This window comes from Musa acuminata, chromosome BXJ2-11 (genome assembly GCF_036884655.1).
Source record: "Musa acuminata AAA Group cultivar baxijiao chromosome BXJ2-11, Cavendish_Baxijiao_AAA, whole genome shotgun sequence".
Taxonomy (NCBI): domain Eukaryota; kingdom Viridiplantae; phylum Streptophyta; class Magnoliopsida; order Zingiberales; family Musaceae; genus Musa; species Musa acuminata.
Window position 1 is genome coordinate 30,620,305 of NC_088348.1, and position 272,847 is coordinate 30,893,151.

Consider the following 272,847-nt stretch of genomic DNA (forward strand, 5'->3'; position numbering starts at 1 on the left):
ATCCAATTTATCTCTAGCACTAGCACTTCTCTTGATATAACTTTTGACTGACATTTTAAAAAGTTAATAAACATAGGTTCGATCGATTATTTCACCGAACTCTGAACTTAGAGAGGGGTCTTTTTTTTTCCTGATGGATATACTGGAGGTTGAAAGAGTACTGATGACTAAGCATTAATATATTTGCCTAAGAGGTGATTTTTCTGAAGGTATATTGATAAAGTGTGGCTTGTCATACATATATTTGCATAAGCTCACCCTTTTGAGTTGTCCATCATAAGTATGACATTCATCTTGGTGAACTTTTTCTTGCCATCATGCTGTAGTGTTGTCAAACAGATCCTTATTCAACTTTTGCTTGCCACACTGCAGATAATTTAGGATACTCCACATTCAGATAACTTTGAGTGCTTATAGATAAATTAAATTCCTGCTGATTTCTTTACCTTTTATATTGAGGATGAAATTTTATTCCTTGTGGTATTCATCTACAAACGTAAAGGTTGACCTTCCTCATTAATTCACTTACAGATGATGCATCGCATCTAATATTAACAGTGCATGCAGTGGGACGTCAACATTAATTTTCGGGTTCTATCTGAATCATGTCTAAGTTACAAGTAGTCATGGAATCAATGCTTTTTTTTTTTTTTTGTACTGACGAGGCCGTAGGCATTGTGGCACTGGTTGTGGTCACGTTTGCTTGCATTCTTTTCGCCGTACAAAGTGTAAATTTATTACTCTTAGAAAAGATGGTTGTTCGAGTGTGAAAGAGAACGGACATGACGACTAAACAACTCCCACCCACTCCTTTATTATAAGAATACTGGTGAATCATATCTTGTAGCATTCGATATTGATGAACGAACGGTTCAAAAAGACCGAAGCTAGCCCTCTTCTATGTAATTCTGAACACATTATGGATGGTTCTGAATACGATCACATCTCAATGATGATGTGATTGTCACATGTATATTCATCTAAATTCTAAGTCAAATATCTGCTTATGCTTAGAGCATAAGTGGTGGGTAGCTGATTTTTTTGATAAATAGATATTTAATTATTTGAGAGTGTGATGATATATCGAGCACCAGTGGTCTAGTGGTAGAATAGTACCCTGCCACGGTACAGACCCGGGTTCGATTCCCGGCTGGTGCAATATGTGTTTTAAGATTTTGTTTTCAGATACTTTGTATATATATTACTATCGCAACATGTTTCAAGGATATCTTTCCAAGCTGTAGCAGATTCTGATGAGGGAAAGTGACACAAAGGTGTGGGGAATCATGTGTGTTACGGACGAAGAAGAGGTGTTTTTTTTGTTATCAGTGGATGCAATGATTCCACCAAGAGGGTGCATGGATTTGAAAATTCACCATTGGAATGTAATATCCAAGTTGCCTTTGATTAATGACATATTGGATCGAATATAGTACTTCAATTGAATCCATGTGGGACAGCAATGATCATTCTATTGCATGTCTACAGTTCAATCGATGCATAAAGAAATATGAGGCAGCATCTTTCATGACATATTCTAGTGAATAAAGAACCAGTTTCATGAGGACCTGCTCATTTGTTTTTGTTGACTTGATGTAGGTGGGGCTTTCTGTGTGCATTGCAAATTCATGTGAGGGAAAAGAAAAGATGAAAAGATTAGCCTATCACTTGAGATGCATCACAACTTCGCCTACATTGAGAGACCATCATTTGCAGCATCATGAATTAAGAGGTTAGCCAATCTCTCTCTTACTTGTTCCTGATGTATGCTTCTGATTTTAATATGTCAGCTAATCTACCGGAACCATTCCAAATATAATAACGTACGTTAACAAGTACCATCAAAAGAAAGTGCTCGAGGCCTTTACAAGTCATGGAAAACACGTAGTTTCACCTAATGATGCACTGAAACTTTTGAGGCTGGTATACATTACCGGCTGATGTAATAAATTAGTCGAGCAGATAAATTTAGTCCACATCATTAGAATTAAAATCATTGTCATTAGCCTTCATTTGATTATCTTCATTTATATGGCATATAAATTTTTAGTGATCAAGAGAATTAGTTAATGAATCATCAATATGGATATATGTTTAGAGTATAGAAAAGGGAATAAGGTAGCTACTTAGCAATCAATCTTGATGGTCATTATGCAGAAATTTTTTTGCCCTCAATCTCTGGCTTTTCCTAATCTTCTTTTTCTGTGGCACTCTTCGTTTTGTTAAAGGATTTGATTTGCCTAAGGAATATAATTGTATCAATATCTTAGTTGGAGAAAGATCAGGTTTAAGACTTTTTTTTATCAAAGAAAGCCTTTCCTTTGTTAGCATAACTATCTTATTATTACCAGTGAACAAACAAAATTTACTTCCACTGCAATGAATATCCACAGTTAATAATCAAAATTGTTTTCATGAAACTAAGAAGGAAAATTAGGTCTCCTTTTATATATCGTTGCATCCTTTTCAAGTGTATTCAACTTCATATACAATTGGGAGGAAGAGAAAAAAAAATATATAACTTGCAGTTTTCATGAGTCAGCCAAGTGGATATAAAAAAATATATGCAATGGGGGGGGTTAGGGTGACGCCACACTTTAATTGTCAGCCTAGCCATCATCTTCCTGGTAGCAACAACATAAGAAGAGAATTATAAGAATCAACAGAGTTTCATGTAGAACACTTCATGCAACACTCGCAGAAGCTTTGGAAGGTTCAGCTTTGCATATCTTGCTTGAGACAGCCTTGAAGCAGCTGCTTTCCCAAACTCAAAGTTTCTGATCTTTGATTATTGTGCAACATAATTGTATGCTATGTTAAGCTAAAAAAGGACACCGATAAGTGTTCACCAAAACCATGCATGGTAACACGGAGAAGGTTTTGCCTTCGTCCTCGTTTCGCATCGGTTTCTCTTTAACTAGTATGGCGGCCGGCGCGCATGCGCACGTGCGATCGCGTCGTGAGCAAGCTGCCCGCCGTCGGGTATTAGATTCGGCGGCAGGTTGTACATGCTCAGCAACGAGGGATCCAGTAATCCCCCGCCGCCTCCTGTTTCCTCCTCCTCGACCTCCTCTTCCCCCTCGAGTGGCAGCCTCTCGTAGGTGGCATTACCAAACGTCGTGGCGACTACCATGACGGGTCCCGTGGCGAGGAGCGACCCCACGACGCTGCCCCCCAACACCTGGCACTGTTCGCCGGCGAGGTAGACGGTCAGGCCGGTGGAACCCGGCAGGGCCGGACCGGGCAGGAACGTGCCAGTCAGCGACAGGATCTCGAAGCGGCCGTGCATGGTGACGACGGCGCCGGGTGCAGCTGGCTGTCGAAGGGTGACGTTGGCGACTGTACCGACGCCGCTGAGCACGCTGACGCCGCACTGCCGGCGGCGTGCGAACTGCGCGATGCACTCGGCTACGTCGGCGCCGCCCGCGACCTCCATCACGTGGCTCCGGAGCACGTTGGGGCTGTCGCGGGTGATGAAAATGGGGGGCTTTGGCTTGTTCTTCGATCCAGGGGGCCGCCCGCGAGGGCGACGGCTGCCGACCTCCACCGCTCCTTCTCTGGGGTCGTCGTCGTTGTGCCGGTCGTCTTCGTCGTCGGCTTGGGCGAAGACCTCGGGCGCCTTAGAGGGCATCCCATCACCAAGCTTCTTGGGGCCGGTGGATGCCGGTTCGGCTCCGGGAAGACCGAGGTTACCTGCCCACCAAGGGTTCGCCAGCTTCTCGGTCTAAAGCACTAGAGCTTCTGGCTTCAGGTCTCTCTCTTCCTTCTCCTACTGATGCCAGAAAAGAAACGAATAGGAAGAAGGTTCTCCTCTGGAGAAAATTGAGAGGAAAAGTCTAAGCTCGAGCAAGTCCTTTTACTTACCAAGCATATAGCATCGGAGACATATATGATTGAGGAAGCAGGAAACAAGTTTGACCTACATCGCGAAGAAGGAAGGATGCAAGAAGGACCTTAATGAACATCTACACGAAACAGAAGGAGCTCTCAGCTCCATCGCTCTTAAGCTGATCTATGCGCAGGAGAAGTCAGTAACGTGTGTCTGTACTTTTCCTCCTCTTTTGATTTACACGGAATGGGAGCAAGCAAATGTTGCCACTCACCAGGAGGAGAAAGAGAAGCCTGACCTGCTCTTGGAGGGACAGAGAGATGTGTGGCCGAGGAAAACATGGAGTAGTTTAATGTTGGTGGGGAGTTTCTTTAGATGTTTGTGTTGGTGCGAGCTGGGGTGGGTGGTATGTGCCTTGGCATGGGTTGCATCGAGAAGAGAAGAGAACATGGAAGAGGAGAGAGAGAGGGAGAGAGAGAGAGAGAGAGAGAGAGAGAGAGAAGAAGAAACGGCAGGAAAGGATGTGTTTTTTTTGTGCATATATGCTAGTGACTATATATCCACTTGATTGAAATAGCGACTTCGTCGGTCTCCAAAGCTGACTAATCTCTTATGAAACCATCTACGAATCCCTCACCGTAGATAGATCTTGCTGCAAGAACACTATTCTCTAGATTTGATAGCATCACTGGCCATATAGTCTGTAGTTGAATTAATGCTGGGAAAGATATGAGCAGCTCAAGCCCAAAGTGGAAGCAGGTTGATCCGAGTTAAGGTGTACGAAAGTTGAATTGCCGAAGTGGTATTGAAGTGTCGAAGTAGAACTCTCGATCTACCGAGGTGGAACTCTTGATGTAGTGCCTACGTAAGATTGATGTTGGATTCTTTCGTCTAGATCCCTTTGATACATAAGTGATATGATTTTATAGTACTAAAAAGAGTCCTGAAGAAAAAGAAATATATATTTATGGTCAAAACCTATCGGTCATAATTAATTAGTAAAATAATTAACAGAATAATACGTGGACAATTCGACATGTGCCACATCAGTATCTATATGAGTTACGGGAGTGAGTCGTTGACAGCCTAGTCAGTTTGATTTGGTTTGGCTTGGGGTTATCCAAAGTGCCTCTAAGCTCCCGAGATATCACCTATACAAAAATCTAGGTCAGAAAAGGTTTCCTAACTCGATCTCTCCGATGCATAAATTAATAGTTCGAGATATATGAGTGTGGATATGAGTGGTCAAAAAGGTGATCTCATTTTTATTGTGTTGAAAATAAGTTTTTATGTTTAGTGATAGTGAAATAAAATATTTCATAGAATAATATACGAGAAGGTAGTCTTTAATCGTCTCCAACAGCTTCCCTTTGGTCTCTTATCCATGTGAGCAACAAGGGGAGAGCAGACCATAATCGCCTATCTTATACTCATGCCCATGTGACTAGACGCATGGAGGGTGGCCTCCATCTTCTCCTTTTATCTTGAACACCACGTGGAGGTCACATGCTGGATGATAATTGGCTGATAGTTTTCTTTCTATCATTTGTCCCCCTCGCCCTTCAAGCATGCTTCAAGGGCTCTCATAAGAGGGATTATAAGTTTAAAGTCTAGTTCATTTGGCACGTTAAGCTTATGCTTATTTGATTGATCATCTAACTCCGCACATTAGGTAGATGCTGATAGGGTTAGCGGGCACTTGACTCATGTCTTGAATCGATGACCTTCGTCCATTAACAAGGTTGCTTCTTGCCAACAAGCCCTCTTCGATAACAGATCAATCCTTATCAACTTGAATCCGACCCTCCTTTGGGCATGGAGGTCAACAATGATGAGGTCGGTTTCTCAACCTCCATGGCTCGATAAAGACAACAAACGAGAGGTGCAAGCACTACTAGTGACAATCTATCACCGACTTACCCCTTCCATCACCAAAGGACCCACCTTAGGCAGAGGGGGCCCATTTCTTCCTGACCTCCATGTCTTGGGTGACGGTCTATTATTGACCTACCACTCTTTTTCTACTCACTGTCAAGATGAGCTATAAGTGGTGCGAGGTGGGTTCCTTTGCTCACTAGGGGGAAAGGGTTCTAGTTTCTCGACCTGGTGATGGTCCATCGCAAACCCGCCCCTCTTCTTCTGCTCATCGTCAAGGTAGGTTACGAGAGGAGTTGATGTGGGTCATAGGTGGTGTCGAGGTAGTCTCCTTCTCTGTTCGTCATGGAGTGAGTCAAGTTTCCTGACCTCCATACCTTGGGCTACGGGTGGTGTCAAGGTTGTCTCCTCCTCTATTCATCGCGAGGAGGGGGTCAGGTTTTCTAATTTCCATGCCTCAAGTGGAAGAGGGGGTTGTGTTTCCTGATCTAACGACAATCTATCATTGACCTGCCCCTCTTCTTTTGCTTGTCGTCAAGGTAGGCTGCATGAGGAGCTGAGATGGTTTCCTCCTCTATTCGTCACAGAGGAGGGGGTTAGGTTTCTTGATGCGGCGGTGGTCCATTATCGACCTGCCCTTCTTCTTCTACTCGTTATTGAGGCGGTCTCCTCCTCTGTTCATCGTAGAGGAGAATGTTGGATTTTCTGACCTCCACACCTCAGGTACATCTTGTCATATGCCTTTGACCGTAGTAAGTTTCTTATTACGTGGGTCAAGTTTTTTTGACTTACACTCATCGAGCACATTTTATTTTGTGCCTCCCGTTATAGTAGGTTTCTTCTTACAAGGGTCGGGTTTTCTAACTCGCATGCCTCAGACACATTTTATCTTATGCCTTCCACTATGACTCAGGATTTTTTTTTTATATCGGTCGGGTTTTCCTAACTCACACATCTCAATCACATTTTGTCATGCACCTCCCGTTGTAGTAGGTTTCTTCTTACACAGATCGAGTTTTCTAACTCACATGCCTCAGACATATTTTGTCTTGTGCGTCCCACTATGATGGGTTTTTTCTTACATCAATCGGGTTTTCTTGACTCATGCGCCTCAAACATATTTTATTTTGTGCTTCCCCTCCATGACAGATTTCTTATTACACAGCTTGAGTCTTTTTTACTCATATGCCTCGAGCATATTTTGTCTTATGTCTCTTGTTGTAATACGTTTCTTATTACATGGATCAATCACTCTCTCTCATTCTATAATCAAGACTAATGTCCTTTCAGAGGCAATTCCCAAAAGACATCGATAACAAAAGAATTTAAAATCTATCATGTTGGAGGAATGTCTTCGAAATCCGCCATGATGGAAAGAGGACCCAAAATTTGCCATGATGGTTTAAGGACTCCGAAATCTGTCATAGTAGATGAAACATTTCAAAATCTACCATAAAGGAAAGAACTTCAAAATCTACCATAGTTGAGGAAGAACTTAAAAATCTACCATGATGAAAGATCCAAAATCTACTACGGTAAAGAGAAACCTCAAAGTCTGCCATGACGAAAGTATAGAGCCAAATGTACTCGAGGCGTGTGAATTAGGAAATAAGACCCGCACCAAGATAAATCTACTTCGACATAGTAGGATCGAATGTGCCCAAGATGTGTGTCGAAAAACCTAACTTAAGCCAAGATAAAACTATTACAACCGGCTAAATATGCTCGAGACGCATGAGTTAAAAAAACTTGACTCACACTAAAATAAATTCATTACGACAAAGGCGTAGGGCCAAATATGCCCAAGGCATGTGATTCTAAAAACTCGACCCACAATAAGATAAATCTACTGCGATGGAGCCGAGCCAAATGTGCTCGAGTCATGAGTTAAAAAATCCAACCTGTAACAAGATAAATCCGCTACAGCAAAGCAGGTCCGAATGTGCTCGAGACGTGTGAATTGAGAAACCCATCCCGTGCCAAAATAAATCTACTATAGTAACATAGCAAGGTTAAATGTGCCCAAATTATGTGAGTTGGGAAACCTAACATACACCAAAATAAACCCACTACGATGAAAGCGTAGGGTGAAATATGTTCGAAGCATAAGAGTAAAAGAAAATCAACTTGCGCCTATAGATATCTCATTCATGCTATAGAGGAACAAGTTGACGATAACCCTATCATGAGCCCCTCTGACATGAGCCCCAAAGCTCGCCTTAGGCGAGGGAGAAAATAAATGATAAATAACATATTGATGACCAATCACCATAGATAATAACATAAGGATGGTGTGAAAAGAAAATATCACAATCACCCTCCACCTATCCACTACTATAGATAATAATATAAGAGAGTAGGTTTAAACCTATTTTACTCCCATGAACAAAACATCAAAAGGCGATGTCATGCATTACGTGCATACAAGAACCGTAATGGTACTTTGTCAGCCTAAATTCGGTAACAATGCAAGGCCAACTTTCCTATGAAACTAAAGAATTACTTCTCACTGAATGCAAAGACATTCTAGGCATAATAAACCACATTTAACTGCACATTTTAAATCCCCATTTCAAGATCCATATAAACACCCTTTCAACATAGTCCATCCAGACTTGTTACGGGCAGGAAAGACTTTACAAAAATGGCATTCTGAGTGCAACAATCTACAAAAGGAATGCCTCAAAACCTTGATGGAAACTCCCCTCGAAACGTGGAAATCAAAAAGAGGGTAGAAGCTATGGACTTCTTAGCTGCCTACTTTGTGAAACTGTGCGCTGCTTAGATATTGTTAGTGCAAATAGTGGCATTTCTTATCTAAATAACATCTTGAGCTCCTCAATCCGGGCACTTCTGACTTCCTCATCAGTTAGGGCACCAGCAATCATCCTCTGCTTCCTTGCCTGCACCTGCTGCATCCTCCCTTCCACAGAATCCTGCAGCAACAATCGTCATTAATCTCACTACTGCACCGTGAACCCACATCCTTCGAGTGGCAGATAGACGGCAGCAAGATTGTTCATCGCTCATACCTTGACGATGAACCTCCTCACTCGAACCTGCCGTTTCTGCCCGATTCGGTGAATTCTCATTATTGCTTGCTCTTCCACTGCAGGATTCCACCATGGATCCTATTTTGGACAAACAAAAGGAAATTGAACACACTTGCCACAAGTAGAATTCACCTTTAAGCGTGCAAGGATTACCATAAGGAAGACATTTGATGCTGCAGTCAGATTCAAGCCTACGCCTCCAGCCTTGAGTGACATAAGTAGTACCTTAGATCGTTGAACAGAAGAACATATTATCGAACAGTTGAAGCGTAATTATTCCCATCTAAGCATGGATGCTTCCTTACCATTTTGTCTCTGCTCTCACTGAACTCCTTCAGCACAATCTCCCTCTTCTTCCGGCTCAGCTTGCCATCGAGCCTCAGGAAGCCAATCCCTTTCCTCAAAGGTATCTCAAGCAAGTCCAAGAATGCAGTCCACTGGCTGAAGACAATGCTCTTCTCCCCTGACCTCTGAGCTCTCTTGAGGTATTTAATGAGCTTTGTCACCTTCGAGGACTCCTTCCAGTTCTTCTCCACATCGACCTGGAACCGGCTCTCGCTTGGGCATGTGATAAGGTCAGCTTTGCTGAGGGGGCTGCGGCAGATCGGGCATGGCCCGCCTGCTGGAGTTCGCCAGCTCGAGAGCAGGCACTCCCGGCACATCCGGTGGGCGCATGGAGTGAGCACCGGGTCATCGGAATCTGACTCCAGACAAATTGGGCACTCGGTCACCTCGCCTCTGCGGATGCCTTCGACGACCTCCTCGACGTAGGCTGGTGTGGGGAGAGGATTCAAATGGGAAGCTACAAGAAATCGGCGGGCAAGCTTATTGAGGTCTGCATACTCCTGGGTGTCTCCCCGGCTGACAGAATAGAAAATTCAAGTGTTGGTGAGAACTTTACATGCAAAGTTCGGCTACATCTCGAATTAAATTGCTTTTTGCCGTGGAAATAAAAAGAAGGGTAATATTAAGCTAACCTCATTACAAGAAAAGGATGGTTGCAGCACTGCCTTAATCGAAGCAGAAGCTCCAAAATGGAAGCATAATTGTGAAGAACTTTGCCTTGTGCAACAAATTGATCAAATCTAACCTGTTCAAGGTTTCATGGTTGCAAGCATATCAATCACAAATAACTAGAACAGGGTTTTATATGCCAAAATGGAGCCACCGCAATCAATTAAACATCAGATTGATTGCTCAATATTGGTAAATGCAATAACTTAAGGATACATATTAACAACCACATTAGGAAAGCTTGACACACAAAAAGTCAAACAGACACGGGACGAACCTTTGATCTCTCGAATAGAGCTTCATAGAAATCACGCTCAGCTTCAGATTGTTCACATTCTACAGTTCGGAAATTGGCAGGAGGAAGAACAAGAATAGGCCTGAATAATAAATAATTTATCAAGTAGTTCTAATTAAGCTAATGACAACATACCCCTCAGCAAAATTAGCTTTAATGGTATCTAGAAGAAATTATGCTGAAAACTCACTTTCCATTCCTATCTTTTGTGTCCTTTGTTCTCCTCAGCATTAACGGTCTTAGAATGGCCTTAACCAATTTTAATCCTCGTTCATCCCCATCCTCATAAGGTCTTTGAATCAACTTGTGCCACCTGAAATTTGAAGAATGAAGCATTAAACCAAGCCAAAAATTTTAGACAAAACAAGCATACCAGTTATCATATATGCTGGTAATGTACTTGATAGATGTACTAGGAAATGCAGCAACTCAAATGTTGTGCAAACAAGCCTACATTGGCTCAATTTGGTCTAGAATTTCACAAGAGTTCATTTGGAATGTTAGAGATTAAACAATCTGACTTGATTTCAGATTCAGGCTTCAAAGCCCATATAATCTGAACCTATATATATATATATATATATATATATATATATATATATATATATATATATATATATATATGGCATTCCAATAGTCAAATACATTATATTGAAGAATAATATAATAGAAAAAACACAAAATACTTCATCCTCAAGAAGGTGGCATATTTTGATGCAAAATATAATATACAACATATTTTATAGTATGAATATGAAATACTCAAAATTCCAAATTTATTCATTTTATATATTTTGAATAAAACACAACATATTTTATATATTTCACAACTTATTCATATAGGCAAGGCTCAGTTAAATTCCAAATTTTGGAAACAACTGTTTTCCAGTTTCAATTTCCTAAAAAGAAAGATAAACTGAATGGTATTACCATTAACATCGAAGTGTTGTTCTTGTTCAAGTAATTATCAGAAGGGTATCAAAACTATCATCTAACAGTTCACCTTAACCTCAAAGAGTTAGAATTTCTTAGGCAATTTTATTATCAGTATATCCTTTGATGAATCTTCAGTTTCTGTAATTTAGTTTGTTCATCATACACTATTCTCAATAAGTATTGAACAGTAATTTTTCATACCATGCCCAGTTGCACCACGGTTCAACATGTAAGAAGCAAAGAAGACTGTAGAGATCTTCCAAGCTATTCTGCAGTCGCAATAATATGAAACCATGTTAATAAGCCACACGTAACAACATTCACCATCTCAAAGTTGAGTTCTTTTTTTGTGCAAGCATAATGCTGAAGTTCTAATTGGAATTCGTTAAAATTCTATATGCAGCAATTAAAATTGTTAGACAGCCATAATGTGGGATGCTTGATAGTGTTCCTTCATTGGAATCGTGGGATGACTGAAATAACATTATCCACAACTGTTTTCTTTGAGGTTTTTGGCAATGGTATAACCTAGGCACACTCAAAAGACTGCTAATACCAAATTTAACACATGGAAAGAACAACTACTATAATTTGGTTGATTGATGCAGTTTGGCAGATCATGTTGCAAAGGATAATACATACTCTAAGCCTTCTGGACAATCAAACCTGAACCCTAAAAAAATAATCCGCAGAAGTCTAGGCAAGAAAATGAAATAATTACTGACCTGAAGAGGAGTACCCGTTAGGCACCACCTTGAGTATGCATTCAATGCGTAGGCTGATTGAGCAACTACTGTCTTTGATGATTTGATGCTGTGGGCTTCATCTAGCACCACTCTGTACCAATCTATTTCATGGAAGATGCTAATCTTTTCTGGGTCCTGGTTTGACAAAGGATATGGCCTTTCATTTATTGACATAAAAGAAAAGGACAAAGATTGTACGAAGAAAAGTTGGAAGAGAAGAACAATGATGATACATACAGATTTATAAGCTGATGCCAAGACTCCATATGTTGTTAAAACCACATCATGTTCTGATATCACTTTAAGGTCATTTATTCTGTCACCACCATAATAAACAAAGACAGACAATGACCCTGGCTTTGAATGGTTTTCCAGCTCATCCTGCAGTGGTTTTTGTTTATGAACGGTTGCTAGTTCCATTCAAGTAGGCATATTGAAGTAGGGACATATAATCTAGTGCATTTAAATATAATCTGATACCGGTGGTCTGTAGCCTAAAACATAATCACATATCAGGAAAAATAATTGAAATTTCTGAGTGGGCTAAAATTTCATAAACATTGATAGAAAGGGATGATGATGAGTTTTCACCTTCCATTGGCCCAACAATGCCATTGGACACACAATTAGGGTGCCACCTTTTACTTTGGAAAATTTTCTTTTGGCCTTTTGCACTTCCTTTGAGCCTTTACCACACTTCATAAAAGTGTCCTGGTCATCTGACCTTTCTCCACTGGGTCTTGCAAGTATTAAAGCAATTGTCATGACAGTCTTCCCTAGACCCATTGCATCTGCCAAGATCTACAAGGACTTCATCATTAGTTAACTATGCATTTTTCACCAGAAAGCAACTGCTACCATCAATATTTGTACATATTCCAAGAGCAACCTAGAATGTTAAAGTGGGCCAATTTTGGAAAAGAAATAAAACATTGACAACAAAAGCAGTTCCTGCATTCAGAGACCAATACATTAGGACAGATTAATCCTGGACCAATTCAAGAAAGTCATTTGATATGACGACCATCTAAACCAAAGAGTATGTTCAATGGGCCAGATATGTTGAATTACCTACAATTTTGTTGACTCCATTTTTGCTACTAGTCATGTAGTTCAAATAGGAACAACAGGGTGACAGACAGTCCAAAGTAACATTGTTTTGATCTTTCACCAAACTAGGAGACTCTTCCTGATCAGAATGTTCTAAAGAAAACTTCATACAAATAAACAGTGATAGAAATGCTCAATCAGTAATAACTGTGTAGAAGTTCCACCATAAACTTTTCCATATATTCATTATTGGGATTTGCCTATAAAAACTGGGTTCTCCTTACTGAAATACAAACTGCCTCATTTATTACATATAATAATACTGGATCATTAAGTATGCTTGGTATTTTTCAAAGATGCAATTGAGTCAGCAATCTTTCAAGTAGAAAATTGCTAGCTTCTATGTAGGATATCAAATACCATCTTTTAATCTGCCTTTTTTTATGACATAAGCTATGGTTACTCCACAGGTCATATTATTCCCAAAATCTCAACCATCACACATACACAAGAGAATTATCTTCAGTATCAACTTATATTCAACAACAATCCAGGCTCTATTATTCTGATTTTAATCAAAATGGATATTTCAACAATTGAGATGGTGCACATCTCTGATACGATTGATACTGCTTTTCTCTTAGTTTGTTCCATTCTACAACTGAACATATATGCAATAGCCCAAAATAAAATAATATTTTGTTCATCAATGAAAATGATATGTTGTTTAAGGGTTTTGATGAGCTTCCATCCAAACCAAATCCCAAATTAAAATCCATTGAGCATGATAGCACACTTACTCCGCCTCTTGCCATCTGCATAGCACTTGGAAATTGAGTCGTAGCTTCGCCTGTGAAGACATTTACGTACACCGCAGATACTCTTCTGCCAAAATCATGCAGTAATAATGAATTAGCATTAACAATGGCAATAGATCTGGCATTGGTCCAACATAAGAATTCATAACTTTACATACTTGTCAAGAATGTTGTATGCGGACCAACATGGATGAAGAGTTTTGGATGCTTGCTCAACATCAATTCCTTTCTCCAATTCAGACATCCAGTAAAGAGCTTGTTTCTGGTACGGATGTAGATCAGAAACAAGGGTACATGGGGGCTCTGCTTCCTGTAGAATTTTGTCAAAGAAATGGCAAATTCATATTTCCACGTGATTACTTAAATTAAGGGCAATTGTCTTGTTATAATAAGATGCTGAATGTGCTTAAGCATGAGGAATCCAAATGCTACTTCTTCAGAAATGACCTCCGAATTTTTCTTTTATGTTGAAGAAAATACCTCTAAATCATAAATCTCAGCAGCCCCAACAAGTTTATTCAGAGATGATTCCGAGATTGCTTGCTCACCCTTGCTTCGTTCAGGATAAGTTTGGCCCCTTCTCTGTTGCTTTTTGAGGCCTGCTATTTGCATAGATTCATCTTCATCAGCACCCTAACACATGTTAAAATAGAATTCATGAGTTATACCATGATTAATACATGACATGAAACATTCTTGCACGATATTGAAATATGCAACAGCATCAGCCAGATAAAAGGAGGTTCACATATGTTTTAACATAGACCATTTCAAAAATAATGCAGTAACAAAGAAAAATTCATGCTCATGAATGAAACCGCACAAAGAAAATGCTACCAGGGTTAAATGTTTACTTCTAGGTTTAGAGATCTCTTTCGCTTCTTAAGTTCTTCAGGAGTAAAGTCAGCCTATTCATTAAGAGCAATTCAGACTGTCAGTTGTAATCTAGCAAACAATGTAAAGCTGAAAAAAAAAATAACAATAATAAAGAAGTTAATCAAACTTCTTAAAGGAAAACTGAGAAGCAAAGGTATGTTAGAAACCCTTTTAATCTCTTGCATTAAGCTAAGTTGCACGGTTGAGAATACGCATCGCCCACGAATCATCACTTTGGACGACCCCACAAGTGGAATGAGGCATTTACTCCACTCTGGTTTAAACCTCCCTATCTGACAGACATGGGATGATTTAGTACCAAGGTAAACATCCATGAAATCATTGCTGGAGTTCAATAATTGGAAGGGAAACATGAAAGGTGTGAGAGCAATGAGTCAACGAACCTCACCACCACGCTTGGTTGAGAAGCGCACGATCTGAGACACTGCCGCTTCCGTCTTTGAGCCCAGCCATCGCCTACCAATCGTATTGATCTTCTCGAAGGATGGAAAGGAGAAGTGTACAATCTCGTCGGCATCAAGCTGCTTCTTCCCTCTGCACGTTGACAGGCCGGCGACACAAGTCTTCGCCACAAGAAACCAAACAGGATCCACAGGAAGCTCTTCAAGCTCTGCTGTCTCCGGAGCAGAGAACGATTGAAGCCTCCGATAGGCGATATCAGGTCTTAAAGCTGAAATCGGGCGCGGATTGAGGTATGGGGTGAAATGGGCTCTTGCGGCGCCGGGGAAGCCATCATCACAGGATTCGAAAGGCAATGGATCGTCGGCAGCCAGCAGCATGGGGGTGTCGAAGAGAATGTTGATGGCGCGGTTTGTGTTCCATCCGGCAAGAGTCAGGGCTCGGAGGATGACGCGATCGGGGATTCCAGATCCCACAACGTATCGGATGTCCGCCATCTCAAATGCGAGGTCTCGAGGCTCATGTGAGTAGGTCGTCATTACATCCGCTACCAGCAGATCAACGAGTCCGGCGAGGGCGAGGAGGAAGCCGAAGAAGAGGCGAGGAGCAGTTGGGAGGAATCGAAGCGCGCAGGATTAAATAGATCGGGGACGCGTGTTCTTGGGTTCGCAGGCTTCCTTGATGCGACGCAAGATGGCGGGAGAAAGGGGCTGATATCTGCTTTCGAATCAGCTTCCTGGGGCGCGAAAGATGGGCATTGGTCAGCGTGGTAAAAAGTTGGCGGGTGATTTTAGCGGTAAAAGTAATTCTTTAATGTAAAAATTAACTTAATATATAAATAAATTAACTTCCTTGTTGAATTATTTGGCAAACAGCAATAACGACAGTGGCCAATCATGGCACATTTCCCGTTCCACCGAGATACCCTGCAAGGCAATGCTTATCATGCGATGAGCCATTCACAGTCACACGTAACACAAAGTTAAAATTCATAAGAACGACTGGCATACAACTTCAATCCACAGGAGCTACTGCTATGGTTTTGTAAACCAAGACACAAGGACAAAATGATGGACCAAAAACACAATTCGTGATCGGCTGCCCTTTCCCCAAAAGAATGGAATGTTTGAACCATCGCTAGGTGAATAAACATGATAGCAAATTCTATAGCGTAGACGACCATATTGCACCTGGTATTCGACTTTAATTGGTCTTCGACTTGGAAGCCTTTTTCTTCGGCTGCCGCCTAAGGATTGAGTTCTTTATGCCGAGGAAAAAGAGTAGAGCGCCAAATAAAGCCAAGTTCTGCCATAGGAACATGCAAAGCAGTTAATTGTCTACTCCGACAAAGTTTCCAGATTATTTCAACAACATAAGTTTATGACATGTGGAAAGGAAAACACTTAACCTGAGCAAATTTGCTAAAAAGCTGAACAAATTCTGGCTTCTCTACGTCGTAATTGTAGAAGTCGTACATAACGGGTGTTATTAAAGCAAGGTACAGAAGCTGCACAAGTATGGCACTTGATTACAAACTAAACAAACTTATCAGAGTATTCTTCAAGGAAACAACGCAGGTGACAAGGATGCATCTATTTTCGAGAAACGCCCTGTTGGTTCTACTATCTGTGTTTATAGTGTCAACTTAGGTGCATCTACTTTCAAGAACATTTAGTCGATGCTGTTTACGTGAATTATTTCGAGGTTCCTCTAGAAAGCAAAAAGGGCTACCTAAGTTAGTCAACGTGAGACTTGTCTGACTTAATCACATTATAATTGCAAAGGTACTCCGAGAGCAAAAAAGACAGTAAGCATCACAAACAAGAATAATTAAACAAAGGTATATACCAGAAGGTATGCACCAAAAGAACTGCTGAAGATGAACAAGATGCCACCAAAACCTTTCAGATATATGGTGCTTGCAACAACATGTTTCATCTGAAAAGCAACCAAAACAAAAAAAATATTTAGACTTATAAGGGAGAAGGGAGGAAAGAGGAGGGAAAGAGAGTTCTCACTTCAATATGTGGTACTACAATGCCAAGATGGGAAGAGACATGTTTCATGAAGACATTGTATTTTGGCCTGAGAGCCTCTGCTGCTGGTCCACCATCAACTCCAAATTCATTAAATCTGACAAAATCACAATATATCAGCTAAATGAATTTTAAATAAATTGACTAAATTTCTGATCACAAGGATGAAAATTATTCCTTAAGAGATTTAAGACAATTTATAAGCATGTTAGAGCACCAATGTCTCTCACCACAGCGGGAAAGTTAATTTCGAAGCTATATCATTTAAAAGCATGACATAACACAAACTCATCTTATTTGCCCCTTCATTAATAAAGAAATCAGGAAAGTCAAATGGTTTAACTCAGTACATACACCAAATATAATGGAAGATGATATCCCTTGCACCAAGTCAATTGCACACCAGACACTCTGAGACATTAAGATGTGGAGAAAATACATACAATAAAACAAAGAATAATAAAAAGACACTAGCTGAGAATTTTTATCATAGGAAAGTATATTACAAGCATTTACTGCAAACCAGAAGTCGTGGGAACTTCACAATATTTGCTCATGAATCAAAAACAGTGCAAATATCACTAGTAAACACAGTACAATCTAAAACTCCTCTGATATTATAGCCATTACTCTTAATACTCCATGTGCTGTCATTTAAGACATTATTTTGTAATCAACCAGTACTTGTGCATTAGCATAACAGTGCATTTCTTACAATAGATCATCAACGGTTAATTCCACATTCAAAACTGTGATTAAAAAATGAAGCCAGAGAAAATTGAAAAATAATTCAGGAGGAAGAGCACTACAAAATCTTATTCAACACAAAGAAAAAAAAAGTAAAACGCTACTAGATAGGAGCATGTTATAACTATCAAATCTTGTAAAAAGTCAAGAAAAGATATCAAAGGATCCTCCTAGGTGTCCTAGGTTGCTTAATAATAAGCTATCTCCCAAAATAGACGAATTCAAGAAGATTGAAGGCGTTACATTTTCTATTTCTTAATGATACCCCATAGACAAAGCCCGCCGCTCTGATGATTCATGATAACTCGATGGATCGCACGGCCCTCGTGCCGACGACACATCATTTAAATTTCTGCCCTATCAACTTTCGATGGTACGATAGGGGCCTACCATGGTGGTGACAGGTGACGGAGAATTAGGGTTCGATTCTGGAGAAGGAGTCTGAGAAACAGCTACCACATCCAAGTAAGGCAGCAGGCGTGCAAATTATCCAATCCTGACATGGGGAGGTAGTGACAATAAATAACAATACCAGGCTCTTCGAGTCTGGCAATTAGAATGAACACAATCTAAATCCCTTAACGAAAATCCATTGGAGGGCAAGTCTGGTGTCAACAGTCGCGGTAATTCCAACTCCAATAGCGTATATTTAAGTTATTACGATTAAAAAGCTCGTAGTTGGACTTTGGGATGGGCCGGCTGGTCCGCCTCGCGGTGTACACCGGCCGTCCCATCCCTTTTGTCGGCGATGCGTGCCTGACCTAAACTGGCCGGGTCATGCTTCCGACACTGTTGCTTTGAAGAAATTAGAGTGCTCAAAGCAAGCCCACGCTCTGGATCCAATAGCATGGGATAACACCATAGGATTTCGATCCTATTGTGTTGGCCTTCAGGATCGGAGTAATGATTAAGAGGGACAGTCGGGGCTTCCGTATTTCATGGTCAGAGGTGAAATTTCATCATACTCAATAAAATTCATGATGCAAGTCTAAAAGAACTTCCTCACTTTAGATAGACCAAAGGCACCTACAAATGTCTAACCGGAAAGGAAGTCACCAAAAAAAGTTTTCCACTCCATCTGTTTTTTAAAAACTATAAGTGTACTTATCAACAACTACATTGGAAATTGAACTCTGAAAGGTCAATATAGACTACTAACAAGGCATATTAGCACCTAATTAGATAGCTGCATAAGAAACTGAACAGCTTTGGTCTATGTTGCAGAAACAAATGAAACTAGATCAGTCTAAATCAAACTCAATTGTGCAACAGAAACCGACATTTTAAACCAAAATAGATTTTCTAACCAAAACTGATCTCTTGATGAGGAAACTGAAACTTAAATTCAAAATGTCAGACCTTTACTGACATCTTTCTGGGGTACAAAATTGCTTATTGTGCTGTTTAAACATATGAGAGAAATTATGCAAGCTACAGTAATTCTATTCACTGCATAGTCTGTAAGCTTTAGCTAGTTTCATTTAATCCTATTATATGTGACGATTGAACTTCAATCAAATAAACACATAAAAGAAGTTTAAAGCTTTCTTATTCCTCACCTACGGGTAAGTTACTCTCCTTCCATTGTAGACCTAAGATATTTCTAACAGTATTTATTTAAAATTTTTAATTATGATCAGCTTCTAGAATGGTCTACCCCTTTTTGCCCACTAAAGTGCAGCAAGCCAACTTCATTATTATAACCTTATGCAGCAAAGAACAAACAATTTACTACATAGTTTCATTTCCCAAGAAAGCTCAAACATCTCGGGTAGATATCTTGAAGTTAAAAGTTCACTAATTACAAGAAAATTCATGTCCAAACTAAACGATCCGTAATCCACTACTGATGTATCAATCTTTCAAGTTGAAGTTATTTTCATTCAAAAGGATGATACACCATCTTCAAGATTACTCAAGATAATGTCTTTCTTCACATGATAAAGATCTATAAAGTACAATTAATGACTTCAAACATATAACAGTACCATCAGAGTTGAGCAAACAGAAGAACCCACTAAACGTTCTACCAACACAAATAACAAATAACCATGATAGGCATATATTTTGTTGAACTTAGCTCTCAAATGGAAGTTCCCCGTTTCTGGTTTAACCAGAGTATACATATATGAAAGAGAAGGAAACTCTACAAAAAATTGCTTTTTTACGATTAAATATATAAACATATACCATGAACCACTTTAAGCACAATTGTGACAGAAATATCATGGTCAAATTTGCCAAAAATAGTTCAAAGCATGTCAAACAATGATCAGCAGCAAGCATCAGAAAACTAAATTCCAAGAAGAGATATTACAATTAGTGAGATGAGACATCTCATGATGCTCAAGAAATGTGCCCTGCTTGCTGCACCATAGTGATTCTGGGCCACAGACACTAGTGTTAATATTTTTAATCTAAATGACAGTATAAAAGGCAACACTAAGTAAAACAGCTTAAGTTGTCTAGAATTTATTCACAAACATCAAATTGCAATAACAATATCTAGGCTTTGTTGATTTAGCATTCTTTAAAAGATTGTAGGACTCATCACTGGGGCTGCCAATTTTAAAACAACATAAAGAAGACAGTTTCATATGCATCAGGAAGTAATAGAAACCAAGATATTGATGCTACATGCTTGGCAAAATAAAACACACAAAATTGAACTCTTTAAACTGTTCAAAGAATTGACCAAATCCAGACCATAAAACATTAATGGATGTTTTAACTGTTTATAACTAAATGCCCTTCAAGCTTTTAGTAAAAGAAGTTAATAGGACGAGTGTCACCATCGGAACTGTTCTCCTCATTTTTCACCAGTATCTGGTGATACCATAGATAATGCCAATCAAACAGTACCTTTTTACTTTTTTCTTTCTTTCCAGCACAACTGGTACAAAAGAAGCTAATGATAATTCCCCAGCACATTCTCAGACAACTATAATCATTAAAATTTGTCTCAACTCATCAACTCGATTTTACACTCTTGTTATGCCAACAAGAACACAGTTTCTACTATTACCTATATCTTTCAAAGAAGTAACAAGTTCAACATCTAGCTTTGTTCGGATCAGACTATTAAGGCTTAATTGACAAAACTTCGCCTAAGGTTTCAAAACAGTACAAGCAAAATAATCAAGAAACAGAAGAGCAATCGAAGAGCAACAAAAACACTGAACCCGTGGTCCAGCAGCGACACACGACCAAGGGACAAAGAATGACAGTTTTTGGGCACCGAATTATCGGGAAACGGAAGATCTAAAACCCTAGTCCACGTATCAAGAAGAACCTAAATCTGGAGACAGGAAAGAAAACGAAATGCTTGATTCATAAAAAGTAGATCGAATATAACAACAGATCTAGCAGGAACAAGCAATTAAGGAGAAAGGGGAACACTATAAGAGAGAGATAGAGAGTGGGAAGGTCACTACTCCTGGTAAGCGGAGAGAAGGAAAACAGAGGCGAAGAGCACTCTTCCGGCAAACGACACGAACCCCATCCCTCTCCGCGCGACAGAAGCGCCTCCGATCAGACGATTCTTGGTGCCTTGGTGGCTCAGGAGAGGATGGGACGAACCCTCCAAATCCCAAACCCAAAGAACCTCCTCCTCCCTCTGGTCTAATCTCAAAGCTCGCGCCGCGTAGAGAGAGAGGGAGATGAAGAGGTACGACCCCCCTCCGACCTGCTCCATATGGGAAACTGGTCCATGATGTCGATAAAACTTCAAGATTGCCACTCTTCCGGTTCGGCCTGCATTTCTCGCGAATCGAATCTGGGCCGGGTCAAAGTCAACAATTGTAAGCCTTTTGGTCAACAATTGATTTGGTTTGGATCTCTTAACAACAGCACAGTTGCTAATTGTGTAGATTGGTATATTATTTATGGTTTTAATTGCTGTCATTGTTATGATTGATTTGAATTTTCAGTCTTAGATGGGATGACATTTCACCATTAGATTATTATAATAAATATATAATTAATTAAATTTGAATAAGATAAATAAATTTATACATCTATGTAATGAGTTCTAATACAATAGCAATGATATCACAATCTCTCTTACCATAGTCAATATGAACAATATGAGCTATGAGAAATATCCTTTTGAAATCGGCTCCCGCACAAAATAAATTAGTTTTGTGACTCTATTTAATTTTTCAATTCTATATAATTAAATATAATTTATCGAATATATCAAAAGCATAAGAAGTATTTTGAAACATATCAAAGAATAAATATGAAACAAAATTTCAAACATATCGTATTTTGACATTGCATTCATTTCGTTCTTATCCAAAGTATACATTAAAAACATATAATCAAAGCTTTGGATATCATACCAAACACATAAAATATATGAAGTTGGATCACAATATAATATGGTCCATTTATTTCTGAATGACCACCAAACATAAGTCTTTCATGTCTGGGAGCTCCATCCACCCACGTTTGAGTAAAGTCATAGGTGACCGACAGAACATCGCGAGCTCTAAGTATAACTTCCTTTATCATTTCTAACAAAGTTTTACATTTATCCTATAAATACTATAGTACAAAAGGGTATTGTGAATAATGAAATCTTATGTTTGCACTGTTAAACAAAGACCTAAGGGTCATGTTCATTCTCTCCATCTCTTATTCAGTCCACTAAGAGCCCAAGTCCAGCTCTGATTCAGTCCATCAGTACATCTAATTTTATTTCATGATCCTGAAGAGAACTCAAGAGGGAGCAGATCTTCTACTCAACAAGAGGATGGAAGCCAATTAGTCTGAAAGGTGGCTTCACACTATCTGAACAATGCCCATGAAAGGGAGTTGCATCTAACACTCCTTTGGAAGTCACAGAGGTTGCCCACCAAAGCTTCATTCTTCACTGATCATAAACAACCTCTTTCACACATGAACCTGGTTGTGCAGAGCAGCAACCTCTTCTCATCCAGCTTCTTCCACTTCACCCTGCTAGACTCCAAACCACAAACAAGTTCAAAGAAAAAGTCTCTCAGATTCATGCACCTCCCCTGAGGAGGTGGACATGCAACCAAAGCACCCAAGTAGATCAATGGCCACTGTAGAAGTGCACGTTTCCTTCATCCATTTCCTCTTCCTCTGTCATATTTCTCACGTTCTTGCCCAACTCCCACTCGGTGGCTTTTCTGCAAAAATCGTTTAATAACACCAAGTTGTCTTATACTATGGAGGGTGACTCCTTATAGATCACACTCGGGAGTATTTTTGCATGCCACAGGGAGTGGGTGGATGCACTGAACCTGAATTATCCTGAGAAAAAGCTTGGTTGATGATGAGGGCTACTCTTCCTATTGCTTTCAGTTGGAAGATCAAGTCCAAAAGAGAATATTTGCTTTGGTCCAGTGAAGTATGTGCAAGTATTTATCTTGAAGGATTGCTAGACTACTGCAAGTATCTGTTCTAGAATGGGGATATAAGAGGAACAGGTCTTCACTGCATGATCGGTAGATGGTTTTGATTCTAGCAATTGTTAGAATGCCAGTTTACTTCTGTTAAGGCAATCAGTAAGCAAGGAAAAAGGATGTGTTTCATTTACTCACTTGTATTAACATAAGAGACCAAGATAAGTCCATCTACTTGGTTTTTTTGTGGAGGTTCTCTCAATAGATCAATCAATGATAGAATCCCCATACGCCACCACCAGTGGAGTTCAAGGGTTGTGTGGAGTATGTAGGTTGCAGTCCTCCTTTATTAAAGCTGGGCATTCTGATGGCTGCTGGTGTAATCCCCCATGACAAATTGAACCTGCAGCAGTTTTGATTGATAGCTCAGTGTTGCATAGCTCACTAAACAAAGTGCTTTAAACCCTAGCAGATGCAGTCTTGCAACTAAAGGAATTAAAGCTGGTCGGTCATTCATCAGCTACCCAAGACTGATGAACAACGAAGACCTGTTTGTTTCAGGTGGTAAATCTCACTTCAGAGTTTTTGAAGTGCTTGAATCATCTCTTTTTGCTAAGTGGTAAATCAAGTGAAGAGAATTTGCTTCTATGACTATGAATCCTGTGATAAGTCATATCTCCTCGTTATCAGCAGAATTTTATGAACTGATGATTCAACATACACAAAGAAGAGAGACAACAACTAAAAGATGATCTTTCTTTGATGGGGCACAAAAGGCTACAAGACAAAAGAAGCTATAAACCCAATCAGCTGCGTCCATGTATGACTGGCTGAATTCCCTCCTTGTTCCCACAAGTTTTGAGCTATGATTCCAGAAGGTCCAAGCGCCAACTTCACCTTCACCTTCGCCAATCACCATCATTAGGGGGGTGGGGAGGTCAGTGGGCCACAGATTGTGAGGTGGTGGCAATAAAGATGAGCATGGAAACATGTCCTTGTTCTCTGCATCTGGTACACATATAATAGTGAGGGGGATGTATGCTGCCTAACATTGAACCTTTGTGTTCAAAGAACCACCTGCTCCAAAAAGAGACATGCAAAGGACATCAGATCACTGGGACCACCTCATCTGCAGCCCCTCGTTGCCTTGTTATCATGCTCCTCAAGGAACCAACAGTTATGTGGCTTGGCTCAAACATGGTGGCAAGTCTAGCTACTCTCTTTTAAGCTAGAGGTGTACTAATAATGAGGCTACACCAACTGTAATCTGTACCATCTTTCTCTTATTAGACTGCGTACGAAGTTTGATTCAATGAACTGGGTTTATCTGCAGATAATGGGGTCATCATCTCAAGTATGATCTCAGATTATCCAACAGGGACATCATCATCAGACATGATTAGTTCGAAGACCTTCATTCTGTGCTAGATTCTCCCAGGCAGTAACTGGGGCTGCTTATATTTTAGCTACTCCAGATTAAATCATGGGTTATGCAGATGAAAACTAGATGATGCATCACCTTGATGGTCTAAAAGAGCAGTCCAAATTATCTTTCACCCTAAAGATAAATAAAGTAGACCTCTGTAATCTGATCCTGTCATTGTTGGCTTACAAGAACCACAGATAACATCAGTAGAAATTGCCAAGGGAGACTTTTTGACTGTGAAATTTCAGGAAAACCAAAGTAAAAGAGGTCAAGAATGTCAAAGGGCCGCTGGACCAGCTTTTCTGGGAATATTTTCGCTCTTCCTACCTCCTGAATTCAAGGGGATCTGTATGTGGACGACTTCTTCCAAAAGCATCTCATGTCCATTGCAAGAATTGACAGATCGGAACAAGTACTACTGGCATCCAAGGTTTGTTTCCATCCCACCAATCTAGAGATACTGACGCTGGACACTTGTCCCCAGCAGCAGTGAAAGATTTGGGTTATAGTTCACAAGAAGAAAGCTAAATCCACACTTCAGCTCTCCAGATTGCAGATCTCCTTCCCTCTGTGTTTTATTTCCTTCCTCCTCATGTGAACTTGAAGGAACAAGAATCTTCTTTCACTTTTATACACTGTAGTTTGTACATGTGGTCGATCCAGCAACTCCCAGCTTAGGTGTTCCTGATTCATCACTTTGTGAATGCAATGAGAGGGCCACCTGCCTGAGTTGTCACCCCACAGCCATGGAACACTGAACCGGGATACAAAGCTCTCTATTTGTCCTGCTCCCATAGAGAGAGAGAGTGAGAGAGAGAGAGAGAGAGCGCGACTGGTAGCTCCAAATCCAAGAAGATGGCATGCAAATCTGCCAACTTAAACTGTCATAACAGTGACGGCACCTACTCGAGATAAGGAGCCCTCCGACCCCTTTCCGGTGACGTCACCATGCCCATCTCACGGGTGCTGTGAAAGACCGCGCCGCCGTGCGTGACCGACACACGTGTCTCTTTTAGCCAATACCTCGGGCGGCCCCCACCACGAATCTTTTCCGCCAGCTCATACCTTGAACGTGGCCCCCAGTCAATCTATCCATCTAGTTCTAAGTATAAAAGGGTGCGGGTTGGAGGCGTCGAATTGGCAAAGCTCGAGAAGAAGCAAGGAGGTGAGCGAAACCCTGCGCTCTGCCTCGGTCCTCCCTTTCCTCCCTATGGACTACTACCTCTTCGACTCCCTGAACCACGAACACTCGCCGGAATCCTCTACCGGTTCCCCCGAGCCCTTCCCATGGACCGGCGTTGGGCTGTTCTATCCGGACGTTCCTCTCCCTTTCAACATAGATGACTCCGAGGAGATGCTGCTGCTCGGAATGCTCGCGGAGGCCTCCGGAAAGGCGTCGTCCTCGTCGGAGGCCTGCGACCGGAGCGTGATCCGGGCCAAGGAAGAAGAGGTGGATTCGCGGAGCAAGGCGGCGGATGAGCCGAAGGAGAAGTCGTACCGGGGGGTGCGGAAGCGGCCGTGGGGGAAGTTCGCGGCGGAGATCAGGGACTCGACGCGGCACGGGATACGGGTGTGGCTGGGGACGTTCGACAGCGCGGAGGCCGCCGCCCTGGCGTACGACCAGGCCGCCTTCTCGATGAGGGGGTCGATGGCGGTGCTCAATTTCCCGGTGGAGCGGGTGCAGGAGTCGTTGAACGGCATCAAGTGCTGGAAGGAGGAGGAGAAGGTGTCGCCGGCGGTGGCGCTGAAGAGGAGGCACTCCATGAGGAGGAAGTGGATGAGCAAGAAAGCAAAGGAGAGTGAGACGAGCAGCAGCAGTAGCAGCAGCGTGGAGAGCGTGCTGGAGCTGGAGGACTTGGGAACAGAGTATTTGGAGGAGCTTCTGAGAACATCAGAAGTAGCCAACACTTGCTGACTTCTTCCAATCCTTCTCCACCGCCAGTCTTCCCTGTTCCTCCTTTTGTCCTGAGGGAAACCCCACACTTGTTCCTTGTATTCCTTTCTTGGTTTGTTCTTTCAGTTGTCCAAGTCAGGATGATCTTTTTTTACTTGGCTGTGCTTGGCATGGATGCCATACCAAGATATCTCGATATCTTATTTCCCTGCTGCAAATCAATATAGCTTTTGATCCTGTAAAACTGATATTTTTGTACAGGTCAAACACTAATCTTCAAGCAATAATTCTCTGCACTTACAAATCTGGCCCAACATGTCAATGACAACTACTATTACTTCTCCTACCCTTCTCTCCATTGAAATATGTATTTTGTTAAACAAAGAGACTGATACAACAACAAGAAAAAGACAGATCACCAGGCAATGGACTGACATCCAACACTTTGGATGCTGAATCAACTGAACTATGCACCAACTGTAAGAGGACATATTTATGTGCCATGACTGATGAGGTTTCGAAGCCTCGGGCAGGCGGGAATTCACTCTCTCCTCAGCAGCTGCCTCCCAGTTCTTCTCAAGAAGAATTCACCTGTAATACAAAAGAGTTCTATCATTGAAAGATCATGTCCCAAGTTGCAGAAATGCTTCACTATAAGCTAATCTGAATAACTTATTATAAATGCATGTCTCCTGCTCATAATGATATTTAGGCTTGCCTAACTTGGTGTATATGCATGGCTTAATGTGTCTTACATCTGCAGTTATATAATATATTGGTTCTTCATGAGATTATGTCTGAAGCAGAAACAGAACAAGATAAACACAGATGAATTCACAGAAGATCTCATGGATTATGGATTTTTAAGAGCTTTAATATCTAGTCGTCAAAGTTTTCTGTAAGACCTAAATGCCTGTGTTAAATACTACTCCACAGTGGATGAAGTTTGACTTAAGTAACACAATAATTCCGAAGTGCTATAGCATAGGAGTAGAATTCTAAGTTGCCATCATTCTATCCAAGACAATGTTGACTCCTCCAAGTAATACGGAGAAAATGATGCAATAGTTTTAGTTTTATCATGGTAACGTAACGTGATCTATTTATGCCATGTACTTGCCCTTATGTAAGAAGTTCTCACATTATGGTGATTGATAGGTACCTGGCAATGGCACCCATCACATTGATCATGTATCGTCAACAATAAGTGTTATTGGTCAAAGCTAGTTACAGTCATGATAAACTTTCTGCAAGCTTCATATAAGATCGCCTTTTTGGTCAAGGATTTCATGTATCATTTTGGTGTTCAAGTGAATCAAGCAAATTACATCACTGCCTAAAAACTCAGTACAAATACCAGGATGGTTTTTTTCCTTTTGAGGAAGCTAAATCATCATCTAGATAAATTTTTTACCATAAACAGAACATTTATCTGACCATGGAGAAAATTTTCACCTTTCGTCTTTACTTTTTAGCTTATTGCAACTGAAGTAGGAGACTGGTTGTCAAATTTGAAATGATCTCTTATGCAGTTCTTTCAAATGTGAGAATCCTAGTTTCCTACTCAAAAAGTTTGAGCAGCCATGGTGCAAGAACTAGTGTTGTCTTTTGTAATATCTTCAATGCCTCACATAGCATCTTGGAAACTTCTACAAGCAAAGATAAGCCTCATCATAAGATAGTACGCGGCAAGATATTCAATTTGACGTCTCTTCCTTGGTCATGCACAAAAACACAAGAACTTAGCATGGAATTTGGGAGATGATGCAAGAATCTTGGTGTCACTCGCAACAACAACCACAGGATTCAAATGCACCAAGAGTCAGATGAAAGCTCATGCTTATTTCTGACCATGCATAACCCAACATGCCATTAAGACACAACCACATTTTAAACATGCTGAAGGAAGATATCAATTCCCAAATTGTTGGAGAAACAGGACCATTATCTATAATTGTGTCATTTTCTGAGGGTGTTTCCTTCACACGAAGCTTCCTTTGGTCTTGGAAAGTTGATAACATGATTGTGCAGCAGAAAGCTTCTCTCAAAAGATTTTGGCCAGGATGACTATTCAGCAACATCATAGTCTCACTCAGACATTGACTCAAGACATTTTCTCTACCTTTGGTTTTTTTTTTCTAGCAAATAAGGGACATCTTTGATAACCATTATTCAATTAACGCATCTCCATCTCTCAGGATCTCTAAAGATTAATATAAGAATATCCGTCCGTTGTCTTTTGACTATGCTTTTCAACCTTTAGGCCCCAACGTTTCAGCTTGAATGACACTTGTGGGGAAGCCCTACCATTTGAAGATCTAATTCTCATGAACTTTTGTTACTCAAGTTGACATTCTTGAATTTGCTTTTTCAAATACTAGCTTGTGTTAGTGTTTCACTCTAAGATGGAACATTCACGTACACATGTATTTTTCCATGGCATAATTTCAGCAGATCATTTAGCCCAGTTCATTTTGACATAAAAGTAAAAAGGTAATTATTATTTGAACAAATGCCTGATTGTTTCTACATCCTTAAGTCCGTGATTGAGTGGTCATCTAAGGTGCCTTATCAAAACTAATTGAACTCTTGGTGAATCAATTTTGGTTACTGAAATCAGCATTCTTGCATCTGTTTGTCCAAGCCAGTTGTGGATGTGCCTTGCTCGATGGTGGAAAACTTACCTTCTAATGTATTTATTCCATTCTATAATTTTAACAGATCGGTGTAATACCATTCATGTTGGACATAATAGTCCAAAAGTAACTAGTTCTAGACAAACTCATGACTGATTCTGCATCCCTGCATCCATCACTGAGTGGGTAGTTCGAAGTGTCTTGATCATGACCACATTGTTCGATATTTCAGTCCATTATTTTAAAATTTGTGCCTTTGCATTGGTGCTTCTTACATGAATTATCCTTTGGGCTTAACTATTATAGCATCGAGCACGAAGTGTAGGCAAAACTTCAAATAAGTTTTAATTTTCTCAAGGCCTTTCAAATACCCCTAATGTTATAACTCTTATTGAGAAACAAGAAAAATACCAAGTTGTCTTGCTGAACCAGAAAGCAGCATTTTATTTTCCAGGAGATCAAATAATTTTTTAGGAGATCTTCATTTCTTTCTTCTTCTTTCACAAAGGTAGTACGAATCAAGTGCAATGATTTTTTTTTCCTGCCTTGAAAAGCGACATATGAGTTCAATAACTTGGTATTGTAGTATCCATGAACCCTGTAACTAAGTATGATTTGTTCTCATTGTAGTACTGATTTTTTCTCTCTCTTTTCTTTTTCTTTGTTGTTCTCCAAGACATCACTTTTGGACTTAACTACAGTATTGTAATTCATATCAAAATTAGAAATAACAACTTAAAACTAAAACAAGTTGCATTGAAAGCCACCACATGTACCAAAAAGCTCTAGAATTCAGAATTCTATATGATTTTTGAAAAACGTTATGTAGATACATGGTGGTAAAAGGGGCTAATTCCAGATTACCCCTTGTATTTGGATCCTATTAATATCGCGGTCCTTGTACTTAAAATTTATAATGAGATCCTTATAGTTCTAAAAGTGAAACAAATGACCTCATTTTCCTTAACATCGTCGACTGCACTGACAGAAGATATTGCACGTGGCATCATGTGCTGGATTGACAAAAAATCAATAGGCAAAAAGGTAATTTCAATGTCTCTTTCATTTCCTTTTGTTTTGCCCAAATTAAAAGGTAATTTCAACATAACGACCAGTACTACCGGACCTTGCCATCTCTGTCTCCACCTACTCTGTTTTCTGTCCCAATAAGCAAAAAAGAGGCTCATTTCTCTTTATAGGATTCGGGCACAAGAGACAATTTTGTGTAATAACATGACTCAGAATGTTGTCTTCTCTTAAAAGCGATTATCCTAAAACCACATAAAGAATCTCCATATAAACCCAATATAATAACATGTCATGTAATCTATCACAACAAAGCATTTTCAAACCATCCTCATCAAGCAGATAAGTTGTGGCTACTGTTTGGACAGGAAAGGAGAGCATACTCTTGTTGGACATCGTAGTGGCAGCAATAGCGGTCACTGCATGGCAAATGAAGACACCGCGAGAGCTCACGAAAGTGACGGAACTGGAGGCGAGGACAAAGATGGAAAGAATCGTGAAGCATGGGAGAAGAGAAGGAGGGGACATGGAGGAGCGGAGGTAAGCTCCGGAAGGGGCTACGAGTGGACGGGGAGGCAAGCAGTGGAGGGTGACAGAGAGATGTTGAAATTACCTTTTTACCCATCGATTTCGCGCCAGTCCAATATGTGATGTCACGTGCTGTGTCTTTCGTTAGTGCAATCAACGACATTGGAGAAAATGAAATCATTTGTCTCACTTTCAGGACTATAGGGATCTTAATATAAATTTTTTAAGTACAGAGACCGTGATGCTAATTGGGTCCGAGTACAGAAAGTAGTATGCAATTAGCCCTAGTAAAAGATAACCTCTATACTAAAAGGTTCTTTGGATACATGCTCCATCAAGACCGGCATTGAGGATTCCCACCACCATGGTCTTATATCTTGGCTTAACTTAGAAAAGGGAGGAATGTTACGTAGCATACTCTCTCCACACAATAACTTAGCAGAAGAACCCATATCCGTAGTAGGCATATCCAGTGAAAGTTATATGTTGACCTTTAGAAAAGATGTCAATCTTAAGGATTTCACATGGTGACAAAGGCTTGTCAATACGATTGGTTCCTTTTTTTTAATATCGGGTGCCTTGATATCAAGAATCTAAACATGAGGTTTTAGCAGGACATCTACAATTAGACAATTAAATGAGGTTAGATACATAACAAACACCCTATTTAGGATCCCTACTACAACAATAATTTGAGAAATTTACTATTATAGCTCAGCAAGCTTAAAGGTGATTTCCTAAATGTAGTAAGAAGTTTCCGACTGTTTCAAGGAATTATTACCAAGCTATTAAATACAATTAGGAACAGGACATCTCTAAATCCAGGAGATATTCAACTGATATTAGCATTACTTATAAAATTATTTTGTCCCCATGAAAGAGAACCAACAAAAATTAATATGTTTCGAATAAAACATACAAGCACCAGCTGATGATGAATAATGAGACCACGAATGTATACGGCAGCAATATTCAGATAGATAAAGTAACTCTGCAGTCTACAATACCTTTGAAAGGGTTAAAAATCAGCAGATCCATGGGCCATGCTGCTGTCTCATGTTTCTTGCAGGTTTCATTGCCTCAAAGAGCCATGATGCTGGACTCTTGGTTCTTGTAGTCCGAGATACTTGGTTAAATTTTAGTACATTCAATGCTGCAGAAAAAAGCTAAGTAATCAGACCATCGATGAATAATTTGGAAGACAACAACAATCCGCAGTTATGCTGATGAGGCAAAAGTATCAATCAAATAAAAGTATGCATTGTTGACGTTCATTTTGTGGAGACAGTATAAGCTATTGCAGACACAGTTTAATCATATATGCTCGAGGCCAAGAATGCAATCCAATTATGATGGTACACCAAAACACTCATGTACTGCAAAAACTGTATGAAGTTTCAATCATGAACAACAAGATCAGAACACGTACAATATCTAAATAACAAGATATCCAAAATGTACTGAAAGCATACCCAAATGTACAATTGAAATTCCAAGTGTATTAAACATATATTTATGTTTAAAGTTATCCAGCAATTACTTCTTTGATAAACCATTGTACAGAAAATTAGTAAACTCAAAACTTATCGCCTTACATAAAACTTTCAAGATATCTGATAAACACTAGTTATTTATGTACCTTGAACACTTAGAGAATTTCACCCTATGGATGCTTAGTATGCTTGTCCATTCAAGTAAAGTTACACACAACCATGCCTGTAAGTAGTCAAGTATTAGTGCAAAAGACAAATCAGTTCTAGTGCAGTAGTTTGATTCACAGCATGACTAAAATGGAGAAATAGAAAATTTTGGAACATTATTGAACAACAAAGATTTTGAAAAGACATATATCATGAGGCCCTGCCTTAATTTATTAGCGAAGAAAGGCGAAACCTTGATGGGAAAGGAGTGATGATCCTCGCAGAAACTCCAGGCTTTGAGCTACAGACTCTGCTGCCATCCTCTTAGAAAGGAGTGATTTATTCTACTTTCTCTACTTTATTTCTGAGTATTCTATTCATTGTGGTTCCGAGCCTCAATATCCTGACTTTTGCAAATTAGGCAATCTTCTATCCTATTTTCTAGTTTCAATGTGACTGGTTCCTGCTGATCCAATCTTGTTATTCTCAATTAAATTAGCCACCAGCCATATCTGCACTAACAATAGGTGTTCTCTTCATCAGCGATGGTGCCAAATATCCTGGCTAAGAAGGATTCTGGCTGAGTCTGCAAGTGGAAGCTTCACAGGTAAAGGACCTTAAACAGAAGCCTGATAATTGCATAAACTATCACAATAAAATGCAACAAGAGACTTTAGCTGGAAGCCAAAAGTATCATCGTTGGTGCAAATGCCATTAAGTGCGAACAATTTGGCAATTGATGATTCTAAAATGTCTCAGGAAGCCGACTATGCTGATGAAATAGAAGATGATGTCTGACCAAGCTGATGTGAAGATAGCTTTCAACAATTTAAGGAAGTCAGGAGAGACCGTTGCTATCTCAATTGTGGAAAGTGATACAATGCAGGAAGCATATGAGAATAGAAGAGAGCTTTGTGTTTCTGCAGATGACAATTTTGTTTGCTGAATTGTATAAAAACAAACAATCAATCATTATCCAGCCAGTGCTCATCTTCTTCGATGTGTAAGCTGTGAAAATGAAGGAAAAAGGAAACAAGAGCAAATTGCAGCATGTCAAGATAGCCCCATTTGTTTCTGTTTCGTAGTCCCTGCGAGGGGTTTGAAGTGATAGAAATAATAGAAGATAAGAACAATAATTGAAGAAGCTTTATTATAAAAATGAAATAGCTTTAGCTTGAATCTATTAACATGTTCCCTCTCCTATTTATACAAATTAGGAATATACAAATTAGGAAGGAGGATTTCCCTAACAGAATAGAGGATTTTCCTCAACAGAATAGAGAAATTTCCTCATATAGTTAGGAAAATCTTATCTTCTAGGATGAAGCTTCACTTTTCTCAGCGACGTTGGTCGCTGGCCGAAGGCAGATTACGACGGCTGCGACGTTAGAGAAGAAATCTACAGCAATGTTGCAGTGATGCTACTACAGCAAAGGAGGAAACTGCAACAGAGGAGAAAGCTGTAGCAGAAGAGGAAGCTGTAGCAGAAGAGGAAGCTGTAGCAGAAGAGGAAGGAAAATAGCTACAACGAGGAAGAAAGGTGGGGCAAGCGGCTCTAGGCAAGCGGGGAGGAAGAAAGGTGGGGCAAGCGGCTCTGATACCATGATAGAAATAATAGAAGATAAGAACAATAATTGAAGAAGCTTTATTGTAGAAATTTCCTCATATAGTGAAAATCTTATCTTCTATCACGAAGCATAACCCAGCGAGTCACAGCGAGTCAGCCAGTTAAAGACCAGCGAACCGGCCGAGTTGACTCGCCCACTCGTTCATCTGGGGCCAACGGATGTCAGGTAGCGGGTGGGAGTTGTCTTCAGCCGGTCGTCCCACGCCTTGGCCCGGATTAGCAGCTTCGACAGCTTCCCCGCCACCCACACCATCTGCGGCCTCTCCGCCGCCTCCTCCGCCACGCACCTCAGCGCCACCCGCATCCCCTCCTCCGCACCATCCACCGGAAACGAGTCGCCCAACCTCCTGTCCACCCACCTCCTTATCCTTCCCCTCCTCCCCTCCTCCTCCTCCTCCTCCGCCTCGTCCTCTCCTTCCGGCCCCATCGCCGCCCTCGCCGTCTCGATCACCGACACCTTCTCGATGGCGTCTTTCTCTTGGCAGAACCGGTACCTCACCGGCTCCTCCCCTGAGAGAAGCTCCAGGAGCACCACCCCAAACGCGAACACGTCGGACCGACGCGACACCACACCGCCGGCGAGCACTTCCGGCGCCATGTATCCCCTCGTCCATTCGATCTTCTTCCCTCGGCTCCTCGACCTCGCCAGCTCCGCCGCCGCCGCGGCCGAGTCGTCCAATACCTTCCCATCAATGTCGTCATCGTTGGCAGGAACCTCGCCGGCCAGCTCTGCGGCGCCGAAGTGGCAAATCTTGGCGCGCAGGCCAGGCTCAGTGATGATGATGCCGGAGCTCTTCACCCAGTTGTGGACCGTCTCGGAGTGGTGGTGGATGTACTCGAGGCCCTGAGCGACGTCGGCGGCGACCTGAACGCGGGAGAACCAGGAAGCGAGCGGGGTGAAGCTGGGGTTTTGGGGGTTCCTGAGGCACCGGAAGAGGCTGGCGCCGGCGACGTAGCTATAGACGATGTAGATATAGTCATCTGCGAGGGAGGCGCCGAGGAGCTCCACGACGCTGCCATGATGGCTCCGGCAAAGGGCGGCGATGCGGGAGGGCAACACGGCGGTGTTGCCGAGGAAGGGGCGGCGGAACACAACGGCATCGCCGCCGCGTAGGCGGCAGCGCCATGAATCGGCAGAGGGGGACAGCGGCGGCGAGAGGAAGCGATCGGTGGCGGAGAGGATCTCGATGAAGGAGTAGTGGAAGGGGTGGCTTTCCTGGGAGAGGGAGAGCCGGAGGTTGGCAGCGACGGAGGCGGCGGAGGAGTCGAAGTCGGAGTCATAGAGGAGGCGGCGGGCGTGGCGGTCGCCGCCTGTACTGGCGGAGCTGGCAACGGGGGCGAAGTAGTAGGAGGGGCGGACTGCGTCGGAGGCGGCGGAAGCCGAGGGCGAGGATGTGGGCTTGGGTCGGGGACTGGCGGCGTCAACGTCCTTTCGGGTCTTGCACATATAGAGTTGGCTCCGAGGATCACGAGGCGAGTTTAGTCGGGACGAAGCCCGCCCTTGGCAGCCATTCATCTGCGTCCTCGATTGAGGTGCGGAGGTTTTCGTCCCTTCCGATGATATTAATATTAGGCGATCAGAGACAGTGCAGTCCAACTCAGGCTGACGCTGCCGTTGGATGGCGGGCATTGACATCGACGCAAGATTCCGGCAGGTTGCACATCGAGATTTAGTCAACGCCGTCTATTTGAGTGGTCAAAGTCAAAGCTCCCAAAGTGGTTGCACGCAAATTTTCTGCGGCCTTGTCTTGTTGGCCAATTTATGTGTTTTTATTTATGAGCGTCTTATTTATTTGGAACACCTCAATTTATAACAGCATGATTATGAGGTGACAAGCTATTTGCCCATCTGAGTTGAATCGGGAATAATGGCATTTGCCGAATAAATGTTGTGGTTGAAGGTTGACAACGATCCAATTTCTTGCAAGTTGCACTGTTGACTTGAGACGTGCGAATCAGGCTTTCTATTCTTTCAACTTTTTTTTGCGTTGACTTTGGCACTCATATGTTTCATGCAGATGCGGGCACTCTGTTGGTCAACTATGTCATGATCGATCAATAGGAACACAACATGACTGAGTCGTCGTTAAATCTCTTCAGCATATTTGAATTCTAACTTGTTACAGAGATCAGCTTAACATAACCATGATCAAGTGTCTCAAGAATCAAACCAGAGTGAAAACTGTGTTTCCGAGCCACAAATATCACGAAATTATTCCCTGTTAACATCAAATTATTAAGATGCCATTTCCGACTCCAAATTCCTTGCAAGTGCATGAGAAGTTTACCGGCAAATCTAGAGTAAGCAATAACCAGCCACTAATTGCAAAACCAAACTCAAGTTTTCGGTAGGAGAAGACAGAGATCACCATTGACAAAACCACCGATCGCAAAAATTTTCGACGTAAAAGGACACCATCAATACACAGATACACAATTTCGGTAAAACGTTTCAGATTTCACAAGAAAAAAAGAGAACATATGTAGTTCAGACGCGCAAAAGATATTGGAATTCAGAATCATTAGGAATGACATCCACCATATGAGATATCTTCCCATCTGTATGGCCTTTGAAGCACTCGAGCATGGATTTCCTTAGAGGCCAAAAAGTTGGAAGCTGTTTGATGATCCACTCAGCTAGAGAATCCAAGTCTGTGGCGAAGTCGTGCATCTTTGAGAACAGGAAATGTGGGATCATTACCCTTCTGTTAGCTGTGACTGCTATTGAAGCTTGCAGGTAGTCCAACTTTGATTTTTCCAGTTCACCTGTGACACCATCAGCTGTGTATATCCTGACCTAATCAAAGATTTAGGACAAATTTCATGTGAAGGCCATCAAGTACAATCATTTGTGCATTTGCCCATTAAGAAATTTGTTTGTTATGATTAAAAAAATGACATGATAACAATTTTCCAATGTTATAAGAACATCATTTAAAGGTTTTACTTACAGCAGGGGAAGATTTACACGCAGAGCATAATGCAAACACAATATTGGGGTCTGAGTGCTCCAATCCATAATTTCTCCTTATGACTTTCTTATAATCCTCTTGAACTTCTTTCCATTCAGTCTATTCAGTAATCAATGGAATACATATCAATATCTATATAGGTTCCATTTTTATTAGATTAAGCTTAACATACCTCATTATAGTTTAATGGTCGTCTTAGAATAAGGTGCTCTATAGCTCGAGCATTTAGTTTGCTACCTCCTACATCAAGCAGAACCTGCAAAGAAAGAAGAGAAACAGAACCTTGATGTCTTCAATCATCTCACAGATGACAAATGATCTATTAACACTATCATGCAAAGGATTTTTGTACCTTATCCTTTACTACCTGAACCATCTCTGGATTTGAGGGCATACCAAGTTCTAAAAAACCCTGTAAGTGGTATACACCGAATGTCAGGTAATTGTCTTTGAACAAAGATCAATAAGAATCTGAATGGAAGCGGACGTAATCATACTATACATGCATGATGCAAGTGTGGTAAACATTGATCCAAAAAGCTAATTTCTCTTGGTGCCTCAAAGATCTCAAGTCCACCTCATGAAGTCTGCTAATTAAGATCCTGTGACATTAGTTTGACCACTAAACAACATTACAATTTCCTAAAAAGAATAAAAAGGAAATTAAAGCATAACAAAAGATTATGGGTTAATGAGATAATAAAAACAGAAGTGTAATTCTAGGCAATAACTTCAGAAAAACATGATTATTTTAATAGGAATTATGCTTAGTATTTCCATCTACCGAGTATTTTTTTGATGCATTCATGTTTACAGAATCTACATGGCTAGATATACTAAACAAAGAAGCATCACAGACATTGATACTAAACAAATTACCTTAATTTCTTCAATAGAGGAAGAGAATAAGAAATGTCCTTATGGTCCAGTGAACTGGAGGTAAATTTGGCGAGGTTCTTGTAAGGGCCAATATCCCTTAAAATAGAGCCTTCAATTTCAAAAATTCCATAAGGATCATGGTGCCTTATCTCCCTTTGAGCTGGAATTCTTCCTTTCCTAATAGAACTGCCATCTATCTCAAAGCTTCCTGATCTTAGCAGTAAGTTGGCAGATTTTGACAGGTTGCTGGATTTTTCTAGATCCAATGCTCGCGATGTCCTTGATAATCTTAAGAAAATACAGATCAAGAAATTCAATATTTTCTCAGATAACTTGTTCGGATGGTACTTTCCAGCATTCTGGTCTGTTAAATTTATGGTTGAAGAAGGTTCTCTGAATAGCCTGAGTACATTTTCCACATCTGTGTTCTGGAGAAGGGAAAAAAAAAAACATAGTCATAAACTAAAATATTGACTCTATAAAATTGGAACACAGACATGTATTTCAAGCATTCCAGATTGCAATAGCAGAAAATTATTCAAAGAACAGTGAGAACCACTGTTACATGTAAGAATTTTCTTTTATCATGAATCTCTAAAAAAATACCATCAAGTAAACAAATTTTAAACTCTTTGTGACAGAATATTACAATTCTGTGATGATTTTTACGAAGGTAAGACTTGCCACCCACTTATTTAAATCAAGTTAACAGAAACTCTGACTGTTAGTGAGAATTATGGCTCAATTTCTGTTCTTATTTAGGAAATAGATAGAGCACGATAGTAAATATTGATCAACTAGCTTTATGTATATACAAGCATCCTTCTAAGTGTAAACCATAATTAAAACAATATAACATGTTCATGACAACAATCTTTTCCATATATTATGTTTCTCCTTTTTTGGTCATAAGATAGTAATATCATAGATCAAAAATTGAAACTAAAACAATACAGTGTAATGCAAAAAAACTAGACTTACTTGGTTTGTTGGATACTTTCCTGGCAACTTAATTGAGGATGCCTTCTCTGTCCTTCCATTTTTCCTTGAAGCCCTCTCTTTAATTTCCACCGTGCTTTGGTTTTCATTATGGTTGTCAGACCTATTTAAGCTTCCAACATTTCCTTTCTTGACGAAACCATTAACTAAATAGTCTCCTTTTATTGCCTGGTTTATAAAGAACAAAGGTTTGGTTTCTAGTGCTATCTTTCGTGATAATTTGTCATTAGGCACATCCAAATTGGTATCCGACATATTGCTTGGAGGTTCAATTACATTCCTGTTTGCATGCCTATATTCATAAACTTTAGGGGTCTCTTCTTCGTGAGCTTCTCGCATGTTCGATAGGCTTTCTTGAGCTTTACTTATTTCATGTTCAAGTCGAACTATCTCCTCTTCCACCATGACAACTTCTGCCAGAAGTTCCTTTGTCTGTGCAAAGTCAAATAAGGAGTTCTCAGCAGCCAAATAATTTGATATATTTATATTCCTCTTAAGTGGAAAAAGAATCAACAGCTTATAATTGCTATTTAAACAAGTTAACAGTAGTCAAATGTTGAGCTTGGAAGGAAGATGTACCCTTCTTGGAAGGAAACTTGGGATCTGAAGGGTTGATTGAGTTTTTGGTGGAAGCATAGCATGCTCCAAAACTTCGTGCATTTTCTCTTCATTTCGGAGCATCCTCTGCAGTTCAGCCACCTGGAAATCAAACCAGTCATCTTCAACACAATGAATCCCAAACTCTGAGCAAATCATTTTAATAGCACACTGTCTTACTGGTTGGACATATACTATAGTAGAGACAGCATCAGAGAAACTAAAGAAAAGAAGGGAAGAGCACACCAATTCCTTAGCCCCTTGGTTGGAACAGGGAGAAAATAAATATTTGATTTAAATTATCCCTCCTCTCTAATTTTTTCCAACTTAAGGGAGAAAGAAAAACATGATCTCAAGAAGAAAAAAAGACATTTTTTGTTTACTTTCCCACTCAATTCTTTGTCGTTTTATCCTCTGTTTCTTTTCTTTTTGCCCCAATGCTTGATATAGACAAAGTACAATAAGAACGGAGTCCTAAGTGTTGTTCTATTAGCTTCTACCCTAAAAGGACCTCTTTTTGTATGTGTGCGCTATTAGGAACTCACCTCCTTTTCAAGCTCTAACCTTCGATGTTGGATACTGTTGCTCTGCTTTCCCTGCATGTAGACGAAATGGACGAATCAAACAGTGCTTAGATTCGTGGCCACTGAACCACAGAACGCTTACCACGGCATGGGCAGCAAGGACTGCGACACGACCGTCGTCGCCGAACGCCATGAGGTGGTTGCAGCAGGGAGAGCCACAACTTGGGCCGAGTGCAGCATCCCGAACTGCCACTTAAAGAGGGCAGCGGGCGGTGGCGCTGTTGGTGGATGGTGTTCTGGTAGGAGGAGGCTTGTAGCTCAAGGAAGAAGAGTGGAGTCGGGCGTTCACTGGAAGATGGAAGGGAGCTTTCGAGGAGGTTGGCCTCCGAGGCTTCTTTGCTTCGCTTATAATGTCAGCTTTGCGGAGGTTTGGCTTCTCGTCACCATTCAGAGGCATGATTTTAATTGGGCTTTAATTGGGCTTTAGTTAGCGGATAAAAATCTTGGGTTCTCGAATGTTCTACGGACTCCGCCCCGTCTCTTCCCCCATGCCCTCAAAACCCCTCCCTATTAAACCTGAAACCCTCCTCTCTTCTCCCAACCTTATCCTAAGGGCTTCCTCTTTCTCAGCGAGCTTCGCTCTCCTATCTCCTCTTCGAAATGGCTTCCGCCAACGCTATCTCCACCGCCTCCATCCTCCGCTCCGCGTCCCCCCGCCAGGTTCCCAATCTTTCCCCTCGTCGTAGGGCGCAACGAACCCAGTCTCTTGGTGTTTCGGGGCTGATCTGGGGAGATGATTCTGTTCTTTTGACTGAGATTTATTTTGTTTTTTGGTGGAATAGGAGAGCCTGGGAAGGAGAGTAAGCCAGAGGCATGGGCATGGGTACGAAGGCCGCCGGAAGCTCGTCGTGCGGGCCATGGCTAAGGACATTGCCTTCGATCAGAATTCCAGGTCGTCGCTCCAGGCCGGCGTCGAGAAGCTCGCCAATGCTGTCGGTGTTACCCTCGGCCCTAGAGGTGCTCGGTGAACCTCCCTTTAATTCCTTTGCTATGGGTTCTTTGAGTTATTTGAGGTTTTGTGGTTATAATCCGTCGTGGTTTTTGCGTCTGACGCCCTGAGTGCTATGAGACTCGTCAGCTTGAGGAATTAAGTGTTATTGTTCGTTAATATATGTGTATACCTGTATACGTTAGGGATTGGTCCTTTAAGGGAAAAAGGCTTCATTTTCTAGCTGTTACATGCATTTGCCATTATTTCTGACATGACTTTTAAAGCGCCATGTTTTCATAGTTCACTAGTTGTTTTACTGTGGCTTCTGATATCTGTTAGTGAAATTTGTAGTAAAAAGAACAACTAAAAGTTTGAGGTTTTGTTTGTTGATTGCGTTTTTTTTTGCGGATACCTGTGTGGTTGGAGCTTTTCGGTTATATCTAAGTTTAACATCGGATAATGATTTCAGGGAGGAATGTCGTGTTGGATGAGTATGGGGCTCCAAAAGTGGTCAATGATGGGGTAACTATTGCTCGTGCCATTGAGCTCGCAGATCCAATGGAGAATGCTGGTGCAGCATTGATTCGTGAGGTATTCAAATTGTTATCTGGATGCATATCTTAGTATGTAAAATAGCTTCTTTGTGTACTTGAGATCCTTGTATAAAGACAGGGTATGGAATGTAAATTATGTTTTTCTTTTAAATGTAAGGTTGCTAGCAAGACAAATGACTCAGCTGGAGATGGCACCACAACTGCATCAGTTCTTGCACGTGAAATTATTAAGTTAGGTTTGTTGAGTGTTACTTCTGGTGCAAATCCTGTCTCCATCAAGAAAGGAATTGATAAGACTGTTAGTGGTCTGGTGGAAGAGCTTGAGAAGAAAGCCCGGCCTGTAAAAGGACGAAATGACATCAAAGGTCATATTTTTGCTTGTGTGCATCTTGTTTCTCCATGTTAATATTCTTTATTCTTTGCTTTTATCTACACCTTTGTGAAGCTGTTGCTCATATCAATTAGAAGGATTAAACACTGTTAAAGTTTTATAGATTCTCTCTTTTTTCTTTAGTATGATTGTTCATTGAAGATATATTATTTGCTGTTGTAGCCATTGCAACGATCTCTGCCGGTAACGATGAATTTATAGGAACCATGATTGCTGATGCTATTGATAAAGTCGGTCCAGATGGTGTTCTTTCTATTGAGTCGTCATCATCGTTTGAGACCACAGTTGATGTGGAAGAAGGGATGGAGGTTAGTTTAATTATTAAATATTGTGGACCTTCTTCTCTTCTTTTTGGTGTGTTGAGGCCTGAAGTTTTGTGCAAGATTTGAAGCCTTTAATTCCTGCTTTTGTTTTGTGCAGATTGACCGAGGCTACATCTCGCCGCAGTTTGTGACAAATCCTGAGAAGTTACTTGTTGAGTTTGAAGATGCAAAAGTTCTAGTGACTGATCAGAAGATTTCAACAATAAAGGAGATTATACCTTTGCTGGAGAAAACCACCCAACTGAGAACCCCTCTTCTCATTATTGCCGAAGATGTTACTGGTGAGGCTTTGGCAACTCTAGTTGTGAATAAGCTTCGAGGTATTCTGAATGTTGCTGCAATCAAAGCTCCTGGGTTTGGTGAAAGAAGGAAGGCTCTTCTTCAAGATATTGCCATTGTAACAGGTATTCTTTGAATTTGCTTACTTAATTGTGTGTTGATGTCCTGTACTTCGTTACTGTTACTACAATTGGGATTTAGCTGTCAACTTTGTTTAGCACCTGTCATATTCTCATTTATGAATTATTTAGAATCATTTGTTCTATAAAAAAAATTCTAAACCTAATGAGGGCCTGAGACAGTCTATGAATGGCATATGGTAACTTTAATGGATTTTCTTTTAGGGCACTTGGGTACTGAGCCAGCTATCACAGGGTCAGAAAATTTCTGTTGGATTTAAAGCTGATAATTTGTCTAAAACCAACTTTGTACACAAACTTTTATCCGTTGCCCATCTTATCTAGTTATTATATGCCATTAGCTTTGATTTGTTTACATTTCTATTTGTTGTTTGAAAACCCTCCTCTAGTATTGCCTTCAGGGCAAGCAAAATTATAATTGCATTCCTCAACTTGCATGTTACTTTTTCCCCCTCTTGAATTCATGGATTTGGATTATTGTGATTTCTGCATACTGGTCATATATGCCAAACTGATTTGGTATGCCTTACTTTGGTTTTGAGAGTATCTGGTTATTTAGGTAAATAAAATGACTTTCTAGTTGAGAGTTAATTAATTCATTTTTTTTTAAATGATAGCTGTCTTGTATCCTTTGACTACTCAGTTCTTTATTTTTCTCCCAATAGAACTGAAAGTTTATATTCTCCTTTCATTGTCACCAAGAGACTGCTACATTTGATAATTTAATTGTTGTCTTTTTGAAGCATTCTTTTTTACATTTATCTCTGCTGTTCTATTTCTTATCCAAGTATCAAACTAGGACCATTTTCTAACCAGCATCTGAATATTACTTATTGCTTTTCCTGTTTGGTGTTTATTTTTCGATCATATGGCAAAAGGTAGTTGACAAGCTTAAACTGATACAACATTTGACAGACGATGCACTTAATACTTCTGTAATGATGATTTAACCATTAGTTGTACTATTTTCTTCTTTTGAGTTACCCGAAACTCAATGCTTTTGAAAATCGAAATGCTATTATTTTTTCTTATTTCTGGCCATCTATTGTGCTGTCTTTTGTTTAGGAGCTGAATTCCAAGCCAAAGATCTTGGCTTACTGATTGAAAACGTATCGGTTGAGCAACTGGGAACAGCAAGGAAGATCACAATTGCCCAGACTTCTACTACCATTATTGCTGATGCAGCATCCAAGGATGAGATTCAGGCCAGAATTGCCCAGTTGAAAAAGGAGCTTGCTGAGACAGACTCGGTGTATGATTCTGAGAAGCTAGCCGAGAGGATTGCTAAGCTCTCAGGTGGTGTGGCAGTTATAAAGGTCGGTGCTGCAACGGAGACAGAACTCGAAGACCGCAAGCTCAGAATTGAGGATGCCAAGAATGCCACTTTTGCTGCTATAGAGGAAGGCATAGTTCCTGGTGGAGGTGCTGCGCTGGTTCACCTCTCTACCACTGTACCTGCCATCAAAGACAAGATTGAAGATGCAGATGAGCGCATTGGAGCTGACATTGTGCAAAAAGTAAGTCATGGTATTATTACATTCAAGCTTCTTCTCCTACAGATTCATCAAACTCCAATCATCATCTGTGGACCAGACTTCAAGTATTTTCTTTCATAATTTAGACTAATTTGCGATTGTACAGGCACTGGTGGCACCTGCAGCTTTGATTGCAGACAATGCAGGTGTAGAAGGGGAAGTTGTGGTAGAGAAAATTAAGGACAGCGAATGGGAGATTGGTTACAATGCTATGACCGACAAGTACGAAAATCTAGTGGAAGCTGGAGTTATCGATCCAGCTAAAGTGACACGGTGTGCCCTGCAAAATGCTGCATCTGTTGCTGGAATGGTGTTGACGACACAGGCGATTGTCGTGGATAAGCCTAAGCCAAAGGCTCCTGTGGCTGGACCAGCTGAAGGAAGTCTCGCCATCTAATCATTCTTATGTGGCCTTGCAGAATTAGGTTACATGTTATATTTGGATGCCACTCTTGGAGCATTTTTTTCAAAGTTCGGTTATCGGTTCCATCATCGACATTTTTGTGCTGCCTTTTTACCTTTGATGTCATAACCTCTCGAGATTATGTTTGAAAAAGTAGGGAAAGGTCTATTGATGTTGTCTGGAAAAATATTTGATGTTTGTTATCTCAACAGCTGAAGCTTGAAATGTGAATGTGCAACGTCGTCTCATCGGCGAAGCTTACGGACACTACTCTATCAGATAGGAAGGTACCCATCTCCATATCAATAGGAAGGTACAATGAATAAGATCGTAAACATCAAAAAGTCAACTTCCTAGTAGTTATACCATGATACTCATGTCTTTAGAACTAACTATCATCATAGATACTGTTAGGCACATCAACACTTAACTCTTTTGTTGACAAGAGAAGAACCAATCAAATCTTGAAGAAGCCAACATGTATTGTCCGTTTCATCATACTGCAATGCATAATGGCAGTGTAGGCAAGTGTCTTGATCCAAAGTAATTAAGCTTTAAGCTAAGTCTTCTTTCATTTCCAATATGGACTTACCATAGATATTATAGTTTCTCTCACTTAAGGACCTGAATCAAATCTTAGCAACATATATATGAGACTTTGTCCAATGGTGACTGATGTATCTCTGACCTTATCTACCTGGTAACCTACTCTGCAAGGTATTGATTGCATTTGCTTGTATAAGAATTGTAACATATCCTATATATAATAGTTTCATGGTAATTAGCCTCTTTTGTTTTGTATGGCTAAGATAAGAGAGTTTACGTAACTATGATGGAGGTTATGTAATAGCAATCCCATAGTCACAAAAACTGTAAATTTGTGATGAAAATATTAGAACTATAATGATGGAGATGTGTCATATAGTAAAACTTAAGCTTTACATGCATTACTACTACCATGAACATGTAACAAATCTAAAAATTTTCACATAGTGAAGAATGCGTGTAATATGAATCACAAAATAAGTATAAGTTTGGTAATTTACTGTACAAATGATGGTGCATGTGGTGGTCAATCTATGTCAAGCCATTGTATATTTGTTAGAGCATTATAATCTTGATGTTAGTGGTGATAGAGAGCTTCTCAGAGTCTTGTCGTCGAGCTTCTCAGGGTCTTATCGTCGCTCTGATACCAATTGATAAGACCCTAAAGTCTTATCGTAAAATAAATAAAAAAAATGATAAGGCTCTGATACCAAATGATAATATCCTAAAGTCTTATCGTCGCTCCGATACCAATTGATAAGACCTTAAGGTCTTATCGTGGAAGAAAGAGGAGAAAATGATAATAATTATTTCGAGGGGGATCGACCTCCTTAATCACTTCGAGGGGATCGACTTTAGACACTTTTCAAGCAAGCATGCATGCATGCATTTTGAAGAGTTCATCACATGTGATCTTCAAAAACTGAATTTATATCTTCAAAAACTTCAAGAAATAAGTGCGAAATTAATGGGTATTTGTCAGTGTGAACTAATGCATTTTAGTAAATCATCTGAGGAATCAGATGATGCAAATGTTCAGCAATTACTTCTGTGCAGAAGGACAGGAACTATTGCTGCACGCAAGAACAAGCAGTCGACTTGTTACTGTTTAGAAGTGCTAATTAGGATGTTTGCTCATTGTACATTTTAAGTCAGACTTGTTAAACCAAAAACCTATTGAATCAAGCAATGCTAAATACCAAGCCATTGTTGTCACATGTGTACTAACCTGTGTTATTGCAGATGTACCTGCAGGTCATGTGGGTTAGAGAGAGAGAGAGAGAGAGAGAGAGAGAGAGAGAGAAGGGTGCTTGAAGGCAATAAAGCATGAAGATTCAGCTTGTGCAAACCATTTATTGTACTTCAAATGGAGGAATGGAGTATATACCTTTGGAATATGTGTTGTGTAAATGTTAATCTACAAAATGGCTTGTGAGAGTCTGGTAGATTTCTAATAAGTGATCAGGAGTGATGTCAATTGCTGGACATCTCAGTAAATGATATCCCTGAGAGTTGTCCTCACTGAAGCTTACAACTTACCAGAGGAGGTTTGATATTAGATTCTGAAACTATGTTATCAGAGGAGGTTTGATGAAGCATCAAAATCAAAGGAAACAAGAACCATTCCAGAAAATATATTCTTCAGATCATATGGTAATTATCCTGCCATCTCCTCTGAATTATAAGGTTAATTAATGGCATTTTTCAGGGAACAATTAGTACCTGTGTTTGCATGCAATGTTGTGATCCGTTAGAACGGTAGATTGAGACGCAAACTGGAAAAGAGAAAGCAAATACAATGGCTGATTGCTTGTCATGGAGGCAAACATACTGTCCGCACTCCACGCAGCAGCCAGCCACAGCCTTTTCCTGGGATTAGTCGCTTATTGCCGATGCAGCATCATCAAGATTCTCATTTGGAATCATAGCTTGACGACGCAATTTATGTGAATCTTGAAGATGATGCACCCGCAAACATCGACTGCTCTCAACCATTAATGACCCTCAAACGCTCCAGAAAGCGAGGCGGACCCGAGAACGAAGACATTGTAGACAGAGAGGGAGAGAGGGGGTGTGAGGCGTGTGGATAGGACGGATTAATGGGTGAAAGCATCTCTGGATTTGGATCAAAACGATCCCATGAAAAACTAAGTACAGATCTTTGCACATGATTAAGACGTAGAGATCAATATTGGTTCTGGCCGCCACAAACATCTCGCTGGAGCAGATAAGAAGAAGAAAGAAGAGTGCAAAGATCAGATTGATCTTCCGGTTTGAAGTGGGTCTTACTGGTTAGAGAAAAGACTGCGCATGTGAAAGGAACTATGTGCTGCCGGTCAACGCAGGAAGAAGACTAGAAGAACTTGATCGAGTAAACGCATTGCAGCCACAGAACCTGAAACCCGATCCCAGAGATGAGAGAGAGAGAGAGAGAGAGAGACTGGTTTATCTCTAGCTTTGGGGTGTGGCCTTCATTGCCATGGGAAGGAAAGATCTTAAGAATGAGGACTATGTTTCTACCAATTTTGTCCGACACCATCTAAGCTACCTGTCATATGATTGGAGAAAACTTCGGGACCCATCTTCGAATCCAATAACCATGCAGAAGGGAGATTCATGTAAATGATGTGAGTGATCTGATCGGAAGATTCACCCTTTGTCACCCCTGAAACATTGCAGGGTTGACGTCGCGTGATTCATATGCTTGTGTGAGGCGACGAACCCACGGCAATTTTCGCTGATGATTCGATCAGCTAACTCAAAGTAACTGAAGAAGAAAAGAAGATGATGATGAAGATGGACGGCTGACCTCCCTAAATTGATCTCTCTCTCTCTCTCTCTCTCTCTCTCTCGAGTTTATATGAACTCCAGCGTGAGTAGGGTTTAAGGGAACAGCTGCACAGTGGCCATAGCTTTGGAAACATTAAACAGCATCAAGCCGAGCACCATCAATAACCCGTAAACTATCTCCATCTCTATCTTTCTTCAAGTGACGCACGATCTCCCTCGTCTTGCACTCATGAGCGAGGAAGAAGAAGATCCACCGGGCGTGTTGATGTTGGGTACTGAACATTCTGTGGCACTCTTTTCCATGTTGTAAGCAACACTAGTTCGCATCCGTGGCTCTCTCGTTAACTCCTTTGGACGTGGATTGGAGCTGGACCACGTAGAGTATAGTCTACCTTGGACCACGGACAATGCTCTACTGGCAGTGGTGCCAAACTGCGTTCTTGCCTGCAATTATCATTGTACTGAGTCGTAAGTCGCAAGTGAGATGCAGAGGAAGAGGAAGACCATCGGACTTGGCAGCTTTGACGTTTCTTGCACTCGCGTGTTCATCGATGACCTCGCAGAACACGCTCATACAGCGAACGAGCGAGAGAGAGAGAGAGAGAGAGAGAGAGAGAGAGAGAGAGAGAGAGAGAGAGATGGTGCCATTGCTGTGCAGCACGAAGCGTGTGCTCTGAGAGCACCATATATGATATCACGGGAATCACACCTCAGCTTACATATGTCCGTCATCAAGCATCCTATGACTCGAAATTTCGAACATTTCTTAAGAAGATACGGCAATCAATGGAGAAAACGTAGAATGTCGATCAACACAGGGAAAAGGATAGTTACTTTAATCGTCCAAAGACGGGCAGCTGCGGCTTGAGATGATTCGTATCAGCGCAGCGTACCGAAAGCCCAGCCTCGATCGTCGCAAGCCGGGCCGATGGGCCGAACACCATGAAATTTATCAGGGTGACGTTGCCCTCTCGCGTGGGGCCCATTCGTGAGATCGGGGATCGCTGACATCACCCCTTTGACGTGTCTCTTCTCTGATTTGCTTGTTAGAATTATCTTTTTTTAATATTAATTATATAATTCTTTCACAACTCTTTGGACATTATTAGAACTGTATCTTTTTTATTTTAATATATATTATTCTTTAATCGAAAAATCGGTGACTGATAGACTTGAGCTCTCTCCACAATAATAACCCCCAGCAGATCGCCTCTCCTATCTGTAAGTGCGAACTCTCTCTCTCTCTCTCTCTCTCTCCCTGAAAGATGACGCCGATCCATTCCCGCAATCCCTCGTTCCTCATCTCCCTCTCGTTCCTCAACTCCCTCCTCTGCCTTATCGATGTGTGTGTAAGTTTGGGTTCTTCCCATCCTACACCTCCCCCTCTTCCCATTGCGCCGCTGCCCTCCGCCGCGCAGCTCCGGTGGCAGCTGGGCGAGATGGCTCTCTTCCTCCACTTCGGCCCCAACACCTTCACCGACTCTGAGTGGGGCTCCGGCCACGCACCCCCCTCCGTCTTCCGCCCGGGCTCCCTCGACGCCCGCCAGTGGGCGCGGACCGCTGCCGCTGGCGGATTCGCCCGGGTGGTCCTCACCGCCAAGCACCACGATGGATTCTGTCTATGGCCCTCCGCCTATACTGACTACTCCGTCCGGTCGAGCCCCTGGCGCGCTGGCCGGGGCGACGTGGTGGCGGAGCTGGCGGCTGCCGCGAGGGAGTATGGGATCGGCATGGGCGTCTACCTCTCCCCGTGGGATCGGCACGATCCGTCCTATGGGAGCACGGTGAAGTACAATGAGTATTATCTGGGGCAGATGACCGAGTTGCTGACCAAGTATGGGAATTCCTGTTGCTTCTCTACCGTTTAATTGCTTCTCTTAACAAAGATCTTGGCTCAAGGTCGTAGCTTTCGCAAATTTGAGGTTCCTGATCAAAATTCATCTTTTTTCTGCGTTTCTTTTGTGTATTATGTCACTTTATGTCATATATACAAGATAATTTCCCTGCTTTCCTTCAAGGGAGTTTGGCACAAATTCTTGGCTTTTGGTAGCTTGAAACTCCTGTCTGGTATACATAAAAATTTTGAGATGTTCAAGTAGTACAATATGTCATTCAACTGACAAACGTTCTACAAGTAGAACTTCTATGATGAATACAAGATTACTAGATTAATCGAGACACCGTAGTTTTACTTTCTTCTACTTACTCGTTGTCAGAGACTTTCCTGAGTGTGCAGGACTCAATTGAAGTATCACGCCATGAGTACAGATTCAATCAATATCATTATCATGAGCCTTCTTGCTGTATACTTGTTTTGTCATCTTGTTTGTACATATCCAAAACTTTCTCTCTAATAAGTTAGTCTTCTTCACTCTGATATTGTTGAAGCAAAAAATCTGAAGAAAACCTAGTTTCAAAATGTAAATATATTTTCCATGAGTTCATAAATATCTTTTGGTTGTTTCCCTTTTTAATGAGTTTGGGATGAAGGATCTCATTCCTATTTGTGATGGTTAATTGTGTGGAACAGCTACGGTGATATTCGGGAGGTTTGGTTGGATGGTGCAAAGGGAGATGACAAGGAAATGGAGTACCACTTTGATTGCTGGTTTCAGCTTATCCATCAGCTCCAGCCAGGGGTTATGATATTCTCTGATGCTGGCCCGGACACTAGATGGATAGGAGATGAGTCTGGAGTTGCTGGTTCTACTTGCTGGTCTCTTTTCAACAGGAGTTCTGTCACAATTGGCCACATTGATGAACAGTGAGCACTTTTTTCTTTATTCCTTAGAAAAGCATCCGTTGTTTCTTGACCATTACAATTGTGTTATATGCACATTCCTTTTAGGTTATCTTTATAAATCTTCAGATAATGTGTCCTTGATGTCCTTATTTATAGTATTTCTTGATAATGTTGCCTTCTAGCCCCTTAGTGTATTGACTTCATCAACGTGCTACATTGACTAACTTGTTTGGGAATAAAAGCTATCACCTGTTATTTTTCATTCTCTTCCCATGACATTGTCTACTACTATATAATTTTTGTGAATTCTGTAACATACTCAACAGGGAGATCCTATTCCAAAACGAAATGTCCACAATTTTGTACATCATTCAACTTCTTTTACATGGTTTCAATTGTCTATAAAGTGCTTTCAATGAATTGATGCCCTTTGGTAGGAGAGATAATGTGGACACAAGTAAGGAGTTAGAAACATTGATCACATGTAAATATGTAAAAAAGTTGGTTCCCATTTCTGTCCCTATATTGTGCTAAATTGTTCTATGGATGTTTAGATATAGCTACAGGCTTTAGCTTTAATTGTGGTCATTTATCTAAGGGATCCAGGAGTTTGAGCTATATAATGCATTTGGGTGGCATTGATTGTTGATGTACATGCTTATACAGTTATCAGTCTGTTTAAAATATGAAATTAATGTTGATGCATTGTTTGTCATCTATGACCAGTTTTGTATTTCAGACGGCTGTCCAGTATTCTCTGCGAGGAATCAGATTGAATGAGAATATGTGGATGAAAGAAATAGGCACAGCTTGGATCCTAGGCTCTCAATGTTTCTAAGGTTTTAGGAATGGTAGTTCTATGGTTACAACCATATTTGGAACCTAGCGACCTCTAAATATTCTCACCTTTGCTTCCTTTGTCAAATGCCTTGTCTTTAGAGGATTCCCACCTTCAAATTTATTAAGGACAATTCGTCTGAGAGCATACCTTGCTCCTTGATTGTCAAAATTTTCATTCATCAGTTCCAGTTCCAGGTGGTATGAGATGTAGACAGTCTCATTCCTCTAACAAGAGAAGATGCATATGCATTCTTCATTTCAATGGACTTCTCAGTTGTTTAAAGATTAAAAATCACATAGGCAAAAACTGGTATCTTTCACAAAAATTTGGCCCTTTTTTTGGTATTTTGTTACACAAAGTCTAATGACCTAGTATTAAACTTCATTATCATTCTTTAGATCTTACATCAACAACATGTGATATTATATTTATTCAACTTCTCTGCACTAAGTTGCCATCATGACAGTATTAGGTTTTTGTCTAGTTGCAACTTTCTGCTATTAGATTTACAGCTATCTATCTGCAAACAGACAGATTAGAAGACCTTCATACCTATACTTACTGCAATGTGACATTGCTTAAAGATTGACTAGCATTGTGAATTATTGATGGATCACTAAATTGGTGCTTCTGTTTTGACTAATATATGGTGCAAACAACCTGATCTAGTAGTAGAAGAAGAGGGATTTCCCAAGGAAATGCTTGCTGAAAGAAAAAAAAAAAACTGCTAAAATTCTCTGAAAATAAAATGTGGCCAAGTATAAAAATGCATGGTTATTCTAGCCAACTCCATTAGCTGTTTATTGACTAACAATTGGTTAGCAAATGATCACTAAGAGCTGTGGGCCACCAGATTGTCCATGCTAGAGATCTGCCGAAGTAATCAATTCTTTCTGTAGGAATTCAGAACTACACCACATATGCTAACCAGAATCTAAATTCGTTCATAAAGGGAACATAAATCTGAAAGCTGACTAAAATTTGAAGTTTATAGCACAGATAATGCTTCTTATTACTCGTGTTAGCATTTGAATGCTTTTTTCAACTCTTGGATCAATGCATTAGTTCCTGTTTCAATTTGTGCATTTTGAACTCAAAATTAAAGCTTTGAGGAGTAGCTTGGAAGTTGGGTAGCCAATCATTGTCTCTTTTTTCACTTGCCAGAAGTTCTCGTCATGGAGATCCTCATGGAATTGATTGGGTTCCTGCTGAGTGTGATGTATCCATCAGGCCAGGATGGTTTTGGCACAGTTCAGAACATCCGAAGTCTGCAATGGAACTACTTGATATATATTACGAGTCTGTAGGCAGAAACTGTCTCTTGATCCTGAATGTTCCCCCTAATTCATCAGGCCTCATATCTGATGAAGACCTTCAGGTTCTTCAGGATTTTACTGCACTTCGGATCACCATATTCTCTCATAACTTAGCTTGGAATGCTACTGTCACTGCAAGCAGTGTGCGTGGAGGTGATAATGAAACTAGGTTTTCTCCCTCAAACGTACTCCAAAAAGGTATTAGTAGTTACTGGGCTCCCGATGAGAGTGAATCTGATTGGGCAATATTCCTTGATCTTGAGCAATTCATATCGTTCAATGTATTACAAATCCAGGAGCCAATCCAGATGGGTCAACGTATTATTGAGTTCCAAGTTGACATTCTGGCATCTGGAGAATGGAAGACCATAGCAAATGGCACAACTATTGGATACAAAAGGCTTCTCCGTTTTCCTATGGCAGAAACCCAGTTTTTGAGGTTTATCATCAACAAGTCCCGTGCCAGCCCATTGATATCTTACATTGGCATCCATGCTGACCCTTTCTCCATGGTTTATGATTCAGTCACTGCACGGTCTTCCTCTACCAAGAGATTTTCCTTCAAGCGAAGAAATAAAAGATTTGGCTATGCCCTCGAATCTGCGATCTAGGTTGAGAGTAACATTCCTCCTGATAAATGTGTTTGGGCAAGTTGCACTGAGAGAATTTGGTGTTTGGACAATTTCATCTCCAGCATAGTTCAATAAAAAGCTCAACGAGGGCAATAAAGGATGCCGCTTCCACCTGTGTTCAACTCCAGGGCCTTCCGCAGGTGTACATTTTTTTTCTCGTGTGTATATAAGACGAGCTTTGTTGAAGTCGCAATAAATATGCACATTCATATACTTGCCCTCTCTAAAGATGGCTAAAATAGTCATAGATATTGTTGCAAAGACAAGGGGTAAATTATTTGAGGTTTTCTGGAGGTAAATGGTTGGTAGATAATATGGTCAAGAAAATATTTGGATTAGACTAATTGCAGAAAAACTTTTGACTATTAGCTAAAGATGAGCTTGGATGAATCTATTAGATGGACTGACCACCAATCTCTTGCCAGTTCCGTTGTAGCAATAAGATAATAGAAGAAATATTTCTGGTGCAGCGGAGAAGACAATTGTTCTCGACTCTTGGTAGAAAAATTATTGCAAACAATAGCAGGTTGGTTTTCCATGAAGAGCATGTGCTACCAGCAAAAGTTGCTTGGAAACCTTTCTGAGATGGTTATCAATGCCTGACATGAAGTATGAGTTACAAAAGGAATCTCCTCCACAGATAAAAATAAAAAATAAAAAAATCATTTTTCCTGGGAATTTTCCAGTTGATGAAAATGTTAAGAGGCCAGCTGCAGAGCTCTGGTAAATATCAACTTCATCTTTCAGCAATAGTTAATTAACACCATTCATTGGCTGCCATTGACTACAGTGAACATGAGAAACAAATTTGGAGATCACACAGTGAATTAGTTCTTTCTTGCATCATAAAGCCATCGATGTCTCATATGCGAGTAAAATTCAGACAGCGGCCGATCCTGTAAAAGCACAAGGTATGGTATGTAGTTAAGCATATGAATCCTCATTATGGACTATTTTTAGATTTGCTTTAATGTTTGCTTCATCTTTTCTCCTTTTTTCTTTTCCTGTACATTTTTACTCCTGTGCTAGAAGATATGATTATTTTGTAAATGGTACGTGCACAGTGTTAAAGTGTCACCTTTAACAATCTGGATATTTCACAATCCAAAAGCATGTACATCACATACATCATCATGGAACATAGGACTAATTTGCAGCTTCTTTATGTCTCTCTAGACAATGCCCTGAGCCACAATTTCCATGAGAAAGCACTTCAACTACCATGAGATGGTAGTCAAAGGTCTCCTGCATGCACCTCACTTAACACCAGACATATGTTTCACACAAATTTTGGTAGTCAAAGGTCTCCTGCAGATTTTGGTTTGTAGTTGCTTCCTTTTGTTGGTGATATAGAGCGAATAATATTTACAATTGCATATTATTATGGATTGATAGTTGCCCTTTTTTTGCAGACATGTGTTGAGCATGAAAGTTTTGGCTTTAGTTTTGCCCAAGTCAGTAGTCTTGTGCATCCCTAGTATGTAAACTTCCTTGTATCCAATTTACTTGTATGGCACTTCTTTTGGCATAATCTTGGAACCCAAAGCCCCCCCAACTCCTGCACTTGCATCACAAGGCTGTTTGGTATAGAGATCTGATAGAATAGTTCCATATGCAAATGTATGATATAAGATGAGAATTGATAGGACTTTTGAGGATTCCAGCATTGCAATTATGTAAGCTTTGTCATAAAGGTGACCAATGTTTTTTATTTTTCTGGCCTTGACTTAGAGGGAGAGCATACACCAAGCCAATTCTGCCATCCCCCTCAATAGCTGGCAATGTCCCCACTGTCAGAATAAGACACCAGCATACATGGTCTTAGCATAAAACAGACCATGTTTGAGGATCCAAGATGTTATTTATTACATGTGTAATAATAAATCAAAGTGAGTAGAGAAAAATAAAAGGAAAAAAACAACAGAGAAAATGACAAATGATTGATCATGAAGAAGATTGTATGCCACACAGTTTCTCCCTGCATACTGCCACCAGTGCTTCTTCCAAGTGAGGAAAAGAGGACAATCAGTACCTTATAAGATTCAGAGTTATCTCTATTCTCTTTTGGATTCATCCAAATTTATCTTAGCTTGATGAAACTATTGCTTGTTACTGTGTGACATGAGCTTCACCATCATCAACCTTTCTCATTCATCCACCAGTTGGAGAGCTTCATCGACCAGTTGGAGAGCTTCACCATCAACTTTTTCATTCATTGACCAGTCAGAGAGCTTTCCCATCAACTTTCTTTCCATGAAATATTTCTCATTCACCAATTGTTCAGAGAAGGTGGATCCATTGCCAGCAACCAAATAACCTGCATGGCACCTGCTAAAAATGTTTATCCGGCTTTCATCACTTATCATTTGCCAATGAATGTTTTATATATATAGCATCAATGCAATAAACCTAAGTTATCTACTACTCATAATTATCATTAAATTAAAGTTATTTAAAATTTTAAATGCCCAAAAAACCCTTTATGTATATATATATATATATATATATATATATATATATATATATATATATATATATATATATATATATATGTTGATGTGTGGATGTAAGAATGGTAATGATTTGTGAAAGACCATATGGTCTCATTGGCCATCATAGCTCTTCAGTAGCTTTTTGTAGGGATAATGAGAGTAGTCCGAAAAGAGCCACACATTTTTCCAGATTATATCACATCTATCATTCAGTCAAATCTACAAAATATGGAGTGAAGATTACAGATTTTTAATTGAGCAATGAATTGCCAAATCATGAGCTTTAGATGTGAAATATCCACTCACTGCTGCATTGAGCCATATATTGTGTGTGATCAGATATAAAACCAGAATTAGATCATATTAAAAACATATGAGACAACCTTAATGATCTATTTATCATAAAAAATAATTAAATTTTTTGTAGGATTTTTACTTCTTTTTTATAAAAATATACCATCGATTTAATAATAACTCAATTTATCCTTTAGATTGGAGACTGGAATTGGATCCAACTCAAACCATGTCATTTGATGCTAATGTTAGTTTTACAAGGACAAATATTTAAGTACTCACTAAAGTAGGATGTTACATTTCAATTTTCATTATTGTTATCGATAAGAGTATAACGAAAAAGAGATAATCTTAAAATTAAAATATACTAACAAACTATACAAAATGATAAGATTTTTTCTATACATAATATTTTTGACTCCTGTATATAATTATAACTTCCAACTAAAAGAAAAATACAAATATAACAAGTTCAAAGTCTATAACATTTTATATGTATAAATTTTGGATATATTATATTTATATTTTTTGTTAAAGGTTATAATTATGTATAAGAAAAATATTATAATCTCTTTTAATAAATTAGTATATTCTAATTTTAAGATGATCTAATTTTTGCTATACTTCTATTGATAACAGCAATGAAAATTGAAATGTGACATGTATAAATAAAATCAAAAATAGAGTGTGACATATATATATATATATATATATATATATATTACTTGCTAGTTTAACTGTGTGTTGAGACTTTGTTAAACTCGTTTTATGGGACATAAACAAAAAATCAAAAGTGACCTTAACAATTATAATTAATCCAAGTGATTAGGAATATGTACAAGAGATCCTAATTTTTGGATTAATATATTCCACATGAGGCATCAATAAAATCTTAGAATTAAATATAATCTTCACCATTTAATATTGGTCGGAAATGTTGATTAGTTGTATCGTTGATGCAATCTCTTGAATCGTCTCCCACCTCACATAACACATATATACTATTTTCTTTAGTGCATCGAACTACATATCACTTGATTCTTTGATATGCTTATTAAAGTTCGTTGAATCGATCCAAAGAAGTTTATGGGTGATATGATCTTAGATAACATAAAAAAAACACCACGATATATTGTGAGATTGTCGATTAGGATTATTTGGATATTTTAGTGGTGCAAAAAATATCCAAATATATTTTGAACTAAACGCTTGGCCAGGTCACCCTGACATTTCCCCGGGTGACGCAGTCCTGTTTTATTGCTATTCGGGGTTTTTTTGGTATTTGAACTCGTATTCTTTGTCGTCGACGATTCCTTATAAACGGAAACCGATCACCGCATTCGACCTCCGCTTGCCTTCGCCACCACAAATACCGCCCGCTTCTATAGGTTTAGCAGGAGGAGGCTCCAAGGGCGAGAGGTTTCTGAGGGCCACAAAGATACTTCCGGGGAGCCCGGAGCTCCTTTAGCACATCTCCCTCTCGCCTCCTCTTCCTAACGTCCTTCGCTGCGCCGGAGATGCTGCCGTACGCGACATTGGAGGAGGCGGAGGCGGCGCTGGGGCGGAGCCTTACCGCTGCGGAGACCCTATGGTTCCGCTACTCCGCCCGGATGCCCGACTACCTCGTCTACTACCACAACATCATCTTCCTGTTCGTCATCTTCAGCCTCGCCCCCCTCCCGCTCGCATTGATCGAGCTCCGCCTCCCCGCCGCCGTCTCCCCCTTCAAGCTCCAGCCCAAGGTCCGCCACTCGGCGGCCTCCTTCTTCCGGTGTTATAAGGATGTCATGCGCGTCTTCATCTTCGTCGTCGGGCCGCTCCAACTCACCTCCTACCCCACCGTTAAGGTCCCGTTCTTGATGCTTCTCCTTCTCCTCTAGGGCTAGGGTTACATTGCATCTGATCTATTGTTGCGAAAGAAAATATGTCTTTTTTTGGGGTTTCCCCCTTTCCTAGTGCCAAAAAGAATCAACCTTTGTTAGTTCTTTCATCGTTCATTCTGTTCATTTGATGGTTTTGGCTCTTCAGAAATGCTATCTTTCTCATTGCATTGCTCGATCTAAAGACGTTTTCTTTTAATTTCTTTGGCTTTTTCCATCAATATGCTCCGTTTTCTTAAAAAAGGTTGTCTTTTTATTGCGTTGCTCAATTTTTAGCGTTGTTTTCCTCCATCAATATGTTCGATCTTTAGTAAAGTGCGACATTATGGCAGTTCGTGGGAATACGGACCGGGTTGCCCCTGCCTTCATTGTGGGAAGCAGCCGCGCAGCTGGCGGTGTACTTCTTGGTGGAGGACTACGGAAACTACTGGATCCACCGGCTGATGCACGGCAAGTGGGGGTACGAGAAGATCCACCACATCCACCACGAGTTCACAGCGCCCATAGGCTTCGCTGCCCCCTACGCTCACTGGGCAGAGGTGCTCCTCCTCGGGATCCCGTCCTTCGTTGGACCAGCTATCGCTCCCTGCCACATGATCATCTTCTGGCTCTGGATCGCCCTCCGCCAGCTTGAGGCCATCGAAACCCACAGCGGGTACGTTAATCACCCCGTCAGTCCCCTCTTCTAATTTGTTGACCGCTAGAAGTAGTCATTACCTGGCTTTGATCCGGTAGGACCGACAATGATTATTGCATGATTTCATAGTTTCTGAAAGATAGTTGGAGGGAGTTGATTTCTATGGATCTCTTGTTTAGATCTGAGTTTAATTTAAATTCCATTAATTCTTTGACTGTTCGTTGTTTAAGCATGTAGCAGTCATCTTCGATTTGGTATGATTATTAGTTAAATTCAAGTGATTCTAAAGTAGGTGACCTTATGAATTGGCATTTTTAATCTCTATTCTAAGTCACTAGTCAATTTTCCATTACTATTTTACATTTGCAGAAGAACCTTCTCCGGTACAAAAAATGACCTTGTCCTCAAGGTTAATGCCCCTGTTAAAAGCATGCTCATTTTGGAAATTTTTTTTCCTAAAGTGAGAAGAAGATATTCTCAATCTGTTTCATTTACAGATGACCACCACATTTTTAGTTGATCTAAGGATTCTGAATCTGTACACATCTCATTTCTCGATGGAACTGTATCTGCCAGCTTTCAACTTATTTTTTTGTTATGTCAAGGTTTTTGCTTGTCGAAGACTAATAACATAGTGATAGGTCAGGGCTTAGTTGCTAAGAAGTATTGGACACGGGGAATATCTAAGATGTATGTGAAAGAAATTAGAAATATGTAACAATAAAAATATAAGGTTACGAATGGATGGCAGGTGTTTAATCAATTTACTTAATGAGATCTTTGTGGAAGATTATGAGTTATACAACAAGCATGGGAACTTGTTTCTTATGTATCTAGTAGAATAATGAGATATTGCAGAATGGCTAAGTATATGATGGTTCTAAATTACTTTCTAGGCATTGGTCTCATGAAGAACAAGTTTAGAACCACCTTGTTCTAGACTAGAAAATAAAGTTTTGCCTCATGCAACAAATATGCAAATTGGGAAAATTATCTCAGGATTTGTGGAGAGGATGTCTTGGTGCAATAATGTGATTGCTCATCTGTGACTTGGATAAACAGGGTTTGAAATACCAACTTCCTGCTTGTAGGGTATGATAGTTTACATTGAGCCTTCATCAGACCTTGTATTGGTGGGAATTTTATGCAATGAGTCATCTTATTTTTTCTTTAACTAAGCATCTCTAGAGTTTGTTATGTCCTTGATTTCAATTTAAAATATTTTCATTCAGAGATTCTACTATAAGTGAGGTTGATATTTGTGACATGAGAGATCCAGATTCGAGTCATGGAAATAGCTTCTTTATATTTAGAGAGGCTGAGCCTCCTCGGATCCCACATTGGAGGGAGCCTTGCTCTGTTTTTATAGATTCTACTATAAGTGAAGTCTGTAAAATAAGAAGGTTTTAGTGACACATTTTCATAGGTTGTGTTTCTCACAAGGGATAGTATAAAATATAATTCTTGCATTAAAAGTTAACAGGCAAATTGGCTTTGTAGATATCTTGACTAAAAGGTTCTGTCAAAATAAGTGGATGTAGGGAGATTATAAACGGATGGTATTCACCCATGCCGAACAAATGTTTCTTAAAAGAACCTTGAATCAAAATTTACAAGTTCATAGATTCACTTGACATGCATTTAACTGCTCGAGAATTTTTTGGCGAAAGAAAACAGAGTAGGAGGTTAGAAATTAATAGCACTCACATATGATGGTCAATGTAAATTCATGTTATGTGAATCGGAGGAGAATACTGATTTGATTCCTCATGATAACCATGTGGGGTATATCGAGAGGGGTAACTTAGTAGCTAACAAAAAATCTTCAAATCATTCATTAGCATTAAGAGAACTTACATTGAAGTTAGTGGCACTCTTTTATTTGCCTGCATTTTTTTTTAATTATAGCTCTTCTCTTTTTTGTACCACTCTGGATGGGAATTTAAAGATCACAGGCGATAACTGACTCTTGATTCTTATTGAGTTTAAAGCATAAAAAGGAACATCCATTTCTTATAATGTGTGTTCTTTTTGGTTCAAGTGGTACTTGCAAGTTTCTTCCCGCTTTGCCTTTTTGGATGTAACATCATTCTGTACACGTGTTACTTCAAATACGTCAGTTTTAGGAAAAAGCAGTGACTGGTGTTTTTTCATTTAGTGATCAACCATTGCAGGTTTCAGCTTTTAGGCACATTTATTCAACATCATTGTCATGGTTTGTCTTATACTCCTAGGTTTGTTGATGGCAAGTCCATATTTAACCTCGTGTATATTGAATATTAATAGCAAGATATCTGACCTCCCATGAAAATGCATCGTACTTGCATATGCTTAGTTCATTTAGTTGTGCCTTCCGAACAGATTTGACTTCCCTTTTACTCCTACAAAATTCATTCCCTTCTACGGTGGAGCGGAGTACCATGATTATCATCACTATGTAGGAGGGCAGAGCCAAAGTAACTTTGCTTCTGTGTTTACCTACTGTGATTACTTATACGGAACTGATAAGGTCGGTGAAATCTTGGCTTCAAATTAATGAGATTATTTTGTTATCGAAAAACCTAGTGTTCATCCTGCAACTTGTTCTCATTTCAGGGGTACAGGTACCACAAGGCATGCTTAGCAAAGGTACTTTTCAGGCCTTTCTATTACAGTATCAGGATTATGCATGCCACAAGATTCAAGAATATTCTTGCTTCGTGCACCCAGTGCTTAGATGTCACTAGTTGCCTGTTATTTGACTATAGACATTACATGTTACAATATTAGTTGTAGCTAATAAATTGGGTTTCTTCGTCGACTGATCCTATTTTTATCCCCGACAGCTGAAGGAAGAGCAGTGGAGAAACGGTGACCGAAACGGGGAAGTTAATGGTTTCAGCTATAATAAGAAGTCGGAGTAGCCATTGATATCGTTCATCGTCCGTAATATCTAGGTGTTTATTAAGATAAATGGGGCTTTTCTAGTTCCTATTATTTCTGTCCACCTATCATCAGATTGAAAATCTTTTCATAAGAAATGGTTTTGAGACAGAGATGCTGTTTTTGAATGGGTAAACAATTTGCTAGGTCATGTTTGGTGCAGTGACCAGCTAAAATTGGATCTTGTTTGCATTTAGTGTTCCCTGAGCATACTTATGTCTTGTGAGAAACCTTCCTCTGCTATGGATAATAATAGTCTTCTTTCAAGTTTTTCTTGGCATTCTTGTGGCGTGAAATTGTTGGCTGATGTCGAACGATGACTAGCATATCGATCGTTTATTGCTGTGTTTAGTGGTTGGGCTTCGATTTCTTTGAAATCGTGTGTGATCTTATCAAGCTGAAGCTGATCATGACCATGGCAACGACGGCTGCGAATGTGAAACCCGACTCAAACCTGACCCGAAAACCTACGAACCGACCCGATCCATTAATGTTGTTGGGTCGGATGTGGATCATAGATCTAGAAGAGTATCGGGCTGCATCTGCATCGTCTATAGAGCTTCAGAGAAAGATGATGTTTTATTCGATCAACCTCAACATGTCGTCCATGATCTAATGTTATGTCATCATCAACATGACCAAACGATCAACCAGTTCTCGTCACATTGACCAAATGGTCAAGTAGATTAATATGACGCATGGTTGGAAGATCAAGTAATGCTCGTTGATCTTTGTGCCACTACCGCTTAAATTAAATGGTCATTTTCTATCGAACATTATAAAGAATAACTATAAAGCTCTCTCTCTCTCTCTCTCTCTCTCTCTCTCTCTCTTTCTTAAAAAAAGAAGAAGAAAAGCCTCTGAACCCCCATATCGATGGATGAATTTTATTGGATACATCTTCCATGTAGTTTTTCAATGACTTCAGATAGAGCTTCCGAGAAACAATAAGTAAGACCAGACATAGGGAACAGAAGCCAAGAACAAGACACATCCGAGTCGCGCTCACGGCGATACTTCTTCCTCCGAGAGTATAAGCTCGAGAAGGACTTGTTGGTCGTCTCATCGGGGTTGGTGAGGGCGGAGAAGAGGATCTGACGATACACACAGCCGAAGGCAAACAAATAAAAGACAAATAAAGAAAAATGTTAAGAGAGAACCAAATAGGAACGATTTGGTCGAACGAAGGGATCTTTTACGAGAAGCGGCAGTCGGATCCATGACCACATGAACACGCGTTCGCTCTCGTACTTGAAGAATCAAAATGTTAATAGCTTCGATCTTTATATCGTTACATTGATATTTTTTATAGTTATAAAAGTGAATTTATTTATCCCGACGACATCAGTTTTATCGATGAAAATATTAAAAAAAAAATAAAAAAGATAATTTTAATGTTCGGTGGTAAACGATGATGACATAGCTGGCGTCGGTGGTGGTGGATTATGACGTTGCTGGCATCGACATCGACGTAGTTGCCTAGCGCCTTCGATGACAATAAGGTCTACTCTCACTACGATGCCACTCGCCTCGAGCACAACGTCGATCTCATCGTCGCTTGCCCCCGCGCCACTCTATATCTACGTCAACAATGATATAGTTACCGAGCGGCAACTACGTTAGCTTCAATACATATGATGGTGGCCACCATAGTATCTATGGCGAAGATATGGCCGCCTTGCCATTGACCCGTCGGGCGGATCCTAGCCTCCCCCTTTGCATCTGCATCGACATCGACGCAGATGTCGAGTGGTCGTTGCAGTAGACGTCATGCTTGGAGATAGTGGAGGACGTGGCCAACGACCTCCTCTACCTTGACCAGAGCAACTTGTCAACCGTGCACACTAACCTTCAACCCTCCAATGTTATGCTTGGCCTAGACTTCAAGTCCTGCCTCGCTGACTATGCTCTCATCTCATCCCTCCTCCTCCTTCCCCCGGCCTCACCCCATGACCTCGTTGCCCTCTCCTCCTTCGTCGCATCCTCCGTCCTCTTTGACCATGCGCTCGAGCCCTACCTTCTCAAGCCCTCCTTCACCTCCCCTTCCGACATCTACAACTTTGGCGTCCTCCTCCTTGAGCTCCTCGCCGAGAAGACCCCCTTCCAGGACCTAGTGAAGGAGCACAGCATTAACATCCCTCGATGGATCCACTGTGCGGGAGGAGTGAAATGACTCCGACGAGGACCCTGGGTCGTCTGAGAATGAGGCATTCGAGAAGAAGCTGATGGCGCTATTGAACATTGCTGTGGCGTGTGTAGCGATCGAGGCGAAGAAGCGACCGTTGATGCGAGAGGTGCTACGAATGATTAGGAAGCCGCAAGCATAGGTGATGGTCTCGTCTAATAGCAATGACCATTCGTCGAGGAGATGGTCGGACATGGAACAGAGCTTGCCGAGAGAGTATGGATCGAAGGGCGACGATTGCTCGACATCTGCGTCGATGCTGACGTAGATGCAAAAGAGGAGGGCAGCATGCTCCTCGTGGAGGAAAGTGACATCACAATGAGAGCGAACCTCATCATTGTTGGAAGCGGCCAGGTAACTACGCCAGCATCGATGCTAGCTACGTCATCGTCTGTCATTGAACGTTAAAATTATATTTTTATCTTTTATTTTTATGTTTCTATCGATAAAACTAACATCGTTAAAATAAATGAAGTTAGATATTTCATTTTCATAACTATAGAAATGCTAATGTAATATTTTAAAGTATAGAGATCGAAACGCTAAAGAAATGCCAATATATAATTAACCCTACTTCCACAAAAACATGAGTCTATGATCACATACAAACATCATCACATAAATTTTAATATACATCATCACATAAATTTTAATATATAAATATACAGCACTTACATTTCTAATACCCATCATAATAATAGTTTTAACAGGCTCTTAAAGAGAACTAATATCAAATAAACGTGGTGTGTGCTTAGATTAATGATGAAACCAAGATCAATTGAAGTTAACAGCATAAACATACATGCTAAGTTTAGACTTGGGGCTAAGACAAATACACAAAGATCCAGTCCCTTGCATGCAAAGGCCATGGGTGAGGACAATATCGTCACTGCCGTGCCCTCTCATTCATCGCAGGTGTGTGACGAGAGAGAGACACCAATGGCAGACATGAAGCGAAGGAGAGGATATTTCACACAAGGAGAGGACTCTGCAAGAAATTTTTAAAAATTACGCTCTATGAGAATTTCTTACAAATATCTTTTAAAAAATGCACCATATATATATATATATATATATATATATATATATAGAATAAACTCCTAAAATAACTTGAACCACAAAAAATGATAAGAAACGAAAAGCATCGTTAGAAAACCATTTCTTGTTACCACTTCATTTAATTAGTACATGTAGGCAAACTTAGTTGAGCCACATAACTCAAGGATCATGCACATACTACAACACTCGCAATGCATTCACCTCTTGGGATCAAATCTTTTGTACTCAGCTTATTTCCATCTTTTAATACTTGCATCGACAGGAACAGATATAACATTGCACCTTGTGATATTTATTATACAATCAGCAGGCACCTCGGGATATACGATACAGTGGTGATAGCATGAAAGGGGAGAAAAATCATATAAAACTCAAAAAAAAAAAAAAGCAAAGGAAAGGAAAGAAAATAGAAAGAAAAACTGGTAAAAAAAAATAAGGATACAAATGGCTGTTAGTCTTACGAGAGAGCCGAAAGCAGAGAGCAGCTTCCCCAAGACTCTTCCTCATCCTACTAGAGACCAATAGTTACTGTACAGTATCGTTCATCTATGGTCTTCTACAAGATTCGATTACTTTGACAACTGCTGAATGAGTGTCCGGTGATATCATGTTTAGCGACACATGAAATGCCTGGCAAACCAATTCAAACACACAATATTATGTGCTGACAGGAAGTAAGAAAATAAATATACCTTAGTTGAGGAATACTAATAATTGGAAGTGTTAACGTAAAATGCTGCACATCTGAAATCTATTTGTGTATATCATTGCAACATTAAAGTAGCATCAAGATCCTAAAAGAACAGAAATAACTTATTAAATGGTAGATTATACAGTGTGTAAAACAATGTCTACAGAAGGCAACCCAGATCACAAGTGCCAAGTGATTGTAGCATATCAAATTTAAGTGTGAGAAGTCACACAATAAAGCAGCTTATGCAACATGGAGTTACAGTGGTTGCGGATACACTCACAAACACATGAAGAGTTAAAATAAAATCCTATTAGAATGATTCTCATCCCCTCAAAATTAATGAAAGCTCCAAACTGAAAAACCGGTTCCATTGACCATGATTTATGACATATAAAACCTAAAAATAAAAATCGTATATACATTCTAAAATTTGCATCTAGTGAAGGAATAAGTAACAAATCAAGCAAAATTTTATACATTCATCTAACAATATTTAGATTAAAATTAATCATTCGATCATAAGTTAAAACAACTAAGATTTTAGAAGCAAACATGAATACTTTTATGCTGTCCCTTGCGTCTTGGTTTCGATGAACACAAAATATATACCAATCACTTAAACTTGGGTTCTATGTATTTTAAACGTTGTAATCATGTTTGTTGAAGACAATCTCCAATTTGGAGAATCCATGATTAAAAATAAGGTGATAGATGAGGCCTCAAGTCCTCTCACAGCATTCTAGATCAACTTTATTTTGTATTGCAACATGAGAAGAACCACTTCCCCATGTAGGAAGATAGAGGTAAATAGGAAAAAAAGAACATTTTGTTGACTTACCACAAATCTTTCTAGAACAGGAACTAGAGCATGCAAGTTCCGATTTGGAAGGCAGTTGGCAATAGCTTGGCGAAGTTTAGAACTGATGGCAGAAAATTACCATTAGCATGAGTAAATTAAGTTATGATAAAAAATAAAAATACAGAAAGGTTATGCAGACCTTTCTGTTGACAGAAACCCGAGCAAAAGAGCTGCATAAGCTTCAATGATCATCATTTCAGCCTCCCGTGCTCCTTCCAACAATGACTCTTCATCATCCTGTTAACTCATTATAAAAACCAAAATCAGTAGGCTCATTGGCTAATGTGCATTCTTAACGAGGCATATAACATCATAGAGCGACATCACTGACTCAACAGTCTGTACATTTTAAGGGCTATTATAATGTAAAGAATATCAATGATCATGATCTTTCAAACTTCATAATCGGTTGAGTGGTGACTTTACAACAGTTAGATGCATCATTAAGAAATTCAAGGTGACAATTAAATTAGATTTGTTATTTGTGATAATATACTTGAACAAACAACAACGATGCAACCGCAAGTTTGTAACTTACTGTGTACTGTGCAAAATCATAATGCAAATAAAAATAACAAATCCTACAAAATGTTACAACTGCAAGTTTGTAACAATTACAAACTGCAAGTTTGTAATACTGTCAATGCCAATCCCAAGCCCGGATGAAAAAGGTGGAGGGTTGCATTAGATCACTGACAACGTAAAACTACGTTAGATCCCATAAACATGAATCTTAATCTTAACCGATTTTTGTTGAGACTTTGTGGTATTGTTGTTGCATAAAGTGTGCTTCGCATCACTTTTTTTAATGTTTTGCCATTGAACATAATAGAATTCAGAAAAGGAATCAAATACACATTTTGGTATTATAACAGAAACAAGCATAACTCTTGATGCAAGCATTATCTTGCTATATTAATCATTTCAGAAGTATCTTCAAGATAAATTTGTCATGTCAATATACCTAATCTAATAAATACCCATTATATGAAGCGTTAGCTTACACATAGAGAAGGTTTTTCGTCTTTAGCCTCCCCATTTCCTTGATTTTCCATAAATATGGAGCACAACAATGGAATTGCATCCCTTTGTGGCTCCACGTTTACTGATTTTCCTGGTCGACTTACTGAAACACGAGCTGCTGCAAGACGTGATCTGCAGAGTAGATATAATTAATGTAATAAATAATAAAAAAATTAGCCTAGCATATGTAAACTAATGCTCTAATATGAATCAAAGAAAATTAAAAATTATAAAAAACAGAAAAGTGAAAAATAAGAGAACAGGATAAATTTTGTATTGGTGAAATATAATAGGCTTTTGTGACAATGAAACTTGATCAATTGCCAAGAACCCTCACTCACTCTCTCTCTGTCTCTCTCATGTTCATGTGCACCTTTTATGCAGCGGAACTAAGGTTGATAGCCTAAAAAAGAAAAGGATTCATAATCATATCTACTACTTGTAACATCAAACAAGGCTATCTTTTTTCCATTTTGCCATCTCAGGCTCCTCCATGACTTGCCATCTAGGTTTTTGAATCATAAATATGTTCTACAATAACAATTTAGCACAGCCTTAGTCTCTTTCAGGCCATGCAAATATCAGAAGATTTTGTATTTGTTCGCTGACTCCAAAATCAGATCATAGTTCCTCCAACATTCAATGCACTTTTAAGCAGGCTTTACTCTTACCTCATAGCTTAATGGGCATTTGATTGAGTTGTAGATACATGCATATGTCTATTCAAGAATATATGCCTCTCTTATGAAATTCCTATTGCTCACATGTCATGGAATTTGCTGAAGTCCAAAATAAACTAATCAATTACTAGGACATCTAAGTTATTGAAACCAAACTTGCATGACTACATCATGCTTTCCATATTTTGGTGTTAATACGAGGACAAAAAGACATAACTTGATAATTGGTGTTGGCAAAGTAGTCCTGCCCAATTTATACCACAATTCTTATCATGTTGTTATGGCTGTGCTTGTTTGGTCGAACCAGGCGGTTGTATTTGCTTGCTATAGAAAACATTTGCAGTTGCTCCTTTTTTTATTTGGTTATGGGGGAGGAGGGTTAGTTTTTTGTATGAAAGCCATTGCAGATTTCAGATAATAGATTTCTCCAATAAGATTAAAAAATTATTCTTGCATCACTTGTGGTTGTTTAAACACCTTTTTCCACAGAATGCATGCTAAGATGACAGGTCCTTTATGCATAGTTTCATGCTTTCTTTTTGTTTTTCTTTCCTCTAAGTCTTCATTGGTTATTTATTCTCTCTGTAACTTCTTTGTTTTCTTCTCCAAACAAAGTACATATACTATTTAATTATTCTCCAAAAGTATATAATATTACGGAATAGAAGATGACCTGTTTTGACTATCCTTCTCCACTAGGTTCACAAGCAAGCCCAATATAGCTACCAATAAATCCAATTCATGATCACTGAGATGTCTGTTGTTCAGATGACAGTTACTGTTATGTTGGTTGGTAGATAAGGTGCTCTCGTTCACTTTGCTGTTTGTTTGAAACGAACAGTCAAATGATGGAAAATGGCTAACTATTAAAGAAACCATAGTATGCAGTCCACCACATGCAGCAATTTGCTGACACCCTACAGAGTTGTCATTTGTTAAGTTCATCAGAACCTGCAAGTTAAACACACAGCTCTAAATTATTACACAAGGACCAAAATGAATAACAATTCATAAAAATGACATGAAAATAATTTGACTGCATTTGTAAATTCATGCAGAGGCAGAGAGAGAAAGACACTTGTTTTTAGCAGGTAAAGTAATAAAAATAACAGTGGAAGCTTAGCAAACAATTTCTGGCAGCCAACATAGCAAATAAAAAACACTTCAGGTAAATCTTCACACATCTGAAAAGTGCATACTTTCCCACATCTGGATAAGTTTATCCTTTACCACATTTGGAAAAGTCATCTCTGGATTGTAACATTCATAGAATCAAATCATCAGTAACTTAAGAGGTCAGACCAACACTTGTTTAGATATCAAAATGAAAATCAGTTGGCCTACATATGCTCAAAGTTGCACTAAAGGGGAACCAAATGTTAGCAGTTCCAACAAAATCGATAAAACACACACCAAGATGGTTCCCGATAATTAGTCTAGTAGGACAACAAGATTATTTCCGTTCCCAATGAATGAACTTTCTGGGATCTGCATGCTCCTTTTGCAAGATATAATTTGGTTAGGAAATAACCATTTGAACCGATGGAAGGCTAGGGAACAACAAATTTATAAAAGAAAAGTATGAAAAATTGAAAACATGAAATCATTAAATCATAATTATGACCAAGCATCACTTCATGTCAATTTGTCTAGTAATTAAAGTAACTAAGTAGAGAAGTCTTGAAAAGCATTACTTAATATGCTAGCTAAGATAGCTTAACAAGTCCCACCCCAGTATGAAGTGACCATAAAAATCATGTTTGTGATACTTTAATCATTGGTATCATAATCCACCATTGTTCAACCCCAACAGGGGATGTCAATGACCTTCATTTTCTGTTCGACCATAGACCAATGCATCTCCAAAGAATAAAAGGACCCAGGAAAGTCATAGGCTTATTGGTTCATTCCTAACAAAATTCTAGTAAGCTGCAGTAATGTTAGATGGTAATGATTCAATTTTTTTCAGAGACTAGTGATTCTATTGGCAAAACAAATCTGATACTTAAAGTGAACTGATTTATAAGGGAACAACAAATAAAATAACATACAAAATAGGAAAAAGTATTTGTAATTGTATTATAACAAAATTGACTTATTGAAATAAATAATAAGCATATTTTAAGACAATAGAATCAAAATTGACCTACTGAAATTTATACATGCCCTATCCTTAACCATTCATGTACAACAGCTGCTCCAGTTTTTTGGGTATTTGAGTCTACCTGACATGCTTAGGCCAAAATAAGGTGCTCGTCACTATAGATGGGTACAGGAAAATAGGTATCCAGTTCAGATTCAATAAGGCAGGAAGAAATTCACAAGTAACTTTTCCTTTTCATAACCCAAGATTCTGACCTGGAAACCGTCAAACAAAAACCCCTAGACAAAAATGATACCAACTAATTATGTCTAAAGTAACATTTTACTAGTTACTCAGCAGTTTAAGATTGTTGGCCTGCTGGGTATGACCCTTGCAGGAAAAAAAATAATTGATTCATTTTGGCCTTTAAATATCTGTACTTAAACATTATAAACAACAAATGCATATTATGGTACACCATATCAGTATAACAATCATCTCAAAGATTTCAAATTTCCCATAAAAGAAACAAATGATATCAGTAAATTAGTACTAAAATGATTGCATATTTAGATAAGAATACAACTATTTTGCTTTCAGCATATAAGTAAATAAGCCAACCATATCATTTACTTGACATCATTTGCTGCATGTGTATGTTTGTTTGCTTACACAGGACAACAACAACTAAATACGGACCATTCAATTACCTTCACTGAAGTGAGGAGACAGTCTTCCGCAAGGCTTGAATCTTCATCAATTCCTGATGGATGAGACTTTGCACAATTCTTGTGATTTTCTTCATTTGTTAATTGACTCAAAACATCATCTGTAGTAATTATTGGGAGTTCACACCCATCCAAAAGTTCTTTATTTGGTAAATCACCTTCATGATCCTGAGTTTTCGTTTTCTTCTTTGCCAACAATTCCCATTTGGAAGGTTTTAAGTCACCTTCATCAAATGCAAAAGGATCATTTATGTCCATTTCACAATTGCCTTTATCATCTTTTGGCATATGAGGTCTTCTAGACATGCTATCAGAGCTCATTGTTGCACCATTGGATTTTATAGAGATCCATCGATTTGAAATCCTAAAAGAATTCATCTTCGAACCACTAGAATTAACTTTTGCCTTCAAAGTATTACCATTCATACAGCCACCTCCGATAGATCTATTAATTACATCATATGAAACAGAGGCGGAAAAATCAATTGCCATTTCTGAACCAGAATGAGAAACTTCTAATTGGGTATAAGATGATTTCTGTCGTTTATGACATATCTTTATGATGTTCACTTCAGACTCCCTGTCAACACCAGAACACCCAGCATAATAACTATCTGGTGGCTCATCACTGTTATCTGCCAAAATAGAAGAAAATATACTGACGATGACAAGCAACAATAATTTACAGACAAATTATAATAGCAAACGTAAGTAAAAGGTATCTAAAAGACATTTTGAGCAAGAAGTTTTGATTCACTAATAAAAAAGCAACCAGTATCCTGGAGTAATTACTGACAATGATGATTTACATACTCTACCAGCGGCCAAGCTTAATGACAATATATAAATTGCAATATACTTTAAAAATAATCTTACTAGGCATATTCATAATAACTTAAAACTAGAATATTAGAAACATCACCCCAAGGATCACGTACAAAATCAAGAACTGCTTTTCAAAACTTTGATAATAAATTATTTTCAATACATGCCCTTTTTTAAGGAAAAAATTTTCATCCCCACATAGATTTAATGTAGTAACAACAGATGACCAAGAAAATGCTAACACTACAATAATATCAAGAATCATCTTCCACATATTTGCAAAAGAGTAATATTCAGATCTTGAGCCAAATTAAGATCCAAGGAAATGAAAAAAAAAAAAAAAAGAATGACACAAATTTGATTGTTATATGATGAATAACAGTTTGCTCAAATATTATATAATCCCCCTATATAGTATCTTTGATAAAAATAAAAAAAAACCTTTCTATCAAATGAGAAAAAAAGCAGAAAAGGCTGCATAAGATTAGCTAAAAGAGATCCAGAAAATCCAAGTACCTTTCAGTTCTTGGTTCACTTGAAGACTCTGATATTCAGAAATTAACTTCTCTTTGTTTGAAATGCTGAATTTACCCTGGAGCAAAGAAAAATCTGTAGTGCAATACAAAATAAACCAACAGAAACATCAATAAGTACCAGTGCAATAATTTGTTTTTTCCAGTGAGATTGAACAAAAGCACATGAAAAGGTCTGATCAGTTAGCACATGACAGAGACCTGAAAATAACTTAATGGCACTGATGATGACCCCAACAAAAGAAAGTTGTACGCCACCATAGTTCGACTTGTGTTTCATCTCAAGTAAATGACTCTGTTAAAAAATAAAACAAAATGTGTACAGTTAGAAGATAATCATAGAAACAAAATACAAAATTAGTCACTTGTAAGGCTGATACAGTACCTGATTATCCTTACTTAAGAATGTTGCATTCTCCATAATTTTCAAACATTTTAAGAGAAGTAGCATACTTTGCAACACTGATTCATCTTTAGAATGTGACAACAATGATGAGCTGTGCCATGTCTACAACATCAAGCATGCCATAGTCAACACATTGCAAGGACACTAGAAAAAGTACGATGTCGATTCAATCATAGATATTTAGAAAAAGGATCTTGCTATGTAGTTATCTCAGGAAAACTCATGTTGATACTGATATTGACATTCCATGTGCTCATGTGAAAGTTAAGCCCATCCATGCATGTATGAACTAAAGTGGCTACGCTGCTACAATATACAATGACAACATAAACAGAATATATCTTTAATTAATCAAACTTCATATGGCTCATAAATAACACAGAAAATAACAACAACCCATCCAAAAAAGTAATAAGGTTTAGAAACAACAAAGCATATAGCTAGAAATTAAACATTAATGATCCAACAACAAATAATGCTAAAACTTTAAATACCACCACATAATTCAACTTCAAAAAATATTTTACCAACTTATAACACAATAAGCAAAACTCTATCAAGCAATAATGTCTCCAGCATTTCTATTGAACAGATTACTAATGTATATTAAGTAACAAAAGGAAGTTCTTAACAACACAAAAGAGTTGATGCTTGTCTGTGAGTCAGCATTATTAATTGTCATCACATGCTCGCATTTTCTCATCAATATGACACTAGCTATCATGTCCTCTTCTTTTGGAAATTGCTTATTGGCACCCTTCTATAATTCCAAAGCCAGATGCAGAATCGAAGCACAAATCACAACAATATAGAAGAATCAGATATGAACACTTGTTGAAATCATATTGCTCCCTATAGTCTAATACACATTTATTATAAAAAAAAATCAGTAAAGTAAATTCAAATCTCATCTCACCTCCAAGGTGGAGTGGCAACTAGCAAGAACATCAAAGATTGCATCAAGTCCACCAAGCTCTCTCAACTTTTCTTTAAATTCTCGCCCAGGCATTTTCACCATATCACACGTGTCTAAAAACAATATGTCAGCAGCAAATTAACGACAATGATATGCAAAAGAAAATGTACAGCAACAGTGAAACAGCATCTAAACCAATAACCATAATAGACCAATCAGAAAAAGTTAATTATCAGATGTGTAAACATTTATCCCAATATTTTTTTAATCTTATTTCTCCAAACAGTGCAACAGACTAATCTATTAAGCAATATGGTTGTTTGGTAAAATGTTGAGACCCTATTTTTGGAGCAAACGTAACACTATAATGGCTAAGCTCCTAGATAGTCATAAGTTTTTAAACACCAGCTGGACCTATATGTGTTGACCAGTATTTATCGATCTGCATATCAGCTCATATTTATTTTTTTAAATTATATTCAACAGTACTAGGTGGTACAGGTCAGTGTACCGCCTGGTTTACTGATATTTTATCAGTCCAAAAGGAAACTGAAATCGGTATTGAAATGGCAATTTGTGCAGACAGAATTTATGGATTGTAACAGACCACAAGAAAGCAGTCCACCTAATCAAGCATATAACAAAGCACAGCAACAATGTTAAGCATATATTGAAACTAACCCTACCTTCAAATGATACAGTAGATAAACATGCTTTTTCAATGGTCAATAATGCTATCCATTTGGGGCTCAGCTCTGGCCTCTCTGTTGCTTCATCATTCCCATGGCCTGCTTTTATCTCTTTACAACTTAAAAGAATTTCTGAAACTTTTGAAACGATGGCCTTCGCAGTGGAATCTAATCCTTTATATGAACTCCCTACAACTTGAGGCTTGCGTTTCCCAAGAAGTTTAGATCCAAAACTTGCGGCTTTGTCTCTGTTGACAGAAGGAACTGTTGGTTTCAATAACTTAAGAAGAAAGCCAATACAAGATGGTGTATCCAGCAAATTATCATCTTGAACCTGAAATACATTAAATAAAAAAGTTATTTAAGTTGATCAGCCAAACTATGATGCTGAGTATGAAGATACACAATTCAATTAGTAGGACATAAGCAAGTCAGCATTGAAGCATACAGATAAGCATGAGAAATGCATGAAGTGTAATCCACAGATGAAAGTCAATATTTATACACATCTTCACCTATACCAAATTTCAACACAAAACCCTTCCAAATTAAAATATAAATTGAAAGGAGCTGAGTACGTCTTAAACTGCTAAGAGATAACATGATAAGAGACAGATATATACTCTTTTAAGTGATAGATGAGTAATTGGATGAAAAACATCATTAAAAGTAACTATTAATGGAAGTGACTCTTTTAATTAAATCATCAACAACTTCCACCTACAGGACCAGGCTCAAAAGAGAAATGCAAATGTTGAATCATAAAGATAATATTAAGAGTGTGCTCTATATCAGTTTGAATAATTCAATATCTACTGGGTTTAAATATCTTATGCTTTAGAATATAATTGGTCTGTGATGCATTCAATTTAAAGTTCTCTTCAAGTCACTTTTCGTATATAGAGTTTACATCCTATGAGTGATGCCAATCTAGTGAGAAATAGGCAAGCAAGTAAAGGTGTAGGACCTAGTTGACAAATAGCAAATAACTTCTAGAAATTCACTTTACCATTATCTCTGGGACATCAATGTTGAATGACATGTAGCATGCAAGTCGACAAATAAACAAGAAACCTCAGGTAATAAATGATTTTCTAAAGTGAAAAACACATTGATAAAAGGCTTATTATTTTGTGTCATGTAGAACGGATGATAAAAAATCATAGGCACAATATGCTGAAAAACTACTAACGTATACAAGGAACTTACATCACTTGCCAAGACGTAGAACAGAGCAGCAGCAGCAACTGTACTTGGAGAATCATCTAAATTTAGACCCAAAATGGCATCAATTATTCTCTTGGCCATCCTGTAAGGCGTTCAAAAATCTAAGCATGTCAAACTATGCATGCTGCAAACAGATGATAGAGACGGAACCAACAAAGTTTTTTGAAGTTATTATAATGGCGACTGCGTCGATGTTCAACATTTCAATCCGAAAACTACTTTCTTGAAACACAACTAAAACGACAACGGGGTAAATATAAAAAGGCATCTCATTTACGCACCCCTGCACCCGGAGAAGTCGCCTTTGCTGCGCAGTCTCGCAGGCTGACAGCAATGACAGCAAGCTCGCACGCTGGACCCTCACCGGATGGCCTGGCCGCAAACCATCCAACGCGAAGTTCACCTCGTCGACGTGCTCCATCATCTCCCCGAACTCCTGCGCCTCCATCAGCGTCGCCGTCGTCACCGCCGACGCCAGATCCCTCTCTGCCCCGCGCCTTCCCGTCCTGGTACCGTCCGATCCGTGCGGCTCGTTCGGCGGTCCGAGGGACGGGGAAAAGAGGGAAGGGGCGAGGGTCGGGGGGTCGTCGGGGAGGTCGAAGGGGTTCAGGGACCAAGGGGAGGAGGAATCTTGAGAGGAGAATGCAGCGTGAGCGTGGGCGTGGCGGCCATGGGAGCTGTCCTGGGAGAAGGGAAGGTCGAGAAGCTCTCCGGCGGCGGAATCGGGTTCCCCGTCGGCGTCGGATGAGTCGAGGAGGATGGGGTCGGAGGAGGTGCGGCCGGCGCCGCAGCGGGCGGCTCTCCGGGCGTAAGTGCGCACGATCATCGCCTTCTTGCGGGGCTGCTTGAGAGACGGGGCTTCGAATCCCTTCTTGCTCTGACCGAGGAAGAATTAGGGTCGGGCGGTAACCGGAACCCGGATTCCACAGGAACGAGGAGTGGCATTAATATTGCAGTCACAAAGGATGCGTGGAAGATCTGGGGGTATAGTCACCGCCCGGTGCGAACGTCTTGCGTACGTCCAGCATACCAGATCTGTGACCCTGGGCCCGATTGTACGCGCAAATCTTGATGCCGCTACCAAGTCATCCATCAGATCAAATCGCATCAGACCAGCAACATCAAGCTGATTCGATTTCGAATCCGGCCCGTAATTACTTTCGAGAGCAAGCCGTCTTTCTAATTTGAGACCAGTCAACATGAGCCCAATAGATTTGATTCATCGGTTCGATCTCGATTCGAGATTCGGATCTGCTTTCATAAATCGAGTTCTTGAGCCACATGCGACTAATCTACTCGTATATGCATTGGATATCTACTGCTTGCTGTTTCCATGCGGTTTTGTCGACAGTTATAAGTGCTTTAAAGGATCTTAATATCGGAGAAATAATTATTATTATTATTTGAATGGAAAGCTTGGGCCCCACCTAGATCGAGACAGATAGGAAACCACAAGACGCAAGTCACAGAAAAGTAGTGAAATCATAAGGATAGGATGGTTTTATTTGATAAATAAATAAATAAAATCAAAATTCCCTTCTGATAAACCGTGGCATATGAATCTGCCGGTCGAGTCAGCCGCGGAACTTTGAGGGATGATGAAGTGGCATCCAAATGGGCAAAGGCAGAAAAGAAATTCACCGTTCACGTGGCTAAGGGTGAAGACATGGACGGCCAGGATCACTTAGTCCCTTTAGGAATCTTTAGATTCGTATATTATACTCACCCATGAAATTTTGCATGACTCGGTCCGCCAGTGTGCGGATCCCCGACCTCAATGGAGGTTCCCATTTTGGTCTAACAGCCATCGGTTTGCACCTGCACCTTTCATCGAGTGACGAGGTAGGGTTTCCGAGTTCCTCCTCGGTGGCATCCAAGAACGGAAAGGGAAGCGGGGAAGAACACCAAGGGAACCCTCGAACCGCCGGCGGCCCACCTTCGGAATCGCAATCGGTTTCGACATGGCCGAGGCAGTAAACCCCCATACACGAATCCGAGATGCTCGGGGGGCGACGGACAGAACCACCCGCCCCATCCACCTCTCGAAGTAACAGGAGGAGATGGAGAGAGATTAAAATCCTAAGAACAGATATTATCTTCCATTTATAACTGTTTTCAGCTACCTGGAGAGGTCTGTCTGGTGAATTTTGTGTAATGAACATTGCATCCTTAATGTGCATTGCCTTGTCTGAATCTGTTATTGCTCGTCTTGAATGTAGATTCATGAAGATTGCATAATATGGAACCAGAAAGGTGAATGGTATGCCAATATCTTTAATGGAAAATAAATTAAAAAATGATGTGCATGTCTTCATAGGTGAATATATCTGTTTGAACTCTTTTTTTACTTCAAAACTGACTAGTATCTATTATGCATAACATCTTCTTGTACCTATATACTGAGTTTGAACATCCAACATGTTCTGTTGTATGATTAATACTTGTTTGTGGTTCCTTCTGGTTTTCAAAAGAAAACTTACTTCACTGGTGTTCCCAATAATTAGATTATAATGTAAGCTGTTAATCTGTACATCAAGAAAGCATGGCCACTTAATGATCCTCTTGTTGGGCACGGCTGGATGTGCATAATTCATGTGTTGTTCTGCATTTATACTCGTATGTGTAAAGTTCTATCTTTATGTGCACCGCACACAACTTAGCTTAGGGTAAGCCTTACAGAGTTGACATTCATATGTTGTTAATTGCAATTTCTAGTTTACGTGTCTAATGTTTCATTTGTTCTGTTTTCATGCACTTGTAGACTGCTGTTATTCCGATTCGTGCAAAAGAGCTAGGTGAAAAAGGGCTGCACCTGGTGGCTATGGCTTCTAGAAAGAACCCTATGTCATGTGCCTGTTTATGGGGGTTTATTGTGCAGTCACGGTTGTACGAGTCTTCTGTTATGATGCTGAACCTGAGATGCCTTGGCATTGTGTTTGATCTTGATGAAACACTTACAGTTGCTAATACCATGTGGTCATTCAAGGACCAGGATCAGTGCTCTTCAATGAAAAATAAGTAATGAAACAGATCCTCCGCACATTACCAGCATGTTAGCAGAGATTAAACATTCCCAAGATGATAAATTGATCATGAAACAATATGCAGACAGTGACCAGGTTGTTGATAATGGTAAGGTGTTCAAGGTTCAGTCAGAGGTGGTCCTACCTTTGTCTGATAGCCATCAATTGATCACACGATCAGTAATAAGGTTACAAGCAAAATACCATCATTCTGACATGTGTAAATCCATCGGTATGTTGTTTGCCTTGTTTTTTGCTGCAAGTTATAACCAATAACCGGTGTGTTCCTTTCCCTTGTTTTCCCTGCATAGAAGCTTCATATCTCACTTCTATGCTATTTTTCTGCCAGATGTCTGGCAAGAACATGATTAAGATTACAAATAATTTATGGTAGCTACTAAAGTTCTGTGGAAGTGTAATTTGCTTTTGAAACATTTATAAATGCTTGTCAACTTTGGAGCTTTGTGATTATAAATGTCAACATGTCTACTCCACTAGGTTGTTAAATTTTGATGCTTTAGTTACTCTTAATTTCTATTGTTACTCTTAATTTCTATTACTTTACACCACAGAGAATTCAGTAATGCCATTTTTCTCTATACAAACTAAAATTCTTCTTCTGAATGAAGTTCCTTTCTTGTTTTGTCTTAATTATTATTAACAATATTGAATTAATGTGGATAAAATTTTATTCATCTTTAGATGCGAGATACAAGTGTTCTTGTACGATTAAGGTTTGCATGGGAGGACCTAAGGAGCTATCTAACAGCAAGAGGTTGCAAGAGGTATATGTTTGCGCAATGTCTGAAAGAGATTATGCCTTTGAAATGTGGAGGCTTTTGGATCTAGAGTCAAGCTTGATCAACTCGTTGAAACTTCTTGACCGCATAGTGTGTGTTAAATCAGGTATGTCATATATTTATCTTTCTGCTATATGTTGCATGATATAATTTATTGGTATGTTTTAAATATCTCGACAATGCTTCTCTAATGCTTAAGTCAATAAATGATCAGGATGATTCGAATAGTTTTTTTGGATAAAAACTTGTGTTGGAAACGTACTTGGGAAGCCTTTTTATAGTAGGCCTTGACTGTCATTACCTTCGCAAAAGACGTTGACCATAAAGCATGTGGTGAGCCTTTCTTGGACTTAATTCTAATTGTGGTGCGTTGAATCCAGGACATGGTAATGTTTGACCCATTATCCCATCCGATGCTAGTGGACGGTGGCGAGATGACAGTTACCTTGCGCTAAGATGCCAACCACCTGACGTTAAGGTGTCGGCCACCTGGCACCGAGGTGTTGGCCACCAGGCTCCTAGGTGTTAGGTGTTAGCCACATGGTGCTAAGGTGTCAGCCACCAAGCTCCTAGGTGTCGACTGCTTGATGCTGAGGTGTCGGCCATGTCACCATGCCTCTAACACTTGCCCCCCATTTCTTGGCTTGTTGAGCACAGTGAAGTCGGGTTAAGAAGTGTCCTTTGACAGGTTACCGACAATATGACATCGAGGTCGTATTGGATTCTGTATGTGTTCGATTGCTTCAGTTGTTTGCCACTTTGCCCTTTTATTACGCCTACAGATTGGTTTATCTGTGTAGGTCATCGAAATGTGCTATGAGCTGATTCGGCCTTATGTGTCGTCGAAGTGTGTTATAGGTCAATTCAGCCTCGTGTGTCATCAGATTGTGTTAGGGTTGATTTGGCCTCACGTGTCGTCGGAGTGTGCTATGGGTTGATTCAGTCTCGCACATTGTCATAGTGCACTATGGGCTGATTTGGCCTCATGTGTTGTCAAGCACATGCAACTGTACGTGTGAGGTCCCATTGTTGTGTCCATCGATGAGCATGTGACCTTGGTTGTTGCGTGTAACCTGGTAGGATCTATTTCTTAACATCCTGTCATAACGGGCCTAACACTAGGCTATGGCGCTCTATTGGCCACAAATGCTACGTGGGACCTCTATCACCCCCACTGCCTTCGAGTCAGCGTCGGAGAGGAGATGAGGTGACCACATCAATGGGTCAAGTTCCTCCTGTCCTAGCCATGGGGGAGCCCCTGAGGAGAGCCGAATATGATCGGTCCGAGGGGAGTCGGCATGAAGATCGTTTCCCCCAACAACGACAATAGCAACAGGCCCCACGATTCTCGCCATCGGCGGGCCCTTCGGCACCCCATGGCTATCTATTGGAGGTTTTAAGGGAGGCCGCCCAATGGAACCGAAGTATGTTGCACCCAGAGTTTGCCAAGGGCCTCTATGTAAAGCCAACTGAGGATCTAATGGTCGATGCGCACAAGCAGCTCATCATGTTAAGTGTTCAACCCGATGGCTTTTCTTTTTGTGTCCTTCTGATTCATTTCCTCTTACAAACTCATCACATCATGATGATGATGATCGATCAAGCTTGAGACTCAATTGCCATTGCTCATTTGATCAAGGAGAACGAAGAATTGAAGAAAGAGTCGGACGAGCTAAAGAATAAGGAAGCCGAGAGGGACCACTACTATGGCAAGTCGACCCAACTCTAGACTCGGGTTGATGAGCTCGGACACTAGATCGAGGCGATACGGGTCTTGGTCGTTGATCTCCGCAACCAAGTCGAAGTCTATAAGAGGTTGGTCGATGAGGTGAGGCTGACAGAGTCAGATTAGTGAGATGGCTTTGAAAGTCGAAGCTGAGGCTGATACACTAAAGGCTAAGGTCGGTGCCCTCCAACGTGTTGTGGAGGGGCTGACGAAGCAATTTGAGGAGGCTTGCTAATTGAAAATTGAGGCGAGAAGGGTTACTAAATACAAGGCCTCCCAGGGATTTGAGAAGGGGTTAACTCAAATTGGGGCTCAATGCATTTAACTTCGACTACAAACTCGTAATTTCCTGAGCGCGCTATGACCATCCTGATATTGCCCTCCCAAAAGACTCCATAGTTCCATGCCCAACAGATCATTAAGTATCCCTCATCGGTGCAGATGGAATTGGCGATCGTAGCTATGGATCTAGTGGAAGATGGTGATGTCGAGCCAGGTGAGGAGGTCGAGGGGGAACCTAGAGAGGCAGAGCCAATTGCTGAGGCTACTCCTCCCGACACTAAGGAGTCAACTGTGGAGCCTGAGGCTGCATCCCCACCCCTTGTCATGATCCCAATGGTCAATTGCCCCCCCCCCCCCCCCCCCCCGACTCCGAAATAAGACAGAGATCCTATCATAGGAGTCGAGCAGACTTGTTGTATGGTTTTGTTTCCTTTTGTTTTTGTTCATCTTTCTGTTAAGATGTTCCATTTTGATGCAAGGACTCCCAAGCATAATGTATATACTTTTATTAATTAAAGAAAACTTTTACAAAACCAGCTTGAATTTTCAATTGTGTGTACATTTGGACTTGTTCATGGATAACACTTCTTGAGATGGAAGGTATGCCAACTCCGAGGAACACCCAAGCCTCCCAAAGTTTATAGTCGGTAAGTCCCTGGTCGGACTTCTTCTAGGATGCAGTACGACTCTTTCGAGTTCGACGTGGGTTTCCTCCATCACTGACTTTCGTAGATCAAAGTCTCTTACTTTCAACCAACAATGTCGAACCTTTATATTGTATGACTTTGCCATGGACCATTTGTAAGCAAGGTTCTTCAAGTGGGACCTTGCTCTGACTTCATCGATCAGGTCTAGGTTTGTCTGAAGACCTAAGTCTGATAGCTCTCCATTGAAGGTTTGGGTTCGGACTATCAGCAGAATAAGCTTGGCTGAAACCACTGCTTTAGTTTTGTAGGCTAGGCCAAAAGGGGATTGTCCTGTTGAGACTTCTGGTGTGGTCCAATAGCTCCACAAGATACTCGAGAGTTTATCTACTCATGTGCCTTTAGCTTCGGTCACTCTCCTCTTTAGGCCCTCAAGAATGGCTCCATTAGTGACTTCAGTCTAGCTACCGAGCTAAATCTTAGCTTAATGCCAAAGGATTTGCAATATTCTTTGAACTTGGTGTTATTGAACTACATCCCTTTGTTGGTAATTATGATTCTTGGAACGTCAAATCGTAAGATTATGTTCTTCCAAATCAATCCTTCAACCATTTTTTTGAGATAGAGGCTAAGGGTTCGGTTTTGGCCCACGGTGAAATAACTAACTCCCATGATCAAAAACTTCCTTTGGCCTCAAGCTGGTGGGAATAGGCTCAAAATGTCCAACCCCCACTGGGCGAATGACCATGCCAAATCTGCAGGGGGTCAGAAATGTCACAGGGAGCCTATGGATTCAAGTATTACGCTGACATCTGTTGCAGCGTTACACATACTAAACAACATCTCATCTAAGGGTCGACTAGTAGTATCCCTATCGGAGGATTTTGAATGTGAGTAATCGGGCCCCAGTGTGTTCTCCATAGGTTCATGGATTTCAAAATGTACTCGAGCAACTTTTTCAGGGTGAAGACAGCGTAAAAGTGGTTGGGTTAACGATTGCCTATAAAGTACTCCATTTATTATACAATACCATGTTTGCTAGAGACCAAGGCCATTTGTTTCTTCAAGAAGTAATGTAGCCAAATCTGATTCAACTATCAAACGTGTGACTCTTATGTTGTGATGCCCACTGCATAAATTTTTTTCTGAATCCATAAATTGACTTAGTCTAGTTCTTCAAATTGTTTAAAACTCAATCCTGGAAGTTTCTGTAGATCAACCTTTAAAGCAATGTGATGCAATTTTTAGTGGATCTGTGTATTCAATATTCATAGTTTCTTCATTCTAAACAAAAAAAAATCGTGATCTCTAATAGTCTCTATTTTGGTTTCTACCCCATATTCTAAATTTCTAGACCTGTATTATGGTATAAACCTTTTGTTTGATACTATTTTGTTATTAAAATCACACAAACCAGTAATAAATAAAAACTGCAATTGCTTGATATCTTCGATTCCTTTTCTTTCATTCTCAGGTCACTATCGATAATGCCAAACAAGCATTTTAACAAAGAATTTTCATGGGTACCGAAGAGACTTCCATGAGGAGGATACTCCAAAACTGAAACTCCTGTGCCTTGATGACTACACTATAATCTGCCCTCCATGGTTCTGTTATGTATCAGAAGAGCAAGCCAGTTGGATTCTGGTAGGGAACTAAGAAAGATTGTTGACTCTTGATGCTGGAAAGGTTTTCAAAGGAGAAAGAGCTAAATCTTATCCATTTTCGGGCACAACCAGCAAATTATCTTCAGTAAATGAGCATTTGGTTGTACATATGTCATGGCACCACCTTGTTGCCTAATGATTGGGTGATTCCGTGAAGGAAATCAGTTACCTTCCCGGTCAAGAAGGTCATCTCCAATGCATTTGCCATTTGCTAAAAGCTGGTAAGTCGACTCGACTTGTCATTGCCAATTCCGTCACATGGCAGCTTCAGAAAGAAGGTAATAGCTTGAGTTGGTGCATGTTCTTGTAGTTCTTTGTGCGGTCAAGGATTACTCGACGTGATTGTGCTGTTGATCTTCACTCGAAGCAGCATGTTGATCTTCAATTGGCATGAAATTTTCAGGATGGATTGCTTCCTTTTGCTCCATAATCACCTTGGCGGACAGATGAACATTGTCTTGATATCTCGCAGTTGTGCATGGTTGAATATTAGATTCACTTGAAGCATCATGTCCATTTGCTCCATGATCAGTGTTGGGCACATCACTCTTGACATAACCTTACTGCTTATCATTCACTGCGAGGTAGCAACTCTGCAACCTGATCAACAAGGACAAATTGGCTCTGGTGGCTTCCGAGATGTGTAATCTGCTAGCCTGTGGCGGCTTTTCACCATCAGCAAACGATCAGCCTGTGGATTATAGATTTAAGTGATTACTTTTGCTGCTAAACTCACGGAGGGTTAGCTTTCTTTCGTCCTGTATAGAGACCATGGCAGGGCAATAGATGTTTAGCTGCTGGATATCTTATGCTGGAACAATTTGGTAGAAACATCAAAAGGTCAATGCAGCTGCATCCAAATCTCCCACCAAGCATTTATCACCAGTCAATCTACTTGTGGTTCACCCAAAGAAGGTCTCTTTTGTCTGTCAACTCATGGTTTATCGATGAGTCCTTCACAGGGACAGATCGACTGTGGCAGCTGCGGCCAGAGGAAGAATGAGGTGGTTGGCAATGCCGGCGATATGGCTTGTCCGATGTGGTGAGGTTTTGGACAACATGATCCACTCAGGTTCAGTGAGAAACAATGATCTTTATTGCTTTCCTAAATCTCCTTCCAGCGTCTGCTAATATGTGCAATTTTCTTGCAGCATTCACATTTTGTTTCTTTTGTACAGAATAAAATAAAAGAATGGTGGAGAGAGGTTTCACAAGAACACCGTAACCCTAAAACATGGTTGCGGTCATAAGAAAAAGGGAAAAAAAAGAAGAAGGAAGATTACCAAGGAGGACCGATCATCCACCATCTTTAGCTTCTGCTTTATTGTACACTTAAGAAGAATCCTTGCTGTGGTGAGATCTCTGAGTTGCTGGATTGGTACACTCTCTTGCCATTATATGTCACAGATCTCTGCCAAATATCCAACTATCTGTACACAAAACTACAGTGGAAGTAATGAGTATTGTTCCAAGGCTGCTGAACAAAAATCATGTCAGAAATTGAAAGCTGAAATTCTGGAAAGTTCTAATTTCGCCACATTGACTTGCAGTGACAATCACCAATCCCCAGGCTGATGTATTTTGCACCGGCATGCATCTGCCGAAAAGATCACCGTCACTCTGAGGGCTCTGCCTAAGGGTCATGAGCTCTTCGGGCCAAGTCGCAGAAACCCTATCAGAGGAGTGACTTGAATTTGGAGTGAGAATGTTGTTTTTCTGTTGACACCCAATGGTAAGGTAACCATGAGAAGATGAACGATGATGTCCATTGGCATCTGATTCCTCATTAAACACAAGCTGTTCACTGGAGTGAGCTCTGTTCATCCTTTCCGTTCCAGTGCTTGGCCAAGGAATAGCCATTGTGACACCCTGGCAGTGGAAATACTCGTAAGACCGCGTGACACTTGCAGGAGTTTTGCTGCGGCTTGGTTGCAACTGGTTATCATATCTCCATACATATACATGAGAATCCTCACTGGCACAGATAACATATTTGCCATTGGCAGTCCAGTAGGCTGAGATTTGGCTGCTTGTGTTGCGAAACCCTGAAAAAGAAAGAGAGGATATGATGAGTCTCTAATAACAATTTAAAGAGCAAAGGACAGATTTTTGCCAGTGGCAGTCAATAGAAATAGAGCATTGTCTAGATCAAATTGGAATTAATTTACTCCTGTATGCACAAAATGAACTCCTTGGATCACTGCTGTCTTTACCATACTGGACGAAGCCTATAATCGACAAATTTCAATGAGGTATGCAATTATGCACAAATTACAGAAACGAAAGCACCTGGATTTGGTTGCTAGTAATTTGATCTATGGATAATGTCATTGGAAAACAGAAAGAAAAGTTCTTCTGTGCTCTAGTGCAAGTGCATCCAAAGGACAAGGGATTAAGAATGTATGATCTTATCCATTTACGGTGTTCTTGCCTTAGAAGCAGGTGAAGCAGTAAAACGATCCTACAGAGCGATAATTGTTGTGCACATAAGTTCCACTCTCCAAAGTTGATAAAAATAGAATGCTGTGATATAAATGTAGGCCATACATGCTTCTAAAAGGGTCATAATTTGGAAATATCTACCTTTAAATTTGTGGATAAGTTCCTCATTAGCGATTATCCGGACTCGTGAATCCGCAGATGTAACTAGCACCTTTGAGGAGCCCCCTGGAGCAAACTGTTAATCAAGCTGGTGAGCTTAACAGTATCGATTACAATGGCATTTAAAAAGAAAGATGAGATGGGGGAGCTCATTACTATGGGAGCTCCAACCAAGGTGTTCAAAGAGGTTTGAAATGAATAATTATATATGTGTGTATGTATATGTGTATGTGTATGTGTATGTATATGTATACATATATATATATACATTTTATGATGAGGATATGCAGTGATGTGTATAAATTAATGAAGAAATTTATACAAATCAATAAAAGGATTGTTAATTAATGATAAAAAAACAGATTTATACTTGATATGATAGAACAAGGCTAAGCAAGGGGTGAGGATAAAGAGCCATGGTGACGAAGGAAGAGTGATAAACATAAGTTGATATTTTTTAAATTAAAGAAGAATACCCTCCTAAATTGGAATAATTATAATCCTAAAAACTAAATTATTGATGAAATGGTTCGATTTAGGTTCATTTCGAGTTCGGTTCTATTTTTCCATTCGATTTGAATAACGATACTCAAACTTAACACCTTAGAAGTAAAAAAAGAAAAAAAAAGGATAATGCAAATACCTGGAACCCAGTAATTTTCTTGTGTGCGGCCTTCTTTTTCTTGTTTTCTAGGTCGATTCGTCTTTTTTCGATAAGTCTGTTATCTGAACAAAAGAGATTTATATAAATAATAAGACCATCAAAAGGATTAAATACAAGAGATAGGGCAATCTTAAATAGGGTGTGATGTTGTGTGCTCCATACCAGATGTATCATACAAGTAGCAACTCCCCTTATGTGAACCAACCAGAGCAGCCTTCATGAATAACAAATAACACAATGAAATCTAAGTCGTCAACTCATCCACACTCATACAACAAGGTGGAACCTTTAGTGTCAAGTATGTTACCTGTCCATCAGGAGAGAAACAAGCAGCAGTGACCATCTCATGCAAATCATTCCAATCAACAACTTGAGGGTCAGGAATACTCCATATCCGGACCTTCTCATCCAGGGATCCACTGATGAAATACCTGTCATCAATAGGATTGAACTGGATGCAAGTCACTGCATCAACACAATTTAAGAAGAATCATGAAGACATTAGGTAGTCCAGGAAGCAAGCATACCCAAAAAAAAAAAAAAAAAACCAAAGTTACCATAGTCACTATGTGTGAATATTTTCAAACAGGAATTGCTAGACATGTGCCATAGTCGAACAGTCTTGTCCATTGAAGATGACAGAAGATACTGCAAAGCAAACAATTTAAAATAATGACATGATCAACACTTTAAAACTTTTTACTGAATGTAACCTCCCTAGTCAACATTAAAGCTATCTAGGTGATAAGTTCTGCAAGACTGTAAATTTCAAAACAGTCCTAAGTACAGCAAAAGTTTCCATATGATTCAAAAACTATAAATCCTATCAAAAGTACTACCGAGGGCAGGCTTGGTATAATGATAAAATTACTTCTTTATGGGTTTAGGAGACCCACGGAAACAACCTCTTGATGTTTAGAAATACCTACTGGCTATTAAAATATTGGTATGAGCTAGAAAAAAAACTTTTAATTCTTCCTATAGAGTGTGCAATTCTCAGCATAATATGACATTCCAGATAGCAAGAATGCTCTATACTTTTAGCTAATTCTTTGTTGTTGTGTATCTTCTACAAGAACTGTTTTAGAAATCTTAAAATGGTTGTGCAAGCAGATCTTAGCCCACAAAGAGAAAAAAGATAGTGCTAAGACAGGAAGAAGGAAGTGGCAAAGAGAAAACAAAAGATGACGACGAAGAACTGATTAGTAGAGGACATAAAAAAGAGACGAAAGAAGGAAAAGGACTAAGAAAAATTCAACCACGATAGGCATAGATGCAATGAAAAAGTAGGAAAATAAAATATTTTCCATGAAAATAAGTTTCTTGGACTATAAGCATAAAGAAAGATATTGAAGTAACATATGTTGTCTGTATAAAGATATGTTGAAAAGACACATAAAAGTGAAGACATTCTCGTTTAATATTTCTTTAGAAAAAATAAAAAGGAAAAGTTCACTTCTTGTAAATACATAAAACAAGCACAGTAAAAAGAATTTTCAAGAAAAAGATTTTTTTTGTAAAATATTTGGTGCAGCAAAAAACAGCCTCATTGCTTTGTTGTACCAAAAATTGAAAATGCATCAGTTGTATGAAAAAGATAACACCATGTTGTTCCATATATCCGCATACGGAAGAATTTTAATGGGTCTTGAAAGAGCACAGTTAACTTGAACTAGAAGGCCATAACCCTTTTGCCTGTGATTGCACACTAAAAAGCCAACCTATAATAATACCATTCAAGCTTAATGTGAAAGCTAAATTTGTTTAGCTGAAAGCATTTTGCTATTGTAGAAATCTAGCATAATTACGCAGCCGAAAGAAACAAATCACATCTGTTCCTAGCAATTTGTTGAAGTCTGTTAGGATGATTCCTCTCAGCTATACATCGCTTTGATGCTTAAAATTCTGACCTGCACAATAGTACATGCTTGAAATATCCTAATTTTCTGAGAGAAACTTCATGGGTATATATATGCATTTCCCTCTAACTTTTCATTGTTTTCTAATTCCTAATGGTTCCATCAAGTTTCATGTTCTCATTCCATCAAACATAAACCCCTCAAAGTCCAGATATGTTTCTTTTGCTACCAAAGCCAATTATTCGGAGCACTGATATCCATTTTTAACGATTTAGGTTCAATTCCATTTCTTAACTCCATTTAGGTTGCATGTATCCAGAAAGACAGGACAGTATGATTTGATTCTTCATATTGCTCAAATCTAAGAATTGCAACTTTTGCTTCTATCATGGCATTTAAATACTGGAAATCACTCAAAATTATAGCATAACTATATTTACCTGTGATTTTGACCAAGAGAGATCAAGGACATCATCAGCATGGCCTCGGAAAGAACACACTGGTTTCTCCGACAAAGCAAACACAAGCTCCGGCATCATAACAGGGTCGGAGCTAACCGATTTCCGACCACCATGGAACTTTGCTATTATCTTCTTATCCCAGTGGCTCCCTTCAGCACCGGGCAACACTGATGTTGGATCTGGTGGACGATTACAGATTGACAAAGCAAAGGGTTTAGAATTCCCATTCTCCTCTGCCACTCTCAACGAGTCCCCCTTCGTATTGATCTCAGAAACTCCCCACACATGGATGTCACAGTCCTCTCCTGCACTAGCCAAGTACCGGCCATCCAAGCTGAACTTGATGCTCCAGATGGAACCATTATGCGCCTGAATCGCCTGACTCATGTACAGACCGCTGAGCTCCTTGTGGGACTTCCCGTACTGCCAAACCTTGACACGAAGGTCGAGACCATGCGAACCGTCCTGGCTGTGATCGGTAGCAGAGCTCGACCTTCTCCCTCCATTCTCAGACGATGTATCCTTCTCGTCGCCACTCCGACGGTCCTGATGGTGCCTTCTGGCAATTGTAGCTCCTGCCACGTTGCTGATGCGCCTGAGCCAACTTCCTATTTTCTTCGACCGCGTCCCTACCTTGGAGGCTCCATCGGCTCGCGGCCCGCCGCCAGACCCACGGTGCTGCCCGGTCGCCTCAACCTTCTGCCGCCTCATCAGTTCTTGAACGATGGGCGATCCTTCGACGCACATCTCAAACTCCTCCATCGTGAGCTGCCGGCCCGTCCCGACCTCCCTCAACTTGTTCCACATCCCATCCTGCCCAAACTCCTCCACCACGAACTCCCTCCCGTTGTCAAGATTCTTGATCAAGCACCTGTGGTCGTCGCCGCCGGAGAGCCTGACATTCACTGCGGACAAGGGCCGAGATCTCGAGGAGAGGGGGAGCTTGCGCGAGGCCAGCAGATTGATCGATCTCTGATGCGGCTGTTGGCGGGGGAGGTGCGGAGGGTCGGGTGTATCAACAGAGGAACAGTGTACGGGACCGTCGGAGGCGGCGGCGGGGCGGGCAAGGGCGGCGTCGCCGGCGAGGCCGAGGCGCTGGAGGAGGAGGCGGCGGCGTTCCGCGACTGAGGCGGGCTCGGAGGTCCAGACGTCGAGCGAGGGTAACAAGGACGGCGGGGGAGGGGAGGGACGGCGGGAACGGACTTCGTCAGCGTCGTCGTCGGAGGCGGAGGTGGAGGAGCAGGACGAGGAAAGGATCCGGTCCAAGGACTCGTAGAACTCCTCTTCTTCCTCTTCCTCTTCCTCTTCCTCTACCTCCTCCGCCACCGCGTGGTTGTCCGTCATACCGGCATTCCAGGTGGCGATAACGCCGCGACGCTCCAAGCGGTTTGGCCTCCGCGGAGTTATATAGAGAAGAGAAACGGGTCGACGTCGTCGCCAAATATATTAGTATTTAATATTATATCATTTTTAAATAAATCAATCAAAAATATTTTAATATTATTACAATTTTAAATAAGTTAATTAAACGAATCATATATACAATTATAAATCCTAATATTTTCCTTGGAATTTTATTAATGTCATAAATAATTTTTTTTCGGATTGTTCGGATAGGTTTCGATATGTCAAAATTTTAAGTGATATATTTATTATATGTATCCTCTAAAAAAGAAATTATGACATAGTAAGAGTGTTGTATATTTTTTATTATTTTTAAATATTTATTTAGATGTTAAATAAATAAATAAAAAAAAACACAAATAATGCCAAAGAAATGTGGCCACCTCTCTGTTTCTCATCATCTCCACCTACAATGTTGCTGATATTTTATAGAGACAAAGAAAAAAAAGAACAGTGATAATCCCATGTTATAAGATTGGATTTGCTTGATTTAACCTATTAATATGACAACTACTAAACACTCATGGATTGATCTTGCCGGATTTGGTGGTACATTTGCTCTGGTTGATGGCTTTGCACAAACTCCTCGGATCGAACTATCTTATTCACAGAACAGAGTTTTCACTATAGATAAAGAGTTAAACCATGACAAACACTTATGATTGATCAATTAGCATCTTGTAAAGTTGAGGAAGGTGTGAGTAACTTTAATAGAAAAGTGAAGGCAGAGACAAAAAAAGGTTTACAGTAAAAAGAATCAAAATTTGTGAGATGTGATATCAGAGTTGATTAGATGATGATGGTCTCTGATCATGAGGGATATGTCCATCATACTTCTTCAATCATTTAGTCTTGTCATGATCAACATGAGCATGAACAATGTGATTTATTATTATTGCTTTTATTATCATAGGTTGAAATTTCACAAAGTGTTGTTGTATTTAGTTGGTTTATTATGTTAAGTTGGACTGATACATGAAAATGCTCTGTTTTTATTGTTCTCTTGAGTGTCTGCAGTAAAATGATGCCACTTGCATTCCATTGCTTGTCAAACAAGTAAGCATGACAAGAAGCTAAACTTGGGTTGTAAATTGCACCAAAAAGCCTATAAATTTGTGTTGGAATTTGACCTCACTGCATTAGGTAGCTATCTCTTCCTTGCAGCCGATAAGAGTGGGGCAAAGCTTACAAGGAGGAAGACAACTAATTTAGTAGTGTGATACTGCAGCTACCACTGACCAGCATTTATGTTCATTGGCAGAGGCAAAGAGGCTACTGTTCCTAGTTGTGAGATCGAGTGTGGCACAGTGGGGGGAAGAAGACAAGAAGCAAAAGCGTTTTTGATCCATGGTTACTTCAGATCTTAATGAATATAAATATATTCGATTGTGAAATTAGATGCTACTCAGGAATACTCAGTGGGACCTTTCTTTTGCTGATGAATAGAAAGCAATCACAAATGCAACTCATCATTCTTCCTTGTTCCTCCCAAAAGTTGGTGCTGCATGTGGTGCCCAAGCTGCATGATGAGAAAAAAGAGGGAAAAGAGACTTGTGCTTGGGAACAGAGGAGAGAACAGAGGTCATCCACTGCAGACCACAGTTTCTAGGTGTCCCTCCACCGTGCACCACCACCTCCACTGTTCTTTCTTGGAGTGACAGAACAGCATCCAGCTGGATTTAAAGAGAAAAGAAGGAAGATGAAGGCATTCCATGATGAAAAGGTGATCATGGAGTGTGGAGCTTCTTTTTGTAATCATGCAAAATGGTTCGAGGAAGTGAAACATGGAAAGAGAGACGCACTTGTTGAACTCAAAACCTCACAAGCTGATCTTGTTATGCCCCGGTAATAGGTTTATGTTCATGAGTTAGCATTGGTAAATGGATCGATACATGTTGTTCCTATGAACATGGGCCAGTGCATGACATTGTGACAGTCGATGGCCAGAACTACCTCACCTGATCTATGCCAAGCTGTTGATGGTGAGGTTTCATAGTTGTCTTTTTTTAGTGTACAGAAAAAAGTAGTACAGAGGTCAGAGGTGAACTTTGCAGGGAGAGATGTATGAAAATAGTTGGAAACCTAGGAAGATATGAATGCTACTGAGTTGGCTGAACCATTTCCACTGAGCTGCTGGTGAATGGCAGCTTCTAGCTTCTGCTGGGATCCATTATGGATCTCATGTGGAGCCACATGATCTGATATTTGTATAGAAACTCATGTTTAAACCGAGACAGATGTTGCAGAGAGAATCTATAGTTGGTATATTAATGTCCAGTGACAATCAAAATTAACCTTCAGAGATTTTGACCAGTGTTCCTCATTTTTCCACCAGTTTCAGAAGCTATTGGTGCCTTTGTTGGAAATGATGTGGATTGATGAGTTTGTTCTCTGTTGTTTGTCCCTTCACTGCAAGCTTGAGCCCACATCTTGCTGCAGCAAAGCTTGCATGCATCATTTTTTACAGGACAGAGAGTCACCATCTCCATCCATGTTCTTGAGGGTGCCAGCCAACTCCTGCATCTGACCTGCACTCATCATTCCTGTGCCACCTACCTGCAAGTTAGAGAAAGCATGTCAACTTCCTTGACTTCCTCACTTTGGCCATGTCTTTGACTTGCTTGACTTCTTCTTTTACATGGTCCTCGGTGAGAGATAATTCCCATAAACCAAAAAAAGCACTAAGAGCATTAGTCAGAAGAGTCAGCTCCACCATTCTCAGCATCCAAATCTCCAACAGAGATGTGGAATTACTTGATAATTTGGTTTTATCTGCATAAACCTGACTGCAACCAGATTCATAAGGCCCGCAGGAACATTGTTTTCTGAAGTCAGTTCTTTAGCTGTTGCTTCCTACAATCTTTCCAGCATTTTACTGTGAAGAAACGATGCTGGAGAAAATCTCATCTCTTGGTTGGAAAAAAAGAGCAAAAAGAAAAGGATTCGATGCTAGATGTTGCCTTCTGCAATGATTGCATCTTGTAGAACAGCAATCCGGCATCAGACATGGGATTCTGAAGTCGAGGAACAGAGGCTGAGGCCATGTTACCGGTTTCTGCTCCAAGCACTCGCAAACTTTGTCCACAGTGAGGTCCCCTGTCGGCCATGATCATGTTTTGGAGGAGCTGCTTCTAAGATGCTACTGCTCTCCTCATGTTACAAGAACTGATTGAAAGTGCTGTTTTCAACAGCTCAGAACTCTGGAAGTCCACAGGCCGACAAATCACGCGCCTAAGAAAGCGACTAATCTTGAAATCTGACAGCATAACTGCAGCAAAATCATGTGCTTAAGAATTAATCATGTGATAGAAATATGGATTGGATATGGGTGGCTAGCATAAAAACTATACTCATGTTATTGTTGTGCCAAAAAAAAAATTTAATGTCAAAAAATAAAATCTAATAATTATAGATGGAAGATTACATGTGTGTATCTTTGAATGCCATTCAGAATCTTTTTTTTAATCCAATATATATATATATATATATATATAGTTTCTAGAAGGAAAGTCTAAAATAAGTAATTAAGGAAGCCATTCTAGTTAAGATATCTCTCAAGAAATTTTATTATGAATGGACTTTTGTTTTATTGGCTGATACGGATGATCAGAATCTAATCAGATCTATAATATATTATATCCAAATTATATTAATATTCATGTCTAATATTTTAAGTTTTACAGTCATATTAGGAATGTAATATTGAATCCCTCGAATGCTATCATACTAATATGTCAGTCAATGATTTGTATACTCAAACTTATTTTTAATAATAATAAATAATAATTATTGAATATTAATCAACATAAAAGAAAACTCGTATAATGACTCTAATCATGATAAAATATAAATCATATATTTTTATAAAAAAATAAATATTATTTTATAATTGTAAATATGTGATTCTATATAAATATCTAAAACAATAATTAAATTGAAGTATCGTAAATAAAATTTTACCAATATATCATACGAGAAAACAATGAAAGAAATACAATAATTTATATTTTTAATTTTATAAATAACCTAAATTGGTCAATTCAAATTGGACTAGACTAATTAGTCTAGATTAGACACAATAGCCAAACCAATTAAACTAATAAAAGTTAGACTCAATCAAAATCTAATTTAGAAATAAATTGATAAAAAAAATGGCTAAAATTGGGCTTGAATCAAAATTTGATTAAAGTATGTCAAATAAGTCAAAAATATTTATTTTTAAAAAATTATAATTTTATCAGAATATATATTAAAATATCTAATTTGTAAAGGATAAAATTATCAAAAGAGATATTGACTAGAATTAATATGTTTGAAGAGCGCCTTTTATTTTATTGGGTTAAAAACCCTAATCCCTTGTTCATCATCGTTATATTGGCAGCCACTCAATCACCTCATCTAGGAAATAGGTGAGTAGAAACCCGAGAATGATAATGCATATGATCAACTTTACAAGATAGGGATACTATCTAGATGGATTGTCTAAGCATCATACAATCAAAATCAGATAATAATTTTTTTGCAAGCTAATGATACTAATAAATATATTTAAATATAAAAAAAATATAATATATTATGATCTAAGGTATTTGATTTCAAAATAGTAAGCGATACCGTGAGCATAAAAACTATAATCATATTATATTACGTAGAAAAGTCTTTAATGTCAAGAATTAAAATCTAATAAGTTTAGATCGAAGATTATATATGTGTACCTTAAACTATTATTTCAAAAATATTTCTTTGATCAAAAATATATTTCGTAATCCGATCCATAATATACAATTAGCGATGAAATATGAACTAAATATGAACTAAAGGAAGATGAGAATAAATTATAATCGACTATAAATAATTTTTTTTATGTTTATAGATAACTGTAATCATATTCTAATAAGATCTATGATATATCTTATCTAATTAAATAAGACCATAATCTAAATCTAACAACTTGAGCCAAACTCTTAAAAAAAAAAAAAACTTTGATCATTTGGATTATTTCTCTAAAAAATATTTGAATATATGTGTATATATTTTTTAGCTTAGGAGTTCATCTGTTCTCAGGAATCAGTTTGAGAGAAAAGAAAGCTGCATCCATGTTATCACCATCTTTTCATCCATGCTTTTGTTGGAAGATCCATGGAAAAAGAGAGATGGATTGTTTACACCTCAACAGGTTTGTGGTTTCTTTATGTGATCAAACATTTAGCTTTCCATCCCTAATTATTGTCCAAATGCTCCTATGAAAGCAGAAAATGCCTGAACAAGAGGCATCTTCTTTGTTCTCCTTGTTTTTAGGAAACTGTTCTCCTGCACCTCAGCATCTTCCCCACAGCATTTCAATTCTGTCCAAAACCAAACGGAGCATAACTTCCTTTCCAAACCCCAATCATCGATAGCACAGAACTTTAGTTAACAGTACAGACTCTGTTCTCAGCTGGACATGTGATGAGCATTGTTTTCATGAGCACAGACAAGTCTACTCCTCAGACAATCCAAGGCAGAATGGGGTGATGTGGGTTGCGTTGATTGGAAATAAATGATTGATGAAGGCCTGCAAAAGATGAATCAGAATGATCCAGGACAAAGGTGTGCTGGTGAACCAGAAAGATGATACTGATGGGTAGCTCGATCTGTCCTCCAAAGTTCCATCTTTGGAGGCCATTGTGTGCTTCCACAAGTCCTATCAGAGGTGTTCATGTAGGAGGGCTGCTCTGTCTGTTCATCTGTGATGAAGAAACTGGAGATTAATGGCTACTTGGGGCAGTGGAATTGCCATGGTGTTTATAGACAGGCAACCATATAATATTAGTGTTTGTTCACCAATCAAATAAACTACTCCAGAAAGCAAATCATTTGTTTTGGTCGAGAGAGACTAATGAAAATTATAGATGGCTAGCATATAGAATTTATTATGATTTTTAATCAGATGAGTCCTAATCAATAGTGTATTCAAGTCTTGAAAGCAAAATAGAATCAAACTAATCTACAACTAATTCGGTCTAAATTAGTTCATCAATAGCTCAGTTAATCAATTTGGATCGAAATAAATCGATTTTTAATTTAAAATATTAATCCGTACACTACCTTATGTTCTTAATCAGGATAATTTTTTTAATCACTATCTTGATTTCCATTCTCCTCAATCAATATGAGATTAAATTATCTTATCAGTGCTCCCGAAGTGTAGATCTCGAGCCCTCTTTCTAGTGCTAATCTGATAAAGGATCGTATTATCACGGACTTAACTGATTTTGCTTAAGTCGTGCGGCACCTTTGTGTGTTCCTCCGCAAAGATCAGCCTCCCCAAAGCCTCCCATGATTCTTTAGGACCTATAAAAGAAAAAACGGGTTAGATAAAACGTCTCACTAGGGATTCACAAGCAAACATTTCAAAAAACACTTTATAGACAATATCTTTTACAACAAAGGGTTAAAATGGTCCACTATAGACTGAATATCTCTCATAATCGAATATCTATCACAAGTACATATATGATACGACCTTTATTTATAAGCCTAAGAAGACCACAAAACCTAACTAAAATGAAGTTGTTAAGCCTTCAACCATTCTTCTACATGCTGTGCACAGTATAAACAAACAGAAACACACGAATATACATAAGTACTACATCAAACATCATGTTTAGAACTTTGTCCGTGATAATATTACCGATCGACCAAATGGTTCGATGTAAAGAAGCCAATCCAATAGACTTATTGAACGTTCCCATCGGTATGCATCCAAGCAGGAATTGAACCTACGAATTTGCCAATTATGAATTGGGCCCCTTTAACCATTCGGCCATGGATGCTTAACAGAGATCATCGTATATCGTAAATAATATCGTAAATAAGTATATCGTATAAATAAGTATATCGTAAATAAGTATATCGTATAAATAAGTGAGGCTGTGGAATGAATCTTAGACCAATTCATATTATTTATAAAAATATAAATATTAAAATTAACTTGATTGGATTGAAATTTTTTAAATTAAAATTAATTTAATTCCATCCGAATCAATTAATTGAATAAAAAATCCCTCAAATCAAAACTATTTATAGCCTTTCATTCAGATGACCGATTCAAATCGAATGGATTTATGTTGCGTCAGTTTAAAGAACCATAAAATTCTTACATGACAGCTGCAAATTGTTGGTTTAAACTTACGTTATGAAAATATCTCTATAAAAAATTATTAGATTTAGAGTTCATTCATTGTCTTTTCATGAACTCATTAAAAGAACAAATATTCTAAATTATGCTAACAGCTTAATTTATATTAGGCATTTTGGTTAGAAAAGAAACAGACTCATATCGGACGTGTAAAACAAATTGAATGGATTTATAGTCGTTAGATACGTAAACTATGGTTACTTAGAATTTAAGTAATAAATGAGTTAATTATCATACAGTATATATTTATTTTAATTTATATCATTTATTAATTTATTTTAGGAAATGTAAAAATAAGTGAGTAAGTACGGATCACATCTGTCCGCGTTAATGTCAACCTCGAACCCCCAAATCCTCGATCTCATCCTCCATTCTGCGTCGTCTTCTTCTTCTTCGTCGCGAAGTAAACTCCAAGTACGACGCGATCGGTGAGAGAGAGAGAGAGAGAGAGAGGCGAGCGCAACGATGTCGTACGCGACGGGGGTGAACGTGATGCTGGCGGTGCAGGAGAAGAAGACGGTCGCCGTCGACCTATACAGGCCGCTCCGCCAGTACATCGCCGTCACCTACGGCGAGCAGGAGGCGCAAGCGGTGGAGGATGACCTCGACGCGGTGCGCCAGCTCCGCCTCGATCTCGAGAAGCCCCCCAACGCCGCAGCATCTCCCAGCCTCCGCCGTGACAATCTCCTGTCCTACTACCGCGCCCTCGCCGTCATCGAGCCCCGTTTCCCTATCTCCCCCGATCGTGGCCACGTCCATACCCTCACCTTCACCTGGTTCGACGCCTTCAAGCCCGCCAAGAAGGCCGCCCAAACGTCCATCCACCTCGAGAAGGCCGCTGTCCTCTTCAACCTTGGAGCCGTACACAGCCAGATCGCCCTCTCCGCCGACCGCGCCGACGCCGCAGGCCTCAAGCAGGCCTGCAACGCCTTCCAGACCGCTGCCGGGGCGTTTGCCTACCTCCGGGATAATGCTGCTGGCAGGGCTACTACTGCCGGCGGAGCCACCGTCGATCTCTCTGTCGAGTGTGCCGGGATGCTGGAGAAGCTCATGCTGGCGCAGGCCCAAGAGTGCTTCTTCGAGAAGGTCATCGGGGATGCGAAGCCCCCTGCTCTCTGCTCCAAGGTCGCCCGCCAGGTGATTGAAACCTTTGGGTTTCCCTGTGCTTTGATCTCGAGTTCATATACTTTGGATTCTTCTTTGATGATGCCTTCTTTAGTTGATCCTGTAGGTGTAGCTTTTTTCCTAAACTTCAAGACTCACCTTGTAGGAAATTCTTTATGCTGAATTTGGAATTTAATCTAATATTGGAAACACACTATGACTCGTTGTTTGCTTTTCTTAATTGCGTTTCACTCTAATTCATGTAGGTAAAGCTTTATAGAGATTAAATTTACTGAAATAGGATGATATTGTCGAGTTCTTGATTTTCATGAAGATGTTCAAAGATGGTTAATGTGATGTTTGTAGAAGTTGGTTTTTTAAAACTGAATTTTGAATATTATAAGCTAGTGTGCAAATTATGATGATATTTTTTGTAAATTAAGGTCACCAGACGCCATTGTAGGCAAATCAAGAATGTACCATGGGAGTTAAGTTATTTGGGCTTTTCTTAGTGGCACTCAAAGGTTGGATTCTGTGGCCGTGTTCATTATTACTTGTGGCTCTTTTTCAGCAAGATTTATATCTATCCTTCTGTGTTAAAAATATTGTTTTATTTATTACCCTAAAATAATTCTGGTCTTGTCTGTGATACCATTGATTTTTAGAAATTTCAATAAACTCTAATTTCGTAGAAACTTTTCCACGCTGCAGGTTGGCCTCTACTATGAGGAAGCCTATGCAGTTCTGAATGCTCCACCACTCAACCAGCACTTTGAACGTACTTGGATATCTCATGTGCAACTTAAGGCAGCCCAATTTTATGCAGAGGCTTGCTATAGATACTCCTTGGATCTTCATGAGAAGGAGGAAATTGCCGAAGAGATTTGTAGGCTGAGGATTGGGATAAGTGCCCTTGCCGATGCAAAGAAATCTGCCAGGGGTGTTGCTCAACCTCTGCTTGATGCTGTTAACAAACTAGAAACTAATATGAACCAGAACCTGGAGACAGCTACGAAGGAAAATGATCGGGTCTATCTCATGCGGATTCCAGCAGCAAGTTCTTTGACTGCTCTGCCTGCAGCCTCTCTTGTGAAGCCTACATCAATGGCTGAAGTTCTAGATGCTAGCAAGGAGAGTCTGTTCTCAAGGCTTGTTCCAGACAGCAGCACAAAGGCTCTATCCAGATATACAGATATGGTCGACGACATCATTCGTACACAAGCAGAAAAGTTGCAGCAAGGAAGTGAGATAACAAGAGTTAAGCTCAAAGAGATGGACCTACCTGATTCTATCTTAGCATTGGAAGGTAACTTTAGTTTGCCCTTGGATCTCAAGGAGGATGTTGAAGTGGTCCAGATAAGTGGTGGCCCTTCTGGGCTGGAACCTGAGCTTCAGCAACTCAAAGACTTAAGGAGAGTCAATCAGGAGCTCTTGGTCCAGACCGAAGAGTTACTAAAGAAGGAAGCAGATGAGGATGCACAATTCCGAACTCAATTTGGGACAAGGTGGACCAGAACTCAGTCGAGCGTGCTGACAAAGAACCTGCAGGATAGATTGAATAAGTTTGCTGCAAATCTTAAACAAGCTGCTGATAGTGATGCAAGGATAGAACGGGCTATGAGAGACAATTTCAACCTGATGGCAATGCTTGATCACAGGCCGGTAGGTTTGTCATTCTAAAAATGTGTATCATTTTTTGTTCAAAACTTGTTTACTTTTAAATCAATGAATTATAGGCATGGGCAAGATCTTTTCAACAGACAGAACCAAAATGATGACCTTCTACTGTTTTTATTGTGATTGCCATTACTTAAAAGTTAAACATTGGTTGCTCCGGATGCAATTTCATCATAACAGCTTGACAAAAATGAACCTTTCCTTTTCTTTCTTTTTGATGTTGGGTCCAGTTTTAATTATTTCACTAAGACTGTACAAGACAATAATACGTTAAGGCTTCTGGTGTTTACAAGCTTTCTTTAATTTTTTTCTTCATTGTGTGTAATTGTTTTTGTGCTTCCAGCCTCTTTGGTCTAACTTAAAAACATATGTCACAGATCGAATCAGCACTTCCAAGTCTTTCAAGGCCTATTATGTCTTTGGATGGAAATGAAGATGCCATAGTGGGAGCACTTAAACAGAGCTTGGTACTTTAATCACTAAACCTCCTTTATGTTCTTTCCAGTCATTGCGGAACCATAAGTTGTGTACTTGAATTTTCAGGAGTTGGTTGTTCCTATTTTCTTAATGTCTGAGCCCCATTTATCTTGTATCCGTTCTTTTGTTATTTTGATTTGTTTTTCTCAGGGGTAGCTTTCTGAAGGTTTTTAACCACCTGCATCTATTTAAAGTGAATTATAGATTTAGGTTGATAGGTCGCAATGTGAAATTATAGGGGAGATTCAAATTTTTTTTTTCTGATTGCATTCTGATGCTTATCTGTTTGTATCACTGTCAATTTGTATATAATTGAATAGCTTTTCAGATATTGAAAGGACACAAATATGAGTAATATACATATTTTTAGTGTCATTTCTTGATGAGTATTCACTAAAAGTAATTTCACCTGCATGCAGTTTATCTGCAACATGTGAATTACACTAACTAGCTCTAATATGATAAAAAGTAAATTGGCATTTCATTTTTCATCTTTATTGTTTTAATTAAATCATTGAATACTAGGGAATACATTATTAAATCAACACACTTCAAGCTGCAAGGGCTGCATAATAAAAAATCAGGAAAAGACCATGTCACTGAACATTTGTCCTTAATTTTGACTAGTGTTGTTCAGATTGTATATACTCTTGCTGATTTTTTGCCTTGGATTTATTTCTGGCTGAATTGGTATTTGAGATATTCTTTTTGACATCCAATATGAGGCCTATGAGAAAAAGTAGTATTGTGTATGATTCTGAAGATTTCCTTAATGGTTTTCTTTTCTTGATTGGTATCCATTCTTTGTCTAACAAGTTACTTAAAACCTTATCCTACCAGAGGCAATTGGAGAATCTAGGTGCACAGAGGGCAGGTCTTGAAGACATATTAAAAGAGATGAAGAGAAAGGTGAGAAATATTTATATCTTTCATCCACAACATATTTGCAAAATGCTCATTTTATGGGCAAACATAGGCTGGATCCATGGATCATCATTTTTTCAGAATCACCTCATGGAGGTTTTAATTTAGTTAGGTTATTGTCATATAATTACTATTTAAAACTGTGTCACAGCATGTATCATCTGGTGCATGGAGGACCACTGTATTTTCTTTTTTCTGAGGAGTTAAACAAGGTTTCACCTAATCATGGAAGTAAGGCAACAAGGAAAAAGGTGGAGGTCATTATTCTGCACAGACTGCTTCACAATAATGTGCTTTTTGATTAGTTAATAATAATTTTATGGCAATAGTTGTTTTTAGTTTTTCTGGGGTGCCCGCTTAATTTTCAACATGGTGCAGTTCCTTCCATTTCTTTTCATGCTTGTGAATTAGGGCTCTAATTAGAGGTTTGTTCCTCATAAAGATAATCAGATTCGAATTGTATCAATTTGACTTGAGACCTTATTCTGCTTGGAACTGTATATTAGACTTTCATGTTCTTTTGACTAGTTGTTCCATGTTTGTTTTGTTGTTGTCCTGATTTTGGAAAATCATTGTTAGTAGAATCAACTAAGATATTGCCTTGATAACAACTTCAAGGTCATGGGAGCAGAACCGACCAACATTTTTCCTTGAGAATGAAACTAAATGTCAGTTCATATAAACATGGTTATGTCTTATTATCATTGTGTTACTGTACACATACTCTATAAAGTCATAATGGGACTGCACATATTTGTCCTATTAAAGTTGATGCCAAACAAAGCAGGAGATAACATTTAGGCTAAGGTGCCAATGATACTCTGATGAATTGTACATGTGGAGAATTCTCTCCGATGTCTACCACTACTTCCTTTATTGACAGGTAATGACAAGTTCAGTAGGAATTTCTCATCTAACTAATCTTATATATCTTTCGTTGCAGGATGATATACTACCAAAGTTGATGGCAAGCACTGGATCGCAAGAAGATCTCTTTAAGAAGGAGATATCTAAGTATGATCAGATATGTGAAGAAATTGCCCAAAATATTGAGGCACAGGAGCAGTTGCTGCTTCAGATTCAGGTACAATGTTCTGGAATCAGGAGGGTTGATTATTTTCGAATGACCATGAACTAAGGGGCTCTTTAGTTCTTCACGGCCTTGCTGTGTGGTTTTTTGATATGACAGAGCCATATCAATTGTCATTCATTGACTTTATTTTTCTTATTCAAACAATCCTTTTTTTAGTTTATCTTAGCACTGTAGATAAAGGTAGATTGATGTTCAGATTTGTGCATTTATTATATGCCTTCAGTTGATACCATGAAGCAGGTGCAGCCTGGTTGAGTGCAAAAGACATTTTGACCAACCGGTACTTGCCACCGATCTATAACCATTTTATTTATTAGATTTGACTATTGAGAATTTAGCTAGATTCACTCATGCTCCTTAGAACCAAGGTTCACTGTGCCGCAGCATATCACTTGGTGTAGGTGGTACATACCAGTCCGACAGGGGGCTAGTACGGGTGGTACGTACCAATCTGTTGGTATGTCCCATCGTACCATGTGTTAGTACATTGGTATACTCGGTTCATACTATATCGATGGCCAATCGGCAAACCGATAAAACGAATCATGCTTAGAACATTTATATAATATCTATTTCACATCGGTGCTAACTGCAAACCCATCTGGGAGGGGTGCTGATAAAGTTAACTAGTGCAAATGCTTTTTTCCAATATTTGACATGAGAAGGAAACAACATAAAATTAGACCAACTTATCCAAGTTTATAAGGACTTAACCAAGGTGGCTGGGTTGATCAGATTTTCTCGCAAATTGAGATACAGTACAATTGAGGGTGAGCCTTGGTGTCATAGTAAGATTGCTTCTCAGTAACTTAGATGACCATGATTCTAAACATGGATATAGCATCTCTGCTTGTGAGGGTAAAGACTATGTGTTGACTCTTCTTAGACCCTACATTGACAAGAATCTTGTGCACTGGGCCATCTTTCAGATATCATGCAACTAAATAATCTAATGAAAAGGCCAGATTAACTTCTGATTATGAAGAATTTTAAATAAACATGGATCACCACTTATGCCATGTGATTTACCAACCTAAAGTTTGTAAAAGTCAAATTGAAGAGTTTTCATCCGTAAGAACATTGAAAACAGAAAATAAGAGGAAGTCTGAGAAAAATTAGGGAGGTTCCAGTAAATCCTGATATGATCCATGAGCTGAGAATGATGTGAGCAATGTGTTACTCTTAGGATTTTATTTCTGTGGCAAAATTGCAAAGCTTTTAAATGTTCTTTTTATCTAGCTTAGATGTGATGCTATAACCCAAGGATCAATTGATTATTCTGTTTTTTTAAACCAAAATTGTATAATAAATACTATGATTGCGGCTTGAAAGCAAAGTACCTGCTCCTCTGAGTGTCCACTTGGCTGTTATGATGATATAACAATTCCTATTATATTGACACGAAATGACAGGGAATTTGCATTTTCTGCTGTTTTGCTGCAATATTGTTTGCGTATTTACGTAATTTTACAGTGTCATGCAGTAATAAAAAGGAGAGAACAACAGTATCTTTTCCCCTCCGTGTTTGAATACTTGTGTTGCAAGTGAACTTCTATCACAAGTATGCATGATGACATGACTGAATGCTAATGTTTCACAAGCTGTTGCAGGCATGAATAATATATTTCCACTTAAAAATTTGGTTTTTTATAAAAGCTAAATTTTAAGTGGAAAAGGGAAAATTATATTATTCATGCCTACAACAGCATGCTTTTTTCCCCTTAAAAATTTGGTTTATTTTAAAAAGCCAAGAAAACTATATTATTGATACCTGCAACAACATGTGAAAAGGCTTATCATCCAGATGTGGTAGTCAGAAGAAATAAAGTGATTAATGTTAGTGACACAAGAAGAGATAAACGAAGACCCAAAAAGACTTGAAAAGAAATTATAAATAAATATTTAAATATTCTGAACTTAGCTAAACATATGATTTTTTACATATGTTAATGGCGATTTAAGAAACCTCAAATAGTTGAGACTTATAGCTTTGGTGTTGTTATTGTTGTAAAAATTTAGATTTTTTTAATAATTATTCTCACTTTTGTGCAAATTATGTATATAACTAAGGGTAATTGTTTTCTTTTCTCTTCTTTCCACAGGCACAAAATGATGACTTTTCTTCTGTGTTCAATCTGGAAGACTACAAAGGTATCCGTTCTTTGTTTTCTTTTATTGGATTGCTTGAATTCCTCAACTTCTTTGCTAGTGGATCCTTTATTCTCAGCTAAACTCTTGACATGCTATGGAACTTCTGTGTAATTTGTCGTCAAAATTTATTATCTTTTCACATCACTTTAATTTATTCAATGACTCGTATGCACTACATGGCTTTATCTTAGTTCATTGGTTGGAAATTATGGGTTCAAATTATGAAAATATAGAAATAGCCTCTCCACATACTAAGGCAAGGCTGTATAAGTTTGATCCTCCATAAAAGCAAGATTTGTGGGAGCCTGTCCTTTTTCTCCCCTTAAAACATGAATCTACCTACATTGTCAAACAACACTATAGCATTTGAATTTTGTGGGTTATATTTCTGTTGAACCAAGGCAATCATGGATATCATGTGTTTTGTTTGGCATTCAAGTTGTTATTATAAGTTTTAGTGGTCAGATTACATTCTGACAAAACCTGTGATAAGATATTTATCCGCTCGACCTTTTTATATTTTGTTTCTGGCCAAATTCTTTTCTTGGAGTTTAAGCTTAATGTTAGAAAGATATGCACATTTGATACTTTGTTAGGTTTGTTTATTTTCTGCTCTCAGAATTTCGAAGACATAAAAATCTGTTTATAATAACCTTTCTTACATTGGGTTAAAATATTCTTGGCAGTTGCTCGTGAGAAGAGTTACAAGCAGATCTCTGCCGCAATAGCAAAATATCGAGAAATCAAGGATAACATCAATGAGGGATTGAAGTTTTATGTCATTCTTCAGGTACAAGTGTTGCTTTTGTTGGATCGGATTGAAGTTTTGTATTATGTGGCTATATTTCTTGCATTTGTTGCATTAAAATGACTGAAGTAATCCTCCACTGTATTCTTTGAACAGGATGCAATAACAAATGTAAAGCAGCAATGTAGCGACTTTGCAATGACCAGAAACATTCAGTGCCGTGAAATGATTGAGGATGTCCAGAGGCAGATTGCTGGTCTCAACTTTCCCGATGGAAGGGCGGGTTATAATCATCCTTCTGTTGGGCAGTCCAACCTGCAGCGAAATGCTTCTCAGCAACCTGATCCTCAGAGTGCTCAACCATATCCACAACCAACTTACCATCACCTTCCAGGAGAGCACCCGAGACCTGGATATTCTCATCCTTACCCTGCATATGCAACACCGCCGCAGGTCCCTTTCCAAGCACCAACCAGCCAGTATCCAGGATACCGTGGACCTTACTACAATGCACCTCAACAGCAACCAGGTTCACATCCTCAACCGCCATATACCATCCCATCGCCTTATCCTCCATCTCATCAGGGAGGCTACCATAGGCCTCAATGACGTGATGCGCTGATCCAGGTTATCCAACTTTGCTTTCTCCCAATGTGTTGCGATTACTTATAAAGAGAGGTATACTGTATTTATCCACATAAGATCATTACCTTGAAAAACATAATTGTTTATATTATCCTTATATATATACTATCGGCATGTTTAAGTCTTGCTATAGTTATTGAAACATTTCTTTGGGGATTGCATCAGTTGTATTCTATTATTACATTGTTCTAGTTGGACAAGTCTGATATCAAGGTTATATACTGACAGATAGCAAAAAAAAGTTAATTGTTAGGTTAAAGTTTATTATTACATTGTTTTAGTTGGACCTCTTAAGATTTTATAGTTTTTATTTATGTCTAAAATAATTTTTATATTTTAAAAAATATTACATATAAATTCTTTTCGTCAAGTCTGAGTTAATAGATGTTATAATTTATTTACGTGAATTGTTGATTCATAATAAATTATTAATATAATGATGCATATAATTTAAATTTAAAAAATAATAAAAGATATTATCTTTTTATTCTCTTCGGTGATCTCGTAGCACAAGAGGGAGAAGAGGAGATGGATATTTTGTAAGTCGTCGATGTAAGAGCGGTAGCAACAAGTGCATCGAGGCTGCTCTCAAACGAGAAAGAGCGCTCTCATCAATGACCAAAATTACAAGGATAAAAATGAACCTTAACCCTTAATTCATCAATAAAAGTGGTAAATGTTATCTTGTAAGTCCACCAATAATACTTCTGCAGATGGATGTGAAATTTCTCTTTAAAGACTGATAATTCTGCTGCTCTACCTTCGCATGCTGTGAAGGGTCAGTCATGCTGCATTTGTGCAACGACACTGCTTCCATAGTAACAACACTTAACATTCCAATACTTGTGAGGTTCACTATCCATACTTGTGATGATGTTCAATTCTTTGGTATGGATGGGTAGCAAAGAGAATGTTTGTTCTGTTGTCTCACACTTGCCATCCATCATGTAAGCATCTACCTTATCATTCATTCTCCAGGGCCAAACTTCATGCACATTGGAGGACTCACCTGAGCCAGTGCAAGCACTCCCTGAGGTAGACTCCACATTCCATCGCCGCAGATCAAACCGGAGGCCACTGCAGGACCAAATGCACCTGCCTTGGCCTTGTTCATCTTTGTCCATACATACAGTATCACGCTTCCGATGCACATGTCGATGGCGAAGGATCCTCCGATGTAGAAAGGTATAGCCATCGCCACCGGGATTGGTATGAACCTCGCCACCTCGCCGGGAGACGCATCTTTTGCCAAGTTGATGGCGATCCCAAGTGCGAAGAAAAAGTAGCAAAGAGCGAGGCAGTGTTTTGGAAGGGAGGAGAAGCCATCCACTCCGACGATTGCCATGTTCCGGTACATGAGAGCATAAGGTGCTGGGTATTGACTGCCAGGGATGCCGATGTCATCGAACGCCTTGTAGAAAAGCCAGAAGACACAGGGAGCAATCACACAACCCATGGCAGTGCCGATAACTTGGCTCACGAGCATCGATCTGGGAGACGTTAGTGTCAAGTATCCGGTCCGGAAGCTCTGCATGAGAACTGAAGCAGTGGCTGCAATGCTCATCACGACGCCACTGGCAGCAAGGCCCGCGAGCACACCACCATGGGAGGCGCCTGCCCAAGCTCCAAAGATGAAGATGGCAAGCTTCCCATAGGTGGAGGCCGTATTCCAATCTGTAAGGCCGCAGCCATAGGCGTTGCAGAAAGCTAGTACTGGGGCTAAGACATGGGCGACCAAGACATGGTACCACTCGAGCGGAGGAAAGATGCGAGGAATCGTAGCAATGGAGAGGGTGGCGATCACACCGTAGCATCCATATGCTACCCACAGAGGTATGTGATCCTTGACGAACACCGCGGTTCGCTTTTCATCATCAAATGAGATGGCAAGATTTGTTAGCGCACGTTCGTCATCCGAGATGGGAAGGTCGCTCTCGGGGCCGCTCAGCACAGCAGAAATGAAGGAGGATGTGGTTTGACGTAGGATCTTGAGAAGGTTGTAGAGGCCATCACCGAGAATTAAGGCAACGGCTGTGAAGACCTGCACAGAGAAGACCCGTGATACTAAAGCCTCTCTTCTTGAAGCAGCAGGAATGAGAGAGAGTTTACCCTGTAACCCTGCAACCCATGGAGGCTGTCTGGTGGAGCATCTGCTGGATACCAGTGGCCCTTTTGATTGCTTATAAGAGGCCACATGATTCCCCATGAAAGGATGGCTCCCAGGAACAGAGATAGGTTCACAATATATGGACAGATCATTCCAACTCCAACATAGGTTGCAGAAAAATCGAAGTAAAACCTGAGAGAATTCGCCAAGACAAAACGGTCATCCTCTTAATCTTCGAAAATGACAAAGCGCAGAGTTCAGGCTAATCCATGTTACTTGTTCCCATAAGCTTTGAGACCGAACGTAGGGAATGCTCTGAATCCGCAGTCTTTCCCAGCCGTATAAAGCCACTGAAAGAATCCCCATAGGAAGCTACAGCCAAAGGACTTGCACAATGTCCCTACTTGTTCCCTGAGAAGGATCAGAGGTCCATAGAAACGTTAGAAGAGAAGCTACATAGAAGGGTTCTTGAGATCTCTTTACCCGGCCAGCTTTTCACCCTGAGGAGTATGGAAGCTATTGATGAGGTACGCAGTTGCAGTGCCACTTGGATAGATCAGCTTGTAGTCAATAATCATTATCTAAAGCAAGCTTAAAGTAAGCACTCCAAACAAGCATCGTAAGCTTGACAGGTTCATCGTTAGATTTGGACTCACCTTTCTGAGGGGAACGAGAGAAAAGAGCCCAAGAAAGCTGATGGCAAACATGAACCCGATCATCCATCCTAAATCTGGGTCCTTTGTGTTCTGTGAATCATTTGCTTCTGTCGCTTGATTGGCGATCCTTGAACTCATTCCAAAGAGGCCCTTTCCGAAGCCGCCTGTTCACAAGGGAATATATATAGCCCGGTCAGGGATGAAGATAAACTGTAAGAACCATGCGGTTGAAGGGGAGCTGACCGCTGAAGGCGAGGCCGTAGGCGGCGACGACGGATGTCTGGATGATGGTGTTCTCCTGGCGGGTGAAGGGGGTGCGGAGGAGGCCGGCGTGCTCCAGGCCCTTGGTCCAGAGCTTGACGAAGAAGAAGCCTAGAAGGCCGGCGGTGGCGTTGAGGGAGGGGACGATGCCGGCGGTCAGGTTCAGCCTCATCGCGACCACGCTGAGCATCACCGACAGTACGAAGCTCACCACCAGTGCTCGCGCCGTCAGCTGCTCCTGCAACGGCGGCACCCGTTGCCCCTCGAACGCCCTCTCCACCGCTACCCCCTGTCCTCCCTCTCCTTCCTCCTCGTGGTTTTCCATCATCAGCTATTTCGCTGCGGTTTCCCTTGACGGAGGAGGAAGGAGTGTCTCGTACTGCGTTGTGCTGTGCGAGTGTCGTCTTCCACGTTAGCAAGGACGAATCCCCTGCGGAACACGTTCACCTCTGAGTGCTCAAAAGCCACACAGGAATGACCACAAAGCTCCCCCTTTCAAGGTTACCTTCCAAGGCTGCAATCTGAACCTGAACCTGAGAGGGTTTAGAAGACTGCCAATATGAACGGGAGTGGATATGTTGAATTGATGAGAGGGTGCAAGCATTAATCAAATGATGAGATCGATGGCTTGCATAAAAGTCCGGCTGTTTTGAAGCGACAGCTTCTGCAAGCTCTGACGAAGGAGGCGGGTGAAGAAGACAACAGATTCGAACTCGGACTTCAGCAACGCTAAGAGATGATATGTTGTCTTCTTCTGACTGCTGAAAATTCTACATATGGAACTACTGCTCTATGGTTGACTCGAGGGAAGGCCACCATTTCGTTAGATTGCAAAATCCGAGGAGCTCAAATCACTGAGAGGTATAATTCAACTCAATTAGTTCGATTGCGACCAGAGCCGTCCACACTTTGGACATAGGGAGACCGGCGCACTGGTCACGGAACTGGCGAAGTCAACCCATGCATCTGAATCAGCCCATCTGTGAGGCATTTGATCAAACGGCTTCTCTGCCTCACCAACTGAAACGATACCTTCCCGATCTCAGGCGTCTTTATCGGCCGTCCCGACTGACAGCGGCTGGTCAAGATCGAGCGTTCACGACCGGCTCTCGAGTCGGCCGGTTCAGTCCTCGGCCCGACCGCTCCGGTTTTCGGAGCGGGGAAATATGCGGGGAAAGCAGTTGCAGAAGATTGGAAGCAAGATTTGGAGCAGTTCATCCTCTCTCTCTCTTTCTTTGGTTCAGATTCATATCGATCCAAAGTTCAATCTTCGTCGTCGATCACAATAAGAACGAGTGGATGCCAGTCAGACTGCACCAACAAATCAACGTGCTCCTCCTCCTTGCTTTCTTCTTCTTCTTCCTGCCTGCCTTCCCGTTCTACGGTTTGCTTCTGCCGTCACGCCATGTCTCATGCCCTCGTTTTTGGCGTCTTCGTAGGCGCCATTGCTCTCCTCGCTGTAGAGCTCCTCTTCTCTCTTCTCTTATACTACTGGATCTCGGGCCGCCGAGGACGAGCTCCTGCGTCGCCAAGGCGCTACAACTGCTGTCATGATTCCGACGACGAGCGCTCGCTCCCTGCCGAATGCAACAAGCAGGTCAGCTTGATGTCATTCGCGTCAAAGTTGTTTCCGTACGAGCATCATTCTGTGACATCTCTCGTTGATGACTCAGGGAATAGTTTGGGTGTTGGAAGCGGCAAAAGCTGCAGAGGTTGGCGGTGATGGTGGATCGCAAGCAAATGGGACCAAGGAGGAGGCGGATGTCGTTGAGATCGTGGAGGTCTATCCCGTCCTCAAGCACGCAAAGATTAAGAACCACAAGCTGATCCTGACTGATCCCGACGATTCTCGCACGGCCACCATCGAGCTCTTGGATTGTGCTGTCTTCGCGGTCTCTGCTTCAGACCGAGAGACGCGCAAGTGGTGAGTCACATCCTGTTCCATGCATTTCCTTCATTGCTTCCTGGTTTCTTACATGGCCTCTCGAATTCATTCCTGAGATGTGGAACATGAACAGTCTCTTTCACTGCTCGCTGAATTATTGTGGATATTGGATTAGAACAAAAAGAGATTTTTTTTCTTCTTTTCTTTTGTTTGTTTCAGGGCTAACAGATATCCAATCAAACTGGAGAGCATGAACGCAGACATCTACCAGGGAAGCAGAACATGTTACGTATATCTTGATACTTCCTGGGAGAAGGAATCATGGTGTAAAGCACTTCGTTTTGCCTCCTGCCCTGACAAGCAGAAACTCAAGACTTACGCAAAATTACGTGAAGATTTCCAGCGATATGTTGCATCCGTGCCAGAACACCTTTCACCCCAGAAGCCATTGAAGCCACATTGTGATCCTTCGATCAAGACGACCAAGTTTCAGAAAAGCACACGAATCCGACACTTACTGAACAGGTTTTCGAAAGGGGTGTCGAAGAACAATGGTATCATTACACCCTCTCTCGGAAAGAAGAAGGTAGATGACAGGGTGATCGCCAGGAATGGGGTCATTCTGATGAACGAGTTTCTAAACGCTTCATCCCCAGAGAAATCTTCTAGTTGTTCATCAGACCTGGTTCGATCTGGTTCACTGCCTCCTCTTTATTCTGGTCTTCATAATGCAGCCTCTGATGATAAGATTAACCGTAATGATACTGCCTTGTTCTGGAACTTAGTCCTTTCAAGATTGTTTTTTGATGTCAAAAGAAGTGCAGTGGTTAACAACTGCATAAAGACTCAGTTTCAGGTAAAACTGATATGATCGTCCCTTTGCTCACCTTTCATTGTTACAATGCTTATACTCATCTCTTTTCTTGTTTGATCAGAGGACATTATCAAACATGAGGTTCCCAAGCTTTTTGGGTAGAGTGGAATGTTCTGGCCTAGACATCGGAGATCTTCCACCTTACATCCATAATGTAAAAGTTGTGAGCAAGGACATGAACGAGGTCTTGACAGCTGAGATTGATACTGAATACTCTGGTGGTATAACATTTGCATTTGAAGTTGGTCAGTTAGGATGCAGAGGAAGCAGCATGGACTCAAATCTGGAGCTGGAGTCTGGCTCAGAGATGGCTTTACTTCATTCTGAAGGACTTCAAAATAATGTAGAGCAAGTGTCTGTCCTGGATAGTTCAGGTGATGGAGAAGAAAGGGAAGAAAAGGAAAAGAAAATTGGTGAGATTCAATGCATGACATGCTTAGTTCTTTGTTCTGTCTGATCACCATGAGGTAACTCAGCATTTTCTAATTGCTTTTGACATGCACTAGTAACATGAACACCATTGGAGCTGAAGTTTGACAAGATGATCACATGTCGACATTGTGTGCTTTCCACCATTCTAAGCGTAGTATCATTTTGCTTAAGACTTTGAAGGTTGATGTTCTTTTTCTTTCCGCACAATGTATTGGATAATTGTATGTATTTTCTTCTCTTTCATTTAGATGGATTGCCGACTGTCATCTCCTCAACCAATTGCTAGTAGACCTTAGCATGTAGAAAGACTTACAAAGCTTCGGTCTTCCTTTCTCTGTCTCTTTTATGGATCACTTTCAAAACCAGATGTAATTTTTCTAGGCCATAAGTCTCCAATCTTAAAAAATGCTTATTGATTATTTTTGACTTTTTTTCCACATAATATTCATTTTGAAACACAACCCATTTCTTCTTTGCAAAGACATGTGAATGCACTTACTGGTGTTTACATGATGTGGATGGTTCTATTGCCTAACAGTGAGACAAGTAGATATGTAGTTATACAGACATAATATCCATCCTTTTTTTCCATTTTACTATGTTTCTGCATACTTGATTCAGATGAACCTGAGCAGCCGCAGAGCAGTAACTGGAGAAGTGTATGGTTGTCAACATGGAATTCCGTAAAAAATTCCGTTGCTGATCAGGTTTCTCAGGTGTGTGTATATTTTGTGTGCTGCATTTTTCTTTGATATTGAAAATTTCTGGATGATCGTCTTGAAGCCATTTCTTTCCGAATATCCTCTGTCTTCTATTAAATGTATCTGTTAATGTTTACTTTCTTAATAGCTAACTTAGAAAAATTGTAAACAACAGTTGCTTCCATTTCCATCCACCTTTAGCATAGCAATGTGTAATTTTGGTGAATAACTGAGTTACCAACCATTTCATAATGCCCTGTTTCTTTTGGTACAGAAACATTTCACAATGTAAACAAGTCCCTTAGTTTGAAGATCGGAATTTATCTTTTTTTCCAGACTATCCATGTTTTGTCGATACAGTGCTGCTATCGAGTATGAATACTAATAACAAGGAAATCTAATATGATCCTTCTTATCAATTGTTGCATTTCTGTTGACAGGTGCCAATTATATTACACAGTAATTAGAGAGTTATTCTGTAGTCACCAGATTACCTGAGAAAACATCAAACTTGAAACATGTATATATATATATATATATATATATAGCTTTGTCTGCCAATCTAGTTGGATCTTTTGACCTCCTCTCTGTTTACTGATTTAAGCATGAGAATCTACCCGCTCTAACTAGTGAAAGTTTGAACTGCATATAACTCTGATGATTATAATCCATATAATTTTTGGTTAGCTTAAATCCATTAAGAAGAATCTTCTCTACCATTTAGCATAAATTGCTTTATTCTTTGCGATCATTTTTGCATGGTCATTTGATTTTTGGGTTGCATTCCGGTACTTAGCACCTCTCGACTGAGGTGAGAGCAACAAATTATTCTGTATCTTGTGGTTTTTGTTCGAGGTGATGCATGTCAAGAGTGAAGAACACTGTAAAGATTATACAGAAATTTAAAGTTCATGTCTTTGCCGGGATGAAGAGTGTGAAATTGAACTGTGGCTTCTCGTTTGAAGGTTCCCCTGTCACTGTCAGTGAGGATTTCATCACTCAGTGGAACAATTCGCTTGCACATAAAACCCTCACCTTCCGATCAGCTGTGGTTTGGGTTCACATCCATGCCTGAGATGGACTGGAGCTTCGAATCCACTGTTGGGGAGCAGAGGATCAACATTGGAGCATTTACTTCCATGTTCAAGAACCTCTTTGAGGTATCCTCCATCATCGCACTTCTCTGTGATCGTCCATCTTTCATATCTCACTTATCCTCCTGCAGAATGCGATTCGTGGAAGTCTGGTGTTCCCAAACTGCGAATGCTTGTGCGTTCCATGGATGCTGGACGAGAAGGACAACTGGATCCCGGTGACAGAAGGACCATTTAAATGGATTAACCAAGAGACGCTTGCAGACGTGGTGGAGCTCAACCAAGAGACGCCTGTGTGTGCAGCAAAGCTTGAAGAAGAAGAAGAAGAAGAAGAAGTATTCATGGACACGATAGAGCTCAAAGCATCAGAGCCGGATCAGCTGCATGAGGACACTGCCTCTTCACAAGCAAGTCCGTCCATCTCATCAGGTCTATTGTGCCTCACCCCCACCATAGGGAAGGAGGCGGAGATGCCAAAATCCGAAGAGTCACAGGAGAGCTGCGGTTCCACTCCGGTGATCACCCCGGGGGAGATTGTGCTGTGGGAGAAAACCGCAGCAGCGGCATCAGCATCAGCATCAGCATCAACGACCTCCGAGGCCGAAGAGGATGCGAGCACAAGGAAGAAGCTAAACGTCAAAGGGCTGAAGAAGATGGTGGGGGAGACGATCGAAGGGCAGAAGCGCAGCATCGGGAACATGGTGGGTGTGTCTTTGAAGAAGTACGAGAAGGTCAAGATGCACAACATCTTTGGCCGCCATGCATCGACTGTAAGAAGCTTGCAGTGATGGGTTCTCGGTGTACTTATCGTAGGAATTACCTCCTGATGTACGTGTTGAGTTCCATTTCCTTTCCTTCCCTTCCCTTTTCCTTTGGACCCTTAAGCACTCGGATATTGCATGGTTTCCTTAATAATCGTGTTAAACCAGCTTGCGTGAGGAGAGGAAGAGACGTCGACTCCCCAAAATTATGGAGTTAAAGTCAAATGTAGTCCCAATAGTGAAAAGTCTTTATTGGAAATTGAGAGAGTACATGTCGTCGTCTATACTCAATAGTGACGACGGAGGACACACAAACCTTTATTTGTGGATATCTATCTATTTATGGAGGCGTCTGTGTGGAGGAGCTCAGCCGCCGTACTTGGCCTTGTAGTCGCTCCAAAGCTGGTCCACAGTCTTCCCCAAGAGGTCGACGAAGAAGTCGTCGCTGTATCCGTCCTTCATCTTGGCGTTCAGCTGCGCCACGAAGCCGCTCTTGAGATCGTTGCAGTAGTCGAGGAACCGCGCCGTGACGTCGTAGCCCTGGTCCCACCGGTCGCCGCCGCCGGGCTGAACCCAGTGGCTGGGGGCGTACCCGGCCTTCAGCCTCACGTAGTCGGCGATGCCCTCGATGAGGCCCCCGTTGGCGGTGCCGCGGCCGTCCCACTGCCACACGTGCGTGTCCTCGTGGTACAGCACCCCCACGACCTCGGTCCGTACGTCGCCGCTGTATCCGGCGACGTAGTCGGCGCTGAGGTGGATGGTGTCGCTGCTGGTGTAGGCGACGCCGTCCATGGTCTCGACGATGAGGGTGATGAGCGAGACGTCCTTGCGGTCGGCCTCCGACTGCTGGTCGAAGGTGGTCCAGATGAAGGAGGAGGCGGTGGCCAGCACCTGCTTGCTGTACTCCAGCCCGATCTCGTTGTCGAAGCGGGTGCCGCCGGGGGTGCCCGCCGCGTTGTTGGTGGCCTCGTACTGAACGGCGCCGGCCGCCGAGACCAACAGAAAAGCCACTGCCAACGCTACTGCTTCCATGTCGATAATCCAACACACTTGGTATCAAAATGCGGCAGAGGATGCATGATATTTATACGGAGGGAAGGGGAGAGCAAGAGAGACTCGTTCTCCGATGAATCGTTCAAAGTCGTCGAAGGTGAAGCTGTACGACTCTAGAAATCCATCGATTGCGTTAAACTCTATAATTAGATAGATCATAAGATTGTGGTGCTTATGTTCCTACCCGACGGCATCATTGTCCAAATCAAAGAAACGCAGTCAAGTCTTCCGTTGAAGAGTGAAGTTTAAGCAGTCTTTGGCGCACCACTTGTCGACCTCAAAGAAGCTTAATGACTCTGCCGGCCAAAAACCCGTCCTTGCCGTGGAAAAATCTTCTTTGAACGCTTGTCGTGTGACGAGAAACGAAACAGATCGATGTCAAGTTGATTGTGATTGCGATTGTAATTTGACCGCCCAAGAAATGTTGATGATGCTAAGATTAGACGAGCATAGAACGATCTCACGTTGGTATGAATATTGAATTGGAAGGATATATGTTAATTCTAATCGATTTAACTTCTTAGTTGCATTAATTTCTAATAATACTTCAATAATAAAGACAAATTAGAGATCAGAGATTTCTAGTAATAGAAATATCATTGCAAGAACTGTAGGTAGTCCAAAGTGCTTGTGGAAAACTTGTACAGAGTGGTTTTTGACCCGGAAGAAACCTACCATTCTTATGGAAAAAAATCGTTTTTGACCTCAGTTCTTGAAAAAAATATATATATTCTTCTCCTTGTGGAAAAAAAAAATTGTTTGATGTGAATCCGAGATGTATTTTGAGGATCGGAAACCTCTTCACCTTAACGTAGGTGAGTGTTTTTCTTTCTTAAAAGAAAATTTATTTGATCAAATCGAGTTTGGGAGGCACAAAGTTTTCCTTCACGATTATAATTTTTTTTAAAAAAAGAGTGTAATAATATTATGATGTCAATGCATGCATGTGTACTCAAAATCAGTTCAAGTAAGAATTATTTTAAATTATTTTATTTAAAATAATTTTATATTATTTTTTTTTATATATTTTAAAAATATAAAATATTTTTATATTTTTATATTTTATATAAATTATTCTAAAATTTATATTTTTGAAAAAGAGTGTATTTTTTATATTTTTAAATTATTTTAAATTAAAAATTAAATAAAAAATTTTAAATTGAAACAAGAATCGAAATCTAAATTATTCGATGCTATTTTTAAAAATTAAAATCAATCTTAAAAATCGAAACCGATGATTCTATAATAGCATCAAAACTGAGTTGGCATTCTTTAGCCCTCGAGGCAGAGCAACACCGCACCTCTCCCTTGTCCGCTGGAATCCGATCACAGTGAATAATGATAGATTAGCAAAGCCATCTGGCAAAGCTTTCGTTGTGGCCTAAACGATGAAACGTAAATTAGGAGCACGTCAACTCCAATCAGCATCTCTCTTCTCAATCTTGGTTGTATTGAAAGGACGAGCCTCCTCCAGCTCATATGGTGGGCTATACTAAGCTTGCTCTTCGTCTATATATTTTAAGCTTCTCCTTAGACAAAGACTCTATCAACATATCTAATCTATTCTCATTGATATGTATCTTTTCAAAGTGTAACTTTTTTAATCTCAAATATATCACGAATCTAGTGATATCTAACATCAATATGCTTGGATCTAGAATGATATATTAAATTTTTGGATAGGTGAATAACACTTTGACTATCATAGTAAATAGGATATCCTTCCTATTTCAACCATAATTCCTGTAGAAACTTTTTCATCAACAAAGCTTCATTGCAAGCTCCAGTAATTAATAGAGTAATACAATTATGTAACTTAGACTCTCAATAGACGACTCCCCTATAAATGTCATTAAGAATATTGAAATAAATTTATTGGAATCAGTATCACCTGTCATGTTTATATCTATGTACCTCTCTAGCACGAGTTCATTACTGTCAAAACATAATCACAATCTAGAAATATTTTTTAAATATCTTAATATCTATTTTACTATTGTCCAATGTTCCTTATAGAAAAATTGATTGACAATTTTAATGACATAAATTATATATGGTCTAGTACAAACAATAGCAGAAGATGCATCATAAATATACGGAGGTAAGGAGAGAGCAAGAGAGACTCGTTACTCGTTCTATGATAAATTGTTCAAAGCTGTCGAAGTCTTTTCAGTATTATTAAGTCCTCATTTCATATTCCTTCTCTTCGAAGGTGAAGCTGTACGACTCTAGAAATCCATCGATTACGTTAAACTCTATATTTAGATTGACCATAAGGTTTTGATGCTTATGTATGTTCCTACCCGAAGGAATCAATTATTTGTTGGCTTCACCATTCTATACTAACAAGAAGGGGTTGGCGTGTCCAAACCAAAGAAGGCGCAGTCAAGTCTTCCGTGGAAGAGTGAAGTTTAATCATAGTCTTTGACGCACCAAAAACCCGTCAAAGAAACTTAATTACTCTCTACCGACCAAAAACCTGTCCTCGGACGCTTGTCGTGTGACAAGAAACGAGATAGGCCGCCCAAGAAATCTCGAGTCGATTGTGATTGTAATTTGATTACCGTGAAGGAAGAGACTTGATGATGCTAAGATTAGACGAGCTGAGAACGTTCTCACTACAGGTAGTCCAAAGTGGTTGTGGAAAACTTGTATGGTTGGCCGGGAAGAAACCTACCATTCATTGTTGTGGAAAAAAACTCAGTTCTTGAAAACAAATATATTATTCTCCTCGTGGAAAAAGAAAATTATTTGATGTGAATCTAAGATAAGATTTATCTAAAGGAAATCTTTCTATTTTGTTGAGGAATATCCTCTATTCTGTTGAGGAAAATCTTCTCTCCTAATTTGTATAAATAGGAAAGGGACATGTTAATGTATTCAAGTAAAATTACTTCAATAAAACTACTTCAATAAATGTTATTATCTTCTATTTTTTTCATCAAATCTAAGATTTATTTTGAGGATCGAAAATTCAACTTAACATAGGTGAGTTTTTTCTTAAAATAAAATTTATTTAATCGAATCGGAGGTACAAAGTTTTCTTCATTTTATTGAAGATTATAATTTTTTTTCTATGTTAAAAATAGAGTGCAATAATAATATTAAGTTGTTTATGGATGAGTATTCAATCCAAAACCAAAGAGACGAGTTGAGTATGATCAAAACTAATGTCATGTTTGACTCGGTGTGAGTCTATTTCAAATTATCCAAGATTCAATCGATAGGAGATTAATGGTATGATATTTGATTTTGTTTTTTTCAAGACTCATGAGAATAAAGGAGATCCGACGAACTTATAAATTCTTGATTTCTCTATTTTTCAATCAATATAAGATTAAATGTCCTGATCAAAATCTATTAAATCTTATCTCAAACATATTTAACAATGGGATAGTATATATATATATATATATAGCAAACGTCAACGTAACAACGCCGCACCTTTTCCCCTGTCCGCCGGAAACCAATCGCAGTGAATAATGACGGGGCGGGCGTGGATCTCTACGAGCAAAGCCCAAAGTTGCACAAAGCCATAGATCCTGTGAATCCATCTGATAAGGCGTCACTCGTAGCCTCCTAAACGATGATACGTAAATTAGGAGCACGTCAACTCCGATCGGGCATCTCTTCTCAATCTTGGTTGTGTTGAAAGGACGAGCTTTTCTGCAGCAACCCAGCGAAGAGCTAAATTTGCTTCTATGCTGCCGCTTGAAATCAATCCCTCCTCGTTCCCAGTGCTGCAGTAATTGCTACCGTTTGTCATGTCATCTTCATGGCTAAACACGCGATGAGAGAGAAGAAAACCAAGAGACAAAGCATGCGACAGGAGACTGTCGCATCGGAAAACGTCTGTCTACACGTTGAGATAGTTGATCTGTCCATACATATATATATAACACATAGACACACAAAACTTGATCGGTTATTTCCACCTATCTCATTCTTTCTACCCTTTTATACATGAATTATACCTATTAATTGGATTCTTCCTCGAAAGGAAGGCTGATGGATCGAATCGAGAAAAATGATATCAAAGCCAATCTATTCCTCCATAAGCACAATCCATTGTTGTTTGCATTGATAAGCAGATCATGCATCTTGTTGGGTCGACAGCCCTCAGATTTAGTCCATAATGGATTTTAACGGTCTACACAATCTATCCCCTTTCAAATAAAATTCTATCTAATAAGGGGGTGTGGTGGTTGTGAAAATTGGGAGAAAACTGTAGGGAGAAAATTATAATAGCATCTTGATTCAACAAAAGAGGAGAAAATGATAAAAAAAAATAAGAGAAGAAAAGGAAAGAAGACAAGAACAACGTAGAGATTGTTCTCAATTATCTAGGTAGTATTTTCATCTCAGGTTAAATCAGATCTACAATAGATTCCTGTAATTATTTATAGAAAATTTGAATATTATGTATATTGATGTAATCCTTGTATCCCAATTATTCTCGTATGATTATTGTTAGGGTTTTGGACAAAAGATTGATATTTATATATTCATTATTTTTATAGTGGATTATCTATAGTTTATCCCGTGACTTTACGTTGGAGAAAATTTTCAAGTAAATATTGATGTTTTAATTTAGTTACGTATTATGATATGCTAATATTTATTTATATACATAAATTTATTTCTCTTTATCATTACTAACTGACACTACAAAAAAAAAAAAAAAAACATTAGCCAACAGCTTCAAAGGTTGGGCCAATAATGGAGTTGAGTTCTTCAAAGGTAGTTCTCTGTTTCACTTTCATCTGCTAAGATTTGATTCCACTGCCAGAGTGTATGACTAAAGAATTTATCCAATTGTAATCCCGACAACCAAGTCTTTTCAATCACTGCTTGTCTATTCTTACGAGAGAAATATCTGCTTGACATAAGATTCTGAACTCTCCATGTTGCTATGGTTGGCTTTCTGCAGCTCCCCTGTCATAATCTTTATTCAATATCTACACTTCTTCTCCTGGGAGGGACAAAGGAGTGTCATTTTTTGCCTTTGCTGACCTTTCTAAGCTGAATAAAAGAGACAAATATAGAACAAGTATTGATATTTTTGTTTGATGTTTTAATGTAATGTTCAGATGTTTTTGCTTGCTCCAGTAATGGGGAATATAACAGTTAGAAAGGTGTAGAGGAAGGAGTTGTGGCATCAAATTTAGAGCAGAGGAATCTAGTGTTAGATTTTGGCTGCTACAAGTTCATCTAAAAGATTGATCTATAGATACAGCAGAATTATAATTGATATTTTCCGACCATATTCAATCCATTATAATGATACTCTTTCTAGACTCGAATCATATGATCTAATCTACAATCTACCACCATCTTTTCTTGGTAAGAAAAATCCTCCCATGTCAATTACCGACGAAACTGAAGCTATCATCCATCCTTGCATATTGTCGATGCAAGGATGTGTCGCTCTTCTGTGACAGAGAAATGAAAACGAAGAAAGAAGTGGCGTTGAGCCATCCAATCACATCCTCTCCACTCACTCTTCTGTGACAGAGAAAAAGGAAACAAAGAAAGAAATGGCTTTGAGCCATCCAATCACATCCTCTCCACCCTATTCTTTTCATCTTTCCATCTGTCCTGTGAAATCAACTTTTATGTTCTTCATGCTTTCTTCATTAAATCGAAGGGGATAGTTGCGACGAAAGGAAGGAGAGTGATGGCTGGTGTGACAAGCTCTTCAGCCTTCGTAATCAAACAAAAATGGTTGACCTGCTTCGAGTCTCCCTCTTTGGTTTCTCTGCTAGTAATTAAGAGACTGTGTATTCCACAAGCATTCATGCACACAAGATCATGCTTTTGATGAATTCAGCTGTCAGCAGAAGACAAGTTCAACTTCTTCAAGCAAGTCGTCTCTTAGCATTCTAAAACCTGAGTTCCAATCTGTCTTCTTCACTCTCGTCCTTCGTGATCGAGTAAATATGGAGCTGCTTTATGTTGGCAAAGTCCTTCGCTCGAATATAACAGGATTATCATCAACATAATAGTCCTATTTCGAACTGCACAAGGAAAAGTCGTTATGGTGTCAACTTGATCAGTGTGGAATCCATGGAATCTGAGACTACGACAGATCCGTAGCCAAATTTCCAAAGTTCAGCAATCCAATCACTCTCAGTGCAGCTCTCCCAGTCATCGCATAGTTAATTCATTGATTCGAGACACCTTCCTCTCCTCCTCCTCCTATATCGAGATTCAGTTATCAGTTGGTCTGCGCCCCAACGTACTCTCGAGGGAAACGGCGGGGAAGAGCTGACGATGGACAACTACGAGAAGGGAGTGGCAGAGCAGGAGGAGGGAGGAGAGGGGACGGCGGTGGAGCGGGCGTTCGAGTGGCAGCGGGTGCCGCCGTTGCGGGAGCAGCTGACGGCGCGGGCGCTGGCGGTGAGCTTCCTGCTCTCGGTCATGTTCAGCGTGATCGTGATGAAGCTGAACCTGACCACCGGCATCATCCCCTCCCTCAACGTCGCCGCCGGCCTACTCGGCTTCTTCTTCGTCAAGCTCTGGACCAAGGCCCTGCAGCGCGCCGGCCTCCTCCGCACCCCCTTCACCCGCCAGGAGAACACCGTCATCCAGGCCTCCGTCACCGCCGCCTCCGGCCTCGCCTTCAGCGGTGAGCTCTCCGGATTCTTTTTCTCTTCCTTTCCTCTGTATCACTATCTTCTGTCGTTTGAAGAAGATCATTCCGAAGTAAGCAAACTACGGTTTTGCTTGACTGCTATAGTGCAGTGGATAATCTAGAGTTGGATAGCTTTCACCATGTTAAATTCTTGTGAACAGGCGGCTTTGGAAGCTACCTGTTTGGCATGAGTTCAGTGATCGCCAAGCAAGCAACAAAATTAAATGATTCACAGAATATAAAGGACCCAAATTTAGGATGGATGATCGGGTTCATGTTTGTCGTCAGCTTTCTTGGGCTCTTTACTCTCGTTCCCCTCAGAAAGGTGAGTCCAAATCTAACGATGAACCTGTCAAGCTTACGATGCTTGTTTGGAGTGCTTACTTTAAGCTTGCTTTAGATAATGATTATTGACTACAAGCTGATCTATCCAAGTGGCACTGCAACTGCGTACCTCATCAATAGCTTCCATACTCCTCAGGGTGAAAAGCTGGCCGGGTAAAGAGATCTCAAGAACCTTTTTATGTAGCTTCTCTCTTACAATTCCACTGATCCCATGAACCTTTGATCCTTCTCAGGGAACAAGTAGGGACGTTATGCAAGTCCTTTGCCTGTAGCTTCCTATGGGGATTCTTTCAGTGGTTTTATTCGGCTGGGAAAGACTGCGGATTCAGAGCATTCCCTACGTTCGGTCTTAAAGCTTATGAGAACAAGTAACGTGGATTAGCCTGAACTCTGCGCTTTGTCATTTTTGAAGATTAAGAGGATGACGGTTTTGTCTTGACGAATTCTCTCAGGTTTTACTTCGATTTTTCTGCAACCTATGTTGGAGTTGGAATGATCTGCCCACATATTGTGAACCTATCTCTGCTCCTGGGAGCCATCCTTTCATGGGGAATCATGTGGCCTCTTATAAGCAATCAAAAGGGCCACTGGTATCCAGCAGATGCTCGACCAGACAACCTCCATGGGTTGCAGGGTTACAGGGTAAATTCTCTCTCTCTCTCTCTCTCTCTCTCTCTCTCTCTCGCTCTCTCTCTCTCGTTCCTGCTGCTTCAAGAAGATAGGCTTTAGTATCATGGGTCTTCTTTGTGCAGGTCTTCACAGCCGTTGCCTTAATTCTAGGAGATGGCCTCTACAACTTCCTCAAGGTCTTACGTCGAACCACATCCTCCTTCATTTCTGCTGTGCTCAAAGGCCTACCCATCTCGGATGATGAACGTGCCCCGAAAAATCTTGCCATCTCGTTTGATGATGAAAGGCGAACCGAGGTGTTCGTCAGAGATCGCATACCTCCGTGGGTAGCATATGGATGCTACGTCGTAATCGCCACCCTCTCCATTTCTACGGTTCCTCTCATCTTTCCTCCGCTCAAGTGGTACCATATCTTGGTCGCCCATGTCTTCGCCCCAGTAGCTGCTTTCTGCAATGCCTATGGCTTCGGCCTCACAGATTGGAGTCTGGTATCCACCTATGGGAAGCTTGCCATTTTCGTGTTTGGAGCTTGGGCAGGCGCCGACCATGGCGGTGTGCTTGCAGGCCTTGCGGCCTGCGGCCTCATGATGATTGTCGTCGCCACTGCTTCAGATCTCATGCAGAACTTCAAGACCGGATACCTAACACTAGCTTCTCCCAGGTCGATGTTCGCGAGCCACGTCATCGGCACTGCCATGGGTTGCGTGATCGCTCCCTGTGTTTTCTGGCTTTTCTACAAGGCCTTCGATGACATCGGCAGTCCCGGCAGTCAATACCCAGCACCTAATGCTCCCATCTACCGCGACATGGCGATCCTCGGAATTGATGGCTTCTCGTCACTTCCAAAGCACTGCCTCTCTCTCTTCTACTTGTTCTTCGCGCTCGCTATCGCCATCAACTTGGCGAAGGACGTGTCGCCCAACAGGATAGCAAGGTTTATCCCAATCCCAATGGCGATGGCTATACCTTTCTACATCGGAGCATCCTTCGCCATCGACATGTGCATCGGAAGCGTGATACTGTACGTGTGGACAAAGATGAACAAGGGCAAGGCGTCTGCGTTTGGTCCTGCCGTGGCCTCCGGTTTGATCTGCGGCGATGGGATGTGGGGTGTCCCTCAAGGAGTGCTTGCTCTGGCTCAGGTGAATCCGCCAATGTGCATGAAGTTTGTCCATGGAGAATGAATGGCCAAGAAGATGTTCGCATCGTCACCTTATCTCCAACTTTCCTCCTCGGTGGCAAACGAGAACGAAACAGGACACACAGTGGATTTCCATCCCATCCATATATCCACTGAATTCGCCTGTGTTCATCAGTCTCATGTATATATTATATATCAAATAAGGTTTTGAACTTTCAGTATTTGATATACAGGTGTGACATATCACTATTAGATGAATATAAATATTTACCTCTTATTTTTCCGATGAGAAAGAATAATATAAATTAAGGTATGAAATATCATATCGTATGGATGTTTCGACAATCGCTACGTATATCGTACGATACGATATAATATATCGTACGATACGATATAATATATCGTACGATACGATATAATATATCGAACGATACGTATCGTTCGATACGGACGATATTATTTGAAATTATATAAATAACATGTCTATTGGCTTCAGAAATAATAAATAATGGTGACAAACCAAAGTTCATCATCCTCTGCATTGGAATCATCCATCTATTTTAGCCGATCAAACTCCTATAATCTTAACTTTAGGCTTGCGGATTTTTGTGCCCAGCGACTTGTTCTTCACGGCACCGGTCTATTCATTCGATGTATGCCTTTGAATGACTTATGCTCCTCACATTTTGTCGTCAATCAAATCAGAAGACTCGCTTCAAGTCAGTCTACCTTTTGTCTTGATACCATCACGAATGTAGATTGATAGATCATGTCTCATCTACCAAGCAAGGGTATAGGATGTTCTGCCTTGGAATCCATGGATTCATCTTCAGATAAAGATTCTTGCTGAACCGACACTTCATCTTCATCGTTCCCACACCGGAGAAGTTCTCGGTCATGTGAACTGGTCGCTTCAGTTCCACACTCAGATCCGTCAGCCGTCAGCAGAAGACCTTTCCTTGATTCCTTCGTGCGAGGCATCTCCAATCTTTCATTCAGAAAATATACTTTGGGATGTGAACTGTGATCGTCAAAGTTAATATGCAACAAATGAGATTAATAGTGGGAGTGGACCGATGGGGACAACCAGTGGAAATGGCCATCGATTTGCGAGTGGAATATGAGGAATCCTCAGTCCATGAAAGAAGCATTATCGTTTTTCCAAGGCTTTTGGAGGCCAGTCACTCTCAGGGCAGCTCAGCCAGTCACATAGCTCCAGTAATGCTTGCACTCTTCCGTTTCCTCATCCGGTGTGAGCAACAGCTCGTGATTCCTTCCAAAGCATGGCTTTGGAAGTAGATCCGATCACTGTTCTTTGAAAATGAACTCAAATCAATAAAAAATTAGAACTGAACAAGATCAACGATTCCATAGTTCTTAAAGGAATCCATGATTGATCCAACGGCATCTCGTCATGTTGGATGCAGATATGAAACTGTCGAAAGGTGGAAGAGGAAGAACTTGTGGGCAGGAACGAGATCCAAGCCAGATTCCAAGGAGATGGTGCTGATGCGTTGACCGTGAGTTGTCTTCGTCTCTTCGTCCCTCGATTCTCCGTCACTTTCATGGTTCAGTTACCAGTTGTTCTTGAAGCCACCACCACCGTCTAGATATAGTCTATTGCGCACAGCACAGTACAGCAAGGGGAACGGCATGGAGAACGAAGAGAACGGGGTGGAGGGGCGGCCGGCGATGGAGAACCCAAAGAAGGAAGAGGAGGAGGGGAAGGGGGGAGAGGCGGTGTCGGTGGAACGGACGTTCGAGCGGCAGCGGGTGCCGCCGTGGCGGGAGCAACTGACGGCGCGGGCGCTGGCAGTGAGCTTCCTGCTCTCGGTCATGTTCAACGTGATCGTGATGAAGCTGAACCTGACCACCGGCATCATCCCCTCCCTCAACGTCGCCGCCGGCCTCCTCGGCTTCTTCTTCGTCAAGCTCTGGACCAAGGCCCTGGAGCACGCCGGCCTCCTCCGCACCCCCTTCACCCGCCAGGAGAACACCGTCATCCAGACCTCCGTCGTCGCCGCCTACGGCCTCGCCTTCAGCGGTCAGCTCCCTTCTCTTAACCTGTTATCCTGTTGATGTTCGGAGACAAACAGGTTAGCGAAGTCAACAACAATCAAACCGAATCAATGGAATCTGATTCCTTGAATCAAACCATGAACATGAATCTCCATGCTTCTTCATACGATCTTCATGTTCCTCTGCTACCTTTCTAGACTTCGATGCTTGAGTTGCATACAGAGGACCATCATTGCGATGCGCATCTAAAGCTTTTTGCTTGTCTTATATGAACAGGTGGTTTTGGAAGTTACCTTTTTGGGATGAGCTCAAAGATCGCCAACCAGACAACAGAAGCAAATGATTCACAGAACATAAAGGACCCAAAATTAGGGTGGATGATCGGATTCATGTTTGTTGTTAGCTTTCTTGGACTGTTTTCTCTTGTGCCACTCAGAGAGGTGAGTCCAAATCCAGCAATAAACTGTGTTTAACGAGCTCTTCCATGCTGTTTGTAATGCCGCTGCTTGAATCTTGTCGTAGATAATGATCATCGACTACAAGCTGATCTATCCAAGTGGCACCGCAACTGCGTACCTCATCAATGGCTTCCATACTCCTCAGGGTGAAAAGCTGGCCAAGTAACCATCTCGAGAACATATAAATCTTCCCAATTCCTCTGCTGAACACACAACTGATTGATCCTTTGATTCTTAGGAAACAGGTGCGGACATTGGGCAAGTTCTTTGTCTACAGCTTCCTGTGGGGATTCTTCCAGTGGTTCTACACAGCTGGTGATGACTGCGGATTCGAAGCTTTTCCTACCTTCGGCATCAAAGCTTATGCGAACAAGTAACATCCTGTGCCACTGCTCAAGTGCTTGAGATAACTGGATGCAGTGCGTGACTGCGTTGTGTACTCGATGAATTCTCTCAGGTTTTACTTCGATTTCTCTGCTACTTACGTTGGAGTTGGAATGATCTGCCCGTATATAGTGAACGTATCTCTGCTTCTGGGAGCGATCCTTTCATGGGGACTCATGTGGCCTCTCATAAACAACCAGAAGGGCCACTGGTATTCTGCGGATATCCCACCGAGCAGCCTCCATAGCTTGCAAGGTTACAGGGTAAGGTCTCAATTGGGCGCCATCAATCTTCTAACGTCTCTCCTGTTCATCGTTGCCTCCATCGATGCAGGTGTTCTTAGCCGTCGCCTTGATTCTTGGAGATGGCCTCTACAACATCCTCAAGGTCCTGCATCGAACTATATACTCGTTTGTTTCCGCTGCGCGGAAGCGCCCAATGAGCTCTCTTCCCATCTCGGACGGTGGCCGTGCTGTAACGAGTCCGGCAGCTTCGTTCGACGACAAGAGGCGAACCGAGATGTTCGTTAAAGATCAGATCCCGAAGTGGGTGGCATATGTAGGCTACAGCGCCATTGCCATCGTCTCCATAGTTACGATTCCTCACCTCTTTCCTCCGCTCAAGTGGTACCATATCTTGGTCGCCTATGTGTTCGCCCCATTGCTGGCTTTCTGCAACGCCTATGGCTGCGGCCTCACCGATTGGAATCTGGCGTCCACCTACGGCAAGCTTGCCATATTCGTGTTTGGAGCTTGGGCAGGAGCTCACCATGGCGGCGTGCTTGCAGGCCTTGCGGCCTGCGGCGTCATGATGAGCATCGTTGCCACTGCCTCAGACCTCATGCAGGACTTCAAGACCGGATACCTGACACTAGCTTCTCCCAGGTCGATGTTCGTGAGCCAAGTCATCGGCACCGCCATGGGCTGTGTGATCGCGCCGTGCGTTTTCTGGCTCTTCTACAAGGCGTTCGACGACATCGGCATCTCCGGCAGTCAATACCCAGCGCCTTACGCTCTCATCTACCGCAACATGGCGATACTTGGAGTTGATGGCTTCTCCTCGCTCCCGAAACACTGTCTCACCCTCTGCTACACATTCTTCGCGCTCGCCATTGTCATCAACTTGGCAAGAGATACGTGCCCAAAGAAGGTAGCGAGGTTTATACCGATCCCGATGGCCATGGCTATACCGTTCTACATCGGCACATCCTTCGCCATCGACATGTGCTTGGGAAGCGCGATACTGTATGTGTGGGGAAGGATCAACAAGGCCAAAGCAGATGCATTTGGTCCTGCAGTGGCATCTGGCTTGATCTGTGGCGATGGAATATGGAGTCTGCCTCAGGGAGTGCTTGCGCTGGCTCGAGTGAAGCCACCAATATGCATGAAGTTTCTCTCAAGGAAAATGAATAACAAGGTAGACGCTTACATCGAAACCTTGTCATAATTCTCTTGTAGATGGGAGATGATGCAAAGCATTCTATCAGGAATATATATCCACATCATAGAAGTAAAAGGTTACCATGTCTTGAGCTACTTTTGTTTGATGGCTTGTGTTTCTCTGTCTAGTGGAAGTGCTGAGTAGCTCTGTAATTATAGTATGAATAACCTACATGTGATGAGAACATGAGAATGAGCTGTGGTGGTTGCCAGTGCAAAGCTGAAGTTTTCTTTGCCTTGTTGATAAGTTGAGACATATGTATTGGACTTCTTGATAAGCATGGAAAGTTCTCACTGAGAGATTTTATGGATGAAGAGAAGAAACCTCACTGTGAAGAAAGTTCATCTAGTTTTGACTTCACATATTCCCCACATGAAGATTGCAAGCACTACTTCAGCCTTCTAAACCTCAAGTTTGTTTCTGCAGAAGATCAAAGATTGCAAGTACAACAAATCTATCTCTCTCTCTCTCTCTCATGCCAATTTCATTAGCAAAGATTAAAGAATAGTCTCTTATCCCTAGCTTTCCTGATAAACACAGTTTGAATCAAACACAGAACTGGTCCATGGAAATATGGCATGGCATAAATTAGTCAACCTGCATTGAGGATGAGTCATAGATGGGATCAGACTTTGGTGTCAACTTAAAACATTTAGCGTTTCTTTTATCAATATTCAAGAGATTAATTTATATAGACATTTAGTACCTTCTCTTGTAATTTTTCCTCAGAAAAAAATCAGATAATCTGGCAGCAGTTGGCTAACGATCCGATCTAAGATGTTCAGAAGGTTAAGTTTTCTTTATGCTACTGTATTTAAACTAAAGCTTATTTCTAAGTTGATCAGTCATGGCTTTGTATCTGAATAAGAAGTAAAGCTAACATAAGCAACAACCACATTCTTTTTAGGTGCTTTAATCAAGGTTCAAAAATGATGCAAAAATATATATGTATGTTCTAAAGTAGTGATATTTGGACCCTCATATGAAGTAAAAGTTTGGCTTAATTAACCAAGAACAGGAAGTCAAAACAAATCTTGATCACAAGTAGATATAACATATTTACCTTCCAACCTACCTAAGAGTAACCTGTTGTGCAGTTATCTTTGTGCCAAGAAACTCTTCAAACTATGAGAACCGCGGCATCCACCACTTTCTTATTCTTCATCACTCTTTTCTTGATATTATGCACATTGGCAACAGTCTTTTTTATTATCCTTGCTTTTGAAATCTGATCGACGACATGTCTTCAAATGAAACTGCAAAATCATATACGAAGGACCTCATTCTGAACTCTGCTGGTTAAAAATGCTAACGTTCTCACAATTCATCTATCGTATTATCTTGAAGAAAACCATCTATTCTTTGTATTAACAAACCACTTATAGACTGATAAACTTGAGCATGCTCTACATTGCATCCCTTATCTCGAGAAGCCTATGCCACCTTCGGTCATACTCCTTCTTCTCATCAGTAGCTGCAAAGTGAACAAAGACTGAGATAATGAGTGTGATCATCAACTTTCACATCAAATGCATGAAGCTAGTTGGCATGATGATCATTTATGTATCTGAGACATGGTACTTATTTTTCTGAGAACTCAAACTCACATTGCCATATGATTGTAGTCTTCGCACATGATTCTGAGCAGGTGTCCTGCAGTATGTCTCTGTTATTAATGTCATTCATTTCAGGAGATAGGCATTCCAGATTATATAGACGACATTACCTTTGCTGAGGCTGTCAAACGTATCGTATCTTGGATTATTGAATCAAGATCAGCTTCCGAGCCAGGTTTCACATATATAACCTGGTAAACCATTTTCATCAGAATGGATTAGACATAGTGAAACATATAAACATGTATCATACCTAATGCCACACAAATGTGTATAAGAGAAAGGGATCAGAGCATACCGAAGGATCGTTTCCACCAATTTCAGGAAGTTCAAACTTGCTGTTCTTGCTTGAAGGTAGTACCCAAACATCAAATGTGGTATCGATCTGTAAAACGCAATATTATATCTTCTACACAGATTAAATTAATAAAAACTTGTGGCCACCATTGGTAGGTGAGTGTCAATATTGTATTATGGGAGATGTCATAAAGTTTATTTTTAGTACTCATTATGTATGCTAGAAATTTTAACTAGCTTAGTGAAACACATGTTTAAGTTCTTTTTACTCTTTATCTTATCCAAGGGAGTTGCATCTTTAATATTCAATATGATATTAAATGATCAAATGCAGCTTATTAAATTTGTTATTTTATAAATGGTATATCTTATTATATATATATGTCATGTCACTAATAAGTTTGTTCTGTAAATATTGGAGGTTATGACCCAAAAAGAAAGCGATATTTTCCTCTCAGAATAAAGGCATTGTTTTCATCTTTGGGTCATATATGAGTTTGGTAGATCGCCAAAAATCAAATTGTAGTAACCTAGACATTTCTTTTGATATCTTTAAACAATGGTGATGAAGTCGAAAGAAATTTAACTGATACCTCTCTGCAATAGGATGTCAAGCAGCAACTGCATTTTCTGTTGAAGGATGTCATAATTCTTCCAACAATGGAGAAGCCAAAGCTCGCATGCTGAAGCCAAAGATTTGAGAGTTAAAATGCATATAATGGAGATATTATGAACAAAGATACTGGAGTGCCAGCTGAGATGACACTGCCGCAAATGATTAAGCAGGCCAAACATTCCAATATCTCATTCAAGAGAATGTGACCAAGATAATTAGTATATCAACTAAGGTTGATAACAAGGTTGACCAGTGCATGAGGCTCCTCCCTACAAGTAAATAGATTGTTTCTGTAATCCGATACTTGTTCACCAAAGTTAGATAAACTTGTCATGGTGCCAAGCTCTGTGCCAGCTAAGATCGATGAACAATTTTTCATCATCAATTGAAGTGTCGATAGCTTGAAAATCCAATTGTATCATCAAAGTTCACATCTCATGGATATGGAAATCTATCGTCATCTCGTTCATACAGCTGGTTGTCATCTTTGCATTACTCTTCAATGTAGGACCATTAGGAATAAAATGATTGCACATAGATGCCAAAGGAAATCGATTTGGCCGAGTTTTACATGCTAGTTGCTGGGGCAACAAGGTTATCCACCTGTTGATACTGCAGATTTGGTTGAATGCAATCTAACATTGGATGATCTATCGATTCTTAGACATGTCAGACACAATTGTGGGCAAATATTTTACCTTTTGAATGGTAAGCCTAACAAAGACGTCCGCGTCGTCGTGCCCCTCTTCTGCAATGTCCGCCAGCTGAAGCTCTCTGAGCGTGAACATGTACTCGCAGCTCCACTGCCCCTGCCACCTCCCACCCGACGTCGAGATGGTGATCAATCGCCGTGGTGCTCGCGGCGCCGCCTGCGCGTCCCTATTCCTCGAGTGCTGCTGAGGGCAAGGATGACAACCGGATAAATAGACACTCGGTCATATACGCTTCGACTGATGACTGGTAAGAGGTGTTGTTCACCTGGCGAGCTTCGTTTCCACGGGAAGCAGCAGCTGCAGATGCTAGAGAAGCTCCTCTATGGAAGTGGGAGCGAATGGCGAATCGAGTGCTGGGGCAAAGACTTCTGGTGTTGAGGTCAGTGGAGATGGGACGGAGGAGTTGTGAGATGGAGCTGTACGGCTTCGCCATTGAGCAGAGCTCGGTTTGCCGTAACTCAGCAGTGTGAACTGATGGCTTTTAGCTAGCCTTATCTCTTGGCATAAGAGTTCGTGTGGTGCGGAATTACGTCTTCTAATTAGTTCTTTTAGCATTTCCATCCTTTAATTAAAAATATATATATTGATATTTTTTTTTATAATTATTAAAATAAAATATTTAATTTTATTTATCCTAATGTTATCGATTTTATTAACGAAATATATAATACACAATAGCATAAAAATGATTAGTAAAAAAATAATTTTAACGTCTTAATTATATTTTTTTATTATATTCTAATTAAAAAAATTTTATCGACTATTGTGGCGGTAGTAGACGATGATGCCATGTCATCACTGGCAGTGCAACCCGACGACAACAAGGGTTGAGCCCCAAGGTCCTCGAGATGTTCCCCACGCTTGTGTATTATGAGGTTAAAGGGTTGAAGGTAGGGAAGGGGGCGCTCAAGTGTATGGTGTCTCAGCAAATTTGAGGACAACGAGGAGCTCCACCTTCTCCCTCGTTGCAACCACGTCTTTTATTTATATTGTATTGACACCTAGCTTGCCTCTCACGTAACTAACTTATTTTGTCTATCGCACCAATCTCGATGAATAAACCATTGATGAAAACATCGACCTACTACATGTAGCCACTCTTGCTACAGATATGGTGGATCTTCAGCTTAAAACTGTTGCCCCGTCATAAAATCATGTCACCATCATCGTGGACCCACAGTGGTGCTAGCGGAAGAGGAGGAACAAAAGGAGGTAGCCATGGAATTGGTGCAGATTGGAAACTAGAGGTGGGTAACTCGATGGCGATCCGGGTACGATCGACAAAGCTCTCATGGTCTCAATCAATGGGACATTTCCAGGTCCGACCGGTGGACAACGTCAATCGGTACACCCTTCACTTGCCACTCTCCCCCCTCTTCCTCCTTTGGCACTACTATGTATCTATATTGGTAGGAGGCGAGGCATCTGCATGGGCGTTGCCCAGATCATGGGAGCTTCTCCAACTGCCACCTAGATTGTGATCAGGCCACCTACCTTTGGCTTCTAATCCTTGCCAATTCCATGACTACCTCCTTTCACTCCTCTTTCGTTATCATCGTTGTTGGTCCAAGATGATGGTGACATGATCCTATAGCGGGATAGCGATTTCATGCTAAAGACTCGTCGCGTCTATAGTAGGGGTGGCTATAGGTAGAAGGTTGATGTTGTCATCGATGGCTTGCTCTACAAGATTGGTGTGGCAAACGGGGCAAATTACATGGGAGGTGATCCAGGTGTCAATACAATCCAAGTGGAAGACGTGGTTGCAATAAGAGAGGAGGCGGAGCTTTTCGTCATCTTCGAACTCTTTGAGACACATCGCATACTCGAGTGCCCCCTTCCTCACTTTTAATCTCTTAACCTTATAGTACACCAGCGTAGGGAACATCTCGAAGACCTCGGGGCCCAACCCTTGCTATCACCGAGAGCGGGTTACATCGCCCGCGAAGCAATGACACCACTGTCTACCACCACTATAACAGTCGATTAAAAAGTTTTAATTATAATATTAAAATTATATTTTTACCCATCATTTTCATGTCATTCCTATATATGCTATCACATGTTGTATCTTTTACCGATAAAACTAATGACGTTAGGATAAATTAGATTAAATGCTTTATTTTTATAATTATAGATATTTTAATATAAAATTTTAAGTCTAACAATCGAAACAACTATAAAGAATAATATGTAATTAATCTTATGGTATGTATCATGTCAACGTGTGTGGGTGTGCGTGCGAGAGAGAGAGAGAGAGAGAGAGAGAGAGAGAGAGAGAGAGAGCGTGTGTGTGTGTGCGTGTGTGATGCAAAATATCTATCAGCTAGAAGATGAGAAAGGAAAAATAAGCTGCTTGGATGGACGTCATAATAATACATGTGCAGTGAAAGGTTCTTACTGGGATAGGCCTACTTGGATCCACCTGAACCCATGCATCATCAGCACCAAGATGTGACAAATATCTCACTTATTTCCCTGTTTTCAGATTAATTCATCTGCTCATCATTCCTCCTATATTATCTTTCCAGTCTAATATTAAACTTCTAATTCATCCACAGCAACAAGTACAAAAGAACTGATGTCAGTAAACATACTTGGAACACAAGAACAAGCAACAAGAAGCCTACTTAAAATGACCATCAGATCTGTCTAACCTGCAGCTTAAATGACCATACCAGACAAGAAACAGATTCCAGCAAGGCTATCAGATCTGTCTAACCTGCAGCTTAAAATGCTCAACTCCACGATAACGGTCATCAATCTTAGAAAGAAGCAGTGAAGGGACAGAATAGAATAACTTTGCCTCAAACCCATCACTGACCTAAAATCTGGCTCAACAAGTTGAACAAATTGACATGCAAAATTATTCTTTCATTTAGAATGCAATCTATCACCAACTGCGCAGCAGAATTTGCAATCCAATAAGTATTTCATCATTGGTCACAAACCAACAGTTTACATGTAGGTTGGGAGTGTTCAAATGAATGATTTTTGAAGTTCCACTACAGACTCTTGAAACCTATGAAAGCTGGACCATGCTTCTAACAACTCAAATATCAGCCGCAAGGAAATTTGCAGATAGAGATACCTGAAAATAATGAGTACACAACAGTGAGTCTCTAATTAAAAATGGCTGAAAACTTTTCAGATATTTTAAGCAACAAGTTCGTGAAAATGTGGTGTCTACCTTTTCACCAAGTTTGAATGGAGGGAGACCTTTATATGGGCATGTACTACAACGGAATGCATCACCAAGACCACACTGCAAGATTTGGCAAAAGATTAACAACCATCAAAAAGAAAACAGAAAACTCTAGGAATAACCCTATTTTAAGAATGTGAACTTTGTTACTTACGTTGCCACATGCTGATTGAGGATTGTTTATCTGCTCAGAAGTCAGACCCAGCTTCAGCACCTTTGCTTCTTCCTCTGCCCGACCACATGTGCAGTTCCTGCAGGCTTTCTTTGCCTTTCCAACTTCACAATCTCCTACTGCATTAAGTTCATGAATCACTGATCAATATTTAGCTACTGTTGTGTAGCAAAGGGCAATGCCCATAATGTAAAGCATATCTAACCCAGTGGTAACTGTGGTTTCTTCAAGTCCTCCTCAGTTAAAAGACTGTCCTCATCAATTAAATCTGATTCATCATCGATTTGGATCTTTGGAACAGTTTTGGTTGCCTTTTTCAGAGAGAACGATGAGCCCATTGTCCAAGAAGCCTTTTTGCCCTTGATCTGAATCAAATTGTCACAAATTAATAGCAACAACAAACACAACATAAATGCAAGCTGAAGACACCCAGCCAGTCATTTCCCAACTCAATGCTGAACTTTTTCAAGATGTGGCTAGAGACTTAGAGATAATACTATTTTAATCTGTTTGAATTGTGTTAAAAGAATCCATCTTCCCGTGGCTTCATGCAGATTACACAGTGATGAGATTCTACAATTGGCATGTCATTTAATAACACTCTAAAACAGTGATCTTAAACTTTTGGCTTCAAAAAATTCAGATAAATTGCAATTCAGCAAAGGCATTCAATGCAGGGTAATATGTGGCGTAGGGTATCTTAAGGTTAGGCCTTAAATGAATCTTGATTTAATCAAGCATGACATTAACTCTATTCAGATGGTAGTTTCTAATTTTTGCCTCCGTTGGGTGAACCATAATCCCTTTTAAACAGCTACTCGAGGGAAATCCCACTTTGGGTTGCATTCATGAGAGTCATTCTAGTAAGTATAAATTGACTGAAAAATAATGAAATTCATCCAAGCATGGATGTACAATAGCATCTATGTGTATCCATATGTATACATCATATCCATAAGTTATACATCATTATTACAATAAACAAGGATATATGCAAGTTCTTGTCCATGTTGGTATCCATAGTTAACAGGACAAAAAGGATATGATTTTCCAAAATACATGAGTGGCTTTCAAGATAAGAAGTGGTGAAAATTCAAACTCACCGTACAAATGTGTACTTGTTCAAGTGAGAGAAAAGGTTTTGCTTCCAAGGATTGTACTTCTAAGAATCCCGCCATTAGCAACTTGCGTTCAAGCATCGAGCTTGGCTGCAACAAGAGCAACAACATAAATCTTCTTGCAAGGGTTTTAACATCCAGAAAGATGCACACTTCCAATCATTTAAAATAATTCTTACCTTACTTCCAGTCTGCTCAGCAGAAGCCTGTATCACAATAGCTCCACCAGGTTTAAGCAGTCTGCTGAACTCCTCAATCGATTGCTCGCCAACAAGTTCTGGTGCTTTGGACACGGAAACAACTAGATCTACTGAGGAAGACTCAATAGGCAACTTCCCTCCTGTAACACCATTAAACTACCATCATTTACTGTACACTGATCGATGTAACTAATATATGAGTACGGCGTTCTACAGGGCGGTTCAGATCTGGACCAAGCCTCAAATTACGTGAAACAGAGACGACACGAACAAAAATTCAGTCGATTTCAGATAGATCTATTTAAAGAGCGACAAATTTCCCAGGTCATTCATATGTTTCACTCACATTTAAATTCCTTGTCCTATGGATACCAAATTCAAAGTTTTGACAAGGAAAAGGGGGAAACGAGAAGAAGTTACCCAGAGAAGCCGCTTGGGTTATAACACGCACGTCGTGGTCTCGAGCAACCAAATCCATCCCCAAATCCAAGCCACTAAACGCAGACAACACCGCATTGAGAGGGATGGAGACGTCATCCGCCAGCAGAAGCGCACGCTTCCCCGTCGCCGCCATGCCCTGCAATCAAAAACCAAGGTTCAGAAGCCATTAAAATCTAGATCCGTAAGCGAAGAATGCAACGACGCCCTTCAATCAAACCCAGAAAGAAAAAAAAGAAACAAAGATCTGTCGAAGCCAACTTTTAGGGGCAAATCGAGGAGAAATGACTCCGCGATCGACCGGGGAGGGGCGAGAGGGGAAGAACGTACCGCCGAAATCGAAACCCTAAGGGAAATCTCCGAGAGGAATCGACCAGGCGTGCTTCGATCCGGGAATCGAAGATTCAAACTCTGGGAAGACGGGATCGCGTTGGACGGAGACGGCCACAACGAATCGCGTTCTTTTCGAATCGAGTTTTGCTTCGACGCCAATTTATTTACATGATGGTGGCGAAGGCGGTGACCCCATTTGACCAATCTTGGAGGACACGTCACCGGATCCGACGGCTCAGGTCTGACCTAATTAGAGGAGGCACTGATCAGGCCGCCCATTTTCTCCCTTATTTGGCTTATTTATTCGACGCTGACGAAGTCGGTGATGTCGCACGGGATGCACGCGGCAGCCTTCGACGACCATCAGATGGAAGGTCAACAGATCCGACGGTCCAGATCTCACATAAATGAACATTTAGTGCATTCCCTACTCACAAATCCTACGTGTTGCTTTTATGGCAGCTTCTGCTGCTACTTTAGCAAAGGTGACCGACACAGAAGTGCTCCCCTCCATTACCGTTCTGCTCAAAGGTGATCACAAGCTGTAGTTGCTAACAAAAGGTGGTCGGATGACAGGGCCACCGGAATTTGAATGCTTATACGCAGCATATGCTACCGTAAGGTAGAAGAGGGAGAGAGGGAGAGTGTTTCGAGGATAATATAGCTTATGGATAAGGAAGAGTAGCAATACTGTTATGGGCTACTGTTCCAACCCACAACTTCCCCTGCACTTGCCTAACTTCGCTGACCAGCTTCATCACCTCGCCGCCTCTGTCCTCGAGCACCTCGACGACGTTGCCCTCCTCGTCGAAGAGCGAGATCATGGTGAACATCTTCATCCCCGTCATCCCCGCGAGGAAGCTCAGCCTCAGCGGCAGTCTGAAGTATACGCTTCTCAGCCATGGATTGCGGGAGAAGACCTCCTGCGCCCGCGTGCGGCAGCAGTCGATCGCCGCCCAAAACTGCCCCTTCTCCGTGATCCTTATGTTGTCCGGGAACCCTGGCAAGTCCGCAAACACCTCCAACTTGCCAGCTTTGGGTCCTTCCATCCAAAGCCTCATTATCCTGCACCACATGCAGGTGTATATAAGCTCATGCAGGTATGCCATGGGCAATCGCATGAGAGAGGGACTTGCCTGCAATTGGTGGTCTCGGTGAAGAGAAGAAAGGTTTGATCCTTGGATAGCTGCACCCCATTGGGAAATGCTAAGCCTCTCAAAACGACATGAGTAGCTCCAGAAGCTGGGTCGTACCTCAGAAGCCTTCCTGTGGCTTCTCCTTCCAGTAATATGAAGAAGTGATCACTGCATGCCGACGTATCCCACCAGTGAGAGCGTTGCAAACAAGGGGAAGACGAAGGCCAAACACCCCTCACCTTCTGCTGTATCTCGAGCTGGTGTCGGTGAAGAAGATGGACCCGTTGCGGTGGACATCCAAGTCGTTGGCAAAGAGAACAGGTCTCCCTTGCACATGAGTCGATAGAAGAGTGGCAACGCCTCCATGGTGGCCAACGGCGGCGAGCCCCAAGTAAGCGTCGGCGATATAGAGCTTCCCGGACGTCTTGTCGAACCGCAGACCGAGTGGTCGACCGCAGAGCTTCTCGTGCTTGTGCTGCTTCGCCGTCGTCGACTCCACACCATTAGCGCACACTTTCTCCGACCTTTCGTGCGTACGTATGGCGTTCGGTGTTACTGTGAGGCTCGATTCAAGCAGCTAAAAGGAGCAGAGAAGGTATACCAGTTAGGGCTAACGAGAGCAAAGGTCTTCCACCGGATGGACTCGCCCATCCACCGGACGACGCGGCCGTCGGCCAAGCCGGCGTACGGGCCTCGTCCCTGGGGATCGAACTCGAGCGACTCAGGGCCGAACACCTCGTCGACGAACTCCAGCTTCCCGAACCGGAGTCTGCTTCGACAATCTCGAGGCCAGCGCTGCATGACCTGGTCGTAGGGCGCGATGTTGTGCTTCACCGGCCGGTAGTCGTGCCCCCCCAGCGGACCCAAATGGAAGGGGTCCATTAAGACGAGGCCGAATGCCAAGGCCAGGAGGAAGAGCCATGGCCGCGGCAGCAGGCCATCTTCTTTCCGCAGGGCTTTCTTCTCCATTTAAGCTGAGAAGACAGTGAGAGAGAAAGAGACGGAGGTTTATAAAGCAGTGGACCGAGTGCAGATGCATGCATGGCTTTGTTTGAGCATGAGGTTTGTGTGAATCGGTGATTGTTTGAGGTTTGGTTGTGCATGCTTTTGACCTGCTACCATTTCCTCCATCAGTAATGCATAGATTGAGCTTCAAAATATGTGCAATTTTCTCTTGATTAAGTTGTAATAATACAAACACCTAATAAGAGGAGCAAAAATTGAGTTGCATTGTGGTCACCTGAATTCCCTCCCTTGATCATTTGATGCCTTTTGTCTACACTTTCCACAAACACAATTTAAGCTTCTATCACTTGTGGACACTTTGGGATCTTGAAACAGCCATTCCTGAGAAGCATGCAATTATGGTGCAACAAATGGCCATGGTAATACAAACCTTCCAAATTACAACCCCAAAAAAAGCCATCTTTTGCTCATTTTAGGACTGAAAGGATATGATAATTATGGTGCCTTTGTCATAATTAATGACCTGGTCTTCACTTCTTTGATCAAGGTATGGATTTGAACAGCTTAACACTGCAAAATGCAGACAAGCTATTTGAATTCCTCTGCTACTCCCCATCACGATACATGTGCCATTTCTGGTATCTCTGATGACCACATAGTACAGGTCTAAGTCGAGGAGCGGATGTGCAGTGCAAACAACAGCACCCGCTTAATTGTGTCACACAAGAGCTACATGACCTGAGAAGAGGAAGGAAAAAGAAAAAAAGAACTGAATCAACTTTGGATGTCGAATTGGTTGGGACTGAAACAACTATGCGGTGCTTAAAAAAAAAAAATTTAACCGAACAAGATATAAGGTAGTAGCAGGTGCTTACAAAAAGAGCCGGTTGCAATCAATATTTGCACAGTTGCGATGCCTGAATTCAAGAAACTCTGATCCACATATGTAGCATCTTGCAAATGTATTGTTTTTGTGCACCATATTAGGTCTTGCAGCGGCATTGGTGTTGGCTCCTGGTTTGTAGGTAGAAGGTGGTAAGGACAGACGCCCATCAAAAACAAACAGGTTCCCAACCCATTCAGCTGAACCTTCATTCTTGAGATAATTAGAGACACCCCCGCTTAATGTGTACAAGTTTTGGAAACCCTTTTGTCTGGCATGTGAAAATTTTGGAAAGTCAGTTAAGAAAATTAAGATATTTTCTACTAGAGTGAATCTGATAACAAAGGTAAGGCTTATTCCCATGAATAAGCTAAAATTTTCAGGAAAAGAAAACAACCTAAGAATTGTGGAATACACATCACATCTTATGCCACCTGTGCAGTACATCAGTATATCAGTATGTTCCTTGTCAATTCCAGCTAAAGGATCTGAAGAGGCTACCTGGATTTCGAAGACCAGATGGCGCAAAGTGAGTTAGAAAAAAAGTGTAGATTTATCAACAGGACAAAAATCAGTAGTCATGTAAGATTCATTCCTACACATCTCACAGAAAGCAAACTGGCTAAAACAGCAAAAGAGCTTCATTACCATAACAGGATAATTAAATAGGCTAGAACACAAGCACAGTTTACCAACTATGCTAGAAAGTGTGCAACTTAGATGCAATGGATGGTTGTGAATATCTTTTACATGGATATTTTGTCTGAAGACGGTGTAAATCCATGTGACATATCAAAATGGTAAAATTGCTACTTATGTAGTGATCAAACCTGGTTCTCTATCAAGGCCAAATTCTGATTAAATTGTTTTAAGGTGCACTTGACTAGAGGCAAATTTGTATCTCCAAATCATATGCCCACTTTGGAGGCAGATTTTAGAAATTTGATCAAATAAGTTATTCAGTGACAGTAATTCTCTATGAAACTAGCTGGCAACTAGAGAAAGTAGATTTGTTGAGCTAGAAGAAACATATATAGCATGTCTATCAATGGAGCCCATGAGTAGTGTATTTTAATATAATGTGTATTGAGATAACACAAGATTGAAAGTTGATTCAGATAATAACACAACAATCAAATTATAACAGAATACAAAATTAAAGGAACCACCAGGGCCATTAAATGCTAAAAGGCACTTACTGCCAAGGTGAGAAAATGAGAAAGGGCGAAAAAAATCATCAGGAATCTTTTTTACTTTTCTCAAAGAGGCCATGAATTACTAAAATATAGCTAAAGTTTGTGGAGAAGATAACTAGCTAAAAAATTTCAGTAATAGGATTTCTTAAAATGTCCTAGTTCATAGAAAGAGAAACTCTTTATTTTCTTTTCCTTTCATTTACTTTCAATTTTCTCTTGCCCTAGAATCTAGATAGAGACCTAGACTGGAAGATTAAAAGGCCAGTTATCAAGGTAATAATAATAATTATATTTAATAAGAAGACGCGGGGATTCTCATTATCCAATTTGCATTGTTCTTGGGTACTGATGGTGCAACTAGCAAAGCAAGTTCAAGATTTGAAAATGTTCAAGCTAGAAGATAAGGCAACGAATAGTCATAAACAATGAGCTAGATGAGATGATTCATGTAAGCAATCTTGAGTTGAACTAGTATAAAATTTCTCCTACATGTAAATTGAAGAACTATAAAGTAAGAAGAGAAGTTTTAGCTGAATGGTAATGAAACCTCTTGTTCTGAAAGCCCAAAGGAGGTGCTCCTAAAACAATCCACGTTAGGTCTTTGTGCTCCTTGAAAATGTCCAACATCCCATTCATAGCCTACAAAAAGAGAATATGAAGTAGTATTTTACTTTTGTGCAACATACAAAAAGTTTGAATTATATATATATAAATAAGACTCATCCTGAAAATTCAAGTATTAAATGTACATAGAAGAAAATAAACTTTTTAATGGTTTAGGCCCTCTCTACAAGATGTTCACATCTCAAGAAGTTGTTGTCTAAATAATGGCTAGGCTATTTCTAGTAGGCAGCGTATGCCTCTAACAACTCTCCCAAAACTAAAAGAGTGAGAGAGAGAGAGAGAGAGAGAGAGAGAGAGAGAAGAAGAAGAAGAAGATACTAAAGCCTAAAACCAATGGTTTTATTTACATATTGGTGCTAAATAATTTGTGTTTGGATCTACCATAGGTGAACATTGTTAGGTTGCAGATAGGGACTCCCACCATATTGGTATGTTGCAAGAAGCAACTATAAACTCTTCCATACCTTTCACTGTTTAGGATAAGCATGTGGAAATTGTTTACTCAATATCACACTTCACTTAGGCCCTCATACTTTGGAACTCACATTTTTTGTGAAAAGAAACATGACGTCCATTTACATCGACACATAATCAAATTATTCGAAGTTAGCAGAACTAGGAATAAAATTACCATTTCTCACATCCAGCAGTAGACATTTCCTATCAGAGACCTGCCCGTCTGACTCACGTGTTGGTCTGCTGACATTGTTCACGGATAGCAATCTTTTTCTCCAATCAGATGGAGTCAGTGGGTAAGCTCGCATAGAAGGATCTACCAAAGGAAGGTGAGAAACACCTCCTTCCAACTGAAGAAAATATTAGAGCAAAGAAAAAGTGGTCAATTCCATACATAATATGGCATGAAAGACAGCCTACTACAATCACAATTTGAACTTCTATAACATCACTGTAGGAGTTTTTGTACAAAAACAAGCAGAGATTTCATTCATTAGGTGGTGGCTACATGAAGAAGTTGGCTCTGCAAATTTAATATGCAGAGCAACGAGATACTCATTCTTGATGTTTAAATAGTCAAGTTACTCAGAATAATGAACGGTGCAGTCAAATTGCCTAGTAGTACAAATTTAACCATAACATAAAGCAATAATTTTTTACTTTGATAACAGGAAAATGGAGGTACATGACATACTTTTACATCAAGGGTTTACATTTTAGCAGAACGCTTATCGGCAGTTTGCATGCTACAACATAGGGCATGCTGAGACAAGTGTCCCTCAGGGAAAACAAAAACAGAAAAAGAGAAGAAAGAAAGCAGAAGCTATATTTTACGTACATATAAGTTGACTATCACATCTAAATCAAACATGAGGCTCCAAATTGAAGATTAACTCTGTTTGCAGACATCCAAAATAATCGGAAACCAAACATTCATGTGATTTGGATATATTCTGTGTCTTCATAAAAGCAACACAAAATGCAGGTCTCAAAAATTCAAGAGCATACGGCTCAACCCCAGACACAGAGGACACATATATATCTTTTCTGTATAACAATTTAAATTTACATGCAAAAGCCAGAACTGCACTATAGCAAATAAGGCCATAGCATGATAATAGTAAATATGGCTTGCCTGTACAAGTGAGGGTTTATACCGCAGTTTCAACCGTGGAAAAGCATGCCCATGAGAAGCTGCTGAAACCTGGACCAGAATATCTGAAAACCTCTGATCCTCCTTAACCCAATCTGCATAGGCCAGAGCATCTTCATTTGGACCACTATACTGAAATAATAACAATAAAAACCAAGTATTATTATTGTTAAGCGAAAAAATCCAATATTCATAAAGCTATGTCATTAATATATGCCTTAATACTCTTCCTCGTATAACAAATATCATCTGAAATTACAACGCTCCCAACAACTTGTATGCACGACGATGGTATAAGCATTGCTTAACATCAGATCTCCTTCTTTAGATCAACAATGCATCAGACACATTTAATCGATTACAAGAGTAAAACCTTTTTTATAGGTCTTAAAATTGTTACAGGAGTGAATATTAAATTTTAAGAAAGTAAAGACTGGAGAATGTGCACAAAACTAATATTTTTTGTTAATCACTCTTTCAAAATTAAAGGATAAAAAATGTCCCGTAATTACATCTCAAGCTGTCAAAAAATCTAAGATAATTGCACCTGTGCATTAATCCCTTGCTCATTGACGTATATGCGACCATGAATATCCCGTCCCTAGTACCATAAACATCAACATAAATTAGGATCATTGTTCAAGTCGTTTAAATGCATAACGTAGCAAGTGATCTCTCTACATAATGATAGAATCAACACAAAATAAGTCATGTCAAGACAAATTCTTTGCCATATAACAAGATGATACATGGCTAATATTGGAACAAAACCCTTAAAAGACTTTACTTTATTGTGGGCAAATACCATGCTAATTCCTCAAAAATGGAAAGCAGAAACAAAAATCAGTGTAACGCAAAGATAAAACGATCAAGTAGTATTGATAATGACCTAGACCTGGAGGAAGGCGAGGTGCCTGGCGACCTCAGCCTGAGGGTTTTCGATGACGACGAACTTATAGAAGCTGACGACCACGAAATCGTCCCCTCTTCCGGCGTCTGGCTCCTGATCGGGGCTACGGCGGGAGGCGACGACCCCCTTGGCTCTTGATGCCGGTCGTATAGGAAAGAAGCGAGGGAAGGAGAAAGAAGAGAAGGAGGAGGAAGAAGAGCAAAAGAAGGGAGACACAAACGGCAGGCGGCGGAGGGGCCGCACGGGGCACGGAAGGAGCGGCGCGACGCGGCCGCATGCCATCGCCATTCCGCTCGACCCTCGTTTCCGTTGGTCGAAAGTGCAAAGAAGGCGTGCCTTATCTACGACGGACACACACCATTCCTTTAAACTTTGTGCGGACATTTCCTCGAACACCTTTGCCACTTACAATTCTACTGTACCGTTTGCGTTGCTTAGCGGGCAGCGCTTTTTGTTACCCGTTATACCCGACCCGTTAATTCAGGATCCGCTCCAAATAAAAGAGAGGAGCTCGAATTAAGTCCCAATATTAACTCTTAAGTAGTTAGTCTAATTTAAATATCCTAAAATGTCACATAATAATAATAATAATAATAATAATAATAATAATAATAATAATAATAATAATGGGTTGATTCATCAAGTGATCTTTTCTCCCTCATTGTTTTTAAATTATATTTTATGATCCAAATATTAAAAAAAAAATCCTACTAATTTTAGGCTCATAATCAAAATTAGATCATAATTTGAACATTATTCATGCACACATCACTTAGTTTTCTGAGTCCTGAGGCTGTTTTTTGACATGTAATCCTAAAATTACGTAAGGCTTAGATCATTCTAAGTTTATCTTTAAGAAAGTCTTGCTTTAGTTTGGCTTCAGATTTTACATTAATTCTATACCTTTGTGACTCAAATTTGTTTAAGATAAGTGTTCTAATCTCATCCCACATAAATCTTGATCTCAACTTTTTATCGAAGAAGATATGACAAATTTAGAGGACTAAAATTTTATTTCAAGGAGATTGTAACATCCCTTATTTTTTAAAATTTTGTAAGGATCTATTTATAATATAGGGACTTAAATATAAATATTAAAAATAAGATATGATTTATGAAAGATTCATATTAGATTTAGAAAAAAAGAAAAATGATGGATATGTGTCACTAGCTAACCTAAGGTTGGTGTCACATATATTTGTTCTAAGGATGACACTTATATTTGTACTAAGGATGTCATTAACTAACTTATGGTTGATGACACCTAAGCCAGTATGCTTGCCACTTTGTAATCCTTATAGAAGAAATTTCTTTAGTAGTTGCTAATACCTTAATTATATATTTAGTTGGTTTACATTTTCAATCTTTTTTTAAAAATATTTTTGGATGAAAATTATGTTTGGATGTTTAGATGTGTATCTTTCATTGATTTAATCCTCCACTGTTCTCCAAACATTATTTTCTGATACTAACTCTCAAGTTCTTCATCCTTTTGAGTTCAGCCCATCAGGAGCCTTTCTACATGAGCTTTTTCTTTCATATTTATTTGAATTGGATCCAACACACAAGAAGATATTTTTTTTCCTTTTTGTACAATAAAAGGATCTTGATTGTCACCTTAATATAATCATCCATGTGTGGGATTTCATCATTGGATAATTAGGTATAGAGCAACTTGTGAGCTATATTTTTTTATCAGATTCCCTCAAAATATTAGTGTTCTTTGTTTCTAGCATGTTTGATGTAATTTGGTGGATTTTTCACCTATATAAAAAGCATTGCAGATCTGACTACTGTATGGTTTCCAGACTACACTGTTGGTGCACAGATGCACACAGTTCCTTCTTGCATTCCAGCACAATGAATGGAATCTCTTTTTGTTGGTTGCCACTTTCATGTTCCTTTTCTGAGAGTGTCTGCAGATTTGTGTTCTCACTCTTTTAGCAGCTTGCAACATCTGAGTGCACATTGTTGGATAGCAATGTCCGATATGGTACTGCACGAGTGCACTCGGAAGACTTCCTGTGAGCTTTTGCAAGAAGAAGCAAACACAGTATCTTTTCTGAAAATTTATGCTGTCTGTACAGTGCTTTAGACACCAATTGTTTCGATTTATGTGTGAGAGAGAGCCAAGACCAGTTGACTTCAGTGCTTTGTCGATGTGACTCCGCAGCATGGGATGGCGGCTAAGCTTGGGAGTCACATGCAGCAATGACTGATGATGGTGATTGCCCATCAATGGCAGATATGTACTGAACAAAGTGTCTTGTTCTGTGCGTCAAGAGCTGAGTTATTATTACATGGTGGTCCTATCAAAGTGGTGCCTCCTTTCGACTGTTGATGATCCATGGAAGACCAAGAAAACCATGATGCCTGTAACCCTAAACTGGAGAGTCATGGCCCTTCTGCTGCTGCTGCCTTTTATGCTATTCTTTTCCCTCTTGCGGTCTTCCTTCTTGATGTGGCACACTAAACTGGTATCTTAAACCCACTCAGAAAGCTTTTTCCTGATGGGGTTTCCACATTCCAAGCTTTTCCTCCTGCTGCTTGTTTTTTTCTATGGATAGGGAAAATTTACTGTCTACGTGATGTTGTAACACAAACAGCTCTTTCCACTGCCGGCCAAAGCATCAGCCGAGCAATTACAATGATATGAAAAGGAATGAGCTCACCACTACAGACTTCTTTTAGAGAACCAATGAGCAGATTAGGTAGCATGCATCGTAAATGCATGAGCGCAGACAGATGACTGATAGCATCCGTTCGATGAAAAGGGCGGGAGGGAGGGAGGGAGGTGGCGTTATCGAAGTATAATAAAGTGATGGAAAGAAAATATTAATAATTAATTAGAATATAAAAAGATAAAGTAAAAAATGATGATGGATTGTAATCAGAAGCACGATTGAGATCATACATTTATTTTGTCTTGTAGAAAAGCTGGGTGTATTATGAATCATACAATACGGTCATGTTGGTCCACACAGCACGTTACCATATACTGCAATTGGGTGAGCCCGGTAGATTGCCTCGATCTACTCACCAATCCACGTGTCCTTTTCCGCCCTTTTTACCGCTCGCCGCCGCCCCCTTCGCCCAATCCTCATTGAAAACGTGGTCGACGATGGCCGGGGCGCCGCGCGGTCCCCATCGACGAAGCGGGCACGTTTACCGCGGCACGGAGAGCCGCGGACGAGATCCGGTAAAGATTTATCGATCGTCGACGTGGACGCACCACATGTCGACACGTAACCCAATTGCCGATAAGCTTGTATTAGAGCCGTCAACCTCTTGCCACACGAGTCGCGTCGTGCATCATCTAATTCCCCGGCCGGATCTGCTGCAAGGGAGGTTGTACGAGTTCGGATTTATTATTAGAGGAATTGAACGTAATAAAAGAGATGATGATGACTAAGTTACCGAAGAGCAACGCAAAATCTAGATAAGATATGGGGTTTGTGATGGTAACCTTTTGCCTTGCAATTTTGTTATGATATGAGTCTGCAAGATCTGCAGATCGGTTTGGATCCAAGTTGTAGAAATCATTTCTATTGAGGTGTCGCATCACACTTTGAGGTCTTTGTTCCTTTAACAATGAGTGCCTTTTTGTTGTTTTGGACTTTGTATGAGTTCTGTCTTATCAGACAAAGCATTGATCTTGAAATGACCACAGACTCTTCTGCAGATGATCAAAGAAAGCTGCTATTCTTAATTCTCATATAAAGTTAAAACCAGCATGGTCATGGTGACATGATCAATTGAACTTTTTTTTCTCTCTCTAAAAAGTAGATTAGAGATTGTGGGGGGTCATTAATGCAATGTTTGTTGGTCAGGAGGGGAGGGAGAGGGGATGGGCAGTGAAGCAGATGCAGAAGGAAACAAGCAACTAAAGCAGCAGCAGAAAAGAAAAGTATCAAGAAAGAAAGAGATGGTGAGAATGGCAATGCATGATTAAAAAGCAAGGCAACCAAGTAAGCAGGGTAAAAGGTTCGCACAAGGTGAAGAGCTTTAGAAGAGCAACAAACCAAGAGGGGTGCAATAAAGAAGACAAAAAGGGGTTGGGTTGGAGAGAGAAGAGCAGGCGGGGGGGGGGAGGAGAGAAAGGTGGGAGAAAGAGAGCAGGAAAGGAAGGCTCCACTATAATTGGCTCCAATACATGCATCCAATTCCATGCCCGCATCGGGACGCCCACTGCCTCTTTCCTGAATCCCAAGACATCACTTTGTTGCGGTTATTATTGCGCAATTATATGCTGCAAAAGGGGCTTCCTTTCTTCGCCTTGGCATTGGAGAGAGGAGCGCCGGAGGCCGTATCTTCTTAGGGTGCCTCTTCCCTCTCTGGAGAAGCATAGCACGAAGAGTGCACAGATTGGCGAGGTTCTTGCTCTTTCTCTGGTCTAGGTTTTTGTCTTCCTAGGTTTTCCTTTTGATTTAAGGAGGGTGTGTGATGGAAATTATGGTTTTCTGTTGCTCAATTTGGCGTCCGGATTTCTTTGAACTATAAAAGATTGTTTCTTGAACCGAGTTTCGTGGGGTTTTGGATGATTATTATTGTGACTCCATTACGGACTGTAATTGCGTATTGCGCTAATTTATTGGCTTCACCCAGGAAAGAAAAGACGAGATCTCATGGTGGAAGGATCGAATAATTATCAATTTCTAAGCAGTTTCAGCTGTTCTTGAGATGAGCCCAGTGTTCTGCGCACTCTGGCTATCAAATTACTCTGGGTTTCCCACTGTTTCACTGTAATGTATTATATTTTTTGTGGTAGAAACAGTTTGAGGATGTTGAACTTTTGTTTTTGAGGGGGGCAGTTTCAAAGGTTCTGGCTTTGCAGTAGTTGAGTGTTTTTGATAGATTAGTGCTTCAGAGAGAGCTTCGGTATAATGAGAATGGCGGCAGATAATAACATCAATTTCCCTTATGAGGCAGTGCTTCAACAATCTTTTCGCAATCAACATGTTTCTTTTCAGCCAGGTTCCGAAAACAGTGCAACTGGGTTTTCTCCCGGTGGCATGGACAGCTCAGGTGGAATAAATGGATCAACAAGGATGATAGTGACTGGGAACTCCCCAGTGTTGAACAATATTTCTGTCATGTTTTCGACCAGCAGTTCTCCAGCAAATGTCCTCCTTGATCCAGTTAAGCATTCTACGGCGTTCTCGGTCGATTGGACGTTTGAGGAATTGGAAGTGTTGAAGCAAGGCCTTGTCACGTAAGTCATCTGTTGGGAGTTCCTTTCAAAATTTAGGCCAGAACTAGTTTTGTTGAGAATTACTCCTTGTCGAGGGTTCATTTTCATTGATTGTGTCTATGTTCATGGTTCGTCTTACTGGTCCATACCAGTGTACCGACCAACCGTTGGTATGGTACGTATCGATATACCGGCACACGGTATAGTGGGGCGTACTGACAGATCAGTATGTATCGCCTATATTGGGATCTGTATCTACCACCCGTACCGAACAGTATGTCATGGTATGATGAACCTTGACGTAGATCTTTCTGTAGATTATGAGACATTAACTGATGCACTTGAATAAACACCACTTATCACATGTTGCTTCCCGATATTGGTTGATGTGAACCTCTGTTTTCCTCCTTGTAATTGTTCTTTATATCTTACATAACTGATTGAGGGTTTTAATGATCTAGAAGATATCATGTCTGAGAAAATTGAACCTATATTTTGCTATTTCATTCGCATGACGTAGCTGTTGCAAATAATTCTTTCTACTCGTGTTTCACTCAAACCGAATATGTCTCTGGTTTCTATCAAACTAAATTGATCACGATCTGTATTCTGTAAAATAAGATAACTGAAACAATATTCAAATGGAATCTTATTATATCATTGGTTGTCTTTCTCCTCTACAACACTTGAGTTCTTGTCCTTCACTCTGTTTTGGGCAACAGAAACAATCGGCTGTAATTAATTTTTTGTGTTAACATGTTACATGTTAAACTTTCAGATATTCTAGTGAACCTAATATGATGAGGTATATCAAGATAGCAGCCAAGCTTCCTGACAAGACTGTCAGGGATGTTGCAATGAGGTGCCGCTGGATGACTGTGAGTATTTTTTTGCATGTTTTAATCATGAAATACAAGATTCTCTTCTTTTTCTGTTTCTTTTCAATGTATCTCCTTTGGCAGTCGAAGTGCATGACCGCTATATTTTGTTCACTTATTTGTTTTCAATGCTAGTAGTTTTTTTGTTTCTTAGTTTTTGTTGTGTATTATATTGGGAGAAACTGCATATCTAAATGCACCAATTTGTTGAGTTTGGATTTGCCAAGGCTTCTTTAGGCATCTTGTTCTTTTCCTTTTTTTTATTTGTTTATAAAAGTCTTGAATGGCTGCATACTTTATTGCAGCTATTTAGATCATTTGGTCTTATGATGGTTTACGGCACTGTTTTTTGAAGGTGAGGCTATGGCCCTAATTCCTGCTTTGATAAATTAAGTTGGAAAATCTTAAGGTCATCCATATCATATCTTGTTTTGGTCTACATTACTCTTAGGAAAACTCTAAACTAACTCCTTAGTTGCAAGTTCCTTGACTGTTTCAGATTTCTGTAGCTCTTCAAGTTCAAACTATCAACTAATCATCATTTCAGAACACAAAACAAGAATGCAACAATAAAAAAAGGTGCTTAAAGGGGACTAATAGCATTTTTCCTGTACGTATAAGTATATGTGCATGATCTTAACTCTCCTTCAGTCTTTTATGTGATATGTGACAGTAAGATCCTTTGTTATTTAGAGCACATTGGATAGCAGAACCTTGAAGGTAAGTGTCTCTACCCGCAAGAAATTGCATTAACCTTCCCAAAAAAATGATGACTACATAAGATTTCTTTCAATATGGAAAAATTACTTCATATCATTTCTTCAAAGATTGTATCCACTTTTCAAACTTTTATGGTTCGGGCACCTTTGAACTTATTAAGTAGAGAGGGATTCCTATCACAAAAATTGAACTTTTGGAATGCATTTTGTTTGCCCACCCCATTTTTTTCCTTGTGAGCTCCCTCGCAGAATCTTGATATCTAACTGATGGAAAACAACATGAATAGACAATATCTTGCATTCCTACCTTTCAATTATGAAAAACAACATAACTTATTTGGTTTGTTTTCTTCATAAAAATTATTTGATTGTTCATCAATTAAAGACCTCAACATTATGTTCTTTTTTTTCTCAACATTATGTTTTAATTCTCCATCTTTATAACATGTTGTTGCTTTTTTGAACAGTATATAGAATATTTGGTTTGTAATTTTTTCAACTGTCTAAATTATCTAAGAATAAGCTTTTACCTGTTTTAGAAAATTTTGATTATGCTAATATTTTTTTCATATTTGTAGAAGAAGGAGAAAGGTAAACGGCGTAAGCCTGAAGACTATTATGCTGGAAAGAAAATTAAAGACATGAAGGCAAGTTTTACCCCAGTCTAATGAATTCAAATATGTTGATGATTCTATGCTTAACATTAGTACCATATTCTTCAATGATCTAACCTTAATGGATGAGAATATCAGATTATTCTAAGATCTTTATGGTCTGTTTGTAATAGTGCATCATATGGCTCTTTAAACTCAACAGACTAAATACAAAACTGTTTCATGTTCTTTTGTTTTTTGTTTTTCTTTTAATCCACGATAAAACCATAATGAAATAACAATGGTATATTTTGGTCAAAGGAGAATAGGTAAATGGAACTCTTGTATGTTAGAAATGTAATTTCGTTTTATTGCAAGATCCAACTTCCAGGAATTTTTTTTCGTGGTTTTGATGGCTATAATATAACATTTTGTTCAGGAGAAGATGATAGGTTCTTCCTCGATGGCTAATGCACACTGTAATCAGCCAGAGATTGCAGATGCCTATTCATTCAGAATGCACGATGGGAACCACATTACTCAGTTCTTATGTGAAGGTCGGTAGGTGCTACCATTGAGACACTTAGGTCAACCTTAGTTGCTGATTAAACTTGTCTGAAGTGTTCATGCCACATTCGTTCTTGTTATTGTTGAGAATCTCAGCATAAGTGACGATTATGTGGAATATACTAAAGAATTTACAGAATTGCTCTGACTTGCTTTTTAAAAGAAAGATGGGATGATTGTTTTATCACGTGACAATTTTAAACTAGAAACACATGCTGTTAAAGATAGCATAGGAAGGAGTAGCTTCTTGTGCTTAAAGTTTGATTTTGTTAAGATTATCATGGATACCTTTTCTTTATAAAAGATGTCAACATGATTAGTTAAAATTCTTAATGTAATTTAGGTCCTTGTATAATGTGCTTCCGTTGCATGTTATCATGGAATAGAAAACATTTGGTGATAACTTCATCCTGTAGCTTGCATTGCCAGTTCTGTTGGTAAAATGCTGCACGAGTTTATTATCCTTAACCTTTCTTCTTCAGTACATAGTTTGTTAATTTTGATATTTTTTTTCTAATCTCAATTCTAAATCTGTTTCTTCAACAGCACCTGTGATTGACAACAGAACGCAGCAACTTCTGGATGACAATGCCAAACTTTTTCATCAGATTGCAATTAATCTTGAAAATAATGAGGTACCTAGTTTGGTTCTCTTTTGCTATGAGCTGTGGTACATTTTGTTCTCATAGAGTGCTTGGAGTCAGGTCATGCCATTTGCAACATCTAGATGGAAAAATTGACTTATATAACTCTGTTGATGTGTAGAGTGGAGTGATTGCTACCATTTTATTGTCTGTTCTCATATAATATTTGGAATCAGGTTCTTCTTTGAGCTAGTTCATAAAATGTGCCACTAAAAAATTGTCATTTACTTCCTTTTGGATGCGTGAATATATTTTTCTGCATCGGCTTGTCCTTTGCTCCTCTGTTCAACACAGTATAATTTGTTGAACAAGCAAAAAGTAAGAAGTTTATTGCTATCATTGTTCATCATAGGACAAACCTTTCATGAAGAACTAGTAGAAGAATTAATTCTTGTAGGGATTAATGATCAGTGCATTGTCATCAGTGCTTTATCTTTCTTTAAACATCTGTCACTATTCTGCCTCCAGACCGAATGCCCTGAAATCGGGAATTCTTTCTCGATCTAAAAAATATGTGGATTGTATGTGCACTTTACAAGTTCCTTGCAACAAAATTATCTTCTTTAATTGAATGAGGTTGCATGTGTCTAGAAAAATTATCAACCGAGGAGACACAGAACTGTAGCACTATAAATCCGGCATGAGGTATGTATCGTTTGTGAAAATACTAGTATCCAGCAAGTATAGTAGCAACTGCAGACTTATCTTTTCCAGAACTGGCCTACACAAATATTTCTAATTTCATGATCTGTTTATTCATTGACTTTGTGTTATGGCCTTTCCTGTTCATTTCTATCACGTCTCGTAACTACAAATCCATCTACACCGAAATGAAGCGGGGATGTAGTCTTGACTTTTGTATTATTTCTTGCTACTTTATTAGCCCAGCAATCAATACCTAAAGGATAATGATGAATCTGAGAAAAAGGAAACTCAGTTAATCTGTAACAACAGTTAACATTGTTAACATGAAAAATATTATTTGGTTCTGTCATATGGCTCTTTCATTGTATATTCTGATTTACTACAAACATGTTAATGAACAGTAAAGTACAAGGGAATACTGCTAGTAATAGGTATTCGTTGTGCTATCCTTTTGGCTTGTGTCCTCTTCTTGCTACTATCTACATGCAGAAGTAGAAATATATCTTTTGGTTGGTCATGTCTTTTTATTTGTTTGCAGATACAAAATAATATTGATCTCTTGTATCACTCAAATGAGAACCTAAGAGCCATTTTGAATAGGTACATTGTCATTCAAGAATTCTAATTGTAATCTTTCATCTGAGACTCATGCAAGTGGATTTCATGTTTTTATAATGTTAGTTCATGAACCTGGTATTTTCTCTTTTAACAGCATGAGTGGAATGCCCGGTATCATGAGTCAGATGCCTCCAATGCCTGTGCATGTCAATGAGAATCTTATGCATTCCATATTGCCCGGTACCAGCCAGGTATGGTTCCACTTGCCGGTTAATTTTTTTTCTCTGATCTTTTAAATTCTAGTTATTTGCTATCATGGTTGCTTAAGATTAGATACTTCTACAGTTTAGATATTTAAATTATTATTTGGTTGACCTGAGGCGATCTTTGGACTGTAATTAATGTAATTAGTGTTTGTAGTTTATTTTTTATGATCTGTGTGATCTTCGGTCACTGTAATTAGTTCTTGTGATGCTTTTTCGAACAATGGCTTCAAGGATGCCGATACATTCCCATTCAAATCTCAGTTTTAGTACTTGTTTAGATTGGTGGACAATGCTAAACTGGAATTGTTTTGTGAAGGTATAAAAAAGAAACAAGTAGAGATAATGAGAGAGAGAAACTCGTACAAGATCAGTTTTCACGGCAAACTAGCAACCCGTTATGATTGTTTCAATGAATCATGTGTAGCAGTCAGCGAAAACTTAGGAAGATAACTCGAGAGTTATTTTGGATTTTTCCGAGGGAAAGTATCTTGCACTTGTCCCGACCGTCTAGTATTGTATGTGAACAACTCTGAAATGGCCATTTATGATATCTATATACAAGTGAATTGTATGCCACTTACATAGCATTGAGCCATTTTGACCTTCAGTTTTGCATTAACTAGTAACAATACCCTATCAAAATGTGGATTCCTCTCTCCCTTCTCCATCTTGATCACAATTTGTTGTTCTATTTTTGAAAGGCGCATGCACCTGGCAACAGTAATTTTCGGGAGGAGCCGAGATGCTGGTAATTCTCATGCAAATCCAACAGTGGTGGTTGAAGTCGTCTCGTCTGAGTACCACATTCCTTTCAAGCAAAGTTCTCGAAGATCTCATGCCATAATCAGGCCAATCAAGCGCAATGCAATAATAATCTCTGCGCCCGAAACTGTATCTCGAACTTGAACTTTGGTTGAGGTTGCCTGCTTTGCATATGCTTGATAGAGGGGAAGTTTGGCGCATGTCAACGCTATCAGGCGCTCGTAGCTTAGTGATTCTTTTGCTTTGCTACCATGTCCTTTTCCTCGGGAGCATTTTGTAATGACAAGTTTTAGTGGTAGAGAGAATAAATTGCTCTTTGTAGTGTTGTATTAAATGTACATTTAAAGGAAGAGACCGACTTAGTTGTATCACTATTCACTGATGAAGTTATTTGATCCTTCCACTGCTGCTGGTTCTTATTTTGTTCTGAAGAATCATCCTTGGTGACATGATCTTTTCATCATGTCTTTTATTCATGTTGTTTACAGAGCTTACAAGCTTCTTCTCTACCTTTGCTCACCTGATTTCATTTTTTTGTTTTGTGTTGCTTGTTTCTAAAAACAAAAACTCAGAGCCGTTTCACTGGAGCAATCAAGCGCGCACGAATCACAAAGTTGACATGCTCTATGGAGTGACGGATTAGGATGAACTAGAACTCTGGATTATGATCGGTGGAAGTCGCTGTTCCGCATCCGCCCCTACACAGGAATGATGAAACGTCGGCTCGGTCCGGCCGGCGTAAACCGGGCGGTTCGTTGATTTTAATTCCCGAATCCGCGGTTTAATTTGACCTTCGCCTCCTCCACCGCAAGCAGCAGCGGCGAGGGCGGCGGCAGTTCACCCCCCTTCCTTCACCCTCGGATAGGTAGCTCGTCTACTCCCTGGTGTAGGGTCTCACCGATCTCCATTGCTATTCCTCTCGAGTGGCCATCGTTTCTGAGCTTACGAGAACAGAGATAAAGAGTAATAAATAGAGATACGAGAGAGAGAGGGAGAGTACCTGCAAAAGAAGTTGCATTCGATTACGTCCACGTAAACTCGAATGGAGGGTAGATGCATGGGACAGCTGGACTTTGAGAGTCGTGCCAGTGCCATGCAAAAGCCTCGGAACGCTTTAAGAATCGGTCTCAGCGTCGGAGACGGCTCCTCTTTGCCCGCTTCTTAAGACCTCCTCCTCCTCCTCCTCGGTTGGATCGAGAGAGGGGAGAAGAGGAGAGATGAGAGAGCTGCGGATGGGGAACGCGGAGGAGGCGGCGATGGAGCGGCAGATGATCCGGCGGGCGGTGGAGGACTGCCCGCGGCTGGCGCAGGACGAGAAGGAGCGGATCGACAAGGTGGCTCGGTTCGTGGCCAGGGACGGCGACCTGACCGAGACCATCCTCCTGAGGCTGCTCAAGATCACCAAGAACCAACGCCGCTGGGGGTTCATCTCGCCGGACCACCCCCACCACGGCTACTACCTGCGGCGCAAGATCTCGGAGCAGTGCCGGGCCATCCGGCCTCCCCGGTAGCTCCTCATCCTTCCGTACCTTTTAATGATTTCTTCCGTATCCACCGTCATATACTTCCAAGCTTCTCGTTCTAAAGAGAGCTACACTCCTCGGACAGGCATATGGTGATCACTGCAAGAGAGAGATGACGGGTTTCACGCCACTGTGACAGACAGTTACCTAATTAGCTACTCGTTCTTCGTCTCAAACTATTGTTCGTCTGGAAGGAAATGAATGAATGAATACTTCTGCTTGCCTTTGCTGGCCTCGATTGCTGCAAATGATCGATATAAGACACTGACGAGAATAGGTTTCTTGAGCTTCTTCTCGGCATTGGGTACTGCTACTCTGTTGCTGAGCATGGTCTTGTTTTATGCTCTTCTTCTTCTTTAGTTATAGATGGGCATAAACTGAGCAATTCCGATGTACTGCTCTTGACATCTGCTTGATCTTGAATGATATTTCCTGGTCCAAACATATTTGGAGAAGTCAATCTTTTGGTCTATGAAATATGTGAAGTGATCCAAATTTTTGTCATGCATCTTTCACATTAGAAGCATCAATGTCGCAAACTGACATGAACATCTCACTGATGAGACATACTTATCACATCTGAGACATGCAGAAAGAAGCATTGACCGATCGAAGCATTCTGATATCAACAAATAATCGAAGATTAACATTTCCAGGCATATGCACTTGTAATCTGTAACGACGTTGCATTGACCGTAAAGAGTTGAGTATTATCTTTCAAGACCGAAAAGCTTAAACCATGGACGCGGTAATTAAACTCTTCAGATTAAATACAGTGTCGCTAATAACAGTCTCGTCCACGCAAATTGGAAAATTTTACATCCAATGAAATCAACAAGAATCCACAAAGTTGAGTTTCTAATAAAGAGTACAAGTATTGTCAGGGATCGATCAGCCAAAATGTAGTTTGAATGTAGTTCGAACTGCAAGCTTACCTTGTTTGCTCTTCGCGCCTCACTTGTACCATCCAGCAAGAACATGCCTCAGCCAGAAACACAAGAGGCATGACAAAGCCTGTGAAGGAAAAATATACACATTGCATTCATAAGCGTACAAGCATCTGAAACAATGAATTTTAGTTTGTAACAATAACATAAAAGGCTGTTCTTCACCATCAGCATTCCACACAAAAATAACATCTACAAAATGGCCTTTGAGTTGTGCGGTGATCAGTATATAGTGTTTGAGAAGTTGGAACACAGGAAACAATTGTTGGGTGACTGGGGCCTAGAGTTTTAATTATGACATAATCACAAGTTAGGAGTCTAACCAATATAAGATGCCCTAGTTAAATACTAATTTATTGTAAATCAGATGTCAGGCACTCAACTGAAGTACACTGGAGCCAATATTATTTCAATTGCACATGTAAAAAAGCACAAATTTTTGTATGAATCGAGTAACCTGGAAAATGAGAAGCCTGATGCATAGCATCTGTTCTGTGCACCGACCAAACAATCTAAGGAATAGGTTTACAAGGGTCCCATCCTTTGTCCCCGTCAAGAGTCCTGTTTGAGGATCAAATCTAAAAGAACAGAAGACTGCCAATGTCAGGAAACTGGTTAAAATTAAATACTAAGTTTTTGCGGGAAAGAATACAGTCAAGATACCTTGGTAGGCGATGCCGTGGACAAGGAATTATCTTAAAAAGCTACAGGGAAAAAAGAGATAATAAATAATGAGATAATCATATAATAGAAATTAACATAGTTCAGAGTGCAAATGAATATTAAGAGCTTGAACAAACCTGAGGGCATGAATAAAGAAAATTCAAAACTTGAGGCAAGAAGAAAAGCAGAAGTGTCTCGCTGTAGATAGAAGAAACTTTAGGTTAGCATGAATTAGATGTATATACAACTTCATAATCATGTGCAATTGTGCATGCACAATAGACACAATGCAAACATATGCTTATTATCATATACAGTATAACAAGCCGTGAACTTTACTGAACCAGCAGAAACGAGCAAATTAACTAAGTAAAATAAACAGATGGATAAACAGGAAACAGTTCAAGAAATGCATTAGATGACCATTGGTCACCTCTTAATTGGTCCAATTAGGGCATAGAAGCACAGAAAATCACCAAGAGCATGGTTTTGACATCTTGTCAAACTAGTATGGTACTGATATACCTAACAGTGTACTAACATATATAGTCCAATCATAAAAAAAATGAATACACTGAACATACTGAATTATATGGTCTCGCACCAGCCGTTGGTCAGACCAATGTAGATACTTGTCCAATAGGATCTGAAACCTTGATCAAGAGTTTTTGCCTCAAAAGAAAAAAAAAAAAACAAATTTGTGTTATCATAGAAATATTGCCTATTTCCTTTGTCATGCTCCGAACAATCATCAAGGACCATAAACATAAGGTAGATTTATTTTAGAGTACAACTAGATTCAGTTATGATGGTGACCATTTAGTTTTAAAGTTTCTTTTTGCAGATATCCTTCATCCACTTTACAGGAACCATTAACATATTCTACTGTTCAAAGAGCAATGGTCTATAGAGGATTAACTAGAACTTACCTATCCTAGCTACATGATAAAACTGAAAGCAAATAAGAAAGATTGCAGGTTACCTGTAATGGCCAAGAATTCCAACTACAGCCAAAGCCATTCCAGCAAAGTAAGTGTAGGTATCGCCAACAAAGACTGATGAAGGATACCTGGCATTTAAATTGAACCAGTGGCATCCAGCTTTATTCAGATGAACTTTGTGGATACCGAGCTATGTAAACACACAAACATGAGACCCATAATAAAGTAATTATAACTACCAATTGTATGAAAGTAAAGCCAATGAAGTGGTCAGCAGAGGAAGGACAAGGTAAATAGAAAATGCATGAGCCTGCTGATATTCCGGGTCTGTAGATGCACCAATTTGCATGACATTATGAATTAAGACCTGAAATTGAACAATTCACCATTAGTTCCATCTCAGAAATAAAAGGGAAGAAGATATGTGATGTTTCATACGCTCTACTAACCGCGGCTGAAATTACAACAGTCTGCCCAGCTTCCAGGCCATTTAAACCAGCATGTATGTTGATGGAGTTTGTGCAAAAAACAGCTAACATACCCATATATAGCTTGTATATCCAACCTGTGCTTCCCACCCACACACACAAGAGGGAGAAAAAAGGAGCAAAACGTTGTCATAACTCAAACATAATTTAGAAAATTGCCACACAGAAGTGGTAGCTACATATTATCCAGCAAACAATGTCTCTACAACCACTTTGAAATGATAACTATTGTGCAAGAATATCTTCCTACAAAAAGTTCAATATTAGAAAATAATTTATTGGAATCAACTAATTTCTTATCAGGACAGCATGAACCATGTATATATTAGACTAATTAAGAATATTCAAAACTTGCATCCTTACAACTTCATTCCAACATAAAGGAACATGAAGTGGATACTCAGACTTCTGCATGTTCTTCATATGTCACTTTGCTTGATACTGTGTCATGATTTGAGGTAGAGTAATTCCTGCAGGCTAGGTTGGGGCCTATGATATAACAAGTTAAAAGTAGGAATTGGACTTAATATTCATTTCTAGAATCAAATTTGTCCATGTAATTTTAGCTTAAATCTGTTAAGCTAAAATTAGTACATTTGGCATCTAATTTGTGAAATTTAGTACTAAAATACTAGGAGAGGGTGGGCCTCAGTACATCGGTAAAGTTGCTCACTTTGTGACCTAGGAGACCAGGGTTCGAGTTATGGAAATAGTTTATTTAAATATTTAAGGGTAAGGCCGTGTACATTAACCCTCCCTAGACCGCATATTAGCGGGAGCCTCGTGTACTGAGTATGCCCCCTTTTAGTACTAGAATACTAGGAATCAATTTGCGAAAAAGAAAGCTGTAACCTACTCATGATAAACTTAGTATATTTCTGCCTATTATTTCTATTGATAAAGTAATACAAATATTCAAAATCCTCAAGAAATTAAAGTGTATGGCTGAGGCGTCATGCACATGGTTTGTGTAGTTAGTAAAGTTTTCTTTCAAATTATTTTAAGTCATTTTATTAGGGAAACTCCCTCAAAAAAGAAAACTGCTTTAGGAAAGGAAAGTGCTCATTAGTCCTTATCTAGAAGCACGTTGCATGCACCTTTTCTTTCCCAACATCCTTTTCTTTATCTATAATCAAATGCAACGAGGAAATATGAAAACTGTTGAAATCATATTTGAATCGTTTTGGATTTGACACAGAAATGACCTCTGGATTCAAGCCTCAACAAACATTAACACTAAAACTTGATGGCATGATAGTTTAGTTCCAATATTTCCTTAATGGCTTCTTGGCATTTCAGTCACTAAAAAATTATATGGACAACTGGCACATGCAAATAATTAATGTTAAAAGCTTCAATTATCAATTCCATAGAAAATTAATAATATGCCTTATGAATGCAAAAGTAATATTTATTGAACACCAAAGTGACAGATGGTGAAGTAAAGCTCTAAAACATCTTGACTATCCAACTAGAAGAGTACCTAAATCCAGAACAGCTGCTCCAACATATTGAATGAGGGGCTTCGGTATGATGATGGTAGTATGCCCAGCATATGCCATCAACAAGGGAAGAGCTGCAAATGAGGGCAGCACCAATTTTCTGCTCATCAGAAGAGAAAAGAAAATTAGCTTGCATATAAAAACTTGAGAATTGCAGAGACAACCAACTTCCAAGCACAAAAGAGACAGTCAAGTGGATGAGGACAGTTAAAATAAAATATGCAAATCCTGGATGAATAAACTATGATTATGCTGCTCAAGTGGATCATACGCTCTCCATGGGACATCAAGAACATCATCCACAAATCCTAGAAGAATCATGAAGCAGATAGATGCTAGTGCCGCATTGTATTCGACGAGCCACTGCATCGAATAAAGGCAGCTCAGCAAAGAATATACTCAAATTCACTATTGTCAAGAATATAAAATATTAGGCATTTTTTGAAAGACTTGCAATAAGATAGCTTCTCCTATGAGGATGAAAACTAGATTGTCACATAATAATCGAAGTTTGACTTGAGCACCAGTATCATCTGAACTAGAGTTGTCCACATCAAAATATGCACTAAACATTTCCAAATGGCTGACAGATCATATTTGGCATAACACACCAAAACATCATCACTGAATCAGAATATGAAGGTCACATGAACACCTTGAAATTTTTTAGCACCTCTAGATAGGATGGGGAAACATTTAAAGTTCCAAATTATTTGACTTCCACTCGACCAATCCTTCCAATATCAAATACAATAGAATGATGAAATATAGGAGTGCAACCATAAATGTCCATGCTTGATCTCTATAATTAAGAAGCTGATAAGGTGACATGTAATGAGAATTAGATGTACCACTCGTCCAAGTGCAACAAAGACCTGGCATGGACGGATAAAGTAAGCATAGTGCAACATTAACTGTAAGTTACTGCTATGCCCTGGCATATGATTATAATTCACTATGAGAACCTAAGCAGGCTCACAAGCAATCATACTATCTGACCACATTTTTCCCCAAACCCACTTACACATCTACTACTCATTTCCTATCTAACACCTTGAAAAACTCAACACACCACATTGAACAAACTCCTTTTGTCTCAATTGCTTGTAGAAATCTGGTATTTCTCAACAGCAAAGCTAACAAACTTGAAGGCAATCTCCCCTTAAAGAACAGAATGATGCTGCAGTATATTGGAAGCATTAGAACCTTTTGTCCTTCATCTTCGGATTTCAAGATATCCAATTTGAACTGTCTTTTATTTACTTTCTGTATACTAATTCCTAATATTAAATCCATTAGATCATTTATTTGATTTCTTCAAACCTTTTTATCAAGTCCAATTAAATATCTTGCATGCACACTTAATCAGGCCCTACTTTTCATGCTTGAGCTTTAGTATTGTTAGGTAATCCATGACAATGGTGGCAAAGAACATCCTTTTTTCATACCAAAATTCAGGTTAAAGATGACATAGTTTCAAAATTATAGTTTTTCCTATGCTTCTGATAAAACTATTTTATAATTATGAATGTATGTGCCAACAGTAGTTATAACACAGTAATTTCATATCACAACAGAAATATAACAAAGAGTCTCCAGATTAATTTTGTTGATATTTTTTTGTACTTGTCCAGAAAATTCATTTCAAGGAAAAATTAAACCGAAGGTACATAATTCATATCTAAGAAGCAATGCTGTCCAACAGAAACTATGATTGCAGGTTTCATCGAACAAATATACATACATTGGAGTCTGAAGTGAAGTTGAAATGCTGAAACAGTATAGCAATAACCAAGTAGACAATTCCAATAACAATACCCAAAGATTCAGGCCTGGAAGTCCATACAAGAAATTATTAGATTTTTTATGCATAAAACAAGGGAACAAGAACAATAAGCTAACCTACAAATCCAAAAATATCAAAAGAATATACATGTCCATATTAATTTCAGATGCTGCATCGATAAGCTCATGTAAGAAAAAACATTATTTTTCTCCCTACAAGCTCAGGGTTACATATTCTGTACAATGTTCAATGCTGATAATTCAGCTAACATTAGCAATGATGTTAAATCTATGAGAGATTTAATATTTTACTGGCAAAATTAATTAGTTCTGAAGTACAAAAACAAATATATAGACACCACATATATTTTATGGATGTGTTTGACAAAAGAAGCAAATATTAACTGATTTCCAATCAACCAAAATTGCCATGTAGCCATTTTCAAATTATAACTTCAAATTAAATAAAGATGACAAAAGGTAATAATAACGTCAGCAGTGCTGAATCACAAAATAACACTTGTAGTGATAAAAAAAGTGACTTCCCACTATTCTGGCTATTTCTGATTCTAGACACAAGAAACTGACAAAGTACGAGTAAAAACTAAAGATAATTTGAACAAAAAAGCACAAGAAAAGCCAGATTTTTACAAAAGCAATATGAGTTGGATGAGCCAAACTTATAAAATAATTGTCATGTCGTCGATATATATAGTAAGTCCATCATGGTTTATCTTCTGTAAGTTGCAAATGTAAAATTTATAAGCAGGTTCGATACATATATTGGATAGCTATGATCACAAACCTAACTGGTAAATAAATCAGTTACCATAACAAATAGTTAATTAATTGGCTCATGCCTTGCCATGTAACATGTAAAATTCAAATTTCTTGTTATGTACATATCAGCCACAAATATGAATAACATGACCAACCTCAATACATAAGAATCAATGCATTAAACCTGCACATGGACACTTCATACATGGATTGATATAGCTCCCCACATAAATTTGTCAAAACTAGACAAGAAATCACTAGGTATAGAGTTATATCCAATTTTTATCCCAACATGGGACAATTCTGTTTGTTGGTCTCTAGAAGTTGAAAAACCTTTTTCTTTTTAAGTTGTATGCAGAAAACTCCATGTGCAACTATTAGTAAACTAGTTATTATAAAGGATCAAAGTGCAGTTGGAGCAAATAGTAGCATCCAAATCAAAAATCTAGCAAGGTCATACTATGCTCCTGGTTTGAAAACGACATCAACTTGGAAAAGAAAATTTGTACTTTTAAATTTCAAAAGACATGAAAATTGATGGCCTAGCTCATGTCACCTTATGCTCAGGTGTGGTTTCTTGGTGACATCCCACAGAGTTTGCAGATCAAGTTTAATCATTCTCCATTTTTAGATTCTTCTTTAATCAAACATTCAGGAATATAAGGAAAGTGGAAATTTGTTTGTAAATGAACGTACATTATCAACCTAACAGTCACATCGTTGCAAAGATTTTGCAAGTTTTACTCAAACCATCCGTGGAATATACAAACCTCATCTTAGCAGTAATGAAAACAAGATAAAAGATAAAGTTGAGTACAAATATGCATATATTTGCGAGATAATTAATTAATTTTATGCAATTAACTCTTGGAAATAACAAATTAAACCATTAATAGATAGGAAACCAGCGTGATATATACACCATAGATTAGCACGTAACATCCGGTTTCACAGAAGCAAACCAAAATCTACGTAGGAGTTTAAGAAATCGACAGGGTTAGAGAAGGAAAAAACCGACACTTTGATGGTGCCCTGCGGTGTGCCCTTCTTGTTGATGTCGAACCCGTAGAGATTGCGTCGCAACACGTAGCGTGCCGCCACGGGGATCATCCGGACGGCCAAGACGAAGGCGCCGAAGCTCATAACGGCGTTGATAGCGATGGATCGGCGCAGGTCGGGCTCGATCCGGTACTTGACGAATACGAGGTAGAAGAAAGAGAGGAAGAACGCGGCAGCGACGGGGATGATGAGACCAAACTTCGGAGGGGCCAGAGGATCCGGATGCGGGGGCTTCGCCTCCACGGACCGCACCTCCGGCGGGATCTCCGAGGGTTTCGAGGTCGGCTTCCGGCGAGTCGCCATGGCGGCGGCGCAGAGACGATGTGGTGACTCGCGGGTACGGGTTTGGAACAAAAGGAGGCGCCTCGACGTCAGATCTAACGGTAGGATCCGACCCTTGATAAGGGAGGGAGACCTTCCTACGTGCTTGGCGGTGATTGGATACGCGACGTATCAACGTACGTGGCAATTTGGCGGGGGCCATGCCAACTCAATTGGCCAATAAAATCGAAACACGTGTTTTCTCGAGTACATGTAGATCCGCTTGAATAGGGTGTTGAATGTCGATACCTTTTAATGAGGTTCAAAACGGATTTGATGACGAAATAGATATCTTGGTCGTTTATCGGGTTCGGATATAATTATAAGACATCCGACCCGTTATTATTTCCAGCTATAGGTTCGAAGCCCACGAGCCCATCTTGTCTCGATTTCTATAAAGCCCATAATGTGTTCGGAGGAAAAGCCGCCTGTTTTGCTGCTGCGATTTTGGAGCAACGCAAAACCCTTTCCCTCTTTCCCTCTCTCGTCTCCTTCGCTTCGTCATGTCTTCTTCGTCGCTTCCCGACGAAGTCGTCAAGAACCGGTGGCTCGGGTTTCTGATCTGGCAGTCCATCACGTCTGCCGTCATCCACCTCTCCTCCTCCCTCCTCCTCCACCGCCTCGGCCGCGGCTCCTCCTCCTCCGCCGCCGCGACTCTCTTTGCTTTCCTCGCCTTCCACCTCTCCCTCCTCCTCCTCTCCCTCGCCATCTTTCTTCTCTCCACTCCCCATCCCGACCCCTCCGCCTCCCTCCCCGACCTTGCCGCCGCCACCCTACGCGCTTCTCTCAAGTCCCTCGTCGGCGGCTTCTCCCGTCCATCCTTCACCGCCGACTTCGCCCACCGGGCCCGGCGCTCGCTCGCTTCCGGTGTTTTCCTGTTGGTTTGTGGCGTTGCGGGATTCCTCTCGGTGGTGGCCGTGTGCGGGAATGCTGAGGTGGTGGACGGGGCTAGCCTGGTTGGCGTGGGGTTGAGAGGGTTGGTTTTTGGGCTGGTTTATGGTCTCCATTATGTTTACAGGAGGAGGTGGATCCTAAAATTTCCGATCATTCAGGCAAGTGATAGGAAAAGTTTATTATTTAGCCTGCGTTGTCTACTTGGAGTTTACTTATGTTCTCTAGTTGATCTTTCTTCCCCATGCTTAGTCACTTGAAAGTGATACCCATTGCAGGAAAAGAAAGATTCGAGTTTCTAAATGAGTGCATATACATAATCTATATAGCACAATTATTTTTTGGGGAGCAGATGTGAACTTTGCATGATTTGGGAGTCTTTGCACTTGGAGGTGTGGGTGATGGATGTATCAATGACGACGAGGCTAAAGTTTTTGTTAATGGCCTCATAATTTTTTCATAGTCTTTTTGTCTGGTTTGAAGTTTGCAGATTGATTCCACTATGGCTCAAGTATGTACTTAGTTTTTTGCATGTGAGTAGCACAACTGAGTGGCAACAATCTTTGTCCTAAAGTAGATTCTGCTTTCATATATGCAAGTGACAGACTTGTGTAGAAATTAGACCTGAACAGATTTGGTGCTTATTTTATTCAATAATATTTTTTTCGGCAAATGATATGTCTTGCTTAACAATGCATGCATAGCTTTATCCTTTTAGCTCTGTGTTTAAACTTTTAAGTTGAAACTTCAAGAAGGCTGACAAAGGACAGCAAGATAACTAATCCAAACATATAAAAAAGTTAAACAGAGCCAAAACAGACCTTCACATAATTTTTTGCGAAATTATAAGTTCCTTATGTAAAAATATAATTCTTTAATGTATTGTCATTTACCATTTCCATTGAATATCTTATAAGGTGAGTTCCATATTGTTTTCTTCTTATAGTGATTATGTTATATCAATTTCATTAACAGAATCTGTTGTTTTCTTGATTGGTTTGATCTGCAGCGTCCTTTTTTCTACAGCTTCAAGATTGGTCTGTCTCAATCATTGAAAAGAGCTCTTAAGTTATCAGTTCAGGCTTATGTCTCTTCGGTCATACTAATTTTCTTTTTGCCTGATCAATTAAAGAACAAGAATATGATTGGAAAATTCATTATTCAACAGCTCAGATTTTACATTGGGATACTTACTGTTTCTATCTGCTGGGAACTAAGCCATCATCTACTTCAGGTTGGTTAACTTAGTTTCTAATTTATTATAGATTTTTTATTATTTTATGACATTTTCTCCTTCATACTGGGGCTCGGGGATATTTGTAACCCTTTTCCACATGCTTCTCTTCCAACCAATCTTTTATATTGCCAATCATGTTGCTTTTATTCACTATCTACTTCTCTATATTTATCTAGGATGTACATACTAGGAGGTGCATTTTTGCACCACCACAGGGATCAGCTGCAGCAGAAACAAATCCTAGTGAAATTCTGCTAGAGACTTTGGAACAAAGCAGTCCAAGATCCCTCATACAGTATCTTGCATATCTTGATCTGTGTCTTGTTACAGAGAGCAATGCAGAACCTTGGCGTCGAGCTGCCTTTTTTGAAGAAACTGGTGAAACTTACCAAAGAACTATAAATGTATGCTTAAGGCCTATCGAGCAGCTTGCCTCTGGGCTTGCTGAAGGTCTTGAAGGTTTTTCCATAAATAGATCTGATCTCTTGTCCAAGCAATTAAATTCACCTGTAGACATTCAAGTGGACTCCAGGCTTCATGAAGCTCTCAATGATTTTCAGGTACTATGTTCAATTAGGATTATGGAAATATTTTTCATTTCTGTGAACACCCCATACCTTGTTCTAAGATTGATGTATGTTAGACAAATCCTCTTTCATGAAATATTTTTGTTGACCTCTCAAATAATTATATCTGACTTAATAATGTTTAATGTATTTTGCCATCAATGTTGAATCAAGGATTTATTTTTGTCACTTGGTAGGTAATTGAGGAAACAATATAGTGTATGTTACCATATGTCATTGAATAAAAAACAAGCACCATGGAACAAGAGGCAGAAAGACACTAATAGATTAAAGATAAATTCTTGTAGATATTTATTCAACATTAATTTGAAACTTGATTCATCTGATGTTGACTGGGCTATGGATTTAGTGCTTGATCAGGCTAAATTTAGCAGTCACAGCTCTAGAAACAAAGAAGTAAAATGTGAAGAAAATTGGTTTTATGGGCGATTGACCATGCACTTGTGTGGAAACCATTGATGTCATGTGTGATTGTCCACACTCTTGGCTAAGCACCTTAGGCTGTTTCCTAGACCAACATGTGCCTATTACCTCCGCACCTATGAAAATGTGGACTAGAATTTAGAAAATAAAAGAACCTCTTCTCATAGTTTGTGGTACCAACAAGTAATCAAAGGCAATAGCTTTGTGGCAGTGGCTGTTGGCAGCTGTGATGTGGAAGGTGTGGGATATTGGTAGTGTTTGTGATGATTGATTGTAGCAATAGTGATATCCATATCAGTGGCCACTTTGTGTTCAATGGTGGTGATGTCAGGTGTGGTAGCAAAGCTGGACATGACAGTGATATTGCATCTTTTATCTATAATTGATATGTTAATGTTAAAAAGCTAATTTGTTTATGGGAAGGGGGTAATTGGTGTTGTTCAAAAACTGAACAATGTGTGTTTGACAAAAATCTCGCTATAAGAAAGATTTCAAGGCTTTTATGTTCACATCCTTTAAAGAATATAAATTTATTTGTGTTTCGACTGAGTGGGCAAATGGTCATATTGATTACTGATACTGACGATCATCTTCGTACATATATGTTCTCCATTATTTTATAATTATCTTTAGATTTGAATCAGTAGTTATGCTAAAGCCAGAGTAACATGCATATTAGCTGGTGGACTTCATCTGGAATTTTAAAAATGGATTGATGAGGATGTGTTGTTACAAGGGTAAGGAGGCTCCTCTGAGACCTGGGTGACTTTGTTCGCCTTTTTTATATCAACAAACGTATCTTTGATGTGTCACATTGAATACTTGATGGCAGAATTTTGAAATATTAGGGTCATAGTTGTTGTCACTGGCAGAATTTTAAATATTATAACTGTAATATGTATTTGTAACAAGTCTATGTCAAGAAGCTTGTAGGCAAGAAAATAGGAAAGAAACCTTTTGGTGTGTGCTCTATCCTGGTTTAAGTGATCCTGGGATTGACGTCCTTTCATGTTAGTCTATTTGGTACTGGATGATCGCTCAAAAAATTTCAGGGTATCAGTTTCTTCCAATATACCTGTTGCCTGTCTGTTTTTCACACATCAGGATTTGGGAGGCCACATCTGATTTAGTCTTCCCAAGGATATCTTTTGTTCTGCGATTGTTGATTTGATTTTCTTTGAGCAGTCGTAGCTATCAGTTACCATTTCTTGAAATACTATCGGTTACCTTTTTTCTTTTTCTTTTCCTGTTCTTTGAGCTGTTGTAGCTATTCCTATGTCATCCTTCTGTTACCAACGAGATTTGGTTCATTTGATCCATTGATTATCAACCTAAAGGATAACATGTTTCTTGCCTTCAATTTTTCTCTATTAATACTTTTGTTATATTGTGTAGATTTGCTCGTGGTGTGCAAGAGCTCTGGGAGCATTGACGGCACGGTCTCACCTAGAGGATAGGTATGGAGTTGCTCAACTTACTGGCTGCAACAAAGCAGTCGTTTCGACATTGTTATCTTGCCTGCTGGCTGTGGAGGCTTGTGTGGGTAAAAAAACCAGCGTACAGCTGGCACACATGCTGGGCCCTGCCAACATCAGATGGGCGACAGTCAACACTGGGAAAAGAGACGCTGTGCCTGCACTGACTACCAAAAAAAGAGGCGCCGCACTGCATGCTAAAGCTTATGCCATGGCTGATGTTCTCAAAACATCCATATACCAAGTCGTGTCTGCTTTCCAAACGGATATGCAGGCAAATGCAAAAGCTTCGGTCTTGGAGAAGAATTGGATTGCCGAGGGAAAACCTATCTATGGTACACGTGAGATCCTTATACAAAAGTTGCATCACTTTTTGGATTATCGCGCCGTCTGAAGTTCTGATTTATTCAATTCCTATATTTGTTTAAAAGTGTGGAGATTTTGGCTTGGGTTTGGCTTTTGATGAGGCGATATAAATTTTTCTTGTCAAGAAGAAGAGATCACGTTTAACAAGGCTTTGTAACCTGCTCCGACTTTAATTTGGAAGAAGCTCCTTAAGGTTAAATTGTAATGAGACCAGATTCCATGTTATAAAGCACTAATCCTTGTTGTTGCATTACAGAGGAAAATGTCTTTGGATTTGGTGGCTTTCTTGCATTTGGAAATAAATACAATGTCTGTCTTGTTCTTTATAGCATCCCAGTAAGATCTGTAACAAGGGGAAATCTGCACAATTTGATAAGTAATCTGTTTGCAAATATGTTCATTACACTCGCAATAATTTTATTAACTATTGATGAGCTTCTCATCTTCTATAGAAGAATTCGATTGGATTTCTTGTTTAGCACAGTATGATGAGTTGGCTTCATGCCATCAAACAAAACCAGTGACGAAATCTAACTTGATGAACTTGCTTCATGCCATCAAACAAAACCAGTGACGAAATCTAACTTGATGAACTTTGCATCCTCCGCAAATAAGCAACTAGATTTACTAGGTAGATCATTTAAGTATTGTGAATCAAAATCAAATAATATGTTTTCGAAAGCAAAGGATGCTAATAAACATATATAAGATATTTGATTTTAAAAACATAACTCTAATAACAATCGTAAGAATAAAAACCATGATTATGCTATTTTTATATTAAAAATTTTAATATTAGAAATTGAAATCAAATAACGATTGATCTAATTTACAATGTGTACCTTTCGATATCATTCAAATGTTTTTATCTTATCTATAGACACATCATTATCGAGTTCAAAAGATACAATGATTTTGATCCGGAGAACTAAACTCACCTTATTCTTTTTTTCCTATCATTCACAAGCCCGTTATAAGCGATAAATTATGAAGTATGGGAGATTTAAAATAGATATACTTATTTCATTCCTATAACGTTTATCCTTTTATAAGTGAGAGTAGAAAATCTAAGATAATAATTATGAAAGTTCTTCTCATAAGAAATTATACTATAATTATTATTATTATTTATAATTATAATCAAAATTTAATCAAATTATAAATTATAATATATTATATAAGGTTCGAGAATCTAACCTACCGTGCCACGTGTAACGTAGTTTGCTGACCTTTTGCCCGCATCACCAGCGGTAGATCACCTTTTGTCTTGATGAAATCTTTCTCACCTTTCCACACCACCACCTCTCCTTTGTGGTTCACGACATCTTGTAGACCAAGGCATCCATGAATGGCCGGCCACCACTTGCACCTGACCGTGGTCCACCGATGGTCGCCCACACTTGTCCGCATCATCTTCATCCTCGCTCCATAGAAAGAAATTGTTCATAAAGAGAGGAGGAAGAAGCCTCCTCGTTGGAGCGGAAATGGAATCCGAAATGTAGTTGGTCGAGCGCAGCAGCCCATCTCATCTGTGCTACTCGTGGAGTTCAAGTCCTGCTCGATCACAAGCTCCTGTTTTCCTTGTAGGATATCTTTTAGATCACAAGCCCCTTAAACAATGCAGTGGATACAGACAGATTACACTTTACACAGTCAAAAAAATTACAGTTTAATGGTCCAAATATCAGCTCATCGATCATACATGGAGGTTGGATAACTGTTACATCACAAAATGCTCTACTCTTGTCTCTCAAACATGCTGCGAAGACAGGCAGCAAATTAAATTTTCACAGTAAAAAACACAACCCTGCAACATCTTCTTATAGGCCAATCTCCATTGTATAGCCAATTTCCATCTCTCCAGGGATCTCCTGGCCTTTACCGGCATTCCAATGTAATCAGCAACTTCCATTGTGAGGCCATGAGCTTCGAAGAACTCCCTGAGCTCACTCGTATGAGGTAGCACCACTGTTGAACTCAGACAGGAAGGATGGTCTATCATTTTGTCGACTGTACTCAATAACATGCTGTCTTCACCTATTGTGGTCTTCAATCTCGCCAATATGTCAGTGCAGTGTTTAGCCAACCATTTCATGATCAACACCTCGTTCTCCACTGACACTATAGATCCGCTATAAACTCGATTCCCAACTGTTCTACGAAGGTTCATAGGTGTAGCCCACAAGCGTAGAGCACATAGCAAGGCGAATGAAGGGACTCCATCATGTTGGATGTACAGAGAATCTCTGGGCCAACTACTTGATGTGCATACTTCAGCCTTTAACTCGATGAATGCCTTGTCGTTTGGATTTTCTTTCAGTACAAAACCATAATGCTCTAAGAGTTCTAAGTTAGTGTATGTTCCATAACCAAGAAGAACCTGTGAGGAAAAGTGTATCAGATAAAACAGTCAACTTAGATGCTATTAGCAGTCCCTGTAAAATTTGAGTCTAAACCAACAGAAGACAAACCAAAGTTGAAATTCACAACTCCATTAAGAGCATATTTAAATTAAGGTTCTCTCATATGCATATATTGTGTCAACATAGGCATCGAAATCATAAGGTGTAGAATATTCAAAGCATTTACAGGCCCCAGGTACCAGTTCCTATAGGAGTATTTTATATGAATGCACCTAAATATGAAGTTCTAGACCATAAGAAAGTACGTTGCTGTGGTATTGACTGTTCTCACAATAGTGAGCATTTACTAGTTGCTGCTGAACACTATTATACTTAACTTTTTTTTTTGTGCAAGTACATTGCCTCAAATACAAATTAAGTTGCTACTTCGAAGTTTAAAAGATAGTTTCCCACGTAAGATATAACTAAGCAAGACTCAGATTCAAAAATTATGTTCGGCACTAAAATGAACCACTATATCTGATTCAAATATTTTAGAAACGCACCTGCTCCCCCTTTTTATATCTTTTCCTTGCATAAAAGCAATACGAATTCATATTTTCCTCGTATCCACCATCTGTCAACCTTTGCATGAAACCATCAGGCTGGTCAGCATCATGAACCGTCCCCTCCTGACTGCTATGCTCGAGCAGTTGAATACTCAAGCTAGTAGTTTCTTGCTTACTGTCAGACATTTCATGGGAACTGTCCTCATCAGGTGCAGCATAATTAAACAAATCACCAACAGGGCATAAGCAACCAGCACTATCCCATGGTATATGTAATGTACGAGAAGATACCTTCAAGCAGAAACAGAAAAAAGGCTGGTAGTGAATATTCAAGTGACCAAAAGAAAACGACAAAGCGCTAAATTCAGTAATCCATAACTCACAGTGGCTGAAGCCCAAAGCCATGACCTAAAAGTTAAGAGTTGAGGTTTAAGGTCCAGGTCCTGCATCAAGCCAACAGCTTCTTTCCACTCTGACTTTGCCATGGCAACAGCCTTCTCAGAAACCCAAATAGCATCTTCAACCTGGTAATCAGATGAATGATTTTGTCAAATGGCTCATAAGCAAGCAAAGCTTGACAAAAAATGAACCAAATTGTATCTAGGGAAACATCTTTACCAAACATTACTTGAAAAGACTGAACTTCAAATCTGGTGAAATTTGCTAATGTATTATAACTGCGAGGCAACTGCACCAGGTAAGGGTACCATCGAGAGCGTCTTCCCTTTTCCACCTCAGCCAATAGACATACAATTAGCATCTGCAAAACCATATTAATTTTCATAAATATACAAAAAGGATCATTGAGAAGGACAGTAAGAGTGGCTAAGAAATGAACTATAACCATATGAAGTAAGCAAAATGTCTGAATTTTCTCAAAGATAGAATTAAACTTGGATGAAGATGGTTAGCATGTTTTAGTTATCTAGAAAATGATTTATTTAAACTCTCTTTAGAACTCTCATCTTTAACTTAGACCAACAAGGGTTTAACAGATACTTCAAAGCCTACATACTTACCAAAAACCAACTACAACAATAATATCCCTGCTTTCCAAGCGCACTGAGGATTTAAAAGAATGAAAGGTAAACAGTTTTTCACAATGAACTACTTGCATGAAGTTTACTTTTAAATTCTAGATCTTGTGCATGATTAGAAATAGCAATGTAACTAATATTCAGATTTAAAATTCTGATGCATGATGAACTCAACAATTGTCTTATACAACCAAGAACACTTTATGCCATAAAACATTCTCCATATATTCAATGTGATTAGCTCCTTAAAACTGTCTTACCAAACTTTCTAATGTGCTAAATTGGCAGATTACATTTGCTCGATCCCGAGTACTCTATTATCCTCTTTTCATATAATGCCAATTTAATAGCCATGATGTTGTGTATATAATTTACCACAACCATCTTTGACTTTGTCTGATGCATGGCAAAGAGAAAACAAAAGACTTAACAAAGATAATATTCAAAGCCCTATGATTTCTGCAAACATATTGATAAAGTGTTCACAAGATTGTTGGATTTCCTACATAAGTACAATATACAAAAAGGCTGTCCTGTATCAACATCTTTGAGGATTCAGCAAGTCTTCTACGACTCTAAAATTCAAAATCTTAAGTATCAATTCATAGAAAATAACATCAGAATCAAACAGAAAGTCCCACAAAGTAGACTTATATTTTATATTATCTTATTGGCCATATTTTGTGTTTGTGCTTCCTTAATTGCGACATTCTGATTTCTCTTAGAATTTAAGAATTGTAATTCTCAGAAAAACCATGATTTCTAGTCTCCCAACCAGCAGCTCAACACACGACTCTCCACAAAGTACTTGTTATCAGATTTCAGTTTTTATCTCTTTGGACAGAGAATCATAGACCAATACCTCAATAAGCCCATCATAATCCCGAAGCTAAATCTTCGGTATTTTGTTTAAACCGCGCAATAGTAGACATATCATAGATGTCACATCCAACGAAAACCACGAAAATTAAAATCTGATTATCTTAATCAGCAAAAGACAATCAATGAGAGACTAGAAAGACCTGAGTGGGAGAGAGACGATGCCGGTGCCTCTTGACGCAAGATGCAAACTTTTCATCAGCCATCGCGCTGTCAGTCGTAAAAAGAGCCTTCCTTGGAACTCTTAGTATCAACTCCCCCTTCACAAGGTCACGGGCGGCAGCCAGTCCTCGCCTGAAGAAGACCAAGACGAAACAACAGCAAAGGAGGACAATTCTCAGAAGAAGAAGGCTAAGAAGTAGAAGAGAGAAGAGGAGAGGATGCAAGGATCACCCGCCGGCTTCAGAGAAGTAGGACACGAAGAGGGTACGCCCCAGACAATAAGAAGAAGAAGAAGAAGAAGAAGAAGAAGAAGAAGAAGACGGCTCCACAGGGGAGGAGATAGAAGGCGTGGGAGGAGGCCACGGCAAGTCTGACATGCCCATATGCGCCGCCCACTTGAGGAGGGCGGCCATGCCTTCATCTCCTCTGCCGCCGCCCTCTTCAGCCGCTTCACCCATCTTCTCCACCGTTTGATTCGACTTCCCTTCTCCTTTCCCCCATCTTATAATAATAATAATACAAATAAATAGACTTTTGGTTGGACAGTTATGCCAAAATGGGCCGGGCTGAGAACTCAGGAAAGGCCCATCTTAATAGAGCAGGCTTTTAATTTCATCATTTATTATCTTTTGCAAACATAAATATATATGTATTTATGTGACCCACTTTTAATTCCATCATTTGTCTTTTGCAAATATAAAAATATATATATGTATTTATGTTTGTTAATGGTTAAGCAATTGCCCATGTCCTCTGTTGATAATTGTGGCATTATCAAGGACATGCTTTTGTTATCAAAGGAGATCACATATTTACCCTCTCAATATTCATCTCCTCCAAATCAAGTATCTTTTTTTCTTTTTTTTGTCTTTGATCCAGAGGATGAAGATTAATAATTATGTCCATTAACTTACTTAATACACATATAGAGGGACAATTATGAAAATTAAATATTATGTCAGTTTGGTCATTGCTGAATGATTGGAGATTCCTACACTGTACCATATGGTTCACAAAGTCATATAGAGAGAGAGAGAGAGCTATCCTGCTGCTATGGAAGAACAAGTGGAGCAGACTCAATGCTATACTGTGGTAGAGGTTGTGCCTAAGGCTCTGGTTACCCAAACACTAAACCTTTCTTGATACTTCACATTGCACTTTCATAGCTAAAACAACTGGCACATTCACAAGCAAGCTTTGAGGTGAAATCCATCAAATGATTTAGCTACCAATTTTAGGTTTAATCCATCAAATGCAGTAGAGCTTAAAGTGCATTAAGACCTGGTCAGAGTAGTTTAACCCAGATAATCCAACATAATATAGTTCCTCTGAATGAGTGCACTACTCTTCATACAAACAACTATACCAAATTAGTCAGGTTAGGCCAATCTAAGCCTATTATTTAACACATCAAGCTCAAATCTCAATGGCTCCAAAGAAAAGCCAGTTAGTTGATCACAGTATGGAATGAACTGGCCAGTTGTGCTTTAGTTGGCCATTTATGTGCCAGGACAAAATATGCTGTCATTGTACTCCCAAGACAGCAAAGGTTAAATGATGGATGCAAAGTAGGCAAAATGATGGGAAGATGGGGTCTCCTTTTATTTGTTGTGTGCTACCAAGAAGCATTGACATCACAGTTCAGCTGCCAAAAGAGTCGTGACCTGAGAGATTGGGCATGAATCTACAGCCAACTCTGGACAATATCCAAACTCTAATGAATTATCTGAAAATTTAAGGCACAACAATCAGATGTCTCACACAATGTCAAATAATTTTACCTCAGATGTACACAACTAAACTACAGCCTCATCAAACAAAAACACTAGCCTACATGATTTATTTCTCATAGGAGGCCAAATTGCCGAGAGCCTCCTTTCTTTATAGGTTACACAACTTCTATAATCAGACATCACTGTCTAAAGCACCCTTTAGGATATGCAAACCTTCCAAGGAAATACTCCGGCGGACTCTAGATCTTGAGAGCTCAATGCGAGGGGGCGGATCTGGTGAGAAGCAGACAACCACGACCGTCAGATTATCGCAAGTATTTCGTTGAAGTGCCTCTCGGACAAGCTCTCTGGAGCATCGTTCTGGATCGTTGTGAATCATGAGCTCCTTCCTAGCTATCGTCACAGCACATTGACTGCTCATGACATCCCATAAGCCATCACACCCCATTATCAGAAACTCATCTTCCTCTGTGAGGACGGTCACCTGCAGCTCGGGTTCAGCGCTCAAGGGGCAGGCAGAACCTTTTGTGCCTTTCATGTGCCAGTTGCCGAGTGCCCTTGCAACAGAGAGCTGGCCATTCAGATATCCATCATAGATTTTGCCGCCTAGCTTCTCGATTCTTAGCCTTTCGTTCTTGCAGCTAGGTTTATGGTCTCTGGAAAGTTCTATTGCTCGTCCACGCTTCCCTAACACAGCTCGGCAATCACCAGCATTTGCAATGAGCAGAGACCTACAAGGTACAAATTCTATAGTTAAGACCCAAGTACTAAGAACATTAAGCAATATTAGTGAATGTCAATGAGCAAATGCGAAGTCTAAACCACAAGGCACATGCATGCTCTGCCTTCACATTATGAATTCTCACCTGTCAATTCTTTGACCCTAATTAGACCATGGTAAAACACAGAAACTACAACAATCACATTAACTTCCATGTTTCTAGTCTAAAGGCTTGTTCTAGATGATTTCTTAGCTTTCATCAAACAAGAAATCCAACCCATCACACTCATCTTCAGCAAAACAATGTAGTGACGTAAAAGAAAGAACGAAGGTTGCTTCAAAAGCACATATGCAAACAATCTGATGATGAGCTGCTAAAAAATAAATGCCATCCAAGACCAACATGAACTTTTTTCCTTTTTTTTAATGAACAGTAGAAGCTACATAAAACATTAAGACCATTCATAAATTTAACTCTTTATACAATTCTATGTATATCGGAGACTAAAACAAAAAGTTCACAGACGTTAACAGCAAATTTACCTTCCAAAAACAAGGGCTGTAAGTGCTGTGGTTCCAGACGTGCGATCAAGTGAATGGGAATCAGCAAACGCATGATCAGTTTTTATGAATGCACTCTTTATGGCCTTGTCAACAGAAGCTGGAAAATGACTATCTTCAAGTATGAATTTGAGAATATTCTTCTGAACAAAAGATGCTGCATCTGTGCCACCATGGCCATCAAACACCTGCCATATGAACTGCTTCATTTCAGCAACTTCTCAATGGTTGTTTGCTATGACAAGGTCCAAACATTGATACGACAAACTTTATGTTCAAAGAGACATTGGGGATTTATTGTCCCACCTAACGATAAAGGCAATTTAAAACACCAATTATTTAGAATTCATTGACATCAGAGTATCTATGAGATAACTGAGACGAACATGATTTCATGATTGAGAAACATATTGGGACATCCATTGCCTAATCTATGAACAATAAAAGCTATATCACACAACATGTTTAGAAACATCTTAAAACCTTGACATTAAAAAATGAACAAGATATAACTAACACAAACAACACATCAAGTTTATTAAAGAACTATTTATGTTGGATACAAAAAAAAAACGAATTCCACATAAAGGGAGGCACACCCCATAGAAGGCACCCGGTGATGAAAATTTCACAGAAGCTCCAAGATACTCAATTAGATTATCTATGCACACATGTTCATCCTCCATATACGGCTTCGGCCCCATTTCAGAGCAGCTTCCCGAGCGAAACACAGGCAGAAACCCAATCTGTTCTTCCGGTGGAGATATAAGTGCTAGACTCGCAAAATCGAATTCCTAGAAAGCTTTCAAAAACATAATCAGCAGATTGGAATAGATATCATCATCAAGAGAAAAACAGAAGGCAAATGAACAAACCAGGCAAGCGGTGTTCACAGAACGTCGAATAACCGACAGATGTCGAGGAGGTTTCCCAACTTTACTTTCTTTCCTGTTTTCTGGAGTCCTGGGATCTTCACTGCCAGAACTGAGTGAAGATCCATTATCCACGTCCCGATTCCTACCGTCTAACATGGCCAATGTGGAGGATAATCCCGTAGCAGCTGCCATAATCCTAAGCAAACCATGCTGACAACCCTTTGCGAGCACAATAATTGCTTCGAACCCACCTATATCACAATATCGCCGTTCTTCTGATTTTTCAGGTATCCCAATGGATCCAATCAAAACTTCCAAAAAGTTGAGACACCCAAGATTCCAAAAAGTGAACTTCTTTTTGGCCCCTAGAGCTATCCAAGCCAGGAGGATAAGTCATGCTCCTTGTGGGTATTGAATCCAGATTTCAACAACATCTATATATAGAACTAAAAACGCCAATAGATCCTCCAACATCCCAAAACTATCCCCACAAACAACAAATATTGCATCATCCAGAAACAAAAAACCTGATCTTTATCGCCAAACGATCAAATGATTTCAAGTGCAAACTGCTGCCCCAAAGGCCATCCACATGCCCTTAACAAGACATCAGGAAAATTCACCAAAATCCCACCTTTAGCGCAAAAAGCTGAAGAACCAAGCGATCTAAAGCGTAACAACAGCTAGAACAGATCAAACCCTCAGAATGAAGAAAAAAACACCCCGGAGCACCAAAAGATTCAAAACAAAAAAACCATTACCACCAAGTTCATCGAACGGCAGCACTTCCCTTCTCCTTCCCTCCCGTGAAGACCTTCATTTTTCTGAGAAGAGGAGCAGAAATTGCTCAAAATAACAAGTGAAACGAGAGAACGAAAACACCATAGCTTTGGAGGAGCGGTAGGGTGAGGGCCCTCTTATAGTTGGAAGACATGGCGACCGGCGATCGGAGGTCACCCGGTCGCGCCACCAACATCGGAATCATCGGGTGGGATGAACGGCGGCGGACACCTGTCGGGATCACGGTTCCGAGGGATGTCGCTCCCCAGCCGTACGATCCGCAGCCTTGGACGGATGAGATTGTCCCGATGGAGTAGTTGGATCCGGTGGTGGATTGCCATGTCACACAGTAAATCTACGGGATTTCAGCAATTTGGATTTTGGCTTCTAGTTCTGCTTGGTTGCGAGGAACACTCTGTTCTTCCTGCTCCATTAAAGCTTATGACAACTTGCTCTGGAATTGCTTCTTCCATGGCTTTCATGTTCAAGAATCAAAAAGCTTACCTTTTCCACTCACAATATTGCAGATAGTTTAGGCTATAGAAAAGTGCTTGCATTGTATTACTAGAATATTTGAGTTGAAGCAACAACACTAATCTGGCAAAGTTGAAGTTGATGCCAAGAAATGTATCCATCATGACTCCATGATGATCATTATTAAAGCCAGAAATTTTTCTATAGGAAAATGCAATCAAGAATCTGCACGGTTGACTTGGGAGCACAATTTGTCTACCCAATTCTCACTACCTTCACCAAGAGTTATTTGGAAAAGCTCCAAATCAGGTACCAGTACATAGTGATGCAACAATGTAGTGAATGCCAAAGACACTTATGAGATACTGATTTCAAAATCATCAGTAATTTCCTTGGCTAATCTGATATCGCTTCTTCTTCTTGTTCTTCTGGCCTGTACATAATGTAGACACAATGTTAATATGGGGAAGAGAAGCTTTGAAGAAGTAACCAACCCTCTTTGCAGTGGCACCAGAGGGAGGTTGGATTGTATAAGGCACAAGATATGTCTTCTTTAATGAAGGTATGGAAGTTACTGTTAATAATCCAGAATTTTGATTATTTTTTTATAATTAAGGATTAGGGATCTAAATAAAATTTCTAATTCAAATGAAGCATAGATAAAAGTTGCTGTCTTTTGACACATCTTATGGCGTCAGTCTCTGCTTATGATTGTTCAGATGAGAGGGGGAAAGGAAGGTCCATCTTTTTCTCATACCTTCATTTCAGCTTGGAGGTGATGAGCTGCTTGCCTTCCCCTTTTTCCTAGATTCAACCATGGTAAGCAATGTCTTCAGCTGGTGATGCAGCAAGTTTCAGATAAGCATGCAGATCATGAGAAACTAGCATTTAGAAGGCAAAATGACAAGCAAGTACAGGGTGTTCCAAGATTATTGGCCAACAGATTGCAAACTCCATTGCTCATGGATCTCTTTTCCACATCAAATAATTATTTCCTTAAATCTCTCCCTTGATCTACACAGGCTCAGAAGTATGAAGTCATAACATTGTCTAACCATACTAGCAGAAGCATGATGAAGACATTGATACTGGAAGGGTCATGATATGGTTCGACCACAGTATTATGGAAACAGAGATCTTTATAGAAGAAAGAAGCAAGAAAGAGAAGCAGAGGGCGAAAGAAAGCAAACAGTCCAACTACATTAGAGACGAAACCCAGAGATCCGCGGCATTCTGCGACGCAAGACTGGATCTGGCCGTCCAACTGGTCCTCCATGCTCATCTCGTCGGGGAAGCCGAGACCAGACGAGGAGGAAGATGACGCGTAGGGGCCGTGGGCAGATTCTAAATCCGGCATCTGTTCGTCTTCCAGTGGACTCGTTGGGTTGCCCGCTTCTAAATCGGGCATCTGTTCGTCTTCCGTCGGACCCATTAACCATGACCAGACCCTAGAAAGCCACATCGCGACGGCTGAGAGAAGCGAGAGAGATAGAGAGAGTATGTAAAGAGGCGGGTTTCACAGTTCTTGAAACTGAAGGAGATGAGTCGGTTGCGGTTCGTTGCAGTGGAGATCGCTCAAAGGTCGTTAAGCTACGTTGGTTGTTTCAGTTGCCTGTTATATGTTCCATATACTCGTCTCATACAGTGGAAGAAGCAAAATTATACGGTCTATATGTGAATACTAAATCCACAAGGCAATCATTCTCTTCAAGCATCATTGTTGTAGAAGAAACACTTTGATCTGCCGATCACAAAAATGTCATACGCATGTCCGCGAGTTTTACATCCATCAGAAATGATTCGATACACATCAAGCAATCAGTTTATGCTTCGTATACTTTGCATTCCTTGGTCTCTGGGTTTGTCTGGCAGAAGTCTTCCAGGGGATCTCCACTCCCCTGCGCAGGCACGCCAGGCCACTTGCTTGCCACCAGATGTGCCAAATCCACCACCCTTTGGCTATCCAAAGAAATCAAACAGTGTCAGTGTTTTCCAATGTGATCTGTTCTTCCCTATCTTGAAGGCTCGGAGAAGCAAATCTCACCTGTAACCCCATTCATTGTCGTACCAAGCAACCACCTTGACCATGTCATCGCCCATCACCATGGTCAGCGATGAATCGATGGTGGAAGACACGTCGCTGCAGCGGAAGTCGACGGACACCAGAGGCACGTCACACACCGCAAGGATGCCCTTCAATGGCCCCTGGGCCGCCTTCCTGAAGGCGTTGTTCACGTCCTCAGCCGTCATCCCTTTCTTCGCCACGTTCACCACCAGGTCCACCACCGACACGTTCGGCGTCGGCACCCGGAGGGCGATCCCGTTCAGTTTGCCTTTGAGTTGGGGCAGCACCAGCGACACCGCTTTCGCTGCTCCGGTGCTCGTCGGGACGATGTTAAGTGCTGCAGCCCTCGCACGTCTCAGGTCCCGGTGTGATGCATCCAGCAACCTCTGCAGTCGCACACATGAACATAAAGATACCGGGAGAAGGAGATGAACAACGGAGACTGTATCCAAAGGAGAACCTGATCCCCTGTGTAAGAGTGAGTTGTTGTCATGGTTCCCTTCACAATGCCTGCAAGGATTAGAAAAGGCAATGGACGAGCTCAGTAAAATGCAGGGCAATCTTTGCTTTTCGGTAGATTGCAGTGCAGATACAAGCAATTCATACCAAATTCTTCATCCATGACCTTCACAAAAGGAGCAAGGCAATTCGTCGTGCAAGATGCATTGCTGCAAGTAGGAATCGAACCAGTAAATATCATGATATTAATGGAACTACAAGGAAATTAAAGATCATCTTTGCCACCCAACCTGACTATGTTTGACGCCTCGTGATGGTAGTCGCCTTCGTTCACGCCGACAACGTAGGTTGGGATATCCGCTCCTTTCGCCGGTGCCGTGATGATAACCTTCTTCGCGCCGGCTTGTATGTGTTTTCCAGCTCCTGGGCCATCAACGAAGACTCCTGTTCCCTGTTTTCGGTGAACCTTGCATGAGGTTCGTAAGCTCAGACAAGTGAATCCTTTTAATCAAACTCTGTAACAGTACCTCGATGACGATGTCGATTCCTAGCTCGGCCCATGGCAGCTTCAGAGGGTCACGATTGGAGACGACCTTGATGGGCTTGCCATCAACACTTATCGTCTCGTTGTCCACAATCTTCACGTCAGCTTTGAAGGTGCCAAGCATGGAGTCGTATTTGAGAAGGTGAGAAGCCTATGGGAGAAGGCCTTGTCAGAAACTTGGAACGGCAGTGATAACACAAGCATGAAGTGCAGGAGCAGAAGAGGAGAGATCTATCGTACATTCTTGACACCGCCACTGTCATTTACGACCAGCACTTCGAGTGGGGAGTCCTTCCGGCCGTGCCAGCAGCGGAGGAAGTTCCGGCCAATCCTCCCAAAGCCATTGATCGCAACCTTCAGCTTCGCGACGGTCTCCCCCCTAACAGGAACAGCCCTCGCAGTCTGAAGCTATGAACAGAACCAAGAACAAAACCATCAACTGACACAGAATCATGATTCCACAAACAGAACACCAGCTCACGATTTGCAAAGCAAAAAACCATGACAATTGCAGGAAATAATCGATCACAAGATCGAATTTGACCAGATTAATAACATCTTGGTAATCATTATAAAATCATTAGTACAGATGAAGCAGAGCAACATGCTTCCTGAAATATAGACTTGGAAGTTTGCTGCTGTCATAGAACTTGCCTTGGTAGACAACTGGGAGGCCAATACATCGGAGAAGGATGCCTCTCTTCCATGAGTGGCAAAGGTGAGGGATGTGCTCGATCTCAGCCCTGAGAATTCAGCAACCTCTAGCCTCTACATGTATGAAATTTGAATCATTCAACAAAAGTTTGCTACCATATCAGTCTTCAGAAACGAACACCATGTGATTCTAAGTTAATTGTAGTAGTACTAATACTGTTTCCAGCTGAAGTAGAGAGATAGAGAGAGAGAGAGAGAGACCTTGCTGAAGGAGTTGTTGGCCTTGCAGTGGAACCTGGTGTTGGATGGGATTCTTGAGGAGGCAAGAGCTGCATGGCTGGCCATTACTGCAACTGAGAAGCAGAAGGATTCCTAATGGGAGATTTATATGTCAAGTGTCTCAAATATCATCAGTCACTGGCATCACTCATTTCCTGTGTGGTGATGGGCTGAGGTGCATGAAGAAGGTCTCAGGGTGGGTGTGTATTTGTGGCTGCAGAAGGCAATCTTTTGGGGATAAGGAAATTGTGTCTGATATCACTTCTCAAACTGGGAGCCACTCATTTCCGCTGGATCGCTAACACCACAAACCCAGAACCGAGGGCAGCTAAATCCACCACATTCCTCTACTGGATCTTCTCCTCCAGGCCCAGACTTTCTCTCTCATCACCCGGTTGAACCATTAATGAATCAATCCAATGCGACGCCAATCGATCATGTTTTGACATCTGAAAACCCAGTCAATAATCTAACAGTCGTCAAAGACAAGCAGAGAGGGACATCTAATTGATGCAGAGTTAAGATTTTGATGATAAGTGATGCATGCATGAAGGACACGTGATTCGTCGACTCCCTGCATGGCCCATGCAATATGGGCTGAAACCTTGACGCAGTACATGCAGCTCTCGTCAGCTTCGGCTTCGCACTCCCTTCGGAGCTAATGGCCGGCGAACTCTTCTAATGTCTCAGAAGAGAAAGTCCATGTAAATCAAATCGGTGGTTGGCGATTCCCCAACGAGTCATCCAATTACGCGTTAAATCGCTCTTCTTCTTATAAACTAAGCCATGACTGCAGCTGCAGGAGAGCCCACCACTCGGAGTAGATTAAGAAGGTAAGCTGCAGGGAAAGCCGGTGGCGTTCGTGTGCGCAGTGTTTCATGTTCTTTACAGTGTTCTCACTATGGCTCTCGCCCTAGCAAAAGTAGTCTAAGCATCGAAACTGTCGATTTTTATTCTCTGAGAAATTGGAATATAATGATTGATAGTTTTTAACTTCACATATTAATTACTAAGATCCATCAATTCTGATGTAACTGACAGATGAAGAAATGGAAAGCCCAGTTCTGTAATGGTAGGTCTTGATCTCAAGTTGCTAGGAAATCTAAACCTCAAAGAGAACATGTTCTTGCAATCACAGAGGAGTTCTTGTTCTGCAGATCCTTTAAGGTTCAGGTTCACTCACCAGACATCTGTTGTGAAGCGGCATGTGGGACTTCCAAGCACCATTGGCATCAGATGGATAGTGAGATATTAATATGATATAATTTGGAGAAGATATTAGGCAGTTCTTTGGATCAGTGACAAAAGTGGACTAGTTGACCATAAGCCATGGCTTTATCAAAATAATATCTTAATATTCCAAGTTTCTCTTTTGGCTCTCTTCCTCTGTAGATTCTCATTGCTGAACATTATAACACTGATTTATGTTGGATTTGTTGAACTACTATAACAATGTATTGAATGCTATAAAAATATATAGGCACATTTGTCTCCATGCAGTAACTTTGATTTCCACAAGTACATAAAATGATCCTTGGAGGATGACTTCAAAGTGGTTGTGTGCATCAGGTTTCCCTATCTTACACTAAAATCTCTCTGTATTATTTCTTTGGTAAGAAATTTCTCTCTTAACATGTCCATTTGTCAGTCAGTCCATTGTGGTTCATTGCCATCGTCAGTCTACTTCTTGACATCAATGGCAATTACTTTTAATTGTATGTATATTACCAATTCTTCTTGGCTTTGATCCAGGATATTATATGTACCCTTGCATTGCATCAGTTTCTTTTGTCCCACTCATGGTGAGATTACAGTCCAAGAGCTATTTCCCTTTCTATTGTTGTTGGGGAGCAAGTCAGCATGATATGATGCAATGGTTTTGCAGGTATTTGGCTTGAAACTAGAACTTGTCATCATGGAGATGGCTCAAGAGATCCAGAACAGAACTACCAAGCAACAAAGAACTTCTGGTTCAACAGGATTCAGTGGATTGTTTTCCTGATACATTTGACTTTGTTTGAGGTAAATGCAATGATCTCAGTTGTCAATGCTTCCATATAAACCTGCAATGATGGCATTCAACAGATTGTGTTCATCAAAAGATTTCTTCTAACTTCTATTTGACCTTCAGACTTGTGATTACAGAATGCATTCCAGATGGCTCATTTTCTGTGGACATGGCTAATAGTTTTCCTTTTATTATCAGTACCATCATGATGAACTTTTTGAAGCATTTGATTGCCATTTTACTGAAACAGCCTGAATCATGTATGCAGTATGCATTCAACCTGAGATCATGCTTTTATGAGAGCTCTTGTGCAGCTACATCACTCTTCCATTAATGACATCATATCTACACATCAAGAACAATTTTTGCTAGAAATGAAATTCTATGAGACCCATCAATCTTCTTTTCTTTGAATGAGTAAAACACTTTGAAAGACTAATTAAATTAGACCAATTTTATCACATCATAATCAAATATGAGGATGATTAGAGTTTTTGTCATGGTTCTAGCATGTTACAACTAAGAATAGCTGCCTAAATAAAAATGATCCAGGAATCAAAAGGAATAGGTCTGCAACCCATTTCCCAAGCCATCAGTCAAACATTGGATCAAACTCACAGTTTCTTTTTGTCTTCATCTCTGTATGATTAATGAAAGTTCATTAAACTAGTGATGGCCTCAGACATCCCCCACCTGTCAACTTGCAGCAATCAGGCCATGAGAAATATTTATTTAAGATACTTCCTCCTTGGAATATGTATTATTGGCCTACTTATTTATCCCAATTCTTTAATCCAAGATTCCACTTTTCCACCTCACAGAGCTAACACTTGACAAAGCAAAAAAGGGCAACCTACAAAAGATGAGTCCCCTCTTGCAATTGAAAACTCACAAAACATTAAACAAGCATGTTCTTCCATGCACATCCTCCCCAAATCCATCTTTGGACACTCTCTTAACTCTCATAATCCAGAAATTACTGATTAATTAAGATCATGTGTCACAAACATAGAAGTTCCACAATCATCATCACCCATTGTAGGAAAACAATTTTGCTATGGAAATTGATTGTGATTTGGGGTTGTAAATATATATAGTGTGTTGCCCATATGGTATTTACATGATAAGACTACCAAATCATCTTGTGTGACCTAATGTGAGGAAATAGTCTAACCATTCTTAGCCTTTTCAAGTATATAGCCTGAATTCTAGGCCAGAATAGTATGTAGTCATATTTGTGTGTGTTGCCTTATCTTCTTATATGTTTTGAAATACATCATATTTGATAATAAAAAAAATAGTATATTTACATGTGTGTCATCTATAGAGTATTTTTATTGCTCAAGATATTTTAATCAAACTATTTTTAAATTAATTTTGAATTTAATTTAAGTTCAGTGTTTGTGTTGCATTTCTTTAAGGTATATGTGAAAATACAAGCTAGTTAGGGGTTTAAATAAAAATATTCTTGTGAAGAACAGTACTAAAATTATAAATATAAGCTCTTAAGGGCTGTTTTCAGAAAATTACACAGTGGGTAATAAGTGCAGAAGGAGCAGTAAAAGAGTGATAAAACCCTTTGGCTCTGTTTCCATTTCCGCGGCCTCCGCCGCCACGACGGGCACGTTCGAGAGCCGTCCCCAGAACCCGCGGGAGGAGCGACGCCCCATCTCGACGAGGGCTTAGCGCCGCATGTCGGAGGCCGCAAGAGAGGCGGAACCCACTTGGATCGCGCCGTTTGTCGCCGGGGCCGAGAACCAGCGGTAGCACACGGAGATTTCCGGGCGAGTGGATCGGCTTTGGTTTCCGCTTCCGCTTCGAGGTCTCGGGGGGGTGATGCTGTTGCGTCCGAAGCCATGGCGAGACGGCACGGGTGGCAGCTCCCAGCCCACACTTTTCAGGTGGAAAGCGGAGCCTTTTATCGTCTCTTGGTCCAAATCTTAATTTTTGGCGGTTGTCATGTTGGTTTTCTGCGAAATTGCTGTGAGATTTTGTAGCTTTATTCTTCTGCGTTGGATTTGTGGGGCTTTGCAGGGGTGCTGTTGGCAGTTCTTGCAATGTGGGCAGTTTAAATCCACAGGAGTAGGTCATTGATGTGTGTGTTGCATATTTTTATTTTCTCGGTAGTTGGTGCGACAAGACAGCACCTTTAAACCTGCTCATTCTACTATACGAAATCGCAAACTAGATTTTCAGTTCATGATTTTACTTGGATAGTTATGCCCTGTGGATTTTGGGAGTATATAAGCATTTTGGAACTCAACCACTTGTTTCTTGGTAATTATTCGTAGATCGCTGTTGCATGAGTTACTAGTTGCAATTGTTCTGATAGTTATAAAAGGGCATCCCAGTAAATAAAGTCCTCCGTCAATGCGGGATCTGAGGGAGGGAGGATCAAATGTGCATAGCCTTACCCTTGGAAGCAGTGAAGTTGTTTCTGCTTGTGTATTGGTAGTTATTGCTAGGAATAATCGATTGTCAAAGCAAACATCTCCTGTGGCCTTCGTTTGATATTTGTTTAATCCCAATTCAAATATAGAAAAAAATATTTAATTTTTGTACATAGGACCAAGAAATTCTTGTTTAATCCTTAAGTAGAAGGGTAAAAAGAAAGAACAATGAGAGTAGATACTGGTTTTTTTTTGTGGCTCATGAAGGCCTTTGGCTGGAAGGACAAAGTTGATTTAAATTTACTGCAAAAAGGCCTGCTGTTTATTTTAATAAAGTGTATATCTAGTTCTTCTATTTGACAACATCATTTGATGGAAGTTCTTTTGGTTCGCAGGTTATTGCAATCACAGTATTCTTCTTGCTATCGATAGCATTTTATGCCTTTTTTGCCCCATTTCTTGGAAAAGACTTATATGAATATGTGGCAATTGGAGTATATAGTTTTCTTGTAAGTATGCTCCCTTGCTAGCTAGCTAGATGTTATTCTCAAGCATATTGAATGAAGTATTTCTTGTTATTTTTATGACCATATTATTCATGGATCATGTTGCTTCAGGCACTATGTGTGTTTATACTTTATGTTAGATGCACTGCCATTGATCCTGCTGATCCTGGAATTTTGCTTGCTTATAATGAAGCATCAACTTATATGCCACAACGTAAGATCCAACTATCTAGTCCTTGGTTGGTAAAGAGATGTATCAAGCACTATTGACAAGCCATTCATGGTAACTGAGTTCCTTGTTTCGACATAGGGGATAGAGGTTCCTTGGAAGAACCTACCAAGTTAGGAGTTAACACCGAAGAAGAAACTGTCAAGCACAAAACAGCAAGCTTCTCCATTGGTTGTTTCTTCTGTGCTCTTTTGTCTAAAGAAGATTGTCGCAAAGATGAGGACAATGCTGAGCAGCAGACGAGCATTGATGAAGCATTATTTTGCACACTATGCAATGCGGAGGTAAAAGCTTCATGCTTATCAAGTTTTTTTAGATGCTATGCTATGGTGATTGTCTGCCATTATCTTTCACTTTAGAAATTGTTGGCCTTTGTCCTATCCGAGTCTTGAAATAGTTCACACTTGTATGATCATTTCCAACATCACAAACCTTATATATATTTATTAGATGCTTCTTTTCTTCCCCTCAATGCTGACTTTCTATTAAATATGAACTAGAACGTCCAGTACATAAGTTTATTTCCATTAGGCATTTCATTCTTCTTGAACCTTCTAAGTTCCCTTAGACTTAAATAGATGAGAAAACTTTGATGCATCTCCAACAAGGATATTTATATTGTTTTACATTCCAATCTTGTAACAAAATCTTGATCGTAGGTATTTCTTGGTGATTGGCTCTTGTTTGTCTCAAGCAAACGTTGCTCTACTAACGTTTTCTAGTGAGAAATGCTCATTCCGAGATTGACTGATATCATTTAGTATTTATCATAGACAGATGTTCTGGACCAACTGTACAATTCACAACTATGAAAAGTTGCAAAAGTGTCACCATTAGATCTTTTTTATTTTTCACAATTGAGAGGCTATTTAGTCAAACTACTTCTAAATCCTTAAATTGCAAATCATTTTGTTTTGGGGTCTGCTCCAGCAAGGATCCTGCGTGGGGCTGTTTTTCAAACCAGCCTTTTGCATCCCTTCTCACCCTGTCCTCTTAGTGCAAAGGGTAGGAGCAAGGGAACCAAGACCTAGTGGCTCTGTCGACTATTGACAAAGACAATGACCACGGTGAGGACCAGCATTGCTTACTATGTTTTCTTTATCCCATGAGCATACCTGTGTTGGAATGGTGGCATGCGATAACTTGCCATCATTAAGTTAATCCATGTTTATAGTATTGATATTGTCTTTCTTTGAAGTGACCTCTTAAATGTCCTTAAGCAACCTTGAGAATCTTAATTCACCTTTCTTCTTACTGAAAAAAATCTTAATGATCCACTGAATTCGTTCTGTATGCCATATAATGAGAACCAGTAATTTGTTTTCCACTCACCAGATGTCCTCCAGGAAAGAAATAATTCTTTGGAATCCAACAAAAGTCGACCAAAAATGTGTTTGGTCGATCTAAAATTCAATAAAAAAGATATCTGCCTTAAGATTGTGAATACATGAATAAACAGAAGTCATTCAACTGTTTTATGCTCCAATTCCACATTGCCTTCCTGAATATGCATGAATCATATTTCCAGTCTGATTTCCTTTTTTAAAATGTGAACATATGATGGAAGGATTGCTGTTTCGGGTAGACCCGTTTCAGAGACCTGTCAGATTGGTATATATTGGTCAGTACCAGGATACCGATACATGGTACACCGGTGTGTACTGGTGTTTTGGTGAGTAAGAAAAGGAGGAAGAAGAGGAAGGGACGGTGGAGCAGAGGAGGAAGGAAGAAGGAAGAAGAGAAAAAGGTGGAGGAAGAAGAAGGAAAAAGAGGAGGAAGTGGAGAAGCAGCGGTAGCGTACCTGGGAAGCAGCAGCGGTGGCGGCTGTGACGTTGAACGCGAGAAGAGGGCTCATGACCATGAGCCCTAATTTTTTATTGTTTTATCATTTTTTTCAACTGGACTGGGTTGCCCAAAACGGGGGGTGGTCCGCGTATCGGCCCATGCCCAAACCAATACATACCGCCTGTTTCATACCGAAATTTGGGTGGTCTAGCAGTCTATGATATAATGGATGGATCAAAAAGGCAAAAAAATCTCATTTCTTAAACTGATTTTCTTTACATTCTTGTAATTCATCATTTTAGCTATCTGCTTAAAATTTGGGACTAATTCTGTCTTATGCTCTACTTTTTAGTGACCACCCTCATCTTTCTTTCCTTTTTATTACTCTAGCTCTTTCCAATTGCCATAAGCAAGGCTGTTATTTGTCTCTCGGTTGTTCTGTGTCTCTTCACCTTCTACTCTGATGGAGAATGTAAATGCTTAGAATAACCATTTATTTGCTACTCTTTGTTAGTAAGAAGACAATCAGAGCAAGGAGGTCTAATGTAATCTAGCATTATATGACATAAAAGTGCATGTGGGATTCTATAATCTTTTTTTTTTTAATTTAAATTGGGATGGCTTCAAGGAGGCAACTGTTCTAGCATGGAGTATTGGTTCCACGTTGCTAGGAGTTTCATATTGGTTGCAACTGATAAATAGTGTAATATTTTGCTCTTGCAGTTAATAGTCAAATGAAAGATATTTTCTACATAAATATGTAATTCTTTTTCTTGATCTTGTTAAACTTCACCTTTTAGCCTATGGAAGTGTACATATTTAACTTTTTTTTGTTTTTGGTTGTTATGTATAGAATGACAGATACTTCAATTATTCTTAGGACACTTGAACAATTAAAACAAAACCATTTGATAAGTTGATGAAATTTGTTCTTGCAACTGCTTTGTCTAGGTTCGCAAATTCAGCAAACACTGCAGGAGTTGTGACAAATGTGTAGACGGGTTTGATCATCATTGCCGGGTTTGTAAACTAAGTCCATGTTGCTTGCCTACATATCTATAACAATCTGCATATATTAATCTAGGTGCTTGGACTTTATTATCCTTTCTGTGCAGTGGTTAAACAATTGTGTTGGGAGGAAAAACTATATTACATTTTTGTCCCTTATGTCAATGAGCCTTGCCTGGGTAAGTATATGCATTTCAGAAAAAATGCTTCTTTTCCAGTTCATGAAGTTTGTACTTATAAAATAATTATTCACCTAAAATATTTGGCTTTCCCTGATGCAAATCATTTGGCCCTATCTTCTACATAAGCTTGCTGTTGAAAGTGGAATTGGTATCGCCGTTCTTGTCCGATCCTTCACTGATAAGAAGCAAATTGAATCTCAGATAGTTGAAAGGCTAGGAGATGGCTTCTCCCATGCTCCCTTTGTCACAATTGTGGTATGCATCAATTTTATACACTATTCTTTCTCATTTTTTGAATCTAGTATATGTGGAGTAGCATTGGTTAATCCAGATAGATGTCTTTTTCATGAGTTACTCATTGGGCAAGATGGTTTGCAGTAATTTATGACTGTTCATAATTAGAACCCTCTACCAGTATTTTTGGCACTTGCAATTTATGAATTTTAAATCCATCAATATGTTTTATTCTTGTTTCTAGATTATGCTAACAGTTTTATGTCTGTATTTGGAGGAACAAACAATGGTTATCAAGGAAGCCCCAAGGCTAAATTTTCTAGGTCATCAAGCTGCAATTAGTGCAGCTATTGGAATTACCAAACTTGTTACCATGACCTCAAGTGGTAGTGTGTGTGTCAAATAAGACCAATCAAACGAAACATAAGGCTGTAGTTTCAAAATCTGATACAGAATCTTGTCCATATCATACTTGAAAATTTCAGATTATCCAAGTTTCTTTAGCTTGCACCTGATCACTGTCTTATTAGTTCTGGAAGCATTGGGTTCTAGTTGATCTCTGTGAAAATGTGGCAAACCCAATACTTTTACTGATCTAGCAAATAAGTTATGAATAAACATAAAGAAAGCGAGTGTAACTTGGACTTTTCTGCACCAGAGAAAGAGTGCTTCTTGCAGACTAATAATAAGATTTTTATTTCAGGCCTTGTGTACTGCTCTATCGTTGCTGGCTTCTGTACCATTGGGTGAATTATTTTTTTTCCACATGATACTAATTCGAAAGGTTTGATACTTCTGCTCATATGCTTATTTTTGCAACAACTCTGCGATCATTGTGAAATAAGATAAAATCTCTTCCAGGGCATCACAACGTACGAGTATGTGGTGGCAATGAGAGCCCAGACTGAACCTCCTGGTCCTTCTGTTAATGAGGATCAGCAAAGTCTTCCATCCTCGCCAATGAGTTCAGCACCAACTGCCATAAGTGGAAGTTCTTTGGGCTTGCAGTATAGAGGTGCATGGTGTACTCCTCCAAGAATTTTTGTTGACCAGCAGGTATGCTTGTCTGTGATTGCTAAACACAGCTTTTTCTAAACTCTATTCTGTGGCTGATATTCTCTTTGTTTTCCAATAAAAGGATGAAATAATCCCTCATTTAGAACCAGGACGTGTTCCTTCAACTATTGATCCTGATGCTATTGATCCATCTGGACAAGTGAAAAAGCTACCCAAGCATCCGGTCCCAATCAGTGCCTGGAAGCTCGCAAAATTGGACAAGAATGAGGCCAAGAGAGCTGCAGCTAAAGCCAGAGCCTCTTCGTCTGTCTTAAAACCTATCGGTTCGCACATGCAGTATGACATTGATCGCTGCTCGAGTGGGAATATCAGCAGCAGAAGTAGCACTGTCAGTGCTGACTTCGGGCATCGGGATCATCGTGTGGTTGCTGCAAGATCTTCGCCTCTGAAGAGTTCTTACCCTCCCAGCAGAGCTAGTAGGGAGGACCTTGAAACATGTCCTCGAACTCCTAGCAGTTTCAGTAGCCCTCATCACCCTAACTCGTTGAGCCTCACTCCAGCCTTGGAGCAGCAACCTTCAAACACTAGACACTTTAATCCAATATATCAGTCATCAGCAAATCGATCTCCATGGTCTGTCCAGTCTAGCGATGCCAAGGAAAGCATGGCTGGGCATCTCTCAGAGCATGGGCAAGCAAGGAGAACCGGCACAAATCCTCTAGGGAGCTCCGGACCCTCCGTTTACTGGGATCAGGAAGCTGGTCGATTTGTCTCCTCTCAGAGTATTGCTGGGCCTTCTTCTCGCGGCAGTCGTACTGAGCTGTTGTACACCGAACCATCTATATTCTTTGGTGGTCCTATGCTGAATGAAGGCCCTCCGAGGAGCTTCAGAAATGCTGGTACATCTAATCAGAGGCAAGGTGGTACTGAGAGAGGAAGGGGGCTGAGCCAGTTGCCTATCTTTGTCCCCAGAGACTATCAGCAAGATCAGTTATCTAGATTTCCCTGATGGAGTAGTATTTGAGTACGAAGTTCAGATTGATCGGCAGAATTGTTTCGTCATTTAGTGCCTTATTTCTAACTCTAGAACTCTTTGTAAATTTTAACTCTTGCAGATGTGTTATGGAACTGACTTCCTACTTTTTTTTTTTCTCCTAGCAAGCTGTAGACTGTTTCTAAACAGATCTAGTTTATTACTGATCTAGCTTTTTCTCGATTGAAGTTGAATCACAAAGAATGTGATTTAAGCTGTATTGCATGTGTAAACAATCTCTGAACCAGGAACTCTCACATGTTATTTCTGAATCAGGGTTGTTTTATAAACACCTTAAATTGGCACTCCAGCTGTGTCTTGGCCATTGTGATTCATGGTTCATCCACAAGAACATAGAGATCTTTTGTTTGTCTTTTTTGTTTAAAAAGAGTCCTATCAGTGCCTTCAGTAATGGATCAATAATTGCTTAGGATCCTATTATGTCGATTGCCTTCAATGATCCCCCCTACAGATGCAGCTATCTACAGCAGAGAAAGCTGAGACAACTCTAATAGGAAGAAGGCACATCACATGATACTCTAGGTTTTTATGAGATTAGATTGATCTATTATTATTATTATTATTTCATATCAGTGATTAAATATAATCAAGTTAATGTGTGGATCAGTCTGTCTATGAACTCCAAAGTTAAAATATTAGGGTCATTAATTATAATAAAATGAAAAGTGAACCCCACAACCTCATCCACAAGAATAAAAATGAAAAGTCAACGCCACAGAGGTGCCGTGGACTTGTTAACAGCAAAAACTAAAAGTCAACACCCACAAATCCATGAGCAGGTGCTAAAATGGCACTTCAATACCACCACACCATGGGCTAACATCAAAGGATTATTAATACGAGACTCGCAATCGAGAACTTGGTCAACCCTCTTCCTCTGTTCCTGGGATCAATCAATAAGAAGATGTTGACCCAATCAATTAGTTAATCGAGAGGGTGTTCATCGTTGGGATTCGGTGGGAGTCAACTTGAATCGCGATCTCTCGACAGAACTATTTTGATGCGGCGTGAAGGCACGTCGAGTCCACGTCGCAGTCTTTGGAATCCGATGAACAAAACAAGACATGCATACGTATACGTGTGAGGATGACATCTTTGACTCGTAATAGGAAGTCAATGGAAATTTCAATTTAATTCCACTCCCGTTCTTATTGATGACTTTAAGATTCGTGCGGGAGACGTGGACGGTGCTTTGTGTGTATTTAAGAGGCCCGGACCACTGAAACGTGGGTGTATCGACGAGTGGGAGCTTGACACATCAGCAAAAAGAGCTGTTTCCTGCCTGACCGACGACACCTGGGCCTGACCCCGCCACCAGCTGCCGACGAATGGGCGCTTGATTGGCTTGCCATCTCAGCTCAAGGGAGCTGTTTCCTGTGCAACCCCCAACTCGACTTCACCAGCCGCGGGCCCACTAGTGGGGGCTAGACGCTAAGAGTGGGGGCCATGCGAGATTCGTGTGGGTGAAAACGGGGTTCGGTTGTCGTACGCCGCGTCCCAAACCCCGAAGGGAACAGAAAAGGGAGCTCAGATCGCTGTCCTCGTAAAACCTCCCTCGAACGTTCTCATTCCGAAAGCTCGCCTTTTGGTAGAGGAAGCGATCGAAAGCCTCCATTTAGACCGCGGAGTGGAAAGGAAGTTTGCGGTGGGGGAGGTTTAAGGCTTTGTCTCGGGATGGCGGGAGGTGGAGGTGGCGGCGACTCGAGAGAGCTCGACCAGACCCCGACGTGGGCTGTCGCGGCTGTTTGCGCGGTCATCGTTTTGATCTCCATACTGCTGGAGAAGGGTCTTCATCACTTCGGAGAGGTAAACGGGAAAGAAATCTTGCTTCTTTTCTTTTCTTCTTTCTTTCTTTTCCTTTCGTTTGAATTGTTTTGGGTTTGAGATATGATTTCATGTGCAAGAAGCGAACTTGGTTGCTCTTTTGGCTTGTTTTGAGGTGTTGGAGTGGATTACGGATCAAAAGGTGGTATCTTGAAGCCGTATCCAAAAATAGACGGATTCCGCTCCTTTTGTATCTTCCTTTGTGATATTTTCTTGATTATTTTAGCGTTTCCGTTTAGCTCTGCGAGATTAGTAATCGTGTGAAGGCTGCGGACACAGTTTCCTTGTCTCTAAAACTTGGGGTTTGGAAAGGAAAATTCATTAGCAGAATTTTTAGCTGTTCTCGTTTATTCTTCTTTAAGGGCGAGTTTATTTTCAAAAAAGAAAACCAAATAAGGCCATACACGCTCTGTAATTGCTTTTCTTTTTGGACATTTGGAGATGGAAATGTTTGAAAGATGAAATCTTTCCTTGTGGCTTAACATAATTATTTTTTTTTCTCATTAACTTGGTTTTTGCTAGATATATCGTTGGAAGATTTCTTATGTTAATCCCTGACATATTCCCTCACTTTTTATTTACATATTAAATAAAATATCAAACTATAGTGCATATTAGTAATCTTTGTTTATTTTGCTGCAAGGACAAAATTTTCTTTTATCGACTGCACTTTCTTTACAACCTTTCCATTTCTTCTTTTTTTATTTTCAGAGCCATATGCGGCAGTTCAGAAGAAACATTCTGCACTCTAATCCTTATTATGTCTATTTTTCACTTCTTGATTACTTCGATATTTTCTTGTTTTACTTCTATTCTGAATAGGATCTTTGAAAACATATATGGTGTAATGTTACTACAAAATGTTCGACCTTTTTTCTCTCGATTGACAGACATGTTGTGTATGATTATTTTGGTGTATGACTGATGGTTCATTGACAATTAGATAAGTACTTGTTTAAATAAAAATGATTTGGGACAATTTCATATGCATCCTTCAGAATATGTATAAATTTTATATACGCCCATGTAAGTTGTATTTTTCAAGTTCTTTTTATATGCCAAAAATTTCATATAAGCCCATGCTTTTTAAAATTTTGGAAGTTTGTTAACTTTAGAAGGGTATCTGATATTTTTGAAGGTATTCATAAGCCTAGTAAACTTTAGAAAGGTACTATTATCATTTCCAATTCTGCATGGTTTCATGTGAAGTTACAAGTACTTGAATCAGCACATATGAAATTGTTCCAAAAAATATATATATTTTTCTGTGGTCAGAAATATTTGCATTCGACAAGACGACCAATTTATGACTTTATACATCACTCTTGTTGATTCTTAAGTTTTTTTCTATTTTTCTATAATGCCGTAATTTTTTTTACTTGGATATTCTGATTCATAAGTGCCTATTAATTAAGTTGAGTTGTGTATTTAAACTTTCCCTCCAATATGATAAATGCTTTTTGCTGAACTTGGCAACCGTCCCTCTTTTCACATTCTCTCTTTCTTATATGCATTTGTTCCATGGTCATTCCCTGAGTCCAGTGATGTTCATTCTCTGTGCCTATCAAGTGCTGATTTTGCATTCCATCTCAAAGTTTGTTCTTGTCTACTCGCATGAAGAAATCAAATTCTTATGTACTATTGTGAACTTTGTTTTTCAGTGGCTTAATGAGAAGCACAAAAAGGCTCTTTATGAAGCTCTTGAGAAGGTTAAAGATGGTAAAACCAAAATGTTCATTTCTTTGTTTGAATGATCATTGAATCTTGTTACATTTAACTTTGCCCATTGTTGTAATCTCTGTTGTCTTGTGGCACATGCATGGTTGGACTGGTATCGACTTTCAACTGAAGTGACTGACAATAATTTTACTTTATTGGTTTTGCAGAGTTGATGATTCTTGGCTTCATTTCCCTACTACTGACTTTTGGACAGAGTTACATTGCTAAAATCTGCATACCGGATACATTGTCAAATACCATGTTGCCATGCCCAATCAAAACAGATACTGGGACAGCAGAGGCAGGTGGAGGACACCGTAGGAAACTGTTAACAAATGCGCTTATATATGGGAATATACAGCATAGGATACTAGCTGCAGGATCAATTGTTTCATGTCCCTTAGTAAGTATATCTATTAACAGCTTTGGAACTGCAATTAAATTGCTTTTAGTTGTTCCTCTATTTGTTTCTTTGAATATGGGAAATAGAATGTCGTGTTATAAACACATCATGCTTAGTTCTAAAAAAGGTCAGTAATGTTCTCTATATCTTTTGCAATAATTCTCTTGATTCTTGGATGAATATCATAGCTGAACGGTTCAGCCGAACCTACTTATTCTCTTCATTCATGGATAAATACTATAACTGAATGGTTCAGCCTGAACCTACTTATTCTCTTGATTCTGGATGAATATCATAGCCGAATGGTTCAGCCTTGTTCCTATCATTCTTGCTATGGCAACTCTTGTTCCTATCATTCATGATGGACATATTGCGGTATTTTATTGTCTACATTATAAATGGACAATTATATTAATACTAAATTTATTAGTGTTTATGAATTTGAAAATTTGCTCAAAATGTTTTGAAAAATCATCCAAAGTGAACATGCAGTTAGGAAATCCTGTGCCAATTTGTTGATATGGAATAGATGTAAAATAGGATAGTTTCACACAAAGCAATAACTAAAGAGACCAAGAAATTACATCTGGGCACTTGCAACTTATCTACCCAATTCTAGATTTTCTTTTTCACAAAATCTTCATTCTGTTTATTTTTGGCAAGCAGATATCTCTTTAAAAAATCATAAACACGAATGGGAACAAAATTGTGGTTCCCAAATGTAGAAATGGTATAATTATAAGTTGGCAGGTTGACCTTTAAGTTTCCTAGTGCCAATTTGGCTGGTCACTGAGCAACTTGGTTATTGCAGATGATTTGTCATTCATTTATATTACTTTCTAGATCCATTTGAGATGATACTCAAATAACCCTTTTCCTACAGTGTAAAAGGCCAATTTTGAGCTCTTTCTGACTGCCACATTATCCTACTTACAGGGCAAGGGGCCACTTATTTCAATGAATGGACTACATCAGTTGCACATCTTCATATTCTTTCTGGCAGTGTTTCACGTAGCAAGTGGTGCTCTCACAATGACTCTTGGAAGAGCAAAGGTTGTAGGAATTTTATGCAAAATCTACATTGATTAACCATTAATATGAATGATATCATCTGTTTTTCACTGAACTCTTGCATGCAGATGCGTAGATGGAAGGAGTGGGAAACTGAGACTTCATCCATTGAATATGAGTTCTCCAATGGTATTTTACTGCTCTCATAAGTTTTTTTTTAAATTTTCTACCATCATATCTCAAGTTAATCCTCCATAAGATAGAGACACTGCCAGGAATAATATAGAATCACTAATTTCAAACTGAGGTCATATGTTACTGCTCAATTGACCAGTTTTCTGTATTCAATTATTTTAGAATGTACTTTCAGACCCCTTACTTAGTTAAGATTTCTCATTTATATGGTATTTCTTTAGATATTATTCTTTCAGAGACAAATATAAAGTTCACTGATGGAAACCATGCAATTATGAGGAGATATTGGCTTCCAGGTAGGCAAAAGGCATGACACTGTAGATGACATATTTCTATATATAAATAAAGGTTATGTGTGATAATATTAAACCTATTATGAGTCATGATGTAGGAAAAGGGTCGAAGTGGGCTTCTATGGGGACCTATGCTTGCTATATAAGTTTAGCAATAGAAATAATTATATCTGGAATTTTACAATCTGCGCCTGTATGTCAGAATTTACAGGACTGTAGAATTGCAAAACTCAATGAACATGGAATGGAAATTTACAGTTGCAGATGTAGTGATGTTTGGGTTGAACTTTTGTGATAATGATAGAAATGACGAATTTGGGAGAATAGAACTGCTGGCCTGATGTGTTGTTCTCAGTGTAAAATTAGCATTGTTTTGTAGTGTACTGAAGCTGATTCTGATGGTGTTGGTAAGAACAGAAATATAATATTTGTGGAACTTGAGGACTTTCTAGATATTTTCAGGTGTGTGTAACAGCGGGTTTCAAAGTTTCGAATAAGATAAAAAGGAAACAGATTCACTCCATGATGGCCTCATGCTATGACAAGGAAGAGATGGATGCCCTCACACCATTTTAGGAAGACCTTTCTCTAAAATAAGAATTGTTTAAGAACTGTCCCAACCATCTTACACCTAAAATAAACCATGAAGTAGAAATGCAATTCAATTAGGACACACCTCTTACCCATATCAGTAAATTTGGCTTAACCAATTGTATACATTTGTCTTATGTCCCAAGTTCATGTTTCCCTACCGATATCAGAAACTCAATAATTGTAATGATGATCGTGGTATTAATTGGCAGCTATATAAATTTATTTGCCTCTATGTAAATCTTTTCATAATAGTCATGAAAAAAAATATTTGCCTTTCTGTCTCTCCGTCTCATGGTGCATGTATCTTCTAAAAATATTTTGAACTAGAACATGATATCAGTGTCTTGGGTCTATCTTTTCCCATTTAAACTTTTGCGGGTCTTGTTAAAATTAAAAACTTATCTATGATACAGTGTCAGTTTTTGCTCATCGAATGTACAGAATTTGATTGTTGTTTCCTTCTTAGTAATTGATCTTGCTTCTAGTATTGGTTTGTGTTTATCTTGTAACCTTGTTAACTGTTGTCAGATCTTTCATTACATAATTGATGTTTGTGTATCTTTTAGTTCGATAACCTAACATGAAAAATCATCATAGTACGGAGATCTATGTCAGTATAATTCATATATTAGTCTATTTTTATGCAATTGGAATAATATTTACTTTGAAACTTTTTTGTTGGTATGTAGTTCATTATATTTAAACCATATGTTTGTAAACAATACAGATCCCTCAAGATTCAGATTTGCACATGAGACATCATTCGTGAGAAGACACACAAATTTCTGGAACAGAATCACAATCCTGTTCTACTTTGTAAGTAGACAACCGTAGTCAAAAACTATTTTACTCTGTTTGTGATCAAGTATTTACTTGCTTGTGGACATATGTTTGAATAATTTAGACTACAGTATCACATTAAAATATGACCATTGTTCCCCTTCTTCTAGAGAAAATCCATTTACCAAAATGATAGTTTTGTTGAACAGTGAATATGAAGTTAATATTGATATTTATCAATATTGAGGAACTCCATTTAGCAAATGTTGAGAAGTCATTAATAGTTTTTTCATCATCAAATGAAGTTAATATTGATTCTTGGGCTTTTTGTACCAGGAAATTGTTCCTACCTTTTCATCATTATCTATTGACTGGCCATCTTTTTTCATTTTTGTCTTTTATAGGTAAGCTTTTTAAAGCAATTTTTCAGCTCTGTTTGTAAAGCAGATTACTTGGCATTGCGCCATGGTTTTATCAATGTAAGTTTGACCAACAGATAGATACCTGATAATTTGTTCATCTTGTAATTTGTCAATAGTTTAATGTTTATAGGCTCACCTGGCTCCAGGAAGTAAGTTTAATTTTCAAAAATATATAAAAAGAACATTGGAGGATGACTTTAAGGCAGTAGTGGGGATCAGGTACCATAATTACTGAACTTACTTTACTATAATTTCTATTACAGTCAATGCTATACTTACTAGGATTACGAATTGAACATTCAACTGAGGCATTTGATTTTTGAAGTGTATTCAGTTGTGTAATTCCTGCTAATACAGTATCTGCTTATCTAATAATAGAAGTTTTATGTTTGACGTCAAAGTATCAGGAAGTTGTATATCATTAAGAAGAGAAAAACATCATAAAAAGAGAAGCATTAATAAGATGGAATTTTCTTGATCCTAATCTTCTTATTTGGGTTTAGGAATCCAATGAACCTAGTCATTGCTTTTGCAAATGATGAATAATCTGAGAATTTCCATGGAAATTGGCACTCTTTTGATATTTAACATAGCGTTGTTACAATTTGCAGTAGCATAATCATAGAGAATTGATCCTGTTAAATATGATTGCATGTCTTCCCAAGTATAGTGTATTTCATGTTAATCATAACATGTTTTCTTAATTAGAACTTTCCAAAAATGCTTCGTTACTATTAATAAAGAAATTGATAAGAACAACTTTCTGTAGTGATGTTTTAGCTTAGGTCCTCTTTTTCCTTCCCTTTGAAGTTCTTTTGGTTGACAAAATTTTCTTTACTCACCATTATTTAAGTTCTTCACGTGTTCCTTCTTTGGATGAGCAGTCCCGTATTATGGGCTTCAGCTGTGATGGTTTTGCTTCTTAATGTTAATGGTGAGAGTACATCCGATGTTGCAAAATATTTTCCCACACAGAGGTTTGGAATTTGACTCTCTTTACTTCCTTCAGGATGGGAGGAATTGTTTTGGGCATCAATACTTCCTCTAGTTGTAAGTACTCGAGCGTGAGATATGGACCTTTTTCATATAATCAAATTGGTAACTTTTTCATCTATAATGTAGATAATTCTAGCAATTGGGATGAAGCTACAGGCAATAATAGCAAGGATGGCCATTGAAATTCAAGAGAGACATGTAGTGGTTCAAGGAATTCCGCTGGTGCAACTCAGTGACCAACATTTTTGGTTTAAAAATCCACAGTTTGCTTTATTTCTCATCCATTTTGCATTATTCCAGGTTGTGATGTTGTTTCCTCTGTCTATGCGTAGGATTTTTTAAATTGGACAAACTTCATTGGTTCAGTTGATAGTCCCTTTTTTAATTTTTTTTTAATTATGCATATACTATAAATTGGGTGAAATATGAAAAAAGCTCATAACTTTGGGTTTTTCCCATAAAGCACCCCAAGTCTAAAAAAATTTTTAAGAGCGCCCCTTTTTTCAAAAATGACCATTCGCCTAACCCTTGTCGATCATTGCCCTCCGTTGTGCCACCACCCCATCAGCTGCCCCCCTTCGTCCCGCACTTAGCAGCCCCGCCTGCCAAGCCTTGTTAGCTCGTTGGCCCTCGCCATGGTCGATCACGGCCCTCATGCGAGGAAAGAGGGGTCGACCCCCGCCCTTGTGCGAGGAAGGAGGGGTCACGTGTCGGCCCTCGTGCTGTCATCGCACTGGTGACCATTGGCGAGGGAGGAGGGAGAGGAGTCCGGAGAGAGAGAAAGTGGGGATGGGTCCGACGAAGAGTGAGAAGGCTAGCAGGGCCTGTGGAGGTGGCCACGGCCCTTGCGTTCTCTCCTACCTAACTTGAGGGCCAACAGGCTAGATTGTCAGGCGTGGGCGGAGGCACAGCTAGGGTTGGGGCCATAGGAGAGAATTTTTAATATTATGGGGGTAAAATAGTCTTTTCACATAATCAGGGGCACTATGTGGGAATTCCTTAAACTTGGGGCACTCTATAGGAAAAACTCAAAGTTAGGGGCTTTTTCCAGGAATTTGCCCCTACAAAATTTGAGTTAAATATTGAGTTTTGAAAAAAAAATCAAATATGTCTAGAAATGAAAGTTCTTATTGGAAGCATTTGACTGTCTCAGCAGTTATATAAGTGTTTGAAGCTAACTTATCTATCCCTCTTTTTTCACATTCTTTGCAGAATGCATTTCAGATCACATACTTCTTTTGGATATGGGTAAGCTTCTGTATCCAGCTTATTTGCCGTGACTATCACATTCTTTTCTAGCATCCTAAGTCATTCTTTTTTTCTTCTTTTGCAAGTATGAGTTTGGATTGAAGTCCTGTTTTCATGATAATTTTGATTTCATCATTGCAAGAGTTAGTGTTGGGTAAGCTTCAAAAAAATGCAACCATTTTGTGATTCAAGAATATGCTATCTAATTTTTTCTTACCGATGTTCCTGGGCTGAAAAAGAGAGTAACTGGTGTGGCAATTAGTCCTGAGCCCCTTTTAAACTGGTGTTGATATGGTTGATAATCTACTACCTGTACAAATATTTGGCCAGAGTTATATAATTCCCTGGACTGAAATTTTCTATGGATTCATTAGATACATGGTGATTTTGCTTTTTCATATTTTTATGACTCGAGTCACTAGGACACCCATACTGATCCACAAAAATTATATTTTGAAAATGCTGATAACATAACAAAAATAGAAAGAAATTTAAATTTAGACTTTGCTGAATATAGCCAAGAGGGTAATCAGACTGAAGCTGGACTCATCTACTCCAATGCTGCATTACATGTAAACACTAGGATGCTGTCCTTTGTACAAGTAGCATTTATTTCAACCGTTATTTCTTTTAGACATCTCATCATGTATTAACTGAGTTTCCCATGTTCACTCACATTGCATTTTCTTGTGTTATAGGGACCTCATTGGTAAGTGAATAGTAATCTAATGGACCTTACAACTCTTATAAAGCAAAGCAAATTAGCATTGGATGGGAAAAGGGAGAAAAGAGATTGCTAATAGTTTTCTTTTAAGAATGACAGCCATTGTGAAATTACATATGATCACATTATTAATATCACTGAGATCAGCGTTTCATTGCAATTCTTGGTCCATATAGGTGATTTCTTCTTCAGCTGTCATTGTTCACATTCAAAATTTCGATTTTCTTTGGATAAAATTTTGAGATGTTGTGTTGAATGAATGTTGTAATCTATTTGTCAAATTCATTTGCATATCGCACTCTTCTTATAATGCAACAATGCTTAACTAGTTCTTTCGGTCTTATGGACTTATACTTCTGTTTCATCGATTATATGCAGAGTTGGAGTCCAATTCTTGTGTTCGTACATTACACTTCCGCTTTATGCACTTGTATCTCAGGTATAGGCTTTTCTAATTTCTTATTGATATCATTACTATTAGATGTCATCTAAATAGATAATATTGACTTTGAAATTATTTTATCCAACAAAAATAAAATGTTGAATACGATTACTAATGGAGGTGAATATGTTCTGTGGATACATGCCAGTGATTTATGGTTGTCGAAGTTAATAGCATCATATCTTAACTCATCCTTGCTAACTAGTCAGCAAAACTACATCCATGGTTAATAGTTATGGCATCGTTATCCTTGCTTTGTGGAGAATTCCAACTTTATCATTCTTTCATAAACTGCTGAGACTAAATTAAGATAGTTATCAAACCGGAAAGTGTACAACATAGATCTTTAAGCTGCTTCCAATCATCCACCCTAAAACATTTCCACCTCGATATCCAATGGCACATGTGGGTTTCTTGATGGTGGTAAAATTTGTACTTGGTGAACTTCAACCCGCAAACAAGCAGAGTAATTGCTCTTTGAATTTAGATGCCAGGATAGTAGAATGCATTCTTACTGACAATCAAGTTTGCATATTACAAATTATAATATATTTATTAATTCTTTTGAAATTGTGTCAATTTGTTCACAGATGGGTTGACACATGAAGAGGTCCATCTTTGATGAGCAGACTTCGAAGGCTCTCAAGAAGTGGCATCAAGCTGTGAAGAAAAAACATGAGAAAGGAACCTCACATGCTTCCTCGGTCCATGAAACAAGCCCCAGGGCAAGCTCGCCGGCAACTCCTCTGCATCCTATGCAGAGGTATAGGACTGTTGGGCATACAAGAGAATTATCCAACTCTTCAACAGGAAATGCTTTGGATCATTACAATTCGGATACAGAAATTGAGATGTTATCCTCATCAAAAAACAACAACCAAGAGTCTAGACCAACCGAACGTCACCTACGCATAGGAGAGCACCGAAACAACGAAGATCAATTCTCATTCGAAAAGCTTTCTGCTCAGACTGGAGGACAACCACAATCTTGACATTTCTTGTCTCATGTCGCTTGAATCAATTACCGTAACATTTGTTATTATCGTTTTCATAAATTTTGACATCGTGCTTCCTGGAAAGGGATGTCTATTAGTTTGGAGGGTCTTCCTTAGCTAGCAGGGAATTATGATTTGTGTGCAGTAGTTCAAATGTTGACAATTTTTATTGTTCACCATTCAGCCAGCTGCTTGCTTGGATTAGGATCAAAACATCTGTTTGGTTTTAGTACATATATGTATTGGAGAATTAATTGTAGAAAAAAGAACATGGGAGAAGATTATCTTTTTTCCTCATCCAACTTGTTCTGAGGTTTTATGATCTGTGAAATGGATACCGAGTAACCTACAAAGAAATGATTGCTAAGAACATGAACTCTTTATTGAGTGACCAGTAAAATAGTTCATGGATTCTGTCAGTGCAAGTCTAAATAGTTCCAAGTAGAGATGGGAATCTGAAGGTAATATAACAAAGCCAATTACCTCTCATGGAGTTCATCTTTCAAGGTCCGCTAGTGGATGGATTCATGGATCTATAGACAACACGAGATGGAATGATTGCACAAGTGGAGCCTAACAATTTGATCCCTTCCATTTCATGTCACATCTCATTCTGATAGATTGAGCACCACTGCCATGGCATTGTGGCCTACCAAGAAGGCCATGTGGTGTGACTCAAAGAATCCATCCATCATCATGTGAGAGAACTGGTGATCCTGGCAAAAGCTCAGTTAGGTGACTCGTTCACTACTTTAAGACGTGTGTGAGAGGTCAATGTGATCCACTATCTCATGCTCTCTATCTCTCTCTCTCTCTCTCTTCCCAGCTGAAAAGCTACCTTGATGAACATGGTGGTCTTCCTACTTCTTCTTCACATGCATCCTCTTCTTTCGTTTTCTTCCAGAATCGGGAAGTGATGCCGAAGATGCATGCACTCAACATAATGCCTGCAGATTTGGCGAGGAGCGACCATCATGCATGCATCTAATGAACTCCATGATTTCTCTGTCTACTTATGGTTATAAGCCAAGGTTTGAACGCACATAAATGTCGATCAAAACAAGCCACTCTTGAGTTGTGTATCCTTCATGGATGAGCAGCCTACTATTCTTGAAGTTAGTGAGGTAGTAATGCATCCTTGAAATTACAATCGTTTGGTTGCAGCAGATACGGATGTGATGCCAAGAAGCTTCTCCATACGTAAATGATTAGTCGCGAAGAAGCTTGCGGATGGAAGGACAAGACTGCGAGCTTGTGCTGAGTGGAGTTGGTGGCTTATCATTCCCATGGTCTGGAAAGTGATCATAGCACATGTGGACGCAGTGCCAATGGGAGGAAGAAAGGCTATCCCTCTCTAACTGATCTTGGAGCAAAGGAGAGAGGATGTGTCAAACAGATAAAGATGGAGAGCAACACTCTCTTGTTTCTTTCCGCAGATGCATGCATGCTGTTCTTTCCATGAATCATCTTTTTGCCAGTTAACTGCTGCCATTGATGAACAGGAGAAAGTCCTTCAAAGTCCTGTTGAATCTGTCTCATTGTCGAAGCAAAGTGAGAGAGAGAGAGAGAGAGAGAGAGAGAGTTGCTGTCATCACACTAAGAGATTTCAGCTGCAAGAATGGCACTGCCACTGCACAAAGGAATGGTCTCTCACTGCCGGTAGAGTAGCTGAGGATTCCTTCTTTTTGCTTGTCTGATACTGGATTTTTTGTGCTCCAATCAGAGTGGCAGTGTCTTTCAACAAAATCTGATCTGATCGATTGGGTTGGGAGAGGAAAGAACTTTCCATCAGCATGATATGTTGAGGATCTTCCACTTGTTTTTGTTATCAAGGGCCTACTTATACACAACATGCAGCATAGACAAAAAGCTTTCATGAGTGGTAGGGCACTTGCCCCAGATGGATGCCAATCACCATGTTGGTGGAACAGTATACTTGTTGATCAAAAAGTTTATGATGTTAGCTTGGTCCAACATAGAAATCCTTGTCCAAGTTGCATCATGTTCTAAGGAATCCAGTCCTACTATTTCCACACAATTCTCATGTGGAGGAGGAGACGAGACGATGGAAGAGAGAAGCAAGTGATGATGACGACGTGCAGGTGAAATAGTTGAGTTGCACCCATTACAATATCTCCATCATACTGAAACATGGAGGGAGAAAGAATCCAAGTTCCACAGTGACACAGCTCCCACTCCCAGATATGCCTTCTTTTCTCTCCTTGGAGCTCTGAGTCTTGGATTGCCAAGTCATGCACCAAAGAGAAGAACAGAAACAGTGTTTGATGTCTGACTAAATGCAGAATTGTCGACCAGTTTTGGCACCCTTTGCTCAATCTCTGGCTCCTTGTAGACAGGTGTGTGTCTGTATGAGGAAGCCGAATGCAGGATTAAAGGGATGTTTTCTGCATCCTTTTCTCAGAGTTTGGCTCCTTCCAAGGATCAGTGTTGGATACCCTACACTCTTGTGTTCTAAGTCACATACATCTTTCCCGAGAAGAAGACCAGTGTTTGGATACCCTACCAAATGCATCCTTCTCTCAGTGTCTGATTCCTTGTGAGGATTCGTGCATATGATATAACTCCAGGAGTTTGCATGGCACATACATCCTGGCTTTCTCAGCACACACAGAGAGAGAGAGAGAGAGAGAGAGAGAGGAGAGAGAGACAGAAGCTCTGGCAATCTTTTTTCTGACACAGCTTTCTAACAATTAATTGTCATAAATTCCATATAATGGATAATTTTTTATATGTATATGCACATATTAATTTAGTGACTAAGATATTTGTTTTAATATTCAAATATAATTCTCTAAAACTATAGAATTATATTTTTTTTGTGATGTGTGTCATTTGCCAATGACATTTCCGTCATTAAATAGTGGTTTTAAGGGTCTTTCCGTCCTACAAATTTTGGGTTGTACCAATGTGTGTTTCTTCCACAAAAGAAGGGGCCTTTTAGTCAATTGATATTTAATATTTTCTTATTTATTAATCTTTCTTAAACCTTTATATATTGATGCGAGAGGTCGCAAGGCTTCTCGATCCCTCCTATAACCCCTTCTCCGTTCGATGAGTCGATGCCACGGGCGGCGAGAATTCTGCAGGCGAACTCCGGCCTCTTGCCGGCGGCTGAGCCTCCGGAGCCGCTCTCGGTGGACTCTGACATGGTGGTGATCCTGGCGGCGCTGCTCTGCGCCCTGATCTGCGTCGTGGGGCTCGCCCTCGTGGCTCGCTGCGCCTGGATTCGGCGGTCGGCCGGAGCCCCGCCCGCGCCGAAGAGCAAGGGGCTCAAGAAGAAGGCGCTCAGGGCGCTGCCCAAGGTGTCGTACGACGCCGCGGCGGCGGGCGGCGGGGGGCTCGCAGACTGCCCGATCTGCCTCGCGGACTTCGTGGAGGGGGACGAGATCCGCATCCTGCCGCAGTGCGGGCACGGGTTCCACGTCGGGTGCGTCGACACGTGGCTCGTTTCCCGCTCCAGCTGCCCGTTCTGCCGCCGCGAGCTCGTATTCGCTGCCGCGGCCGCAGCCTCCCAGCCATCGCGATGCCAGACGTGCGGAGCACGCTCCGGCGACGCTGCTGCGCCCTCCGCCGCGGCGGCAGCAGAGGAATTGGCGAAGGCCAGAGAGGACGGCGATGCCAGTAGGTTCCTCACCTGAGTCCTCCTCTCTTTTCTGCACTTATTTAAGTGAAAAAGATGTAATTTTTTCCCTCTCTGTTTAGGGTTTGTGCTGGTGATGGCTTAGAACGCCATGTGTTTGTAAATTGATGCCTTAGGATTGTACAATATGTAGAAATCAAACCAAAAGATGGAAACAAGAATTCACTTTCTGAAGTGAAGCATCTTGGATAAATCTCCCCTTGTAAATGCCCATTGTAGCTAAAAGAATGTGTCTTTTAGTCCAATAAACAGAAAGAAAGAGCTCTTCTAGCCATTTGATGCCTTCTTTGAGTTTGAGTAAGAAAAGCTCTTCCTCCATTGTACATGGATGGTGGACATTTATCAAAGAATAAATGTAAAGAAAAATACACTGGAATTTTCACAATGAAGCCAACGGAGGTGGGGTTGTGTGACTATTTCCTTTCTCTTTACTTTCCTCTTTGCCTTTTGATGATTGCCTATATAAGGGGACTAAATTGAGGTGGGAGCATAGATTAGAGGAGGAGGGGGCAGTTGAAGGGGAGGCATCATTCATCAGTTGAGGAACGTGAATTCAACAAATTTGGTGCCAGTAGTAATTGCAGTAGGGCAGTTTTTGGGACCTACTTGTGGATCATTTGACTGAAATTATTGTGATTGGGTGTAGGGGGCACACTTAAAAATGCATTCTTTTTGGTTGGAGGGAGATTAGATTGAAGCCTGACCCTTAGTTATTTGTTTGGTTATATCTCATCAACTCAGTTTTGATATGCTAGTATTATATCTCTCAATCAAGGACCTTTATCTTGACATGGCAATTTTTTGGCTGCCTGTTTCTGTATTTTCTATCTATCCAATTTTCTACATTAAAATTCACATGGAGTTGTGTAACTAATTTATTGGGCTGAAGTAGCTTGAAAGAGATAAACTAGTTTGAGCCTGATCATACTCAAGGTTGTAGAAGGAAGCAATGGTATGAAAATGTCATTTTCGAATGTGATATTAACCCAGCAAAATGGGATGATCTTGCTTGTGGTTGTGGTTGTTGGATCATGAGTTAATATAATTCATGGTGTTCATCTTGTATGAGGTGAATTTGTTACTAACACCAGCCAACCAATAAAAGGTCTGACATCCAAATGTGTCTGGTTGTATGTGGAGGAATGCCAGATAATCTTGTTTGTGCCTGTGGTTGTTGGATGATGGGTTAATATAATTTGTGTGATCATCTTCTGTGAGGTGAATTTGTTACTAACACACAAGCCAACAGATAAAAGGTTTGACATCAGATACATGGGTGCAAGAGAAAGAGTCTCCTTGTTAGAGTACAGGCTTCTCTTCTTATGAAACAAAGAATTGATATTTCAATATGGTTCCAAGAGCCAAAAGATGAGGTGAAATGACTAGAACAATATTAGACAAAATTATCTGCCTGCTCGTCTATCAATTATCTAAACTTTGATATCTCAGTGACAATACCTTACAACATGTTCTTACTAATTTTTCGGATCTTATATTGGAGATACAGCAGTATTTTGAATGAATGAAATACTATTAGACTAAGATATGAACGGACTAAATGTTGGGATCAAGTGAAATCAATGTGTCGAACCTGAAAACAATATCTTGATTTTTGGATGGTAAGACATACTCTTCTAGTTATAAATAAAAAATATTCAAGTAAATAATCTCTGTTGTTTATGCTTGCTATTGTTTGTGAGTCTCTGGGCCTATTAAATACTCGAGGAAACAATACTTGTTTGGCTATTTGTCATGCAACTGGTGCTGCAAGCTTTCTTCACCAATACACTTGTTTCCATCATGCTATATTGGAGCACAAATCATCCGAATTAGTAAACTAAGGTTCAAAGCTTCATAGAAAAGCAAGAATCTATTTTCTGACCTCATCAATTCCAAGAAGGTTATATTGAAGTTTTACAATATATTCTCAGATGCAGTATGAGCAACTGGTGCAATCGAATTGGTAAGACCACATTAGAATTTATGTGGGCAACTTGGTTTATATAGACTAAGTTTAACACATTTAATGCATGGCTGATACTGGTGACAAAAGCTTTCCTTATGTGTTTTGATTATGTGTTTTGATTAGAACATGTTAGTCCTTATATTTACTCATGTCTGTTGAAATAACCCACCTTTTGCATTTGCTTGTTTGCACAGTTTGAATGAACACACAAGCTACCTTGACTCCATGAAAGCATGACAAGGCTTTATAGTGTGATAACACTAAAAGCCTGCCTGGCCGTTCCAAAGATTTTGGTTGCAACCATCCCATTCATGGTTCAACCATTCTTCTGAATTTATTGGTGGCTTGCCAAGGTGTGGAATTAAAATAAATCCACTGGATAGAAGGTCAGGTAGAAAGCATGGGATTAGGATTAATTTATAACACTGTTAGACCCATGTAATCAACCAAGCTTTCTATGGTAAGCGTCACTAGTGTCCTTGTGGCATGTGGTAATGATCAATGAGTTTTTGAAGGAAAATTTTCATATGTACCCTTGCCAAACACCAAAATATCAAATTTTTCCCTCAAAACTTTAAGATGTCATGCATAACACCCTATAGAAGGCAATGAACTTTCAAAGTGTATCTGCCATCAGAGACTATTAATGTCTATTAGAAAAGCAAGGTTAAATGAGCTAGTTAAGTTGTAACTTGGGTCAAAGATGACATTTTTCTTAAACATAATTCATTAATGTCAACCTCAATCACTCTCAGGTAACATAACCTTTCTATTTGCTTAAGTCTATGCCTTTTATCAGCAACTAGTGATCCTTCCCAATCTTAAGAAATATTTATAAAGAAAAAAATCAAAGACACATGAGAAACAAACTTTATAATTGTTAGTTTTAGGGATTTCTTATAAAAAAGAAAACGGGTAATTTTTTTCACAAAGCATCAACTGTCATAAGGTCTAAGGACCTGTCTAAAAAGAAAATGGTTAAAATTGTTCAACTATCGGGTTATACGAAAACACTAAATAACTTGTTGTGAGAAATAAATATAATATTTTAGTATTTGGTATTGATTCTTACGAATTTTTTTTGCTTGCATATATATTTATATATAATTGACTGAAGGTGAAAAAGATGAGTGCAGAAGAAAAAGTGCACTCCTTGGCATGAACTAAGTAACTCTTTTTTTTCCCAGTACAACTAAGAAATAGTTTTCTTCGAATAGGATAACTAAGAATAAGTTTGAAATGAAGGTAACAAGAGAATGCAGTGGTTAATGCGAGTAAATACTGTTTACATGATGCTTTGCGCATTACTTTTTTTCCTTGAAATATTTATCAAGATGCTTTGAAGAGAACAACATATTTGATTTTGCTTTGTATCCTGATAACTTCAAATGACTTTTCTTTCCTGTCATTAGGTATATATATCCTCAAAATGCTGGGTAAGCAGCTTTTACTGTTGTTACTTTTGTTGTCAGTTTTGTAACTCACATAACTGCAAAAGCTTATTAGATAAAGCATGAACAGTGACATGTATTCCCTTAATATTTTATCATGTTAGATTGTTAAATGAAGCTCTAGTATCTCCTTGGCTCCACCCTGCAACACCCTGCAATAGCACTCTGAGTGGTCCACATTTAGCGGTCTGCAGCTATTTAGTCCATATACTTTAATTCCTGTGGAGGGTCCTTACCTAAGTTGGCATTATGAGCTTCCTTTTTGTCTGGTCCTCCTTGTTCATCTTAATATTCGTTGGCATTATGAGCTTCCTTTTTGTCTGGTCCTCCTTGTTCATCTTAATATTCGTTACTTCATTGCCAATCCGTTGAGATATATCTTGGCAAATCCCTCTTGGTATCTTGACTGGCTCTCCAACTTTGTATATGGACATTGACAAGGGTGTAAAATGGATTCGTTGGGACTAGAAAATTAAAGTGGAAGTTAAGGACAAACTAGTACTTCTCAGTATACAGACCTTCACGGTAATCTTGCCAGAACTGCATTAGGTGACCCATAAATTCTGAGGATTTAAATTGATTTAAACACTGTTAAGAAATGGAGTGTTGCCTAGAAGAATATTATCAAAGATATGATCAGAACCAAAAACATGGGTAAGATGAGTTTTTTTTTTTAATATTCTGAAACCAAAAAACTAAGTCACTTTACTTATGATGATGCATTGCAAGTAGAGCAGCAAGAGGATAGATGAATTGTATAAGAAACAATTTTTTTATCTTTGGGTAAGATTTAAGGGCTAACTATATATTACCCAATATAATTAGACCTTCGTAGTATTTCGGTTTCTAAATTAAAAAAAATTAATATTAGAATCCATACAGAAAGGAAAGCATCTATCTCCATTTATCCTAGTGTCGTCAGTTTTACCGATGAAAGCAAGAAAATGATAGACAAAAAGATAATTTTAATGTCTCAGTTATGTTTTCGATGGTAATGGATGATGGCACTACTTTGCATCTGCATCGATGTGGATGCAATTGTCCAGTGACATCGACGCTTATGCATCTACATCGTCCTCTTTCTCCTCTCCCTTTATCTCATCTCTTGTCATCGTTCTTTTTCCTTATCCATAATAATTAATCGTGACCCCCTAGTGATATCACCATTTGCCACCACTGAAAATATAAATGGGACGTTAAAATTATTTTTTTTTCCCATCGTTTTCGTGCTTCTGTTGGTAAAATAGGTAAAATAAACGAGATAAATAGAGTTAGATGTTTTACTTTTATAACTATAGAGATTTTTATATAAATTTTTTATGTCTAAAGAGTTAAAGAGATATAATAACATAGGATAATATGTAATTAGCTCAAGATTTTATAAACTTAAATCCTTGCTCAAGTCCCTACTTTTTGTCAAACTCTAGTTGTCCTGAGAAATGTCCTTGCATGTTCTTATTGATCTCCAAATGTTCCACTGGGTGTACACCCATTATCTTGAGTTATATTATCACATTTACTGCATCATTTCATGTGCCGCAGTAATGTCATGATTTTTTAGTATAATCATACCTGATCTAGTGGCCATTTGTTCCATTAGAGCATGAGGGGAATGTTCCAATGTACCAAATCTTGTGGGGTTTGCATGCCTGACTTAGTGAACATCTTAATTCCAACCATCAAACCTCAATGCTTCAACCACTGTTGTCATGTTATTGGTGGCTTTCTCAGTGGTGGTGAGGAATAAGAATCAGAATCAAGAATACATGGTCAAACCTGTAAAGGAGTGGCCATAATCAATATTCTGCTGCTGTTATGCCAAAGCAGGCAATTAATTGAGCATATAAAGCCAAAAGGCTACTGGTCTAGGTAAATCTAACTCTCATCATCTCTCAAGTATGAGTGGGGAAGGTGAGAGCTGAGAATGGAATAACAGAACACTCAAGTTTAGGCTTTGACCATCATCATCTCCTGTATGACAGCTGAGTATATAATATACATGGCAGCTTAATCGCAAAGCTAGCATATTATATACATACAATGTTGCTGCTTGTCTCCTAGTCTTAGCTGTGACCAACTTTCTGCATTAAACCATCCTCTCCAAGATTAATATTCACTTCCCTTAATGAATTCTCCCTAAAGACTTAGTGGGTTGGTGAGTTGCCTTGATGTCCAGTCCCACCTTCCCAACTCCTTGAGACATCCATATCTTGTCCTCTGCTTGACCTCCTCCTCATCTTGCCTCCTCTAGGGATGTCCTTCACTATCTTGTTGGCATCTCTTTTATGTGTCATTTGATTAGTCTTCCTTGTTCTTCTGTAATAACTTGAAGTTAGCATCTGTTCTGGTCATCCTGATGTATGACTTGAGGAGGATGAAGAATTTTTTTTTTCTTTTGCTTAATCAATCTTCAAATATATGTTGGGGGTTACGATTTTGTTGTTGTTGTTGTTGACTCTTCAAATATGTGCATTATCTATTAATGGGTTTATGATCAGTAACAGGCATTCAGCCTCTGAAAGATTGACCTCAAAATTGCATGAAGGAGAAGTCTGCAACAATGAGAGCTACAAGACCATCTTAAACTGATGTTTGCCTACAGAAACAGACTCATCATCTGTGAGTTCTACAGCAAGCAAGAGGAGACAACAGTAAGCCACAAAGATCAAGTTAAATGGTACATCAGTTCATGAGCAAAGATCAAGTTCAGCTGTCTGTGTACTGAACTTGAGAAGTCAAACGCATGGCCAAAAAGTTCCACTTATAGAACAGAGAATACAGTAGTCCACATTCTCTCAGATTTCAGCCCCCGTCTTACTCTCGAGGAACAAGGAACTGAAACAGGATTCCTATTAGAACATTCTCTCAGATCAAGCACTCAATGAAACATATCCTGTCACACAACAAGATAATTGGCCATGATGATCTGAGAGGAGCGAACTGTTGTGCATTCATGGTGAACAGTAACATGAAAATTTCTAGTGTCCTTAGACTATAATCGTGATGGGTTAGTAATTATCTCTTTTAATTAATGATCATTAGTATTTTATTTTTTTTATTTTTAAAAATTATATTAAAAATTTTTATTTATGAAAGTAAAATATTGAAATCTTTATCAAAGGTCAAAAAGATAGTTTTATAAGATTAAAAATTAAAAGAAAAAATAATTTGGTTGAAGTAACGGGTCAAATATTTCGCTTTCGTAAGTATAAAAATTAGGGATAATTAATTACAATGGATAATATGTTTCACTTTCATATTTTATATGTATTTTACAATATTCATATGATTTGAGGATGAATTTGGTGATGAGATTTATTTTAATGGTGTATCATGACCGTTTATCTCTACCATCGGTGGTGATGAGATGGATTTGATGATAGATCACGACCGTTTATCTGGTCTGAAGGCCGATCGAAGCCGTTAGATTTATTTTAATGCCATATTTATTGTTTCATTATGATCTGATGATCGATACTAATCATTCATTAGTTTTCAAGGACAAATGCACAATACAATTCTGATCGTTCAGCAATCATAGATGCCGATCTCGACCGTTCATTTTTCAACTCAGCGGATCGGGTACGAGTCGGGAAGTCCCAACCCGGTAACGTCAGAGTGATGATCGTGTCGCTTGGGCCCAGCTTATTCATTCCACGCGTCGATCGACTACAAACAGATCACAGTGTATTGTGATTTTGATCATCGAGTCGATCCGCTTCCCTCCGCCCATAGCAAGTAAAGGGGGCGGGAGTGGCGCTCGCAATTCTGAAACCCTTCCCCTTTCCTTCGTTTTCCCGCCATGAAAGTAGACGTCGAGATGGGCGGAGGAAGCCCGAAGCTCTTGGAGAGGAAGCAAGCCGTCTACAGGAATCTGGTATTCTCGGATCCCTACGTCTCCCGTGTCTTCTGATCCTTGTGTGGAACTTTGGCGATTTTTCCCTTTTTTTTTCCTTTTTGATCTCTTGGGGTTTGATCGCAGGATGAGAGGTATGAGATCCACTGTGAGACGTACAAGGGACAGCAGTACAGCCACATCTACTTTACTCGGCTACACTACATGAGGAATCTCCTTTATTCGCTCGTCCCTAAGTGGAAGCCCAACCTCCCTGGTGAGTAGTCCATACAGCTCTCTGATGACTTGCTGCGTGTGGAAGTTTAGGTTTTGTTTTGAAATCCCTTTACTTATATCTCGATATCATGTTGTTGATATTAGATAGCGGATTTAGCTTGGTTGTCCTGTCATTCTTTTTGAATGGAGGTGACTGTTTATTGGATCATGCAAGTTCCAAATTATGTTATGCACATATTGAGGCACTAAGATGAAGAAATGGAAAATGCTTCACTAGGTATTTTTCAATATGTAAGTTTTCTGATTGGTCTGGTCAAGCTTGATCACATTCCAATCATCTTTAAGGTTCTTGTTGTAAAATTGTGTTTTTTGAATTAGAAAAAGTTTCTCCAGGTTATCTCTCTGAGTGCATTTTAAAAGACAAATAATCTGAGTGCCTGCTACACAGAAAAAAATTCAGTTAGTTCACAGGAAAAATGGGCTTAATGGAAAAAGTTGTATTCTTTCTGCTATATATTGGCACTTGGAAGAACTCAGACCTTCCTCACACTACCTATCTAAGGGTATATATTTGGTTTCAGTTAAAATATTTGATATAGTGATATCACTACAAATAAATGATGTATGAAAAAGGAAATTCAGCACTGCTATTCATTCCTCTCTTGAGAAACCTGATGTGATTGTCTAGTTCAGACTAGTCAAGGGCCATAATTAGTAGTTCAAATTAGAGACCTCATTGTAGCGGTTGCTGTATAAATCAAATATTCAAATACTCTGAATCCACTTAAAAGCCTAGGAGAAAAGAACAGAGTATGACTAAATTGTGTTTTTAGTTTGTTTGGTGTCATTAGGTAGATGAATGCCCGCTTCAAGGCCTTTCACATATTCATTGAAACATTCCTCATGTCACAAATTGCCTCTGCAAACATGAGATATATAGAAAGAGTAAGGTTCTACCATATGTGCCTTATGGATCTCTTAGGGTGGTCAGATGTGAAGCTATCATACTGGCTGCTAGGTGACTTCAGGATAATATGGTTGTAAAATTACCTTACTGATATACTTTTATAAGTATTTGCTAGGATGTATTCGTTACAAATCTGAAATTATTGTCTAATCACTTTGTGCAGATTTTTTTTTCAGTCTCAGCCTTTGCTTTTCTTTTCTTTGCAGTTAATACAGTTTTGGGGCTTGAAGAAGAGAAAGAATGCATCATCGTGGGCACAATATACAAGCACATGAAACTCAAGCCTTCTATTCTCGATGAATACTCTAAGGAGGTGAAATTACATCAGCGATACCATTTTGGTTGAAAACCGTAATAAATGCCTATTTGTACTCTTGGAGTATACTTCCCTTTTGACCTTTTTTGTGTATTCAGAGATCTAAAGTTCCTCTGGTGAAGCCTCATAACTTTGTGCACCCTGATGATCATCTTATTTTGGAAGATGAAAGTGGAAGGGTTAAACTAGCTGGAAGTTTGCTCGATCCTTCAGCTTTTGTAACAGGTTCCACATTAAATAGCTTATTATTTAAGGTTTTATATAGATCTTATGGTGTAAGAAAATTCTTTGTAATGTATGTATAGAAACGATTTCCCTTATTCATGTAAGGTGTTCCCTTTCTGGCAGGAATTGTAGATGCCCTACATGGAAAGGAAACTAGTGAAGGCAAGTTTTTTGTTCTTGATATGCTGGAAGCTGGTCTACCCCCACAGATTGAGCAGCCACCTAGCTCGAGTATTGTACCATTTGACCTTTTCTCAACACTGTAAATGATGAGTATCTGAACTAATATTTATGTGATGTCTTTGTTGGGAATGCAATTATACTCACTGACAAGTTAGAAAGTAAAGCTTTAGCCTTAAAGGTCACAGTTCTGTTTGACTTGTGTACTTCTTTTCTGATGTCTTAGATCTCAATTTTGCTGCAGCAGAAGACAAATATGTTGTCTTTGTGTCAGGATTGAGTATTGGGAGCAGCACTTTCAATCCTCTTCAGTTCCAACTTCTTGTTGACCATATCACTGGGCATTTAGGTGATGAAAATGTATGCTCGACCTATGTATTATATATTTTCCTGAAATCAGTATATGGAATAACTTATGAAATATTATACAACAGGAACAAACCTTTGCATCTCAAATAGTTCATTTTATAATTGCTGGGAATTCTGTACAAATTCTACAGGGACTTCTTAACGGTCAGGTAGTGCACAAAATCTTCATACCTATATATATATATATATATATATATATATATATATATATATATATATATACTTTTGAGGATATGGTATTTCATTTAACTTTTATCTTTCTATAACCTGGTGCATGAGATTCTTTTGTGAGGTTTCTGATGATTTTTAGCTTGCCTCTTGCGAGCATTTTGGTATCAGACAATTGCTCCGAGGGATCAGTCTACCTTAACTGAACCAATTAAGGAGCTCGATATTTTATTAAATCAGGTATGGATTCTTAAAATATGAAGTTACCAATCCATTTCCTAGAGGAGCATTTTAAGATCACCTTTCAGAACAGAAATTTTGTCATAGTGTAGAATCTTATTGGAATTTGTAATTCATCTTTTTTCTTGTCATGGTCTAGAGAGTTTAAACGAAAACATTGTCTTCGTCTGACTTACCTATTATGTGTTTGCAGCTTGCAGCAGCTATGCCTGTTGATATAATGCCAGGACCTAGTGATCCAGCAAACTTTTCCTTGCCTCAGCAGGTCTATCTACTTTTCCATTTTGGTGAAAGCAAACATCTTGTGTTAACATTCACCGATATATATTATTGTCTTTGTGGGTGTGGATAGAAAAATATGCATTGTTATGTATTAATTACTTGGTTCACGTATTGATTTATGTTATTTTAATCAGCCCTTAAACAGATGTTTATTTCCTGGAGCATCTGCCTATAATACATTTATTTCATGCACTAATCCTCATCAATTTGAGCTGGATGATATTCAGTAAGCAGCGAGAATCTCTTGTAGTCAACTATGTCCATGTGCAAACCAGGAGCCTAACAGTGGTGGTGATGTACAGGTTCCTGGGAACATCTGGACAAAATATAGATGATCTTTTCAAGTATTCGGAGGCAAAAAACAAGCTTGAATTTATGGAGAGGACATTAAGATGGAGACACCTGGTACCAACAGCTCCAAACACCCTTGGTAATATTACTCTAGCAAATCCCTTTTTTTAATTACCCAAGTGGAACTGGACATGCTTGCAACCTTGAATGAGAAGTTAGCCATTTATTTCGTCTGCTGAAGACTGATAACAGTTATAATTTCATCTGCTACTCAATTCTAATGATTCTGTTAGTCTTCCCATGTTTTTGAATGTAGGATGTTATCCCTTCACCGATAAAGACCCTTTCCTCATTGAGAGCTGTCCACATGTTTATTTTGTTGGTAATCAAGATAAGTATGAAACCACGTTATTACGAGGTAATTTCATCAAGTCTTTTTCATGTTAGGTTTCTGTCTCTGGATTGATACAAACTATTCTGCTTCCATGCAGGGTCTGACAACCAATCTGTGAGGCTTATCTGCATTCCAAAATTTTGTGAGACTGGAGTTGCTGTCATGGTATGTTCCTGTGTGCTGGTCCATGGCTTCAAAATTTCTCATGTCAACTGAGATTCAAAAACCTGTTTAGTATGTGAAAGAGAATCATAATTTTTTTTTTCCTTTTGCCAAAATGGTTATATGTTGAGAAGACTAATTTAAAACATCACTAATGGCGATATTTAGAGTATTATTACTTGCATGTTTTAATGCTTAGGTTGTCTGGCACTTTACTGTTTAATAACTATGCTAATATTTTAGGGCCCGTTCCCACAAACCATGTGCACAGTTCTCACTGCACCCAATCTTTTTTTCAAACTATACATAAGACTAAAGTTCTTAGTTGGGCTTTCAGTAACAAAAAGGTTGTCATAGGACTTTATTACAAAATATGGAGATAAACAAAACCAAAATTCAAAAGTCTCCTTTGTTGCATATTGGTTCTAATGGTTCTAGTGATTTTGGGATGAACAAAACCAAAATTCAAAAGACTTGTGAAATCCACATATACCAACAGTTGACTCATGCTTCATTCTACTCCAGTTGGGGGTTATGTTCATCCCAAAATCACTTTTAACATAATGATGCATATAAATAAAATCTTGAGAAGGCAGTCAAGGTGCACATGCCACTCAATTTTTAGCCTAGTTGACTCATTCCTAACACCATAAAAATCAACTAACCCTAGGTTGCAGCATCAGCGTCCTAAAAGGTTCTTCGATTCCAATTTGCCATCAACTGAATGAATGAGATTTCATGTATTCCTCTTTGTTAGGTCCATCTCTGCTGCAACACTTTTTTAATTGATTGATGTGCTTTACTCTTTGATCGCTATATGCATCCAGTATTTTCATTGGTATCCTTTCATCTGTTTAACTTTTTTTGTTTTGCATACAGCTAAATCTGAGGAATCTTGAATGTCATTCTCTCAGTTTCTCAACAGGCTTGAATGTGTAATCTATTCTGGCACATACAATATGACAAAGAACTGGTTGTCTTCCATCATCTTGCTGATTGATTAATTATAACTGGTGGTTAATTGTAATGCTTGTCCTTCTCGTGTAACAAAAAACGTCGAAAGCTTGTACCAGGTTTTGGCTTCCAGCAACCCAGTTTCATATTGTTCTTCTAACTTATGCCAGGCCAACCTTCTTTCGTTAGTGTGGCAACAAAGTGCAACAAGTCATTTGTCTTCTGCATGCTGTGATCAGCGCCTGAAATGTATTTTTTATATTTCTGATGATACTGTGGAACCGACATTTATCATCTATGTAACAGTATATGTTGGAAGGCTAATGTTGGACGGCTAAGGTTAATTATATATTATTTTTTATAATTAGATCTCTTTAGTATTTTGATCTTTAATCTTAAAAAATTTATGTTAAATTTTTTATGGTTATGAAAGTAAAAAATTTAATCTTATTATTACAATATCGTTGGTTTTATTAGCGAAAGATATGATAGTAGGTGTAAAATTAGTTTAAAAATAATGAGTAAAAAAATAATTTTAATATTTTAATTTTTTATATTTTAATTAAAATTTCTTAGTTGACTTTTGTGATGGCGGTGGACGATGGTGTAGTTGAGGTTCTTTAGATATTCACTATGTTGGTGTATTATGAGGTTAAGAGGTTGAAGGTGAGGAAGGGGGTGCTCGAGTGTACAAATGTTCCTTAGCGAGTTCGAGGATGATGAGGAGCTCTATCTCTTTTGTTGTAGTCATAATTTTTTTTTGGATTGCATTGATGTCTGACTCACCTCTCACATAACTTGACCTATTTATCACGTTAACCTCACCAAGCAAGACAATGATAACAAACTTAGCTTACTATCTGTAGTCACCCTTGCTACAAACATAATGGGTCTTCAGCTGAAAATTGTTGCCCAGGATCATGTCACCGTTGTTGTGGACCCACAATGAGTGGCGATCGATGAAGTTCCTACAGTCTCATTCAATCGAACATTCCGAGGTCCAATGGACGGAGGATGTAGATTGGTACACCCTTTGCTTATCAATCTCCTTTCTCTTCCTCCTCTAGCACTGCTCTGCATCTGCATCGACGGGAGGAACATTTGTGTCAACACTGCTAAGATTGTTGGAGCTTCGTTGGTCACCTACCTCTTACTTCCAATCTATGCCAATTCCGTGGCTACGCCCTTTTACTCATTTTCTACTATGGGTCCATTATGATGGCAACATGATCTTGTGGTGAGGCAGCGGTTTCGAGCAAAAGATCCGTTGCATCTATAGTAGGAGTGGCTACAGGTAGTAAGTCAGAGATTGTCATTGGCGACTTGCTCAACGAGGTTGGCATGACAGACGAGACAAATTATGTGAGAGGCAAGCTAGGCGTCAATGTAATCAAGTGAAATATATGACTGCAACAAGGGAAGAGGTGGAGCTCATTGTCGTCCTCGAACTCGCTGAGACACATCATACACTCAAGCACTCTCTTCACTACCTTCAGCCCCTTAACCTCATAGTACGCCAACACGAGAAATGTCTCGATGATTTCAAGGCTCATGCCCTGTTGTTACCGAGAATGGGCTACGCCGCCCCATGGTGCCACCGTCCGTTATCATCATAATAGTCAATTATAATTTTTTAATTATAATATAATTAAAAAAATATAACTCAGATATTAAAATTAAAATTATGATTTTTTACATCTCATCTCAGGGTGTCATGGTTTTCGCAGATCCTACGGCAGCAGGAAAAGCAGATCCTGCTTCTCTGCTGAGTTGTTGGTTTCACCGTAAGCCCACCTTCCTAAGATCATTTGATTCTCTCTCCGTTCCTTTCTGTAACATCTACTACAACTTGTACTCCCTCTGTTTTCCTGCGAAGTAATTGCAATTTATGGAGCTTCTTCTCAGGTTTTGTTTGAAGTCGAGTGAACATGGGAACGTCGATTGACCGAGCAAAGCACCACAAACCTCGCGACTCAAGTAACGACTTGGACAGCGACCGGATTCAAGCCGCCTCCCAACGGCTATATTCCCGCATTGACGAAGCGACTCCTCCCCCGCTATGAACGCTACCATCGAGACCACCGCCATCACCACCACAGCGCACGCTCTCCCAACGGTCACTCCTCCCTCCCTCTTCTTTGCCGCTTTGAGCACCGCACTTTCTCTTCCTCTGTCCGAAACGGTTCTTTCTCTCTGTTCGATTCCATCTGCTCCGCCTCATTCATTTGCGAGATCTAAGACAGGATGGAGACGGCGAAGGTGCAGCACGTGAGCAAGGCGTCGTCCGACGAGCTCCTCAGCAAGTTCGCCGAGCTCGACGACGGAACCCCGGCCGGCCCCTCCGCCCTCCTCCGCCACGCCTCTCCTCTCGTCACCAGGAAGAGATCCAGGCGCACCGTCTCCGCCGGCGACGAGGCCGTTAGGGCAAGGAGGCGGAGGAAGAGCAAGGGCGGGCTGGCGGAGCGGAAGTCCCTCCTCCCCAGCTCCAATCGCAGGCCCGCTTCCCTGCTCCGCAAGATGGGGATCCGTCGGCCCGAGGACGGCGGCCCTGGAATCGGACTCGTCCTCGCCATTGCTCTTGAGAAGGTGACGCGGCCGGCCCATAAAATCCGAAACATTTTCATTTACATCCCTATCAGATTTATAATTTCGTACATACATATATATATATATATATATATATATAGTTTTTCCAATAATACTTGTCGTTAATTTCGTGTTTTCCTTTTTTCCTTTTACAGACGTGGCGTAAGACTGTGGAAGGTGCATCGAAGGTGTTTGTAGAAAAGCACCACCAGAAACATGTTCGTCTTATCAGTGACATGGTCTGAATCGACCATAGCACTCTCTCTCTCTCTCTCTCGCTTGGGAGCAGCAACGACCATGAGATTTCTTCAAGGAGTGCTTTAGCATGGCTAGAAAAGTCAACCTATGCTTGGAAGGAAGAGAAACCTACCGATTGACAGATCAATCCCATCGCGCTTGCTGCAAGCTCAAGGTCAAGAAACTTTTCTATTTGCGCCAGCTGTTCTAAATCGTTGACATTTGGACCATTCATCTCTCAGAGCATGTGCACGGGCCGCCAGATCCAGCTAATATATGTTCTTCTCTCTCAACTTTGATTGCTCCTCGCATGAGCAGTAACGTTATATAGAGATCGATGCATGATCGCTGTAGCTCCATCTCACTCTGAGATAGCAACAAAGCCATGGGCAGGCTCGGCCATGAGCTGGTCATCGCCCATTTCAGTCACCCCCACCCTTTGGAGCTCACCTCCCTTCATCGGCAACCGGCGACCTCCTGCGCCGGCTGCTCTCGCGATCTCTCCGACCGCGCCTACTCGTGCAAGACATGCGGGTACGCGCTCGACGTATCCTGCGCCCAGATGCCGCAGCGCGTCCGCCACCCGGCCGACGCCAGCCACAGTCTCACCCTCCTCACCGCCGGTGGCCCCTTCCGCTGTAACGCGTGCGGCGCCGACGGCTCCGCGTTCTTCTACCACTGCGGCGAGTGCGACCTCAACCTGCACTGCTCCTGCGCCGCCATGCCGCTGTCTGTGGTCCACGCCGCCCACCTCCACCCTCTCACCCTCTTCTTCTTTCCTCACTACGAGAACAGGGGCTTCTCCTGCGACATCTGCGGGCACCCCGGCTCGTACCAGTGGGTTTACAGCTGCGCCATGTGCGGGTTCGACGCGCACGTCGGGTGCGCGACGGCGGAGGAGGCGCAAGCGAATCCCCCATGGCACGATTCCGAAGGCGGCGGCAGCGCCCCACATTTAGCTCTGCAGAAGATGGAAACCGGCGTGGGTGTTCGTAAGATCGACAAACGCAAAGCAAAGAGGATAGCGAAGAGAGTTGCCGTAACAGTGGGGACGAGCTTAATCTGCACTATCCTATAGAATAATGTGCTTGCGTTTACTTCAACGATCTCAAACCTGCAGCAGTCACAGAGAATTCCTCCTCCCTCCGAATTCCAACAGATCGCTTGTATGTGTTTGCTTCGATCCCACTGACCTATAAGACTTGCTTGTTGTTGGTCGATATCTTTTCCGGCCTGAGAAGGCGAGTTGCAGAATAGTTTATGCGGGTCAGTGATCATGATGTGCTTCTTTGTGACTTCATTTTCCATGTGTTTCCTGTTGCACGTCGCGCAGCAAAATCTCACCCAAAAAAGAGCTTCTTTTTCTTCTCGCCTACGTGCCCCGTCCACGCCGAAGTCTTCGATTCGCATACCAGTGATTGGCGCGGTGAGAGACGGCGATGGAAGCCTACCTCATGTGGAGAAGTTACCATCCTCCGTTCGTTTCCCTTGCCGCAGTAGTTTCTCCTCTCTCCCTGCCTTCTTTTTGTGGAATTGTTGCTCGAATCTTTTTCGATATGCATATATCTTAATGGGGGGAAGTTATCACGGGGTGTGGAACCGATCGCTGCTGTGGCCTGCAATCCTACCAAATTCCTTGTTTGGTATTTGGTACCCAATCGTTGTGGAGAAGTTACCATCCTCCGTTCGTTTCCCTTGCCGCAGTAGTTTCTCCTCTCTCCCTGCCTTCTTTTTGTGGAATTGTTGCTCGAATCTTTTTCGATATGCATATATCTTAATGGGGGGAAGTTATCACGGGGTGTGGAACCGATCGCTGCTGTGGCCTGCAATCCTACCAAATTCCTTGTTTGGTATTTGGTACCCAATCGTTGCTTCCCTTTTGATCTTTTTCACCGATAAAAAGGTGGCCTTTCGTTGGCTTCATGGGAGGGGAGTGAGAGGCGAGGGGAAGAGGGAATCAGGGCCTTTGGGAATGTAGGTGGTACGGACTGGGGTCGCTTTTGGCTTTGGGTCGGGTAGTGGGTACTGAGATCGCTGCTGTAGATGAGCTGCTTTCCTTGTTTCGGCCCTCGCCGGAGGGAAGCGAGCGGTAGAATCAATGACAGCGGTGGCTCCTGATCCGCTTCGACATTCGTCGTCGATTCTTCCTGTGGGTACACTCCTCAAAACTAGATTTTATCATTATTTTGCCGTTTCCTTTTGTTGATTCTAACATTTTGTTTCGCATTCTGGTGATGGCGACAGGAGTACATCTGCAAGAAAATTCACCTTTAGGGATCTCGCAATAGCCACCCAGAACTTTAAGGAAACCAATTTGATCGGGGAAGGAGGCTTCGGAAGGGTTTTCAAAGGGCGGCTTGATTCGGGCCAGGCAAGTTATCTCTATCTTTTCTGGTACTTTAGATTTTGATCTAGCAAGATCATTTGCTCATCAAAAAATTGGACATTGGAGTGCAGGTGGTGGCCATCAAGCAGCTTAAGCACGATGGACCTCAGGGGAGTAAAGAATTCTTGGTGGAGGTTCTCATGCTGATCATGTTGCGGCATCCTAATCTTGCGAGTTTAATTGGATACTCTGCCGAGGGAGATGAGAGGCTGCTAGTTTACGAGTACATGCCCAAGGGCAGCTTGGAAGATCACTTGTTTGGTAAAGCTTATTCTTTATCTTCTTATATTGTTGATCCAATCTCTATTAGATTTGCTTAACTCTAGCATTTGATCGGCAATCATGTTTTAGGATCTGATACTGGTTTGTGTTGGCTGTAGTGGAAGATACTGATAGTCCACTACTAAGCACAGGGGCAGTGCATCAAATAACATTTGCCCCCTTCACATGTTGTGGCCTTGATTGATTCGATGCTCTGGCATATGGTAATGGACTTTCTCCGGGATCTGTACTAAATTATCTGTTGGAAATGACCATAATTTGGAAGGTGGAGCAAAGGGGAATCTTTGGGGGCCAACGTCGTTTCTTCCTAATAATTTCTTAAGCTGGTGGGGCAACCTATCTGCCTCCTTTTGCCTCTCCTTTTGAGAGTTTGACCTTCCCTATTGAGCAACATTATCTCTGCCCTCGGTTTGGGTTAGCGATAAAAGGACAGACTTAGATAAAAAGAAATTACAACCCTAGTTCGAGAGGAATAAAAAATAATGAGATCAAGAAAATGGTTTCATTTTCTTTAGAGTGGACTATTATAGTGATTCAAATGATATTGTTCTAATAGATCTTGAACTATAGTATACTACCAACGCCCAGAATAACATAGTAAAAAAAGAATCTGGTCTGTATCAAATATTTGACTTTCCCTTTAACAGCCTCATATCATTTGTTGGACATGCATAGATGTTACAAGTTTGATGGATAGATGACTCTCTCTGCATTATTTCTTGTTAGTATATGCCACTTTTTGATTGTTTTATTAATTAACTGTTTGAGTTCTTTAAGTTGACTGTTCTCGTTATGTTCTTCACAAATTACCGGTGCTTGTTCATTCAGATCTATCTCCCAACAAACCACCTCTTGATTGGAACAGATGAGTAAATATTGCTCTTGGTGCTGCAAAAGGGCTTATATACTTGCACGATGTTGCAAGCCCGCCAGTTATTTTTCGGGACATGAAGTCTGCAAACATATTATTAGATGACAACTTCAACCCTATGCTCTCTGATTTTGGACTCGCTAAACTTGGTCCTGTTGGTGACAGGACACATGTTTCAACGAGAGTGATGGGCACATATGGCTACTGTGCTCCTGATTACGCGATGAGCGGTAAGCTAACCCTGAAGTCTGATGTATACAGTTTCGGTGTGCTGCTTTTGGAGCTGATAACTGGACGACGAGCTTTTGATCCTTCAAGGGCTCGTGCAGAGCGGAATTTAACAATATGGGTATGTCATGTCACTTCATTATATTCTGATTTGCTTTGCATTTTATTTCTCGTTGGTATGTCAATTCAATTTATGGTTCCTTCCATGTATCTACACTGTTCAAAGAACATGTTGGTATTGCAATATATGTTGGCAAGTTTGAGGCTTCCTCTTGTTGGAATGCTGACAAAGTCCAATTCCCTTTTCCATCTTAACTTCGAATTGTTGCTAATGACTTACTTGCCTATGTCTTTCTTTCAGTTTCATCCTTTTCTCAATGATCGGAGGAAGTTTTCGCAGTTAGTCGATCCATCTCTAGAAGGACGATATCCACCACGAGCCTTTCATCAGTTGGTTGTCATCGCCTCAATGTGTCTCCAGGAGCAGGCGCATGTTCGGCCCATCATAGCTGATGTCGTCTTTGCTCTAGACCATGTGGCATCTCAGCCCTATGTCCAAGGATCCGACTCCAAGATCATCAAGTCCTCTCCATCCCCCTCTTGAGAACAAGGGTACAGCCTCGAGAGGAGTTTGGCCCAACAATTCACCAAGTTGAGGCGTGGCAAGTCTACAGAAACAACAATATGGATCAAGGGATTGGGTATGGTACATTGCTCATATAACCAACCACATGTAACTGCTGTTTGAACCTTCTCAGGCAATGATCATTAGATATCGGTATCACCTCGTCAAGGATAATTAGCCGATGTAAGAAGCCTTACGACATCGGTTTTGTACAGGTTAAACATGCTTCGTGTTCTCAAATCTGATGCTTATGTAGAACTATGGTATCAGTCGAGATTTGCGAGAATCCGCTGAGATCCATGGATGTTGACATCAAGATCTGTGTGCATCCGGTTTTTGTCGATAACTACTGTGTACATATACATTGTTTTGATTAAGTCTTATAATATGTTGTCGTACGTCAAAACTCTATAATTTCCTTTTAGAAACAATCATAAAACTCTTACAAATGCTTATTAAAATTGTACACAAATAAGAAAATTAAGACCCAAGGAAGAATTAAGTTGAAATTGCTCCATGTACAGAACAGGAGACCCATTTGATCCAATGCTAAAAGATCATCAAACCCCGTAGGTTGAATAAAAGTAATGAGAGTTGAAAGAGTGGCCGTTGACTTAACTTGAGCGACATCAAAGGGTCAACGGGCAGGCATCATACCAATGTTAGTGAAGGAAGCAAGCACTTCTTCCTACACAAATGAAGTCTTTGAATGAGTTGAGTTGACTTCTGTTCAGTCCGAAGGCCATTTTCTTGGAAGGTGGTCACACCCCAGCTGAGGGCTACTTGGATAAGAGTTGAGGGTGTAAATTAGCCCACAAAATCCAATCAAAATAGGTTACTATATATTGTAGGGAACAAATATGTCATAATTGTTATATACATACATATAACTCAAAAAAATTATAATTTATCGTAGTTTTGTAGATGGATTTTGACCAAAAGATGACTTAATATTTCGAGGGATGACAAAAAAATACACTAATAAATGATTAGTTTATTCAATAATTTATAATTTGATAGCCAATTTTTTGATTGGGCTTAACTAAGTCTACTAGCTGATTGGGTATATTTTGGTAAACAGATCCTTCGACAGCAGCCCATGTCAATGACAACATTAACGAGAATTTCAGAGGCCACCATAGTGAACCATGGTAGATCGAAAAACTCGGGACGACGTCGTCGAGTACAAGATCGTCCCGGGAAACTCGGGACAGAGTCGTCGAGTACGAAGCCACACCGAGAAACTCAGGATGGTGCTGTTAGGTACGAAGCCACTCTGAGAAACTCAAGACGACACCGCGCAGCATCATCTCACACCATACAATCGACTCCCATGTATAGGTATAAATATCCACTGCCCGACCAGTAAGAGGGGGGGGGACTCGCTCTTATTCTACACTTCTATTCTACTGGGTTTTAACTTAAGTTTCGGAGGGATCAAGTTAGGAAAAACTCCTCCCGATCTTGGCCTAAGTGCATGGGCTGACGACGCAACAACAAGTGGCTATTCGTGTAACCCTTCTCGACTCGACGTCTATCTTCGTTTTAAAAGTTCTTACATGTGCACCCTTGGACATTCGAAGTTGATCTAAATCGTGTTGACTCCTCGGCCACAACATAAAGGTGTAAGAACACTAACCATAATAGACCTCCTTAAACTAAATATGGTCAAGTGATTGATTGGATCCACAAAGACTCCGTTAATCTGAACGATTGCTTCATTAATAACTCTTCTCATGTACTAAAATAACAAGGCTTAGTAACATAATTAGATATCATTCTAAAATATATCATATTTGAATTATTCTAAATGCATTATTAGAGATAAATCTCGATGTCTCGATAAGATTTAGAATCGATTGACGTCGCTATCGAATAACAGCGGATAGCGAGATCAAAAATACACAGACTCGTTCACCGAGTCATCCAAAAAGAACGGAGTAATTCCCGTGCTTTTCTTTTTGGGCTTTGTTTGGATTAATGTGGCATGTCGTTGAGGGTAACAATCAAAGCGGTTGACTGTCTCTGTCCTGACATTAATTCGACATCAACCGCTGAGACTACTGCCAGAGTGCCGAATGGGAAGGAAACTAAAATGTCCGTACGAAATGTGAAAAGTCAACGTTCTTGGAGGATGTCTCCATCCTAATTAAAGAGGAAGGTTTGATGATGTGTTGCGTTTAACTTGTTCTTTTAATCGTCCCAATACACTTGTCATTCTACTAATCCCATCATCCAATAGCATAGAAAACGACTTCCAAGAAAAATTGATTCGTGACTTATGACTGATAAGACCGTATATATATATATATTGACCTCTTTCTCGATCAGATTATATATTATTCGTCTATTTTGTTATAGATTTTAGTCATTATCAAAAGATGTGAAGTGTCTGTTGATAATACATGATAAAACAAATTAATAATTTGTATTATATTTTTCTCTTCATAACTTGATAAGTCGATTTCAAACCCATAATAATAATAATAATAATAATAATAATAATAATAACTCCTATTTATGTATTTGACTTGTGCAATTAAATTGTATCGAATTCATTGGATGAATTTTTGTTTGTAATAATTTGCAAAGTAATTCTGAGAATAACTAATTTTTATTGTATTACAAAAAAGAATAATATCTTGAAAATTTCCTCACCCATATGATTAAAATAAAATTAGATTTCTAATTTAATAAAATTTGAGAAATAAAATAGATTAAGTCTTTGGATCCTGTCTTAATACAATTTAAATTGATTGTATAAATGTGAATCCTCGAGAAAGAAAGATGGAGGGCAACTAACAATCCATAAATAATATTTTATTTTTTTGTGATTTGTACCGACGAAGAAATAAATGATTTTATCGTCGATAAGCCCGTAAGATAATGAGTGATGATAGAAGCTCGTATCGATTATTTATCGAAATGCCATTCGATTCCAACAAGCTAACTACTATTTGTAATGCACAACATTTAATAGTTGCCTTTCTATGCGTCCAACCTAATTTCCTAATTAGTAGACCGATAATAGCAATTACTCTCTACCTGATCACGGGGATCAGAAGGGCCCAACGCCCTTTAAGATTCGTGCTGCGCGGGTTCCCTCTCTCGACGGCGTTGGTGTGGGGCCCGGAGATCGTGGAGTCGAGGAGAGCGGCGGTTGCGTGTCGTTGCGGCTCGCAGTTATGCTTGCCAGCCGAGAAGGGGAATGAGATGTGACGTCTGCGTACGGCCACCGCCAATCACCTCTCTCTGACGTGGCAATGTGCGGCTTGAGAGTTCGATTAAGACGTCCTAGAAATCGATGGAGCCCAATATATTAAAGATTATTCCAATTATGTTGACCCATATATTATTCATCAAACTTAATTAAATTTTGAATAAGATTATTCTAAGAAACATATTTTGAATACAAATGAGTTACTTATGGTTTATCTATTTAAATGTAAAGGATCTCAACATTCGAGGGCTGAATACACTATATGAAAATTTACAAGGACGGATATGTAAAAACGCCGGTCTTCTTTGGAAACGAATGGTGTTAATAGTGTTTGTTGGGGGGCAATTGTGCAAACGTCTGTGAGGGTATATATGCTATTTCTAGATTTACAAGGAAATTTACATAAAAGTACCTCCTTATTTTAATGCCTCCGGTATTCACACCCCGCGGTAACATTCACGTGAAGGAAGCGGTGATCGTCGGGTGACGTCACTCCGCTTCGTGAGTATATAAGTAGCGGGGACCCCCACCCCCACTCCCCCCACTTCGCCTGTGCTTCCATACTGCGTTCTCCCGCTCGTTGCGTCGTCTTGAGAGCTGAGCGATCCGTTCGCGCGTCGGGCGCCCCACGGCCACGCCGAGGGTAGGCGGAATGGAGCTTCGTCGGTGGGGTTTCCTCCTCCTCGTCGCCTCCTCGATCCAGGTATACATCGTGTCGTTCGGGGCCAAAAGAGAGAGAGAGAGAGAGAGGGGAGGCGGTGGTTTTTTCTCTTCTTGTTCTCTACTTTATCGGAAGGGCTGTTCGAGTTATTGGCAGTCTGGTTTGAACATTCGGATGCATCAAGATAAAGAAAAAAAGGAGGTAGACCAGGCGGTGATCTTTTGATCTTTATTAGATTTTTTGAACTCTTAACGAGGAACGTACTTGTTCGCTCGTGTGAGTAGAATGTCCTTGCGTTATTGATGCTTTTTCACCCTAAATCAGCGAGTTAATTGGTAACATGTCGGGGGGGAGTTTCAGAATTTCCCAATTCCGGCAAAATTTGGTCCTTTGGGACTACAAGAAGGAGAGGAGGTGGTGATTTTGGAGCTTCTCAATGCAAGAATTGGTCCTTTGGCTTGTGACTCTGTACTTTAGTTGGTTTCGATTTCGGGGGGCGTTCAAATTTGTAGTTGGTTTTAGTTTTATGGACGCTGGAAAGAATTTGCCTCTTTTTTTTTTTATTCCTTCGACGTTGTAAAGCGCATGAGCCGGAGATTTTACACATTGAATTGAACCTGGAAACGTAATAAATTGTTCCATATGTGGTGGTTGAATGTTTCTGACATGAGGTCCGGTAGTGCCTGCGCTTTACATTGAGAAAATCGATGGCACGGATATAAATGCACTCGGTCAAGTTTGGTTTGTGTAAAGGTCATGGACGTATATGTACTCATATAATTCTGGTGTGGGTGATGTTTGGTTTGTTTTTCACGTTCTTATTGTCGTGCTACTGCATTTAATGCTGAATTTTAGGCGAGGAATGTTGTGTGTCGGATCTGGCCGGAATTTTCGGCCAATGGCATGAACATGACTTTTATGGTCGTCTTTCTTTTACATGCTTATTCTGCGGGAGCTACTGTTAGGATTATGTGAAACCTTAGTAACTGAGTTGAACCGTTTTCTGGAAGTGGGGGGATCTTTGAATGGCTTGTTCCCTTTCTTCATCGATAAGTACTCTGGTCTATTTTGAGGTATCCAAATTAGGAAAACTTGCTACAGCCTGGGTTTTATGTTCATTTTAGGTATGAAATTCCTGAGGTTCTTGTTTAAGAGTGTGAGAGTCGGACAAGCATGTGTTACAGAATACAAATTGCTTTGGCTTCGTATACCTTTGCACCTTCAGTTGGACTTTCTTATCTTAGTTAGCCACGTGTACTTTTCATTTTTGTGCTTTTGCGAACAATGGACTAAAGCCATTTCTGCCGACTGTGGACATCATAAATCAAGTATTTTCATGCGAAATTTACAGATGTTCACAGCAAAGTTCTATGGTGAACAATTTGTTTGATGTGCAGCAGAGCCATTCTGTTGTCATAATATGATTTTGTTCATGCCATTTTGAAGGAATGTTTCTCTCTACAATATAGATCGTTTTTTTCTTTCAAAGATTTTCTTCTATATAGCAGAACTTAGGAGTTATGTACTCCGATTGCCCATGCTATCATGTAACATATTTGGATTAACATTTTCTGAGTTGTCAGGCAAGCCCCTGTCCTGTTCATCCATTAGGAAATTGACACCAACGCACTGAGGCTCCAATTTATATTAACAGTTGTTGTAACTGCTTTGTATTCTTGATTTAGAGTAACTAATATTTGGAAGTGCCTCCTTATAGATTGGAAAAAAAAAAAACTTGCACAATGTTGATTTTTTCACTAAGATTGATTTTTTTTTTAAAGGAAAATTTTATTTTATATTTCTGGTGTACTGGCTTTAGTGTATATCATTCTCTCAGATATGCTGCATGGGTCTTGTGTGCACACAATGACTTCTGTTGAAGATAACTTAATATTATGAATTTCCCATTTGTAGTGAATTATTCCTGTAGTTAGTTAATGGATTTCAACCTAATTTGCAACAATCTCATATTTGCAGTTCATTTCCATCTCGTTTCCAGCACGTGGGCAGCCGTCCAATTCACAGTAAGATAGAGTTATTGTTCATCTTGAAAGATAGCCGGATGGTTTATTTAATTATGTAGAACATATAGTCAAGTAATAAGAAACAAGAAAAAAGATATTGTGAAGGAGAATGTCAATGTCTTTTGTGATGGTGGCTTAATTTAATGACTAAAGGCCCAATAATTAATTTTCATGTATGCCATCAAATAAAAAATTCTTAGCAAGGTTCTTATGCCGATCGAACCAGTGTGTACTTATCAATATTTACCAATTTGACCAAGTACTAGCATTGAAGTATATAACTTGATATAGCACATATTGGTTTAATTTTATTTTTTATTATTCTATTTAATGTTATCGGATGGAATAGGTCAGTAAACTGCCTGTTGTATCGGTTTGATAGGTTATCAAAATATGTATTAAAATTTTTGACTCCTTGTGCCATCTAGCGAAGAAAATGTTGGTTATCTTTTAGGAATTTGATAACATGGTGGTGAATATCTTCCATATTTTATGTATATATTCTTTATTTTCCTCTTTTTACTTTTTAGAGAGGTACGTGGAGAAGGGTATTGTTCCATGTATGGTATCTGTGGACAACGTAGTGATGGGAAGGTTTTGAGTTGTCCCAACCGTACACACTCTGTGAAGGTAAATTAGTAACACAATCTGGTAATCGTTTTGTACTTTTGTGCACATCATACTAAGTTCTTTTAATTGGATTATCATGGTTGTTCATTCAATTACAGCCAGACAAGGTGCTTTCTTCAAAGATCCAGAGTTTGTGCCCAACAATCAGTGGCAACGTGTGTTGTTCTCCGGATCAGTTTGACATATTACGTGGCCAAGTCCAGCAAGTAAGATGTCGAATGCAAAGCTTGACCATTGTTATTACTGATGAGGGGTAGCATGCACTCTAGGCAGTTGCTAATTCTATGCCAATCTATTCATTAATTATAGGTTCTATGAATTCCATTATTCTTTTTATTGTTAGCCGTGCATATATGCTGGTTCAGTTATCTGCAATGTTGAATTGGAAAATATCTTTCAGAAAACTAATCTATCCCATTGCTCCAGGTGTTGGATTGGTTATTGAAAAGGATACTTTTGTGTCAAATATATAGTACAAATTATGGTCATTAACTGAGCACTGATCATTAGACCATTCATTTGCTACAGCTTGTTGTTGATGTGTGAACGGTTAGTAAATATGATAAATGAAAATCAACAAAGGAGTGAAGAGAACAGGAATATATTTCACCCAAAAGTTAGAAAAGCAAAAAAAAAAAAGTGTTTGATCCAAGACTACACCGGATCCAATCTGAAATTCAAAAATGACTCCATAGTGCACTCGGCTTGGTCTGCTGCTATTTCAGGAAAACTGTGGATGGAACAAGTAATCCTTGAAAACATGAGACAGAATTTGTTTAGTCAATAGGCCATTTCTCAAGTAGATTTCACTAGTATGATGCCAAGCCCCTAGATGCATATAGATAAAACCCTTAGTTACCTTTCAATAAATCCATGAACATTGAAGATGACTGTTTGGATGGTATATTTTGGCCAAATATGTTGACAAATTTGCACCCCATCTAGGAGGAGGGACATGAAGCATTTATTGAAAATTTCAGTTTTTTAGTTGATTCATTGTGTTAGCTGGGGATTCTGCAGCTTGTTGTTTTTCTCAAATTTCTTTTATTAAGTACTTCAGTGTTTTTATGTTCTACAATTTGTTCTCTTAATACTTTGATTATTCTTGTATAAATATCTATTGCAGGTAATTCCCCTTCTTGTGGGTTGCCCAGCTTGCTTGAGAAACTTTTTGAATCTCTTTTGTGAGCTTGTTTGCTCTCCCAATCAAAGCCTATTTACTAATGTGACATCAGTCAAGAAGGTGCATTCTTCCTTTCCTTGTATGGAGAATTTAAGTGCGTGCAAGTTGGTTTGCGCCTTTCTTATGTCTGCTTCAACTGCTTGGTAATTTTTTTTAGTTTTTACTGTAATTTGTGATTCATTTTAGTTGAGTGATGTGATATACTGCATTTCATTTTCCTGTTTCTTTGATGTGCATGTAATATATATGTGAATTTTTTTTTGGTGAGAGTTTAAGCTGCAATATATCATAATCTTTAGTAATTTTACATTTGCAGGTGAATGGTAATAGGATGGCTGTTGATGCAATAGATTTTTATGTAACTCATTACTTTGGAGAGCAATTATTTAACTCATGCAAGGATGTGAAGTTTGGTTCTATGAATACTCGTGCAATGGATTTTATTGGTGCTGGCGCCAAAAATTATCCTGGTGAGAGTTGTCTGCCTACACATTTATTTTAATAAAATGAGATATATATTAAATTGAAAGAGCTAATTGTGCTGAGAAATAATTAGACTTATGTGTATGAGACAGAAATACTCCCTCTATAGTAAACCAAATGAGCTAATCATGCTGAGAAATGACCAAATTATGTGACATAGAGATGCTCTTTGTATCCTAAATATATGTTTAGTAAGTCTAACAATGCTAATCCAGCAAAGTATAATGATTGCTGGAAACACCGGAGCATAACTTGGTTAGTATCATCTCATCTCTTCCTTGCCCGGGTCATGAGTACCTTATCTTGATTTTACTCAGTTTGATTTTCTAATTTTGAATCACTTGCATGCCTGTCGTTGTAGTATAGGATACTATTTATATAGTTCTGTTATAATAATTATGTTGTGATCAAAGTGTTCTTGCAGCAATCGCATCAGGACATGCAGAGTATTCTACTTTTTGTGATGAAATTGCTTTCTTTTCTTTTAATTGCACTTGCAACTTGCAATATCCATCTAAACTTCAGTTGTAATAACTCTTATTGTGTTTTAATTCTGCTTCCAGAGTGGTTTGCATATCTTGGTCATCAAGCAAATTCTAATGAACCTGGCTCACCCTATGCAATTACTTTTCGATCAAAGTCTAATGACTCATCTGGAATGATGCCTATGAATGTAACTGCTTATTCATGTGTTGACTCTTCTTTGGGCTGTTCTTGTGGTGATTGTCCTTCATCTTCTGTATGCTTTGATTCTTTGCCACCAGCTCCACATGTGAAACAATTTTGTTCAATCAAAATTGTTTCTTTAAAGGTAATACATTTTGGTTATAATTATTTGTAATTACTTATTCTGCTGCTGCCATGAAAAAAGTTGATTTATATGAGATAGCATAAATGCATAAGTATCCTAATTTAACTTAGAAATTGCATCGGTCAGTCTTCATAGATGATTTTATCACATTCATCAGTCTATGAAGCTGATTGTCTTCTCTATTCTTGAAGAGCTCTTGGCTGTAATTATATTCTTAGTATAATTCATGAAAAAACATGAAACTGGTACGCGAGGTTTTAGCCAATGCAGGTCTGGGGCTTTCACTAATGTGAGATTTGGGGAGGGTCAATATACATAACCTTACATAGAGGCTGTTTTCGAGACTCAAACGTTGGTCTCTGTAGAGGAGCAACCTTACCAATGCTCATCCTCTTTTAAATCTTATTATTTGTAATTAATATTTCCATGTTCCCCTAGGCACCTGCCTCGATTGTGGCAGGCTACATGTTGTTCTGTTTACCTCATAAGCATTGTTTTGTGTCATTGGGCTAGATGGTCATTAATTTGAATTGTCTAGACAACTACTAGTGAGCCCATCTGTGCGGGCCTCAACTGTTGAGAGGAGATATGAATTATGATTTGTTAATGGACTTTGCTACCCATTGCCATAAAATTTTGAAGTTGTCTTCACTTCCACGCTTTCAACAAATGTGTCAATTTTCAAGAGATGCCAATTGGATGACCAAAATCATATTGTAGCGTCTCTCAAATACCAAGGAGCTCAATGCTTTTTACTTCTTGATTTTCTCAAGTCTTTTGTTTGAAAATGCTTTTCTGATTGTTTACAGTTGATCAACAACTTTAATCAGTGGGTAGAGCTGCTTAGACAATTATTTGCCACCTGGACAGTCAAAGGGGAACCCTCACAAAAATGTTAGTGATTTAGTGCTTGAAATTTCTGAGAATATTTTCAGTGGGAAGCTTCTACATATGATACAAATGTTATTTGGAGTAGGATTGACAGCTAGCCAACACAAAAATTGACAAAATTTGTGGTGGAATGCCACAATGAAGAAAAGATGACACTTTGCTTGTGGTGACCTTTTTCCTCCTCTCATAGTGGGAGGTATTGGATGCCTATGAATGAAAGGATAACCTTTCATCGAGCTATGGAGGCTTCTTATGTTTTAAAATTACAATTAGAGAACTTTTAGAGTTGAAAAGTTTTTTTTGGTGGGCCATGAATCATCTCAAATTTATGATACTTCACGTTAAATGTTTTTTCCTTGAGATTTGATTATGATCAAGCTAAAAAGTCAGTGAAAATGTTGTGTGTGGTGATATGTTTTCTGTTTCTAAGGAACTAAAGAGATTCTAGTTTATGATCTCTCCCTCTTTTGTGCGGCGATATGTTTTCTGATTCCATCGATTGAAGGACGCAGTGAATTCCTCAGAGGATAGTATGTGCGAGATGTATGGTAACAGTGAGATGCACAGCTGCTCTGCTTGTATTCCTGTATGCAAAGTGAAATTTAAATCTTAGATAAATGAAATTCAACTAGTCAACTCTTCTGTCCAAGAGGAAATTATATCCCAGTCTAAGTGCAAATATGATAAATTACATTAATGAAAATTCTCAAATATGAGTACTGCAAGCTATATAATTAATAGCTTATATTGATTTCCATAACATTAGCTTTCCATGTTGGTCTTGTGCTGATCCTCACAGAATGTATTGAATATAGTGGAATTGGGGATTTAAGAAATCATGCATATGCAAGCTTTACATAATGAAATTTTAACAAATGAACAAATACCATGAGATTTGTCCTTGGTTCCATTTTAGCAATGATTTTTGCTGTTTGAAGTTATTGAACTGCACCAATAAAACTTGGGTATATATATATTTTTTCTAACAGGCAAGTTATACTGAAAATATATAGTCCCAGACTCCCTCTCGTGTGTATTCCACATGCATAACATTAGTACTACACAAATTAGTGGTGGTGCAGTCTGCGTTGTTTATATCAGTCAATAATTTTGAATAACTGTGACATTGGTGATTTGTTCGATGTTTAATCATTAGATACCTTTTCAATTTGATACATTTAATAGTTTGAAGTTTGAACAATTTCAGCAGATGCATGTTCCACTATCAATGATGTTTTCTCATTTTTTTTATTTATTTGATTCTCATTTTATGCAGGTCAAATGTTTGGATTTGTCATTAGCAATTGGGTACCTTTTCTTAATTTCTGCTTTTCTACTATGGGGTTTTGTATACAGAAAAGAAAGAACTGATACCTTAAGAACAAAACCTTCAATCAATGTGAATGAAGAGAGCAAACTCAATTCTGATGAAAAGCAGGAAATTCTTTGCATTTCACAGGTGCTTTGTTATTGTCTGATGTTTTAGCATGTGCCTTTTTATGATGTGGTGACAATTTCAATGCATCTTATCATTCCACTTATGTTTTCCTGAAGTTATTTTCTTTTTGGAACTTCCAAAAAAATATTGCTATTGTTTTATTTGGAATTTTACCTTAAAATATATTCTTGTATACCTGCTATCAAATAAAACAATAATTTTTTGTTGTAGTTAGTCTAACTATAATATTTTTTATAACATTAATGCTTATGTAATACCTGTTCATTATTTTAACATTTTGATGCCCGCTTTTTGTAACAAATTTATCTGAGTTAATCAATTTTTTATTTATGAATATGTAGCTCAGATATCATTTTGTTACTTCAAAGATTCAATATCTGGACTGATGGCTTTTCAGCTAACTGTTTTGATGTATCTGGAAGGCTGCATAAATAGCTGTTATTTGTACATTTACTTATCTCATTTCTTTTTAGCATTACCAATGACCAGATTTTGGCTGTGTCCATGATGTGATCATCTGCTGTAAGAAGAAGGAAAGAATTAATTGTATTACTTGTAGATAAAGTTTGTTCTCTTACTTCTTAAATATGCAGACATTGTATGTAGGACTCCTATTGAACCTTGATGAGGTGCCCTTCAGTCATATCTATTATATGTTATTGTTAAAAAAAAGACTGTTTTCAGCAAATTTTGGCATTGGATTTTGTTGTCATGATCAATTTTGTTTACAGATTGTTTTTCATCTATAGATATCTGAAGCACCTCCAGTAGTTAAGGCACAGCAACCTGTTGCTCAACGTTATATGTCAAACTTCTTCAGGTGGTCATCTGATGTAATGTGAAAATTTGTAATGTCGAATATTGAAATATTGGTTCTTTTTTAGTGTTTTCAACAAGTTTCTCTTGCATTTGTAGGAAGTATGGAAGTTTTGTTTCCAAACATCCAACTCTTGTTTTGTGCTTATCATTGGCTGTTCCTCTTCTTCTATGCCTAGGACTTATCCATTTCGAGGTGGAAACTCGTCCTGAGAAGGTATCTTGTATGACATTCTTGAAATGTTAGTTGTGGAATCTGAGTTCGTTTGTATATGGAATTAGATGAAATGATTGGAAACAATATTTGTGTATCACCTACACTATTAATTCTAGTACTTAAAGTATCCTTGATTATGCAGGTGTGTGTAAATTTGTGTGCATTTATGTGGAAAATTGTACATGTATACTGATTTTGCATTCTGAAGGAAAGATGTGTCATTTGTTCTTGATACCATTTCAAGAATCAGCTTTGCCACCCAGAACAATTTGTTAATGTTGTTCTATGAATTACTTCTTTGTCACGATTCTGATGTAGACTTACTTATTTTAAGATTTCATGTATAATTCTTGCATGTTTTATTTCTTTGTCCTGACTTTGAATATTGTGTTTGTTTATTTATATTTCGTGCTGCTTATTACTATTTTTATAAATAATCTTTGTTGTTGTACAGCTATGGGTTGGTCCTGGAAGTAAGACTGCAAAAGAAAAACAATTTTTTGATAGCACCCTTGCTCCTTTCTCCAGAATTGAACAGGTATTTATGATAAAGTTGTCTTGCTAATTTGTTGTTAGGTCACAAATTGCACTTTTCCATGCCAGTAGATGAAATTTGTGTTGCAGCTATTGAAGAAAGATTAAAGAAACGGTCATAAGGTATTGACTATCATAATGTTGACAATCGATATCCAACCACAGAGGCCGGTACTGATTTTATTTATTTTTTGAAGTATTTTCAATCAGGGTTTTGAATACCAGTCCGTATCGGCATACTGAGTTTTGCTCGGTACGATATGTACCGGTATATATCGACGGTATGCTAGAGCGTACCGATGGTACATCTAAAACCTTAAAAATACCTTTACCTACCACGCCAGGGCATACTGATCGGTATGCCTTGGTAATGGTCAAAATCTGGGACGATACTGGTCGGTACGCCTCGGTACCGGTCAAAACACTGGTATTGTCCGGTAGAAGACGATCCACGTACCGGTATCCTCTCGGACCATAATGTACCGCCCGTATCGGGCGGTACACATTGAAATTGAGAATCCTGTTTTCAATTATACTAGGTGGTATGGATCAGTATTCCACCTGATAAAACATGAATGTATTAGTTCGACAGGTTGCCAAAACCACTATCAGACCAATATACAAAAATACCAATTGTACGAAGTTTGCCACTCAATGCCTTGGTTGATGTTTCCATGCCCCAATCCTTGATAATGGCGTATGTCAGCATCAGTGACCTGTTAGTTATGTACAACTTGAAGTTTCTTTCTTTCTCATTGTTGGTACTGAATTTTGGTTGTGCTGCTCCTTGCAAGTGTTCAACTTGCTGAGACTTTCACCTATATTGTAATTCATGGCACATTGGTGGTATAAGAGCTTAACTTTCTTCATTCTTGAAGCATGTTTAAAGACAGTATTTTGATGGTGAGTTTAACTCTCAAAAGCATCAAAGGAGGAAGTTTAGGGTTTTATAATATAGTATAATGTGTAAGCAGATTTTTGAAGATCATGCTAGTATGTCATTTTGTTCTGGGAAACAAGCTACATATATGCCTACCATGGTAGTATCTACAACAAATGGATCTTTTTGTAGGACAAAGCATGGTTTGCAGTACCGGTCCGTACCGCCCGGTATGGGCGGTACGTACCGGTCCGACAGGCTTCCGGTACGCGGACCGTCGGTTACCGGTCCGGTACTGTAGCACTGCTACAGTGGTCGGTACGCCTGAATATATCGCTCGGTACACCTGGGTGTACCGAGCGGTATACCGTACCGTACCGGTACCGAGCCCAGGTCGAAACTCCGGTACGGTACGGTATTGCGAACCTTGGGACAAAGTATGATTTTAGTTTGTGTTGGCATGCCCTATGCTGATAACCTTGTGGGATGGTCTAAACACTATGACTCAGGTTCATGTTATACCGCTTGATATTGACAGTACATAATGATACAGGCTCAGACTATTTAGCAGATTGCCTGTACTGGGATGTCAAATTGTGATTCTTGCAACGAGTGAAAATATTTTTTATAAATAGTCAACAAAGATAGAGAATTTGCGGAAGGCCCCTTTAATGTGCAAAAAAAATGTCGTTAGAAACTTATTACCTTCCAATTACTTTCTCTCTTTCTATCCTCTTCCGCCTCAAGAATGCTGCACTCATGAGGCTTGCCCTCATTGACTCAGTGAGTTCTACCTCATTGTCGGTGGCCAGGAAGAAATCCTGGTTGTATCTCTTATAAAAATGTAATTTCTCTTCTTGCTCCCTTGTACAGGGGTGCGTTAGCAAATACTGATTCAAACAACTTTGTTTTATTTACCACGGTTGATAAATCACATAACTTGGTGGCTTGTTTTAGATTAAAATTATAAACTTATTTGCAAGGATTAATATTTTGAGGCAAGTAGGTATAGCACAGTATTATGTCATTCTAATTGGTACTCACATCTACAGTCACAAGAAAGAATTTTGTCTTAACATGTATTACTCGTGCTTTTTAACTGGAAATTGCATTCTAACCCAAAGTTCAATTTAATACCTTTGTTTATTTCGTTAATTGTGCCCTGATGTTTCCTTTCTTGAAAAATGGTCTTGTTGCAGCTTATATTAGCAAGTATTCTGGATTCAAATGGTGAGAGAGCACCAAGTATTGTGACTGACAAAAACCTAAAGTTACTTTTTGAATTACAAAAGAAGGTATTTTGAATTCAAACTTAAGGATGTGCACTGATATGTATCCCTCAGAATTTTAAGTTTTCAAATATCCCTAGAGCTTTTAAATCCAAACTTACAGATATGTAAGTGTAACAATTTTAAATAATTAAAGGTTGATGGGCTTCGTGCAAATTATTCTGGATCCATGGTTTCCCTAACTGATATCTGCTTGAAGCCACTTGGTAGAAATTGCGCCACTCAGAGTGTTCTGCAGGTGCATTTTTTTCTGTATTATCTTATTTTGTGATTTCAACTTTCAAGAACTTAAGCATGTTTCATTCTGTCAAAAGGTGTGTGTTTTATCCTTTGTCTTCATGTGTTGGTTTGTGTCACGTTGTTTGCATGTTGATGTTCCATCGATCCTGGCACAAAATTGTAATTCTTAGATATATTCATAAATTCCTGCCTTACTGAAAATGTTTTCAAAAGGCTGCAATGTGAATACACAATTTATTCATTCTGTTCAAAGTAGAATGGGAAGTTGTCGGCATTGAATGGAACTTTCTTAAGGCAAGAAACATCAATGGAAAATGACTGTGTTTTGTGATTAAATATTATTAAAAACTGAAGATAAAAATGGAGAACTTTGCAGGGCGGGACCTAGATCAATAATATACAGTAAAGGAAGATTACTAAGGTCATAAGAACTTGTCTAAACAAAATGGACCTGGATAATTCTTTTCTTAAATTTCCTACTGCAAGAACTATTTGATATTTGGGCTGAACACATCCATTTTTTTATCTAACTAAACATCATTGTGGAAAAAATATTATATAAGAGGAGAGCAAATTTGTGTTGGAATTTATAAAAATGAAAATCCTACCACATTGTCATATACGGATTTTAGAATTCGGAAAATAAAGATTTGACTGATATTTCATACACTGCCTGAGGAACATACTGGCCAGAAAAGTTAATACCTTTTTTCTTGCTCTACACAAGAATTGTTGTGCCAAACCACGGCATGGGAAAAAGACAAGTATCTTGTCAAGCTATGCCAACAAATACTGCTATGCTGACATATGTCTGGGCTAAATTTTGACTTACATTGTTCAACACAAGGGATGTGCTTGGCAGCATCACACAATAAATTCCATGTCAGGACTTTCATCAGCATTCTACTGAGCCCCAAACCATCAATCCTTCTATGTTGACTGTGTGATCTGGTTATTTTTTGGTCATATGCAATGGTTGTTTCCTGATTCCATCTCTATTAACGAACATAATTGAGATTATATTTTCATCCAACTCTTTGTGAATGAAAAGATCCAGTGACTATCATGGATTTCTATAGAAAAATTATATGGGTGATTAACATGCCAAAGTTTTGATGTATCAGCCATGTTTAAGGTGTATGCTAGCACTTCTCTAATCCGGTGATAATGTTGTTACATTACGTTATGTCATTTTATATATCTATGTTTGCTCAAGATATGTCAGTCTGAATATATTGTAAGGGATTTTGTTAAGCATTCATGTAGGAACTATAAAAAGAAACAAAGAAACAAAGAAACAAATATAAACCATTCATAAACATTCATATTGTCATTGACAGCATTACCTGTTAGGTGTTTTTCTGTTTTTAATGGTTATTCCCTGTCACTTTCTTTCGACTCTTGTTATAATTGTACAAGAAAAATCATTATGTTAGATGTTTTATATGCTTTCATCAATTAGGAGCATTTTTTTACTTAATAATTAATATGATTCTTTTTCCCAGTATTTCAAAATGGATCCCCAAAACTATGATGCATATGGAGGTTTAGACCATGTTCAATACTGTTTTCAGGTAAGCACCTTTGAACTTTACATGTACATTCTATTTGTGTCGTATGGATATACACTTCTGATGTGGCAATGACTTGGGGTCAATCTAATCTTAGATCATCTGACCTCATCTGTATGGATCTAATTTGATAATCTGATTAGTCATCTTTTTTATTGTGCAATTAATATAAGAACCAGGTAAAGATCCACCTCGATATGATCTATTTATGATCAGATCCAATTATCTTATATTTAAATTATTAGTGTGTCTGTTATTCTATTAGTTTAGAGCTTTGGTCTAATGATGTTTAGCCTGGATGAAAGCACAAAACTTAAAATCTAGTTCTTAAGTTTTAGTTGGAACTGCAAACCTGATTTTGTACTAGCGATTCAAATACCGATTGGATCGATATGTGTGGACAGGTAAATAGCCGGGCCGGTACCTTTTGACCAAGATTTACCAATCTAATCGTTAACCTTTACTAGATCATATAAGTTGGGCACCAGTTGGTATTTAATATTTTGTTTATTTTCTGGGTATTACTAGGCGGTATAAGTCGATATGCTGCTTGTATACCCAGTACCATATCACTCTGAGTGGTTGCATAAACTAGTATATGATGGGCATCTGAAACCTTGCTTTGGACTACCATAAAATATAATGTTATCTTTTCTTTATACAATATTTCCAGAACATTTTTCTGAAATATTTTTATTACTGTTCAATGGTTTGAGCTCAAAGGTTCTGTTCTCCTTACAGCAAGCCATATAACTCACACTATTTGGCATCAGATGCAGTGATCTTGTTCTGAAATAAGCTATATTGAGGATTGAGGGCAATAGCAAATCATCAAATTCATTAATGCCTTCAAATTTTTGATGTTATTGCAATATGCTCATCATGGTAGTTATGCGAATACTGAATACAATCCTCTAGCATCTAATGAACTGATTCTATTTAATATATAGATGGTAGTCTTTTGTTTCTCTTTATATATTCCATCTAACTTTGTTTGTCTATTTGGGCTGATTAAAACATCTGTTGCCATAACTTTTCTTATGAACCTTGAATGGCTATCAGCATTTCTCTTCTGCCGAAAAATGCTTGAGTGAGTTTCAAGCTCCTCTTGATCCCAGCACAGCATTAGGGGGATTTTCAGGAAGTAATTACTCAGAGGTGGTTCTTTAGCTTCTAAGTGCCTTACAAACAAGTATATCATTGTTCTAACTCTTGAATGGGCAGGCCTTGGCTTTTGTAATAACTTATCCCGTGAACAATGAGCTTGATAAAAAAAGCACTGAATATGCAAAGTCTGTTGCCTGGGAGAAGGCTTTCATTCGCTTAATGCAGGTTCCTCTTCCTTGCCTTACCACTCCCTTATGATGCTTTATAGTTTTTTATTGCACAAGTTTCTTTGATATACTTGCTTTGCTGGCAACTTCAGTTTCAAGTCTGAAATTATTTATATTTATTCATGAATGCTGAGAGTAATGATGCTAAGTGCTATTTTCTTACACTGGATTTGTCATCATTTTGAATGCAGATATTGATTATTTTTCTTGTAGCCTTGGCTTTCCAGGTGTTAAAACAATAAAAAGATAGTCATAGTTCTTCTTTATAGTAATATAGTCATGTATCCTCTTTTATGGTTCTTGTATGGGACCAAATTTTCATGTTCTTCTACCATGTAGCTGTTTTTATTCTACAATGACTAAGTCTACAGGGGCCTTATCATATATAAAATGCAACAATAAATTTGCTCTGCCATTATTGGAAATAATCAAATGTTCTATCGATATTGTTTCAGTGTGGCTTAAAATGCTTAGAACTGTTGTTATTAGCACTTTGGTAGTACTTCATTCGTATTTAGATGACTGACAGATCTAAGGTCAACATAAGTTGTTGGCACCATCACATTCATCAAGCTAGTAGCTGAAATTATCATATTGTTTTGAGAAATAGATACAAGTCCAAAAGAAAATAATTGATATGATCATAATCTATATGCATAAAAAAATGTATATAAGGATATGTTGTTGCTACTTTCATCTCTCTTCTTTGAAATAAAGGAGTTCCTTAATGCTAATTTATGAATTTAAATAAAAGTATGTCTCCAAAGTACTAGTCATTGTATAATACCTATATTTGGAAGACATGCCATTTTTTAGTCATGATGCTCACATAAGAACTGTCCAAATTTCTTTATGGCTTTTATTTAGTCAAGTTCTTCAATGGACACATAATAGTTTACTGCTAGCGTCAATCAATACATGCAACATGGTCTTGCTTGTGGCCTTTTTAATGCAGGGGGTGCTTGGAGAAACTGAAGAAGAAAGGAGAAAGGAAAAGAAGATCAAAATGGAAAGAGAAAAGAAAAGAAAACTATAGATTAATTACTCTAATGACGTATCACGTATGTTCCTCTGGTGATCGGTTTTGTTCCCTTTGATGGTGTAAGCAAGTCTTGAGCCTGTGGAATGATTGAAACCCTAACCCAAGGTTGGACTGTGCTGTAAAGGTTTTGGAAAAACTTTAATGTCTCCTAATCCACAACAGGGCTGAAAGTTGATCTAATCACTGAAGCTTGGATAAATCACAGATAACTGATACTGATGGCACTATGCTTGTTGGACACGCTATAGATACTGCCTGTTACATGGTGCAGTAGATTTTCATTATTGATATAACCATTTCAGAAACGTAAAGCTTGAATTTTCCCGTGTCAGAGAAAAAGGGTAGTCTGGTGCATGAATCTCCTGCCACTGCAGGGTTTGACAGATCAATGTACTTAGCTGGCATTGCATATAAGAAGAGAGGTTATTCATAATCTTATATTTTAAGACTTAAAGGGGCAACTTCAGAGTTCAGATGGTGTTCTATAAGCAATTCTCTCTTATTGGTTCATATTGTTTTGTTTTATATATTCTTTATATTGTTCTGTATTATCTGGGATAAAATTGGAATTTAATACTGATATTTTTTTTATATTCTTTGGTAAATTTTGATTATATGTGTTACAATTGCAACAGGATGAGCTTGTACCAATGGTGCAGCCACAGAATCTTACACTTTCTTTTTCATCAGAAAGCTCTATTGAGGAAGAATTAAAAAGAGAAAGTACTGCTGATGTGATAACTATATTGGTAATTATACTGTCACTAAAATTAGAAAGTTACTACGGCTACTAGAAAGATCCTTGTAATACTTAAAAAAGGTTTTTTTGCTCTATCTTTTATGAATTTGATTCAGGTGAGCTATCTTGTAATGTTTGCTTATATATCCATCACGCTGGGAGACAGATGTCAATTGTCATCTTCCTTTGTTTCTTCTAAGGTATTCTATAATTTTCACTCTTTTCTTTTTTGTCCCTCTTTATATGTTTTAAGTTATTTGTTTAAGTTGTATATATTGCATTTTACATGAAATTTAGCATTTTATATAGTAACATACTTGCTAGGAAAATTATGTATTTAGTGCTTAACTTATATGCTTTTTAAAGAAAATGATGCAGCAACCGAGGAGTCTGACTAAGTTCCTGTGTTGTAACTTGGCGATCAAAATGACCTCATTTTTTAACTCCTCCAAACCTTGCCCAGATCCTCTGACAAGTCTTTTGACAGCAATTTCTTGTCCTCCTGATAGCTTGCCCTGTCCAATGATTTTGCGCTTTGGTATCAAATTTCATTATGTATATAATATATTTCATAGGAAGAAAAGACCATCTAGAATTCGACATTTGGGTAGTTGTCCTTTACCTTGTAAACTATGCCGAAACCTCCTTTTCCCAGCTTATTTGACTCGGAGAAATTGTTTGTGGCAAGGAGTAGGTTTCCGAAGTTGATTTGTGGAAGTTCTTACTACATGTTTTAAACACATTCTAACCCCATTAGAGTACTCACCGACCATGGTAACTTGGAAATTGTATCCATTTTTCACGTATATCATGCCTAGTTTGTTGTTTTGTTTGGATTCTTAGAGCACAAGCACAGCCATATAAATTAAGATCGCTAGTGCATTATGAGGCATGAGTGTTAGGCTATTCCATTCTATTCATTGTGGGCTTGGTTTCTTAGTATGCACCCTGTTACCAGTTATTTATGCCTATAAGAATTGCACCTGCCCAGTATCGTGTGCAGGTTGGCATGTGTAATTGGTGCTTTTGAAATTCTTGTGGCAATAGACATAGCTACTGAGTGTGGTGTGGGAGGGCAACATCTGTATTTCTAATCAATCTAATATCTTCTTGTTCCCTCTTTCTCTGTTGTCTATATAATATTTTTTTTTATAGGTGCTTCTTGGCCTGTCTGGAGTAGTTCTGGTTATGCTTTCTGTTCTTGGATCAGTTGGGTTCTATAGTATCATTGGAGTTAAGTCGACACTCATCATAATGGAAGTGATACCTTTTCTTGTTTTGGCTGTAAGTTCTTGTTTCTTATAATTTTATTTTCTATTACCATTTTAATTCTATTGACTGACTTTTAATTTGCAAATTTTCAAGGTACTGTTGAGTGTTGACAGACATTAAACAAGTAGAGTAAATTCAAGCATAAAAATAAAAGTATACATTGTTGATCAAAGCAGTGTCTGCCATACCGAATCGTACCGCCCGGTACGGGCGGTATGTACCGGTCCGACAGGCCAGCGGTACGTGGACCGCCCGGTACCGGTCCGCACTGTAGCAGTGCTACAGTGCTCGGTACACCGTACCGTACCGGTACCGAGCCCAGGTCGAAATATTGGTACGGTACGGTATTACGAACCTTGGATCAAAGTATAATACATGAATCTTTTAGTAGGAATATCTGGGTTCCATGAGGAATCCTCTTGTCAGGCTCCAATTATAGTCTGATATGCTATTGCATTCTTTGATTGAACTAAGATGAATTACCCTAATTGCTCCTCTTAAATATTTTCTTGTACATGTAACTCTATGTTTTGTGGAACCTCAACACCCCCATTCCATATGTTCTGCTTCTTAGGCTACCTCGATGTTGAGCACTCAAATTTTTTTGTAGCCTGCATCATTTACACGAATCAGAATTAATTGTCCAATAATGCCTTTTTGTTACGATATACAATGATGGAAGTGTAAATGACCTAGCTTATACCTATTGTTATATATAGTTTCTTTTGTTCAAACATTAAGTACTTTGAAAATAGCCTCTTGATCAACAGACCTACTGACCTAGGTTGATATTTCTTTCTCTAGTCTCTCTTGCAATTGCTTTTGTTTAGACATGAATAATTTGGACTTCTGTGGCAGTCATCAATGAAGCTAGTATCATCTCATATATTTAAATAAGGACCCAAGTATGCTATTTAATTGCTATTGTTGGATCCATCAAGAGGGTTATCACTGAATTCACTTTCTGAGATGGTATATTTTCTTTTTGAATTTATCTTATTTCTTTAAACAGTAAAAATTGTTAAAATGAGGTTCCAGGTCAAAATGTTAGAGTTTATGTATATACACATTCTTTATAATTTCATATTACAGCTTTTTCCTTAGCAATATCAGTTGTCAATTTTCATAGTAGCAATTGTTGTGCCAGTTAAACATTTAATGCTTATTTAAATTTTCGCACTTCTTATAAGTTGCTGTCTCTGGACTATCATTAGCTGATTTTTTGTTTATTTGATATATACCAGGTTGGAGTGGATAACATGTGTATTCTTGTACATGCTGTTAAACGCCAACCATTAGAGTTGGTTTTAGAAGAACGGATAAGTAATGCACTCGTGGAAGTTGGGCCATCTATCACCCTTGCTAGTTTGTCTGAAGTTATGGCCTTTGCTGTGGGTAGTTTTATACCAATGCCTGCATGTCGTGTTTTCTCCATGTTTGCTGGTTGGATCTTTGTGTCTCCTTTCCATGTTCTTTCATGTGAAGTTTAATTCCTATCCAGATTATCAACTAAACCTTTTTTGTGTCAGCATTGGCTGTTCTACTGGATTTCATTTTGCAAGTTACAGCTTTTGTTTCTCTGATAATCTTTGACTTCTTAAGAGCTGAAGATGACAGAGTTGATTGTGTTCCATGTATTAGACTTGCATCAAGCAGCAGCACAGATGAAGGTGCGTGGTAATTGGTGTTGTGTGTCAATCTATTGACATCAGCTCTGAATTATTATGTAACCATAAAAGAATTCCTCCTGCCAAATATACATAAACTCATGAAATGTTGTCAACTTATGCATGATTAGGTATTGTCAAACAGGATCTTGGGTTGCTCACACGCTATATGAAGGTGTAGTCTAACACTTTCCTTTTTATTTGTCCAATACATTAGTTGCATTTTGTGTAAATTTAAATCTAATTTTAAATTTTTAAATGTTCTCCCATAAGGTTTCACAAAATCCAAAATACTCTTTTATGAGGATAAACGTCAACCAAATGTTGAGTTCTGTACTGGAAAAATCTGTTACTTAGGTGTGGCAAACATGATGGTTTTGTTAATTGTTCCACTTGTTCATGCCAAATAGCTTTGGAGTAGGAGTTTTCCAGTAAATATCTTAGCATTCGCACAATTCTACAACATACTAAATTAGGTAATTTATTTATCTCTCAATAATGCAGGCATTTTTTTGGTTAACTAACTCTGCATATGCTTGTCTTTTGTTATATCTTTTTCACGACAGATCCTTACCCTAAAAAGTGAGGAGGGTGCATTAGGCAGCTGATAAATGATGTAAAACTTTATAAGATGTTGCATGCTTGGATCCTCTAATGATCTACTAGAGCTAGGCCATCACCAAAACTGATACGTTTTTCACCACCTGGATACCTTAAAGAGCAAAGTAGGTTAAGTTGCCTGGGATTCTTTTTCTACTACTGGATATGATCAGTTGCAGAGTCTGATCTTAAGGTTGTTTTCTTTAACATAATTTAGAATGATCCTTCGTTACTATGATACTGCTAAACCACATGCAGGAAGGGTTGCATGTGACTTCTATGGTGGTTTATGTTGGATATAGCTGCGCAACATTGGCTTGGTAGCGAAATGTCATGCTACCCCATGTTGGTTGAAATGTAGTATGTTGTTGACTGGAGCATGCCAACTCAAAACCTTGCTGATATTACATAATTATGGTGCTAGTATATTGTGCATGCCAACAATATCTTGTTTCTCTGTGTCCTCCTATGGTGCTTGGATATAATCGGGCAGAGTTCTAAAGGTTAAATTGTAATTTCTTGGTTTTTACATACCACTCCTCTTGTTTTCAAGAATGAAAATAAATTAGAATTGGTATTCAGAGTTGCAAAAGCTTACATAATATGTTTCTTAATTTCTACAGTGTTGTTGACTCCTTTGGTGTAAAGATTTTTAGTAAGTCCATTCTTGTATGTTCATGCCTATATATCTCAGGATGAATCTACTAACAGTTCCATTTAATATTTAGAAATTTTTACCTTTCTGTGGTTCAGATTCTGATAGAGTTTGAATTGAATGGATGGAGATTTACAGGAAAGTACTTGAGTAACTCTTTTTTGTAATTTTTGTGGTTCAAATCACCTCTGTTTCAATGTTTATTAAAAGTTTTGTCATCATCATTTTTGCTGTTGTACAAACAGCCAGTTCAAGAATTCATATGAACATCACATTATTTAACTATTAATCAATCTTGATTGGATTATCCTCGGCATGGATTTACATTTATTTTGTTTTATTTTTTAATATTAAACTATTATATTCTGATTTCAGTGACCATATCTTTGGATTTTTCATGACAATGTTGCAGGATGTCCATGCACCTCTTCTTAGCCTTCAAGGAGTCAAGATTGTTGTAGTTGCTGTATTCTTTGGCTTTGCTTTTGCAAGCATTGTGAGTCACTCTATAATTTGTTTGTTAATTATCAATTTAAATACTTGGGATCTTTCAAAGAATCTCATCACTAGAATCATAATATACCTTCTTGAAAGATAGATTTCTTTGAGCTAGCACTGTTTCATAATTTAAACCCTAAAACACTTGGATTGAGAGCTTCCACTAAATTAGGGATTATGGATTGATGTAAACTATGCAGCTGAACACTGCAATATAGAGGTTGACACCTTTATACCATGTATGCCAATATTTGCAGATGCTTATCATTTTGTCAGGACTTGGTGCTCACTATATGCTCTGCCATGCATCAAAATTCCTCTCAGATTCTTTATAGCTGCATTATTTTGCATGCGCCCTTCTGGACTAAACATAATATTTTCGTGATAATATGTGAGATTCAATAATTTCTTATATAAAGTTATAAACTATATTTTTTATTGAAATATCCATCAATAATCTCAGAATTATTGAGGAATACCTTTGGTTTTTACATCGAGAAAAAGAAGCCATGTAGATAATTGAAAGTGTTCATTACATATGTGCTATGTAAGATGATTTTCTTAGGTTATTATTAAGCATTAATTTAGATCTTGATCATACCAGTTGGTATAAACTGGTTTTTATCAGTCTGATGGCTGATCGATACATGGACAGCCAACTTCTCCCAGTCTAGTCTGAAAGTGGGTTTACTGCCTGTAAGCCAACCGCACCAGCTTTACTAGGTGGTAAGCTAACTAATACTTAGCTTTTAGGGTGGTAAGCCTATCTCTTAGTACCCTTACCCATCATCTGGCCCCCTTCTTTTTTGTTTCTCTTTTTCGTCCTATTATTGCTACTTTGCTTCTCCTCTTCGCCATATTAATGCTTCCTTGCCACTGTTCCTCCTTCACTACAGGTTTGTGATGTGCTGCACTTTCTTTGCCTTAAGATATCTCTCTTCGTCCTCATCCCCCTTCACCTCCTCCTGCTCCTCTCTCCAGCTGATACTGATATCGATATCAGATCAAGATTTTAATCCATGGTTATGAGACAAATTAAAATTGAACTTGATGGTAAGAGAGTATTAGCACAGTGAGCCATTGGCCTTGTGGCTATTAGTTTCTTGGTATGATGATGTACAATGATCTTTTGAATTTTTATTTAGATTTTGAAGCAAAACAAAAGCAACTTTTTTATTTTTGTTCTGAACTAGGATATATAAACAGTTCAAAAGGCTGTCTTTACAAATGTTTAAATTAAAACCACAATTTCCTCATTGGCTATATGCCTTATATTGTCTGACGAACACATGCCACTAGCATAGTAGATTTGTTTTTATATTGACAATGGCATCTGGTGGGGTAAAAAGGGAGTAACAAAAGAGACGAGAAGAAAGAGGAAGCTCTATAGATAAAGCATAAATTTTAGAGAATGACCTCTCCTTGCCAAAGTTATTGCCATAAAAGATGATAGGGGGGCAGAGAAGGTGGCAAATAAAAAGACAGAATAATGAAGTAATGCAAGGGTTTAATGCCAATTGGATTTGTGCATGCTAATCAATATCTACTGCTCTGACCAAGGACTGGTGTCAATATATGTCAATCCTGATTAAGACTTTATTTCTTATTACTTTTTTAGTGATACCAACTACCAAGAAGGATTAATTGGTATAATGCCTAGTATACAGAAACCATATCAGTCTGACCAGTGTCGAAAGTCGAAACTGTCATTAGATTGCTTTGTAGTAAACAATCTCCTAGTCAACTTAAGCCTCCAGCAAGCTTGTTGGAGTTGGGTTTATCTATTGTGAAATCTCATATTCTCAATCGTCAATTTCAACTTGATTTAACTAGATATGATCTTGCACAGAGATCAGAGATTGGAAAAGATTCATGCAACCGACCTGAGAAAATGGGACATTATGGTTGCTTGTTGTTGTGGATATGCTGAATTTTCCAATGCTATTTTCGGTTTCATGCCTTTGTTTTTAGTTTTTCTTATCAATTTATCATTACATTTCATATTATGTTTTAATCTATCTTTTGTGCAAAATTTTCAAATTTCCAAATTCGTGATTGCAAACTACAGTTGTCTTTATACCATTTCCTTTGATGTATGTGACAATTACTATGCTATTGCCATAAGCAAAAAAGAATCAATGAATTTACTAATGCAAAACTTTTATTGTTGCCTCTATTTTATCAGGATCAAAATTCTTTTATTTGGCTATTCACATATGAAAATTTGTTTCTCCTTATATGCTTACTTATCCTTTTCTGTTCTGTAAGGCTCTATGTACCCGAGTTCAACCTGGTCTGGAGCAGAAAGTTGTCCTTCCCCGTGATTCATATCTGCAGGTGAACTTAAAGATGATTATCAATTTACTTAATGTTGATGATGCAAGATACATCCTCGTTTTTTCATTTTGGTTACATGATTACATTTGTGCTATTTTCAGAGTTATTTTGATGATATTGCAAAGTATCTCAGAGTGGGACCACCATTATACTTTGTTCTAAAGGACTTCAACTACAGGTACTATGACATGATAGTTCTCGATGGCTTCAATTAGCAGATACATGGGATAGTCATCCATGTTTAATCTTAATTGCTTAACTTGCTTTTTCTAGCTTGGAATCAAGAAATACAAACCAAATATGTTCGATCAGCCAGTGTGATCCAAACTCTTTCTTGAATGAGGTTAATTGCTTTGATCATCATTTTATTTCAGTAAAAAATAGTGTGTAGATTGCTCTATAGGGTGCAATTCCACATGAAGTATGTTTCAGATTATCATGTATGTCTTTTTCTAGGGATCAGTGTAAATTTTACTGTTGGTCTTGGTTAATTATTACTGTCTAATTAAGTTTCTGTTTATGTTTTTTTCAAAGCAGATTACAAAAGCATCATTGGTGCCATCATCAAGTTATATCGCTAAACCTGCTGCTTCATGGCTAGATGATTTTCTTATTTGGTTATCCCCTGAAGCATTTAGCTGCTGTCGGGAGTTTTTGAATGGGAGCTATTGCCCCCCAGATGATCAGGTCAAATGATTTTCTGTTTTGCCTGATCATGCAATAAACATCTTCTGAACTCTTGGTGAAAGTGCTTCCAAATCTTAGTACATTTTTTGGTAATCTGACTAGGTCTTCTGGCAAATTCATTGGTTCCCTATTTAGTTCTTAAAACCTGTTGGCCATTAGTTGTGCCTACTTCTGAAGTTCTTCTATGCATACATGTAAATGAACTATGTATTTTATCATGTGGCATAGCTCATTACATTTATCATTTATTTGAACCATCACAACACTATGGCAGAACTTGAGATTCATTTATGATACATCCATAGGTGATAGGCCTCCAGGTATATTGACCAGGGCATAAGACCATGACATCAAGCATTTTGCAGTACCTTTTTTCTTTATAAGCCAATTGTTTTTCTTTTGAACATGCCAACTCATGAGGAGTGGCGGTGCTTCTACCAACTGAAAAAACCAGCAATTACATGCATTTTCAAATACTTCAGGTTGACATGAGTACAACAATTACCTCTTATCGCTGGCATAAATTTGATCATATAAACAAATTTTCACTTAGTTCAGAAAGCACAAATAGCCCTTGTGAAGCACTATGAGACTTGATATAATCTATCTAAATATCTCAGCTTTGACTTTAATTAGTAAATTTACCCCAGATTTACTTGTGAATGACACTTTGCCAATTAGGTACATCCATGTTATGCAATATTTCTTATTGCTCTAAATTTGCGAACAGAATTACTATGCAGAGAAAAGGATAACTATTGATATGTTTTCTCTTTGAATCTCGTTGTGACTAACACAATCTGTAGCAGTTGAATGTGCTTATATTGACTGAATACTGAACTTTTCCTCAGAATCAGATTAAGCTGCTCTCTTACTTGGTCATTTAGCAAGGGAACTAGTTCAAAAGTAAAATTGTGGATAATTACTTCATCTTTTGGTGTTGGTTGTTTTTTGTAATTTATAAGTGTTTACTTATTGAATAAACTGTTATAAGTTGATATTGTTCTAAGGCTAGTTTTAATTTGCAAATGATATGCTTACCTGTATCTATTGGTTCCAGCCTCCTTGTTGCCAACCAAATGATGGATTATGTACAACTGGTGTTGAATGCAAAGACTGTACAACGGTATAATATCTTTGTAAGCTTTTATTCATAACTGTATTAACTAATAAGTAACACTTTTTTTATGAAAGGGTAATCAGATTATCATAATCCAATTACTTTAATCATTAAGTGGTGGCACTTCGCATTGTTTGATAGTGAGCAAGTATTGATAAGAAATTTCGAGACACGAGGGTTGTTTATTTCCTCTGCTCAAATTATAATGTCAAGCAATTATTGCTTGTAGATGAAGCTCAAATTTTGTAAAATTGTAATTATGTTAATTTGTGTGATGTGATAATTGGAAGTTCTCACGATGGTTTTATGCTTTTAGTGCTTCCTCTATTCAGATTTGCATGATGGCCGACCATCAACAGTGCAATTCATGGAAAAGCTTCCATGGTTTCTCAGTGCTCTGCCATCTTCTAATTGTGCCAAGGGTGGTAAAGGAGCTTACACAAACAGTGTGAATATCTCCGGTCTGTACCATGTTCTCTGCCTTCTTTGTTATTGGACAAAAGTTCCTGAATGATTTAATAAAGAAAAATATGTCTTCATCATATTTATGTCAGGCTATGAGAGTGGTATAATTCAAGCATCAGCTTTCCGTACTTATCATACACCACTTAGTAAACAAGTAACACTACCTCATGAATCTTATTGTAGCTTTGCTAAAGGTCATTTCTTGGAGCTTACTTAATATGCTGTTTCTCACTTCAGAGTGACTATGTGAACTCGATGAAAGCTGCACGGGATTTTAGCTCTAAGTTGTCTGATTCACTGAAGGTACAGTTTTTCTATTCCTGCAACTGCTGGTAATGTTCTAAGACTGACTACAACATGCACATCTTATGGAGCTAGAGAAAGGTTGCAACTGTATATATGTGCATGCACATACTCCTATCCAAATGCCTATATGTCCATCTTATGATATTCTGTAGATTATTAGAAAAAAGGCTAAAAAGGAACTCATGACATATTTTGTAGATTACGATTAAATTTGGATGTTGATTAACATCCAAGTATAAACCCAGGCTATGGGTTGTTGATAAACATGATTAAACTTGGTAGTCTTATTGTAGTTTTTATATAAATGCCTTGCCATGAAGGTACACAATTTTAATATCTGTCGGTAGAGTATTAATATGCTGTGCATGCATCTACATGTAGTGCTTGATAAGAAGTTAAGAACTAAATCAGACATTTATACAAAGTTAAGTGTTCATGTACCAAGTACCAACCATATATAATCAGCTAAAAGGATTTTTTACTTACCATAGAGCTGTGTGTAGGGCAATTTCCTTAGGGAGGGTCATTGTGTGCTGCCTTATTTGTGCACTATAAATTGAGAGGCTTTTTGAGTGATTTTAACCATGGTAACTCAGGTCATAAAGGAGTAACCTTACTATGTTTCAAGGGTCACCCACCAATTATGAACAACTAAATCATAAAATAACATCTACAGAATTAATATGGCTCATACTTGACATAACATTTATAGATCCAATTAAAATTATTCAACGTCACCTTTATTCAAGTAACTAATCCAAACTCAAATATCCCTTGCATCCTTTATCTCACACCAACTCAAGAAAATTCAATTTAGGGATGGTCATGTTGTTCCCAACTAACTGATGTAGGTTACATGGTTCTTTCCTCGGTCATTGTGCTTTAGAAATGGTGGAATCATTAGTACATTTAAGAGCCAGTAAACCCTTTTTAGTTTTCTTATTATAATTGAAATTTGATTTCATCTTTGTCTACTTCTCATAATTTTTTCAATGTAACACCATGATAAACATTTATGGTTTCTTTAATATCTATTTTTTCTCATATTTAAAACAGCAGCAAATTTTTATGTAAAGAACAATATTTTTTACTAACCACTAATGCAACTATCTAATGCAGATGGAAATCTTTCCCTATTCAGTGTTCTACATATTTTTTGAGCAATATTTAGATATATGGAGGACCGCTTTGATCAACATCTCAATCGGCCTAGGTAAGGTTTCTCATACCAGTGCCATGGAGCCTCGTGCTCTTGGCTGCCCTTTTTATAATGTTATGGTTATATATCTTGTACTTGTAATAGAACAATTATAGCTTATAGTGACCTAAGACATTCTAACAGATAAACTTAGAGCTATTATTTTGGGATAGATATATGCTTGATTAAAGTTCAGGCATTATCTTCCTCTTTTAACTTTGTACTCACAACTCACAAGAGCAGGGTTTACGGACAATCTCCACGAAGAGTTGGTTATGGAGCCAACAAACAGAAAGATTAGCTCTTGTCTAGCTCAGAATAGCTTAGTTTTGCCCTACTCTATGTTGGTATGGGCTATGGTTTACCTTACTGGTCCGTACCGATGTACCAACCAACTATCGGTATGGTACGTACCAAACTATACCGAGTCATACCAAGCATATCAACATATGGTACATGGGGGCATGCCGATGTGCTGCCCATACTGGTCTCCTATTGGACTCGTACATATTGCCCATATCAAGCGGTATGTTGCGGTATGATAAACCTTAGTATGGGCAATGTTGGCACCGATTTGTTTGTAATGAATCAATACCTTTAATGGTTGATGACTTGTCAACAACTTACTGGTATCACTTGGTTTGCCTAATCCACATATGATAACTGGATGGATGTATAGCTACTTGAATTATTGGTTCAAATCATCTTCACAATTAAAGTTGATTCATTCAATTACTCCACAAATTCACTAGATGTTAAATATCTATCTTATTTATTCCTTGACTCTAAGAAATCAACGGTTACTAATTTGGCATTAATTTTAAAATATGGTTAATTTTTTGGTAAAACTTAAAGTCACTATTCATACTATGAATGTTTAAATGTGATTGTCCAAAACAGATAAATGCTTTTCAGAAGGTACTCGATTAATGACAATTACCATTGTTAGCTGATCTTTCTTAGTAATTGAGATATAAATTCTAACTGTTACTAGATTTGTTGATAGGTGCTGTATTTATTGTTTGCCTGATTCTCACTAGCAGGTATGGAATCATATTTCTATCATTTCACAAATTCACTTAGGTAATTTCTTGGATAAATTTCATGTTAATCCTCAAAGCCTTCACTTTTATTTGCAGCATATGGATCACAGCGATAATATTATTGGTCTTGACAATGATTATTATTGATATGCTGGTAACTTTACTTATCTGTTTAAAGTATGGTCATCCCTGTGAGGTGTGATTATATTTGATACATTTTCTGCTCCACAATTGCATACAAGTGGTGTGTTTTCAAATTTTCCCAATCTGAGGCCTATTACAGCCATGAGTACTGAAACTGCTACTTTATCCTATGCTTATAATTTTTCTAGATTTTCATCTGTTGAATTTTTATGACATTTGTGTGAAATCTGTTGCACATGTGATATGTAAATTTATAACTGATCAACGAAATTGATTTAAATATGAGGGTATGCCATATATGTTTTAAGTTAATAATATCACATAATTGAATGAAATACAATTACTAATAAATAAATTATAAAGTACATTTGGTTGAAAGAAACTTTTGTAGTTAAAGCTAAGAAATTTAATTTCACCTGGCCTGGTCCGAGCATGAACTGATACACATCCCAGCCCATTTTGATGGTCTAATTTGGTTGTTCTTTCTTTTTTTACAGCAGTGTTGATGTTTCTAAAAGGGAACAAGTTTCTTTTAAGAATTCTAACAGTCTTTTGCCCTAAAACACTCATGACTCCTCATGAGCCCATCTCCCCTCCACATCATCGCCTGCCTGCTGTCGCCTATCCACCAGTTGTCCACTGCTTGTCGTATTCAACACCTTAGTACTCCTCTCCACCTCTTTACTTCTTCTTCCTCCTTCCTTCCCTCCACCACTCCACCCCGCCTCTTAGAATAGTACCATGGTACATGCTGCATACCATGTGCCAGAACATCAGCATGAATCACACCCATACTGATCCAGCAATCGATCAGCATGGTCTGGTATCTGAAATTTCATTCCTTGATTATAACAATGAATTTTTTCATTATACAGTTTAGCCAGTCACATCTAATGATAGATTTGAACTCTAAAAGTAATGAACTTATAAAAAGAAGCAAGAATAACTCTCCTGAAAATGTCAACCTACACAAAATCATATCCTCTTGACTTGTAACATTAATGTCTTTGATGTGATCCAAAGTGGGTAGCCCAGTGGCTTGTGAAGAATCAAGAGGATAATTAATTTGGCCATTAATGAAACTCCGAAAAGTTTGTAGACGGTAAAGGCAATAGCCGAGAATTATGATTATTGGTGAGTATCTCCAAATTAGGAATTTAACCAAATTTAGATGTAAAAGATAGTGCTTATATTGGTATCTTGAATTCTTTAAATCAGGGTTTGCTATATCGATGCGTATTGCTTGGTATGGGCAGTACGTATCAGTCCGATAGGATACTGATACGCAGACTGCCTTCTACCTGGCTGTACCATATGGTAACGATCGAAATCCGACTATTATTGACTTGTACTAGTCAATTTGACCGTTTAAGACTTCGAAGAGGATTTTTGAACCCTTTTCCTCCCCTATTTTTCAACTCATTTCACTCACTCAATCTCTTGAATTCTTTCAAACTCTTTTTCACCCACATCTTTCTTTTATTCTTATATTTTCACTCTCAATATACTGATACAGTGTATCAGTGTACTATATTTTGGGATCAATTTTAGGATTGGATTCGACAAACATATCATATTGATATACAGATACATAGGATTGAGGATCTTGATCCATTGCTCGTAGGGTCTCATCGTTCTTTTTGGTGGTAGGACCAGGTATATCCATCGATTAATTACTTAATTCATTTAAATCTTAAAGTTTAAGTTGTATAAAAAATAATCTAACAATTCAAATAATTTCTTTGTAGATAATTCAATGTTAATGAAAGGATGATCCAGAATATATCATAAAGCTACTCCTCAAAGTTCAAAAAAGATATATGACACTATTCTTTCCTAATTTATATTATTTTTGCTAAGATTATACTAAATTTATATTTATTTCTAACTTAAAAATCTTAATCTAACTTTTTTTTTTTCTATTTTTGAGGTATTTTTGGATTTTTTTTAATGATTTTGAGCATACTATCGGTACGCCTCGGTATATCGGTATAGGCCGAAATTGCAATCCTTGCTTTAAATTGTCTACGTAAGAAAATTCTGATCTCACAAAAGTGCTAACTCCTATGGTCCTACCTGAATTCATGGGTTAAAAGAAGCACACTGTTCATAGTAAAACTGTCATATCGTTAACTTATTACCAAGGCTGGAGTTGGTCAACATATTAGGGTGTAAAGTTCAATGAAAATATCCAATTTATTTGTTGAAGTTCTGATGTCATATAGGCATGAATGATGATACTGATACAAATAGCCATAGAACATTGATTCATCATGGTATTGCATGTTAAGAAGCATAATGCGAAATTCTGACAAACGTCTTTGACATCAAAATGTTATGCGAGAATAAGATGAGATATATTTATCCAAGAAACATGATCAATTATTAAAAGTATGTCACATCAAGTGTCTAGAAAAGTACTTGACGGATCAGTTATTTGGGTGTTTAGCATTCTTTAAGATTCATTATTGATTTACACACAACCTTTTTAGGTTTAAACCAACAAGGACCATGAATCAGTGGGTCAGAAAATTTCATTACTGAGACTTATGAGGAAGAAATTATCTGCAAGTTTATCAATGAATGTTAGGATTAGTCTCATGATTATTTCTATATATGTTTGCTCTTTCTAGTTCATGTACTGTATGCATATGAGCTGTGATTTAATGCAATCATGCGGCACAATTTTCAGGATTTATCAAATACTTCGATATTAAATGAGGATTCTTACTGTGCCTGTTATGTCAGTATTTGCTTAAATACTCGCTTCCACTTTTCTGATCAAACATATCTGGCAGGGAGTCATGGCTATCCTGGACATTCAATTGAATGCAATTTCTGTTGTAAACCTTGTGATGTCAATCGGAATTGCTGTCGAGTTTTGTGTTCATGTAATGCATGCCTTCTTGGTAAGTGCCAAATATTTTTGTCACAAGTCCAGGAACTTTAATTTGTGAAGCAGTTTTGTTTTGCTATGAACAAATTTAGGTTTCTTTCATGCTTCGGAATTCAAAAGTATGCGTCAAATGTTGTTCGGAAATCCTCTATTCATGTATTTGAGAAAGAGGTTCCAAGAACTTGCTATGAACAAATTTATTACGCTTCAACAATTTTATTTTGATTTTTGGTTTCTGAACATTAACTAAAATGTAGTCTGCTGGTAACAGGTAAACAGTGGGGATAGAGGATCTCGAACCACAGTGGCTGTGTCTACCATGGGTGCTTCAGTATTCAGGTCAGAGTTTTCTTTTCTCCTTTCTCCTTTATTGTAGTTATAAATGGTGAAAGCCATAAGTAACTTGAAGCCACTGCCACGGTCACCAGTGGGAGGTTCTGTATTTTAAACTTATAATGTGAAAAGAAAAAAACTGGATTGTTCTTAGTGGCTTATATTTGCCACACTAGATTGATTGACTGCTGATTTAGACCCACATATAAAGTGCAGTCCAAAAGAATCTGGTAGTCATCTTAGGCCTGTTACATTTCCCTCACTGCTATAGCCTTTTGGCTTAGTAATGCCCATTTCTTATTGAAGATTGACTGGGCCTAACTGAGCATTAAACAAGAATTCAAAAGCTAATGCCTTCATTACATTTCATTGTTGTGGAGTTGCCAACTGCCCTAGCTCATGTGGTTGAATACGTGTTAACGAGATTTGTTGATTTTTAGTTCACTTGTCATTTTTATCTTGCATTCAAATCATTGTAATCGAAGATTTATAACGTATGTTTTTGTCTCCGTCTCTTGCAGTGGGATTACCCTTACGAAGCTAGTCGGAGTTATTGTCTTGCGTTTCTCAAAATCTGAAGTTTTTGTGGTCTCTAATAAAATCTTGCACTTCTCCTTTTCTAATTTTGTTCATAAAATCGTTGTTTTTATTTCATGTTTCTGTGTTATCTTTCAGGTTTACTTCTTCCAAATGTATATGGCATTGGTCCTCATTGGATTCTTGCATGGACTAGTGTTTCTCCCGGTAAGACTGAAACCAATTGTTTGCCAAAGATTTTGTTGAAAGCTGCTTCTGATTACTGGTAGTGTATTTCCAGGTGATCTTGAGCATCTGTGGTCCTCCTCCAAGATCTATATGTCAGCCGACACACAATCGGTGGACAACTCAGACTAGCTGATCGATTGCCAGTCTGAGAACTGACGATGGTTATTTCTAATTACACTATTATATACATTTCTGATAGCATTTTCTATAGTTTCTGTTTAGTTGAAGTATCTGGTAACATTTGAATTTTTCAATGCCACCCCTATGGACTTTTGTCTTCATGCATACATAAACCAGAGAAGGAAATGGAAGATTTAGCTTCATACTGAGTTTGATTAAATTGGCATTTAACTGTAGTATCAATTGCATCTGCTGCTCTCTCTGTTCATGATCTGATATGCAAAGTGGTGCAATCCAAGAAAGCAGCAGCAACAAATTTCAGGTTTTGCTCAGTTATTTTTGCAGTCATTTTCTTGGGACAATCAAGCACAAGAGGGCTTCTAATGGACGCATCTTAACATGATCATCCTTACATGAAAAGCACCATCTGGCTCAAGGATTCAATTACAGTATGTGATATAAGCTCGGAAGTTGCAAATAAACATGAGCATCACTATACAAATTTGTATACAAAGCCAACTGTGGAAATTCCCCACTGATCCATATGATACAGACAAACAACAGAATCTCTGGATCTGCTAAAAAATCATGGCAAATACCATCTATAGAACTCCTGTACATGATCACATACTTCAAACTGTCAACAAGGTGTCATTTGTCTGCAGAATGTTATCATAGGTTAGTTCAAAGTGACAATTTTTGTACTTTTTGGACCATTTTTCTTTCCCTTTGTGCTGGCCGAAAAAGGTGTTCGGCCGCACCCATTTGATAGGCATCATACTGGTATATGCAACCTTAATACCACCACGAAGGAAAACTCAAGCAGCAGAGAACCATGCTTTTGCATCAGTGTCAGTCATCACTGGTGCCCAGACAGAGACCACATTTCGACATGCAAGTCACCAGTTTTGGCACCATCCATTTCAAATGGACCATACCCAGGCCATTCTTCATGGATTTGTGTTGTTTGGCCCTCACTATGAGCATTTTCACATGCTTTGTATGACCAATCCATTATTGAGATTGTTCGCCATTCCAAATGATTAACCTGAAACGGTCAAGATAATGCTGTGCTGCCCAATGAGGACCTAGCGGTTGGTTGAACATGATGCACACATAGTTTGATTGTCTGTGCTTGTGTTGATCTGTACACATCGATGCATTCCTTCAGGTCTTCATCACATGTTATTAGGATCCACTCGGAGTCTTCGTCCAGATACTTGATATCCACTAAAGTAGTATCATATATAACGAACCGCCTTCGGATCTCTTGCTTCAAATCTTGGAAGCCCCAAGTTGGCTGTAGTCTGAATATAACTTTTTCTTCCCCATAAATTGCTTTTACTTTAAGAAAATCACATCTAGAAGGATGATGTTCGATCTGAGGTCTCTGACTTTGCAATCTAACCACAGATTTTGGAGTCACCTCAAGTGGACAATGCAGTTCTACATGTATTTGTACTTTATTAAGCACGTCACTCCGATTCTCCTCCACCAAAGTAGCTTGTCTAAATTCAAATTCATGAGTCTGATTACACTGCCTTTGCTCACTGGAACAGCCCTGACTGGAATTAGAGTTTTGACTACATGAAGAAGAAGAAAGAGAGTTTGTTCCAGATGTGTGTGAAGTAAATCTACCTTCTAGCTGTTGCTTTGCATTTGAGGATTCCAGGTGATCAGTTTGCTTCAACAATGAAAATGTGGTACTAGTTGCTAAGTTACTATCTGACCGAGTGTTCTTTATGAAGCTTTCATACAGGGAACTGAACTGGAATGCTTCTCCAGGACCATGGACAGAGTCTATAACTACTTGCAGTTTCCTTAAGGAGCGACCGACCTTCTTGATCTTTCGTGAAGGCCAACGAGTAATTCCGTGTTGCCTACATATTCTTTTGAGAGTAGTAGGGCACACTGAAAAGAAGCCAAAAATATCGGTCTTAACAACATCAGACACCTTATATTCAAGGCAGGTAATCCTATTATCACTGAAAAGCATATTTTCATGATGCCATGGTGGAACCAATCAAATCTAAATAATCTGTTTTGTGATATTCTTAATATGAATTAAAAGGCTAGAAGTGCAATTCGCTTATAGTTGGACAAGGTAAAAGAAGAGAAGGAAACCATGTAATATTCAAAAGCATTCGAAAATGAAGAGGGGAATCAAGAAGTGGCAAATGCAAGTTCATAGGTAGGAATAGTCGTAGATATCTGCATGTTCTACAGGAATACTTCATAACAAGATTAAATTTCATTATCTTATTCTTTTGTGTTAAAGCAAATAATGACGTCCTCAAAATTTATTCACCTATGTAGGCAATAAGTTAGCCAATCACATTTATGCATATAAATGCATAAACAGAGACTGTTTGAATATCTACATTTATTTAAACATAATTGGAAATAGAACAAAAAAAGAAATGCTGCACTTACAAATTGCAATGCAGTTATTTTTATTTGACCCACATGATTAATCAGCTTATAAAGATTATATAAAGCATATTCAAAACTGTCATCATAAGAGGAAACATGATAGCAAACCTATAGTTTAAGCAATTGAAGCATATTGAAGAATCATGATTCCATTGACTTAGCTATAGTTGTGTCTAAAACTATAGTTTGAGCAACCAAAACTAGACAATTCCAATGAACACACACACACACACATTAAGTATGTAAATTTTCTGTGTATTCTTATTGAACAAGAGTTCAAAATAAATAATGTATCACTTCCAGGGATACCCAAGTCTCCATCTGTCAGTTATTCAGCTGGCAGCACCAATATGTATATTATACAGAGAGTGGTACATAGAAACCCAGTCTCTTTTGGAGTGTGAATTAGCTGCCATCTGATGATATACTATGAATGGAGTTTAGCTAATTATCTATTTTGGCATCCAGAATTTCTTTTTTTCAATTTATTGTCATCTTCTCTTGGTCTTAGGACAAAATCAATCAAGATCATCTTGCTAGTCATGGTAGCAGTCTCTTATTAAGACACTGTTCTTTAACTGTTTATCCTGTTAGTTATGGAATTGCCTTTTGAACAAAACCAGGTTCAAATAATTTAGTTTGCCGGAAACATATCATGTTTGCAAGTAGATCCAAAGTGACTAATTCACTTCCAAAAGATAGAACAAAGAAGTCGCGATAATATTACCTCCAAGGCTTCTGGCTGCATCTTTTAGGCTGCCGGCAAAATATTTCTGAAGCTCTTGCAAACTGACAGTCCTTTCAGTTTTTGCACGCCTCTTTTCTGTTGCCTTCTCCGCATTTGAAACATTAGTTTCAGCAGAGAAAGAAAATATATAGTCACTGTTGGACTCTTCATGGTGCTGCTTGACCTCGGAGAATATATTTCCAGTCGGTAATACCACATCTGAGGGAACCCAGTGTGTTGAAACACTGAATCCCTCGAATTCCTTTGTACGTTCCGTTGGCACAGAAGCAGGAAGAACAACATTCTTTGGAATACCTACAGCAGGTGTTCCCGATGGGAGAAGTTCGTCGACAATATATCTTTGACCAATCTCAGAAACGGAGTTATCAGAAAACATATCTGAAGGGATTTGCTCATTATTTTCCAACATCGTCTCATCTTCTAATTCCCTAGTTGTCACAACTCTAAGTGTCTGGCACACTTGCTGTATCGTAACGGACAAAGAATTCAGCATCAGTTTCTGTTCTTCACCTTCTATGCAGTGGATGGGCAAGAAGAACTCCAGCACAAAGTCCACATTTCCAGAATGAACACATCGCAATCGGATAGCCACTGCAGCCCTTAAGTGGAACAACTTAGCATGGTGTGACAGTGGATATTCAATCTTGCTAAACTCCGCAACATCCGACGAGAAGCATGGTTGATTCGTCATAAATGCCTTACCGACTACACCTTGACCTCTAAACAAATGATGCTCAGAGCAAGCTTGCTGAAAACCCAACATGCTAGGATCTTGTATGTAACAAGCTTCATCAATAGTAGAAACACATTCGCTGAAGCTTTCATCAGAATGCCGGCTGCCCTCTCTGCCTTGTTGAATGCACGAAATCCATGTTTGAGCTAATGGCAGCCTATGGGTCTCGCAAGCAGTTCTCAATACCATTTGGATCTCTGGTATGGCAGCAAGGTAAGAATCACCGGTCATCTGACAACAGAAAATATGTGTCACTACAAGTTGAACCAGAATTTATTTTCAGGAGTTCCTGTGGCTCACCTTTAAACGGGGAACACTTAGAACTTCAGAACTCCTGAGATCCACTGCCTGCAACAAGTATCATAAGAAAATATCTTTGAGGATAAAAGGAGATAAACAAATAAGATAACTTTCTTTTCCATTGAACGGTGAGGGGTAGATTGCCATTTATCATCATCTTTCTCAGCATGTTCCTTAAATATGACACCAAAACAAATAAGAAGGGAGTCAACAGTCCAGTAGATTTTTCTCAAAGTATCACAGTGAAAAATTGGACTTTGTAATACAACTCTTCATGAAATTAAACTGATTCGCAAGAACAGAAATCCTTGCAACTCGAAAATATAAAAAGCTTCTAAGAACAATCATGAAACTGCAGAAAACCATTAAGTATCAAAAGTGCATGATGTAAAACCCCCAAGAGAAACTAGTAACTATCAAGCAGAGAGGGCGAAAAGTAAAACATTATCAGAAAGAGGATTCAGATTACACAGCAAAATTTGAAGATGAGGACTCACCTGAAGAGCATTACAAATGTTCTCAAGATCATAACTGTAGTTGACCTTCTGTGTGGTCATCACAACCTCGACAACCCCTAAACAAGATGGACTATTTCTCTCAAAAATTGGCAGAGCGATTGTTCCACGAACATCATAACGCTGAGCATCACCCACACGAGGGTACTCAAAGCTGCTGAAGTAGCGGACATCTGGAGTCCATTCCGGCAACCTTCCCAGAAACACCCGGCCAGGCAAGCCCACCGCCTCATGGGAGCTCTCATCGGCCAAGAACTGGTACCTCGTCGAGACCGACCTGTAATTTACAAGCCTCTGACAGTTGAAATCTAGCAAGAAAGGTTGGCCACAAGTCGTAACAACTTGCTGGTTTCCTCTCATGGCAGGCACCCACATCTGAACAAGGACATCACCTTCTCTTTGTGACTCCTTGATGTACTTGAGGACATACCTCAGTCTTTGTTCCACACTACCTGTTTCACCCTTGGGCTGGATCTGCCGACTCATGCCTGGTTCATAACTGGGATCCTCTGCTTCCAATCCATCTGATCGTACGCGACACTTGGTTTCTCCGACATGATTCAGAATGATGGGTCGTTGTCCACCATCAAGCATTTGCATCTGAGCTTCATCCGAAGCTAACTCCACAGAGAAAACTGATCTCTCTGCATCGACTCGGTAATCAATTCCTGCAAGGGTTGGGTTGGAACTAGTGCTGCTGATCCCAAGAACAGGCGAAAAGCAGGAAGAGCTGAGGGGGCCTGTGGATGCAGAGTTACCCGTTTGCAGGAGATCAGAGCAATCGAAGACTGATCCTGATAACAACTCATCCATGAGGTCCAAATCATCAACAGCAGCATCCGAGAGGGTCTGACCCGACAAGCTTCCCTTGGGAGGAACGGAGTCGTCCATCGGCAGATACCTTCAGAACCCCATAACAAGAACCTTACTGCAATATGATGATCCCTGGGAACCCATCACAAGGATATGTAACATGGCATTCACAAAGAGAACAAGCAGGCGCCTAACAAAATCTTGAAAGAGGAATTCGTAGCAACAAACAAGAACAGAAGCAAGCATTCCCAGGCGTGCAGAGAGGACTCATGGATCATTGAATAGCTATGGACTCACAGCTACAAAAGATTCCAACTTGCTAAAGAACAAAAAGGGAAGAAAGCTCTCACCTCCAGAGGACTGCTCCAAGATGGAACTTTTAAACTCTTCTCCTGCAGATTACTGCATCAGACGCCAGAATCCACAGCAGTGGCTTTTGGAGAGAGGTACATGCGACAAGAGAACAGAGAGCAGTCTGTGCCTATGCCCTGAAACCACCGAGAATCTTTGGGTCATCTGTCGTCTGCTGCCCACGGAACCGCCCCCTCCACCCACTGCCTTCTTTTCCCAAAGCATCTCAGCTGAATCCTGCTGCAGGATGGAATTTGATGCAGTGACGGAATCTCAATCCTATTTCTCCTCCTTCAGGGGGACCCACCGGCCACGGAAATGCCAGCCATCCCCATCTGATGCCCGAAGTCATACCTGCACGCCAGAGTGCCGGTGAGAGGGACCTCCGAGGAGAGAAGAGGAGGCTCATGGAAGGGGCAAAAGGGGGAAAGCCCATAGC

General features: G+C 39.4%; 35 protein-coding genes, 1 long non-coding RNA gene, 1 other non-coding gene and 2 pseudogenes across 83 annotated transcripts in view; 20 read left to right on the plus strand and 19 right to left on the minus strand.

Annotated features, from left to right (window-relative positions):
• Positions 1-1,087: 1,087 nt before the first annotated feature.
• Positions 1,088-1,158, plus strand: TRNAG-GCC (transfer RNA glycine (anticodon GCC)). The gene has a single exon. It is a non-coding gene; the product is annotated as a tRNA-Gly (tRNA).
• Positions 1,159-2,625: 1,467 nt separating this feature from the next.
• LOC135626772 (AT-hook motif nuclear-localized protein 20-like) lies at positions 2,626-4,287 on the minus strand. 2 transcript variants are annotated; one of them, XM_065132377.1, is made up of 2 exons: positions 3,865-4,287; positions 2,626-3,769 (listed from the first exon to the last, which is right to left on the minus strand). In XM_065132377.1, the coding sequence occupies exon 2, from the start codon at positions 3,629-3,631 to the stop codon at positions 2,918-2,920; it is 714 nt and encodes a 237-aa protein (XP_064988449.1). In that variant the 5' UTR covers positions 3,632-3,769; positions 3,865-4,287; the 3' UTR covers positions 2,626-2,917. The 2 variants fall into 2 exon arrangements, with proteins under 2 accessions (XP_064988449.1, XP_064988448.1); XM_065132376.1 differs by having other exon boundaries at positions 2,626-3,772.
• A 3,950-nt stretch (positions 4,288-8,237) lies between these two features.
• On the minus strand, positions 8,238-15,755 carry LOC103972091 (DNA repair protein RAD5B-like). Of its 3 annotated transcripts, none has more exons than XM_065132378.1 (17): positions 14,897-15,755; positions 14,660-14,785; positions 14,471-14,524; positions 14,097-14,249; positions 13,775-13,926; positions 13,599-13,683; positions 12,340-12,549; positions 11,986-12,129; positions 11,728-11,883; positions 11,204-11,271; positions 10,257-10,379; positions 10,049-10,148; positions 9,735-9,847; positions 9,063-9,618; positions 8,911-8,982; positions 8,737-8,835; positions 8,238-8,640 (listed from the first exon to the last, which is right to left on the minus strand). In XM_065132378.1, the coding sequence occupies exons 1-17, from the start codon at positions 15,449-15,451 to the stop codon at positions 8,518-8,520; spliced, it is 2,889 nt and encodes a 962-aa protein (XP_064988450.1). In that variant the 5' UTR covers positions 15,452-15,755; the 3' UTR covers positions 8,238-8,517. The 3 variants fall into 3 exon arrangements, with proteins under 3 accessions (XP_064988450.1, XP_064988452.1, XP_064988453.1); XM_065132380.1 differs by having other exon boundaries at positions 14,902-15,172; XM_065132381.1 differs by having other exon boundaries at positions 14,660-14,781; positions 14,897-15,035.
• A 129-nt stretch (positions 15,756-15,884) lies between these two features.
• LOC135626773 (uncharacterized) lies at positions 15,885-21,407 on the minus strand. The gene is made up of 5 exons (XM_065132382.1): positions 21,130-21,407; positions 16,931-17,045; positions 16,761-16,850; positions 16,321-16,419; positions 15,885-16,217 (listed from the first exon to the last, which is right to left on the minus strand). The coding sequence occupies exons 1-5, from the start codon at positions 21,387-21,389 to the stop codon at positions 16,116-16,118; spliced, it is 666 nt and encodes a 221-aa protein (XP_064988454.1). The 5' UTR covers positions 21,390-21,407; the 3' UTR covers positions 15,885-16,115.
• A 4,211-nt stretch (positions 21,408-25,618) lies between these two features.
• Positions 25,619-26,635, plus strand: LOC135626777 (ethylene-response factor C3-like). Its single transcript, XM_065132389.1, has one exon. The coding sequence runs from the start codon at positions 25,704-25,706 to the stop codon at positions 26,406-26,408; it is 705 nt and encodes a 234-aa protein (XP_064988461.1). The 5' UTR covers positions 25,619-25,703; the 3' UTR covers positions 26,409-26,635.
• A 7,204-nt stretch (positions 26,636-33,839) lies between these two features.
• LOC103972094 (lysM domain receptor-like kinase 3) lies at positions 33,840-35,388 on the minus strand. Its single transcript, XM_009386296.3, has one exon. The coding sequence runs from the start codon at positions 35,358-35,360 to the stop codon at positions 33,987-33,989; it is 1,374 nt and encodes a 457-aa protein (XP_009384571.2). The 5' UTR covers positions 35,361-35,388; the 3' UTR covers positions 33,840-33,986.
• Positions 35,389-36,215: 827 nt separating this feature from the next.
• Positions 36,216-40,229, minus strand: LOC135626774 (uncharacterized). Of its 5 annotated transcripts, none has more exons than XM_065132384.1 (10): positions 39,961-40,229; positions 39,837-39,887; positions 39,274-39,393; positions 38,677-39,126; positions 37,696-38,123; positions 37,319-37,418; positions 37,169-37,228; positions 36,989-37,072; positions 36,796-36,915; positions 36,216-36,641 (listed from the first exon to the last, which is right to left on the minus strand). In XM_065132384.1, the coding sequence occupies exons 1-10, from the start codon at positions 40,006-40,008 to the stop codon at positions 36,333-36,335; spliced, it is 1,770 nt and encodes a 589-aa protein (XP_064988456.1). In that variant the 5' UTR covers positions 40,009-40,229; the 3' UTR covers positions 36,216-36,332. The 5 variants fall into 5 exon arrangements, with proteins under 5 accessions (XP_064988456.1, XP_064988457.1, XP_064988458.1 ...); XM_065132385.1 differs by having other exon boundaries at positions 37,319-37,403; positions 39,958-40,229; XM_065132386.1 differs by having other exon boundaries at positions 37,184-37,228; positions 39,958-40,229.
• A 146-nt stretch (positions 40,230-40,375) lies between these two features.
• On the plus strand, positions 40,376-44,696 carry LOC135626775 (ruBisCO large subunit-binding protein subunit alpha). Its single transcript, XM_065132388.1, has 8 exons — positions 40,376-40,535; positions 40,658-40,832; positions 41,276-41,397; positions 41,518-41,725; positions 41,914-42,059; positions 42,172-42,478; positions 43,559-44,010; positions 44,135-44,696. The coding sequence occupies exons 1-8, from the start codon at positions 40,476-40,478 to the stop codon at positions 44,423-44,425; spliced, it is 1,761 nt and encodes a 586-aa protein (XP_064988460.1). The 5' UTR covers positions 40,376-40,475; the 3' UTR covers positions 44,426-44,696.
• Positions 44,697-48,952: 4,256 nt separating this feature from the next.
• On the plus strand, positions 48,953-55,010 carry LOC135626778 (putative alpha-L-fucosidase 1). 4 transcript variants are annotated; one of them, XR_010492429.1, is made up of 4 exons: positions 48,953-49,601; positions 50,298-50,531; positions 52,516-54,619; positions 54,712-55,010. XR_010492429.1 is itself a non-coding variant. In XM_065132390.1 (3 exons), exons 1-3 carry the CDS (start codon positions 49,033-49,035, stop codon positions 53,276-53,278), a joined length of 1,566 nt encoding a protein of 521 aa, XP_064988462.1. In that variant the 5' UTR covers positions 48,953-49,032; the 3' UTR covers positions 53,279-55,010. The 4 variants fall into 4 exon arrangements, 1 of the variants encoding a protein (XP_064988462.1); XR_010492430.1 differs by having other exon boundaries at positions 52,516-54,210; positions 54,476-55,010; XR_010492431.1 differs by having other exon boundaries at positions 52,516-54,210.
• Positions 55,011-57,423: 2,413 nt separating this feature from the next.
• Positions 57,424-61,794, plus strand: LOC135626779 (very-long-chain aldehyde decarbonylase GL1-10-like). Its single transcript, XM_065132392.1, has 5 exons — positions 57,424-57,932; positions 58,298-58,620; positions 60,964-61,111; positions 61,198-61,230; positions 61,428-61,794. Exons 1-5 carry the CDS (start codon positions 57,603-57,605, stop codon positions 61,503-61,505), a joined length of 912 nt encoding a protein of 303 aa, XP_064988464.1. The 5' UTR covers positions 57,424-57,602; the 3' UTR covers positions 61,506-61,794.
• Positions 61,795-64,559: 2,765 nt separating this feature from the next.
• Positions 64,560-76,361, minus strand: LOC135626780 (wings apart-like protein 2). 3 transcript variants are annotated; one of them, XR_010492432.1, is made up of 14 exons: positions 75,713-76,361; positions 75,414-75,513; positions 74,202-74,538; positions 73,516-73,628; positions 72,579-72,701; positions 72,395-72,488; positions 72,177-72,269; positions 70,818-71,470; positions 68,698-68,975; positions 67,326-67,476; positions 66,461-66,558; positions 66,301-66,382; positions 65,230-65,398; positions 64,560-64,697 (listed from the first exon to the last, which is right to left on the minus strand). XR_010492432.1 is itself a non-coding variant. In XM_065132393.1 (13 exons), the coding sequence occupies exons 1-13, from the start codon at positions 76,255-76,257 to the stop codon at positions 65,315-65,317; spliced, it is 2,751 nt and encodes a 916-aa protein (XP_064988465.1). In that variant the 5' UTR covers positions 76,258-76,361; the 3' UTR covers positions 65,026-65,314. The 3 variants fall into 3 exon arrangements, 2 of the variants coding, with proteins under 2 accessions (XP_064988465.1, XP_064988466.1); XM_065132393.1 differs by lacking the exon at positions 64,560-64,697 and having other exon boundaries at positions 65,026-65,398; XM_065132394.1 differs by lacking the exons at positions 64,560-64,697; positions 65,230-65,398; positions 66,301-66,382 and having other exon boundaries at positions 67,286-67,476.
• Positions 76,362-77,179: 818 nt separating this feature from the next.
• LOC135626782 (RNA polymerase II C-terminal domain phosphatase-like 1) lies at positions 77,180-84,645 on the plus strand. Of its 9 annotated transcripts, none has more exons than XR_010492434.1 (6): positions 77,180-77,562; positions 77,651-77,691; positions 78,193-78,686; positions 79,157-79,360; positions 83,381-83,851; positions 83,977-84,645. XR_010492434.1 is itself a non-coding variant. In XM_065132397.1 (5 exons), exons 3-5 carry the CDS (start codon positions 78,482-78,484, stop codon positions 83,392-83,394), a joined length of 423 nt encoding a protein of 140 aa, XP_064988469.1. In that variant the 5' UTR covers positions 77,180-77,562; positions 77,651-77,691; positions 78,193-78,481; the 3' UTR covers positions 83,395-84,645. The 9 variants fall into 9 exon arrangements, 6 of the variants coding, with proteins under 6 accessions (XP_064988469.1, XP_064988475.1, XP_064988471.1 ...); XR_010492433.1 differs by having other exon boundaries at positions 83,381-83,794; positions 83,884-84,645; XR_010492435.1 differs by having other exon boundaries at positions 83,381-83,794.
• On the minus strand, positions 83,327-90,554 carry LOC135626781 (uncharacterized). Of its 2 annotated transcripts, XM_065132395.1 has the most exons (7): positions 89,138-90,551; positions 87,396-87,486; positions 87,146-87,303; positions 87,001-87,052; positions 86,818-86,900; positions 86,157-86,250; positions 83,327-85,618 (listed from the first exon to the last, which is right to left on the minus strand). In XM_065132395.1, the coding sequence occupies exons 1-7, from the start codon at positions 90,500-90,502 to the stop codon at positions 85,062-85,064; spliced, it is 2,400 nt and encodes a 799-aa protein (XP_064988467.1). In that variant the 5' UTR covers positions 90,503-90,551; the 3' UTR covers positions 83,327-85,061. The 2 variants fall into 2 exon arrangements, with proteins under 2 accessions (XP_064988467.1, XP_064988468.1); XM_065132396.1 differs by lacking the exon at positions 86,157-86,250 and having other exon boundaries at positions 85,243-85,618; positions 89,138-90,554.
• Positions 90,555-98,070: 7,516 nt separating this feature from the next.
• Positions 98,071-106,725, plus strand: LOC135626784 (vacuolar-sorting protein BRO1-like). The gene is made up of 8 exons (XM_065132404.1): positions 98,071-98,879; positions 99,558-100,508; positions 100,901-100,990; positions 101,841-101,909; positions 102,868-103,008; positions 105,120-105,168; positions 105,855-105,958; positions 106,073-106,725. Exons 1-8 carry the CDS (start codon positions 98,208-98,210, stop codon positions 106,523-106,525), a joined length of 2,529 nt encoding a protein of 842 aa, XP_064988476.1. The 5' UTR covers positions 98,071-98,207; the 3' UTR covers positions 106,526-106,725.
• A 469-nt stretch (positions 106,726-107,194) lies between these two features.
• LOC103972624 (probable metal-nicotianamine transporter YSL12) lies at positions 107,195-110,209 on the minus strand (annotated as a pseudogene).
• A 171-nt stretch (positions 110,210-110,380) lies between these two features.
• LOC135626785 (uncharacterized) lies at positions 110,381-115,430 on the plus strand. The gene is made up of 7 exons (XM_065132405.1): positions 110,381-111,182; positions 111,259-111,509; positions 111,690-112,326; positions 112,406-112,757; positions 113,398-113,492; positions 114,443-114,637; positions 114,703-115,430. The coding sequence occupies exons 1-7, from the start codon at positions 110,991-110,993 to the stop codon at positions 115,357-115,359; spliced, it is 2,379 nt and encodes a 792-aa protein (XP_064988477.1). The 5' UTR covers positions 110,381-110,990; the 3' UTR covers positions 115,360-115,430.
• Positions 115,431-115,559: 129 nt separating this feature from the next.
• LOC135626786 (uncharacterized) lies at positions 115,560-116,444 on the minus strand. Its single transcript, XM_065132407.1, has one exon. It carries the CDS (start codon positions 116,362-116,364, stop codon positions 115,699-115,701), a length of 666 nt encoding a protein of 221 aa, XP_064988479.1. The 5' UTR covers positions 116,365-116,444; the 3' UTR covers positions 115,560-115,698.
• Positions 116,445-122,051: 5,607 nt separating this feature from the next.
• Positions 122,052-125,418, plus strand: LOC135587003 (probable metal-nicotianamine transporter YSL12). Its single transcript, XM_065132406.1, has 6 exons — positions 122,052-123,013; positions 123,181-123,344; positions 123,420-123,517; positions 123,598-123,732; positions 123,817-124,006; positions 124,117-125,418. The coding sequence occupies exons 1-6, from the start codon at positions 122,659-122,661 to the stop codon at positions 125,176-125,178; spliced, it is 2,004 nt and encodes a 667-aa protein (XP_064988478.1). The 5' UTR covers positions 122,052-122,658; the 3' UTR covers positions 125,179-125,418.
• A 1,027-nt stretch (positions 125,419-126,445) lies between these two features.
• LOC103972104 (probable metal-nicotianamine transporter YSL12) lies at positions 126,446-129,746 on the plus strand. Its single transcript, XM_009386305.3, has 6 exons — positions 126,446-127,179; positions 127,431-127,594; positions 127,677-127,774; positions 127,851-127,985; positions 128,070-128,259; positions 128,330-129,746. The coding sequence occupies exons 1-6, from the start codon at positions 126,789-126,791 to the stop codon at positions 129,440-129,442; spliced, it is 2,091 nt and encodes a 696-aa protein (XP_009384580.2). The 5' UTR covers positions 126,446-126,788; the 3' UTR covers positions 129,443-129,746.
• Positions 127,025-127,436, minus strand: LOC135626787 (uncharacterized). The gene is made up of 2 exons (XR_010492436.1): positions 127,291-127,436; positions 127,025-127,207 (listed from the first exon to the last, which is right to left on the minus strand). It is a non-coding gene; the product is annotated as an uncharacterized LOC135626787 (long non-coding RNA).
• Positions 129,747-130,419: 673 nt separating the features above from the next.
• On the minus strand, positions 130,420-133,160 carry LOC135584715 (large ribosomal RNA subunit accumulation protein YCED homolog 2, chloroplastic-like). Of its 3 annotated transcripts, XM_065132410.1 has the most exons (8): positions 132,944-133,160; positions 132,664-132,861; positions 131,943-132,032; positions 131,351-131,437; positions 131,163-131,243; positions 131,044-131,089; positions 130,813-130,910; positions 130,420-130,692 (listed from the first exon to the last, which is right to left on the minus strand). In XM_065132410.1, exons 1-7 carry the CDS (start codon positions 133,109-133,111, stop codon positions 130,843-130,845), a joined length of 738 nt encoding a protein of 245 aa, XP_064988482.1. In that variant the 5' UTR covers positions 133,112-133,160; the 3' UTR covers positions 130,420-130,692; positions 130,813-130,842. The 3 variants fall into 3 exon arrangements, with proteins under 3 accessions (XP_064988482.1, XP_064988483.1, XP_064988481.1); XM_065132411.1 differs by having other exon boundaries at positions 130,420-130,910; positions 132,664-132,858; XM_065132409.1 differs by having other exon boundaries at positions 130,420-130,910.
• A 2,377-nt stretch (positions 133,161-135,537) lies between these two features.
• LOC103972108 (anamorsin homolog) lies at positions 135,538-138,300 on the minus strand. Its single transcript, XM_009386313.3, has 8 exons — positions 138,142-138,300; positions 137,794-137,950; positions 137,353-137,513; positions 137,159-137,263; positions 136,261-136,420; positions 136,038-136,174; positions 135,869-135,943; positions 135,538-135,769 (listed from the first exon to the last, which is right to left on the minus strand). Exons 2-8 carry the CDS (start codon positions 137,945-137,947, stop codon positions 135,731-135,733), a joined length of 831 nt encoding a protein of 276 aa, XP_009384588.2. The 5' UTR covers positions 137,948-137,950; positions 138,142-138,300; the 3' UTR covers positions 135,538-135,730.
• Positions 138,301-138,630: 330 nt separating this feature from the next.
• Positions 138,631-140,660, minus strand: LOC135626789 (protein STRICTOSIDINE SYNTHASE-LIKE 13-like). The gene is made up of 5 exons (XM_065132414.1): positions 140,521-140,660; positions 139,882-140,254; positions 139,520-139,804; positions 139,281-139,448; positions 138,631-139,209 (listed from the first exon to the last, which is right to left on the minus strand). Exons 2-5 carry the CDS (start codon positions 140,247-140,249, stop codon positions 138,810-138,812), a joined length of 1,221 nt encoding a protein of 406 aa, XP_064988486.1. The 5' UTR covers positions 140,250-140,254; positions 140,521-140,660; the 3' UTR covers positions 138,631-138,809.
• LOC135626788 (rhodanese-like domain-containing protein 8, chloroplastic) lies at positions 140,611-145,828 on the minus strand. Of its 2 annotated transcripts, XM_065132412.1 has the most exons (8): positions 145,454-145,827; positions 145,106-145,159; positions 144,541-144,690; positions 143,581-143,755; positions 142,873-142,964; positions 141,527-141,630; positions 141,122-141,400; positions 140,611-140,984 (listed from the first exon to the last, which is right to left on the minus strand). In XM_065132412.1, exons 1-8 carry the CDS (start codon positions 145,754-145,756, stop codon positions 140,852-140,854), a joined length of 1,290 nt encoding a protein of 429 aa, XP_064988484.1. In that variant the 5' UTR covers positions 145,757-145,827; the 3' UTR covers positions 140,611-140,851. The 2 variants fall into 2 exon arrangements, with proteins under 2 accessions (XP_064988484.1, XP_064988485.1); XM_065132413.1 differs by lacking the exon at positions 145,106-145,159 and having other exon boundaries at positions 145,454-145,828.
• Positions 145,829-148,969: 3,141 nt separating this feature from the next.
• Positions 148,970-156,694, plus strand: LOC103972109 (uncharacterized). 2 transcript variants are annotated; one of them, XM_009386314.3, is made up of 9 exons: positions 148,970-149,841; positions 150,074-150,680; positions 151,438-151,537; positions 152,838-152,903; positions 153,289-153,406; positions 153,963-154,051; positions 155,244-155,305; positions 155,418-155,514; positions 156,231-156,694. In XM_009386314.3, the coding sequence occupies exons 2-9, from the start codon at positions 150,352-150,354 to the stop codon at positions 156,279-156,281; spliced, it is 912 nt and encodes a 303-aa protein (XP_009384589.2). In that variant the 5' UTR covers positions 148,970-149,841; positions 150,074-150,351; the 3' UTR covers positions 156,282-156,694. The 2 variants fall into 2 exon arrangements, with proteins under 2 accessions (XP_009384589.2, XP_009384590.2); XM_009386315.3 differs by having other exon boundaries at positions 148,972-149,841; positions 152,835-152,903.
• Positions 156,695-158,188: 1,494 nt separating this feature from the next.
• Positions 158,189-166,359, minus strand: LOC103972111 (uncharacterized). Of its 3 annotated transcripts, none has more exons than XM_065132415.1 (12): positions 165,939-166,359; positions 164,100-164,187; positions 162,627-162,718; positions 162,337-162,455; positions 160,815-160,930; positions 160,605-160,732; positions 160,407-160,493; positions 159,562-159,622; positions 159,425-159,465; positions 159,219-159,339; positions 158,750-158,828; positions 158,189-158,246 (listed from the first exon to the last, which is right to left on the minus strand). In XM_065132415.1, exons 1-11 carry the CDS (start codon positions 166,280-166,282, stop codon positions 158,769-158,771), a joined length of 1,257 nt encoding a protein of 418 aa, XP_064988487.1. In that variant the 5' UTR covers positions 166,283-166,359; the 3' UTR covers positions 158,189-158,246; positions 158,750-158,768. The 3 variants fall into 3 exon arrangements, with proteins under 3 accessions (XP_064988487.1, XP_009384592.2, XP_009384591.2); XM_009386317.3 differs by lacking the exon at positions 158,189-158,246 and adding an exon at positions 158,547-158,672; XM_009386316.3 differs by lacking the exon at positions 158,189-158,246 and having other exon boundaries at positions 158,547-158,828.
• A 365-nt stretch (positions 166,360-166,724) lies between these two features.
• LOC135627088 (uncharacterized) lies at positions 166,725-171,552 on the plus strand. Its single transcript, XM_065133051.1, has 4 exons — positions 166,725-167,352; positions 168,201-168,425; positions 168,605-168,988; positions 170,834-171,552. Exons 1-4 carry the CDS (start codon positions 166,804-166,806, stop codon positions 171,305-171,307), a joined length of 1,632 nt encoding a protein of 543 aa, XP_064989123.1. The 5' UTR covers positions 166,725-166,803; the 3' UTR covers positions 171,308-171,552.
• Positions 171,553-172,903: 1,351 nt separating this feature from the next.
• LOC103972113 (protein SET DOMAIN GROUP 40) lies at positions 172,904-176,761 on the minus strand. Its single transcript, XM_009386319.3, has 6 exons — positions 176,500-176,761; positions 176,250-176,400; positions 174,819-174,950; positions 174,574-174,714; positions 174,188-174,481; positions 172,904-173,659 (listed from the first exon to the last, which is right to left on the minus strand). The coding sequence occupies exons 1-6, from the start codon at positions 176,724-176,726 to the stop codon at positions 173,030-173,032; spliced, it is 1,575 nt and encodes a 524-aa protein (XP_009384594.3). The 5' UTR covers positions 176,727-176,761; the 3' UTR covers positions 172,904-173,029.
• A 1,211-nt stretch (positions 176,762-177,972) lies between these two features.
• LOC103972114 (probable protein phosphatase 2C 27) lies at positions 177,973-181,057 on the minus strand. 6 transcript variants are annotated; one of them, XM_009386322.3, is made up of 5 exons: positions 180,920-181,057; positions 180,159-180,824; positions 179,883-180,077; positions 179,266-179,471; positions 177,973-178,732 (listed from the first exon to the last, which is right to left on the minus strand). In XM_009386322.3, the coding sequence occupies exons 2-5, from the start codon at positions 180,348-180,350 to the stop codon at positions 178,174-178,176; spliced, it is 1,152 nt and encodes a 383-aa protein (XP_009384597.2). In that variant the 5' UTR covers positions 180,351-180,824; positions 180,920-181,057; the 3' UTR covers positions 177,973-178,173. The 6 variants fall into 6 exon arrangements, with proteins under 6 accessions (XP_009384597.2, XP_018676217.2, XP_018676218.2 ...); XM_018820672.2 differs by having other exon boundaries at positions 180,159-180,841; positions 180,920-181,040; XM_018820673.2 differs by having other exon boundaries at positions 180,159-180,523; positions 180,920-181,031.
• Positions 181,058-183,087: 2,030 nt separating this feature from the next.
• Positions 183,088-185,585, minus strand: LOC135626790 (glyceraldehyde-3-phosphate dehydrogenase B, chloroplastic-like). 2 transcript variants are annotated; one of them, XM_065132416.1, is made up of 9 exons: positions 185,396-185,585; positions 185,135-185,248; positions 184,721-184,888; positions 184,464-184,631; positions 184,227-184,387; positions 184,084-184,145; positions 183,938-183,987; positions 183,457-183,863; positions 183,088-183,371 (listed from the first exon to the last, which is right to left on the minus strand). In XM_065132416.1, exons 1-9 carry the CDS (start codon positions 185,477-185,479, stop codon positions 183,236-183,238), a joined length of 1,350 nt encoding a protein of 449 aa, XP_064988488.1. In that variant the 5' UTR covers positions 185,480-185,585; the 3' UTR covers positions 183,088-183,235. The 2 variants fall into 2 exon arrangements, with proteins under 2 accessions (XP_064988488.1, XP_064988489.1); XM_065132417.1 differs by having other exon boundaries at positions 184,721-184,882; positions 185,396-185,569.
• Positions 185,586-189,011: 3,426 nt separating this feature from the next.
• Positions 189,012-195,993, plus strand: LOC135626791 (protein S-acyltransferase 21-like). Of its 2 annotated transcripts, XM_065132418.1 has the most exons (10): positions 189,012-189,322; positions 190,207-190,320; positions 190,429-190,531; positions 190,628-190,830; positions 193,283-193,351; positions 193,447-193,518; positions 193,648-193,776; positions 194,459-194,539; positions 194,617-194,811; positions 194,894-195,993. In XM_065132418.1, exons 1-10 carry the CDS (start codon positions 189,278-189,280, stop codon positions 195,779-195,781), a joined length of 1,899 nt encoding a protein of 632 aa, XP_064988490.1. In that variant the 5' UTR covers positions 189,012-189,277; the 3' UTR covers positions 195,782-195,993. The 2 variants fall into 2 exon arrangements, with proteins under 2 accessions (XP_064988490.1, XP_064988491.1); XM_065132419.1 differs by lacking the exon at positions 189,012-189,322 and having other exon boundaries at positions 190,458-190,531.
• Positions 195,994-197,361: 1,368 nt separating this feature from the next.
• On the plus strand, positions 197,362-207,753 carry LOC135627522 (MLO-like protein 10). 2 transcript variants are annotated; one of them, XR_010492650.1, is made up of 14 exons: positions 197,362-197,632; positions 199,312-199,369; positions 199,537-199,772; positions 200,709-200,825; positions 200,912-200,972; positions 202,593-202,681; positions 203,050-203,124; positions 203,198-203,286; positions 203,952-204,001; positions 204,077-204,117; positions 204,190-204,363; positions 205,276-205,465; positions 206,414-206,474; positions 207,068-207,753. XR_010492650.1 is itself a non-coding variant. In XM_065133652.1 (14 exons), the coding sequence occupies exons 1-14, from the start codon at positions 197,501-197,503 to the stop codon at positions 207,097-207,099; spliced, it is 1,251 nt and encodes a 416-aa protein (XP_064989724.1). In that variant the 5' UTR covers positions 197,363-197,500; the 3' UTR covers positions 207,100-207,753. The 2 variants fall into 2 exon arrangements, 1 of the variants encoding a protein (XP_064989724.1); XM_065133652.1 differs by having other exon boundaries at positions 197,363-197,632; positions 205,276-205,311.
• Positions 207,754-210,511: 2,758 nt separating this feature from the next.
• On the plus strand, positions 210,512-211,407 carry LOC135627654 (probable E3 ubiquitin-protein ligase ATL44). Its single transcript, XM_065133783.1, has one exon. It carries the CDS (start codon positions 210,553-210,555, stop codon positions 211,129-211,131), a length of 579 nt encoding a protein of 192 aa, XP_064989855.1. The 5' UTR covers positions 210,512-210,552; the 3' UTR covers positions 211,132-211,407.
• A 6,859-nt stretch (positions 211,408-218,266) lies between these two features.
• On the plus strand, positions 218,267-223,534 carry LOC135584747 (DNA polymerase delta small subunit-like). 3 transcript variants are annotated; one of them, XM_065133549.1, is made up of 14 exons: positions 218,267-218,427; positions 218,533-218,662; positions 219,796-219,902; positions 220,004-220,130; positions 220,254-220,361; positions 220,537-220,670; positions 220,745-220,828; positions 221,019-221,087; positions 221,281-221,352; positions 221,504-221,595; positions 221,672-221,799; positions 221,977-222,078; positions 222,152-222,219; positions 223,096-223,534. In XM_065133549.1, exons 1-14 carry the CDS (start codon positions 218,353-218,355, stop codon positions 223,153-223,155), a joined length of 1,356 nt encoding a protein of 451 aa, XP_064989621.1. In that variant the 5' UTR covers positions 218,267-218,352; the 3' UTR covers positions 223,156-223,534. The 3 variants fall into 3 exon arrangements, with proteins under 3 accessions (XP_064989621.1, XP_064989624.1, XP_064989623.1); XM_065133552.1 differs by having other exon boundaries at positions 220,558-220,670; XM_065133551.1 differs by having other exon boundaries at positions 218,268-218,427; positions 220,555-220,670.
• A 1,568-nt stretch (positions 223,535-225,102) lies between these two features.
• On the plus strand, positions 225,103-226,289 carry LOC135627166 (uncharacterized). The gene is made up of 2 exons (XM_065133163.1): positions 225,103-225,756; positions 225,912-226,289. Exons 1-2 carry the CDS (start codon positions 225,415-225,417, stop codon positions 225,999-226,001), a joined length of 432 nt encoding a protein of 143 aa, XP_064989235.1. The 5' UTR covers positions 225,103-225,414; the 3' UTR covers positions 226,002-226,289.
• Positions 226,290-226,373: 84 nt separating this feature from the next.
• On the plus strand, positions 226,374-227,263 carry LOC103972122 (protein VACUOLELESS GAMETOPHYTES). The gene has a single exon (XM_018820246.2). It carries the CDS (start codon positions 226,379-226,381, stop codon positions 227,069-227,071), a length of 693 nt encoding a protein of 230 aa, XP_018675791.2. The 5' UTR covers positions 226,374-226,378; the 3' UTR covers positions 227,072-227,263.
• Positions 227,264-227,404: 141 nt separating this feature from the next.
• Positions 227,405-230,777, plus strand: LOC103972123 (probable serine/threonine-protein kinase PBL21; annotated as a pseudogene).
• A 3,356-nt stretch (positions 230,778-234,133) lies between these two features.
• Positions 234,134-270,526, plus strand: LOC135626792 (uncharacterized). 10 transcript variants are annotated; one of them, XM_065132420.1, is made up of 42 exons: positions 234,134-234,308; positions 236,244-236,290; positions 236,821-236,920; positions 237,019-237,126; positions 238,047-238,163; positions 238,420-238,573; positions 239,150-239,397; positions 241,565-241,747; positions 242,497-242,567; positions 242,663-242,780; positions 243,235-243,318; positions 245,394-245,489; positions 245,620-245,721; positions 247,229-247,297; positions 248,357-248,452; positions 248,519-248,626; positions 250,306-250,419; positions 250,526-250,609; positions 251,565-251,693; positions 252,926-253,124; positions 253,211-253,351; positions 253,480-253,523; positions 255,016-255,099; positions 257,370-257,438; positions 257,540-257,616; positions 257,712-257,781; positions 257,976-258,125; positions 259,186-259,251; positions 259,562-259,706; positions 259,800-259,864; positions 259,948-260,013; positions 261,136-261,229; positions 262,209-262,257; positions 262,354-262,411; positions 265,200-265,310; positions 265,569-265,636; positions 266,152-266,218; positions 266,306-266,374; positions 266,448-266,556; positions 268,075-268,187; positions 268,264-268,481; positions 270,218-270,526. In XM_065132420.1, exons 1-39 carry the CDS (start codon positions 234,258-234,260, stop codon positions 266,526-266,528), a joined length of 3,852 nt encoding a protein of 1,283 aa, XP_064988492.1. In that variant the 5' UTR covers positions 234,134-234,257; the 3' UTR covers positions 266,529-266,556; positions 268,075-268,187; positions 268,264-268,481; positions 270,218-270,526. The 10 variants fall into 10 exon arrangements, with proteins under 10 accessions (XP_064988492.1, XP_064988496.1, XP_064988494.1 ...); XM_065132421.1 differs by having other exon boundaries at positions 234,135-234,308; positions 262,221-262,257; XM_065132424.1 differs by lacking the exon at positions 251,565-251,693.
• Positions 266,891-272,847, minus strand: part of LOC135626793 (protein NLP1-like) — a 6,158-nt gene continuing 201 nt past the window's right edge. The window contains exons 2-6 of the mRNA XM_065132431.1: positions 272,408-272,762; positions 271,227-272,189; positions 270,730-270,777; positions 269,676-270,660; positions 266,891-268,426 (exon numbers count right to left, since the gene is read on the minus strand). Coding sequence (XP_064988503.1) covers positions 267,573-268,426; positions 269,676-270,660; positions 270,730-270,777; positions 271,227-272,135 — 2,796 coding nt within the window. The 5' untranslated portion in view covers positions 272,136-272,189; positions 272,408-272,762 and the 3' untranslated portion in view covers positions 266,891-267,572. The remainder of the gene's footprint in view (positions 268,427-269,675; positions 270,661-270,729; positions 270,778-271,226; positions 272,190-272,407; positions 272,763-272,847) is intronic.

What these genes read in the sequence shown, in the direction of transcription:
- LOC135626774 (XM_065132383.1), bottom strand. Translation starts at nt 40,008, where the DNA reads ATGGCGTTCGGCGACGACGGTCGTGTCGCAGTCCTTGCTGCCCATGCC. An exon ending in CAAGTTTCCTTCCAAGAAGG is followed by an intron (nt 39,127 to 39,273) that starts GTACATCTTCCT and finishes GACTTTGCACAG; the next exon opens with ACAAAGGAACTTCTGGCAGA. An exon ending in GACCATTAAACTATAATGAG is followed by an intron (nt 36,916 to 36,988) that starts GTATGTTAAGCT and finishes ATTACTGAATAG; the next exon opens with ACTGAATGGAAAGAAGTTCA.
- LOC135626789 (XM_065132414.1), bottom strand. Translation starts at nt 140,249, where the DNA reads ATGGAGAAGAAAGCCCTGCGGAAAGAAGATGGCCTGCTGCCGCGGCCA. An exon ending in GCTCTCGTTAGCCCTAACTG is followed by an intron (nt 139,805 to 139,881) that starts GTATACCTTCTC and finishes TACGCACGAAAG; the next exon opens with GTCGGAGAAAGTGTGCGCTA. An exon ending in AGCTCGAGATACAGCAGAAG is followed by an intron (nt 139,449 to 139,519) that starts GTGAGGGGTGTT and finishes GTCGGCATGCAG; the next exon opens with TGATCACTTCTTCATATTAC.
- LOC135626786 (XM_065132407.1), bottom strand. Translation starts at nt 116,364, where the DNA reads ATGGAAGCAGTAGCGTTGGCAGTGGCTTTTCTGTTGGTCTCGGCGGCC.
- LOC103972091 (XM_065132378.1), bottom strand. Translation starts at nt 15,451, where the DNA reads ATGACGACCTACTCACATGAGCCTCGAGACCTCGCATTTGAGATGGCG. An exon ending in TGGCATCAGCTTATAAATCT is followed by an intron (nt 11,884 to 11,985) that starts GTATGTATCATC and finishes TTGTCAAACCAG; the next exon opens with GACCCAGAAAAGATTAGCAT. An exon ending in ACAAAAGATAGGAATGGAAA is followed by an intron (nt 10,149 to 10,256) that starts GTGAGTTTTCAG and finishes TTTATTATTCAG; the next exon opens with GCCTATTCTTGTTCTTCCTC.
- LOC103972111 (XM_065132415.1), bottom strand. Translation starts at nt 166,282, where the DNA reads ATGGCGACTCGCCGGAAGCCGACCTCGAAACCCTCGGAGATCCCGCCG. An exon ending in CTGTTGTAATTTCAGCCGCG is followed by an intron (nt 160,733 to 160,814) that starts GTTAGTAGAGCG and finishes GTTCAATTTCAG; the next exon opens with GTCTTAATTCATAATGTCAT. An exon ending in TCAGGCTTCTCATTTTCCAG is followed by an intron (nt 158,829 to 159,218) that starts GTTACTCGATTC and finishes TTTCCTTCACAG; the next exon opens with GCTTTGTCATGCCTCTTGTG.
- LOC135584747 (XM_065133549.1), top strand. Translation starts at nt 218,353, where the DNA reads ATGAAAGTAGACGTCGAGATGGGCGGAGGAAGCCCGAAGCTCTTGGAG. An exon ending in AGGGACTTCTTAACGGTCAG is followed by an intron (nt 220,829 to 221,018) that starts GTAGTGCACAAA and finishes TTTTGGTATCAG; the next exon opens with ACAATTGCTCCGAGGGATCA. An exon ending in TGAAACCACGTTATTACGAG is followed by an intron (nt 222,079 to 222,151) that starts GTAATTTCATCA and finishes GCTTCCATGCAG; the next exon opens with GGTCTGACAACCAATCTGTG.
- LOC135626779 (XM_065132392.1), top strand. Translation starts at nt 57,603, where the DNA reads ATGCTGCCGTACGCGACATTGGAGGAGGCGGAGGCGGCGCTGGGGCGG. An exon ending in CCTCCTACCCCACCGTTAAG is followed by an intron (nt 57,933 to 58,297) that starts GTCCCGTTCTTG and finishes ACATTATGGCAG; the next exon opens with TTCGTGGGAATACGGACCGG. An exon ending in ACTTATACGGAACTGATAAG is followed by an intron (nt 61,112 to 61,197) that starts GTCGGTGAAATC and finishes TTCTCATTTCAG; the next exon opens with GGGTACAGGTACCACAAGGC.
- LOC135626791 (XM_065132418.1), top strand. Translation starts at nt 189,278, where the DNA reads ATGGCGAGACGGCACGGGTGGCAGCTCCCAGCCCACACTTTTCAG. An exon ending in CTCCCTTTGTCACAATTGTG is followed by an intron (nt 193,777 to 194,458) that starts GTATGCATCAAT and finishes TTTTTATTTCAG; the next exon opens with GCCTTGTGTACTGCTCTATC. An exon ending in GAATTTTTGTTGACCAGCAG is followed by an intron (nt 194,812 to 194,893) that starts GTATGCTTGTCT and finishes TTCCAATAAAAG; the next exon opens with GATGAAATAATCCCTCATTT.
- LOC135627522 (XM_065133652.1), top strand. Translation starts at nt 197,501, where the DNA reads ATGGCGGGAGGTGGAGGTGGCGGCGACTCGAGAGAGCTCGACCAGACC. An exon ending in AAGGCAGTAGTGGGGATCAG is followed by an intron (nt 203,287 to 203,951) that starts GTACCATAATTA and finishes TTGGATGAGCAG; the next exon opens with TCCCGTATTATGGGCTTCAG. An exon ending in TTTGCTTCTTAATGTTAATG is followed by an intron (nt 204,002 to 204,076) that starts GTGAGAGTACAT and finishes TACTTCCTTCAG; the next exon opens with GATGGGAGGAATTGTTTTGG.
- LOC135584715 (XM_065132410.1), bottom strand. Translation starts at nt 133,111, where the DNA reads ATGGCGAAGCCGTACAGCTCCATCTCACAACTCCTCCGTCCCATCTCC. An exon ending in TTAGGCTTACCATTCAAAAG is followed by an intron (nt 132,033 to 132,663) that starts GTAAAATATTTG and finishes CTTTGGCTTCAG; the next exon opens with CATGCGAGCTTTGGCTTCTC. An exon ending in TGACATCCTATTGCAGAGAG is followed by an intron (nt 131,438 to 131,942) that starts GTATCAGTTAAA and finishes TGCGTTTTACAG; the next exon opens with ATCGATACCACATTTGATGT.
- LOC135626772 (XM_065132377.1), bottom strand. Translation starts at nt 3,631, where the DNA reads ATGCCCTCTAAGGCGCCCGAGGTCTTCGCCCAAGCCGACGACGAAGAC.
- LOC135626788 (XM_065132412.1), bottom strand. Translation starts at nt 145,756, where the DNA reads ATGGCGATGGCATGCGGCCGCGTCGCGCCGCTCCTTCCGTGCCCCGTG. An exon ending in AGCAAGGGATTAATGCACAG is followed by an intron (nt 144,691 to 145,105) that starts GTGCAATTATCT and finishes TTATTATTTCAG; the next exon opens with TATAGTGGTCCAAATGAAGA. An exon ending in GATTGCAACCGGCTCTTTTT is followed by an intron (nt 140,985 to 141,121) that starts GTAAGCACCTGC and finishes TCCTCTTCTCAG; the next exon opens with GTCATGTAGCTCTTGTGTGA.
- LOC103972113 (XM_009386319.3), bottom strand. Translation starts at nt 176,726, where the DNA reads ATGGGTGAAGCGGCTGAAGAGGGCGGCGGCAGAGGAGATGAAGGCATG. An exon ending in ATCGTCTCTCTCCCACTCAG is followed by an intron (nt 174,951 to 176,249) that starts GTCTTTCTAGTC and finishes ATGGTTTTGCAG; the next exon opens with ATGCTAATTGTATGTCTATT. An exon ending in GGCTTTGGGCTTCAGCCACT is followed by an intron (nt 174,482 to 174,573) that starts GTGAGTTATGGA and finishes TTCTGCTTGAAG; the next exon opens with GTATCTTCTCGTACATTACA.
- LOC135627088 (XM_065133051.1), top strand. Translation starts at nt 166,804, where the DNA reads ATGTCTTCTTCGTCGCTTCCCGACGAAGTCGTCAAGAACCGGTGGCTC. An exon ending in TAAAATTTCCGATCATTCAG is followed by an intron (nt 167,353 to 168,200) that starts GCAAGTGATAGG and finishes TTTGATCTGCAG; the next exon opens with CGTCCTTTTTTCTACAGCTT. An exon ending in AAGCTCTCAATGATTTTCAG is followed by an intron (nt 168,989 to 170,833) that starts GTACTATGTTCA and finishes TATATTGTGTAG; the next exon opens with ATTTGCTCGTGGTGTGCAAG.
- LOC135626784 (XM_065132404.1), top strand. Translation starts at nt 98,208, where the DNA reads ATGTCGTACGCGACGGGGGTGAACGTGATGCTGGCGGTGCAGGAGAAG. An exon ending in CAATGCTTGATCACAGGCCG is followed by an intron (nt 100,509 to 100,900) that starts GTAGGTTTGTCA and finishes CATATGTCACAG; the next exon opens with ATCGAATCAGCACTTCCAAG. An exon ending in GAGCACTTAAACAGAGCTTG is followed by an intron (nt 100,991 to 101,840) that starts GTACTTTAATCA and finishes TTATCCTACCAG; the next exon opens with AGGCAATTGGAGAATCTAGG.
- LOC103972104 (XM_009386305.3), top strand. Translation starts at nt 126,789, where the DNA reads ATGGAGAACGAAGAGAACGGGGTGGAGGGGCGGCCGGCGATGGAGAAC. An exon ending in CTCTTGTGCCACTCAGAGAG is followed by an intron (nt 127,595 to 127,676) that starts GTGAGTCCAAAT and finishes ATCTTGTCGTAG; the next exon opens with ATAATGATCATCGACTACAA. An exon ending in ATCAAAGCTTATGCGAACAA is followed by an intron (nt 127,986 to 128,069) that starts GTAACATCCTGT and finishes GAATTCTCTCAG; the next exon opens with GTTTTACTTCGATTTCTCTG.
- LOC135627654 (XM_065133783.1), top strand. Translation starts at nt 210,553, where the DNA reads ATGCCACGGGCGGCGAGAATTCTGCAGGCGAACTCCGGCCTCTTGCCG.
- LOC135626775 (XM_065132388.1), top strand. Translation starts at nt 40,476, where the DNA reads ATGGCTTCCGCCAACGCTATCTCCACCGCCTCCATCCTCCGCTCCGCG. An exon ending in GTGCAGCATTGATTCGTGAG is followed by an intron (nt 41,398 to 41,517) that starts GTATTCAAATTG and finishes TTTAAATGTAAG; the next exon opens with GTTGCTAGCAAGACAAATGA. An exon ending in ATGTGGAAGAAGGGATGGAG is followed by an intron (nt 42,060 to 42,171) that starts GTTAGTTTAATT and finishes TGTTTTGTGCAG; the next exon opens with ATTGACCGAGGCTACATCTC.
- LOC135626773 (XM_065132382.1), bottom strand. Translation starts at nt 21,389, where the DNA reads ATGGAGCAGGTCGGAGGGGGGTCGTACCTCTTCATCTCCCTCTCTCTC. An exon ending in CTTCTCTCCGCTTACCAGGA is followed by an intron (nt 17,046 to 21,129) that starts GTAGTGACCTTC and finishes TGATTTTGTCAG; the next exon opens with ATTTAATGAATTTGGAGTTG. An exon ending in TTGTAGTACCACATATTGAA is followed by an intron (nt 16,851 to 16,930) that starts GTGAGAACTCTC and finishes GTTGCTTTTCAG; the next exon opens with ATGAAACATGTTGTTGCAAG.
- LOC135627166 (XM_065133163.1), top strand. Translation starts at nt 225,415, where the DNA reads ATGGAGACGGCGAAGGTGCAGCACGTGAGCAAGGCGTCGTCCGACGAG. An exon ending in TCGCCATTGCTCTTGAGAAG is followed by an intron (nt 225,757 to 225,911) that starts GTGACGCGGCCG and finishes TTCCTTTTACAG; the next exon opens with ACGTGGCGTAAGACTGTGGA.
- LOC135626792 (XM_065132420.1), top strand. Translation starts at nt 234,258, where the DNA reads ATGGAGCTTCGTCGGTGGGGTTTCCTCCTCCTCGTCGCCTCCTCGATC. An exon ending in TGCTCACACGCTATATGAAG is followed by an intron (nt 253,524 to 255,015) that starts GTGTAGTCTAAC and finishes ACAATGTTGCAG; the next exon opens with GATGTCCATGCACCTCTTCT. An exon ending in CAAACTCTTTCTTGAATGAG is followed by an intron (nt 257,782 to 257,975) that starts GTTAATTGCTTT and finishes TTTTCAAAGCAG; the next exon opens with ATTACAAAAGCATCATTGGT.
- LOC103972114 (XM_009386322.3), bottom strand. Translation starts at nt 180,350, where the DNA reads ATGGCAGCTGCTACGGGATTATCCTCCACATTGGCCATGTTAGACGGT. An exon ending in CTGTGAACACCGCTTGCCTG is followed by an intron (nt 180,078 to 180,158) that starts GTTTGTTCATTT and finishes AAAGCTTTCTAG; the next exon opens with GAATTCGATTTTGCGAGTCT. An exon ending in CACCGGGTGCCTTCTATGGG is followed by an intron (nt 179,472 to 179,882) that starts GTGTGCCTCCCT and finishes TTCATATGGCAG; the next exon opens with GTGTTTGATGGCCATGGTGG.
- LOC135626780 (XM_065132393.1), bottom strand. Translation starts at nt 76,257, where the DNA reads ATGATCGTGCGCACTTACGCCCGGAGAGCCGCCCGCTGCGGCGCCGGC. An exon ending in TCTACGTCTTGGCAAGTGAT is followed by an intron (nt 74,539 to 75,413) that starts GTAAGTTCCTTG and finishes AATGTATTTCAG; the next exon opens with GTTCAAGATGATAATTTGCT. An exon ending in AGTGAACCAAGAACTGAAAG is followed by an intron (nt 71,471 to 72,176) that starts GTACTTGGATTT and finishes CTATTTTGGCAG; the next exon opens with ATAACAGTGATGAGCCACCA.
- LOC103972109 (XM_009386315.3), top strand. Translation starts at nt 150,352, where the DNA reads ATGAGAATGGCGGCAGATAATAACATCAATTTCCCTTATGAGGCAGTG. An exon ending in TTGAAGCAAGGCCTTGTCAC is followed by an intron (nt 150,681 to 151,437) that starts GTAAGTCATCTG and finishes TTAAACTTTCAG; the next exon opens with ATATTCTAGTGAACCTAATA. An exon ending in AGAAAATTAAAGACATGAAG is followed by an intron (nt 152,904 to 153,288) that starts GCAAGTTTTACC and finishes CATTTTGTTCAG; the next exon opens with GAGAAGATGATAGGTTCTTC.
- LOC135626790 (XM_065132416.1), bottom strand. Translation starts at nt 185,479, where the DNA reads ATGGCCAGCCATGCAGCTCTTGCCTCCTCAAGAATCCCATCCAACACC. An exon ending in GGTCATGGATGAAGAATTTG is followed by an intron (nt 183,988 to 184,083) that starts GTATGAATTGCT and finishes TAATCCTTGCAG; the next exon opens with GCATTGTGAAGGGAACCATG. An exon ending in GACAATGAATGGGGTTACAG is followed by an intron (nt 183,372 to 183,456) that starts GTGAGATTTGCT and finishes TTCTTTGGATAG; the next exon opens with CCAAAGGGTGGTGGATTTGG.
- LOC135626778 (XM_065132390.1), top strand. Translation starts at nt 49,033, where the DNA reads ATGACGCCGATCCATTCCCGCAATCCCTCGTTCCTCATCTCCCTCTCG. An exon ending in ATGACCGAGTTGCTGACCAA is followed by an intron (nt 49,602 to 50,297) that starts GTATGGGAATTC and finishes TGTGTGGAACAG; the next exon opens with CTACGGTGATATTCGGGAGG. An exon ending in ATTGGCCACATTGATGAACA is followed by an intron (nt 50,532 to 52,515) that starts GTGAGCACTTTT and finishes TTCACTTGCCAG; the next exon opens with AAGTTCTCGTCATGGAGATC.
- LOC103972122 (XM_018820246.2), top strand. Translation starts at nt 226,379, where the DNA reads ATGGGCAGGCTCGGCCATGAGCTGGTCATCGCCCATTTCAGTCACCCC.
- LOC135626781 (XM_065132395.1), bottom strand. Translation starts at nt 90,502, where the DNA reads ATGACGGACAACCACGCGGTGGCGGAGGAGGTAGAGGAAGAGGAAGAG. An exon ending in ATTCACACATAGTGACTATG is followed by an intron (nt 87,304 to 87,395) that starts GTAACTTTGGTT and finishes GTGTTGATGCAG; the next exon opens with TGACTTGCATCCAGTTCAAT. An exon ending in AGAAAATTACTGGGTTCCAG is followed by an intron (nt 86,251 to 86,817) that starts GTATTTGCATTA and finishes CTTGATTAACAG; the next exon opens with TTTGCTCCAGGGGGCTCCTC.
- LOC135626782 (XM_065132401.1), top strand. Translation starts at nt 78,482, where the DNA reads ATGTTAGCAGAGATTAAACATTCCCAAGATGATAAATTGATCATGAAA. An exon ending in TGACATGTGTAAATCCATCG is followed by an intron (nt 78,687 to 79,156) that starts GTATGTTGTTTG and finishes ATTCATCTTTAG; the next exon opens with ATGCGAGATACAAGTGTTCT.
- LOC103972094 (XM_009386296.3), bottom strand. Translation starts at nt 35,360, where the DNA reads ATGAATGGCTGCCAAGGGCGGGCTTCGTCCCGACTAAACTCGCCTCGT.
- LOC135626785 (XM_065132405.1), top strand. Translation starts at nt 110,991, where the DNA reads ATGTCTCATGCCCTCGTTTTTGGCGTCTTCGTAGGCGCCATTGCTCTC. An exon ending in CTGCCGAATGCAACAAGCAG is followed by an intron (nt 111,183 to 111,258) that starts GTCAGCTTGATG and finishes TTGATGACTCAG; the next exon opens with GGAATAGTTTGGGTGTTGGA. An exon ending in TTGCTGATCAGGTTTCTCAG is followed by an intron (nt 113,493 to 114,442) that starts GTGTGTGTATAT and finishes TCTCGTTTGAAG; the next exon opens with GTTCCCCTGTCACTGTCAGT.
- LOC135626777 (XM_065132389.1), top strand. Translation starts at nt 25,704, where the DNA reads ATGGACTACTACCTCTTCGACTCCCTGAACCACGAACACTCGCCGGAA.
- LOC135587003 (XM_065132406.1), top strand. Translation starts at nt 122,659, where the DNA reads ATGGACAACTACGAGAAGGGAGTGGCAGAGCAGGAGGAGGGAGGAGAG. An exon ending in CTCCGGCCTCGCCTTCAGCG is followed by an intron (nt 123,014 to 123,180) that starts GTGAGCTCTCCG and finishes TCTTGTGAACAG; the next exon opens with GCGGCTTTGGAAGCTACCTG. An exon ending in ATGGGTTGCAGGGTTACAGG is followed by an intron (nt 124,007 to 124,116) that starts GTAAATTCTCTC and finishes TTCTTTGTGCAG; the next exon opens with GTCTTCACAGCCGTTGCCTT.
- LOC103972108 (XM_009386313.3), bottom strand. Translation starts at nt 137,947, where the DNA reads ATGGCGGCGACGGGGAAGCGTGCGCTTCTGCTGGCGGATGACGTCTCC. An exon ending in AACCCAAGCGGCTTCTCTGG is followed by an intron (nt 137,514 to 137,793) that starts GTAACTTCTTCT and finishes ATGGTGTTACAG; the next exon opens with GAGGGAAGTTGCCTATTGAG. An exon ending in CTGAGCAGACTGGAAGTAAG is followed by an intron (nt 137,264 to 137,352) that starts GTAAGAATTATT and finishes CTCTTGTTGCAG; the next exon opens with CCAAGCTCGATGCTTGAACG.